The following is a 243,793-nucleotide window of genomic DNA, read 5'->3' on the forward strand; positions in this document are numbered from 1 at the left end:
AAGCAATTAAAAGAAATTAAAGGCATACAGACTGGAAAGGAAGAAATAACATTGTCTTTATTAACAGACAATATAATCATCTATATAGGAAATCCTAGGGAATCTACAAAAAAAATCAAACTAGAAATGATTGTCAACTAATTTTATTTCTATATACTAGCCACAAACCATCAAAAACAAATTTAAAAGATGCCACTTGTAATAGCATCAAAAATATGAAGTACTTAGGGATAAATCTGGCAAAATACATGATTTATACAGTAAAAATTATAAAATATTTCTGAGAGAAGACTTGAATGAATGAGGAGATATATACCGTGTTCGTGGATTAGAAGGCTCAATATTGTTAAGATGTCACCTGTTCCCAAATTCATTTAGAGATTCAGGACAATCTCAATCAAAATCTCAGCAGGCTTTTTTGAAGAAGTTGACAAGCTGATTCTAAAGTGCATATGGAAACACAAATGACCTGGAATACCCAAAACAATTTTGAAAAAAGAACAAAGCTGGAAGACCTACATTACCTGATTTCAAGACTTACTGTAATGCTAAAGTAAGGAAGACAATGTGGTAAGGTAAATATATACTTTTAGATCAATGAAACCAGAATAGAGTCCAGAATAAAGTCACATATAAAACATCAATTTTTTTTTTAAAAAGTGCCAAGTCAGCTAATAAGAACATTTCCAACAAATAGTGCTGAATAGTGCTGAAACAATTAGCCATATGCAACAAAAAAACTTGCAGCTTTTACCTCATACCAGATGTAGAATTTAAGTAAAAAATATAAGAGCTAAAATTGTAACGCTTCTAGAAGAAAATATGGAAAATTTGTAGGCAAAGACTTTTTGTTAAAAAAGATTTTTTTCTCTTTTTTAAAATTTAAGAGAAGGGATCTTACTATGTTGTGCAGGCTGGACTCAAACTTCTGGGCTCAAGTAATCCTACCATCTCAGCCTCCAGAGTAGCAGAGACTACAGGTACATGCCACCATGCCTGACTCCAAAGACTTCTTAAGGGGATATTAAAAGCACAAAATATTTTGATAAATTGGACTCAATAAAATTGAAAAACGATTCTTTAAAAGTCAGCTATGGCCGGGCGTGGTGGCTCACACCTGTAGTCCCAGCACTCTGGGAGGCTGAGGAGGGAGGATCACCTGGGTTAGGAGTTCGAGACCAGCTTGGCTAACATGGTGAAACCCTGTCACTACTAAAAATACAAAAAATTATCTGGGCATGGTGGTGCACGCCTGTAATCCCAGCTACTCGAGAGGCTGAGGCAGGAGAATCGCTTGAACCCGGGAAGCAGAGGTTGGAGTGGGCCGGGATTGCGTCACTGCACTCCAGCCTGGGTGACAGAGTGAGACTCTGTCTCAAAAAAAAGTCAGCTACAAAGATAAAAAGGCAAGCCACAGTCTGGGAGAAGATATTTGCAAGACATAGATCTGACAAAGGACTTGAATATAAAACATGAAGAAACTCTCCTAACTCAATAAGAAGACAAGCAATATAATTTAAAAGCTGGCAAAAAATTTGAACAGGTAATTTATCAGAGAAAACATAAAGATAGCAAATAAGCAATGAAAATATCGTCAATATCAATTATTATGGAAATGTAAATTAAAACTCAATGAGATACTGTATTAATTTGCTAAGGCTACCATAACAAAGTACCACAGACTGGGTGGCTTAAACAACAGAAATTTATTTTCTTGTAGTTCTGGAGGCTGGAAGTCCAAGATCAAGGTGTCTGCTGGGTTGGTTCCTTCTAAGGGCTGTGAAGAAAGGGTCTGTTCGATGCCTCTCTCCTTGGCTTGCAGATGACCATCTTCTACTTACGTCTCTTCAGATCATCTTCCCTCTATGCATATTTATTTCTGCATCCAAATTCCCCACACTTTTTTTTTTTTTAAGACAGAGTCTCACTCTGTCACCCATGCTGGAGTGCAGTAGCACGATCAGGGCTCACTGCAGCCTTGACCTCCCAGGCTCAAGCGATCCTCCTGCCTCAGCCCCCCAAGTAGCTGGGATTACAGGTATGCACCACCATTTCCCTCCCTTTTTTTAAGGACACCAGTCGTATTGGATCAGGGCACACCCTAGTGATCTCATTTTAACTTGATTACATTTGACCCTATCTCCAAGTAAGGTCAAATTCTGACATGCTAGAGGTTAGGCCTTCAACATATGGATTTGTGGGGAGGGGGACACAATTCAGCCTATAACATCACTGCATACGTATTAGAATAGTTAAATTTTAAAAGATGTGTTGGCAAGGATGTGGCACACCAGAAACTCTCATGCTGCTGCTGGTGGGAATGGAAAATGGTGCAATGACTTTAGAAAAGCCTGGTGGTTTCTTATAAAGTTAAACACATACCAAGAAAACTACACAGAAATTCCACTCCTAGGTATTTGCCCAAGAGAAATGAAAGCATATGCCTATACAAAGACTTGTACAGTAATATTCATAATAGCTTTATCTGTAATAGCCCTGAACTAGAAACAACTCAAATATCCTACAACAAGTCAATGGATAGACAAGTTACGGAATATTATTCAGGAACAAAAAGGAATAAACTATTGATACACATAGCAACTTGGATGAATCCCAAAATAATCGGTCAGTGCAATGAAAGAATCCAGACACAAAAGATTTCACTTATATAAAACTCTAGAAAATGTAAACTATTAAGTAGTGAAAAGAAGCAGATCAGTTATTGTGAATGGACAAAGGCATAGGGGAAGGGAGAAATTACAAAGGATCATGAAAACATATTTGTTATTTCAATTGTGCTGATGGGTTCATATATATATATATATAAAATACACCTATGAAACCATCAGCATGTATGTGTATATAAATATATATATACACAATATGTTAAAATGCATCAAATTGTACTTTTGAAATATGTGCAATTTATGTTTATATCAATTATACTTCAATTAAGCTGAAAATAAAGGGAGGTGATTATATCAACTCTTTTTTTTTTAGAGTGATTGCAAAGTTATACCACTTTCATTTCATTTCACAGTCATTTCACATGTGTTGTTATTCCAATTAAAATTCTAATGTTACTTTAGATTTTTTTTTAATTATACTTTAAGTTTCAGGGTACATGTGCACAACGTGCAGGTATGTTACATATGTATACATGTGCCATGTTGGTGTGCTGCACCCATTAACTCGTCATTTAACATTAGGTATATCTCCTAATGCTATCCCTCCCCCCTCCCCCCACCCCACAACAGGCCCCAGTGTGTGATGTTCCCCTTCCTGTGTCCATGTATTCTCATTGTTCAGTTCCCACCTATGAGTGAGAACATGTGGTGTTTGGTTTTTTGTCCTTGCGATAGTTTGCTGAGAATGATGGTTTCCAGCTTCATCCGTGTCCCTACAAAGGACATGAACTCATCGTTTTTATGGCTGCATAGTATTCCATGGTGTATATGTGCCACATTTTCTTAATCCAATCTATCACTGTTGGACATTTGGGTTGGTTCCAAGTCTTTGCTATTGTGAATAGTGCTGCAATAAACATACCTGTGCTTGTGTCTTTATAGCAGCATGATTTATATTCCTTTGGGTATATACCCAGTAATGGGATGGCTGGGTCAAATGGTATTTCTAGTTCTAGATCCCTGAGGAATCGCCACACTGACTTCCAAAATGGTTGAACTAGTTTACACTCCCACCAACAGTGTAAAAGTGTTCCTATTTCTCCACATCCTCTCCAGCACCTGTTGTTTCCTGACTTTTTAATGATCGCCATTCTAACTGGTGTGAGATGGTATCTCATTGTGGTTTTGATTTGCATTTCTCTCATGGCCAGTGATGATGAGCATTTTTTCACGTGTCTTTTGGCTGCATAAATGTCTTCTTTTGAGAAGTGTCTGTTCATGTCCTTCGCCCACTTGTTGATGGGGTTGTTTTTTCTTGTAAATTTGTTGGAGTTTATTGTAGATTCTGGATATTAGCCCTTTGTCAGATGAGTAGATTGCAAAAATTTTCTCCCATTCTGTAGGTTGCCTGTTCACTCTGATGGTAGTTTCTTTTGCTGTGCAGAAGCTCTTTAGTTTAATTAGATCCCATTTGTCAATTTTGGCTTTTGTTGCCATTGCTTTTGGTGTTTTAGACATGAAGTCCTTGCCCATGCTTGTGTCCTGAAAGGTATTGCCTAGGTTTTCTTCTAGGGTTTTTATGGTTTTAGGTCTAACATGTAAGTCTTTAATCCATCTTGAATTAATTTTTGTATAAGGTGTAAGGAAGGGATCCAGTTTCAGCTTTCTCCATATGGCTAGCCAGTTTTCCCAGCACCATTTATTAAAGAGGGACTCCTTTCCCCATTGCTTGTTTTTGTCAGGTTTGTCAAAGATCAGATAGTTGTAGATATGTGGCATTATTTCTGAGGCCTCTGTTCTGTTCCATTGGTCTATATCTCTGTTTGGGTACCAATACCATGCTGTTTTGGTTACTGTAGCCTTGTAGTATAGTTTGAAGTCAGGTAGCGTGATGCCTCCAGCTTTGTTCTTTTGGCTTAGGATTGACTTGGAAATGTGGGGTCTTTTTTGGTTCCATATGAACTTTAAAGTAGTTATTTCCAATTCTGTGAAGAAAGTCATTGGTAGCTTGATGGGGATGGCATTGAATCTATAAATTACCTTGGGCAGTACGGCCATTTTCACGATATTGATTCTTCCTACCCATGAGCATGAAATGTTCTTCCATTTGTTTGTGTCTTCTTTTATTTCATTGAGCAGTGGTTTGCAGTTCTCCTTGAAGAGGTCCTTCACATCTCTTGTAAGTTGGATTCCTAGGTATTTTATTCTCTTTGAAACAATTGTGAATGGGAGTTCACTCATTATTTGACTCTCTGTTTGTCTGTTATTGGTGTATAAGAATGCTTGTGATTTTTGTACATTGATTTTGTATCCTGAGACTTTGCTGAAGTTGCCTATCAGCTTGAGGAGATTTTGGGCTGAGACGATGGGGTTTTCTAGATATACAATCATGTCATCTGCAAACAGGGACAATTTGACTTCCTCTTTTCCTAATTGAATACCCTTTATTTCCTTCTCCTGCCTGATTGCCCTGGCCAGAACTTCCAACACTATGTTGAATAGGAGTGGTGAGAGAGGGCATCCCTGTCTTGTGCCAGTTTTCAAAGGGAATGCTTCCAGTTTTTGGCCGTTCAGTATGATATTGGCTGTGGGTTTGTCATAGATAGCTCTTATTATTTTGAGATCTGTCCCATCAATACCTAATTTACTGAGAGTTTTTAGCATGAAGTGTTGTTGAATTTTGTCAAAGGCCTTTTCTGCATCTATTGAGATAATCATGTGGTTTTTGTCTTTGGTTCTGTTTATATGCTGGATTACATTTATTGATTTGCGTATGTTGAACCAGCCTTGCATCCCAGGGATGAAGCCCACTTGATCATGGTGGATAAGCTTTTTGATGTGTTGCTGGATTCCGTTTGCCAGTATTTTATTGAGGATTTTTGCATCAATGTTCATCAGGGATATTGGTCTAAAATTCTCTTTTTTGGTTGTGTCTCTGCCAGGCTTTGGTATCAGGATGATGCTGGCCTCATAAAATGGTTAGGGAGGATTCCCTCTTTTTCTATTGATTGGAATAGTTTCAGAAGGAATGGTACCAGTTCCTCCTTGTACCTCTGGTAGAATTCAGCTGTGAATCCATGTGGTCCTGGACTTTTTTTGGTTGGCAAGCTATTAATTATTGCCTCAATTTCAGAGCCCGTTATTGGTCTATTCAGAGATTCAACTTCTTCCTGGTTTAGTCTTGGTAGGGTGTATGTGTCGAGGAATTTATCCATTTCTTCTAGATTTTCTAGTTTATTTGCGTAGAGATGTTTGTAGTATTCTCTGATGGTAGTTTGTATTTCTGTGGGGTCGGTGGTGATATCCCCTTTATCATTTTTTATTGCGTCTATTTCATTCTTCTCTCTTTTCTTTTTTATTAGTCTTGCTAGCAGTCTATCAATTTTGTTGATCTTTTTAAAAAACCAGCTCCTGGATTCATTGATTTTTTTTGAAAGGTTTTTGTTTCTCTATTTCCTTCAGTTCTACTCTGATCTTAGTTATTTCTTGCCTTCTGCTAGCTTTTGAATGTGTTTGCTCTTGCTTCTCTAGTTCTTGTAATTGTGATGTTAGGGTGTCAATTTTAGATCTTTCCTGCTTTCTCTTGTGGGCATGTAGTGCTATAAATTTCCCTCTACACACTGCTTTGAATGTGTCCCAGAGATTCTAGTATGTTGTGTCTTTGTTCTCGTTGGTTTCAAAGAACATCTTTATTTCTGCCTTCATTTCGTTATGTACCCAGTAGTCATTCAGGAGCAGGTTGTTCAGTTTCCATGTAGTTGAGCGGTTTTGAGTGAGATTCTTAATCCTGAGTTCTAGTTTGATTGCACTGTGGTCTGAGAGACAGTTTGCTATAATTTCTGTTCTTTTACATTTGCTGAGGAGTGCTTTACTTCCAACTATGTGCTCAATTTTGGAATAGGTGTGGTGTGGTGCTGAAAAGAATGTATATTCTGTTGATTTGGGGTGGAGAGTTCTGTAGATGTCTATTAGGTCTGCTTGGTGCAGAGCTGAGTTCAATTCCTGGGTATCCTTGTTAACTTTCTGTCTCGTTGATCTGTCTAATGTTGACAGTGGGGTGTTAAAGTCTCCCATTATTATTGTGTGGGAGTCTAAGTCTCTTTGTAGGTCTCTAAGGACTTGCTTTATGAATCTGGGTGTTCCTGTATTGGGTGCATATATATTTAGGATAGTTAGCTCTTCTTGTTGAATTGATCCGTTTACCATTATGTAATGGCCTTCTTTGTCTCTTTTGATCTTTGTTGGTTTAAAGTCTGTTTTATCAGACAGTAGGATTGCAACCCCTGCCTTTTTTTGTTTTCCATTTGCTTGGTAGATCTTCCTCCTTCCCTTTATTTTGAGCCTATGTGTGTCTCTGCATGTGAGATGGGTTTCCTGAATACAGCACACTGATGGGTCTTGACTCTTTATCCAATTTGCCAGTCTGTGTCTTTTAATTGGGGCATTTAGCCCATTTACATTTAAAGTTAATATTGTTATGTGTGAAATTGATCCTGTCATTATGATGTCAGCTGGTTATTTTGCTCGTTAGTTGATGCAGTTTCTTCCTAGCCTCGATGGTCTTTACAATTTGGCATGTTTTTGCAGTGGCTGGTACCAGTTGTTCCTTTCCATGTTTAGTGCTTCCTTCAGGAGCTCTTTTAGGGCAGGCCTGGTGGTGACAAAATCTCTCAGCATTTGCTTGTCTGGAAAGTATTTTATTTCTCCTTCACTTATGAAGCTTAATTTGGCTGGATATGAAATTCTGGGTTGAAAATTCTTTTCTTTAAGAATGTTGAATATTGGCCCCCACTCTCTTCTGGCTTGTAGAGTTTCTGCGGAGAGATCTGCTGTTAGTCTGATGGGCTTCCCTTTGTGGGTAACCTGACCTTTCTCTCTGGCTGCCCTTAACATTTTTTCCTTCGTTTCAACTTTGGTGAATCTGACAATTATGTGTCTTGGAGTTGCTCTTCTCGAGGAGTATCTTTGTGGCGTTCTCTGTATTTCCTGAATTTGAATGTTGGCCTGCCTTGCTAGGTTGGGGAAGTCCTCCTGGATAATATCCTGCAGAGTGTTTTCCAACTTGGTTCCATTCTCCCCGTCACTTTCAGGTACACCAATCAAACATGGATTTGGTCTTTTCACATAGTCCCATATTTCTTGGAGGCTTTGTTCATTTCTTTTTATTCTTTTTTCTCTAAACTTCTCTTCTCGCTTCATTTCATTCATTTGATCTTCCATCACTGATACCCTTCCTTCCAGTTGATCGAATTGGCTACTGAGGCTCGTGCATTTGTCGCGTAGTTCTCGTGCCGTGGTTTTCAGCTCCATCAGGTCCTTTAAGGACTTCTCTGCATTGGTTATTCTAGTTAGCCATTTGTCTAATCTTTTTTCAAGGTTTTTAACTTCTTTGCCCTGGGTTTGAACTTCCTCCTTTAGCTCAGAGTAGTTTGATCATCTGAAGCCTTCTTCTCTCAACTCGTCAAAGTCATTCTCCATCCAGCTTTGTTCCATTGCTGGTGAGGAGCTGCGTTCTTTTGGAGGAGGAGAGGCACTCTGATTTTTAGAATTTTCAGTTTTTCTGCTCTGTTTTTTCCCCATCTTTGTGGTTTTATCTACCTTTGGTCTCTGATGATGGTGACATACCGATGGGGTTTTGGTGTGGATGTCCTTTCTGTTTGTTAGTTTTCCTTCTAACAGTCAGGACCCTCAGCTGCAGGTCTGTTGGATTTTGCTGGAGGTCCACTCCAGACCCTGTTTGCCTGGGTATCAGCAGCGGAGGCTGCAAAACAGTGGATATTGGTGAACCGCACATGTTGCTGCCTGATCGTTCCTCTGGAAGTTTTGTCTCAGAGGAGTACCCAGCCGTGTGAGGTGTCAGTCTGCCCCTACTGGGGGGTGCCTCCCAGTTAGGCTACTCGGGGGTCAGGGACCCACCTGAGGAGGCAGTCTGTCCGTTCTCAGATCTCCAGCTGCATGCTGGGAGAACCACTACTCTCTTCAAAGCTGTCAGATAGGGACATTTAAGTCTGCAGAGGATTCTGCTGTCTTGTTTGGCTGTGCCCTGCCCCCAGAGGTGGAGTCTAGAGAGGCAGGCAGGCCTCCTTGAGCTGCAGTGGGCTCCATCCAGTTCGAGCTTCCCAGCCACTTTGTTTACCTACTCATGCCTTGGCAGTGGCAGGTTCCCCTCCCCCAGCCTCACTGCTGCCTTGCAGTTTGATCTCAGACTGCTGTGCTAGCAATGAGCGAGGCTCCATGGACGTAGGACCCTCCGAGCCAGGCACAGGATACAATATCCTGGTGTGCCGTTTGCTAAGACCATTGGAAAAGTGTAGTATTAGGGTGGGAGTGACCCGATTTTCCAGGTGCGATCTGTCACCCCTTTCCTTGACTAGGAAAGGGAATTCCCTGACCCCTTGCACTTCCCAGGTGAGGCGATGCCTCACCCTGCTTCGGCTCACACTCGGTGCGCTGCACCCACTGTCCTGCACCCACTGTCCGACACTCCCCAGTGAGATGAATCTGGTACCTCAGTTGGAAATGCAGAAATCATTCATCTTCTGCATCGCTCATGCTGGGAGCTGTAGACTGGAGCTGTTCCTGTTTGGCCATCTTGGCTCCCTAGATCCCAACTCTTTTTAAAAAGAAATCTGGTAATTCTAATGCTATTCAAATTGCTGTAGACTATAGAAAAAATTTTTCAAATGTTTATATATAAAGTTGGACTAAAATCTGATAAATATTGCAAATACATACATACAGTATCACAGTCTAATCTCAGTTACGTATTTTGAGGCAAAAATTCTGAATAAAATATGAGCAAACAATGTAGCAGCATATTGATCAAATTAATGACTAAGTACAGTTTACTCAGGATTAAGAAAAATTCAATATTAGTAAATTTTTAAAATATTTTTTGTCATACTAATAGATCTGGTGGAAGACGAAGTGATCCTCTCTCTAGATACTGAAAAAGTATTTGGTAGAAATTAGCCAATTTTTTTTGCCACTATTTTTGATAGAAAAAAATACACATAAAAAATAGGAAGATATAGACTCTTTAAGATGTGCACCCACACACATAGCTATCTTTGGCCAAAAGCCAGCATATTACTTAAATGAAAAAACGCTAGAGCCTTTCTCATTAAAGTCAAGATCAAGACAAAGAAAACCATTATTTGTCACTGTATTTGAGGTACTACTGAGCACAATTAGATGGGGAAAGAAAACAGAAGTATAAAAATTGGGAAGAAGTAAACTATCAAAAGAATCAATGGAAAAATGATTACCAATACAGAATTTAGTAAAGCAGCAGGGTAAAAATTTAATAAACAGCCATATGTCCAAAGAAAAATGAAAAGAAATGACCACGCTTACAAAAGTAACAAAAATTCTCCATTACCTAGGAATGAAATTCTCAAGAAATATTAATATACAATATCTATGAAAGCAAAACTTTGAAGGACTATATATATATGTGTGTGTGTGTGCATATATATATATATATATCATGTTCTTCATGAAGAATTGCCTTCATAAAGATTTTTTAATAAGAAAAAGACAATTCTTCAAAAATGGGCAAAAGACCTGTAGCATTTCACAAGGTAAAATACAAATACCCAATACATGAAAGATCCTCAATTTCATGGGTTATCAGAGAAATACAAATTAAAGCCAAAATGAAATACTATGTACCTGCAAGATTGGCAAAAATGACTGTCTGACAATATCATGTTCACAAAGATAAAGAATAAGGAGAACCCTCATAACCAAGGGTAGGAGTCTAAATTGCCAGAACTGTGGCACTTAGAAAAGTACAGTTTGTCATTGTCTTCTAAAGCTGGAAATTTATATTTTCTCCAGATTATAAACAAACCATTCAGAAACTTGCCCACTTATGTACCAAGACACAAGTAAAAGAATAGCAGCATTGTTTCTGATAGCCCCAGTTTGGAAACAACCCAAATTTCCATCAACAATAAAATGATACATTAAAGTGGTGTATTCTTACAGTGGAATACTGCACAGCAATAGAAATGAATGAACTAGAGCTACATGAACAACCCGATGAATGGCACAAAGCAATATTTTGCATTCTCACAAAAGAATATGTATAATATGTTTCCTTTTAGAGAATGTCAAACTAAATTACCACATAGATGATGAAATTATATGAAAGTGAGAAAGTGTTTATAATAAAAGCCAGGTTCCTTTTAGGGCAAAGGAAAGGAAATAGTAAGGAGGACTTGGATGCTTAGACTGTCCTTTTGTCCCTTTTTTTTTTAACCCAAATGATATTTAGACAGGTGTCCACTTTATAATGTTTCATTATGCCTCCTATTTTTTTGTGTACTTTTTGCCAAGTTATTTCAGAATTTCAAAGGAAAGAACCCCCCTACAATAGTAAGATGTGCTAAGTATATAAAAAGATACCAAGAAAAAAGGAATGGCAGATGGTTCTTAAATATGAGACAAGATGCTCAGCCTCACTTGTAAAAAATAGGTGCAAATTAAAATTATATTCAGATACCACTTTTTGCTTATAAGATTGGCAAAAATCCATAGCACGCCTTGTTAGTGAGGCTGTGGGAAACAGACATCCTCATATATTAAATCTGCATGATCCCTGTGGAGGGTAATTTGGCAATATCTATTAAATTACAGATGTATATTACCATTTCATCCAGTAATCCAATTTTTGGGAATTTCATGTAAAGTATACCTCCTTATGTCTAAAATGATTTATGTACAGTATTATTCAAGCATTATTTGTAACAGCAAGTAAATGAAAAACCACTCAAATGCCCATCAATCGAGAACTGGTTACATAAATTATGGTACAGCTGTACGAGGGAATCCATGCAGCTAGAGCAAGGCAATGAGGAGGGTCTGTATGTACTGACATGTAAAACTCTCTAGGATGCATTATCAAACAAAGGGAAAGATGCAGAACATTGTATATAGAGGCTACCTTTGTTTGTATGTGTGTAACAACTCTGGAGGGATATACATAACAGTGAAAGATGATAACTATAGGAGGGCGGGGAGTGGAAAATAAGTGAGAGATGGAAGTGGGAAGGAGACTTCTGCTATATAACCTTTATATATAATACACATATATAATATATACATACAAAATATGTAAATTATATAATTTTATATATAAATATAAAACTATATATAATTATGTATATTCTATATAAAATTATATATTATATGATAGATTATATATTTATAACATATTAAATTACATATTTTATATAATATATTTAAATGTTTGAAACAAGTAGATATAATATTAATTCAAAAAGTTAAATTTTTTTTTTTTGAGACAGTCTCGCTCTGTCTCCCAGGCTAGAGTGCAGTGGCACTATCTCAGCTCATTGTAACCTCTGCCTCCTGGGTTCAAGTGATTCTTGTGCCTCAGCCTCCTGAGTAGCTGGGATTACAGGCATGTGCTACCATGCCCAGCTAATAAAACACTTAAATTCTCAAAGGAAAAAATATATATACACAAAAATGTTTACCAATGGAACCATAAGTCTGTTGGTGTTTGGGGATGGAGAAGAGACAAATGACTTCACACTCAGGTGAACAGGACCAAGTCTGTGAAAATAAAATGACACAACTCTAATAACCAAAAAGTCACTGGAAGGTTCTTGGATAACACTGAAATACCATTAAGAGCCCTTGATACCTTGTGGCAAATGGGGAATCAACAGTCATTGATTGATAAAAGTTACTAGGAAAATTGTTTCCTTTTTATACCCCATTAAAGTTGAGACTGCTCACTAAACCTTTGCAATTGTGAAGTGTATCAAAGGATACAGAGTTGTGTCTGCATTTCCTATTTAGTTAAACTTGAAGTTTCATTATTCTTTAATTGAATGATACATCGCCAGAAGTTAAGTAATTTCTCTTAGATATCAGTAGAAAGCTTATTTACTGATAGATATTAGCATCTTAGTAACATTTATGATTGATGAGTCAATTCCACTAACATTTCCTTGCTTGGAAAATTCTATGATCTGGTCCAAGAAATTTCTCAATCTCTACCTCTTTTAATTCTATTATATGTAACATGTCAGGCAATTTTCTTGTGTAGACATTTTTCATTTTAAAACTGCATCATGTCATCTTTTAAAAATTTTCAGTGACAATCATGAAACCAAATTTAAGTTAAAATTCAACCATGTCTGATATTACAAATGCAAATACCACCAACATAATGTTTAAATGGTCAGATCATTTCTATACATGGCATAGACAATCACAACCACATCACAACTTGCTGCTTTGCCTAAAGGCTGGCAAATTTTCTTAAACATGTATTGCCATTTGGGAATTGTTAAAATATTTTAATGCCTCATATTATTGACAAGATATGTTCAAGACTTGTTAAAGTGAATTTACGTAATTTTCATCAGTACCTTTAGGATATAGTTTAGGGAATAGGTAGTAAATTTCAAAGTTTGTAGGTGAATTGACTGAATAACATCATTTAAGATTGTGTTTAGCTGCATATGGCCTAACTGTGGTGATATGTCCAAATAGGGGTATATTTCTCACATCGGTGGAATTCAGAGGTTGGCAATCTGATCTGCAAGCAATGTCCTAGGATCCTTCCACTTTGAACTCCACCATCCTTAGAGTATGGTTTTCCATACTGTGCTTGTTACCCAGTGAATATGTGATGGTGACTCCATCACCAGCCTTATGTCTGCATTCCAGCAAGAAAGCATCAACAAGACAGGGAGGTGGGGGTAGCAGCCATATCAGAATATCAGTCACATTCCCAGAAACCCCTTGTTGACATCTGTTCAGGTCCCATCAGCTACAATGTGTCACCTGGCCTTACTTCGCTGCAAGGGAATCTGGAAGGGTATTTTTAGCTAGGCACGCTGCCTTCCAGAACAGAAGTCTGTGTCATCAAAGAGAAAATGGGCATTGAGTATAGGTATCTAGCAGTATCTTCCCTGTCACCAAGAGGTTAAGACAAGTTAAGGACTTGTCTCCTTACTGTCAGTTAAATGCCCCACGATTCAGAGGTGGGGGTGCTGAGGAGAAAAATGAAAAAGAGCATATTCACGCAACAATATATTTCATCCAAAAATCCCACTGTTTATAGATACAAAATTAGCTCCTGTGTGGTTATTAAAGAAGATTTAGGTTATGTAATCCAGAATCCTGGTGTAACCCTGGACCACATGTGATTGTTAGGATCACCATGAACTAGACCTTGCTCCACATGGCTATTCTTGTTTCCAGTCACATTGTCTTCTCGTGTTCACCACAGAATGGATGGCAAGACAGAGCTGGTCATTCGCTGCCCCACAAGAATATTTCTATAAAGGTTTCTAGTGGAGGCCATGAACAATCGTCCTTGGAAGAGAGTCTTGACTGGAAATAGCTGTCACTGGGTATACCTTGTAGAGAATCAAGGACCCAGAATGGGTCTTTTGGTCCTGTAACTAAAGAACACAGACTTTAGCATGGCCTGTATCAGATCAACTGAGTTCAGTTTTCTGGACTCCTCAAGATTATCATTCAAAAAAATGATTTTATACGTGATTTACAATGATTAGACCAAGAAAGCAGACTGAACCCACATGCCAGCTTTCCCTTCTACCCTCAAAGCTGTTGAAATGACAGAAAAGATATACACACACAGTTTTGAAAATAATTAATGCATGTCAGTGCTAGAAAATAGGAATCTCTGAAAGAGGGAAAATGAGATTGAATAGAAAGCAGGAAAAAATTAGAGATTTTAGAAATTAAAATTTTGATTGTTGACATTTTCTGCCGTGCAAGTCCTAGTTATTTATAAGAAGTTTTAAGAGAGGGGCTGGGTGCGGTAGCTCACACCTGTAATCGCAGCACTTTGGGAGGCTGAGGTGGGTGGATCACCTGAGGTCGGGAGTTCGAGACCCCAGCCTGGCCAACGTGGTGAAAGCCCGTCTTACTAGAAATACAAAAATTAGCTGGGCATGGTGATGCATGCCTGTAATCCCAGCTACTTGGGTTGCTGAGGCAGAAGAATCGCTTGAACCGGGGAGGCAGAGGTTGCAGTGAGCCAAGATTATGCCACCGCACTCCAGCCTGGGTGACAGAGTGAGACTCTGTCTCAAAAAAATAAAACCCCAAAACAAAACAAAAACAAGTTTTAAGAGAGGAAATAAAGTGTCTTAAGCCCTGTTTTCTAAGCAGTTAGCACCTTCCAAATTAGTAGTTTAAAAATCATAGAGTATAGCTCTTTAAAGATGAAGATAAATCATAGTAGGGTAGAATCACTACCAAAGTTTTGGATTTGGAAAGGACTTTGGCCATTCTGAAAAAATGAGGCAAGTCTAACCAATTTGCGAGCCCAGCACAAAAGAGGATGTTGCTTCTATAGTGTGATATGGTTTGGCTCTGTGTCCCCACCCAAATCTCATCTCAAATTGTAATCGCCATGTGTCAAGGGAGGGACCTGGTGGGAGGTGATTGGATCATGGGGCAGATTCCCCCATGATGTTCTTAGGATAGTGAGGGAATTCTCACAAGATCTCATGATTTTAAAAGTGGCAGTTTTTCCTGCACCCTCTCGCTCTTCTGCTGCCCTGTAAGATGTGCCTTGCTTCCTCTTAGCCTTCTGCCATGATTATAAGTTTCCTGAGGCCTCGTCAGTCATTCAGAACTGTGAGTCAATTAAACCTCTTTTTCTTTATAAGTTACCCAGTCTCAGGTATTCTTTATAGCAGCATGAGAATGGACTAATACATAGTGCCTGAGTGATTTGCTAGCAATAAAAAAATCCATGATATTCCATGAGGTCCAAACAAGGCTTAAGTTGTGACAGGTGCCAAAACTACATTGGAAGCCTTGACAGAACCAGCTGACTCTTCTATACAGTTTCCAGCCTCTAGGCTTTTCAAGTCTTAGCTGGAAATACTAGAAACAAAATCTTTCCCAGTCTTTTGAAGTTTGTCTAGCAAAATCACTTTGTGATTTTGTGCTTAAAAAAAAAAAAGAAGAAGCATGAATCTGATTTTGTAAAACAAATTAGTGTGTAATGAAATGATTTAAAATTTACTACATTCATTATCTGCTCATAGTATCTGGTGTGATTACAATAAAACTCCATTAGAGAAATATGGAATGGTCCAGATTCAGAATTATCTGATTTCTTAATGAGGAACAATAGGGCATTTAGTTGGTTGAGAAACAACAGTTCCTTTGAATTACAAATTAACTCAATATTAGTGTTGTGGTTTTAATGCATTTAATATTTCATCACAGTAGGAAGTCTACTAGGCTTGAGACAGGACATCTCAATTCTAATTCTAGGTCTGTTATCACATGCCTCATGACTTTGAACAAAGCAGTTAACCTCTCTCAGCTTTGATTTCCTCATCTGGAATATGAAAGGATTGGACTAAAATATTCTCCAAGGTTTTCTTCCTATCTCTGAAATACGGTGGCTCCATTTCTTTTTTTCCCCCCAGGGCCCTTTGATTCCCACACCTCCTTCCTCTATTCCAGGCTTCTAGGTTACTCTTGCCTCTACTTCCCCCACTGCCCAAGGTTATTCTTTGTGACATCTGCCATCCTAGGCAGTAGCACCTATCCCAGGCTTCTTCCTCCTGGACGCCAATGAAAACTTCCTCTCATGTGTCCCATTTCCTCAGAGCCATTCTACACGTGGATTTCCTTCTCTGAATAACAGTTCCTTCACCTAAGGGAGTGAAGTGACGCTGAGGATAGGAGCTACTGTGGCTAGGGCAGGGTTGGGGAAAGGTCAAGTTCTGCTGTCTGTTCCATGCTGCTGGGGCCTGTTCCTTGAGAATCGAGGCTTGCGTACTTGCCTTTAATGTGGGTCTGTAAGGAGGGTCCTGGGGGGTTGAGAGACTGAGGGAGGGAGATGCCCACCTGGTTTTGAATAAAAGCAAAGGGAAAGCCTTTGCCCAACATGCATAAACGTCAGCCTATTCAGGCTGGGCATGGTGGCTCACGCCTGTAATCCCAGCACTTTGGGGGGCTGAAGTGGGCAGATCACTTGAGGTCAGGAGTTCGAGAGCGGCCTGGACAACGTGGTGAAACCCCGTCTCTACTAAAAATATGAAAATTAGCCAGGCAGGTTGGCACGCGCCTGTAATCCTAGCCACTCAGGAGGCTGAGGCACGAAAATCACTTGAACCTGGGAGGCGGAGATTGCAGAGGTTGCAGTGAGCCAACATGGCGCCACTGCACTCCAGCCTGGGTGACAGTGCGAGACCCTGTCTCAAAAAAAAAAAAAAAGTCTATTCAGTCATTTAAATTTTAATTTAAACTTACGCAAATGAGGTAGAGTACATGTAATTGCATCTGTGTACATAATAACCATTATGTACAGTGTTGTAATAATTTATATCTGTACTTAAACATAAGTGGTTTTGTTTTGATTTTTGCCTATGGGGATCTCACCCCAAACCCTTAGATGTTTGTCTAATTCTCTCTCGGGTTTTTTCTGCCCATCATGGGCTTTGAAGGAAGTTTGCTGGGCAGTGGAGACACCAAGGCACTAAGAGTAAAAGTTACTTCATGGCCGGGTGCGGTGGCTCACGCCTGTAATCCCAGCACTTTGGGAGGCCGAGGCAGGCAGATCACGAGGTCAAGAGATCAAGACCATCCTGGTCAACATGGTGAAACCCCGTCTCTACTAAAAAATACAAAAATTAGCTGGGTGTGGTGGCACGTGCCTGTAGTCCCAGCTACTTGGGAGGCCGAGGTAGGAGAATCGCTTGAACCTGGGGGGCGGAGGTTGCAGTAAGCCCAGATCGCACCACTGCATTCCAGCCTGGCAACAGAGCAAGATTCCATCTAAAAAAAAAAAAATTAATTAATTCACAATCCCCTATATTGCCTGTCCTCCCAATTCTATGAGTCAGTTGGCATATTTATCTTATAACCCTGCATGTCACAATACCCACCCTGCCTGTGACCCAAACACAAGGTCACAAAGTGCCTGCGTGACATTTACAAGCTCTCCTGAACCCCAAATCTTCTCTCCAAAAACCAAGTTCCCCCGAGCATCTCCCTTCTGGATGGATTGGCATGGTCGTAGAGTATATTTATGCACATGTGTGTTTACCCTGCAGGCTAAGTGATTGCAGCTTTTCTTTTAACACGCTTACATGAGAAATGTCTCCTGCATATAGCCTGAAACTTTATTTTTCACTTTAACCAAAACATTATCTCTCACCTATCAATATCTTGGCCCGCGTGGTGTTGTGCCACGGCAGAAATACTGAGTATGAGAAAACCAAAAGGCAAGGAAATTCTGTGTCTCCTCCCTTGGTATTCCACCTCCCCACCCCCACCCTCGTGTCTAGACATTGCAGCAGGCTTAACAGTTACCACCCTTTTTTTTTTTTTCCACATTTCATTAATTGGACAAGTCAAACAATAGCTAATCTGGCAATTCTGTGCAAGTTAAAACACTGGAACATGTTACCCCGCATTGCCTGCCAAATCACACTAAAATTTGGATCCACGAAGGTGCTGAAAGACTTTTTCAAAAGTTTGTCCTGCCTGGCTTCCTGCTTTTTCGGCCGACTTTTAAAAGGGATCAGAGGAAGCTGTTCAAGAAGCAAATCAACAACAACAGCATAAGCAGCAAAACAGCATAAAAAATAACACTTCTTTGTTATTTTTCACAATTAACTGAAATCCAGAGTTTGGTGGCAGGGGAGAAAAAAAGGGAGTGAGACAGAGCGTCCCCACACCCTGAGATAATTGCATCAGGGTGGAAAAATGAACACCACACCCAGGCGGTCAGATTTCTGGGGTCACTTAATCACGCTCTGCACACCTGTGCTCAGAAGGCAGTGCAGCTGCAGACACAAATACTGTTAGAGGAAGAAGCCAATGATCCTGTTCCTTGCTAGATTTAGCTGCTTCCAAATGTCCAAGATGAGCTCAAACAATCTTTGAAAAGTGAAGTGAAGCAAAAGCACAAAAATGGTCTCTGCAGTGTGCTCTGCCAGAGTCAGTCTCGGGGCCAAAACTTCTCTTCCACACTGCTTCAACCTGTGTTCGGCCTTCCAACAGCCCACAGGACCTCAGTTTCCCATGGCCATGATGTTCTTCAGATGCTCTGTGCATGGGGCGAGCTGTATAAATGAGGGTCTCCAGCAGACCCCAGAAGCACCTTCAGATTCAGTCCCTCTAAATATCATCAACTCTGTCTGCACCTCTTACTCCTGGGTTTCCTTGCTTATAGTATTCCCAGTAAATGTTACTAAGAGGTGAGAATGTGAACACTTGCAGGAAGCAGAACAGCAATCATTCTTTCATCACAGATTTCCATGGAAATCCAGGAAATGAAACAGAAAGGAAGTTGATCAAAGAACTGCTTTAGGTTTGTAGTCTGATTTTCATGAAAGTTCGTTCAGGAGACCATACTAGACAATCTCAAAGACCAATTTAGGCCTGAAATGCATCTTTTTTTTTTTCCCTACACATTAGGATTTGGGTCTGGATTGGGAACAGGATGTAATATACCAATACAGGCCATGAGCCTGGCTGCTGAACTTCCTGAGTTCAAAAGACGTGGTTGGTTGCCACATCCCGCCATGGATTTGGTCTATTTTATAGCTAGAGGCAAAGATCCAGTGTTTGAGCAGAAATCCTGGGATGGTTCTGAGATTGCTGTTGATGACCCCAAACCTACCCTGGAAGTCTTCAGAAGGACAAATCTATCCATCTCTCTAGGGCACTTAGAAGAGGACCTGGGGTTGGCCTGGAGCCTCTGAAAGCAATTACCAGCAAAGCCGATTCCCTCTTGGGAATCCACTTCAGCTTTTACACTCATCTAGAGCTAGCACGGATGATAAAGCAGGTTTGCCGTCAGTGCCCTGCATCCCCTGTTAGAGCCCACAGGCCCCATATTGTTCTTTCCCTTTCTTCCTCCCAGGTACTTAATGCACTCATGAGGCCCCTGCATGGTCCAGCGTATTCCACCAGCTAGATGAACCCTGGTGCCTCCCAGCCACTGTCACACCTCACTTGGATCCTGCAGCAGTGTCTGGTCTTGAACCTCCTACAATCTGTTTTCTATCCTAGAGCACAAATCTTATCAGGTTATAGTCTTTCCTAAAACCCTTCCTTGGCTTTCCATTAGCATTAGGTTGGACGGCACGCTTCTTTCCATGGTGGGCTTGTCATTTAACATCTGGCCTGTGCTGCTCTCTCCAGCCTCACCTCTTGCTACTTTCCTACGCACATGCAATGCTCTCTGCAGAATTTTCTTCAGTTCCTTTACTGCACCATGCCTTCTGGCCTTCATATCTGCTATTCCCTCTCCCAGAATACTCTTTCCTTCCTTCTTTGCCCAGGTCATCTTTGACATGGGGTCACTCCTCATCTTTCTCCACCATGAAGCCCCCTAATTTCCCTAGGCTGGTTTCTGTTCTCTTACAGCCACCTGTACGTCTCCAGTCACACCTCCTTGTCACTGCTTCGTTGGTTGCCTGTCATCCCTGACTAGACAGAAAGCTCCACGGATGCAGGAACTTTACCTGTTTTGTTTGCCATCAATCCGTCCAGGCACCTGGATGTATTCTTACTGACATGCTTAGCAGATTTAGCAGAAACTCACCGTCACCCTTGGCCTGATGGATCTTGAAAAATAACAATACTATCTAATATTTCCACTTCGGGGTCTACAACATTACTTCCTTTGACACATCATGTTGAGAGGTAGGCAGATGAGCTCCACCTTAATATACCAGTGCCCTGGGGCTCAGGGCGAAAGCCTCAAGCGTCATTGTCTATTCACTCAGTGGCTACTTCTGTCTACAATACAAAAGGCCTCATGTTAGTTTCTAAGGATACAAAGATGAAAAATGAATGATCTTTGTACCTGAGAATCTCAAAGTCTAGACGGAAACAAAGTGTGAGAAGTTGTAATGGAGGTATGAACAAAATGTGGTGGAAACAGAAAAGCTACTGACTCGACTTGGGGAAGGTGGAAAGGTCACAGACAGTCCCTCCTGTCTTCCTGCAAGCTTCCACTGATCCTTTGAGACTAACTTAACCTGTTACCCGATTCTTGTCTTTTCTCCTCTCTATCCCTTTTTGAGGCTCCCTCAGTTCTATATACAACAAACTGAACCATGGTCCCATAGCACACTTCTTTTATAACACCTATCAAGTTCCTCGAGTCTAGGAAATTTCTGTAAGTCAGGAAAAGCGGAAGTCGGGCCCACCAGATGGCTGCTACATGTGGGCTGAGGAGCCTCCAGAGACAGAACTTGATCCCAGACACACTGAGCCCAGTGGGAAACCTTAGTCATCAGGCAGGAGAGGCAATCCACAAGCTGAAGGATGAGAAGCGATTCTGAGGACAGCAGGATGTCTGCCACTGAGATTTTCATACCTCTAAACCTCCAATGCAAACTCACAGCTGGAGTGTGAGCTGGAGGGCTATGAATGAAAGCCGAAAGAGCTGTTTCACTAAGAACCTTTAAGAAATTAAGATATTGGCTGCATGCTTTGGGAGCCCTCTAACAGACTGAGACATAAAGGAGAGATGGGCATCCTCCCCCTTTGTCCACTGCAGACCACATCTCTGGTACTACAGGGACCCCAATGAGCCTGGAATTGCCCCTGGCCAAGCAGCAGTGACACCCAGCCAAGACTTCGATGCCATAAGTAGAAAGACAAGCACCCAGTGGGACGAGATAGATTCCTAGGGTAGTACTTACCAAATTGTGGGGCTTGATGCATTAGTTAGTGGGTCATGAAAATAAATTGGTGGCTCATGACCAGCAGTTTTTCATAGACTAGAATAGGATTAAAAAATCAGAGTGCCTCACAAGTAGTGTTTTATGGAAGTAGGCATATATGTATATGCAAGTATGTGTGCATGTGTGAGTATACATGTATAAATGTACTGGGTCATTATGTAAAATATATCCCTTCCTGTGGACCATGGTCAAAATCACAAAGGGATTGTCTGTGGAACAGTAGTATATGATAGAAATGGTAGTTAACTTAAATCCTGTATTTAAGTTCATAAATATTCCCAGATATAACCAAGTAGGGTTTGCAAGAGCTAGCTGCACGATCTACTATAATAGCCACTAGCACATGTGGCTATTTAAATTAATTAACTAAAAGTAACAATTCCATTCCTTAGTAGTACCGGCCACATTTCAAATGCTCAAAAGAGACTTGTGGCACAAAAGAGGCTATGCTCAAAAGAGTCTAGTACATTTTTTGCATATTCCTTATTGGATAGCACAGATATAGAACATTTCCAACATCCAGAAAGTTCTATTGGATAACTCTAGGCTACAGGTTCCATATCAGCAAGAGCGGAGAAGAGTTAGTGAAGTATAGGCACTGACTGTTCTGGCTTCTGCCTATACCCACAGACAGATGAGCTCTGGGGATCCTATAGAAATGATGTACTATCTACTTCCCCACAACCTATTTCCAGCCTGTCCAACTGGATTGTGAGGCCCTTGAAGATGGATGCTATGTCTTACTCATCTTTGTCTACAAGAAGAAGAGCAAGTTTGGGGAACTGAGAGAACTGAAGCTGAAAAGATTATGGGATATCCAGGAAGAGATATTCCCAGGATATGATTCTTAACCCTGCTTCTGTGTCAGAAATTACCTGTGGAGTTTTAAAAACATGCAAATGCTTAGGCCTTGCTCTGCATAAATTGGACCAGAAATCCCAGGGATGGGGCGTGTACACCTATATATTTTTAAAGTTCTACAGATGATTGTGAAGTATAGTCTGACTCCATCATTGACCCCTATAAATATAGAACTTGAAAAAGAGGTTAAGCTGGACATTAGATTTAGAAATCATCAACATGTAAACTGTACTTATGCAAGAGGAATGGATGAGTTCACTCACGGAGATTGAAGAACAAGAAGAGAAGATAAAGTACAAAACCTAAGATGGAAAGAGGCAAGACTAACATAGGAGTCTGAGAAATGGAGGCCAAAGAACTAAAAAGGAACATCAGTAAGTGTACATTTAGATGCAAGTAACAGAACGTCCTAGCTCACATCAGCTTAAACAATAAGGAAACTGACTATGTCACATACAAGAAGTTCACTAGCATGGGCTCCAGGCGTAGTACATGAGGGTTTCAACTTTACTTCTGTGAAACTTGTCCAGAATAGTGTCGGCTTCCTCCCCAGGCTGGAGGGGAAGTGACTGCAGAAGTTCTTAAAACAATTGTTCATTGTCATGTGGGATAGAACCATCACGATTGACTTAGACTAATCATATTTGGGTTTGAATGAATGTCGAGGTGTCAATCACAGTAAACAGGACAGAAGGGAAGCAGAAGAGATGGGTGTCAGAGAAGTCAAAGGAGTAAGTAGATTACCTGCAGAGTCAAATGCAGCATTGAGGTGAGGGTGCATACTTTGCACATAGTAGAATTGAATTATTTTTAATAAAACATATTTTCTGGTGGTTGATCATGATAAATTAGCCTTACCTAGCTGGAACCATGGTGTATAACAGCTCAGAATTCTAGCAGGTCACTCAAAGGCAGAGATCAAGAAACAAAGAGGGTCATAGTAAAACAAGAAGAAAAAAGAATGGAAGGTCAAGAGTAGGGAGAAGAAAAAAGAAGTTTTTAAGTTGCCATTAACAGCACAGAAGACATCTTACCATCATATCCGGCCAAGAAAAAAATGTTAAATCAACCAGAGAACACATATTCCAAAGATTCAGATTTAAGAGCAGCTGTAACTTGTGACTTATGGTAAATTTAAAGAACTTCAGTGTCTTGTTTTACTTAGTGTTGTCAAGGCAGCCCCATGGCCTCGAAAACTTTGGCAAAGCAATTTTTGGCCAACAGAGAAGCCATCTCTCAGAGGCCTCCGTTGGCCATTACCCACTATATAGATCAGTTCCTTGATGCTATTCTCAGAACAAATTTTCCAACAGATGATAAGTCAATGAGAACACACTGAGAATTGTAAGATAATTTATTTTCCATCTGTTTTCACCTGTATTCAATTGAGGATACCAGACCATAGCCCAGGCAATATATGACAGAGGCCAAGGGCTACTCCACCCGTATTTTAAAAAGTGCCCATCATGCCAATTTTAGCATTGCAGCTGTAAATAACAAGACCCCAGAGTCCCGGGGAGTGATCTCATTCCCAAACATACATCTGAGCTTAAAGACAACCAGTGCGTTGTTAGGGATCATTGTGTTACTGGGGGTGCTGAGCTCACTAAAGCTTATGTGGCCCAGCTTCATTTCCTGAGGGTTCTTATGTACATTCTCCCCTCCCTTTTCCATCTGGGAATTGCATAAACTGTTTCCCAGGGACCAAAATATAAGAACCATGCACTGGGAGATTTGGTAAGAAGTAGGGGAGGCACATCATCTCTACTGGCATAGTCTGATAGTTTCATTTTTGTATTACTCAGTGGGGAATTTAACAGCAAAGCACACTGGAGATGTCAATTGAAAACTCTCCTTAAAATCTGTCAACAGTTTCCCATGGCTTTTGCAATAAAGAGCAAATTCCTAGTATGGCTTACAAGACCTTGCAGGGTCTGCCAGCCCCTCCAGTATCCACCATGCTGCCCCCTACTTCTCACTGTCCTCTGGTTCCCTGGCAGAGGAGGTCCAGTTCCCTCTATCTGGAACCCACTCTACCTCACGCACAGTCTTCACCTACTTTGTTCTTAATAATCCTAAAAAGTTCAACTCAAAAGTTACTTCCTCAGAGAAGCCTTCCCAGATTATATTAGGATCATCCTTTATACCTTTTCCTACTATTTGAATTTTTTTTTCTTCTAGGACATTTATTCAATTGTGTAATTGGTTTTTTAATTTCTGTCTTTCATGAACACTCTAAGTATAATATTATGAGTTTAGTGATCATGCCTGTCTTGTTCACTCTCCTCAGCACCCAGCCCAGTGCCTGGCACATTGTAACTCAGTAATTAAGTGTCTTGCCTACCAAATGACTGCATGCATGAGTTGCCATTCCTCATCTCCATTTGAGCTAAAGTGGGTTATTCTGAATCTGTTCAATATTGAAATAGCTCAAAAGGTTTTTTCTTATGCTAGTTAGTTAAATTCCATCTGATTTCTTCTCCCTTGTTCAAACACTTTTTTTTTTTTTTTTTTTGAGATGGAGTCTTGCTCTGTCGCCAGGCTGGAGTGCAGTGGCATGATCTTGGCTCACTGCAACCTCTGCCTCCCGGGTTCAAGCGATTCTCCTGCCTCAGCCTCCAGAGTAGCTGGGACTACAGGCGCATGCCACCATGCCCAGCTAATTTTTGTATTTTTAGTAGAGACGGGGTTTCACCATGTTGGCCATGATGGTCTCGATCTCCTGATCTCGTGATCCACCCGCCTCAGCCTCCCAAAGTGCTGGGATTACAGGCGTGAGCCATCGTGCCTGGCCCTGTTCAAACACTTTTTAAATAACAGTTTCTTTGAGATATAATTCACATGCCATATAATTCACCCACTTAAAGTGGACAGTTCAATGATTTTTGGCATATTCACAGTTATGCAGCCATCACCACCAGTAATTTTTGGTATGGTTTGGCTTTGTGTCCCCACCCAAATCTCATCTTGAATCGTAATCCCATAATCTCCATGTGTCGTGGAAGGGACCCAGTGGGAGGCAACTGAATCATGGGGGCAGTTTCCCCTCATGCTGTTCTCATGATAGTGAGTGAGTTCTCACGAGATTTGATGGTTTCATAAGCGACTGGCATTACCCCTGCTGGCACTCATACTTCTCCTTCCTGCTGCCATGTGAAAAAGGACCTGTTTGCTTTCCCTTCTGCCATAATTATAAGTTTCCTGAGGCCTCCCCAGCCTGGTGGAACTGTGAGTCAGTTAAACTTTGTTTCTTTATAAATTACCCAGTCTCAGGCAGTTCTTCATAGCAGCATGAGAACAGACTAATACAATTTTAGAATCCTTTAATCACCCCAAAAGGAAATCCTGTACCCATTAGACAGGCACTCCTCCATTTTCTCCCAGTCCTAGGCAATCAGTCTACTTTCTGTCTCTGTAGATTTGCCTATTTGGGACATTTTATAAATGGAATCATATAGTATGTGGTATTTTGTGACTGGCTTCTTCACTTAGCGTAATGTATCAAGACTGTAGCACATACCAGCACTTCATTTCATTTTATTGCCAAATAATACTCCATTCCATAGATAAACACTTTATCGGTTGATGGTCACTTGAATTGTTTCTATCTTTCAGGTATTATGAATAATGCTGCTGCTATTTGTACATTGATGTGCAAATTTTTGTATGGACATGTGTTTTCATTGTTCATGGCATATACATAAGAGTAGAACTTCTGGGTCATATGGTAATTCTATGTGTAACCTTTTGAGGAACTGCCAAACTGATTTCCAAAGCAGCTGCATCATTTTATATTCCTACCAGAAGGATATAAGGGTTCTAATTTCTCTACATCTTCACCAACACTTGTTATAGTCTGACATTGTAATTATAGCTATCCTAGTGGGATATGAAGTAGTATCGCATTGTGGTTTTTTGTGGGGTATTTGTTGTTGTTGTTGTTGTTGTTGTTGTTGTTGTTGTTTTGAAATGGAGTCTTGCTCTGTCACCCAGGCTGGAATGCAGTGGTGCGATCTTGGCTCACTGCAACCTCCGCCTTTCAGGTTCAAGCAATTCTGCCTCAGCCTCCTGAGTAGCTGGGACTACAGGCATGCACCACCACGCCCAGCTAAGTTTTGTATTTTTAGTAGAGACAGGGTTTCACCACGTTGGCCAGGCTGGTTTCAAACTCCTGACCTCAGGAAATCCACCTACCTCGGCCTCCCAAAGTGCTGGGATTATAGGCGTGAGCTACTGCACCCGGCCCATGTAGTGGTTTTGATTTGCATTTCCTTGGTAATGAATGATGTTGAGTATCTTTTCATGTGCTTATTGGTCATTTGTACACCTTCTTTGCAGAGCAGTCTATTCAGAGCCCTTTCCTATTTTTTAATTTAGTTGTTTTCATTGTTGAGTTCTTTATACATCCTAGATATGAATTCCTTATCAGACATCTGATTTACAAAACTTTTCTGTCCCTCTGTGGGTTGTCTTTTCACTGTTTTGATACTGTCCTTTCGGGCACAAAACTCTTTGATTTTGATGGAATCAAATTTATCTACTTTCTCTTTTGTTGCCTATACCTTCGGTGTCATATCTATGAAATCATGCCTAATCTGAAGTCATAAAGACTTAGGCCTATTTTTCTTCTGTGAGTTTTTATTTTTGATCTATTTGAGTGAATTTTTGTACGTAATGTGAAGAAGAGTTCTAACTTCATTCTTTTCATGTGAGTATCCAGTTGTCCAGTACTATTTACTGAAAAAACTCTTCCCCCAATTGAATTATTTTGTTACCTTTGTCAAAAATCAATTAACTGTAAATGTGATTTATTTCTGGACTCACAATTTTATTCCATTGAGCTATATGTCCAACCTTATACAAGTACCACACTGTCTTGATTGTTGTAGCTTTGTAGTAAGTTTTGAAATTGGGATATTTAAGTCCTCCAACTTTGTTCTTCTTTTTCAAGGTTGTTTGAGCTACTCTGGGTCTCTTGAATTTCCATGTCAATTTTAGGGTCAGTTTGTCTATTTCTGCAAAGAAGCTAGCTGGGGTTTGGATAGGGATTACATGAAATCTGTAGATCAGTTTGAGAACTATTGCCATCTTAATGATATTAATTCTTCTGGCCTATGAACATGAGATGTCTTTCCATTTATTTAGTCCTTCTTTAATTTCTTCAACAATGTTTGGTAGTTTTCAGAGTACGTGTTTCATACTCCTTTTGTTAAATTTATTCCTAAGCATTTTATTTTTTTATGCTGTTTATAAATGAAATTATTTTCTAATTTTATCTTTGGATTGTTCATTACAAGTAGATAGGAATAAAATTGATTTTTGTATATTGATCTTGTACCCTACAACCTTGTTGTTAAAGGTATCACAACCTGGAATCTGAACTATCAGTTCTCTTTCTTTCTTTTTTTTTTTTTTTTTTTTCTTTTTGAGATGGAGTCTAGCTCTGTCACCCAGGCCAGAGTGCAGTGGCATGCTCTTGGCTCACTGCAAGCTCCACCTCCCAGGTTCAAGCAATTCTTGTGCCTCGGCCTCCCAAGTAGCTGAGACTATAGGCGTGCACCACCACATCCAGCTAATTTTTGTATTTTTAGTAGAGATGGGGTTTTGCCATGTTGGCCAGGCTGGTCTCAAACTGCTGACCTCAGGTGATCCACTTACCTCGGCCTCCCAAAGTGCTGGGATTACAGGTGTGAGCCACCGTGCCCAGCCTATTGCTTCTATTTCATCTAATTAATCACATCTGGGTTGAAATCTTACTGTTCAATGTTACTCTTTATATGGAGGTTTTATTTTAAATGAATCAATTAAATTGTCATATTTAAAGGATAACTTGGCTGAATATAAAATGCACAGACCACACTTTTTTTTTGCTGAGAACTCTTAAAGCTACTGCCCCATTCCTTTTGGGCTAGACATGGCTATGGCGAAGAATTAAACCCGTCTGCCTCTATCCCTCTTTTGTGGTTGCCTTCTTTGTGCTTGGATGCTTGATTGAAACTCGATTGCTTAATAGTTCTGTATCTTTTTCCTCGAATGGAGGGGTTTCCTTTAGATCCACAGCAGTTATCAATTTCAGTAAATGTGATATTTGCAGTACTTTATCATGCATATTCCAATTTTGTCAATTGACTCAATAATGTTCTTTATAGCATATTCCCTTGTAATGCAGGATCTTCTGTAAGTTCATGTATTGCATTAAGTTGTCATGTTCTTTAAACCCCTTCATATGAATCAGTTCATTGGCGTTTGTCTTTTATGACATTGACATTTTAAAAAAGTACAGATCGTTGGCTTTTTAAAATAGAATGTTCCTTAGATTCCAGTTTTATATTCCCAGCCAGAATACCCAGAATACTATATACATGTTGTTGTGTCTTTCTCAGGGTCTCACAGCCATCTGATGTCTATCTGACCCTCATTTGTGATATTAATTCTAATCCCCTCATTGAGATGTTACCCAATTCTATTGCATTACTAATATTCTAAAATGTTAACATTTGTCTTTTTCCTCTGTTCCAGCTGCATAATCTCAAACTTTTTCTCTGTCAATAATTTGATATTATACTTTGTATCCATTCTCCTTGCTGTTTCTAATTGATTCATTCAACCTCTAATAGTATTGTTCTGGTCCTCAGTATGTTTCCTTATCTCTGACATCTCCCTTTTTAGCCACACCTGTTGTTTCAGCATTTCATCTTGTTTCTTTGTCTTACTTTTATTTTCTCATTCTCAGTGTTGGCAGCTGTCCAGATCTGTTTTTCCTGACATGATGTGGGTCAATTCTTGACCCCCTTCCAATTTACCTAAAGTTTATTTATTTTTCTCTTAAAGCTCCAATATGAGGTCTAAATCAGGTGTTCTGTACACCGTTCTCCACCCTGACAATATGATCATGTGGGTGGAGGCAGAGAGTTCAACTGGAATTGTGTGTCCCCAGTGGACATGGACTCTACAGAATTTCTTCCGTGTCCTATGCTAGGAGTTCAGACCTCATACTTGGGGACATATCCTATTCCTAATGTGTTGCATCTTTAGGCTTGAAATTTATGCTTCAAATTTTAAATGAATCCATAGTAAATGGCACAATCAGACGATTTAATTTTTCTGTGTCGAATAAAATACTCAAGGCTTTTCCTTGTTTTTTCCTAGAGATTGTTACTTTCTTTTTTTTTATTATTTTTTATTTTTTTGAGACAGTCTTGCTATGTTGCCCAGGCTGCAGTGCAGTGGTGCAATCTGGGCTCACTGCAACCTCTGCTTCCCGGGTTCAAGTGATTCTCCTGCCTCAGCCTCCCAAATAGCTGGGACTACAGGCATGCATCACCACGCCCAGGTAATTTTTGTGTTTTTAGTAGAGATGGGGTTTTACCATGTTGGCCAGGCTGGTGTTGAACTCCTGACCTCAGGTGATCCTTCCGCCTTGGCCTCCCAAAGTGCTGGGATTACAGGCATGAGCCACTGTGCCCAGCAAGAGTTTGTACTTTCCTTGTCAATTCTCTTTTCTCCAAATTGAGAGTTACTTACTGGTAAGAGTTTGAGTTTTTGTTGACTCACCTTTTTCTCCTCCAGTATGACTTCAGGTGACTGTAGGTAGAGGTAAGGATGAGGTTAAGAGCAGTGGTGTGGGGGTAAATGTTTAACAACTGGCTCTCAAAAATAAAAATCCCTAATGTATAAGGTATGCCAATTTTCATAGTATAAATACTCCCACCATCGCCAGGTTCAAGCTGCCAACGTGACACTACTAAATGTGGAACTGGCACACACATCATTATTATATAGTATTCCTACCACACAGATAGACTAAATGTAAATGGCCTCAGGAGCATAGACAAAACCAAGATGAAATAAAACAATTAGGAAGTGATGATTTTTGAGAATTTACTACCTTTGCTTTAAATATAACTTACTAATTATAAATTTATATAATTTAATTTGTAAAATTGCTGTGTTTATGAACTGGCTCAAAAGATCTCTGTAAATTGGACTTTGGGCTCCGACAAACCCCAGTATGAAACCGCTCCAACACAGCATTGAGCCCAGAGTAAGAGCCTGAATTATCCATTTCTTCCTCTGGCCACAATTTCTTTATTTTTATTTTTTATTTTTTGGCACAAGGTTGTACCCCTTTTCTTCTATGGTTGCTGTTGTTAAACTTTTGCTATTTTTTTAAACATTCCTTTTTGTTTGTATTAAGGGAAAGAAATTCTATGATTGGCTTCATCCTGCCATCTTTATTTCAAGATCTTACTCTTTTTCTTGCTCTACAAGTTTCTCTTGGTCTTTTTAGGTTTTGTGTACTATTTGGAACTGAGAAGAAAGTAATAGCATCTAAAATAGAAATCATAAGTCTTAGCTAAGTATAAACACTAACCAGAGTTGGGAAAACAGTAAGTTAAGCACTCAAGTTGAGGAACGTTAACAAAGAAACAATTGTAGAACTATGTAAAGATTTCAAACAGACAATATTCAATGATAATAATGGAGATAATTTACCTTGAAGAAAGAAAGAATCCTTTTCCAACACATGGCAGATGAGCAGCCTCTTACATGTTACTTTGAAGGGTGAGGTTTGGTGATAGGTGCCTCAGTGTACCCAAGAGCATGTGAGCTGGTCAAATACAGGTAATTTGTTTTATATATATATGTTGGCCAAATTATTTATACACACACACACACACACACATACATGTACACACATACACACAACATATATATAATTTTTTGAAAAAAATTCTATATGGAGAAATTAAAAGTGTTTTTAAAGGATTACTTATTAAATGATTCCTCACTGAATCAAACCATAGCTTCTAGTCAGTATTTCCAAAAATACAAGTTATTCCCAGCTCTGGCTGAACATTAAAATCACCTGGGGAGCTTTTAAAAAGCACCAATGCCAGGACCCCACTCCAAAAAATTGTGATTGAATTGGGCTAGGGTGGAGCTGTGCTATTAGTATTTTTGAAAAGCTCCCCAGGTGATTTTCATCAGCAGCCAGGGTTGAGAATCCCTGTCATAATGTAACATTTAGCATTTTATTAATACCCCAGAGAATTTACTAAAGTAAATATATTCGCCCCATAAGACAGTAATGAATAGGAAAAAAGGTAAATTTCCTGGAGATATTTAAAGAAAAACCAGATAATCACAACGTCATGAAGGTCTGTTTTGGCTGGGCCTCCAAATGTTTTATAATTTTTAAAACACCTATGCAATGACTTATGGAGCAAAAGTTTAACCATTATAATAATAGCTTGAAGCTACATACTAAAAAATAGCATGTTTTCAGTTTTTCTTTTGGAGTTCAGGATTGTCATGATCGGGACAACAGCATGTACAGTTATTCATCAGGCGGGGAGAGACCCCATGAACCTTCTACAATAAAATTCTATTGATGTGTTTTAGTTAAAGAGGGAGCCAAAATTTATCCTTTCTGAGCAAGCTGTTTCTCAGGAAGACAAATTAAAATGATAAATAAGATTTTAAGGGGAGATCTCTAAAATATTAAACCGAATCAACTTCCCCCAAGGGCTTGATTACAAGGGAATTAATAGACTTAATAGATGCGGTAATTATCTACTCATCAAAACAGGATCCCTGAAGATCTCTTCTACTTTTCAAGTTAGATTTAATTATTGAGTGTATTTAAAATAATATAGATACATTTCTCTATTAATCAGGACTCTTTTGGTTGCACATAAATCCAATTCATTTAAAGTTAAGAAGAGAAGGAATTTATTGGGTCAAATGACTAAAAATTCTAGAGACAGATTTCAGGCAAGGCTGTATCTAGGGTCTCAAACAATGTCATCAGATATCGGTCTTGTCCTTTCCATCTGTCTTCTGTTTTCCCTGCAAGTAGACTCCATTCTTAGGCAGATTGTCTCCTCATGGTAGCAAGATGGCTGCCAGTGGCTCTAGGCTTTCCTACAGCTGTTCAGCAGCCCCAGCAGAACATCACTCCATCTCAACGGTGCCAACAAAAATCACAAAATTGAGTCTTACTGGCTCGGATTGGCCTGGTTTGGGCCCCTCCTTGAGCCAGTCTCCATATGCACTGGGGTGCCATATTCTGATTGCCCAGGATTTTTTCACATGCTTACCCCTGGAACTGGAGTGGGGTCAATTCCACCTGATTTACATGATTGAGGGTGGGGTAGAGTGTGGTTACCCAAAGGGAGATTGCTATCAGAAGACTTGGGGAATAGATGTTGAGCCAAGAAAAACAGGTTCACCACGATTTAGACAAATAATTTCAAATTAAACTTCCCCACCTCTCTTTACTCCAACTTCCCATACAGCTACAACCACTGAGGCTTTATCGTATCTTAGAAGTTATTTTGTTTCTCAAAATTCAAGTATCCTATATCCCTTTGGTATCGTGAATAAACATCTTTGGATAAGAGTTAGGTACTTAAGCAATAAATGCTGAAGGGGGGTTGTGCTATATGAGGCTACTACTAAAGTTTGATATATTACCTTTTTATTTGCCTCAAGAGAGCTAAATTTTATTTGGTATGAGAAATGTAACTTTTTAAAGACTAGATTAACATGGCTGAAGACACTGCTCTCTTTAGTGACAGAGACAAAAAGCCTTATGTCCAAGTTTCCCTTGAACCCAAAGCAGATGTTTTGAGGTTATTTTCAAACTAGAAGGAAGCACACCCTGAATGGGTGAGAATATGAATATAAACTACCTCAGAAACACCATCAGTTTCCACAGTTCTGAGGTGTACTGTTAGAAGCGAGTTAGGGACCAGTGTTGAAAGAGTTTATGGTTTCTATTTTGTTAGTCCCAGTCGTCATGGCAACCCATGGGTTCTACATAAAGCCTGAAGCCAGCAGACATGTAATGGAATACATTCCTCCGTGTGAGTCAAGCCTTGTTGAAAAGGAAGCAATCACCCTGTTATGGAAATAAATCATAAACTCCTATGAACTGCCCAGCGTTGAAATAAGCAACTTTTTTGGAATCACATTTCCCCCTCCTCCCACATATTTTTGATGATAAGTAAGTTGGCAGCGCTTCATTTCTGATGAGACTGTCCATTCCATCTTTGAGAAGGGGCGTGGTAATCTGTGGCCTGCCTGTCTACCTCCCGAGATTTCAGCAAGGATCAGATGAGAAAGTACGTGAGAGAACTGTGAATAATGCATTGGGCTACACTAACGTGGCTAGTGCTATTGGTTAGGAGTCCTTAACATTCAGAAATGGAAGTTCCAGATATTATTTTCACCCACCCCTGAGCCATTAGAGACAACTTCCTTTGACATACATACTAATATTTTGTTCAGTCTAAAAACCCAAGTGACAAAACTTCCACTGTTCCCTTGGGGCATCCTGTTCCACCACAGAGCCAGCAAGTTCATGCCAGTAGAATATAGTGTTTAATAGCTTGGACTTTGGAATCAGACAGATGTGGATTCAAATCCCAGCTCTGCTGCTTTGTAGCAATGGGAACTCAGGCGTGTTACTTAACATTTTTGCATTTCAGATTCTCGTTTATAAAATGGAGGTAATGGCACCTTCTTCATAGAGCTGTGAGGAAAATTCAATACAATAATGTTAATACAATAACGTTAATACAGTAATGTTAATAAAAGCACCTAGCAGTCTCTGGCACATAGGGACAAATACATGTTAGATATAATTGTTATTAGCTTTATTCTCTTGGGACATGACCATTTTTACTTTCTTGCTAATTCTTGTTGGAAGTGTTTCTTACCATATTAAATTCTTTTTTCTTCTTGATTTTCTTTCTTGCTTTCAAGTACCATTTTAGGCCAGATGTGGTGGCTCACACCTGTAATCCCAACACTTTGGGAGGCAGAGGTGGGAGGATTGCTTGACCCCAGGAGTTCAAGACCAGTCTGGGCAACATAGTGAGACCCCCATCTCTACAAAAAATGAAAAAAATAGCTGGGCATGGTGGTAGATGCTTGTAGTCCCAGCTACTTGGGAGGCTGAGGTGGGAGGATCCCTTGAGCCCAGGAGTTTGAGGTTGCAGTGAGCTGTAATCGCACCACTGCACTCCAGCCTGGGCAACAGAGCGAGACTCCATCTCAAAAAAAAACAAAACAAAACAAAACCCAAAACACCAAATGCTATTTTAATACTTTCTGCTATTTTAATCATCACCTTTTGTTATCTCATTGATTAGAATAAATACAAACCATTGATTGGTTTATCCTTGAAAAGTAGATTTCATAACAAAGATTCTTAGCATCTTTTGTTACTTATTGTCCAGTATTATTATTATTGGCTTTACTGGACTATGCTGACCCCAACTCACCACTATGTTTTCACGGGACCTCCTTGGCTCAGATATGAGGACATTGTTGAAGTGTCAGTGGGAGAACCCACTTCTGGCAGGCGGGATAATGGGGGTCAGCGGTGACAGCCATACACTCCCTGATGCCTTCACCTGGCAGGGAGCTGGGCTTGGATGGTCCACAAAAGCCACGTTGCACAATTTTGGCAGCAAGTTTCATCCATTATTTATCCATTACGTGCACAACCTGGTTAGATGCCTGCAGCTTGGGCCTGAGCTCTTCATCATTCCAGCATTGTCAGCCTGAGCCGACCGGTTTCTGCTTCTAGGAACGTTCCTTTAGAGAGGGGTGGAAATTCCACCAAACTCCAGAATTCCTTCAAACTCCTGAACTGGTGAACCCTTGAGCAGATTCTTCTAATAGACTCAGAAGAACAGGATTTGGAGCTGCACATTTGCATAGGATCAGTTTTTCCAAGAAATGTAGCCCTCCCTTTGGATAATTAATTTGGAAACATTGGCGATTCCTTCTACCTGGCCACATTTGTTTTCCCCATCTTCTTGGAGACTGACCTTAAAATAGTTTCTCTATTTTCATCCTTCCAGAGATTTCATGTATTCTTTTCCAGCATCTTCATTAATTTTAATACCAGGCTGATTTTTCTCTGCCATAAAAGGTTTTTAGGTTCTTTAATGATAGCTCCTTGATTCCTCCTGAACTTGCTTCTCCAGCACAGAGTACAGTTCAACAAAAGGGATTTTTACAAGCACACCACATCCCTTAGTGACCAACATGATAAGTAATATATTCTTGGCCTCTCCTTCACCAGCAAGCCTCGATAGCTGGGTTGTGTGGGGAGGGAGGGGGGTACAGTAGTCAATTCCCAGAGCAGATTTTTTCCTCTTTACTCAAAGACACCTTGAGGACCTCATGTTCAACTCAGAACTATTTTGGGCAAAAAGGAGACAGGACATTTGATACCTTTGTGTCTGGTAAAATCCTTCCCAAATAGCATTAAGACTCTCATCTCTTCTTTGCAGTTGCTAATGGGTCGGTCAAATGCTGATTACACCACACTTGCCTTTGTCTGTACTCTGAACCTAAGACCACTTCCTTTTAGTCTGGGCATTTCTTTAGTTAGAAACACAACCTGAAGGGAAAAATGTTTTTGATTAGAGTCTGAGGCAATTTTTTAAAAAGACTTCATGTGCTCCAAAATTATTTTATTCCATCCAACCAAATAGCCTGGTGTCTATTTTTAAAAATATCGATTATGCCCTGCAATAAACTTGCCATTTTCAAAACAACACAAACTCTAAGGCAATAATAGTGATCTGTAGTTATATTGGTAAACTAGGAGTACCTAACTTAATTGGAGTGTGGTTTTTAAATTGCAAAGTTGTAAATATTATTTACAATTTCTTCACTAATGGAGCTGTAATTTCATGCAGAAAAGGGCTTCTCACCCTCAGCACCATTGACATTTGGGCCGGAGAATTCTTTGTTAGAGAGTAGTGTTCGGGGTCCTATGCATTATGGGATGTTTAGCAGCACCCCTGATCTGTACCCACTAGATGCCAGCAGAATTTTCATTCCAGTTGTGACAACCAAAAATGTCTTCAGACATTGCCAAGCATCCCCTCGGGGACGCAACAGCCCCCTGGTTGAGACACACTGATGTACAGGACCCAGTGACTCAGTCTTTGCCTTGCTTGCTTTTCTGGACTGTGAAAATCTTAGAGTCTGCTGAAAAATAAGAACACATTAAGTCCCAGAATGTCCCATTTCGACTCTATTATTATAAAATCCTTTACTTTTCTCATTTGACATTTTTAGGAAAACAATAACATTTCCAAATATAGTTATGATATATAAACATTGGCCCCTGGCACATCTCACCTCTCTGCTAATGGGTCAACAAGAACAGGACTTTTCGTGAGGTTTTCCAAGAGCTTGCAGGCCCCCTCTCTGGCCTAGTTCACTGAGGGCCAGGGTAAAACTACTCATTAGCAAAGTGACTAATCTACAGGCCCATTAGTTGAAACAGTCAGTGAGGGGAAAAGGAGCGTAATGTTTCCTGTGTACTGTTTTCTTTTTTAAAGTTTAATATGCAGTCGTCTAATGAGTGGCCACGTCCAAGTTGGTTTTACAAATTGGCAAGTTTGGTCTTTTGCTGTCCAAGTACTTCCAGGCTCATCAGGATTTCTATAGGCCCTGAAGTAAAAGGAAAATGGTGGCATCCCATGCATTCTCTGCTCTAATAACTGCTCCTCTACCCCATCTCCACTTTGCTTTGCCATCCAGCTTCTTCCTGACTTAGGCTTTCTTGCTATTCTGAAGACCGCCTGACCATCCCACCCACTCCCCTAAGCTTGGAAAGAGGCAAAGAAAAGAGCAGTAACCAGAACCTGGAAGAGAAGCTGTGGGGGCATCCATCTTGTGGGAGCTGGTTGGTACACCACAAAACCCAGCAAGCCATGTTGACCTAGCGGGGAGGGGACCTGGAGAATAAGTAGCCCAACCTCACTCTCTCTTGCCCTCCCGTTCCTGCCGCAACCTTCTATTGGCCAAACCCAACCAGAAGAGGGAGAGCAAGGGAGCCTGATGATGCCATCCATATGGGGCGGCCTTCCCAGGCATACAGCAGAGTGGAGGAGAACGAAGAATGGATCTGGGGAACGAACGGAAGATATCTAGCCCACACTGCAATCCCAAGGAACATCAGAAGCCCTTGGAGTAGGGAAAGATGTCACTTGAAAATTCTCCCCTGGTAATTCCCCTATGTCCTCTGGGGTGGAGACAAGCTGCCTTAAAGCATGATGGAATTTTTCAAAGCTCTCTAACCCCCTGCAGAGGGTTCCATTGCCGAACTACCCAGAAATAGACTCAGCTTCTACAATCACCATTCCATTCTATGCCTTTTCCACTTACCCATTGTTTTTCTGATTTCTGCATGAATCTGTAGGAAGATCATTTGCTAATCTGTTTTCTCCTCACTTTGGTGTTCACAGTCACTTCAACTCCATATAATATTCTTACGTAAAGCAAACTTTTAAAATCAGCTTTATTAAGGTATATTTGACAAATAATAAGCATTTCACTTCACATGGGAGGTCATGAATATTCCTTCATAGAAGAGTGTGGGCATCCCTAGCACGTGGACAAACTGTGTTGGCCTCTGAGGTTTTTGGTTTGTTGGTTTGGGTGGGGAGGGGAGTGTTATTGGGGTTTTTTTCTGAGAAGCACACAAAATCACACTGCTTTCTGGAAAAGGTACCATCTCAAATTAATAGCACTACGAAAAATGTGAAATCCTGGTGAACAGCAGAATGATACTGCATATACCCACCTAAATTTGAAGTGTCTCTCAAAGCATCCCCACTACTTAGAAATATCAGTGACAATGTAGTTTCTGATTGACTACTAAGAGAGTTTTACAAGGTATGATTTATAAGCTAATTTAAATATAGCAATCATCATCATCTTCTTCTTCTTCTTTTTTTTTTTTTTTTTTTTTTTTGAGACAGGGTCTCGCTCTGTCACCCAGGCTGGAGTGCAATGGCACTATCATAGCTCACTGCAGCCTCACACTCCTGGCCTCAAGCGCTCCTCCCACCTCAGCCTCCTGAATGGCTGGGACAACAGGCACGTGCCACCATGCCTGGCTAATTTCTTAAATTTATTGTAGAGACGGGGTCTCGCTCTATTGCCAAGGTTTGTCTTGAACTCCTGAGCTCAAGTGATCCTCCTGCCTCCACCTCCCAAAGTGCTGAGATTATAGGCATGAGACACCACACCCAGTAGCAATCTCCTTGCATAGCAAAATAAGTAAATCTCACAAAGAAAATGAATATGGGAAACTAATGTTAATATCATCAAAACACAATAGACAAGAATAATGGAAGTTGTAGGAGTTACCCTTCAGTTTACATTTAAATCTACAAACATCATTGTGGGATGGTTACACCTAGATAAGTTATTAGTGTCCATTAATAAGTACAGCTTTTATTTCAAAAGCATATTTGAATTTGACCACTAATATATGTAAAGCAAGAAACCAAGTTTAACCAACTTCAATATTAACAAATAATTAGCTTTTACAATTGAAGTGTAAGCAGAGATAATCCCTGAATATTATCATTCTTTCCATCCTTACTGCTAAGTTTTTAACTATTACATTTACATTTTTGTGTATGTTTGATACTCAGAGATACATATATAATGACGTAGCTTGTGTTTTTGTTTGAAAAACTTAAAATTATGCTCTGACATTATGCCAAAAAAAAAAAAAAAGAGACTTGAATTCGCTACCACACCTGAAGTTGACACAAAATCTGCTAATCTACATACTCTTCAGAAGCTGCTGTGAATTTCTAATTTCTGGTAGGGTTGAGGAACAAAAGCCATGTATATCCAAGACCAGTTTTACATGTAGGTGAAGTCAGTGGTTTATTATTTCAACAAAAATTAATTGAGCTCCTCCTATATGTGGGGCCCTGTGCTAGATGCTAGAAATGTAGTGTAAATGTGACAGGAAATGTCCTGATTATGTTTCAACAGAGGAGACAGACAACAGGTCAACAAATAAGTAGGCGGTGTCATTCCAGGGGGTGATAAGTCCTCTGATGGTGTGAAAGGATAGGAAGTGGCTAGGTGGGTGGCTGTCTTAATAGGATAGTCAGGGAAGGCCTCTCTGAGGAGATGTTGTTTAAGCAAATATCAAAATTGGTGGCTCATGCCTGTAATTTCAACACTTTGGGAGGCCGAGGCAGGAGGATCCCTTGAGTGCAGGAATTCGAAACCAGCCTGGCTGATATGGTGAAACCCCGTCTCTACAAAAAATACAAAAATTAGCTGAGCATGGGGGCGTGCACCTATAGCCCCAGCTACTCACAGGAGGATCGCTTGAGCCCAGGAGGCTGAGGTTGCAGTGAGCCATGATCGCACCACTGCACTTCAGCCCAGGTGACAGAGCAAGACCTTGTCTCAGAACAAACAAACAAACAAACCCACGAGTGGAAGAGTGAGCCATGAGAGTACCTGGAGAGTGTTCTCAGCAGAGGGAATGGCAAGCGCAAAGGCCCTGAGGTGAGAATAACCTTGATATATCCCAAAAACAACAAGAAGGCCAATGTGGGTGGTCTGGAGTGAGCAAAACATGGGATCAGAGGCAGAATCCAGCTAATGCCAGGCTTTGTACACATAGGAAGGCACTGGGGTTTCATTCTACGTGCGATAAGAAAAACTACTGGAGGATTTTAAAGGCGAGGAATGAGCTGATTGAACTTGAATGAATCGTTCTGGCAGCTGTGTGGTGAATGGATGAGGAGGGGCAGAGAGACTGTGGGATAGTCTAAGCAGGAGATGATGACAGCTTTCTACAAGGTGAAATTGGGAGCATATCAAGAAGATCTTCTTTAGCCAGGCATGGTGGCACATGCCTGTAAGTCCCAGTTACTCATGAAGCTGAGGTGGGAGGATCACTTGATCCCAGGAGGTCGAGGCTGCAGTGAGCCAAGATCGTGCTACTGCACTCCAGCCTGGGCGACAGGGCAAGACCCTGTCTCAAAAATTTAAAAAAAAAAAAAATCTCAAAAAGACCTTGTCCTAAAATATCTTCCCCACTACCCACCACCCATTCTAGAAATTCCATCTCACATATACTAAAATCAGAAGGATACAAACATGACTAGCATGGCACCTGTGCGAGGTAGTAGTTCATTTGTTTAAACATGGCATTTTTCTGGGCATTCCTTGAAGTTGCAGGCATATAACATCAGTTCACCAGCTGCGTGGTACCAATGAGTTTATCAGGGCATTTTCCCCTAGGTCAGGCTGAAATGGGCAGCATGGTGGGGAACCCTGGCCTCAGCAGAAAGAAAGGAGAAAAATGGAAAAAACTTCTTCAGTGGAGGAAGAAGTCTGTAGTGGGCACTGAATAAGTACCTGTTGAAGAAAAGAACCTTTCCTGTCTTTTCTGTCTTACCCAGAGCTGACCCAGCGTGTTGAGTAGGCCACCAAATGGCCCACAGTCATCAACACCGAGGACCAGGATCAAAACATAGAAGACATGTAGGTGTGGACTCAGCCCCACTAGACCAGACAAGTGGGTGATCAGCTGGCAGAACTCCCCATAGCGGCTGCAGTCCTGCAGCTTGGAAGACAGGCAGGCCTCTGTGAGGAAGCTGCTTGACCTGCCTTCCAGAAGGGCTCTGAGGACACAGGCCATGACTATACACAGCTAGGGATACCCAGTAGCCTCTGAGCCTGTGGCCATGACCCTCTGGAGGTTGTGCAGCTGTATACCCCCTGAACTCTGGAAGACAGGCCCGCAGGAGGAGCGAGGGGTCTTGTGGATGTGGACTCTGAGCTAGGACACATCATTGCTTTGCAGAGCAAAGCCCTGCAATCATTAGTACTCACTCCACATGCAAAAGGACTCCCTGCCTGTCTCATGGTTTGTACCCATTTTGTTCTGCTTATGCAAGAGTAGCGTTTAGGGCTGAGTCTTCCCTAAACCCTACTCTTGCACCAATGGATCCTGGTGATCATAATCATCAGAGGTAAATATGTGCATTGTCCTGACCTGAATGTTTATATTGGTTCACTCACCGGGTCCCAGCACAGTGGTAAATAAGGTACTGCTATCTTCATTCTCCAAGGGAGTCTCAGAGAAGTTAAGTCATTCGCCCAAGGTCCCAAACCTAGAACCCAAATCTGGGCTTCCTCATGCCGAATCCAAGGCTTTTCTCATAATCCCAGCTCACAGTATCACAGGTAGATCATAGCAAATCTTAAATTCACGTGTGTTGGAAAGAAGGGAGGGAGACATCAAGTGGGGAGGGGGTGATTATGTCATATCTTTAGAGAACTGATCAAACAATGAATTGAAGCACTTGGATGCCAACCAGTTCTCTAAGCTCAGTTTCTGAAAATTTTGACCTCTGATAAAATTATTTCCTGGGTGGAAGATCATTAGATGTCAAATCAATCATGTTGGCAAGATGGACTTTAGGGAGTTTTAACTCCCTATGCACCCTTTCCCCATCCCTACCTCCCACCCTTTTCAGGGCAGGTTTACATTTAATTCTATATTGATCAGGGAGCCAAAACAAATTTATATTTAACTTTCTAAAAAAAAAAAGCTAGATGTTTATCAAACCTCTATTGTGTGTAAAGCAAAAGTCCAAGGGCCATGGGGAAGCTATGTTTCCTGGAACCTCAGAGTTTAGAATGTAGTGTAGAACTGAGTCTAATTTACTTAACCTCATGAGACCTTAACCTTCTTATCTGTGAATGGAGATGATAGTGCCTACCTCATAGGATTGTTGTGGGGATTAAAGGAGAATGTGCCATATACACTAGTGCATAATAGATGCTCAAAAACATATAGCAATGACTCCATTCCTGGAAGGGTCAGTATGTTCTTAAGTAACCAAATTGTATTAGTCTGTTCTCACACTGCTAATAAAGACATACCCGAGACTGGGTAATTTATAAAGGAACAAGGTTTAATGGACTCACAGTTCCACATGGTTGGAGAGGCCTCACAATCATGGCAGAAGGCAAGGAGCAGCAAGTCATGTCTTACATGGATGGCGGCAGGCAAAGAGAACTTGTGTAGGGGAATGCCTCTTTATAAAACCATCAGATCTCATGAGACTTATTCATTATCATGAGAATAGCTCAGGAAAGACCCACCCCCATGATTCAATTACCTCACACTGGGTCCCTCCCACAACACGTGGGAATTGTAGGAGCTACAATTTAAGATGATATTTGGGTGGGGACACAGCCAAACCATATCACATATCCAGCAAATGACATTAGAGGTATGCCAAGAGTTGGCTGATTTAACTTCTCACTAAGATGTAAAGGGCTGGCACTAGACCCCTTCCCTAGTAGGTTTTGATAGGAAGAATGGAAGGGTAGGCTTCTGAGGCAGGGAGCAATGCCAAGAAAAGGAAGAACACACAATGGGAAACAAAGTGCCCTAAGGGCTCAAATAAGATGTTCAATTTGAGGGCAGAGGCAGGCAATAAGACACCAAACCATAAACAAAGCTGGTCTGAGTATTTGTTTTCTTTGTTCTGCACCTGCTGGAAGCAAGTGCAGCAGGGAAAGGCCAGGAATTCTGAAAAATAAAGGCTCATGTTAGCATCAGTCCCAACTCACCAAGCCAAGCTGTCCTAGAGATTTTAGCTGTGCAGCATTCATCCTCATTGCCCTATGGGTTCTGGTCAATGGAAACTGGTTTGCTCTTAGAAGGATTTTGCAAGCTGACTTCAGTCCCTGACAACATCTGTACTCTCTTGCTTCCCTTAGAACTTGAAATAATATTTAGGGACTGTCTTGAAACACTGAGTGCTGTCTGGTTCTTTAGTTAGGTACTTCCTCTATCATCTCATCCTGTCCACTGAAGGCCTCAGCTTCTATGAAACAAGCAGGCTGCAGGCTGCCTTGGTCACATGGTGCCTGGTTGTGTTACCACTGCCCCAGTTTATGCTATCACATTACCACTTAGGCTTCTTGGGATCAGAGCTTGAGGCCCCCATCCAAGATGACAGCACATTAACTTGTGCTGCCCCAGAGAAGGCCCTGCATAACCTGAGACCCCCATTACTGTGACTGGAATGAATGAAACCAAAACACACGCTTCATTGGAGAAACCTTGGTGGAGCAATTTCAAAAGGACTTGAAAATCACACAAATCATGGGAATGTCAATTAGTGCAGCCACTGTGGAAAACAATTTGGTGGTGTCTTAGTCTGTTCTGTGCTGCTATAACAGAATACCTGAGAGTGGGTAATTTATGATGAACAGATATTTACTGGCTTACAGTTCTGGAGGCTGTGAAGTCCAATATCAAGACACTGGCATCTGACAAGGGCCTTCTTGCTGTGTCCTCACATGGCAGAAGGTGAAAAGGAGAGAGAGAGGACAAGAGGGGGACCAAACTCACCCTTTTATAATGGCACGAATCCCACCCATGAGGGTGGAGCCCTCATGGCCTATTACCTCTCAAAGTTCCCATCTCTTGATACTGTTTCAATGGCAATTAAATTTTAATATGTATTTTTGGAGGGGACAAACATTTAAACCATAGAGGGTGGTAACTAAACAAGTTAAACATAGACTTGCTATGTTTATGCAGTTCCACTCCTGGGTGTATACCCAAAAGATCTGAAAATAGGTGTTCAAACCAAAACTTGTACACAAATGTCCATAGGAGCATTATTCATAAATAGCCAAAAGGTGGAAACAACACAAATGTCTATCAACTGAGGAATGGATAAACAAAAGTTGGTATATCCATACAGTGGAATATTACTTAGCCATAAAAAGAAATGAAGCACTGATAACAGTCTACAGCATGGATGAACATTGAAAACATTATGCTAAGTGAAAAAAGTCACAAAGAGCCGATATTATATGATTCAATTTATATAAAATGTCCAGAATAGGCAAATCCATGGAGACAAAGTAGTTAGTGGTTGCCAGGGGCTGGGAGGACAGAGGAATGGGAAATGACTGCTTAATTGAAAAGGGGTGATGAAAATGTTTTGGGCCTAGATAGCAGTAATGGTTGCATGATGTTGTGAATATACTAAATGTCACTAAATTATACCCTTTAAAATGGTTAAAATGGTAAATGTATGAGTATTTTAGTATAATTTTTAAATTAAATAAAATTTTCAAAAAAACAGTTTTAAATACTTCCTTCCTCCCCATATTTTTCCTTCTTTGAACAACCTTGCAGAAAATGCAGTCAAGAAGTAGTATTTGAATTTTGAAGTCTTAGAAGTTTTTAAAAAACAGCTAGTATCAGTTGAATTTTACCTTTTCAACATGTTATTCATTATAAAATATATGGAATTATTTAAATTCATTTTGTTTTTATTTTTCCTGGCTTCATTGCAATATAATTGACAAAAATTGTATATATTTAATGTTTACAACTTGATGTTTTGATCTATGTACACATTGTAAAATGATAACCATAATCAAGCTATTTAACACATTTATAACCTCACAGTTACTTTGTGTGTGTGTGCGTGTGTGTGTGTTTGATGAGAACACTTAAGATCTACTGTCTTAGCAAATTTCAAGTATATGACACAATATTGTTACCTATAGTCATCATGCTATACGTTAGATCTCCAGAACTTATTCATTCTGCATAACTGAAACTTTGTACACCTTGACCAACATTTCCCCATTTCCCTCACTCCCAGCCCCTAGCAACCACCATTCTACTCTGTGTTTTATGAGTTTGACTTTTTGAGATTCCACAAATAAGTGAGATCAGCAGTATTTGTCTTGCTATGTCTGGCTTATTTCATTTAGCATAATGTCCTCCAGCTTCATCCATGGTGTTGCAAATGGCAGAGTTTCCTTCTCTTGTGGGCAGAATAATATTCCATCATGTATCTATACACCACATTTTCTTTGTCCATTCATCCATTAATGGACACTTAGGTTGTTTCCATATCTTGGCTATTGTGACTAATTGCTGCAATGAACATATGAGTGCAGACATTTCGTCAAGATACTGATTTTATTTCTTTCAGGTATATACACTCAGAAGTGGGATTGCTGAATAATATGGCAGTTCTATTTTTAATTTTTTGAGGAACTTCCATACTGCTGGGAATTTTACAAGGTTCCTCTTTTCTCCACATCTTCATCAACACTTTTCTGTCTTTTTGATAATACTCATCCTAATAGATGTGATGTGATATTTCATTGTTTTTTTGATTTGCATTTTCCTGATGATTATGATAAGCACATTTTCATGTGGCTGAGGTCTATTTATATGTCTTAATTGAAGAAATGTCTATTCAAGTCCTTTGCTCATTTTTTAGTCATATTATTTAGTTCTTTTTGCTGTTGAGTTGTTTGAGTTCCTTATATAGTTTGCTTAGTAACCCCTTATCAAATGTGTGGTTAGCAAATATTTTCTTTCATTCTGTAGTTGTCTCTTCACTCTGCTAATTGTTTTCTTTGCTGTATGGGAGCTTTTTAGTCTGATGCAATCCCACTTGGATTTTTTTGCTTTTGTTACCTGTGTTTTTGGGGTCATATCCAAAAAATTATAGCACAGACCAGCATCAAAAATTGTTTTCCCTATGTATTCTAATAGTTTTACAGTTTTGGGTTTTACATGTAAGTCTTTAATCCATTTTTAGTTGATTTTTTTATATGGTGTGAGATAAGGGTACAAATTCATTCTTTGGCATATGGATATCCAGTTTTCCCAAAACCATTCACTGAAGAGACTATCCTTTCCCCAGTGTGTAGTCTTGGTATTCTTGTCAAAGATTAGTTGATCATATATGCATAAGTTTATTTCTGGACTCTCTATTCTGTTCCATTGGTATATATGTCTTTATGCCAGCACCATGCTGTTTTGATTACTGTAGCTTTGTAAAGTATTTTAAAATCAGGAAGTGTGATGTCTCTAGTTTTGTTCTTCTTTCACAGATTGCTTTGACTATTGGGGGTCTTTTGTGGTTCCATATGAATTTTAGGATTGATTTTTATATTTCTATGAAAAATGCCACTGGAATTTTTACAAGGATTGCATTGAATACATAGATTGCTTTGGGCAATAAGAACATTTTAACAACATTAATTCTTCCAGTCTATGAACACAAAATATCTTTCCATTTATTTGAGTCTTAACTTCTTTCAGTAATGCTTTATAGTTTTGAGCATATAGATCTTTCACCTCCTTGGTTAAATTTATCCTAAATATTTTATGTTTTCTGATGCTGTTGTAAATGGATTTTTTTTTGAAATTCCTTTTTCAGCTAGTTTGCTGTTATTGTATTAAAATGCAACTGATCTTTGTATGTTGATTTTGTATCCAGCAACTTTATTGAATTTGTTTATTAGTTGTAACGGTTTTAGTGTCTTTAGGGTTTTTTATATGTAAGATCATGTCATCAGCAAATAAACAATTTTACTGCTTCTTTTCTAATCTGGATGCCTTTTATTTATGTGTTGTTGTTATTTTACCTAATTGCTCTGGCTAGGACTTCCAGTAACATGTTGAATAAAAGTGGTGAGAGTTTGCATCTTTGTGTTGTTCCTGAACTTAGAGTAAAAGCTTTCAACTTTTCACCTTTGAGTTATGATGTTAGTTGTGGGCTTGTCATACGTGACCTTTAGTATAATGAAGTACATTCCTTCTATAACTAATTTATTGAGAGTCTTTATCATGAAAGAGTGTCGAATTTTGTCAAATGCTTTTTCCTGCATCTATTGAGATGATCATATGATTTTTATCCTTCATTCTGATAACTGTGGTGTATTACATTTACTGATTGGCATATGTTGAAACATTTTTCTATCCCAGGCATAAATCCCACTTGATCATACTGTATGATCCTTTTAATGTGCTGTTAAATTCAGTTTGCTAATATTTTGTTATAGAGTTTTGCACCAATGTTTATCAGGGATATTGGCCTATTATTTTTTCCTATAGTGTCCTTTTCGGCTTTGGTATCAGGGTAATGCCTCATAAAGTGAGTTTGGAAGTGTTCTCTCCTCTTCGGTTTTCTGGAATAATTTGAACAAATTTGTATTAATTCTTCCTTAAATGTTTAGCAGAATTCAGCAGTCAAGCCATCTGGTCTTGGGCTTTTCTTTGTTGAGAAGTTTTTGATTACTAATTCAATCTCCTTACCAGTTATTGGTCTGTCAGATTTTCTATTTCTTTATGATTCAGTCTGGGTAGATTGTATGTTTCTAGAAATTTATCCATTTCTTTCAGGTTGTCAAAATTGTTGGTGTAGAATTGTATCAGTTATAATGTCTCCTCTCATTTATAATTTTATTTGAGTCTTCTCTTTTTTCTCAGTTAGTCTAGCTATAGGTTTGTCAATTTTATCTTTTTAAAAAAACAATTCTTATTTTTTATTTATTTATTTATTTTTTTAGAGACAGAGTCTGGCTCTGTTGCCCAGGCTGGAGTGCAGTGGCGCGATCTCGGCTCACTGCAATCTCCGCCTCCCAGGTTCAAGCAATCCTCCTGCCTCAGCCTCCCAAGTAGCTGGGACTATAGGCAGGCACCACCAGGCCTGGCTAATACCAATTCTTAATTTTGTTCATCTTTTCTATTGTTTTTCTAATCTCTATTTCATTTATTCCTGCTCTGGTCTTTGTTATTTCCTTCTTTATGCTAACTTTGGGCTTAGTCTGTTCCTTTTCTAGTTCCTTGAGATGTAAAATTTGAATAGAGACTCTATGTAGAGAATAATATTGTGTCTACCACTGTTGAATGTCTCGGCCTTGATAATTATATTGTTTTTTCATAAGAGTTTCGTTGTTCATAAGAGACACATGCTGAAGTATTCAGGGTGGGGTAAAAGGTTATCACGTCTACAACTTGTGCTCAAATGGTTCATTTAAAGTTATGGAGCGAGAGGGAAAGAGGGAGAGAAAGCAAATATGGTAAAATGTTAACAATACATAAATCCAGGTGAATGGTGTACAAGTATTTCTTGTACTGTTCTTGTTGTTACTTTTGTGTAGGTATTAATTTTTCTAAAGAAGTTTTATTTGTCATGGAATATGATGAAATGTTCTATGATGAGGCCCTGAGGGAAGGGGGGACAGCAGCCTCATGATCCCTGCTGCCTTGTCAATGCCCCAGGAAGGTGGCAAGACCTTGGAGGGTATAGCCATGTGATACGTTAAGGGACACTGAGTCCCAGGGACGGGTGCTCAGCAAGTAACTGGTAGAGCCAAGATTTGAACTCAGGCAGCCTGACTTTAGAGTCTAGGCTCTTATCCCCTCTGCCATGCTTTTGGGTGGCTGCCCATCTACCCATAAGGCCAGTTTTCCATGTACAATTCCCACTTCTAGCTCCCAGCTTGCAACATAGAACCTGTGATTTATTAGAGGAAGATGCTACTCTGTGGTGTAAGAGAAATGTCAGAAGCCTATCCCAGCTCAACAGAGCACAGGAAAATTATTCATTCCATCCCTCTCAATAGGCAGCCAAACTTTCCATACTGCAGATGACTAAAAGATAGAGCTGATTGTGCCCAGGAGGGCAGGACTCTACTGCCAAATGTCCTGGCTGGTGATGCTTTCCCCTCCTGCAAAGAGTGAGGTTCTTCCAAGCGACATTGGTATTCTCCATCTCCCCCACGGGTGTGTGACTTAGGTAAGCCTGCCAAAGTCGCACACTGCACCTCATCCAGGGCCTTAAAAGAACTGGTCCTGCACTGATGGCAACTTGCGAAGCATAATGAATTGCAGATTCCTTCTGGAGATGCTTCAGCTCCTTGATGTCTCAGATGTGTGGCCAGCATGGAGCGCTCCTTGGCAGCGAGGATCCTTCCGCCTCCAGCTGGAGAGGAGGTCCAGATGACAGAAACCAAGGGTATCACTCAGATAGAGCGTGGGTTTCCCAAGACTCTGTGGAGCAGGCTCACATATATGAATGGGGCTTTGGGGAGCCTACCCTTTCAGCAGATCCAAACCACACAGATCACAGAGATCTATGGAAAATAATGTCTTCCTCATGAGTTGACTCAATGTTAGCAATAGTCTTTGGTTTGGCTCAGTGGCACTCTGGGTGGAGAAATGATGCAAAGAGCTTTTTCTCTAAGAAAAGGGGGCAACAAAGTTGGCAAAGGACATGCTTTGTAACCTCAAGAAAGGCCTTCCCAAGATAGCATTTGCTTTCTGTTCAGGGAAGCACCATGGGCTTTGGTTCTGTGACTAGTGTTTCCAGTTATATTTCTTACCTATTATTATCAAACCATAAAACTAATATGGATGCAGCTGTCTATAAATTTGATTCTTCCCCAAACCCTGAGAGGTAACTGTCATATATCCCATTTTACAAATAAGTAACCAAGTTAATATAAACCAAAATGATTTTAATTTTAAGCAAGATCAAGTTAGAAGCAGAGTACATTCAACAACATGGACAAATCTCATAGATATTAAGTCAAATGAATGAAGCCAGGCAAGAAAGAACACATACTATATGATTCCAGTTATATGAAGTTCAAAAACAGGCGAGAAAAGAAATCAGAACAGTGGTTACTTCTGGGAGGGTGGTATTGACTGGCAAGAGGCATGAGGGAGCCTTCAGGGATGCTAGAAAGTTCCATATCTTAATTTCAGTGGTAGTTCCACGGGTGTAGACATATACAAAAGTTCATCAAGCTGTACTCTTTAAGATTTATGCACTTTATTTAAATTATCTCTCAAAAAAGAGGTCACAATTTTTACAGAAATCTTAAAGAAAACATAAGAAATCTTAAAGAAAATTTGGGGTTTTGAAGATGCAAAACCCCAAATTAACAATCAGCCTTTATTTAGATGGGTGTGAGCAAATCAGTTTATATCAGTTACCATAAAAATTCAGTTAAGCTTTAGTTATTCTGTATGTTGACATCATAAAGTTGCCCTTAAAAAGAAAACAACAAAAATCCAAAGAAGCATCCTAAAACGTTGAAAGGTTTGCTTCCAAGGACTGTTGACTTGTAAACTTGGAGCTATGAACGCTTCTTATAGGAACTTACATTTCTTAGAATGTTTACTTAAAGTTGTGGCCTCTGATTGCTATGAATGGTTGATTTTACTCAACTACCTTTGATTACCTGGATGGCCATGACTGTGATCTAATTCTAAATACAGTCATGTGTTACCTAACAATGGAGAATGTTCTCAGAAATGCCTTGTTAGGCAATTTCATCATCTTGCAAACATCATAGAGTGTACTTACACAAACCTAGATGGTATAGCCTACTACATACCTAGGCTACATGATATAGCCTATTGCTCCTAGGCTATAAATCTGTCCAGCATGTTACTGTACTGAATACCATAGGCAACTGTAACACAATGTAAGTATTTGTGAGATAGTAATTTTTCAGCTCCATTATAATCCTGTGGGACCACTGTCCTATATACATTTTTTCATTGACTGATTGTCGTTATGTGGTGCATGACTGTAATTCAACCATGCACTTCTGGGAATTAAGAGCATAGTTCAAGGCATTTCTCCTTGAAAGACATTTAGAAGATAAGGCTACCAAATGTGAGAAACAGGCTTGGAGTTTAGAGATTTAAGGTGTATTAATGTGATTATGGAGGCTATGCAGGGTAGACCAGTAGGCTGGAAACCCAGGGAAAAGTCAATGTTGAAGTTCAAGTTTGAAGGCAGTATGCTGGCAGAATTCCTTCTTGCTTGAGGAAGGTCAGTCTTTTGTTCTATTCAGGCCTTCAACTGATGGGATGAGCCCCACCCACTTTATGAAGGGCAATGTGCTTTACTCAATCTACCAATTCCAATGTTAATCTCACTCAAAAACGTTTGACCAAATATCTGGGCAAAATGGCTCAGGCAAGTTCACACATAAAATTAAACATCACAAGTCCATCCCTTGTGAACCTGGCATTTATATGCATCTCCTTAAGCCACACTTAGTCTCTAAATAGAGATAATAACAAGGTCATAATTCCACCTAACATGATAGAACCATCCTGCATACAACTGAAAACCCACTAACCCCTTCCCCAGAAGAGAAGGTAAAGTCTTTAATGTTTACCCTTCTCTTTGACGTCCCATAACTTAAATACTATGATGTAAAGTGAATAATACCTAAATACTATGATATAAAATCAACACATCTTATGTTACATAATAAGGGGATAAGAAAGGGAAGAAACAAAAGGTATTTTACACACACAAACATAGTCACAACAAAATAAGAAATACTCATGACGATTACAGTTCTGGTTTCTATGCTAGTCACATAGTCATAGCTGATGTTTATGACTACCTTCCTTCACTATCCATCAGTATTCCCTTTGCTCTAAGAATCCTATCCTCATACAACAGCATCCAAAGGCTAGACTTGGGAAGGAAAATACCTCTTTACCTCCAATATTTTCTTAAAAGTCAGGAAAACTTTCCCAGAAGTCCCCAGACAGTTCCATATGTCTCATTAATCACAACTGCCTTCCAGGCCCATTCATAAACCAGTCAATAGCAAGCAGAACAGAATTTCCATGATTGGCTTAAATTAAGATTCTTCCCAAGAATTGGGGTGGGTGGGGGGGAGCGGGGGAAGGGGTGATGTCTGACACCTGAACAAAATCAAGGCTCTCTTCAAAAGAAGAAACGCAATATGGCCGAACCAAGATGCAACCAACAGTATCTGTCATACAAAGTCAGGAACAAGACAAGTACAATATTACTACTGTTCAACAATGTCCTAGAATCCTAGACAAGGCATTAGGACAAGAAAAAGAAATGAAATACAAATAAAAGAGGAGAACATTGTCAGAGTATATTCTGACAGTATGATTTTCTGGCAAATCAACTGAAAATGAACAGACATGTTAGCGATGAAAATTATAAGTTGTAATAGAAAAAAATCTCTTTTTCAATAGCTACAAAAATGATAATATACCTTTGAATATGTCTAAGAAGAAATGCAAAAAATAATAAAAAGCTAAGTAATTGACATGTATTTGCAGTAGCAAATTAAGTAATCCTCTCAAGATTAAATAGAATCCTCTCAAGAATCCAAAGAGCTAGCACTCTTATTTTCTCCTCTTGCCCTGTGAAGAAGCTAGAACACAGATTAGCTACCTTATTTAAGGTTGCACAGCTAGTAAGCATCAGAGCTGGGAATAGAACCCAAGAAGTTGGCTCGGGAGCTGGTGTTTGAACTACTACATTGTATCAGCTCCTGAAGAGAAATTGATGAAACCTGACTGAACCATATATTGCAAGATAATTTTTTTTTAAGACAGGGTCTCACTGTGATGCCCAGGCTGGAGTACAGTGATGCAGTCATGGCTCACTACAGGATCAACCTCCTGGGCTCAAGCAATCCTCCTGCCTCAGCCTCCCAAGTAGCTGAGACCACATGCATGTGCCACCATGCCCTGCTAGGTTTTGTACTTTTTGTAGAGATGGGGTCTCGCCATGTTACCCAGGCTGGTCTCAAAATTCCCAGCTCAAGCGATCATCCCACCTCAGCCTCCCAAAGTGCTGGGATTACAGGCATGAGCCACCGTGCCTGGCACAAGAGTATTTTTCAGACCTTCATAGGATGATTCTAAAATTCACATGGAAATAAGAATGCACTGGAATAGGCATGACATTGTTTAAAAAAAGAGCAATAAGGGAATGTCTTCTTCTACCAGATAGAAGAGCATGCTATATAGCTATGATAATTAAAAATAGTACAGTATTGGCACAAAAAACAATAGAGCAATAGAAAGGAATTCAGATCCCCTAATAAAGAGACTCATGTATATTTGGAGATTAAGTACAAGCCTTTCAGTGACCTGTATGTATGTATCCCTCTTGAGTAGATACCTAGAAGTCGAACTTGGGGCAGGAACTCTATTCTGGTCTATGGCTGCAAACATCCTTGGTTCAAATCCTGGGTCAACCACTTGCTAGATGGCCCCCCATGTGCCTGTTTCTTCATAAGTAAAGAGGAAATGCTCAGAGTACCCACCTCATAGGATTTCTATGTGAGGATTAAATGAGTTAATATTGATGATGTGCTTTCACTGGTACCCAGCACATTGCAAGCGCAATTGAAGTGTTTGTTAATTAAATAAATAAAATAAATACAGTTGACCCTTGAACAACATGAGTTTGAACTATGAGAGTCTACTTATACACAATTTTTTTTCAACCAAAGGAAGATTGAAAATACAGTATTCTTGGGGCCGGGTGTGGTGGCTCACACCTATAATCCCAGTACTTTGGGAGGCCGAGGTGGGCGGATCACCTGAGGTCAGGAGTTCAAGACCAGCCTGGCCAACATGGTAAAACCCTATCTCTACCAAAAATACAAAAATTAGCCGGGCGTGGTGGTGGGCGCCTGTAATCCCAGCTACTCAGGAGGCTGAGGCAGGAGAATTGCTTGAACCTGGAAGGCAGAGGTTGCAGTGAGCCCAGATTGCACCATTGTGCTCTAGCCTGGGTGAGAGAGCGAGACTCTGTCTCAAAAAAAAAAAAAAAAAAAAAAGAGTATTCTTGGGATGCAGCACCTGCAAATATGGAAGGCTGACTTGGTCTAAAAGGGCTGACTATGGGACTTAAGTATTTGAGGATTTTGTTATACGCAGTGGGGAGGAGGGTGTCCTGGAACCAATCCCTGGCCTATACCGAGGGATGACAGTAGATAACAGCAGTGGTAGTTCAAATTAGTGGGGAAAGGATAGTCTATGCAATAAATGGGCTGGGATAATTAGCTATCCATCTGAGGAGAGGAGTTGGGATTTCCATATCATGCCATTCAAGCCAACACATATGCACTCACACATATGCACACATACATAAATTTCAGGTGAGTAAAAGACATAAACACAAAAATATAGAAATATTAGAAGAAGATATGGAATCTGTTTATAACCTCGGAGTTAGGAAAGGCCTTCTTAAGACCAAGAAAACCCCCCACAAACTCATTAATTATTGACATGATTCGAGATGAAATGATTAATAAGTGTAACTGCATCAAAACTAAAAATAAGGCCAGGCATGGTGGCTCACTCCTATAATCCTAGCACTTTGGGAGGCCGAGGTGGAAGGATTGCTTGAGCCCAAGAGTTCAAGACCAGCCTGGGCTACATAGTGGGATGGCATCTTTACCAAAAAAAAAAAAAATTAATTAGCTGGGCATATAATGCATGCCTGTAGCCCCAGCTACTCAGGAGACTGAGGCAGGTGGATTTCTTGAGCCCAGGAGTGCAAGGCTGCAGTGAGCCGTGATCGCACCAATGCACTCCAGCCTGAGCGACAGATCAAGACCCTGTCTCAGAGAAGACAGAGATTAAAAAAAATAAAAATATCTGTACAGCAAAAAAACAACATAGACAAGGCTTAGAGACACGATTGGAATAAAATATACACAACATATGTGACAGGTAAAAAATGTACTGCATATATAAAGAACTCTTAAAAATTCATAAGAAGACAGACACCCAAAAGAAAAATGAGCAAAGGATTTAAGTAGGCAATACACAAAAGTTGAAACATAAATGATCAATTACTTAGGAAAAGATGCACAAAATCATTAGGAACGGGAAAATGCAAAGTAAATAACTGAGATTACTACTATTCACCCATCAGACTGGCAAAACTTAAGAAGTATGACCTCAGGGGCTGTGAGAGGTGCTTTCAGGTACCACTGTTGGGGGTGTAAACTGGGAGGCAGTCCACAGGCCCTTATTTGAAATCTATAGGACCAGCTGTATTTCAGAGTTCACAACACTTCTAATTCTAGAAAGGCAGTGCAATGTGCCCACCATATGTTGCATAACACCCACAACAGGGTCTGTACAGCACCTTTAAAACTCCAATCCAATTAATACTTTCTATAGCAACTCTAAGACTATTAAACACTTTCAATAGGCTCATGTCACTTCAGGTAAGGTTTTGGAACCAGATGGATTCAGAATGAATTGGATTTTACCACCAAATGAATCAGCAAAATCCTTTAAACTTTCAGAACTTTTTGGATATCAGAATTGGAGTGATGAGATTGTGAGCCTGCACTGCTATTTTGAAGGTAATATAGCAACAGCAATAAAATCCAAAATATGCAAACCCATTGACCTAGCAATTCCACTTGCTGATATAGACCCTAAAGAAACACTCCCAGCCTGGGCAACATAGTGAGACCCCTCTCTACAAAAAAATACAAAAATTAGCCAGGTGTGGTGGCTCACACCTGTGGTCCCAACTATTCGGGAGGCTGAGGTGGGAGGATTGCTTGAGCCTGGGAGGTCGAGGCTCCTGTTACCCATGATCATGCCACTGCACTCCAGCCTGGGCAACAGAGCAAGACCCTGTCTCAAAAAAGAAAAACACTCACATGCATGCTCAAAGAAACATGTGGGAGGATGTTTATTACAGCATTATTTGTAAGGATGAAAATCTAGAAGACAAGGAAATGCTCATTAGTATTAGAATGCTTACCTAAATGAAGATGGCCCCATACTCTGGTATACAATGTAGCATTTAAAACAATGAGGAAGATGTGTATGTGCTGGCATGGAATGATCTCTAAGAAATATTCATGTGAAAAAAAGTTTGCCAAACAATAATTGCCATTATCACTTATGTAGAGAGAAAAAATAAGATGATGTATTTCTTTAGATTCATAGGTCTTAATCATGGCTGTGCATTAGAATCTATGCATTAGAATCAACTGTGGAGTTTTTAAAACTCCCAATGTCCGGGCAGTGCCCCGGACAATTACATCGGAATCATGCATAGGACTCAGGTATAAGGGCTTTGAAAGCTCCCAGGTGATTCTAATGTAAAGCCAATGATGACAATCACTGAATTCACTCTGTCTCTTAAACACACACACACTTTTATGTGAACACATAGAATAACAGGCATGAAAAATGCCCACAAAACTGACTATTGTGGTAACCCCTAGAAGAGGACTAAGATTGGAAGGGCTTTCTTGTTTGTTTGTTTGTTTGTTTTTGAGACAGAGTCTCACTCTATTGCCCAGGCTGGAGTGCAATGACATGATCTTGGCTCACTGCAACCTCTGCCTCCTGGGTTCAAGTGATTCTCCTGCCTCAGCCTCCCAAGTAGCTGGGATTATAGGCACATGCCACCATGCCTGGCTAATTTTGTATTTTTAGTAGAGACAGGGTTTTGCCACATTGGCCTGGCTGGTCTCGAACTCCTGACCTCAAGTGATCCACCCACCTTGGCCTCCCAAGGTGCTGGGATTACAGGTGGCATGGGCTACCTTGCCCAGCTGGAAGTGTTAATCTAGGGCTGAGATCAGCAAACTGGATTTGGCCCATGGACCAAATTCAACCAGCAGCTGTTTAATAAATATAGTTTTATTGGAACACAGCCATGCCCATTTTGTTTACCTATTACCTGTGGCCGCTTAGTTGCTACAGTGGTAGAGTCCAGCAGTTGTGACATAGGGACCATATGACCTACAATGCCTATCATATGTACTGTCTGAAGCTTTACAGAAAAAGTTTGCTGATCACAGCTCTAGAAAAACTTTAATCTGTGTTTTTGAAAATAGAGAATTCACTCACATTTGTTTAATTTTAAAATACTTAAACACTGATAAATAAAAATGTAGATATCCAAACTAGGAAAGGAGAAAAGTATGAAAAGATATAGCATATTAATGAATTAATTAATGCTGATGTCTATATAATGGGATTATTTGTGATTATTTTCTTTTTTGCATTTTTGATATTTTATAAATTAGCCTGTATTTTGTGTGTGTGTGTGTATATATATATATGTGTGTGTGTGTGTGTGTGTGCATATATATATGTGTGTGTATATTTTTTTTTTGGGTGGGGGGAGGGGGTCTCACTCTGTCACCCAGGCTGGAGTGCAGTGGTGTGATCACAGCTTACTGCAGCCTCTGCCTCCCAGGCTCAAGCAATCCTCCCAGCTCAGCCTCCAGAGTAGCTGGGACCACAGGCATGCACCACCACACTTAGCTAATTTTTGTATTTTTTTGTAGAGATGGGGTTTCAGTATGTTTCCCAGGCTGGAGTGCAGCGGCACAATCATAGCTCATAATAGCCTCAAACTCCCAGGCTCGAGTGATCCTCCCACCTCAGCCTCCTAAGTAGCTGGGACCACAGGTGTGTGCCACCATGTCCAGCTACTTTTTTGTATTTTTGGTGGAGACAAGAGTTTTGCCATGTTGCCCAGACTGGTCTCAAACTCCTAAACTCAAGCAATCTGCCTGCCTCGACCTCCCAAAGTGCTGGGATTATAGGCATGGGCCACAGCTCCCAGCTATATTTCTAAAAAACACAAAACTTATTTGAACAAGCCATCTGGGTCTGCTTTGATGAGGGTGTGTCCTCCTGCACATTGTATGTCTCTATCGGGTTGTCCCACAGGAACTTGAAATGCAACTTGTACAGAACCAAGCTTTCATATTTCCTCCTTTCTCAACCCAACCCCACAGGCAGTGGGCTCCTCCTGCTGCTTCCCTGGAGCCAGTCCCCTTCCACTCTGTGCCATAAGTCCTCAGCTGCAGAATTAGCTTTGCATTATCCTTCACACCACACGAACTGCCCTCCTTCCTCTGGCTCCCTTCTAGCCCCCTTTCCCCACTGTCACCAAAGTCATCTTTCTAAGATGGAAATCAAATTGAAGCGGCCTCTTGTCTGGAGAGGGTGATGGAGGGGATAATTACGGTGACCCCACTTGGCTTCCATCTTTTGCTGGTGTCACCCACTGGCTCTGTTGATGCAGTTCATACAGGTCAGCCTCCCGGGCCACAGGAGAGGATGGAGAAGGTGGAAAGTGGGATTTTGATAGTAGAAGCAGAAGATACACAGCACCACAACTAGCCAAAATGAAACAGATTGCTCTCCAACCTGCCTTTGCTGAACGTGCATGTACATATATTTTTAAATATATATATATATATTTAAAAATATAAAATAGAGACAGGTCTCTCTATGTTGCTCAGGCTGGTCTTGAACTTCTGGCCTCAGGCGATCCTCCTGCCTTGGCCTCCCAAAGTGCTGAGATTGTAGGCGTGAGCCACCACGCTTGGCCGCATGCATGTACTTTGAATCGCCTGTCTTCATTTCCTTCCACCCACACTACCTGCCCATTTCCCATACATTGGCACCCCCTTCTCTGTGTTTGAGGTCCACACCACCTCTGGATGCCTATGCCCTTGTGCTTTGACCATTTGATGATGCCTCCTTAAACTTTTCTGTAACCATAGGCCAGTGTGGCCTCCAAGAGAAAGTGTTGCTGGAGCCGAGGCATGGATCATGAGAAGAGGAATCTGTGCAGAGATCTAGAGGGGGGGCCACTCTATGCAGAAGAAAACAGCAAGTTCAAAGCTCTGAAACAGAAGAGAGCTTGGGTGAAATGTTTGAGAAACAGACAGTAATCATGCAATCCAGTGTGCAGAGCTGAATGCTTGTCCATAACGAGAATGATCAGCTCCACAACCCCACACATAAACAGCCCTCCATCACTGGGTGGGAAAGGAAGCCTTGCTTTGACAATGTGTTTCAGTTCTCTGGACCTGCTGGCTCATCTGTGAAGTGGGAGGCTTGGCTGGATCGAGCCTCAATTCACCTTCTACTCTAAAAAGGTCTAACTCTTTCATCCTACAAGGAAAAAAGCTGCCAGTGTCATTAGTTTATTTGAAAATACTGAGTGGGCATCTGCTATGTGTTCACTATGGAGCCAGGGCAGCCCACACTGTCAGTGCACCAATGGTAACACCCTTGGCACTCACCGTTCCCATGCCCAATGGTGGATTCTTCCTGCAAGCACCCCTCACTCTCCAGCCAGGGGCTGTGTCTGGCTATGGTGGGCCTGTGCTGAGCCAGCTTGCAGGGAAGGCCAGGGTGACAGGGAGTTCCCCCCAGGAGAGCCCTCCCTCTGCCAGTGATCAATGAGAGTGGGAGGATCAATACCCCAGCTTCCTCTCCCCTCAGCTGGGACAATTCCAAGATGTGTTCTGCACTCTCTCCTGGAGCTTCCCAGGGGTATGAAGCCCCAGTTGTCCACAAAGGTAACGTGCTCCTTAGAATGCCTTATACTGGCTTCTTTCTCTTCCCTGTCTCACTTCCACACTCCCTGACTGGTGCTTCTGTCAAATAAACTACTCACACTCAAATCTTTTGTTTCTTTTTTTTTCTTTTTTTTTTTGAGACAGAGTCTCACACAGTCTCCCAGGCTGGAGTGCAGTGGCACAATCTTGGCTCACTGCAGCCTCTGCCTCCCAGGTTCAAGCAATCCTCCCACCTCAGCCTCCAGAATAGCTAGGACTACAGGCACGCACCAGCATACCTGGCTAATGTTTTTATTGATTGATTGATTGATTGATTGATTGTTGAGATAGGGGTCTCCCTATATTGCTCAGGCTGGTCTCAAGCTCCTGGGCTCACATGATCCTCCCGCCTCTGCCTCCCAAAGTGCTGAGATTACAGGAGTGAGCCACCATGCCTGGCCTGCACTCAAATCTTATTCTCTTTCTTTTTTTAGACCGAATCTCACTCTGTCGCCCAGGCTAGAGTGCGGTGGCGTGATCTCAGCTCACTGCAACCTCCCCCTCCTGTGTTCAAACAATTCTTCTGCCTCAGCCTCCCCGAGTAGCTGGGACTACAGGTGTGCGCCACCATGCCTGGCTAATTTTTGTATTTTTAGTAGAGATGGGGTTTCACCATGTTGGCCAGGCTGGTTTCGAACTCCTGGCCTCAGGTGATCCGCCCACCTCGGCCTCCCAAAGTGCTGAGATTACAAGTGTGAGCCACCGTGCCCGGCCTCAAATTTTATTGTCAAGATCTGCTGCTGGGGCTGCCTCACCTAAGACACCTAAGACAGGTAGTTACAATAAGAGATACCAAGGACTGCAAAATGTGTCTCCACCCACAATGACCTGACCATCCAGTTAGTTGTTTTCAAAGATAGACACGAAAGCCTTAAAACTTTTGATCCAGCAGCCCAACTTCTAAGAATATCCTTTGGAAAGAATCACACTTGTGCACAAAATGTTCATCTTTCATCAAAGCACTGAGAATAATAGATAAAACCAGAAAAATGTAAATATCCGATGGTAGGGAGATGATTAAATAATACAACAAAATACAACAAAATATGATACGGTCATTCAAAATTATGTAGTAGAATGTTCCTTAATGATATGTACATGGTTCTGCAGCAGAATTTAAAAAGAGTTACAGTGGGTAGGCGCAGTGGCTCATGCCTGTAATCCCAGCACTTTGGGAAGCTGAGCGGGGGTGGATCACTTGAGGTCAGGGGTTTGAGACCAGCCTGGCCAACATGGTGAAACCCCATGTCTACTAAAAATACAAAAATTAGCCGGGCATGGTGGTGGGTGCCTGTAATCCCAGCTACTCAGGAGGCTGAGCCAGGAGAATCGCTTGCACCCTGGAGGCCGAGGTTGCAGTGAGCCGAGATCGTGCCACTGCACTCCAGCCTAGGTGGCAGAGTGAGACTCCGTCTCAAAAAAAAAACAAAAAAAAAACTATTTCTGCCACATATCATTTTTGTTAATAATATATTTGTATTTAGAAAAAAATACTAGAAAGCTAAAACACCAAAAGTTTGACAGTTGCTTGCAGTTTCTCTTCTCTGGGTTTATCTGTATTTTTCACTTTCTGAAAAGAACGTGCATTTTCTTTTCAGGCAATGCATGATTTATTTTCATAGTCTAAGACCATGTTCCTCAACTCCAGCACTGTTGACATTTGGTAACATGTTGTTCTTTGTTGCGGGCTTTCCTGTCTGCTGTGAGATGTTTAGCAGTGTCTCTGGCCTCGTCCCACCAGATGCCAGTAGCGCCCTCCTCCCCAAGCAGTGACAACCAAAAATGTCTCCAGACACTGCCAAATGGCTCCTAGGGACAAAATCACTCCTGAGATTTTGAGAACCACAGGTCTAAGAGAACCTGAAACCATAAAACGTATCAATGAATGACCATGAAATGAAATAAGATTATTCAAACTTTGTTTCAGATTTGCATGATATTTTTTTCATTTTGAAGAAACCAGCGTCCTGCCAACATTTAACCTAAAACCATACTTATTCCAGAAGATGAGGCCACGTCCTCAAATGTGTAAAACAGTAGCAAACAAGAAGTGCCAAGATGCAGGAGCCACGTTTCCCCTTTTAAACTCCTTTGTCCACTTGCTACAAGTTTGAGACCTCCAGAAGCTGAAGTCGGGCCAGCCTCACAGGGCATCTATTTCCCATTCGTCCTCACACTGGACCAAGAACAGGAGAGAAACAGAACCCTCTGACATGTTCTCTATCCAAGGCTTCCTAAGGACCCTCATTCGGACTGATGGACTGTGGTTTCTTGTACGTACACAGATGCAGCTGACGCAAGGGTTTTGTGATACAGTATTAGTCTGAGTGGAGAAGATTCCATGAACATGTCATCTAGTACCATTCTAGGCTCTGAGAGGAGCACCATGTTCAAGATACCTACCCTTGGAGGGTCCTCCCATTCTAGTGAGGAACACCCACGACAAACACATGAACAAAATCATTCCATGGAGCAGATGGGTCTAGTCACGGGGAAAAGTCACTTGGCGGCAGCAGGGAGGGGCAGCTTTATCTGGTGACACCAGCTGAGCCCTCAGGGCAGAGAAGGGGGCATCTATGCAGAGATCTGGGCGTGGGCTGGTGAAAGAGCTCGGAGCCTGGAACAAGTGGGAGTATTGGAGGAACAGAAGGGAGAGACGATGTGGCCAGGCTACAGCCAACAGAAGGCCAGTGAGGAGGGGAGAAGTCGGGGTCCGATCAGGTCATGCCTTAATAGGTCCTGGTAAGAACTCTGGCTTTTACTCTAATTGCAGTGGGAAAGCACCGGTGCGCGTTAAGCAGGGGAGGGACAAGATCTGGTTTATGCTTTTGGAAGACACCCTTGACTGCCACATAGAGAGTGGACAGGAGCAGGACAAGGCTGCTAGTTAACCTCCGCAAGAAGCCCAGATGAGAGACATGGACAAGCGTGGCCCAACTAGGTGCAGAGGTGGAGGCAGTGACAGACGCAGTCCTGTTTAGAAGAAGGCTCTAGAACCGTGTGGGAAAGCTCAGGTGCCGTGGAGCACAGCTGAGGAGTGGCGGTAGTGTGGCACTCAGGGCTTTGCAAAGCTCCAGGGTGTGAAGCGGTGACTGATGACAGAGACCATGAATGCCAGGGCCCTGGACACCCATTTTGATTTTTAAATAGGCTAATACGGCATCTCGTAACATCCCTGCGAGTCAAAGCCCAGGGCCCCAGGAGTTCCCAGCTGTGTGAGCAATGCAGACCAGGGGCCAAAGCGCAGCCCAGTGCCAGGAAGAGCCCTGGATTTGTCTTTGACCAATCCCTAATCAGTGGCTGATGCCTAAAACACCACCATTTGAGATTTCTTTGGAGTTTAGGTCTTTAGCTGGGAAGAAAACGCAAATTCCCTTCCCAAAGGCAAAACAGAAGGTGGTGAGGGAGACTGGACCTGAAGTTAGCAGTGTGACCGTGAACTTGAGGGCAGTCAGACGGAGAGGCCAGTCAGGACAGAAGATTCGGATTTCCGATTTAGAAACAGCTTTCGGGCTGTGGAACTGGAAATAATCAGGGGTACATTAGCTGGTGAGCACCAGGAAAGCAGGCTTTGATGGAATGAGGGAACAGGACTCTGTGGCTTCGGGGGATCTCAAAAAGGAGGAGGCAGCAATTAGCACCAGAAAGAGCCTCCAGCTGGCAGGAAGGGAGCTTGGCTGCTTCCCAGGTTTCCTAAGCGAGCTCCAGCCTGGCCTCGAGTGTGTCTGGTCTGCAAATCACCAGGCCCTTGCCTTGTCCTTCTGCAGCTGCTGGTGCAGCCCAGCCTTGGGCAGAGTGAGACACTCCCTTCTGGGATGAATCCTGTGGGGACCCTAAAGGCAGCTTTTCCAGGCTCCTCTGGGCCATCAACCCAGTTAATTGGAAAACCATGTTCCTGAATAACTAAGTTACTGAAATAGTTTCAATAGTTTCTGAAAGCACAATCAAACCTAATTTTCTTACTCAGTTTCTTTTTTTTGAGACAGGGTCTCACTCTGTCGCCTAGGCTGGAGTGCAGTGGTGCAATCTCAGATCACTACAGCCTGGGTTCAAGTGATCCTCCCACCTCAGCCTCCCAAATAGCTAGGACTACAGGTCTTACTTTTTAAAAATAAACTTAATTTTGCTTATGTTTTAGTTCACTAATTTTTTTTAAAAATCTCAACTTGAAGGCATTGAAAAGAACATCGTTATTCCAGTCTTGATCACATTTCCCCCTACCCGTCCAACTGTCTCAGCCTCCCAAGTAGCTGGGACTACAGGCGCGTGCCACCACGCCTGGCTGGTTTTTGTATTTTTAGTAGAGACGGGGTTTCACCATGTTGGCCAGGCTGGTCTCGAACTCCTGACCTCAGGTGATCTGCCACCTCGGCCTCTCAAAGTACTCAGATTACAGGCATGAGCCACCATGTCCAGCCTCACGTTTTTAATTCATTCTTCTTTTAACTTGTTTAATAAATATTGAATTCCTATTATGCATCAACTACTGTAGTAGAGGTTGAGGAGATTGAAAAATTAGATTATTTGATTTCTGCCCCAGAGGATCTACTACTGGTAGGAAGAATGTGCAAACAAGTCATTAAAATGCAAAGAATAAGCCCTATATTAAGATATATTCAAATCATATGTACTAAATTTTAACTTACATTTTAATTTACCAAGTAAATAAATTCTATAAGTTTATCACCATGTATTAATATGGTTCTTGACTAAATTCCAAGAGAATTCCAGACACGTGACAAATTTTCTCATTATGTTACAGCACCACCTGTGGAATTCTTATGTAACTGCAGAGCTGGCTTTTTATTTCTTATGTTAGATGTGGACTTTTTACATAATTGCATAACAATTTTTAATTTGTTGTGTTAGAGTGTCATCATGTGGAATTTTGTGTAATTGCAGAATATATTTTTGTATCTCTTATGTTAGAATGCCCCCTGTGGGGTTGTCATGTAAATTGCAGGATTGTAGGGCAGATTTTTTTTTTTTTTTTTTTTTTTTTTTTTTTTTGAGACAGGTTCTCACTCTGTCGCCTGGGCTGGAGTGCAGTGGCGCCATGCACTCGGCTCACTGCAGCCTCCACCTCCCAGGCTCAGGTGATCCTCCCATCAGTCTCCAGAGTAGCTAGGACTACAGGTGCACACCACCACGCCTGGCTAATTTTTTGTACTCTTTATTTTATTTTTATTTTTTTTGAGACGGAGTGCAGTGGCGTGATCTCAGCTCACTGCAATCTCCAACTCCCTGGTTCAAGCGATTCTCCTGCCTCAGCCTCCCGAGTAGCTGGGATTACAGGCACGCGCCACCATGCCCAGCCAATTTTTGTATTTTTAGTAGAGATGGGGTTTCACCATGTTGGCCAGGCTGGTCTCAGAAGCCTGACCTCGTGATCCGCCCACCTTGGCTTCCCAAAGTGCTGGGATTACAGGCGTGAGCCACCGCGCCGGGACATATTTTGTACTTTGTAATAGAGATGGGGTTTCGCCATGTTGGCCAGACTGGTCTCCAACTGCTGGCCTCAAGTGATCCGCCTACCCTGGCCCCCCCAAAGTGCTGCGATTACAAACGTGAGCCACCGCACCCGGTGAGATTTTTTTCTTTTTTCTGTTTGAAATAGTCTGGCTCTGTTGTCCGGGCTGGAGTGTAGCGGTGTTTTTCTTATTAATGAGATTCGAGTGCCACCTAGTAACATTTTCTTGTAATTGCACACAGATATGTTTTTCTTATTACTCTGATTACATCGCCCCCTGATGGAATTTGCCTGCAATTGCTTTTGAGGGTCTTCCTATTACTCAGGTTAGAGAGCCACCAGGTAGAATTGTCGCGTAATTGCAGGACAAATATGTTTTTCCCACTATAGTGGTCCCTGCCAACCCTTATCTTCAGGGAATATGTTCCAAGTCCCCCAGTGAATGCCTGAAACTTTTGAATAGTACTAAGCTCTCTGTATACTGGCTTTTTCCATCTAATCACCAAGATGGCTAAGTGACGAATGAGGGGTAGCATATTCAGTGTGGATACCGTGGACAAAGTACTGATTCACAGCCTAGGCGGGACAGAGCAGGACGGTGTGAGGTTTCATCACATTACTCAGAACAGTATGTAATTTTAAACATGAATTGTTTATTTCTAGAATTTTCTGTTTAATATTTTTGGCAGAGGTTGACCGTGGATAACGGAAACTGCAGAAAGCAAAACCGTGGATAAAGGGGACGGCTGTACGCAGGTTAGTGAGTCACCTGGTGGAATTTTTCTGAAACTGCAGAACAGATCTGTTTGTTATTTCTCATGTTGGAATGCCACCTGGCGGAATTGTCCTTTGTTAAAAAGTACATCTATGGTCCTCAAACTTGGCATCCAAAATACCTGGAGAGCTTGTTATTTTATTTTATTTCTGAGACAGGGTCTTGCTCTAGCACCCAGGCTGGAGGGCAGTGGTGTGATCACAGTTCACTGCAGTCTTAACCTCCCAGTCTCAAGCGATTCTCCTGCCTCAGCCTCCCAAGTAGCTGGGACCACAGGTGCACCACCACGCCCAACTAATTTTTGTATTTTTAGTAGCAGTGGGGTTTCACCATGTTGGCCAGGCTGGTCTCAAACGCCTGACCTCAAGCAGTCCTCCCACCTCAGCCGCCCAAAATGCTGGGATTACAGGCGTGAGCCAACGTGTCCAGCCCGGAGAACTTTTTAAATCAAAGATTGCAGGTTTCCACTCCCAGAGTTTCTTATTCAGGAGGTTTGGGATGGGGTCTGGGAACGTGCATTTCTAACAGATTTCCCAGTTTGTGTTGATGCTGCTTGTCTGAGAATTACTAAGTCCTCAACTCCTTAAATTTTAGTTGCCCACATAAGTGGGTTCTTTCCTATATGATTTTCACAATTCTTTCATCTTTGAAGAACTGTAGAGATTTGAAATCTTGGCTTTCTGGAGCCTTTCCAAAGAACTCAGGATACCTTTTTTTTTTTTTTTTTTGAGTTGGGGGTCTCACTATGTTGCCCAGGCTGGTCTCAAACTCTGGGCTCAAGTGATCCTCCTGACTCCTGAGTAGCTGGGACCACAGGCATGTGCCACTGTGTGCAGCTCGGGATATCTTTTGATTAAATCTACCAGTTGCTTTTGAAACCAGTTTTTACAACCTGATCTAAGTCACTTTACAATGTAGGGTTTTGTCTGGTTTTTATAGCCCTGCATCCTAGAATAGGCACTCTTGAAATATCTGTTGGACGAGTGAATGAATGTGGCCCTTTGACACCATGTCAGTTGGATAAATAGGGTTGTGTCCCACAATTAAAGCAGATGAAGCTCTTTGTCTCTTTCCTTCTCTACAACCTATTATGCTACAAAAAAAGAAGTCATAGACAGAATTCTATCCAGATCATTTATTTATGCAGGCACAAAATGTGCCATACATCCTGTTCCCTTAAGCTTGGCAAGGGCCTGTTCTCTCCTTCTGGGAACCGTGACAAGCTTCTTCATGAAGTGTTGATCCCAGGCAGACCCAAACAGGTGGCTTGTCAGACGGTTAGACTCTATTCACACGAGGGCTGGCGGCCCTGAGAGTCTTTTGAGCCAACTGCATATATATATATTTTTTTGAGACGAAGTCTCACTCTGTCACCCAGGCTGGAGTGCAGTGGCGTGATCTCAGCTCACTGCAACCTCTGCCTCCCGGGTTCAAGTGTACCCTCCCTGGCTCAGTGTAACCCGCACGGACCTAGGGGGACTGAACAAAGGGGACTGAACATGGGAATTAAAAGACAAGAGACAAAATAATACATTTGGAAGAAGGGGTCAGTGGCACCTCAGCTTCCCAAAGTGCTGGGATTACAGGCGTGAGCCACTGCTCCAAGCCAGAAGATAGAAATTTCTAAGCTTTGCTTTACCAGTGAGAACCCAGGTCACCAAGAAGTGAAAAGATTTGCATATTTACTTATAGTCACAAGATTCTAGTATAGTGCTCATTAAGGATGGGGCTCTGTCTTAAGTGCCTGACAAATATTAATCCATATAAGCTTTATGACAGCCAGCCCTATGAGATGAATGTTGTCATTATGCTCCATTTAAAGACGAGGAAACCGAAGCACAGAGAGTTTAGGCAAATTGCCCGAGGTCACACAGCTGGTAAGTCGTTGAGCCAGGATTTGAGACCAGGCAGACTGGTGCCAGAGTCCAGATGCTAGGCCGCCTCTCCGTAGGACAGTTCTTAGGTTTCCAAAGGCTGCTTCCGTTTGGGGATCAGCCACAGAAAATGATTGATAGTAACTTCAGGCCAGACTCATCAGTGTGTGCCTAAAATCTTCCCTATTAAAATATGTATTTTTCCACATATCTCCATTGGATAATAGAAAGACATGATGGGCCGAGTGCAGTGGATCATGCCTTTGATTTCAGCACTTTGTGAGGTTGAGGTGGGAGGATCGCTTGAGCCCAGGAGTTCGAGACTTGCCTGGGCAACATAGCGAGACCCTGTCTCTATTTTAAAAATCATATAGAAAGATATGCTCATACTCACTGTGGTTCACCTATCTTAGATTCAGGAACCCCGTGCTCTCCTGAACACACTATGGCACCTCCTTCCATTAATTTCCTTTAGGATCCTGTCATGAGAGGGCACAGCTCATCTTCCATATTTACAAAATGCAAAGCTGACATGAACATCCTTCTCTGGCTTCCCATTATTCTTAGGAAAAGTGTCTAAATCTTTAATGAGGTCTAACAGGACCAGGACAATCTATTGCCAACCTCGTGCTCAGCGCTCAGACCACAGCTAGAAGGTCTCCTCCTCAGTGCTGAGGTCTGAATGTGCCCCCTAAAATTCATCTACTGAAACTTAACCTCCAATGTGAGGGTATCAGGAAGCGGGGCCTTTGGGAGGTGATTAGATGATGAGGATGGAGCTCTGCCCCACTCCCCCAGGCCCCTTTGAATGGAATTAGCACCCTGATGGAAGAGGTTGAAGGGAACACCCCAGGCCATTTTTTGCCCTTCCACTCTTCTGCCATGTGAGGACTCAGCCAGAAGGCCCTCACCAGACACTGAATGCCCTGACCGTGGACTTCCCAACAGCCAGAACCATAATAAATCAATGTCTGGGTTTGTTTGGTTGGTTGGTTTTTATTGTTGTTGTTGTTTGTTGTTTTTTTTTTTTTGAGACAGGGTCTTGCTTTGCCACACAGGCTGGAGTGCAGTGACAGAATCGTGGCTCACTGCAGCTTCGACCTCCCGGGTTCAAGCCATCCTCCCATCTCAGCCTCCCAAGTAGCTGGGACTACAGGCACCTGCCACTATGCCCAGATAATTTTTGTCTTTTTTGTAGAGATGGGGTTTCACCACGTTTGCTAGGTTGGTCTCAAATTCCTGGGCTCAAGCGATCCACCTGCCTCAGCCTCGGAAAGTGCTAAGATTACAGGTATGAGCCATGAAGCCCAATCAGTGTTTGTTGTTTATAAGTTACCCAGTCTCACGTATTTTGTTAAAACCGCCCAAACATTACAAATCCCCCAACAGCTTGATCTAGTACTTCCTCAGGGGTTACAACACAGGGATATTAAAATTATATGGTTCCTTTTTTATTTACTGCTGGAAATTGTTCTATAAAGAACTATTCCTCATCAACTGTTTGTTGACATTGAAATTCAGTCTATGTAGGAAAGACAGGATAAATCCTTGGTTCTTTCCCTTTGCCAGATTTCAGAATAATTACTATTGGGCTGGTCTTTGCTTCTAGGTATTTCCAGTGGAGAGAGTTAAGATACACACACACATACACACACACACACACACACACACATCGTTTTTGCTTTGAGACACAGTCTCATTCTGTTGCTCAGGCTAGAGTGCACTGGCACGATGATGGCTCACTGCAGCCTCCACTTCCCAGGCACAGGTGATCCTCCTACCTTGGCCTCCCTAGTAGCTAGGACTGCTGGTATGCGCCACCATGGCCGGCTAATTTTTTATATTGTGTAGAGACAGGGTCTTACCATGTTGCCCAGGCTGGTCTTGAACTCCTGAGCTCAAGTGATCTGCCCACCTTGGCCTCCTAAAGTACTGGGATTACAAGTGTGAGCTACCGAGCCTAGCCAAGATGTGTGTGTGTGTGTGTGTGTGTGTGTGTGTGTGTATCTTGAGAGGGGGAAATAATCATGAGTTTATACTGATATTTCCAATTCAAATTCAGGACCTCTTGGCTTTGACTTGTTGAATTTTACATTTGTGTCTCTGTTTTTTATACTGAAAATCTTGGTTCCCAATGGCATTAATATAATTACATATTTACTTTATCAGTGTGGGTATGTGCAGTCTTAAATAATAACACCTGACAAATGAGAACAATTTAAGATTTTTTTCTGTAGAGATGGGGTCTCCCTATGTTGCCTAGGCTGGTCTCAAACTCCTGGGTTCAAATGACCCTCCCACCTCTGCCTCCCAAAGTGCTGGGATTACAGGTGTGAGCCTCGCCTTAAGATTTTTTTTTTCCAGTTCCTTTTGTCTTTAGGCTATACCCCACCAAGCATATGCAGTCACATTGCTGTGGTGTGAAATAACTTGAAATCATTCTCTGCGGGGTTATGCTGACAACTTGGTATGTTATTAAATTGGTTTGTTATATTTCATTTCCATTTTTATGTCATTGTGTTTTATGGTCGTGTAAAAACATTTATATGGTTCCAAAGTTAAAATGACCCCTAGCCATAATCCTTTCACCAGCTGCTGCTTAGTACCTCAAAGACATTTGCAAATATTTGTTGACTTTTATGACATATGTATATGATTGTCCTATTCTAATTCATCTGCTGGGGAATGGGTGTTTCTTACTAGAAAACTGGAGACATGTTAAGGAGCATGATTTGCCTTAAAGCTCAGCTTGATCGAATACTTGTAGGGTGATTTGCTAACGAAAGGTAAAAAGGCATATTTCAGGGTCTCTAATCAAAATTGCCCTGCTTCACCCAGATAAGTTTTTTTTGTTTTGTTTTTTAGAGAGATGGGGTCTCACCCTGTCACCCAGGCCGCCATGCAGCGGTGCAGCCATAGCTTACTGCAGCCTCAAACTCCTAGGCTCAAGCAATCCTCCCTCGTCAGCATCCCTAGTAGCTGGGACTACAGGCATGCAACACCATACCAGACTAATTATTTTATTTTTTGTACAGACGAGTATCACTTTGTGGCCCAGGCTGGCCTCAAACTCCTGGCCTCAAGTGATCCTCCTGCCTTGGTCTCCCAAAATGCTGGGATTACAATTTCCCCCAAGATTAACGAGCCCTCCTTTCTTAAGACTTTCTCTTCCCGCCTTTTGCAAATCTTTCTTTCTCTCCGGCCTCCTCTCCTGATACAAGAGTCTTTTGTGAATGTTCTAGCGCGTTACTATAGCCTATAGTTATTATAGCCTATAGTTAATGACTATAACGTTACTATAACGTTACTATAGCCTATAGTTAATGACTATTAACCACAATCATCACCTGTCACCACTTGACACAGCATCTCACAGTGTCCCTCACCTTCAAAGTTGCTTCCAACTCTGCTTTCAAATATCTGAAAACAGCTGGGCGCGGTGGCTCACACCTGTAATCCCAGCACTTTGGGAGGCCAAGGCGGGCAGATCACCTGAGGTCAGGAGTTTGAGACCAGCCTGGCCAACATGGTGAAACCCCGTCTCTACTAAAAAAATACAAAATTAGTTGGACATGGTGGTGCTCGCCTGTTTTCCCAGCTACTCGGGAGGCTGAATGAGGAGTATCACTTGAACCTGGGAGTCAGATGTTGCAGTGAGCCAAGATGTCACCACTGTACTCCATCCTGGGCAACAGAGTGAGAATCTGTCTCAAAAAAAAAAAAAAAAAAAAAAAAGAGGGCGGGTGCAGTGTCTCATGCCTGTAATCCCAGCACTTTGGGAGGCTGAGACGGGCAGATCACGAGGTCAGGAGATCAAGACCATACTGTCTAACATGGTGAAACCCTGTCTCTACTAAAAATACAAAAAAAATTAACCGGGCGTGGTGGCGGGCACCTGTAGTCCCAGCTACTCGGGAGGCTGAGGCAGGAGAATGGCGTGAACCTGGGAGGCGGAGCTTGCAGTGAGTTGAAATTGCACCACTACACTCCAGCCTGGGCGACAGAGCGAGACTCTGTCTCAAAAAAATAAATAAATAAAATATATATATATACACGTATGTGTGTATATATATGTATATATATGAAGAACAAGAAGTGCAGAGAAAATATCCTAGTCATTGAAAAATTGGTTACTTTGTTTCTGCACTGCAAAGTTACTTTAAACTTTGTAATGAATCTAGTGGAGAGATCATTTGAGATGATGCAAATGTCCTGTTTCTCATCATACATTTACCCACTAATTTTAGCCTGTATTGATGATAATTCTCAGCTGCAACAGTTACTGTGGTCTTTGCCAAATGGTGATTTTCTTTTTCTATTTTCATCATTCCTTCTATATTAATTAATTGGAATTCTACTGTAAGGAAAAGTTGTTCCTTCTAACCCATTGATTTGTTCAATCATGTATTTAAGTAGGACCTATATTTTACTTGTTCCTTGCTATATCTTCAGTGTGTAGTACAGTGTCTGACACATAATCGGTGCTCAATAATAGGTGTTGGATGAATGAGCAAATGAATGAATTCATATTCATATGGCCTACAGAGTTCCCGTACATGCACAACCAATATCACCACCCCGTGGAGATGACTCCCAAATTAATATTTTTAGCATATGTTCCAGACTTACAACTCCAACTTCCCGGGGGACATCTTCAGATAGCTGTGCCACTGCCACCACCAGGTCAACATGTCCCAAACCATTCAGACCAGATTTTTCTCCTGAGCTGGACATCTGGCCTCCAACCTTTTCAGTTGCTTTGGTGTTTGTCTCTGTGTGTGCTTTTATCATCGGCTGAGCCACGCTGTTAACTCGCAGTGAGCCTGTGAACCAATAACTAGAGAAAAAAGATTTTTCCCATTGTCCTCTCGACATATATTGGGAAACAAATTTTTTGATCCGCGTTCAAGTAGACAGGGCAGAACTTTCCAACTGCTACGTGATCTTTTAAAGACAAAGTTAGTGGCAGACCATTTACAGAAACCAGATGTTCTGTCTTTTGGCTCTGAGCATGCTGCTAATCTTCATCATCTAGTGTACTGAACGAGATGTACTGAACGAGGGCTGCAGAGCTGCAGCACCGGCAGGAGTAGGCGCTCGGTAGGACGGGGCCTGCACAACCTCCCCGGTAGTCAGCAGAGCGGAATCTAGGAAGGCTCCCTTCCCGCGGCGCCCTGGAGGCGGGGCCCCACCTTCCCACGCGGGCGCTATCAAGCCCCGCCTCCTCACCCGCCCGCGGCTTGGCGTCGGAAAGAGCCCTCAGCCCCTCCCTCTCTGGCGCTGATACCCAATGGACAGCCTCAGGCCTTTAGCGAGGGCGGGGCACCCCCTGGACGCCGTTCTGGTTGACCCGCGGCCCGGCGCAGCGCATGACGTTATTACGACTCTGTCACGCCGCGGTGCGACTGAGGCGTGGCGTCTGCTGGGGCACCTGAAGGAGACTTGGGGGCACCCGCGTCGTGCCTCCTGGGCTGTGAGGAGTCGCCGCTGCCGCCACTGCCTGTGCTTCATGAGGAAGATGCTCGCCGCCGTCTCCCGCGTGCTGTCTGGCGCTTCTCAGAAGCCGGTGAGACCTCCCGGGCGGGCCGGGATGGGGCGCGAGTGGGGCTGAGGCGGGGCCGGAGGGCAGGGCGGGCCAGGCCGGGCCACCCAGAGCGGGGTGGAAGGCGCCAGGGGAGCCGGGGAGCCTTTACTTCGCCTCCGCGCCCTGCATTCCGTTCCTGGCCTCAGGAGAGGCGGCACGGACCGGGATCACGCCAAGGTCCGTGTGAACTTCCCCCTTCTCGACACCCCCCTCCCGCCCCCGGGCCCAGCTGTGCGCCAGGCGAAGTCGGTGTGCTCAAGAGGTGCCTGTTGGGTTACAGGACACGGAAAGGGTGGCCTCGGCCTCCTTCGAGTCTCCAATTGACCCCACTCATTTCGGATCTTCTAACTTAATTTCTCTTGACCGAGAGGCTTTGTAATAGCGTAGAATCTGGAGACAGGGTGGCTTCGTTCAAACAGCACCCTCACCATTGACTAGCCCTGTGACCTTGAGCAAGTTTTTAAACGTCCCGGGGACCCGGTTTCCTAAAATGTTTGCTCGAAGTGGAGTTAATCTCTAAATGGAGATAAGAGTTATCTCTGAAATGTTATCGGTTATTAAAATGTTATCAGTTAACTCTAAAATGGAGATAATAAGAGTCCCCACCTCTTGGGGTTGTCTTGAGGATTCAACGAGTGACACGTGTGGAAACGATTCCAAATAGCACCTGGCACATAATCGATAACATGTGTGTTGAATAGTGTTATTTATTGAGTCTCCAGTTCGGTATACATTTCTTGAACACCTGTGCTCAGTTCTGAGGCGGGTTCACAGAAGGTCAGCCTCTTCAGAAACAAACTTCCTCCTCTTCCCTCTCCCTCAACATCTGAGCTTTTCTTGGCAGTGAGTTCAGGAGCGCCGAAGCAGAACTCAGAGGACGCTGCCCTCCCCTCCCCTTACCTACACATTCTTAGGGTACAAGTAGCTAAAGCAAAGAGCAACGATGCTTGAGGGGTGGGGGGTAGAGTTTAGCACTATTTCATGGCCTCAGCATTTAGAGGTGCCTAACACCTGAGCTTCTAGCATTCTGACCCCCTAGGCACAGTGAGGTCGTGTTAATTGGTGTAACTGCAGGCCTCGGGATTCTGGTATTTCCACCAGGACTTGATACCGCTCTACTTAGTACAGGCAGAGATTGTCAAAAGGTAAGAGGTCTGCCGCTCTAGGAATCCTGTTGCCTAAAATAATGACAAAACTGCCGGGTGCGGTGGCTCAGGCCTGTAATCCCAGCATTTTGGGAGGCTGAGGCAGGTGGATCACCTGAGGTCAGAAGTTCGAGATCAGCCTGGCCAACATGGTGAAACCCCGTCTCTACTAAAAATACAAAATTAGCCGGTCGTGGTGGCGGGCTCCTGTAATCCCAGCTACTCGGGAGGCTGAGGCGGGAGAATAGCCTGAACCCGGGAGGCGGAGTTTGCAGTGAGCGGAGATGGTGCCATTGCACTACGGCCTGGGCGACAAGAGCAAGACTCCATATTTAAAAAAAAAAAAAAAAAAGCGTTCCCTTTAGGGATATCTGTGGGTAGAGGGCTGTACCGGTAGTTACGGGCTCAGAAACATCCTTCCTTTAGGCACCTGATGTAGGTTTATTTCTTCTTCTGCAAGTCAGGTTCATTGTTTCCTGTATCAGTTTGCAGGGTCCCCCCCCGCCCCGCCACCTTACAGTAGGAAGAAAATTGAGTTCCAGATATGAAGTCACCTTTGAAAGTGCCCAGGTATCTTTCCACTTGGTGGTGTAAACTCTTCAGATAATTAGAAGTTTTCTGTGTCACTCAACTTGTCATGGACTAATTAGGAACCATTCTTGAAGCTTTTAAGGATAGAACTAAAAGTTTCACTTTTATTTTTTTAAAGGGTGGAATAATAAACTAACGTGTTGACTCTTTGTATTTTGTAATTCTTCATACTTATGGATGTCTTTTTACTTAACTATAAGTAACAAAATAGATCAACGTTTTAGTTTTTTATATTATACATGTAAAAAGACATTTTGCATATAAGCCTTTCACAAAAATCTTGACAGTAAACAATAAGCAGTGGCTCACCCAAATTAGGCAGACTTACTGCACTAGACTCCTACCATCTGTGTGATACTCCATGAAGGGAGGGAGAAGGGTAGGCAGCTGGTCTGATGGCTGTGACACAAGTTAATCCCCTTAACCTCCCAAGACGCTGTGTGTTTTTTCCTTTTTTATTCTCTCTGGTTTACTTTCGTTTTGTTTGAGACAGGGTCTCTGTGTCACCCAGGCTGGAGTGCAGTAGCAGGACAGCTCACTGCAGCCTTAGCCTGCTGGGCTCAAGCGATCCTCCTGCCTTAGCCTCCTGAGTAGCTGGGAACACAGGCATGTGCCACCACCACACCCAGCCAATTAAAAAAAATTTTTTTTTTACTGGAGACATGGTCTTGCTATGTTGCCCAGTCTGGTCTCCATCTCCAGGCTCAAGCAGTCCTCCCACCTCGGCCTCCCAAAGTGCTGGGATTACTCTCACTCTCTTAAAACCAGGCAGGTAGGGAGATTTATCTCAGGCTTAAAGATTGCCATTGTCTCATCAAAGAGTGTTTGGTGTGAAACTTTGAAATGAATATCAAGATTGTGTTTTTATTTTTGAATAAGGTTTATAGTTTTCATAGTTCTTATTTCATGGAAGAAGACTGAATGCATTTAAAATGTTATTTTATTGTTTGCATTTCTGTATGGCTCCTTTTGTGAGATCTTTACTAGCAATGTTTTGGCTTTATAAGTGGTAGGTAAGAGTTTTAATTTACACTGTTAGAATCTGGAATTTTTGAAATGTTTTTCCTCTTTCACATGAATGGTTCCTATGTATTTAGGAAGTTAAAGTTTTACTTTTTTTTAATTAATTTTTTTTTTTAGGCTGGAATGCAGTGGCACAGTCATAGCTCACTGTAGCCTCAGGTGTGTGCCACCATACCTGACTAATTTTTTAATATTTATTTTTGTAGAGATGAGAGTCTCATGTTGCCCAGGCTGGCTTTGAACTCCTGGCCTCAAGTGGTCCTCCCACCCTGGCCTCCCAAAGTGCTGGGGATTATAGGCGTGAGCCATCATGCCCGGCCTAGTTTTTATTTTTTAAAATTTGAATGGGTTGTTCGTGGTCTCTGTCAGAGAGGAATCCCATTTAACAGAGAATCTTTTTATGGCTCTCCAGAGAAAATGAATGGTAAACTTATCTTTTCAACAAGCTCTCACTCAGAAATGATACACTCACACTTCTGATAGGACTTTTAGCTTCTTTAACTTTGTTCCTTTCACTCATATCAGTGGTTCTTATTTTTGAGATACACAGTAATGAAGCCATGGGAGAAAGTATCTAAGTAGCTTTCTGGCAGTCCTAATCTTTGCAGGCGCAAGATTACAGGCGCATGCCACAGCACTGGGCCCCTTCTTGCTCTTTATTGTATAGCATTATCCTGCCTCATTGTTTCAACTCTAGGATTGAGAAAGAAGTTACCTTTTCTCTGTTACTGTCGCCTGGCTGGTTTGGACTCCTGCCTTCCAAAAACTGCAGTTTCTGTAGTTGTATTTGGAAATTTATTTCACAATACAATAAATTTCTGGCCCCACAAAATATTTATTAACTGCCAAGAATAACACATCTGTTTGATTGCTAAATATAACCATTGATTTGCTGCTTCACCTTCTCTCAGCTTTACTTCTTCCCAAATTCCTAAATTTCCTTCACTTTTTCTGAGATACATTAGTGGACTGTCTCTGCCTGTAAGTTAACTGAAACACTGATTCCTAGTATTTCAGTTGTTTTACTCCAGCACTGTCATTGTCTGTGTTTGTTGGCTCTGTCCGATAATGGTCTATTGAGGGGTGAAGAGATACGTAATTAGCTTTCTGCCTATTGGCTTGTACACTCCAGGGTATACTTGGCAGATCAGTCTTAACTCTTCTCACCAAGATCAGTCCAGTGCTGGATTAGGTAAGGTATGAACACATCAGATGTGCTTTTTATGGAGAAATCATGTTGGTTTACATGTCAGTGTGTGAGAATGTGGCAGAAGGGAGCTAAAATAGTATGATAATACTACTGGATAAATTTTGTGGTCTAACCTAAACCTTAGCCATTACATAGAATACTTTTGCTGTGAGCAGGTTTGCTCAGTTGTAAAACTGGAAAGGAATCATTTCTCACCCCCCGCCTCCAAGCTTTTTACCTCCAAACAGTGACAGCCACCCAAACATCAAGAGAACAGTGTTTCAGAGAACATTTCTTTCTACTGGGGCTTCAGGAGGAGCCTGTCCAAGATTTAGGCTGTTCAAATTATAAATTATAAAACAGCTGGCTCAAGCCCATTGTGTTTAAGTCAGAGAGTGCTAAGTATCTTTTCTTTTGTCTTGTCTCCCTAAAGTATTTATCTCATACTTCAATCAATTTAAAATATTTTTTCTTACAGATCCAATTTGATAGAAGAGTCAAGTTTGCCTAGAGTGGAGATTAAATCATAGTTTTATTTGAAGTATAATTTTGGCTTGCTCAAAATGAACAGTATCTGGTTATGACTAAGAATGGCATGAAAAGGCCAGACGCAGTGGCTCATGCCTGCAATCCCAGTACTTTGGGAGGCCAAGGCAGGTGGATCACCTGAGGTCAGGAGTTGGAGACCAGCCTGGCCAACATGGTGAAACCCCATCTCTACTAAAAATATAAAAATTAGCCGGGCGTGGTGGTGGGCACCTGTAATCCCAGCTACTCGGGAGACTGAGACAGGAGAAATCACTTGAACCCGGGAAGCGGAGGTTGCAGTGGGCCGAGATCGCACCACTTCACTCCAGCCTGGGTGATAAAAGCAAAACTCCGTCTCAAAACAAACAAACAAAAGAATGGCATAAACAGACACAGCTCACAGATGATCTAGTCTCTTTAGCCACTAATTTCATTATATTCTCACTATAATTTCTTTGAAAACAAAGGATGGGTTTGTTTTTTGCCCCTCTTTGCGCTGCTTGCCTTCAGATGCGGGATAATCCTGTTTCACTGGCCAAAGCATGGATTCATTTTGGAGGCCAAGGAAGATGCAAACACAGTGCACAGGGTGGAAGAGAAGCCTATGAATATGTTGGGGCTTATTAAATTTCCATAACTTCATTCTGATAACTGATTATTATACTTTCCAAAATAGCTGACAATTAAAAAGTACTGATTTGTTTGTATATTTTTGTCTTTTAAGGCAAGCAGAGTGCTGGTAGCATCCCGTAATTTTGCAAATGATGCTACATTTGAAATTAAGGTAAGAGATGTTTTACTTTGTTAATAATTTTTTCACAGGTACACTCTGATATACAGTTTTACCTTTAGAATAGAACATTTTGATGTTCATGCTTAGTCATCATTTTCTTCTAAATGTTCCAGGATCAGAAGTTCAGAGAAGCTTCACGAAAACTAGAATTTATTATTAGCAGCTTGCTGTTGTTCTGTGGGGGGAAGGGGGAGGAGCTAGAAAATAAAAATAAAAGCTTATTCAAAAGTTTGGAATGTAATTCAGCGAAATATTTGAATAAGAAGAGTCTTAGTCGTTTCTTTGAAGGTTCTTTCAACCTATAACTCAGTTGGCTTCTAGGGGCTTTCAGTGAAAATCATCTTAGAAAGATTTCCTTCCCCCAAGCCCCATCTCATTGCACAGTGAGGTTTATGGATTTAAGGAACAGAGGCGATATGAAGCATTACTGATGTGCTCCTTTGCAGTTTTTCAAGTTCAATATTATTTGCAATGGAGTTAGATCTTAGAGTGGTCAACAGTGTTTGCAATGTAGTATGTGGAGGATAATAACTACCTTATTCCATTTCAGAAATGTGACCTTCACCGGCTGGAAGAAGGCCCTCCTGTCACAACAGTGCTCACCAGGGAGGATGGGCTCAAATACTACAGGATGATGCAGACTGTACGCCGAATGGAGTTGAAAGCAGATCAGCTGTATAAACAGAAAATTATTCGTGGTTTCTGTCACTTATGTGATGGTCAGGTGAGTGGTAGGTTTGTGGTGGAACTGTGTTATTTAGGTACTGAAGTATGGCTTGTACTTATTGGGCTTTACCCTGCCATATGTATCAGAAGAGTTTGAGGCTGGTAATGTAATTTTCTTTTATTTATTTATTTTTTTGAGACAGTCTCTCTCTGTCGCCCAGGTTAGAGTACAGTGGTGATCTTGGCTCACTGCAGCCTCTGTCCACTGGGCTCAAGCAATCCTCCCACCTCAGCCTCCCGAGTATCTGGGACCACAGGTGCACACCAACACACCCAGCTAATTTTTGTAGTTTTTGGAGATACGGGGTTTCACTATGTTGCCCAGGCTAGTCTCAAACTTCTGGGCTCAAGTGGTCTGCCCACCTTGGCCTCCCAAGGTGCTAGGATTACAGGCGTGAGCCACTGTGCCTGGCTGAAGCCAGTATTTTAGAATTAAAAAGTAGAATGCCAAAACCTGCTATGAAGCTTAGGCTAAAGAATTCATTCACACATAACATTGCCAGTTTTCTGTACCTGTTCTTAGAGTTTTACTATTTTAAAACTTTCTGGCACTATGATCGCCTGTACTGTATATAATTTGGAGAGAAAGGATTAGTTTGTTTTTTGTTTTGTGGGCTTAGGTCAAGGGTTAGAGTCAAATACCTACAAGGGCCAGCCAGGTAGAATAAATGAGTGAAGAAGGCTAGGTATACAAAACAGAAAATGGTGACAGGGACTCATGCTGAACTGGCACCAGCATGCCCTACCCAGAGGAATGCCATGACTTGGTTCCAGCCAGTTGGTGCCATGTGGAAATCAGGGGTAATGTTTCCTGTTTTCCATGTCTAAGAGAAGGCGGAAGTCTGGATTTTCATGTGAAATTCCCCAGTATTTTAATGTTGACAGCTGATGTAGGCTTTTCTTTTAGGTCATCATACAGGAGAAAGGAAGGAAGTGGCACATGTGTGGGTTGCCAGTTTATTGCTTCTGGTTTGGGCCTTCCACTCTGTATTTTGGTGGAAAATAGCTACTTTCTCTGGTTATTAATGACAGGTTCTACTAGCCCACATATTTCACTGTGGTCTAGGAAACGTTTTTATTTAGAAACATGTATCGTATTGCCTCATAGTTTCTCCTTCCTCTAACACAGGAAGCTTGCTGTGTGGGCCTGGAGGCCGGCATCAACCCCACAGACCATCTCATCACAGCCTACCGGGCTCACGGCTTTACTTTCACCAGGGGCCTTTCCGTCCGAGAAATTCTCGCAGAGCTTACAGGTTTGCTGTTGATTTACAGAAAGGGGAAATGAGTGGATTAAGTTTTTAAATATCTGTCATTAAGATGCTATTATGAGTTAATATTTGTTAAAAATTTTAAGTTTCTTTTTTTAACCCTCTCTCCTTTGGTGCTCTGGTACTTCTGTTGTGCTCTTGAGTTAACTGACCATTTGTGAAGTTCTCTGGCCCCTCAGGTAAAAGTTTAAAACAGGTTGGTGCTATAAAATCACAATAGGTTTGGTTATCATTCAAGCATGCCAGCAGAAGTCTACCAGTCATAGAAAGTAAGTTCGGTTGAAGCACTCCATGGTATGCAATGTAAATTCTAGAAATCTTCTTAATATTCCCCTTTTCTTTGTCCCCCGTGACTATTTGTTTGTTTTGGTGGTTTTTTTGTTTTGTTTTGTTTTGTTTTGTTTGAGACTGTGTCTCACTCTGTTGTCCAGGCTGGTGTGCAGTGGTGTGATCACGGCTCACTGCAACCTCCACCTCCCGGGTTCAAGCGATTCTCATGCCTCCACCTCCTGAGTAGCTGGGACTACAGGCATGCACCACCACACCTGGCTAATTTTTGTATTTTTAGTAGAGACGGGGTTTCAACATGTTGGCCAGGCTGGTCTCCAACTCCTGACCTCAGGTGATCCACCTGCCTTGGCCTCCCAAAGTATGCTGGGGTTACAGGTGTGAGCCACCGCACCTGGCCTGTTTTGTTTTTTTGAGACAGAGTCTCGCTTTGTTGCCCAGGCTGGAGTGCAGTGGCCTGCCTCAGCCTCCCAAAATGCTAGGATTACAGGCGTGAGCCATTGTGCCTGGTCCTCCTCCTTCTTCTTTTTTTTTTTTTTTTTTTTTTTTTTTTTTTTTTTTTTTTTGAGACAGAGTTTCACTCTTTCACCCAGGCTGGAGTGGCTGGAGTGAAGTGGTATGATTTTGGCTCACTGCAGCCTCCGCCCCCCGGGTTCAAGCAATTCTCCTGCCTCAGCCTCCTGAGTAGCTAGGATTATAGGTGCCCAACCACCACACCTGGCTAATTTCTGTATTTTTAGTAGAGACCAGGTTTCACCATGTTGGCCAGGCTGGTCTTGAACTCTTGACCTCAGGTGATCCACCCACTTCGGCCTCCCAAAGTGTTAGGATTACAGGCGTGAGCCGCCGTGCCCGGCCCTCCTTGACTCTTGAACTATGGTTGTCCCTCTATATATCCAGGGGATTGGTTCTAGGACCCTCGAGTATACCAAAATCCTCAAATACTCAAGTCCCGAAGTCAGCCTTCCATATCTTCGGGTTTGCATCCTGAGAATATTGTATTTTCAATCCATGTGTGGCTGAAAAAAAAATCTGTGTATAAGTGTACCTGTGCAGTTCAAACCCTGTTCAAGGATTGAATATATTTAGTGTACTAGTATAGGAGAGGTCCTAAGATGTTTGTAACTGGCCAGAAAACCCAGAAAAGTCCAGGGTACCATCTGGATGGAACATCTGAAGGAAACTACGTGACTAGAGAGTAGGAAAAGCTGGAAAGGTTGAAGCACATGGAACTAGTGAAAGGACAAGGAGAAACATGTGTTTGCCTGGAGGGACAGGTACTTAGACGACTGAACTGGCCTCTGTGTTGTAATGGTTGAGCCTCAGAGTACATATTTGGGGTGCGGTTTGGTTTGCTTTGTAGAGTTGGTTTGTTCTGCACATGTGTATGTTCTGCCATTTCCAGGACGAAAAGGAGGTTGTGCTAAAGGGAAAGGAGGATCGATGCACATGTATGCCAAGAACTTCTACGGGGGCAATGGCATCGTGGGAGCGCAGGTAGTCAAGGACGAGGATTGTGTGCTGCTTTAGATTTGGCCCTGGACTTTGTCTTCAAAAACTTTCACAGCCCCAGACAACTTTTTCTGAAGTAGTACAGCCATGTGCTGCACAGTGACGCTTTGGTCAATGTCGCATATATGATGTTGGACCCATAAGATTATAATGGAGCTGAAAAATTCCTGTCGCCTAGTGATGTTGTAGTGGCACAACACATTACCTTTTCTACGTTTAGGTACACAAATATTTTGCCTACAGGATTCAGTAGAGTCACATGCTGTGCAGGGTTGTAGCCTAGGAGCAGTAGGCTCTACTATACAGCCTAGGTGTGCAGTGGGCTGTACCATCTAGGTTCGTGCATTACAGTATGGTGTTCACATGACAAAATCACCTAGTGATGCAATTCTGAGAATATATCCCTGTTGTTAAGTGACGCGTGACTATTTTGGGGGCTTGGTTTGCTTTTAAAGACCTAGTGCTTCATATCCTACCGTTTGAGAGATGAGTAGATTTGGATGGTGATTTATAATGTTTCCTTTTAGGTGTCTGCTGTTTTATAAGTAAGCAGGAACCTCTAGCAGTGGAGCCATACCTTCCCCTTCCTATTTATATTTCAGTACATTAATTGCTTTATCTTGTCAACTTCATTATGGGGTCCTTGTTCTCATCAGTTAGTGAATGATGAAGAATTAACAGCACAAAATTATATCCGGACTGTTTCTTTTCCTTTCTAATATATTAAGATTCTATTATGTGTTTTTTTTTTTTAAACCTAGGTTTTATTTTTTCTTTTGAAATGGAGTCTTGCTCAGCCGCCCAGGCTGGAGCAGTGGTGTAATCTCAGCTCACTGCAACCTCCACCCCCGGGTTCAAGCAATTCTCCTGCCTCAGCCTCCCGAGTAGCTGGGAATACAGTTACGTGCCACCATGACCAACCATTTTTTGTATTTTTAGTAGAGACGGGGTTTCACCATCTTGTCCAGGATGGGCTCGATCTGTGGACCTCGTGATCTGCCCAAAGTGCTGGGATTACAGGCGTGAGCCACCACGCCCGGCCAGGTTTTATTTTTTAACTCTTGAATGCAGAAATGTTATTGCTTACTGGTTAAAATAGAACATAGTATTTATATATTACTTTACTGCTTCATTGAAAATATCGGAGGTGGGATAAACAGAGAGATAGGGTTGGAAGGAGAGTTTGTAGCAGCAGTGTAATTTCTGTGTCAGATTCTGGCCAGGAGTGAAAATGCAGGGCATTAATTAATATCTCCCCTCATGGATTTCTGTGGTTCCTTTCTCGGTTGTCCTTAATGTTAGGTGCCCCTGGGCGCTGGGATTGCTCTAGCCTGTAAGTATAATGGAAAAGATGAGGTCTGCCTGACTTTATATGGCGATGGTGCTGCTAACCAGGTAATTATGTCTCTTAACTTCCCAATAACAGTCTTATTTTCAAAGTCTTTAATATTTACAGTTGAATTTCTAAAGAAGTAGCGTATTGCTTATTAGGTGAAATAGCAAGTCCTATAGCTAGCTCAAATTTGGTTGACTTATGGCCAGATTAGAGATTGACCTCTTAGCGTTGTTTCACAAGAGACTTACGGGGGCACATTCCTGTGAAGGAGCTCACCTTTGCTCTACATCAGTGCTTGGCAAAGGCCCTATGGTAAAGGACCTCCCCACAACCTATTGCAAAACAATACAGACCCATTCTCTTGGATGTCCGGGCTGGCAGTGTCAAATTCGGATAATAGCGTCTGAGTCCTAACTCAGTTTCTGTGCTTCTCTTGTTACCGAGTAATCCCCAGTCTGTGGCCAGCACTCTGTGAAGCCCTGTTCTAGAGGCTGATTCTTAGGTGCTGGTTCACTCTGGCTATCCAGTGGGCCTGATAGATTTCATATTGATCTTTTTTCCAGTGTGTTCCTTACTGCTAGCATGGCCCCAAAGAAACAAGTAGTAGTTGGTTTGTCACCTTCCTTAGTTGCAAGAGTATGATGCCTGCTGCTTCTCCTCCACCACCCACCCCGCTTTCCCTCACTACCCAAAGCTCCGTTTTAGAAGAGGAGGCTTTCTGTGCTTTATGAAAGCTTTCTGTGCCAGGCAGAGCAGCAGCTGTTAGAGATGATGAAGCCTGGAGAAAGAAGCCAAATGAAACCCCTTTTCATAACTACTTCCAGGGCCAGATATTCGAAGCTTACAACATGGCAGCTTTGTGGAAATTACCTTGTATTTTCATCTGTGAGAATAATCGCTATGGAATGGGAACGTCTGTTGAGAGAGCAGCAGCCAGCACTGATTACTACAAGAGAGGCGATTTCATTCCTGGGCTGAGAGTAAGGACACCTGTGGTGGGGCCGGGGCCAAGGCCAAGGGTATGTCCTTGTGCAGACCCTTGACGATCTTAGAAACATTGGAGAGTTTCATTCTCATACAGGAGCAGGTCATGTGAAAGTAAAATGGTTTGGGGCAGTTGGATTCATGCTTCGCCCCTCCCCTGTTTATTACCAGGTGGATGGAATGGATATCCTGTGCGTCCGAGAGGCGACAAGGTTTGCTGCTGCCTATTGTAGATCTGGGAAGGTAAGGCTCTAAAGCCCTCTGGGCTAATGACATTTATCTCTGGAAGTTCAAAGACTGCCTCCCATGTGCCTGCTGAAGATGTTAGTGGGTAGCTGCTAATTGAGGTGCATGAGATGGAAGCAGAGTGAAGCGAGCAGGGCTCCTTTGGGTAGCTTGGTCTTGGTAGCTCACCTGCTGGGAAGCCCACATTTCTCTCATTTGGGGGAAGTCTGTTCTGGTGCTTCCTCTGCTTTGGCCTGTCTTCATGACAACTGCTTTGCCTTTTCCTTAGGTTAATTCTGTCCCTCCTCCCCACCCCCCATTAATCATGAGTCCCTTGAAGGAACAGATTGGGGATCCCCACAGTGTCCAGCATAGAATGTCATGTATACAATAGGCATTTAATATGTGTGTCTTATACAAATTAAACAGTATGGTAGAAGCTTGTAATCTTAGTCTTGCTCAGTCCTAAGGATCTTTCCCTTTTCAGTGTATGGCAGTGAGGGAGATGGTAAGAGGGAGACTGGCCTAAAGAGGTTTCACTTCCTTCGGCACTAGTATAGGCTTAGGAGGTTTGGGTGTTCTCCCTAAATCAGTGTTCTACAGCCCAGAAACAAGGTTTCTGAAGTTGGCACTTCAGCGCCATACCATGTACGTTTAGGCAGTGATGTGAATCAGATGTGGCCAGCAATGATGGAAATGTCACAAAGTGGAGAGACAGGGAAGTGTGAGGGTGGGAATGTAGTAACATTAAATAAGAGCTAATGAGTAGAATGAACTAGAGCAGGACCGAGACGACAGCTTGGGTACAATGGGCTGAGCAGTCTATGTCAGGACCCTAAGGCTGGGAGTGCCAGGCCCTGAGTGATGGGTATTGACCCCACCTCTCCCAATTCCTGAAAAGAATACATGGGGGCCAGCCCTGGCTGGAGACAAGGGGAGTTGTAGAATGTGTGACTTTCCCAAACAGATAACCTTCACAATTCTGAGTTAGGTGTTACTGTTTTGCCCATTTTGCAGACAAGGAAACTGAGCCATAGAGCAGTTAAAGGTACACAGCTACTCTGTCTTGGAGCCAGCTCCCCACTCACCCATTTTAACTGCTGCACCAAACCAACCAAGAATCCTCAATGTTTCTCCACCCCAGTGTTCAGAGCCATCTCCTGGAAGTGGGCTAGTGTAGAATGAGCGAGCCCAACTGTCCAGACTCCCAGCAGAGCCTTGGGGTTTGAGTAGCAGAGGTTGTTGGTGCCTGCCAACTTTGTTACACACTAGCAAGGTCTGTGAAGTAGGAGTGGCTGCCAGCCCCACAACACACCATGAGAAAGGAGCATGAGATGGAAATCTGTCTAGCCAATAGCAGGAGGCTCTAGAACATGCTCAGAGCCTTTTTCTTTTTTCACAGGGTCTCGCGCAGTGGCACACTCACAGCTCACTGCACCCTTGACCTTCCAGAATCAGGTGATCCTCCCAAGTAGCTGGGACTACAGGCGCACGCCACCATGCCTGGCTAATTTTTGTATTTTTTGATAGAGATGGGGTTTTGCCATGTTGTCCAGGCTGGTCTCGAACTCCTGGGCGCAAGTGATCTGCCCACCTCAGCTTCCCAAAGTGCTGGGATTACAGGCATGAGCCACCATGCCTGGCCTTCAAAGCCTTTTTGATTCAAAACAAGCTGTTGGCAGATTGCCTTATTAAAAATGAGAAAGATGAAATATGCGATCAATACTTGCTAGAAATGAGAACAGATCAGTCAACCAATAAGAAATTCGTGACAACTCAGAAGATCTGATAAGAATACACTGGACGCTTAATAAAGGGCCTGCGTTTGAGGCCGTGGATTGTCGGCCTGTTCTTCCAGTCATCGTTCCTAACTAACTGCCTACCGGTTCTCTTTTAGGGGCCCATCCTGATGGAGCTGCAGACTTACCGTTACCATGGACACAGTATGAGTGATCCTGGAGTCAGGTACACTCATGGGCAGTGTGGTTTCCATAGGGGTGGGCTTTGAATGGTGTTACATGGCAAAAGCAACACATTTCAGTATTTGCTTTTGGAGCTAGATACCAGTTCACTTCATGTACGCAGTTGTGTTGGCATCAAGTTATCTGAAAGCAGTGCCTCCTAATAAGAAAGCTTTCTGAAAATGCCTACAGTGTATAGTGTGTGTGAGCACAAGCAGCAATTTTTAAAGAAAGAGTGTTATATACCTTAATTGTAGAGGGAAATTGTTACATAAAACAGGGCTGATGGTAGTGTAGTATCTTGGGGGCATTTAGCTTTTGTAGGCATTACCCCAAGTCTACACCTGGCATACTCTACCTGAAGAGGATCAGAATTTGGAGATGTTCCTCTGTCTGGTATAGAGCTAAGGGTAACTGGGTGTTCAATCCGTTGAAATACATCAATCAAAAAAGCTAGGTTCCACTAGGAAGGCATGAATTTTACTTTTTTGCTTAGTAGCTCTGGCCTGTGATTCTGGAATCCCAGTTTTGACACAGTTGAATGAATAAGCCTTTGTAGAGTGGACTTCTAAGGAAAAATCATGTAGAGAGCACAGTATATGGAAAAATGCACTTTGTGTAAATCTATTGTTGAAAATGGTAGAATCCTTTTAGGGTTACTTCAGATGATACAGGCATAAGATACATTGGTTTTGCTGGCTGTGCTGCTTTAGGGGGACTTAAGGGAGAAAGGCAAGGCACATGGATTTCCTGCTTGGCGCTCTGATGTCTCAAAGTCTAATTATCACCACACACACCATCTCTGCTGTCCCCACCCATGTAGTATACAGCAGCCCAAATGGGTGGGACAAGTGACACTTCTTTATAACCTTACATCTAAATCAAAGCAGCGAGCAAAAACTTGGCCCCTGTTGTCAGAATGCCAGGGAAGCCATGTGACTCACCAGTGTACAGTTTTCTAGAAAAGACAGAAGCAATTATTACAGAATGTTAGGCTGCGTTCTGGTATTTTGAAAGTATAACAACTCTGCCACGCCTATAGTGACATAAGCATTGGTATGCCCCTTTGTTTCAGAAACACACTTCTGTATTTCGCCTCATTGGGACAATCCAACCCCATATCATGTTTCATCACGCTGTCCTTGCTCTACTGGAACTGCTCTTACTGATCGATTACTACTTTTCCCTCCCCATAGTTACCGTACACGAGAAGAAATTCAGGAAGTAAGAAGTAAGAGTGACCCTATTATGCTTCTCAAGGACAGGATGGTGAACAGCAATCTTGCCAGTGTGGAAGAACTAAAGGTACAGTCACTTGTTCGTGGTGGTTTGAAGGTAGGCTTTAAAAGTTGCCACCCCTGGGTGGCCACAGAGTTTGTGTGGGTTCCTCCAAGCCCAGAAAGTGATGTCCTGGGACATAAATAGTTCCAAAGTCCCTCGGGGTGGGGGCTTTTCCTTTAGTTTCCTCTATTCAAAATTGTATTACTCTTCAGATTTTGGTGGACTGTGAACCACCATCACAGTGGCAAAGCCCCCACAGTAGCATGGTTCTTTTTTCCTAAAAGTATACTGTGGATTTTTAATTCATAAAATAGATACACCCTAGAAATCTGTATTCCAAAATCTTCTGAATTAGCAACTGTTCGTACTTGTAGTTAAAGAGTTACACCAGCAACAGGTCCTCAGCAGAACTCTAGTTGGTACCTAAGCTGCTGTTCATTCTAAAACCTTTTACACTGTTACCTAATTTTTAGGAAATTGATGTGGAAGTGAGGAAGGAGATTGAGGATGCTGCCCAGTTTGCCACGGCCGATCCTGAGCCGCCTTTGGAAGAGCTGGGCTACCACATCTACTCCAGTGACCCACCTTTTGAAGTTCGTGGTGCCAATCAGTGGATCAAGTTTAAGTCAGTCAGTTAAGGGGAGGAGAAGGAGAGGTTATACCTTCAGGGGGCTACCAGACAGTGTTCTCAACTTGGTTAAGGAGGAAGAAAACCCAGTCAATGAAATTCTTGTAAACTTCCATTAAGTGTGTAGATTGAGCAGGTAGTAATTGCATGCAGTTTGTACATTAGTGCATGAAAAGATGAATTATTGAGTGCTTAAAGATTATTTTTGACTTAAAACAGTATACTTTGAACAAATACTCTAATTATGAAAAGGAAGAACAATTCCTTGTATGCCTGTTTCCCCTGCCCCCACTCTAATTATGAAAAGGAAGAACAATTCCTTGTATGCCTGTTTCCCCTACCCCCAGCCACCTTTTTGGGAGGAGACCATTATCGCGGGGCCCCTCACAGCCATACTTATGGTAACAGCCCACAGCATTCTACCAACCATAGCACCCACCCCGAGCAGCGCTGGTGCTGCAGCCTGTTCGCGCTGACCATCATTTCTCTACAAGATACAATATTTATTATCAGGCAAGAGGACAGTTCCATTTTAAAATAAGACTTTTGTAATCATTTCAATGTAATCAATGTAATCAATCATTTCAAAGGCCACATAACTTAGTTTTCTCTACTTACACATTCAGTATAAATATGAAGCTATTTTCTGTTCATATCAAACGTTAACTACAAGGCACATTCGTATCAATTTTGTGTTTCTCAAATTTAAGTACCATACCAGTTCTGAGGCAGTGTCCCAGCTTCCATGTTTGTTTGTTTGTTAAATACCCCTTGTTTCACCATTCCAGCAAGTGCTGAAGGGTGTTTTTTTTGAGACAGGGTCGGGCTCTGTTGCCCAGGCTGGAGTGCAGTGGTGTGATCATGGCTCACTGCAGCCTCCACACCTCCTGGGCTCAAGCAATCCTCCCACCTCAGCCTCCTGCGTAGCTGGGACTACAGGTGAATTTCCTAATATTCCGGGAGGTCAAAACCAAGGCTCACTGTTTTCACAATACACACAGTTCTATGTTTGTAAATAACAGGTTTCAAAAGAAACTCAGGACAGTATTTAAAACAAGTTCTTAAACTATTAATTGAACAATGGCATTTTTAAATATGTAAACACAGCGGAATTCGTGTATACACTAACAGAAGCTTTAACAAAACATGTAGCGTGGTGGGACACTCTGCCACAGCTTAGCTGATTGGTATCAAGCCTTGTCTTTGGTTTCTGAGGCCTCCTGAGCGCTTCTGTACTGGGAGACCGCACTCCAGAGTCTGCAGAGGAGACCACCCCTGGGAAACAAACACAGCTGTCTTCAGAGTCAGTGCTTCAAGCCAACAGAGCTTAAAACTGCAGTCCCTAATTTAAAAACCTAATGAAAATAAAAACATTCTCCTCACATATGGAGGTGACGCTCATGTCCCAGCAGTAGTAGGACATGGCCTTAGAGGTACGTACCTGCAGAGAGCTGGCTATTTCAAATGACTCAGGAACAAGAAGGCAGGTTGCAGTTTAAAGAAGGGGGTGGGTCCAGCGTGCAGGCACGCTTGCCATGTGCCTCCACCCACTCCCAGCCAGGCATTAATGGCAGGAGATTGGCCAGCTCTTCTCTGTCACATTCCTATTTCTGACTTCTGCCTGGCTTTCAGTTTCTGCCCCGCCTTGGCTTTTTCCCAGCTTGAACCTAATAGAACTCCAGAGTTTGGGGGGAGGCCCAGCCCTTTGTTTTCTGCTCTTGAAGCATATTCACACATAAAAAGTTGTATTCTCTTATACAAACTGTTTTGAGGCTCTTACCGTAGTCGAAGGTATCTTAGATCTTCCTTAGTGATCTCATTAAGAATATCCGAAAGTGTATAACCCTCTTCAACAATCTGAAACAAAGATCAGATCCTTAAGAGCTGAGCAGCTGTGTAACAACAGCATAAGAATTTCTTTGTTGTAAATTTACCTTTTCAATTGTCTTTGCATCAGCTCCTTGCAGCCGCAACCAGTCTATAAGCTCTTTATCTGTTCTCTGCCCGTAGGGGCCTGCTGGGTTCTCTGTAATACCTGTAACGATTGGCAATTTGTTATATATTAGTCTAACCATAAAACTCTTCAAAAGTAACCAGTTGGATTAATAAATGATTCCAGAATGTAAATGTGATGTGAAAAAGAGATGAATTAACCCTGTATCACTGAACCACGCTAATACGTATTACACAATTCATAATTCTGAGATTCACTTTCTAGAAAGCCTCCTCATCTAGGATACCTTCAGTTAGTTTGGAATTTGACATGTTAGGTCTACCACTTCAAATGCTTATCCCCACATCTTTCAAATGCCTTTCCTTAGGAATCACATCCCTAACTGCACTGGAAATCCTACAAGGAAATAGGTTTTAGTGTTGAGGTCAGAGCTTATCTAGTCCACATTCCAAGAGGTAGCTCTGGAGCTCGTTTCTAAGTGGCCCAAAACGAATGTCAGGTTGATGGAGGCATATTTATTTACTTATGCAGTAAACTACCCTTTTTAGGTGTCCAATGTGCTATGAAGGTGGCAGCACAGATACAGAAATGACTGTCACTCCCAAAAGTCCTCATGTGCCGTTTACAATCAGTCCCCTCACCTCCCCATTCTGATTCTGTCCCTGTAGTTTTGCCTTTTCTGGAGGAAAAGGAATCATGGTATGTGGCCTTTTGAATCTTTTTTTTTTTTTTTTTTTTTTTTTTTTGAGACAGGGTTTCACTGTCACTCAGGCCAGAGTGCAGTGGCATGACCTCGGCTCACTGCAGCCTCAACCTCCTGGGCTCAGGTGATCCTCCCATGTCAGCCTCCTAAGTAGCTAGGACTACAGGCATGCATCCACCAAGCCCAGCTGGTTTTTTTCTATTTTTTGTAGGGATGGGGTTTTGCCATGTTGACCAGGCTGGTCCTGAACTCCTGGGTTCAACTGATCTGCTAGCCTCAGCCTCCCAGAGTGCTGGGATTACAGGCACGAGCCACGGTGCTGGCTGTGAATCTAGCTCTTTCACTTAGCATACTGCATTTACAATGCAGCCATGTTGTTGAATGTATCAGTAGCCCTTTTTATGATTGAGAAGTAGTCTAGAATCTACTGGAGTTCTGGATTAACAGAAGATAACCTCAAATGTTTCTTCAGAGCTAACTAGAATATTAGCTAGATGTTAAAGTCTGTCTCATTGGAAAATGACTTACAATTCGATTTTAATTTTAACTGAAGGTGATACAATTCTTGAGTTTTCTGTTCTAGAGTTTGCCGCAGAAGATTCTGGTACTCTCTCTCTTTTTCAACTAGGTGTTCCAAAAGTCTGGTTTAAAAAAAAAAAAAAAAAGCCATTATCCAGAGAGCATTCAACACCATTCAATTTAACTCAAGCATCTGTTGTGCATACATTAGAGATGGAAAAAAAATGGAAAATGGGACAAGTCTAAGAGTCAGCCTAGAGAGGGAAGCACATGTGTTTCTTCAGGTTCTGTGACTCAGACTTCAGTCTGCAGAGGGGAACCTTCCTTGTGTTTTCCTCCCCTTGACAACAAAGGCCAGTGCTCACAGCTTGGATATATTTTTGCAATGGACTCAATGTGTGCCCCTCACCCGGCCCAAGTTCATATGTTGAAATCCTAACCCACAAGGTGATGGTGTTAGGAGACGGAGCTTTGAGAGGTGAGGTGAGAGGAGTGTCCTTGTGAAAGGAGACCCCAGAGGCTCCCTCATCCCTTCCACCATGTGAGGACACACTGCGAGAAGATGGCCATCTGTGAATGGGGAAGCAGGCCCTCACTGGCCACGGAATCTGCTGGCACCTCGATCTTGGACTTCGAGTCTCCAGAACTGTGAGAAACACATTTCTGTTGTTTATAAGCTGCCTGGTCTCTGGTTATTTTGTTACAGTAGCCTGAACGCACTCAGGCAGTTTTGTCTCAAAAACGTATCGTGAACCAAAAGATGCCGATGTTAATCAGAACTCAGCCAGAAGGACGATGTGATTATTTAAACCTGGCTCCCTAAGTCAGATAAGGCAGCTGAAACTAGAATAGAATGGTAAGTTTCTTTCCTCCTCACACAGGGACTAAACGAAGGGGACAGAAGCCCCTGCTTCTTTTTTTGTTTTTGTTTTTTTTTTTTGGAGACAGAGTCTCACTCTGTCGCCCAGGCTGGAGTGCAGTGGCACAATCTCGGCTCACTGCAACCTCCGCCTCCTGGGTTCAGGCAATTCTCCTGCCTCAGCCTCCCGAGTATCTGGGACTACAGGCACCCGCCACCATGCATGGGTAATTTTTGTATTTTTAGTAGAGACGGGGTTACACCATATTGGCCAGGCTGGTCTCGAACTCCTGACCTCAAGTGATCCACCTGCCTCGGCCTCCCAAAGTGCTGGGATTACAGGTGTGAGCCACCGCGCCCAGCTGGAAGCCCCTGCTTGTAATGGGGCAGAGCAGGGACAGTGAGTGAGACATGCTGCTCTGCCGGTGGGGAGGATGGCTCCTGCCAGCATCCACCAAGCACTTCCTACCCAGAATCCAGGACTGTGCCAAACACTGCATGAATTCAGTCACTGAAGCCTTGCGGCACTTCTAGGAAGCACTGGTTGTTCTAAACCCCTGTTTTGAAGCTGAGGTAACTGAGGCAGAGGAGTTAAGTAACGCCCAGAGTCCACAGGCTGGGCTCTTCCCAAAGGACCGCCTCCTGAAACCCAGTCTTGCTCATGGGCTCTCTGGGATCAGATATGACTTGGCACAACTGTGCCTCAAACTTCCCCCACATGCCAGCTCAGGCGTAGCATGCCTTGGGGGAAAGGGCTGACAGATTGGAACCATGTCTAGCTTTTGTTGGGGCTCAGAAAACAGTGCCCCCAAATGGCCTCCGCAGCAGCCTCAGAAGAAAAAGTTTTCCTCTGACCTTCTCCTGCCTCCCTCTCTCAGTCCATTCTCCTGGAGGCACCATAGAATCCCTCTTCCCCAAAGCGGGGCACAGAAACCAGAACTCCTCCCCAAAGCCAGCCACAAAACCTAAAAACACGACTCTAACTTTCCCTCCGCCTTTCTGTGTAAAAATTGGTTATAAAGAAATTCTTGGCCGGGTGCGGCGGCTCACGCCTGTAATCCCAGCACTTTGGGAGGCTGAGGCAGGCAGATCACCTGAGGTCAGAAGTTTGAGACCAGCCTAACATGGAGAAGCCTCTCTACTAAAAATACAAAATTAGCCAGGCGTGGTGGCACATGCCTGTAATCCGAGTTACTTGGGAGGCTGAGGCAGGAGAATCGCTTTAACCTGGGAGGCAGAGGTTGTGGTGAGCCAAGATGGCACCATTGTACTCCAGCCTGGGCAACAAGAGTGAAACTCTGTCTCAAAAAAAAAAAAAAAAAAAAAAAATTCTCTGGGCTGGGCGCAGTGACTCAAGCCTATAATCCCAGCACTTTGGGAGGTCAAGGCGGGAGGATCACCTGAGGTCAGGAGTTCAAGACCAGCCTGGCCAATATGGTGAAACCCCGTCTCTACTAAAAATACAAAAATCAGCCAGTTGTGGTGGCGTGCGCCTGTAATCCCAGCTACTCGGGAGGGGAGACTGAGGCAGAAGAATAGTTCAAACCCAGGAGGCAGAGGTTGCAGTGAGCAGAGATTGCACCACTGCACTCCAGCCTGGGCAACAGAGCCAAACTCCATCTCAAAAAAAAAAAAAAAAAGCTCTTCGACCTACTTTGTTTGACTGTAGGTCATAAGACCCCCGATTCCAGAGGGTCCTGCCCCACACCCAGGAGAAAGGAATGCTGCTCAGAGAGGCCAAGAAGGATCTAGACAGACAGGCCTTGCTGGGTTTCCCCACTCAGTCTATCAGCATTCGATCAGGCCCTTTTTATCCCTGTTTCTCCACAGCTCTCCATACTTTGTTAAGCCTAAGCATAAAAATGGACAATTTCCCCTGGATCTTTGGGTCTTCATGCTGAAGTTAAATACATGTTAAATACATTTGCATGCCTTTTCTCTCATTAATCAGCCTCATGCAGGTGATTTTCAGCAAACCTCCAGGGGCCAAGGGCCTTGGCCCCCACACTTTTATTGTTTGCTTACATACCTAGTACATGGGATTTGTTTCTTAACTGTGTGTTCCTTTAATTCATTTATATGATCCATGCTGGTGAACTTGGGAATACAGAACTAAGCTTTATTGAAATTACTGAAGGCTGCTGGGGGTGGTGGCTGACACCTGTCATCCCAGAACTTTGGGAGGCCAAGGCAGGTGGATCACCTGAGGTCAGGAGTTTGAGACCGGCCTGGCCAATATGGTGAAACCCCATCTCTACTAAAAATACAAAAATTAGCTGGGTGTGGTGGTGTGCACCTGTGGTCCCAGGTACTCGGGAGGCTGAGGCAGGAGAATCGCTTGAACCCGGGAGGTGAAGGTTGCAGTGAGCCAAGAATGTGCCACTGCACTCCAGCCTGGATGATAGAGCAAGCCTCCATCTCAAAAAAAAAAAAAAAAAAAAAAAAAAGACTGAAGGTAATTATTGAAGTTGCCATGAGAAGTCACTGCAACAGTAGAGAGATGAGAACACAGGAACTCCTGGATTATTTGGTGGCAAAGTGGGGTAGGGAGAGGAGAACACTTCTGCCCCAGCACAACAGCAGAGGAAATATTGGCACTCAGCAAATTAGAAGTCCTCTCCCAGCCCTCCCCAACTGCCTGCCTTCATCCTGGTCTCTCTAGTAGTCCTCCTTTTACGTTAGTGAAGGAGACAACTCAAGCTTGTGCCTGTATCCAGTGGGAAGGACTCTCAGGACTTCATCAGGACAGACACATCATCCTGTCTAAGAGGTGTCATCTTCCTTTGGCTCTGCCCAACTGCCACATAGCCAAGGCACTTCATACTACAGTGATATGGTTTGGCTGTGTCCCCACCCAAATCTCATCTTGAACTGTAGCTCCCATAATTCCCTTGTGTTGTGGGAGGGACCCAGTGGGAGATAATTGAATCATGGGGGTGGTTTCCCCCATACTGTTCTCATGGTACTGAATAAGTCTCATGAGATCTGATGGCTTTATAAGGGAAAACCCCTTCCGCCTAGTTCTTTCATTCTTTCTTGTCTGCTGCCATGTAAGACGTGCCTTTTACCTTCTGCCATGATTGTGAGGCCTCCCCAGCCTCGTGGAACTGTAAGTCCATTAAACCTCTTATTCTTATAAATTGCCCAGTTTCTGGTATGTATCAGCAGCGTGAAAATGGACTAATACACACAAGGACAAGCACCTTATGCAGGAATGTACAGTTTACGTCAATGCCATTCACAGACTGGCTGCTGCCTAACCAATTCCTCATTCCACTGAGACTGGAAAATAACACAATGACTATCGACAGTGGAGAGAAATAACCTTCAAACCCATATATAATCATTTTATGAATTTGGTGATTATAAATCTTATTGGGTGACCCAGCAACCCCATTACTGGGTATATGCCCAGAGGAATATAAATGGTTCTATTATAAAGATACATGCACATATATGTTCGTTGCAGCACTGTTCACAATAGCAAAGACATGGAATCATCCTAAATGTCCATTGATGATAGACTAAAGAAAATGTGGTACATATACACCATGGAATATTATGCAGCCATAAAAAAGGAACAAGATCATGTCCTTTGCAGGGACATGAATGGAGCTGGAGGCCATTATCCTTAGCAAACAAATGCAGGAACAAAAAACCAAATACCACATGCCGTGGGAGCTAAATGATGAGAACATATGGACACATAGAGGGGAACAACACACACTGGGGCCTACCAGAGGGTGGAGGCTGGGAGGAAGATCAGGAAAAGCAACTAATGGATACTAGGCTTAATGCCTGGGTGATGAAACAATCTGTACAATAAACCCCCATGACACAAGTTTACCTGTGTAAAAAACCTGCACTTGTACTCTTGAACTTAAAAAAAAAAAAAACTTATTGGGAAAAAATATTAAAGAAATGCTAAGTATTATTACCAACTTTAATATTTGTGATTTTTAAAAACTTTCAAAATGTTGCCACCACTACCATTTAACTAAAGCTCTGGGTCTTTTAAAAAAAGAAATGATTAGATGATCTAAGACTGAACTTGAGAGATCCCTGACAGCATACACAACCTTTCATCCAAAATACGTAACTGGCCCCTTGTCTCCCGGTTAAATAGTCATTAGCATTCCTCAGCAATGATCACACAGCAACAAAGTGTCATTTGGAATGAGTACCAACTCATTTGCTATAACTATGGATTTTTTTTTTTTTTTTTTTTTTTTTTTTTTTTTTTTTTTTTTTGAGACAGAGTCTCATGCTGTTGCCCAGGCTGGAGTGCAGTGGCACGATCTCGGCTCACTGCAACCTCCGCCTCCCAGGTTCAAGCAATTCTTCTGCCTCAGCCTCCTGAGTAGCTGGGATTACAGGCAAGTTCCACCATGCCCAGCTAATTTTTGTATTTTTAGTAGAGACGGGGTTTCACCATATTGGCCAGGCTGGTCTCGAACTCCTAACCTTATGATCCACCCACCTTGGCCTCCCAAAGTGCTGGGATTACAGGTGTGAGCCACCGTGCCCGGTCAACTATGGATTACTTTTAAAAACCAAATCACGCAGCTGATAATGTGACTTCCCAGAGCAAACAGGAATAATTTTATTCATTTCACAAATATTTCTTCCCCTTTTTTTCTTTTTTTTCAGATGGAGTTTCTCTCATTGCCCAGGCTAGAGTGCAATGGCACGATCTCAGCTCACTGCAACCCCCACCTCCCGGATTCAATCGATTCTCCTGCCTCAGCTTCCCAAGCAGCTAAGATTACAGGCGTGCGCCACCATACCTGGCTAATTTTGTAGTTTTAGAAGAGATGGGGTTTCACCATGTTGGCCAGGCTGTCTCAAACTCTTGACCTTAAGTGATCCACTCACCTCGGCCTCTCAAAGTGTTGGGATTACAGGCGTGAGCCACCACGCCCATCCACTTCACAAATATTAAGCACCTACTATGTGCCAGGAAGTGAACAAAACAGACCAGTGCATTGGAGGAATATGATGGTGATGCTAGGGTTCCCTGGTTGGGAAGCTAGTCCACTAATGCCCGTCTAGGGATCATGACAAATCACATGGAAGAAATGACAACAGGACAAACTTCCTCGGGGTCGGGATTATGGGATGTGCATCCACTGATGAAGTGCTAACCAACCCCCAAACCCTGCTACTTCTGCAGGGGCAGGCTGCTGAGCCTGCGAGACCCACACACCACGCCAGGGGCCCCATCTTGGTGAAAAGAGAGAAAGAATTCACAGATGCTGCTGCCTTTAGTATGAGTAATTTCTGTGTGGTCTGGGGCAAGGTACTATATATACCTCTCTGATTCTGACTTTTTTTTTTTTTAAAGGAAGGCATTCCTCTAGTCCCTCAATTGAGGCTGAGAATATGCGCCCTTGCCTAGTTCATGGATGATGAAGCTGCTTTTTCCTAAGACCTGGGTGAGATGGTCAACAATAAAGCCAATTAATCAGCATCTTGGTGGCTCAGGCCACTGTCCCAGCGCCTGCTCCCAGAGGAGGGCCCAGAAGCTCCTCACCTGTTGGTCTCCTGTCTGAGCTCACCCAGCTGGAGGCTCAGGTGCTGCTGGTGGGGCTGGGCCTCCTGGCCAGGTCCGGTGGCTGGGGGATAGCCCTCTTCCACTTCATCCATGTCCTTATCTACCCCTTCAGTCTCACAGGTAGGCTCAAAGTGGGCTCGGAGCTCTGCAAATCACACAAGACATGACAATGGTGAGCAAACCAGGCCAGTGGGGCCTGGGGTCGCAGACACCCAGGTCAGCAAACCGGGCTGTTCAGAAGCTGGCCCAGCCCGTGCCATGCTCCATTAGGGGACTGCTGACTTTACAAATGGAGAGGAGACTGTTCCATTTGGTTCTCTGCAGCGTAAAGTTGATCACACCAGTTTCCACAGGTAGAAATTGAGGCTTAAGGATATGAAGTGAACCAAGGCCAGCGTTCAAAAGGTACAACCAGGCCAGGAGCAATGGCTTACACCTGTAATCCAAGCACTTTGGGAGGCTGAGGCAGGCAGATCACTTGAGGTCAGGAGTTTGAAACCAGCCCGGCCAACATGGTGAAACCCCATCTCTACTAAAAAATATATACAAAAATTAGCCAGGTCTGGGCGCAGTGGCTCACGCCTGTAATCCCATCACTTTGGGAGGCTGAGGCGGGCAGATCACAAGGTCAAGAGACCAAGACCATCCTGGCCAACATGGTGAAACCCCGTCTCTACTAAAAAAAAATTAGCTGGGTGTGGTGGCGCGCACCTGTAGCCCCAGCTACTCGAGAGGCTGAGGCAGGAGAATTGCTTGAACCTGGGAGATGGAGGTTGCAGTGAGGCGAGATCGCATCATTGCACTCCAGCCTGGGTGACAGAGCAAGACTCTTGTCTCAGAAAAAAAAAAAAAGAAAAGAAAGAAATAAGTAGAGCCAGGCTGCCACCCAAGCCTGTGCCGTTTTACTACAGAAGGTGTCTGCTTGGAGTGGGAGAGGAATTAAGCACTGGGGTTTCCCAAGCCTCTCCTGCAGCCGAGCCTGGGCTACACAGTGCATTCAGGAGGGTGGGCTGGAGCCAAACAGCAAGGAGCTGAAGGAAAGGGGGAAACCATGATGGCGACAGAATGGGCTGTAAAGCCTCCCTTAGCAGGAAGAAGTCACCAGAGAAGGAGAATCAACTTTGGTAACATTTCAAAAAGGAAATTGACAAAAACCAAAAACTTCTGTAACTACTACATGATGATTCAGAGAGAGGAATCTGAGCCACTGTATTGTCAGTTACCCAAGAAACATTCCTGAGTGCACGATGAAGGGGATACCAGAGGACTAGAGGATCCTTCCCCTCTGGCCCCATGCTCCCTTTTAATTTAATATTATTTATTTATTTATGTATTTGTTTATTTTTATTGAGACGGAATCTCACTCTGTTGCCCAGGCTGGAGTGCAGTGGCATGATCTCGGCTCACTGCAACCTCCACCACCCGGTTTCAAGCGATTTTCCTGCCTCAGCCTCCCGAGTAGCTGGGATTACAGGCACGTGCCACCAAGCCTGGCTAATTTTTCGTATTTTTAGTAGAGACGGGGTTTCACTATGTTGGCCAGCCTGGTCTTGAACTCCTGACCTCAGTTGATCTGCCCACCTCGTCCTCCCAAAGTGCTGGGATTACAGGCATGAGCCACCGCGTCCGGCCCCATGCTCCCTTTTGAGATTGTGAGTTATAGTCTATGTGCAGTCACCTTCATCATGCTTCAGGGACACGTAAATACAGCACCACGAGATGCTCTCAGAACTACAGAATCGGCCCCGGAAGAAGTCTATGACAACATGCATTTAATTCCAAGGAAGTAGATAACCAAGATGGAAAAGAGAAAAGCAACAACTGTTGAATGAAGAGGATATTTCTTATCTTTTCACGGCCTAAAGCTGACCTTGACCACAAAGGGGGCGCTCACCTGGGATGAGAATGGTGACCGCGGCCTGCACCGCTCGGCGGATGATGTTGTCCATCGCGAACATCCAGTGGGGCCTAATTAAGTGGTTCCTCAAAATTTTATTTACCTAAAAAAATAATAATAATAAAATAAAATAAAATCACAAAAATCCAGATTTCCAGTGCATTGCACGGAGAATCACGGCAACCTACACTCATCCTCTTGGGGGCCGCATGCAATCAGCCAGTTCACCCAGATGCCATTTCCTGGACTTCATTGTTTAGGAGGAGCTGCTGAAGCTTGGGATTCAGGTGTATACAGTTAAGAAGAGATGGGGGCTATGGGAGGAGGTGGTAAATGAATTCCAAGATCTGGTGTGTTCCCTAGGGCCAGATGGAGCACTTACGGCATCCTGAAATCCGAACAGCACCAGGTGAATCTGACTGATGGACGAGCTGTCAAAGTCCAGGTCCACCTTGAGCTTTGATATTGTGGTCGCCATCACCCGGTGCTCTGGGGAGCGGATGAAGTCCCTCAGGATCCCAATGATTTGCTTGATGTGTCCAACTGAGAGATGCAACTCTTCGGAACTCTGAAAACACACACAAATCATTTTCATTGAGTCAGATTGAGAGAGCGAGAGTTCAGAACACACTGGGGGAAACAAGATGGTCCATTTGCTAAGAAACTTGTGGAACTCCCAGGTGAGAAGGCGTCTCTGTTTGTTCCCTCCATAACCTTCCTGTCAGGGTCCTGGCCCCTTCTCCCTGGTGGGTGCACAGCTAAGCCCCTCTGTGAATGGCTTCCTGTTTAACCCCTTGTAAGAGCCCCCATCAAGGCCATAGACATAGTTCAGAGCGGAGCAGCGGCCTCTTCCTAAAAGGCCCTTTTCCATCTGAAATAAGGGAGGGGGGCCGGGCATGGTGGCTCACACCTGTAATCCCAGCACTTTGGGAAGTCTAGGCAGGCAGATCACCTGAGGTCAGGAGTTCAAGACCAGCCTGGCCAACAAGGCGAAACCCCATCTCTACTAAAAATACAGAAATTAGCTGGGTGTGGTGGCAGGCGCTGTGTAATCCCAGCTACTGGAAAGGCTGAGGCGGGAGAATCACTTGAACCTAGGAGGCGGAGGTTGCAGTGAGCCAAGATCACACCGCTGCACTCCAGCCTGGGCGACAGAGTGAGACTGTCTAAAAAAAAAAAAGATTAAAAAACAACAATAATAAATAAACTGAAATAATGGAGGGGAATCGGTTTGCCAGTCCTGTGCCCTAGTTCAAAATCAGTTATTTTCACCCATAACCACCCTCCCCAAGGTGGCTGTTCTCCCAGCTTCTGAGGGCAGCTCTAGCGTGTCCTACAGCTGGGGATTAACTCCAGGACTCAAAACCGGATCATGAGAGGCCAGAGAAGGTGCTTTGGGCTTTCTGCTACCATCTGGCTGGTTTTCACCAGGGGGCAGCACCGCCCCACCAGTGCCTGGAATCACTGCGGTATCTGCAAATTCATGTTTCGGCAGAGCTTTTTTTCTTTGTATTTTCTTTTGTTTTGTTGGGGAAGGGAAGGACGTTAGGGAAACATTTACAGTGATCACCGTAACTATGCAGATGTTCCAGGGCGGCAGGAACCGAGGTACTGATTGGACCTGTCTGGGGACTGGGACCTGGGCAGAGGGAGCGGGAAGAGTCGGTGCCCTCCCTCGGGCAAATACCTGGGCCACACACTCCTGCAGGTTGGAAGCCACCTGGTTCTGCTCCTCCCAGAGGATTTTGTACAGGATGGCACGGCGCTCACTGTCCTTGCGTAGCAGGAAGAGGCCCTGGTCCCTGTCCTCCGGGGACGAGGCCAAGCCCCGGTCTTCCAAGGCTGAGCTCTCGTCTGGAACACTGTGGACAAACACGTGTGACAATCTCTGTGCGTGCCGGGGCACTGTCCCTGGGAGTGTGTCATGTTAGGACGCCCTGGAGAAGGGCTGAGAGGTAACTGCGATGCAGTCCCTGTGCTCAAGAAGATGAAATTGCCGGAGGAAGGACAGACATGCAGTGTTCTGTCAACCCCCACAGCAGGAGGGAGAGCAGAAGGAGGGGGAGGCGGGGTAAAGGAGCCTCCCAGGAGACAGGGAGGAGGGAGGGAGGGAGGGAGGGAAGGGGGCAAGCACAGAAGGAGAGGTGAGGGAGGGAAGGTGAGGGGGACAGGGGAAGGAGGAAGAGAGAGGAAGGAAAAGGAGGAAGGGAGGAGGAGGGGCCACGAGGAGGAGGGGGCCGGAAGATGCAGGGACAGAGGGGGCAAGGGTGAGGGGGAGAGAGAGGGGGAAGAGGAGAGAGGGGAAGTGTCGAAGGAGAGGGGAGAGAGAAGGGAAGAGGAGAGGTGGGGGAGGGCACATGTGGGGAATGAAAGGACAGGGAGGGAGGGGAAGGGACAGCAAGTGAACGAAGCACCCTCCTTGCCAGGATGGGGCGGCCCAGCCGCCCTACTGCCCTGCAGAAGGGAAGTAAAACCCCTCAGTGGCCGTCTGGTTGGGACCAGGGAGGTGCCCTGTGGCGGAGGACTACCAGCACCCTTTCGGGCCCGCGGCAGACGGACAGAATACGGGTGTACCTGAGGAGGTGGCCAAGGTGGTGCCTGGGCGCCCGGGTCCTCTCAAAGAGTGCGTCAGGCTGGGCGTCGGAGTCTGGGGAGACAGAGCCGTGCTCGCTACTGCTGGTGGCCATGGGCTCCCCCTGTGTGGGCAGGGCCAGGACGACACCGCGGGGACCTTCTGTAGGGGGACAGCCAGACACCGAATGGGGAGACTCAGAGAGGGACGGGGTGGAGCTGAGTCCCTGGCAGCCCCTCTAGCCCAGGTGAACCGCCCAGGCACCCAGGATCCTGTAGAAATGTGGGTCAGGTGGGGGACGGGCCACAGGTGCTGTATTTCTACTCAGATGCATGCAGTTGGGGGTCCCTCATGGAGCAAGTTGCTGAGCCACTCACTCTGGCAGCTTCTGACCCCGATCGGTACCAGGGAAAAGAGGACAAACTGCTTCCTTTTCAGGGGCCACTCTTACATCATTGCCAGTTAGGACTTACTGCCCCAGAAGGTGTCACTGGACTTCGGTGGCCTGCAGGACAGCCACATCAGGCAAACCTCCCTGACAAATCCTTTAATCAAGGTCAGGGTTGGCACACGATGACAAGCCAGGCTCCAAAACTGAAGCCCCAGGCTCTGGCACATGGGGAAGATGCAGAACCCCAGCTGGGGTACCTCTTGCCTCCCCACTCTCTTCCCAATCCCGAAGGAACAACTTCCAGCAGACGGCAGCCCAGTCACCCAGAGACTCCCTGGGCCTCTGTCAGGAGATCGAGGTGCATGTATTAGTAGGATTTTGACAACCTCCAAACCTACTGCACAGGCCCCATCACTCTTCACAAAAATGGGAGTGACGTGAGCAGCCCAGGGCTCTGGATAGCCAGAACTCTCCCTCCTGAGCAGCAGAGAAGCCCAGCGCCCAGCATTCATGTGGCCAGGGTGCTGCCCCAGCTGTCCAGGGAGGCCTCACCTGAGGGCTTGAAGGCAATTCGGTTCTTCTTGCCCTTCTTCACCTGCCTTAAGAAACCCTCTCTCAGTAGCTCAGCAGTGGTGGCACGTTTGTGGGGGTCAGGCTCGAAACAGGATAAAATGAAGGCTCGGGCTTCAGCTGAAAGGGCTTCTGGAATCTCAGGGTGGATCTTAAACATGCCCACCTGCATTTAAGGGAGAGGTAACCGATGTGTCAGTGAGGCCTTGGGTGAATTCAGGTATCCACGTCTCAGTCCAAAACTCCTGTACACCTGACATCCCAGGACAGGCATAATCCATGCCCCTTTGCAACGTCACGTTCTTGTTACTCCCACCCCAAGGTGGAGTCCATTTCCCCCTCCCTGGCATCTTGTGACTTGACTTTGACCAACAGATAGTGACAGAAGTGACATGGTGAGAGTTTCAGGGCCCGGGCCTTAAGAGGTCTTGTGGCTCCGCTAGTCACCCTTAAAGCCCCGAGACCACCATGCAGAGAGGAAGCCCAGGAGGTACGACCCCGTGGAGAGGACGCCCCAGCCATCCCAGCTGGAACTGCCACGAGGGAGGGGCCTCTCAGGCCACCCTGCTCCCCCAAAGCACCACTTGGCTGCAACCATGTGAGTGAGCCCAGGCAAAACCCACAGAAGAGCCAACAGTCAGCTCAAAGAGGCATGAGAAAAAGTCATCGTTTTAAGCTTCTGAAATTTTGGGGTGGTTTGGTACATAGCAGTAGAGAACTGAGATGGGACTTGGGCCACAGCCTAGGGAGGCATGTCCTCTAAGGATACTCAAAGGCATCTGTTACCTGTTCCCTGACGCACAGGGTCCCCAAGAGATGCCTTTAACACCTCTCAATCCCTCTGCATCCACAGCCCAGATTCCCAGCCTCCAGCTCAAAACCACAAGCAGACAAAACCTTGAGGCTGCCAATGTACAGACAGGTAACTAATGGCTCTCTGTCCCTGTGACCTGTAGGGAAGTAAGAGTTGGTTCTGAGCTGCCACATCTCGCTGTGACACGGACATGCTTCCATGACATGTTATATAGCCCCCTCCTTCATAACTGTTCCCAGTAGGGTGGCCCTCTCATCTTTTTAGGAGTTGTCACCTTCAGTTTCACAGTCCACCCTGTGTCTTTTCCAAGCCCACCCAACAATCCAGGCGTGGAAGCTGTTCTGTCCTCCAGACCCATGCCCATTCCCAGCTCCTCAGAGCTCCTGGGGGCTGGCTCAGCCTCCACAATCCCCGCCGAGTGAGCTCAGGGTGCTGCAGAGTGTAGAGGGCCAGGCCTCCCGACTTCCTGTCCCCAAGGCCCTTGACCTGGCAGTCACGGCCATGTGCTGTTTCCAACACAGCGCTCCTCCTGGCCAGGCTGCCCAGCTCAGGAGTTACGGATTCGAAGAACACTAAATGCTGGGTGAAATCCCACCCACCGCCAGGTCTGCAATGCAGGGTGCCTCACAGGTGGCTCCTCTCACCTGAGCGGTAGGGAGGTTAAGCTGGCACTGTTCACAGGCACTAGGGGTACAAAGACCAACATTCAGGCAAGAACATGAAAAGGAAAGGGTGGCCTCTGCCCGGCTCTCTGAAAACAGCAAATGTGGGCAGCACAATGACACCCGGCTGGGAGGTCCTCTTTAAGGGTGCTTTGCCGTGACCCAAAAGCTCCTTGTATTGGTCTCCTAGGGCCACTGTAACAAAATACCACAAACCGGGTGGCTGAAACAACAGGTGCTTATTGTCTCACAGTCCTGGAGGCTGGAAGTCCAAGATCCAAGCGTTGGTAGGGCCACGGACTCCTGAAACATGCAGGGAATCCCCCTTTGCCTCTTCTAGCTTCTCGTGGTCTGCGGGTGGTCTCTGGCGCTCCTTGGCTCCTAGATGCACCCCCCTCTCTCCTCTGCCTCCCCGAGGCATTCCCCTGGGAATCGTACTTTGTCTTCTGAGCATGTGTGTCCAAATCTCCACCCCCACCCCCCAACTTTTTGAGACAGGGTCTCACTTGGTCACCCAGGCTGGAATACAGTAGCATGATCATAGCTCACTGCAGCCTCCAACTCCTGGGCCCAAGGGATCCTCCTGCTTCAGGTTCCTGAGTAGCTGGGACCACAGGTGTGCACCACCACATGGGCTAATTTTTTGATGTTTTGTAGACACGGGGTCTTGCTATGTTGCCCCGGGGGATCTTGAACTCCTGGCCTCAAGTGATCCTCCTGCGTCGGCCTCCCAAAGTGCTGGGATTATAGGGGTGAGCCAATGCACCTGGCTCAAATATCCCCCCTTTTTAAAAGACACCAGGCTGGTCCGAGTGCAGTGGTGTTTGCAGCTAGTTGATGACAACCAGTTAGAGATTTCTTTGTTCCTTCCCCACTCCCACTGTTTCACTTGACTAGTTAAAAAAAATAAAAAGAAAGATTTAAAAAAGAAAAAAAAAAAAGTCCAAAACACCAGTCATACTGGATTAGGGCCCACATTCCAGACCCCATTTTCATTTGATTTTCTTTGTAAAGACCCTATTTCCAAAGAAGGTCACATTCTGAGGTACTGGGGGTTAGGACTTCCATATATCATTTTTGGGTGACACAGTTAAATCTGTAACAGTCCCTTCAGGGGAAAGAGAGTTTCCTTTGTTTCAGACACTGCCCAGAAGTTTCTTGAAAGTTTTCTAAAGGAATGAAGGATCCCAGAAATAACACAGGGGCCATTACTTATTTAATAATAACTTTCTCATTGGCAATGAAAAGTGACTTCATATGCCATCCAAAAAAGTCAGTACATTTTCAAACCCTTCATACAGGCGGGGCACGGTGGCTCTCACCTGTTATCCCAGCACTTTGGGACGCGGAGGCAGGTGGATCACTGGAGTTTGAGACCAGTCTGGCCAACATAGTGAAACCCCATCTCTACTAAAAATACAAAATAGCCAGGCATGGTGGCCCATGCCTACAATCCCAGCTACTTGGGAGGCTGAGGCAGGAGAATCGCTTGAACCCGGGAGGCAGAGGCTGCAGTGAGCCAAGATTGTGCCACTGTACTCCAGTCTGGGCGACAGAGTGAGACTCTGTCAAAAAAAAAAAAAAAAGAGAGAGACTTTGTACAGTGAATTCGCTAAACAAAAACAAGAGGAGGCGGGGAGCCAGGCATGCCCTGCGGAGGAATCGAGCCAGTCACAGCCTTCAGCTCTCTCCCTGGTTTCCCAGAAGTCAGCAGCAGGTCAAAAAGCAGCCAGCCATGGCTCTCAGGTGGGCCTCATGTTTTCCTCGTCACCAGCTGCTGTTTATTCCAACGCTGCCATGGAAGCTGCAGGTTAGATCTACAACGGCCCCAACAGGGTCCACCGCACACGGTCAAAGTGCTGAGGACGGTCATTGCTGTCTTCCAGCCCAGGAGCTGAGGGTCCTCTTGGGATTGCAGGTGTCAGAATACTCTTGTCGACTTGAGGTCTTGGCCTGGGCTCTGAACCCAAGCAGCTGATAGGAGGTGAGAAGCTCTGAGACCCTTCTGCAGGGGCCTCGCCGGGCTGGAGAGAGCAGCCAAGGCACCCAAGCAGGCAGCACTCAGGACCCATTGAACATGCTGCCCTCACCTCAACCAGCAGAAACCTGCACTCACACCTCCAAGTTCCTTCTGCCCAAGAGGGAAGCAGAGAGCCTGGCACAGACACAGGCCACGAAGGCGCCGTGTTTGGCAGAGAAGCCAGGAAGACGCCTCTGGAATCACGTTCTATCAGGGCCGTGTCCACACACTGCGGCCTCATCATCCATAGGCAATGGCCATTTGGCCTTTTGTGACCCTGCTGTCTCAAGGCAGTGCCCCATGGAAGGTCAGTGCTGGTAATGGCATCCTAGGGCTAGAGCTCTGCATTAGTCTGTTCTCATGCTGCTATGAAGAAATACCTGAGACTGGGTAATTTATAAAGAGGTTTAATTGATTCACAGTTCCACGCGGCTGGGGAGGCCTCAGGACATTTACATCCATGGCAGAAGGCACCTCTTCACAGGGCGGCAGGAGAGAGAATGAGAACCAGCAAAGGCGGAAGCCCCTTATAAAACCATCAGATCTCGTGAGAACTCACTATCAGAAGAACTGGATGGGGGAAATCACCCCCATGATTCAATTATCCCCACCGGGTCCCTCCCACAACACGTGGGGATTATGGGAACTACAATTCAAGATGAGATTTGGGTGGGGACATGGCCAAACCACATCAAGCCCCTTACATGTTTCTAAGCATACACGAGGCCAGAAGCTGCACACCCAACCTTGGGTACACCGGGGTGTCCTAGCATCAGCTTCCCGTGAGGTCACAAGGAAGGACATCCCTTTCCACAATCTTGGCTGCTCGGCGGTAAAACCCCCACCCGCAATGCTCAATCTGCACTATGTTGGCCCCAGTACATGGGCTGCCCTTCCTGTTAGCTCGGGGAGGGTTGTTGGAATGATAAGGGATATATTTACCTGATAGCCCAACTCCCACCTCTCCAGAAGCCAGTCAGAAACCTGTCCCCCAAAGGCACAGATCCCACATGGCCTTTGAGACTTACCCACTGTAAGAGCAAACATGAAGGGAAACTAAGGGGCTGGATTCTCCCTGTTGAAAATAAAGGGAAAGGACCCTCCCCCACCCTGCCCAGCTTTCTTAGAGCCTTGACTTGAGAGAACTTATAACTTTTAGGTTCTTTCTCTGTCTCTGAGATATATGTGAATCTTTTAAACAGCTAAATAAGACTCTTGCCAGAAATGTCTTTTGCAAGGACCTGGAAGCCATCTCTCTGAAATGTAATCATCAAAGAAGATAGGGCCTCTATCTCCTAGTTTCCTTTTTCTTTTTTTTTTTTAAACCTGTCATCTTTTATTAATGTTTTCATAACTCTGCTCTCCCAGAAATAGGAAGGTAGGTTTCTAACTTTGATGGTGGCTTCACTCCAAAACTACCTACTGTCTTAAAGATATGAGAAGTTTAGTGTTTTTCCTTTTTTTTTTTTTTTTTTTTTGAGGTAGTGTCTTGCTGTCACCCAGGCGGGACTGCAGTGGTGCAATCTCGGCTCACTGCAACCTCTGCCTCCTGGATTCAAGCGATTCTCCTGTTTCAGTCTCCCGAGTAGCTGGGATTACAGGCATGCGCCACCACGTCCAGCTGATTTTTGTATCAGAGACGAGGTTTTGCCATGTTGCCCAGGATGGTGTCTAACTCCTGACCTCAGGTGATCCACCCATCTCGGCCTCCCAAATTGCTGGGGTTACAGGCGTGAGCCACCGCGCCCGGCCTATATTTTCCTTTGGATGAAGCCAAACAGTGAACACCAATGGTCCCCCCAATCACCAGGTGAATCTAAGATGAGCTCCTTGTGACAAATGGCACCACCAAGTTGTCTTACTTGAGGACTAGTTACGGTTTCTCTTGAGAACACAGATGTCACGGGTTGTGTCTGCTCGGCTCTATGAAACAGTGAGATTGCTTTCCATCTTTGCAGTCTCAGTGGATTGCCTGTGATGCACCTCGCATTCTGGTTTAATGCTTATCCAATAATAAAACTGTTTCCTTCTCTCCTACCTTTGTGGAGAGGTTTTCTGGATTGGGAGGAGACTTTGTTTTTAATTCTACTTCCCAACCACGCCCAACCTCAATCACGAAGCATGACTTACTTTGAACATGGCTGCCTGCGGCTCACCAAGCTCATGGAACGGAGGCTTGCTGGTGGCCATCTCAATGATGGTGCAGCCCAGGGACCAGATATCGGCTGGGGCACCATATCCGCGAGGCCCTTGGTCAATTATCTCAGGTGCCATGTACTGCAGGGTGCCTATTTGGAAAACAAACAAACAGGCTGTGGGTACCATATTGCTCAGAAACTAAGTGGCCTGTAGTCCCAGCTACTCAGGAGGCTGAGGCAGGAGGATCACCTGAGCCCAGGTGTTGGAGACCAGCCTGGACAATATAGCAAGACCTTGTCTCAAAAACAAAACAAAACAAAAAACCCACCACTAATTGTGAAATGAATGGCTTCACGAATGGCAGATGGAGTCTTGTCCCATGCATAAATAATATGGTTGCTTCTTTTTTTTTTTTTTTTTTTTTTTTGAGACAGAGTCTTGCTCTGTCGCCCAGGCTGGAGTGCAGTGGCGTGATCTCGGCTCACCGCGAACTCCACCTCCCGGGTTCAAGCAATTCTCACGCCACAGCCACCCAAGTAGTTGGGATTAGAGGCACACACCACCATGCCCGGCTAATTTTTGTATTTTTAGTAGAGACGAGGTTTTACCATGTGGGCCAGGCTGGTCTCTCTGACCTCAGGTGATGTGCCTGCCTCAGCTTCCCAAAGTGCTGGGATTATAGGCGTGAGCCACTGCTCCTGGCCTGACTGCATATTTCTTTGACCAGAGGCATGCAACATGCCTTCCTTTAATACTAACCACGTGGAGAGAGGACTGCCTGGCCCATCAAAGGACAAATGGCGCAATTCAGTCAGCACATATTAGTACATGCCAAATACAGGGAAGCCAGAACGTGAGAAACACAGCCTGATGGTAGGGAGGTGCCTAGTGGAGGAGACAGACAGAATGCTGGCAGCGGTGGCAGTAATGGCAAAATGTGGTAGGTGCTAGGACAGAGAAATACACAGAAGGCTACAAGAACATTAATAAAATAGGGTTTGACTCTCTGCCTGGTTCGGGTCAGGGAACACTATGGCTGTGTCCATTTGGGCCTCTGAGGAGTAAAATGCCAAGACGAGATGAGACATATGAGAGATTTATTGGGGAGAAGGTCTCTGAAGGACAAAGCGGGAGGGAGCATGGTGGGCAGGGCCGGCTGCGGACCACATGGCAGGTCCAACACCTGGGAGTGGAGAGGAAGGCAGAATCAGGAAGAATCTGGGATGGGAGAGCAGCCCGGAGAGGGCTTCAGCCAGGCTGCTGGGGAGTCTGCAGCCCCAAGTCATCCACTGGAAGAGTCCCACCTGGGTTCTAGCACCCCTGCCAGGCTCAGGCCTTGGTGGGGAGCAGCCTGGGTAAAGTGTAACTTTGCTGGGTTGGTAGCCGGGGCTGTCAGGGAAGCAGGGTCCTGCTGTGAAGGCTGGAGGGCTGGACAAAGGGGATCATGGGTGTGAGATAGACAGCGGTCCGGGGAACAAGCGATGTCTGACACGGGGCAGGGGGTGGGAATAGTTAAGGAGGCAATGGCAAGGGCACAGGCCCAGTGGCAAGCAGGGTGGGCCCAGGGCTCTGGCTTTGGACGTGCTGTTGTGGGAGACAGCACACGGGGAGGTCAGTCAAGGGCTCTGCGAATAACATCCTTCGTTTTCCTTGAAACTCAGCCTGTGCAAAGGGGACATGTGTGAAAGTGACAGCAGCTCCTGGGGGCTGGCAAAGAAATTTAGAAAAAGACAGCAAAGTCAGAGATGACCTTGGCCACGCATGAATAGAACACTGAAACCCAGAGAAATTCAAAGGCCTATCTGAGGATTACACAACTAAAGGTTTAATCAATGAAAGCAGGGCCGGGCACGGTGGCTAACGCCTGTAATCCCAGCACTTTGGGAGGCCAAGGCAGGCGGATCACCTGAGGTCAGAAGTTCGAGACCAGCCTGGCCAACATGGCGAAACCCCGTCTCTACTAAAAATATAAAAATGCAAAAATTAGCCAGACATGGTGGTGGGTGCCTGTAATCCCAGCTACTCGGGAGGCTGAGGCAGGAGAATCCCTTGAACCTGGCTCGCAGTGAGCTGAGATCGCATTACTGCACTCCAGCCTTGGCGACAAAGCGAGACTCAGTCTCCAAAAAAAAAAAAAAGGAAAGCAAAGGGCGCACTGGCTATAAAGAAAGTTTGGAGAAGCTACCTCCTGTGTCCCCCTCTGGAAGATCCTATGTCTTATTAGCATTCTTTAAATACTCTAGGGGCAGCTGTGACGGATGGAATGTCCTGCGCTGATGGCAACGTTCTATTCTGTGTGGTTAAATATGGTAGTCACTAGCCTCATATATTTGACTGTTGGGCCCTTGAAATGTAGCTAGTGAGACTGAAGAAATGCATTTTTAAGTTTTAATTGTATTCAATTACAAGTGACTTAAATATAAACTTAAATATGAATTGGGTTGTATCAGTGAGCACAACAGATCGATGAGGAACAAATGATGGCTTTGGTCTCCAGAGCTGATGCCCTGGCGGGGAAATGTTCAGTGAGTTGCAGAGTTGGGCAACATGGCAGCACATTACACTTGATGCCCTGTTAGGAAATCCCAGAGCCCCAAGAAGGGAACGTCCGATGACACAATATCCCCTATGGGCTCTTGCTGCTGTAACAGAGGGAGAGGTCTTGGCAGGGAATGTGCCTTCTAACGAATCCCTAATTGAGGAAGGATCCGATACTGTGCTGCTTATGAAGCTACCCTCTTCTCAGCTCTGCTCTGTGATGCTGAGTCTGGGACTCTGCTTCGCCTGCAGCTCCCCATCAGGCTCTGCAACCAGGTGGCGCTAAAGAGAGACCCTGGAAGGATGCGGGAGGGAGCGGAGACCTGCTGTGTGCTTGCTGTGGCCCTAAGCTTGGCGTTGGACCCTCAGTTGGCCCCAGTCTCCAGCTGTGTGTCACCCCGTACTTCCAGAACCAGCCTCATCTTGCCCCTCAGAGGTACCTGCTCCAGCCTGGTGACACTCCCTCCGAACAAGTTCTAATCTCACCCTCCCATTTGACCCCCAAGCCCCAGGGGTATAGGCTTCCTGATACCTCAGGGCCTCCCTTTCTGCCTTTTTGGTTTTTGGTAACCAGCAAACAGTTATTTCTATTAAATTCTCTCCATGGAAATAACTGGGGTTATTTTTGTTTTTCTGCCTGGACCCTGACTAATATAATCACTAAATTTATTTCTTCAAAGAGCAAGAGAATACATTTATAGATGTATCCAGCAGTAGAAAAGAAACGCTAAACCAAACATCAATGGCTAATTGGCTCTGATCAAATAACTGTCCATCCTGGTACAATTATTTCATAATTGAAGCCTATTTAGTCTGCTTAATTCTAAATTTGGAGATTTTGCACAGCAAAGGAAACAGTCAGCAAAGTGAAGAGACAACCCACAGAATGGGAGAAAATATTTGCAAAATACCCCTCTGCCAGGAGATTAGTCACCAGAATATATAAGGAGCTCACACAACTCTATAAGAAAACATCTAATAATTAGATTTTTAAAAATGGGCAAAACATCTGAATAGACATTTCTCAAAAGAAGACATTTGTAAATGGCCAACAGGCATATGAAAGGGTGCTCAACATCCCTAATCATCAGAAAAATGCAAATCAAAACCACAGTGAGATAGCATCTCACTGCAGTTAAAATGGCTGATATCCAAAAGACAGGCAATAACAAATGCGGGCGAGGATGTGGAGAAAAGGGAACCCTCATACACTGTTGGTGGGAGTGTAAATTAGTACAACCACTATGGAGAACAGTTTGGAGGTTCCTCAAAAACCTAAGAATAGAGTTATCATAGGATCCGGCAACCCCATTCCTAGGTATATACCCAAAAGAAAGGAAATCAGTATATCAAAGAGATATCTGCACCCCCATGTTTGTTGAAGCACTGTTCACAATAGCCAAGATTTGGAGGCAACCTAAGTGTCCATCAACAGATGAATGGATAAAATGTGGTACATATACACAATGGAGTACCATTCAGCCATTAAAAGAATGAGATCCTGTCATCTGCAACAACATGGATGGAACTGGAGATCATTATATAAAGCGAAATAAGTCAGGCATAGAAAGAGAAACATTGCATGCTCTCACTTATTTGTGAGAGCTAAAAATCAAAACAATTGAACTCAGGGACATGGAGAGTAGAAGGATGGTTACCAGAGGCTGGGAAGGGCAGTGGGGACTGGGGGAAGGTGGGGATGGTTAGTGGGTACAAAAAAAAATAGAAAGAATGAATAAGATCTAGTATTTGATAGCACAACAGGGTGACCATAGTCAATACATTTTGGCTGGGCATGGTGGCTCATGCCTGCAATCCCAGCACTTTGGGAGGCCGAGGTGGGTGGATCACTTGAGCCCAGGAGTTTGAGACCAGCCTGGGCAACACAGCGAGACCCCATCTCTACTAAAAAAGTACAAAAAATTAGTCAGGGTTGGTGGTGTGCACATGTAGTCTCAGCTACTTGGAAGGCTGAGGTGGGAGGATCACCTGAGCCCATGAAGTTGGGGCTGCAGTGAACTGAGATCACGCCACTGCCCTCCAGCCTGGGCAGATGGGAGTGAGACCTTGTCTCAGAAAAAAAAAAAAACTGTACATTTTAAAAAACTGAAAAGAGCATAACTGGATTGTTTGTAACACAAAGGATAAATGCCTGAGGAAATAAATACCTTATTTACCCTGATGTGATTATTACACATTGTGTGCCTGTATCAAAATAGTCTATATACCCCATAAATATATATACCTGCTATATACCCACAAAAGTTAAAAATAAATTTGCAGATTTTTTAAAATATGGAGCCATGGTGAACAGCACTCTTTCTAAAGGCAAGGATTTAATAATGACATTCATATTAGTTATTTATTGCTGTTTAAGAAATGATCCCCCAAATCTATCAACTCAAACAACAAATAGTTAGGTCTTACAGCGTTTCTAAGGGTTGAAATCCAGCAGCAACTAACTAGCTGGGTGGACCTGGCTCAGGGTCTCCCAGGAAGTTGCAGTCCAGATGTCAGCTGGGGCTACAGTCATCTGAAGGCTGGACTGGGGCTGGAGGATCAGTTTCCAAGCTCACTAAGGATAGAGCTAGTGGGGGGCTTCGGTTTTTCAGTACATGGGATCCTCCATAGGACTGGTTTGAGACATGGCTTCCCTCAGAGAGACTGATCCAAGAGAAAGAGGAATGGCACACTGCCTTTTATGACCTAGTGTCCAGGTCACACACCATCACTCCCACTTCTTCCTATTCATCAGGAGCAAGTTGCTAAGTCCAGTCCACATTCAACGGGAGGGAACTACGCAAGGGTGTGACTATCAGGAGGTAGGTATCATTGGGGGTCATTTTGGAGGCTGCCTGCCACAAATCTGACTCCTGGTGAGCACTTGATGGCTTACCAATTGTCTCCACGTAGCCTTGTCCATCTGACTCAAACGATTCTGGAAGGTTAGGCAGAGGAAGCACTATCTACCGTTATTCCTACTTTACACAGGAGGCAACTGAGGTTCAGAGAGGCTAAAGGATTCACTTAGGCTAGAACCCATATCTTCTACCTTCAAGTTCAGAACTACACACCATGACATCACTCATCCATACGCTACATCAAGAAGAAGCGCTGCTGGAAAAAAAAGCTGCCTGAATAAGAGTAGCACGTGTAAGGATTTCCAAAGCCATATTGGAGCATCTTTCCATGTAACTGGAAGGTACAGGGCACTAATGGAAAACTGGGTGCTCCATTTTATTCACTACTGTATTCACAGGGTAACCATCCACTCTCAGAACAGCTAACAGAGAGAGATAAACGCACACAACTATTTCAGATACTCAAGGGAACACTCCCTGGCAGGGTGCATGTTGGGTGTGTACATCAGCTAACCCAAAGGCTGGATTCTGTCAAGAAAACCAAGTGAAGATGGCATTGTGGGGCATCTGAATCACGCACAAATCCTGGAAAATTGGGTTTCCTTCAATCTGGCTCTCATAGGCCAGGCACGGTGGCTCACACCTGAATCTCAGCACTTTGGGAGGCCGAAGCAGGTGGATGGCTTGAGGTCAGGAGTTCAAGACCAGCCTGGCCAACATGGTGAAACCCCGTCTCTACTAAAAATACAAAAATTAGCCGGGCATGGTGGCGTGTGCCTGTGGTCCCAGCTACTTGGGAGGCTGAGGCAGGAGAATCGTTTGAACCCGGGTGGTGGAGGTTGTACTGAGCCATGAACGCGCCACTGCACTCCAGCCTGGGCGACAGAGTAAGACTCCATTTCAACAAAACAAACAAACAAAAAAAAAATCTGGCTCTCTTGGGGCCCCATATGCTCCCTAACCTATATTTCCTCCAAGGTATGCCCTACCACACTGGTCACTGGTCACAGCCCACTACGGCTCTTAGGTACCTACACCAGTGCAGTGGTGCAGAGTTCAGAACAAGGTGACCAAGAGACCCACAGGCACTGACTCAGCCCCCCTAGGGCACAAAATCCACTGGTGACTCCTGGAGAATTGTCCAATAGGATTTTCAGATTACCAGCAAATAAGACACACAGCAGAAGACACGAGTTTATAACCGAGGCCCAGGGACCTTCTAATCTGATCAAGGGGCTGAGAGAGTTGACAGAGTAGTTTAGGGGGGTGGTGCTGAGACAGCTTCTTTAGAGAGAGCTATGCTGGGCTGCCTACCCTCTCCCAAGTTACAGGATTTGGGGCAGGACTGTCCCCAAAAGGGCGTGGGCCCAGGGCAACTCAAGCCACTCAATACCAACTTATGATCATCACATCTTCCACAGGCCCTTGGAGATACCGTTAGAGCCTAAATTTCAAGATTTCATATTAATCAAGTACAGAAAAGAAAAGTAAGGTACGATTTTCCCATAGTCCAGGGGACTACCCTAGTTGACCTGACCAAGGGATAAGCCTGGTGGAAAGGGGGCGCCACTTGTTCCTAACCCAAAGCCTTTGAAGGGGGCTTCACTGAGCGACTCAGCTCCATGTGTATGTGTTCCTGTAGGTAAATTACACAGTGGACTGGCTCCCAAGTGAGCAAAGGTTAACTTCCAGCAGCAGACAGGGGGCTGTAAGGTGTGGGGATACTGCCACACCCTCTCAACAGTGGGCTGAAGCTGCTTGAACTCTGGACACCAGATGGGGGACCCTATTACAGAAATACTGCCTTAGGGTTTATCTTTTATTTTTATTATTTATTTGATTGATTGACTGATTGACAGGGTCTCATTCTGTCGCCCAGGCTGGAGTGCAGTGGCACAATTATGACTCACTGCAGCCTCATTCTCCTGGGCTCAAGTGATTCTCTCGCCTCAGCCTCCCGAGTAGCTGAGACTACAAGTGCGCACCACCACACCCAGCTGATTTTTATATTTTTGGTAGAGACGGGGCCTCACCATGTTGGCCAGGCTGGTCTCAAACTCCTGGGCTCAAGCGATCCTCCCACCTCAGCCTCCCAGAGAGCTGGGATTACAGGCGTGCCCAGCATATGGTCTTCTTAAAAGGAATCCTGGGAGTCTCTCTCAGAACCTATTCTGGGCCAGGGGCTGCCCAATAAAAAAATAAAGAAAAAAGAAAAGGAATTCCTGCTCAAACGCAGTCCTCCACGATCTGAATCCCTCAACAGAAAGAGATGGAAGGAGGAGGTGATGTAAGGGGTAAATAACTGGGAGGAGGGGGCAGTCAGCCAAAGGACAGGCCCCTGCCCACGACACAGGAGTTACATCCAGAGGGAGCCAGCGAGGGAAGATAACTAAACATCAGCCAGGCCCACAGCACACAAAGCCAGTTTCCAACAGTGCTAGTCAAGTGACAACTTTCTCTGCCCCTGTCCTCCTTCCTGCAGCTGGTGATTAGGGAGAAAAAGCCAACACCCAGCTCCTGACCACAGGTCGCTGCCTGCAGGGAGACGGGAGAGGGGTCTGACTTTTGAATGAGGACCAGAGCGTTGATCAGTATATCAGCCTGAATCTTTTTTTTTGAGACAGGGTCTTGCTCTGTCACCCAGGCTGGAGTGCAGTGGCACAATCGGCTCATGCAACCTCCGCCTCCCGGCTTCAAGCGATGAGTCCTTTTTAATTCCTGAATTCAGACTGTGTGCGCTCCTTCAAGTGTCATTATGACTTTCTCTGTTATGTAAGGGTGGCTGGAAAAGTCAAAGGAAAGAACTCCCGCCCCAGGCAGGATGAAAAGTGGGAGAGAAAAATCCAGTGGCTTTTGTGATTACACCCTTTGAGTCCAATGGGTTCAACACGTTAGTTACACACACAAACTCAGTTCTCTCAAAGGCTCCTTCCAGCTCTAATAACCCATGACTTCTAAGTACAAGCGAGTATTTAATTAGCAAACACTTCAATTGCACTTGCTATGTGCCAGGGACCAGTCAAAGCACTTCATCAGTAACTCACTTTACCCTCATAAAAACCCTATGAGTAGGTACAACGAGCATTTCTATTTTACTTACGAAGAAACTGAGGCACATGGAGATTAAGTAATATGCCCAAGGTCACACAGCTAGCAAGTGGTTGGGCCAGGATTTGAACCAACGATGTTTGCAGCCAGACGAGAACAGACTTCCTGTCCCGAGTTCTCCTTCTAGGTATCTACCCAAGAAGGCTGAAAACACATGTTCACACACGCTTTGTATGTGAATGTTCACAGCATCATTATTCACAGTGGCCAAAAAGTAGAAACAATCCCAAATGACTGTTAACTGGTAAATGGATGAACAAAATGTGGTTCTCCACACAATGGAATGCCATTCAGCCATGAACAACAACGAAGTACCCATACACACCACTGCATGGAGGAACTGCAAAAACAGGACTCAACGTGCAAGAAGCTACATGCAAAACCCCACATATTGTATTCATTCCAAGCATATGAATATCCACAACGGGCAAAGCCACACAAACACAACAAAGCAGATGAGTGATGAGCTGGGGCTGGAGTGGGAATGGGGATGAGTACCAAGGGGCACGGGGTCTGCTAGGTTCAGACACCGGATCGTGGTGATGGCTGAGCAACTCAGTAAATTTACTGAAAACCAAAGAATTGAGTACTTCTAATGGGTGCTTTGAAGATATGTCAGCTATACCTCGATAAGGCTGCTAAAAAAAAAAAAGGCGGGGCTGACCCTGGCTATAACAGCCCTTCCTCCTGTTCTCGCAGGTTCCTATGTGTGGGGCAAACCCTTCAGAGGAACACAGGGAGGGAGGGCTCCAGGCCAGGAAGTTGACTGAAACCCTCTGGCTCTCCTGCCAGGCTGAGCAACCACAGACCCAGAGTTCTGCACCAACCAGCTGAGATTTCCTTACAGAACTGCTCTGTTTTGCAAAGAGCAATTATATGCGGGGGAATTTCCTAACCAAAATGAGACCCCTTCCTTATTATCCCCCAAACACCCCTGCATTCTTTTGCAATGCAAAATCTGTGCCTCCCCAAGCCAATTACTTGGGAAGTGTGATATGCAAGGATGAATTATACATGTGTTTCTTTGTGAGTTTGTTTCCTCCTCAGGGAAGCTAATTATGAGATAAATTGTTGGGGGTTTTATGTCTTCAAATAACTCCTTGTCATATCAGAGCCCCTCTTGCTATGTATTGCCAAGCTAATTGGTGGCTTCCAAAGAGGAAGATACAAGTCATTTTCAATTAGGGTAGTAAAATGCTAAAAGAAAATGAAGTGCTAGTCATACACACATATTCATATACACACATTGACAGATGTATACGTATATTTATACCAGAAACAATGAATGAAAATTCAATGCACTCTTTCTTTGGGAGATTCTGATAGTGTCCCTGGTATAGTATTTTCCCATTTTCAGGCACACGTACCTCCCCTTGTGTTAGAAGTGAGAAGTCATTTTGTGATGTATTAAAATTCTCTTTAGATGGTGAATGTGTCTCCACTGTGGGTGTCCAGTGGCTGACACGTGACAACTCTCTCATTGACAAAAAGTCTTTCAAAGCTGACACATTATTTACCAAAAATAAGACCCAAGCTGTCCACCCTACAGCTTTGGTGACTGCAGAGATAGAGAACAGTCACCTGTCTTTTATAGCTTATTTCAGAGCTATATTATTTTAAGAGCTAATTTTTTCTTTTTTTTTTTTTTTGAGACAGAGTCTCACTCTGCCACCCAGGCTGGAGTGCAGTGGTACAATCACAGCTCACTGCAGCCTCAACCTCCTGGGCTCAAGCGATCCTCCCACCTCAGCCTTACTAGTAGCTGGGACCATAGGCGCACACCACCACACCCAGCTAATAATTACTATATCATATATATTATATACATATATTATAATCATTATGTATTATATTATATATAACATATAATATATAAATATAATATGTAATAATAATAATTATTTATTTTTTGTAGAGATGGGGTTCTCCCTATGTTGCACAGGCTGGTCTTGAACTCCTGAGCTCAAGTGAGATCCTCCTGCCTCAATCTCCCAAAGTTCCCAGCCTATGAAAGCTGTTTTTTTTTTTTTCTTTCTTTTAAGAAATGGGGTCTCACTATGTTGACCAGGCTGGTCTTGCACTGCTGGCCTCAAGTGATCCTCCCATCTTGGCCTTTTAAAGTGCTGGGATTACAGGTGTCAGCCACTATGCCAGGCCCCAGCTGTTTCATAATTCCATCAAGCAAGATCTTTGCGATCTTTACGTTACTCCTTGGGGGACTATAAACCTTTACTTATTCAAAAATCAGTACTTCTTTCCAAGGATCAAAGTTCTTGTTATTAGTCAGGTTTAAGCAGGAATTTCCAATAGCCACAAGTAGCTTTTGACCATCATTCTACTTATTGATCTTACAACTGTGAAACTAGCTGGTAATTGTATACCACCCTTTGAACCCAGTCCCTCTCAATGCTCAAGTTATTCCATCACTGACACATGGACAAGAAAATCCAATTCCTCAAAATCACTTAGAATACCATATTCCCCAGGAAGAATTAGCCTCTCTTGGAAACACAATCATATCAAAACACAAGGTACCAGAATTCACTACAGTAACAGGCTATTTTTATGACAGACCAATAAAATGTCTTAATCAGTTGTCTGAGGAATACTGTTATTCAGCATTACCCACGATTTCAAATAATGTGCTATTAACTTTAAAGAGATGTGCTGCCATCTTGCTGATTGGTTGAGTGACCTTCAGAAAGCCTCAGCAGAGGCCAGGCGCGGTGGCTCACATCTGTAATCTATCCCAGCACTTTGGGAAGCTGAGGTGGGCGAATCACTTGAGGTCAGGAGTTCGAGACCAGCCTGGTCAACATGGTGAAACCTTGTCTCTACTGAAAATACAAAATTAGGTGTGGTAGGGGGCGCGCCTATAATCCAAGCTACTTGGGAGGCTGAGAGACGAGAATCATTTGAACCCAGGAGGTGGAGGTAGCAGTGAGCCGAGATCATGCCACTGCACTCCAGCCTAGGCGACAGAGTGAGACCCCGTCTCAAAAAAAAAAAAAAAGAAAGAAAAAAAGAAAAAAAAGAAAAGAAAACCTCAGAACCTCAGCAGAGCACTCCATCTACCCAACTTTTGGATGACAAAGAAGAAAGTAGGGCAATCTTGTTGCCACAAGTAGCTGGCTAGGTGCATCACTATGACAAAGTTAAAACAATTTGAAGTTGGGGACAATCCACTGTCTACTTCAAGTATCAATTGCTCACTCTGCTCAGAAAAGGTGCTCACTAAGTAACGGCTGAACAACCGCAGCTTGTGCAGAAAGCGTAACTCTGGGATGGGCACCCTGTGCCAAGCTTTGGTCCGCTTACCAGTGAAAGTCTCTGTGCAGGGGTTCACACCCGCAAGACGTTTCGAGGTTCCAAAATCGGAGATTTTCACCACTCCGCTGTAGGTGTTCACCAGAACATTATCGCCCTTCGGAAAATAACATCATCAAGTGCTTAAAAGACAGGCTGAAACGAACTCATATGAAACAGATCTGGACCTTGGGAAACCGTCACAAGTCTCTAGGAAAACTAGACTTTGCATTTTGGGGACGGTTGTGCTAAATCATACCCCTCTGTCAGCCAGTCACTCAGCAGACACCACCGACAGCTCTCATGATCTGATACGAGCAAAGGCAACCTCGTCAGCTTAAAAAAGCAAGTACCTTTATGTCTCTGTGCACGATCTGGTTTTCATGAAGATACTTAAGGCCCTCCAGGATCTGTTTGGTGTAAAACTTGATTGTCGGTTCCTTCATCGGCCCCCATTTGGATCGCAGAAGAGCAGAAAGGCTTCCTAGAGACAGTCACAGCAAAAAACTTATCAGGAAGAGAAAGTTTCAATAAAAGTACAGGGAAATAAAGTGAGGTGAGGTTTCTAACCTAACCTAAGTGCTTACACCAACACCATTGGATCTGGGCTAAATGCAACATGTTTCCTCCCCTCTGTAGCTACAGCCAGGGAATGGACTGGAAGCGATTGAGCACATGAACCTAACCAGAGGCAGAGGGTGAACCCCTTGTGCCCCCTGAAATTCAGTGGGGCCAATTGTGGGTTTAGCTCTGTTCAGCTACATGAAGTTAGGAGGAGAGCGAAATAATGCTCTCTCAACTTGAGGGGCATGGCCTGCTGGCGTAGATAACTCAGGTCCCATGACACTTGTTTACAGCAGGTCTGTCTCAGTCATTCTGCTTGGGTTAAAGCCACGTTTTATACCTTGTCTGTAATCAGAGGTGGACAGGTCCACAGTGAGGGGCCCTTTAGGGTGACAAGGACTAGGACTGGAGGAAGTTGGGTCTCTCTGTCCTCAATGTGAGAAAGCCACAGTGGCAAGTCTCAGGGCAGGACTGTCTTGATCAACAACCACTTCCCCCAATTACGCTATTAAACACTGAACATTTGGGCCAAAAGAAAAGCTCCCTTAAGGACACTGTGACCACGTCTCGAAGGACATCATGTGAACTGCGGGATGTCCTGTCCATTGGCAGGAACGGGCCCTCAGACATCGGCTGGTCTCAGATTCCCACTTACACAGTGTTATGGGACCTTGATCTACCTTGCTTTCCCCATCTATAAAAGGGGATGAACACATCTGTCTCTATTTCTGTTGATACCCTTAAACCTAACGCCGGGGATGGGGTTATCAACTAACGTGAAGAGTAAGGGGCCGGGCGTGGTGGCTCACGCCTGTAATCCCAGCACTTTGGGAGGCCGAGGCGGGCAGATCACCTGAGGTCAGGAGTTCAAGACCAGCCTGGTCAACGTGGCAAAACCCCATCTCTACTAAAAATACAAAAATTAGCCAGGCGTGGTGGCACGCACTTGTAATCCTAGCTACTTGAGAGGCTGAGGCAGAGAGAATTGCTTGAACCCAGGAGGCAGAGGTTGCCATCAGTGAGCCAATATCGTACCACTGCACTCCAGCCTGGGCAACAGACAGAGAGACTCCATCTCAAAAAAAAAAAGAAAAAGCAGCAATGGACGAGTTTTCTGATAGACTATGACCAACTTAAGGGAAAAACAAACTACTTTATTTATTCTAACATAACCCTGAAAATCCAGCCCACTGCCTGGCTCTTTTTTTTTTTTTTTTTTTTTGAAGACAGAGTCTCACTGTGTAACCTAGGATGGAGTGGAGTGGTATGATCTTGGCTCACTGCAACCTCCTCCTCCTGGGTTTAAGCGATTCTTGTGCCTCAGCCTCCGGAGTAGCTGGGACTACAGGCGCACGCCACCACACCTGGCTAATTTTTTGTATTTTTAGTAGAGAGGGGGTTTCTCCATGTTGGCCAGGCTGGTCTCGAATTCCTGGCCTCAAGTGATCCACCTGCCTTGGCCTCCCAAAGTGCTGGGATTACAGGCGTGAGCCACTGTGCCTGGCTGACTGCCTGGCTCTTAATAAATATACTTAAGACTCTTCCTGTAATAGTAGACTCTTAATAACTGTCAGTTGAATGAATGAATGAATGAATGAAGATTTCTAACTGAAGGTTTAACATTTGTATTCAGATAACTATTATTTAATTAAAGAGTTTGATTCATTATTTCAATGAGCACTTACTGAGCTCTTGTTCTCTGCCAGACAGAATCCACCCAACAGCCCACTGAGACAGCGTTATTGTTACTCCAATAATTATTACTCCAATTATCAGAGTCATTATTACTCCAATTATCAGAGTCATTATTACTCCAATTTTACAGTTCATTTATTCAATCAGAAAACTGAGGGCACAGAGAGGTAAAACAATTTGCCTGAAGTCACACAGCTTGTGGATGGAGGAACGGACTCAGACTAGATGGTCTGGGTCCAGATCCCAGGAACTCCCCTCCTGTGCCCTATCTCTTGCATTCAGGGATTTTTGTGGATAAAACACTGATGCTTGATTTCATTATCAAAATGCTATTTTGCACTGTCACTTTTAACATCTATGTTCCCTCTTCTGCACCCTTGTCCAAACCCACCTTTAAACTCCTAGACTGTGAAGGCCTCAAGGCCAAAGACTATGTTTTCTCCATAGACAGTCAATGAATATTTGTGGGTTGAACAAACTGCATCAACAAACCAGAAATAGACTGCTTATATGACATTTGGAAAGTATCCAACTTTCCAACATCTAAAAGGTCTGTTGCTTTTTTTTTTTTTTAAAGAGTGATGGGTTTTGCTCTGTCGCCCAGGCTGGAGTGCAGTGCTGTGATCATGGCTCACTGCAGCCTTGACCTCATGGGCTCAAGTGTTCTTCCCATCTCGGCTTCCCAAGTAACTGGGACTACAGGCGCCCTACAGGCCTGGCTTAGGGGTCTGTCATTTTGTAAATGGCAGGACAACAAATGACATCCACGTCGTAGTGATTTTCAGAATGTGAGACCAGAAGACAGCGACTACTCACCTCCAGGCACCTGCTCCATAAATATCTTAATGTAGCCGTTCTCTGAAACAGAGCCCAGGTACTGAACGATATTGCGGTGCTTAAGGTACTTGTGCAGGGCTATCTCCTCGTGCAGAGGCTGAGAATACCTATTGGGAAAAACAGAGCCAGGGTCACCTGCCAAATACCAGGGACTCTAGACCTACATCTCACCTCACCAGGACCTGCCCCACTGCTGCCCATCCCTTCTTTCTGGAAACTTTCTTTTCTCTGGCTTCCATGAAACTACTCAACTTCCCATCTGTACAATAGAGGATAAGCCTACAGCCATGCAGGGCTGCCAGGGGCCAAGGCATGTCCATTTCATTAAGCACTTAGTGGAGTAGCTGGTGTGTGGTGAGTATTCAATGAATGACTGCTATTGTTACTACTGTTATTGTTTGGGCCTGAACCCACCAACCATTCTTTACCTCTCTCAACAGCCCCTCTTCCTCTGCCTCCCATGAAGAGTGGTGTTCTGGAAGGTTCTGCCCTCAGCTGCCCTCTCGTCTTATTCTACAGAGTCGCCCCAGACCACAACAGCAGCCACCTAATGGGCCACCCAGCCCCAGCCTCTGGCCTTTTTAATCCATTCCCCAACCTTGGCCATTATACTACCTCTTCTTAAAACACACACTTCACCACATCCCTTCCCCACATAAATTCCACATAGAGACCATGCTATTTAATGTCACATACAAAGACTTTCAAAGATCAGTTCAGGCTAAGCCTTAAAAAATTTTTTTTTGGCCTCATTTCAAGAGCATTTCACTGCCCTGCATCCTACATTCAAGTCATATCAGACAATCTGTTGTTCTCTGAATATACTTTGTGTTTTAACAGCTGTTTTTCCATCAGCCTAGGCCTCCTTTTCCACTAAACAAATTCTTACTCATCCCTCAAAGTCCAGCTCAAAGTTGATCTATTTTTTCAAACTTGCCACAACTCACTAAGGAGAGTAATTCATTCCTCTTCTGCGTTCTAAAAACACTCTGTGTACTCCTCTATCATGGCACTTGGCACTTTCACTCAGAGGCAAAGCATCTGCATTTGCCACCAAACCAGCAGAACCCTGGGAAAAGGACACTATCCTAATCACCTTTCGGTCCCCAGTGCCAGCCCAGAGTCTGACACAGAGAAAGTACCTATCATCATAAGTTCAGCCTATAAATTTAGGGAGTTGAACAAAACAGTCTCTAAAGGTCCCTTCTAGCTCTTAAAATCCCAGGAACTACTGATCAGCAACAAAAAGCTAGAACAGCTATTGCTACCAAATGAAGGAGATGGGACATGCCAGAAATTTCCCCAAATAGATACAACTGCAACACCTTATCCATCATGAGAAAAGAGACTGGATGCTGGATGAGGAACTCAAGAGACTCGGATCCTAGTCTTGTTTCTAAGCATCCTTGGGAAAGTCATTTAATCTTCCTCAGTCTTGATTTTCTTATTGGTGAAATGAAGAAATGGAAATAGTTCATTTCAGGTCCTGTCTCATAATTCACGTATCATAACATGCTATCCCACTGAAAATCAACAAATACATGAATGGATGAATGAAGGGTCTTACAGCTGGCAGAAATCCCTTGAAACTCATCCCCAATATATCAGCAATCACCCAGATACATGGGTGTTTACACATTATTCTTCAGCACTCGACACTGAAGGCAATCCTACAGCTGTGGTCTGACACACCTGTGGATCCCGGAATGATTAATTCCAACTGTGTATGTAGCTTCTCTACAGAAACACTTTGCAGTCAACATTGCAATGCTCATTTTGTTGGGGTATAAATTTAAACTTTTTTTTTTTTTTTTGAGACAGGGTCTCACTCTGTCACCCAGGCTGGAGTGCAGTGGCACAGTCTCGGCTCACTGTAGCCTCTGCCTCCCGGGTTCAAGCGATTCTCGTGCCTCAGCCTCCAGAGTAGCTGGGACTACAGGTGTGCGCCACCATGCCCACCCACCTAAGTTTTGTATTTTTAACAGAGACGAGGTTTCACCATGTTCCCCAGGCTGGTCTTGAACTCTTGACCTCAAGTGAGCTGCCCGCCTCAGCCTCCCAAAGTGCTGGGATTACAGGCTTGAGCTACAATGCCCGGCTAGAAACAAACATTTCTTAAAATTAAAAAAAGTCAAAGAAATGAATAAGCAGTACTCATGGTAGAAAAAAAGTCCAAAAACCATGTGTGAGGGTGAAGGGTAGGATGTTAAAAAAAATTCTGTACTGCAAAAATCTGATTTTTTAAATCTGCATGTAATTTTCCACAATGATGCATCTGAACAAATCATAGCCATTTTCAACTGCTACAATGTAAATTTAAAATAACCCAGTAATATTTAAAAATTATATTTGCACTCAAAAATTAGACAGGCATGGTGACGTGTGTCTGTAGTCCCAGCTCCTCAGGCGGCTGAAGTGGGAAGATCACTTGAGCCCAGGAGGTGGAGACTGCAGTGAGCCGAGATCTGCCACTGCACTCCTGCCTGAGTGACAGAGTGAGGCTTCATCTCAAAAATGTATATATATTTGCAAACAACTACACAAAAAATGTAAAACTTTAGACCTAGCCAATGGGTGGAAACACAACAAAAGTTTTCTTTTAAAATATGATCCTCTGCAATCCACGTGCCTCTGAAGTGTAGTTCTTCCATTTTCTCAATCTATAATACACAAAACAAAAGCACATCACCCTGGCCGGGCGCGGTGGCTCATGCCTGTAATCCCAGCACTTTGGGAGGCCAAGGCGGGCAGATCACTTGAGGTCAGGAGTTCGAGACCAACCTGACCAACATGGTGAAACCCCGTCTCTACTAAAAATACAAAAAAATCAGCTGGGCATGGTGTAATCCCAGCTACAGGTTGAGCCATGAGAATTGCTTGAACCTGGGAGGCGGAGGTTGCAGTGAGCCAAGATCATGCCACTGCACTCCAGCCTGGGCAATAGAGCGAGACTCCGTTTCAAAAAAAAAAAAAAAAAGATCACCCCTATTACAAGAGAATGACAGGTTTTGTGGTAACACAATGCTTTTGCCCTTAACTCCTCCACACCATGAGCGGTGGGTATGGGATCTGGGGTGTGGAGACGGCACCCGAAATGCGGAAGGCCCGCCTGGACTTGCCTGCTATCTCTCTCCGGGATTTCTTTGATGGCTATTCGCACTTGATTGCTCAGATCTCGGCCAGCATACACAATCCCATACGTGCCTTTCCCCAAGACAACTCTCTCACCATTTGCATCATGGTCATACTCATACTGAAGAAGGAAAAACAAAAGGACAAAAAAGCATACAACTTGTAGCGGAGAAGCCCTCTAAGGCCCCCAGAGTTGTCTAGCAACTAAAAAAAATATAAATAACATTATTTGACTGTCAGGCAAGTCACAGTGCTTAGCTTAGGCCCTTTTCATTAAATGACTTTAAAGGGGCAGAATTCTCCATTGTTCACATGTTCATAGTATGACTTTATGAAATGGAATCCAAGAAAATTAAAAATATGGTTTGCATATAACTGGCTCACCTTTTGGAAATTCTTCCCCATTTTAACGCTGCAATTTAAAACTGCATCTAAGCACGTTGAATAACCCAACTAGGTGTCTTCCTGCATAATCCCTTATCAAGTTGTCAGGAAACAAATATCTTTCAATAACCCAGAAAGGAATTGAAGGTCAATATAATTAACATTATCTTAATACAAAAAGTAAATATGCTGGGGCTTCCCCACTCTTTCAGGCATACGGATCTAGTAGTAAACACCTAGTACAAAAACTTGATTTACAATTAGCATTACTATTTTGTTCCCCCATCTTCCCATCAAAAGCTGTCACATACAGATGCATTTGATTCTTCTCGATGATTAAGACAAATGTGACTGTACGCTGAGCAACACTTATTTAAAGCAGAGAGGCAGCAATCAATTTTTTCTGTTATTTTGCATGCTCCACTGCTTCTACTTACAGAAGTGCAGCTTATACACGGAATAGTCGGCGGGTATGTGGGTGTCCTTTCCCATCTACTACTAGGGATGTTCATGACAATTAAGATTACTAAAGGGTTGGCTGGACACGGTGGCTCATGCCTGTAATCCTAGCACTTTGGGAGGCCCAGGCAGGAGGACCACCTGAGACCAGCATGGCCAACATAGCGAAACCCCATCTCTACTAAAAATACAAAAATTAGGCCAGGCGTGGTGGCTCATGCCTGTAATCCCAGCACTTTGGGAGGCCGAGGCGAGTAGACCACCTGAGATCAGGAATTCGAGACCAGCCTGGCCAACATGGTGAAATCCCGTTTCTACTAAAAATACAAAAAATTAGCCAGGCGTGGTGGCACGTGCCTGTGGTCCCAGCTACTCAGGATGCTGAGGCAGGAGAATCGCTTAAACCTGGTAGGTGGAGGTTGCAGTGAGCCAAGATCACGCCACTGCACTCCAGCCTGGGCAACAGAGGAAGACTCCATCTCTAAATAAATAAAATACAAAAATTAGCCAGGCGTGGTGGCGGGTGCCTGTAGTCCCAGCTACATGGGAGGCTGAGGCAGGAGAATCGCTTGAACCCAGGAGGCAGAGGTTGCAGTAAGGCGAGATTGCGCCACTGCACTCCACTCCAGCCTCAGCAACAGCGTGAGACTCTGTTTCCCAAAAAAAAAAAAAAAAAAAAAAAAAAAAAACACGGTTAGTAAAGGATCTCCATCAGTGTCTGATGTAACTAGCAATCAGCCTGCTCCATAGAAGACTTTTACCTCACACCTCCCTCCGATTCCCACACCTGCTGCCCTCAAAGCACCATTGCTCAGTTCATTTCTACAACAAACTCTGGTCCTGACCTAAGAATTCTAGTAGTTAACTCAATTATTAAAATGAATCCCTTTGATATTTTCTGAAAGAAACCTTAAAGAATTCCTTTCGGTCTAACCTGAAAGTACAGTAAAATCTCATTAAATTGTAATCACTGGAAGAACCTGAGTGAGTGGCAAATCTGAATAACTGGGCAAGATTTAAACACCTGTACAACGGTTTAGCAACTGTGGACTATAACTGTGCTGTTCAAAAGAGCTGATGAGCCTACTTTTTAAAATGATTTTAAAGTTGTTATATTTAATATACTATATGCACATAGCTATAACTAAAGTCATTTTAAGCATAAAACGTCTGCTCTCAGTTGGCCAACTAATTCTCTTGTAGTCTCACAGACATTACTAATTAGCCTAGAGAAAACTTTCATAGGTTGTACACAAAAGGAAATTTTAGTCTAGTCCATGGCCAAATTTTTCTTAAGCATTCTAACTGAGAGAATCCCAAAGAAATGAGATTCTTCTCTGGAGACACATTCAACATTATCTCTGGGAACCATGCAGTGATGGCTGGCAGGTTCATAAAACATACTCAACAGAGGATTTTTATAGAAAGATGGGACATTTTCTTGAAGCATCGAACACACAATCAATGTTTTCCATATTCTAGATCGTCCATGACTCACCTCCAAGGTGTCTCCATCGGTCTCTCCCTCCAGCTCCACTGTACTGCCTGCTGTATTGGTTATCATCTCTTTGACCAAAGAGAAAAATCTAGAACAGCAAGTGTCACAAATATGTTGCCAACTCAGAACTGCTCTCATTCCTTGTTTTTAACTTAGCTTTATTAAACTGTACTTAAATATAAACCAAACTTTTACAAGTCATGGAACAATTGATCCCCTCCTTGATTTGACGTGGTACTTTAGTGGTTATCAAATCTAGGGCAACTACCAATGTGATACCTGAATCCCCTCTATATAGTACCTCCACCAACTGGTTGACCAATTGATGCTTGAGTACCTCCAGCAACAGAGAACTCATTACCTCCCAAAGACAGCTCATTCTTGGAAGATCTTAATGAGAAATATTTCCCTTTTACTGAACCAAAGACTTCTTTCATGTGGGTTCCATCCACAGTTTGCTTAGAATTAACCATTTTTCTACTTAACACCCCATTAGAAGTGCACATAATTTTACCATGTCCCTATAAGTCTTTCCTTTCTGTCCCATCACCGTTTTCCCCAGGACGTGTGAGTTACTCTACTAGCAGGTAATTCTTCAGATGACGTCCCTGTTACTCTACTAGCAGGTAATTCTTCAGATGACGTCCCTGTGTTACTCTTTTTTTTTTTTTTTTTTTTAAAGACAGGGTCTCGCTCTGTCGCCCAGGCTGGAGTGCAGTGATGTGATCACAGCTCAGTGCAGCCTCAGCCAGCCTCCTGAGCTCAAGCAATCCTCCCACCTCAGCCTCTCAAGCAGCTGAGACTACAGGCACCCATCACCAAGCCCGGCTAATTTTTATATTTTTTGTAGACGGGGTCTCACTATGTTGCCTAGATTGGTCTCAAACTCCTGGATTCAAATGATTCTCCCACCTCGGCCTCCGAAAGTGTTGGGAGGCATGAGCCCCCGCACCCAGCCTCTTGTATTATTCTTGAAGTCTGGCCCCAAGACCAGTGTTCAGAGGGGATCTAATCAATGCTAAGGATAGGGGGACTATTGCCTCTCAAAGTATAGACAATCTAGTTCTCAGTAAGATACAGGGTGTTGTATAAGGGGAATGGTGAGGAGGAAACGCATAAGGTGGCCACATCATTCTGCTGACACAGAACAAGCTTAATATTGACCCATAAATCTTTCTCACAAATTCTACTGGGCCACGTGGGCCACTTCCTAGACTTGTGTAGTTGTTTATTTGGATACAAGTCATCTTGACTCATTAGAACATTTTTACTCACAATTCTCTCTTAAGATGTCAAGGAGGAATACTGTACATTTCAGGATAATTTCCATAAACCATTAAAATGCTCTTTTTTCTAACTAACCCATCTTACCTTTTCTTCTAATCTTTGAAAGCTGGATAACCCAATCGTCAGGCTTCTTAAGAGACATATGGTATGCACTCACAGAACAACTAAGATTTAAAAGACGGTATCAGCCAGGTGTAGTGGTTCATGCCTGTAATCTTAGCACTTTGGGAGACTGAAGCGGGAAGACTGCTTGAGGCCAGGAGTTCGAGACCAACCTGGGCAACGTGGCCGAAACCCCATTTCTACAATTTTTTTTTTTTTTAATTAGCCAGGTGTCGTGGCACACACCTGTAGTCCCAGCTACTCAGGAGACTGACGTAGGAAGATTGCTTGAGACCGGGAGGCAGAGGTTGCAGTGAGCCAAGACTGTGCCACTGCACTCCAGCTGGGCAAAAGAGCAAGACTCTGTCTCAACAGAAAAAAATAAAAGATGACATCAACTGTTCTTAAGAATACGGAACAACTGGGACTCTCATACATTGCTAGTGGGAGTGTAAATTGACATGACCACTTTGGAAAACTCTTGGCAGTATCAACAACCAAAGCTGAAGATAAACCTACCCTATAATCCAGTAATCCACTCCTAGATATATACTCAATAGAAATCAATATATATGTTCACCAAAAGGCATATATAAGAATGTTCATAGTTATTTTCTTCATAATAACCCCCAAACAGAAACAATCCAAGTCTTCATTAATAGAAGAACAGATAAATTGGAACACAACGGAATGCTACACAGAGAAAGAATGAACTGATATATACTTCACAGTTGGATTTCATTTTGTTTCTTGTTTTTGAGATGGGGTATCACTCTGTCACCTAGCCTGGAGTGCAGTGGCGTGATCATGGTTCACTGCAGTCTCGACCTCACAGGCTCAAGCAATCCTCCCACCTCATCCTCCCAAGTAGCTGGGACTGGAGGCGCACACCACCACGCCCAGCTAATTTTTTTATTTTTTGTAGAGATGAGGGTCTCCCTGTGTTGCCCAGGCTGGTCTTGAACTCCTGGGATCAAGCGATCCTCCTGCCTTGGCCTCCCAAAGTGCTGGGATTACAGGTGTGGGCCACCGTGCCCAGCTATGAATATTATTTTAAGGGAAAGAGGTGTGAAACAAGGGTACAAACTACATGATTCTGTTTATTTGTAGGTCAAGAACAGGTGAAACTAACCATTGGTGGTAAAAATCAAAACAGTTATCACTGGAGGGAGTTTAATGACTGTGAAGGGGCACAAAGCAACTTCTGGGGTGCTGATCTGGGAGGCAGGTACAAGAATGTATATATGTATCAAAATTTATCAAGCTGTACACTTAAGTGCACATTACAAACTTGTTTATACGTTACACATCAATAAAAAAATTATTAAAATGTATTTTTAGAAAAAGGCACTGAGTACTGAATGAGGGTCAAAAGGGCACATTTTGTAGTAGTAAAAGGATGTTCTGCTTAATATTAGGTTTTTAATGGCAAAAACTTCAATTACTTTTACACCAATTTATATTTGGCAGCATTTTTTCTACTGTAAATTGAAGGTTATGATCCAATGATTCCCTAGTCTGCTATTTATTCTATTCTTTTTTTTTTTTTTTTTTTTTTTGACAGGATCTTGCTCTGTCGCCCAGGCTGGAGTGCAGTGGCATGATCACCACTCACCACAGCCTCAACCTCCCAGGCTCAGGTGATCCTCCCACTTCTGCCTCCTGAGTAGCTGGGACTACAGGTGTATGTCACCATGCTGAGCTAATTTTTTTTTTTTTTGTACTTTTTGCAGAGACGGGGTTTTACCATGTCGCCCAGGCTGGTCTCGAACTGCCCACTCAAGCAATCCTCCTTCCTCAGCCTCCCAAAGTGCTAGGATTACAGGCATCAGCCACCACACCCAGCCTAGCCTAATCTTTAAATATGTTGTGACAATGATTGTCTGAGACACAATGAATTAAGACTTTCTCAAATTACATGATACAAATGAACTATGAATAAAGGGAACTTCCTCAATCTGAAAAAGGTTATCTATGAAAAATCTGCTGCTAACATCATACTTAATGATGAAAGACTAACTTCTTTCTTCTTAAAAACAGGAACAAAATAAAGATGTCTACTCTCCCTACTTCTATTCCACATTGTGCTGGAGAGTCTAGCTCAAAATAAAGGCATCTAGGTTGGAAAGGAAAAACTAAAACTGTATCTGCAGATGACATTATATTGCACATAGAAAACCCTAAGGAATTCAATAAAACCCATTAGAGCTAATACATGAGTTCAGCAAGGTTGTAAGTTACAAAATCAACATTTACAACTCAAGTGTATTTCTAATACATTATCAGTGAACATCCAAAAGTGAAATTAAAAAAACTCCAGTATCAAAATAATAAAATCCTTAGGTATGTACTTAATAAAAGAAGTACAAAATTTGTACACTGAAACTACAAAACTATCATTGAAAGAAATTCAAGAAAACCTAAGTAAATAGAAATCCATCTTGTGTTCATGGATTGGAAGCCAGGATGGTTAATACGGCAACGCTCTCCAAATTGATCTAGATATCCAACGTATTCCCTGTCAAAGTCCTAGCTGCCATTTTTCTACAGAAATTGATAAGCTGATCCTAATATTTACGTGGAAATGCAAGCATCCACAATAACCAAAACAATCTTGAAAAACAAGAACCAAGTTGGAGGGCTCACATTTCCTGATTTTACAACTTACTACAAAGCTACAGTAATAGAGAAAGCATGGTGCTTGCATTAAGAATAGACATACAAAACAATGGAACGGAATTGAGAGTCCAGAAATAAACTCCTACATTTGTGGTCAACTGATTTCCAAAAAGAGTACCAAGACCACTCAATCAGGGAAAGAATAGTCTTTTCAAGAATAGTCTTTTCAACAAATGGTGCTAGGACAACCACATATCCACGTTAAAGAATAAAGTTGGAACCCCTACCTTACACCACATCCAAAAATGAATTCAAAATGGGTCAAAAACCTAAACACGTAAAAGTTAAAACTATAAAACTCTTGGAAGAAAACATAAAAACCATAGAACACCTCAGGCTAGACAAAGCTTCTAAGACAAGAGCCAAAGGCACAAATGACAAAAGAAATAAATAGGTAAGTTGTACTTCATCCAAATTAAAAACTTTTGTGCTGCAAGTGATACCATCGAGAGAGTGAAAAGACAACCTACAGGATGGGAAAAAGCATTTGCAAATCATATCTGATAAAGAACTTACATAGAGAAAAAATATATCACATATATATGTATATATCACTCTTAAAATCAATAATAAAATGATAAATAACCCAATTATAAGTGGGCAAAGTTTGGAGATAGCTGGCAAACACCACTTTCACCAGATGATCCACGTTAACATCACCAATAATGACACAGAAATATTGTGTCCCTTGTTATGAGGCACCGAGAAGGACACGACATCATTTCTGTGATATTCCTGCCAAATACATAACATCAGTGTACTCATGAGGAAACGATAAACAAATCCAAGTCAAAGGACTACCCAAAATAAACTGTCTGTACTCTTGGAAAGTATTAAGTCAAAAAAGACAAAGACTGATGATGAACTCTTTCAGGTGAAAGGAGACTATGCAGACGTGACAACTCAACGCAACATGTGATCCTGGATTGGAACGTGGACCAGAGGAAAAACCTTTTGTTTTGCTATAAAAGACATCATTGGGACACTAAGTAAAATTTGGATAAATGTTGTAGATTATAGTACTATATCTATCTTAATTTCCTCATTAGATAACTGTACTGTAATTACACAAGTCAGTATCCTTGTTTTTACGAAATACACTCAAGTATTTACAGGTAATGGAGCATTGTCTACAACTTACTTTTAAACAGTTCAGAAAAAATAACCATATGCATAGAGCGAGAATGTAAAACCAATGTGGTAAGGGGTAAACCCTGAGAAATTCTGTGTGAAACGTATATGGAAATTCTTTGTATTGTATTTTGAAACTTTCCTATGGCTGTAAATATTTTCAAAAATAAAAAGTTTAATTTTTTTAATTGGACTAAGAATTTGAATAGACATTTCTCCAGAGGTATATAAATGGCCAATAAGCACATGAAATGATGCTCAGTATCATTAGTCGTCAGGAAAATGCGAATCAAAACCACAATGAGATCCCACCTCACATCCACTAGGATTACAATACTCAAAAGACAGATAATAACTAGTGTTGGCAAGGACGTGGAGAAATTGGAAGCCACATACATTGCTAATGGGAATATAAAATGGGAAAATGGTCTGGCAGTTCCTCAAAAGGTTAAACATAGAGTTACCATAAGACCCAGCAATTTGACTCCAAGAGAAATAAAAACATGTCCTCACAAATACTTGCACGTGAATGTTCAGGGAAGTACAATTCATAATTGTCAAAAAGTGCAAACAATCCAAATGCCTATTGGCTGACAAACAGATAAACTGTGGTATAGCCATACAAAAGAATATCATTCAGCCACAAAAAGAAATGAAGTACTGATACGTGTTACACATGGATAAATCTTAAAAAAAATTATGCTAAGTGAAAGAAGCCAGTCACAAGAGACCACATACTGTAGGATTCCACTTATATGAAATGGCCAGAATAGGCAGAGCCATAGAGACACAAAGATTAATGGTTACCTAGGGCTGGGGCCAAGATGGGGCGAGGTTGAGGGAATGAGGAATGACTCTATGGATAGTGTGTTTCTTGTGGGGGTGATGAAAATATTCTAAAACTAGATTATGGTGTTGGTTGGAAAACTATGACTATACTAAAAAATGCTGAATGTTATGTTATTTATTTTTTTGAAGTGGAGTTTCGCTCTTGTTCCCCAGGCTGGGGTGCAATGGCACAATCTCAGCTCACTGCAACCTCCACTTCCCGGGTTCAAGTGATTCTCCTGCCTCAGCCTCTCAAGTAGCTGGGATTACAGGCATGCGCCACCACACCCGGCTAATTTTGTATTTTTAGTAGAGGCAGGGTTTCTCCATGTTGGTCAGGCTGGTCTCGAACTCCTAACCTCAGGTGATCCACCCTCCTCAGCCTCCCAAAGTGCTGAGATTACAGGCGTGAGCTACTGCACCTGGCCAATTTGTGTATTTTAAATGGCTGAATTACCTGCTATGTGAATTACAGAAATTTTAGAGCTTTTTTGAGATGTAAGTTAACATTTCAAGAAAGACAGTAATAGCAAGTAAATATCTTTCAGAACAAAGGCCCTTTAAAAATGATTCGCCATAATTACATTGCAAATACCTGAATTGGCTGTAACTCACCTACTGCACTGCTCTTCGGTGGAAAAGTAGATTTGAAAGTCATCAGAATTATCATGGACATAAAGAAAACAACACCTTTCATCAAACTTTGATAGGCTGTAAAATTTCAAAGCATAATGTTTATACATAAGTTATGATACCCATTCTAAATCTGCAAGACAATCTTTTCTTCTATTTTATCAATTCCTGAAAGATTCATTAATGTTTTAACAAACACCCCCCAAGTCTGCCTTTTATTTCTCTATGAAATTTAAATACCAGAGACATTTATCTTGCTTATATTTGAGTTTGTATTTATCAACTGACCTTAATATGAACTTACTCTTAATATAATTCAGTGCTAAGCAAAGCATACGGGCAACAGAAAGGGGAATAAAATATGGTTCTCTGTCCTCAAGGGGCTTATAATCTCATGAAAAAGAAAGGCAAGGTATTTGTGAAATAATTTATTGTGGTATTAAGGGAATTTCTAGATTCGGAAAGTATCAGGACACAGTATTTGTGGCCACACAAGGGAAATGGAAATAAACATGGCACTGTAGCTCAAGAAAGGCCTTTAAATGTTTGTTATCTGGTCCATCTCCACCCAGGGTCTGTACCTGATTCTACAGCTCATCCAACAAGCAATATTCAGCTTGCCTGGACATAGCCAGTGACAGGAAATCTGCTAGTAGATTGTATGTCAGACAGCAGTGGCCCTCATGCCAGGAGGTATTATGGAGAGGAAGGCTAGATTCTCTTCTATCATTGTCCCTTCAAACAACTGAAGCCACTTTATCTCATCCTTTCTAAGTTATCTCTTGCTGAGATCCAAACTGTCCTAGACCATTCTTTATGTTATAGATTGCATGACAAATACTGGGTTGGAACACCAAGAGTACAGAGGAGATTCAAAAAGAATTAGAACTAGATTATAAGTGAGCAGGTTTTGAAAATCAATCTGTAAAGCAACCACCACAGTTAGTTGGAGAGCCTCTGGAACGCTCAAAGTATACTCTTCAGGTCACATGGGTCCCAGGGAGGGGTGGGGCGAGGATGATACGCCCTCAGGCCCTTTGTAAATCCCCATTGATGGCTGAAATGGCACCTAGAGGTATCTCTATGAGGAGGCACAAACAGAAGGATCTTGACTACCTGCTCTAACACAACTTAATTACTAAGTAACACATTTTTGAAAATCTTCACAAGGCACAGTGGCTCATGCCTGTAATCCTAGCATTTTGGGAGGCTGAGGCGGGCGGATCACTTGAGGTCAGGAGTTCGAGACCAGCCTGACCAACATGGCAAAACCCTGACTCTACAAAAAATAAAAAAATCAGCCAGGCATTGTGCCACACACCTGTAGTCCCAGCTACTCTGGAGGCTGAGGCAGGAGAATCGCTTGAACCTGGGAGGCAGAGGTTGCAGTGAGCCGAGATCTTGCCACTGTACTCCAGCCTGGGTGAAAGAGCAAGACAAATAAAATAAAATAAAATAATTTAAAAAATAAAAATACTTATTTTACTAGCAGATTTTCTGACACTAGCTATGTTCAGGCAAGCTGAATATTGCTTGCTGGATGAGCTGTAGAGTCAGGTACACACACTGGGTGGAGATGGACCAGATAACATTTAAAGAAAGGCCTTTCTTGAGCTACAGTGCCGTGTTTATTTCCATTTCCCTTGTGTGGCCACAAATACTGTGTCCTGATATTTTCCGAGTCTAGAAATTCTCGTAATACCACAATAAATTATTTCACAAATACCTTACCTTTCCTTTTCATGAGACTATAAACTCCTTGAGGACAGAGACCATATTTTATTCCCTTTTCTGCTGCTTTGTGTATGCTTTGCTGAGTGTATTTCAAATTGCCTTGTATTTCCTGGGCAGTATCATCCCAATGCACTACTTTGTACTTAAATTATTTCCCTCCTTTTAAGTGATGTTGATGGTATCCTAATTTCAATACTGATGTTTCCAGGACAGGATCACACTATGTCTAGAAGTAACTGGGGATTCATTCAGTGGCTGAGGTAGCCTCAGAGTCAGAGAAAGGAATGTTCTAGTACAAGCCCTTTATTTGAAGAAAATAGGGAAGAAACTGAGACTTAGAGAAGCTGAGTGACTTTCCTAACATCACCCAGCAAAGAGAGATTAGAACTCACATCTACTTCACAGCCAGTCTCACCCTCGAATGAGCTGCCAGGGTGACAAGTGCAGCTGAGATGTTTAGCCCTGCTTGGGTAAGGCCACACAGCTCAGGCTCAAACTGTCACCACTCCTGAACCAAAATGCAAGAGCTACTCCTCTCCCGAGAATACACCACTTCATGCCCTCCCTGAAAAAAATCTCCCAGCTCCATTACTCTGTTCACAAGATCCCAACCCGAGTGTTGCCACTAATCATCTCCTGGCTTCAGTTCTCAGAGTCACTGAGCACTTGAACATCTTTGGCTCAAAAAAGATACATCTTCTCTTCCTACAGATCACTTCTTTAAAAAAAATGGCACAAGTGAGTTTAGTCTGCTGAATATGAGCAAAGCTACTCTATTATAATAACCCAAGAAGTTCTCACTAGGAGTACACTAGTATTAATAACTAGCTCAGGAAGGACAACATAATAGAGAGTCCATTTTGGATTCCATTAAAAATAAGAACATTCCATATTATGAGTAAGTGGAAACATTAAAGTGCATAAAACATTATCATCATTTGCATTAAAATAGTAACTCCATTTTCTCCTATGTTCTTACCTTATTCCCTTTATGGAAGAGGCTGTAAAATTCCATTCGTGCATCTGTTTCTGCAAGTTATCAAAGACAGAAGTCAATAGTTTGAGTTTTTTAAAGCAAATGATTTTTTTTGTTTCATTCTATGGTCAATCATTTCTGCTATTTTACCTGCAGTGGTGATTTTTTTACGGGTTACAGCAATACACCTTGTATAACATGGAACACCAGAAACATTTTCTTATGTATTATAAAAATTCATTTGTATCTCTAATCCAGTTTAAATGATGTAAATTTGAAATAATCTAAGTTTCAGATAGAAATAATAAGCATAGAATAAACACACAGTGAGTGGCTTTTCATCTTCTGTCAACATAGTAGGCAAACTCTAAAACAAGCATGGGACTAGCCCACCTAAGTTGAGTGACTTGCAAAAATGTTGGGAGAGGCAAGACTGCGACAGACACCTTTCAGCATTCATCAGTCTTCCTTTTCTCCCTGAACATAGAGCTGAACTACAATTCCCAGCCTCCCTTGCAGCTAGAGAGATATACAGTGGAGTTTTGGCCAATGGGATGTGAGCAGGAATGCTGTGCATCACCTGCAGGCCTGACTCAAAAACTCCACAGCAACCCTCTATTTCCTCTTTCCCCATCCACTGCAAGATGGAATGCCCCCCACCGCCACCCTCTGCAACCTGGATATGACACGAGGCATAGATAAACTTTTATCATGTTAAGATATTGAGATTTGGGGGCTGTTTGTTTTAGAAGCTAGCCTACCATGATTAATAAAAAAACTAACTGGGATTTCAAACAGCACCCAAGTTGCACTTACAAACAAAAACTAACTCGGTCCCCTCCCTTCACTACCACTACACTTTGCACAAAGCTAAGCCTGAGAAGGAACATCTGAAACTCCAGTTTTGGAAAATCCATAGGCAATAACATCAATACATCACAATTGCAGAAAATAATTTTAAGTAGGAAAATCCATTTGGGCCAGGCGTGGTGGCTTACACCTGTAATCCCAGCGCTCTGGGAGGCCGAGGTGTGGGGGTGATCACTTGAGGTCAGGAGTTCGAGATCAGCCTGGCCAACATGCTGAAACCCCGTCTCTACTAAAAATACAAAAATGAGCTGAGCATGGTAGCACACGCCTGTAGTCCCAGCAACTCAGGAGGCTGAGATGGGACAATCAGTTGAACCTGGGAGGCAGAGGTTCCAGTGAGCCAAAATCACTCCACTGCACTCCAGCCTAGGTGACAGAGACCCTGCATCAAAAAAAAAAAAATTCCATTTGGTTGGCCTGAGGAATGTCACAAGTGACCAACTAAGCCACCCAGGGAAGAAAAGTATGAGAACCATGTGACTGAGCATTTGGCTCAAGAGAACTGCCATGAATAGGCACATGACTAGTTTCTTGCCATCCTGGAGCAATGACAACAGGAACAGACTGGGAAGACGGTTTCCGATGGGAGAAGTTTTAGTCATACGTGTTGATCAAGCACCTACCATGTATGTGCTAGGCAAAGTACTAATACTGAAGACACAGCAGAGAACCACAAAGTTCCTGTCCTCATGGGCCTTACATGTGAGTGAAGAGAGATGGACAATAGATTAAACAGTAAAATCATACCATGGGGGGCGGTGAAAAGTGTTATGAAGACAAATAAAGTAGGGAAGGGCATTAAGATAGGGCGGGGGTCACGTTGTTCAACAGGATGTTCAGGGTAGGCGTCGCTGATGACTTCTGAACAGAAAGCTAAAGTGGGGGAAGAAGGAAGCCACGTGGATGCCTGGGGGAAGAGTTCCAGGCAGAGGGAACAGCAAGTGCAAAGGCCCTGAGGAGGGGTGTGCCTGGCACGTTCGGGGACCAACAAAGAGGCAAATATGGCTACAGTGGAGTGAGCGGGATGGGAGTAGAAGAGGAGGTTGGAGAGCTCATGGGCAAATCATGCAGGACCTCTAGGCCACCCTCGGGATGTCAGCTTTGACTCTGCGTGAGACGGGAAGCCACTGGAGGCTTCTCATAAGAGGGTATGAGAATATGAAAGCCAGCAAATCAATCCAACTGCATAGAAAGGCTAAGTGTACTTCAGAGGAGACATGAGTCCAAAGTCATGCAGAGAGGATAGTGGCAGACAGCAGGAGTCGGCCTTTGGATTCAGGCACAGAAATGGGAGCCAGGGCAGACTCAAGAGTCTTGTCTAACCCACAGCCACCTGCAGGAGGCTGCACATATACAGAAAGCTTAGCCACATGAGTTTCCAAAGTCTTCCCCAATGGCAGGTCTATTCCACGGTGGCTTTAGAGAACTTCTTGATTTGGGAGGAACATTTACTAGTTAAGTAAACAACACATTTTATGTAATAATCAACAGGCATTTGTTCAGGAGTGGGTAACTGTTCCATAGCTCCTACAGCTACAAACATAGAAGTCATGTATGGGCATTCTTAGGATGTTCTTCTGTGCATGATACAGGCAACTGGTAGCCTACAGACACTCAGCGGAAGGAATGAAGGAGTGGTTAAAGATGACTTTGCAAAAGCTAGGACTTGGATAATCGGAAGAAGGAAATCCCAAAAGGATCAAGGATGGAAATGAAAGGGTAGACAGGAGCTCCCGCAGGGACAGCTCAGGGGCTAGTAAGAGGACAGCCTGACTGGCACTGAGGGCTGAAGAGAAAGAGGAAGGGAGGGGGCAGGATTATATAGGGAGGGACTTGAACACTTAGTAAAAGAGTCTGAGTTTTATCTGGAAAGCCACAAGATCCAGTAATAGTTGAGGAATATCAAGAAAGCCAGTATAAGTGCTTCTAAAAATATATTACTATTTTATTTTTCTAGAGACAGGGTCTCACTGTTGCCCAGGCTTGAGAGCAGTGGTGCAATCATAGCTCACTGTGGCCTCGACCTCCCAGGTTCAAGCGATCCTCCCACTTCAGCCTCCCAAGTAGTTGGGACTACAGGTGTGCACCACCACGCCCGGCTAATTTTTTAAATTTATTTTTTGTAGAGACGGGGTTTTGATGTGTCACCCAGGCTGGTCTTGAACTCCTGGGCTCAAGCAACCCGCCTGCCTTGGCCTCCAAAAGTGTTGGGACTACAGCTGTGAAACAACACACCAGCCTGTATCCTCTACCCACTTCCCTAAGGTTTAACTATAAAAAAACAAACAAACCTGTATTTGTTTTAATGTTTTTATACACACACACACACACACACACACACACACTCCCCCACCCCCACACCTCACCACATGCCCACATACACACATGCCCGCACACACACAAAATGGAAAAACCTACTGTCTCTCATCTGTGATCATACTCTCTCATATATTCTCATAATTCAGAAGTTAAACATGGGTGCCTTTTCCTTCAAATACTACCACCTAGACTCTCCTATTTGAAAACTGATTAAATTGCTTGTGATTTTTCCTCCTTACCATTTCTGTGGGTGAGACATGCCATAAAGAAACTGTTCTCTCCTCAGCTTCATTGTTTATGGAAACATAAGAAGGCTGGTACACTTTGGTTGGCTCTATGACCAGAACCTGAAACAAGAACAGATGCCTGTTAACGTACACGGGTAGAAAACATAGCGCACCCTGCCCAGCGAGGAGGCGGGGAGGTCCGTACTCAATAAATCCTCACTGAGGGCCAGGCACAGTGGCTCATGCCTGTAATCCCAGCACTTTGGGAGGTTGAGGTCGGAGGATCACTTGAGCCCAGGAGTTCAAGGACAACATATTGAGATGCCATCTCTTGGGGGGGGGGGGGAAGATGCAAGGAGATAAAAAAAAGAGGTGATGGCCCATCAGTAAGGTGTTACTTTGTTAAAAGAGAGGAGGGGAGGGGAGAGAGGGAGAAGAGGGTGAGGAGGAGGAGAGTAGGGAGAGAAAAGGTGGGGAGAAAGAAGAGAAGGGGACGAAAAAGAGAAAAGGGGAAAAGGAGAGAAGAAGGAGGCCAAAGGAAGAAAATCAGGAGAGAAGGAGGAGGGCACTTTGGGAGGCCAAAGCAGGCGGATCACTTGAGGTCAGGAGTTCGAGACCAGCCTGGCCAACGTGGTGAAGCCCTGTCTCTACTAAAAATACAAAAATTAGATGGGTGTGGTGGTATACACCTGTAATCCCAGCTACTCAGGAGGCTGAGGCAGGAGAATCACTTGAACCCAGGAGGCGGAGGTTGCAGTGAGCCGAGATCGCACCACTGCACGAGACTCCGTCTCAAAAAAAGAAAAGAAAAAAAAGAGGAGGGGAAGAGAAAGAGGAGGGGTGAGATGGGGAGGGAGAGAGGGAATAAATCTCCAAAACAAATAAAACAACATGTTTAAGATCACTAAACCTGGTTAGAGATTACGCGGTTGTCTGCTCCATTATTTTTTTGTACCTTTCAGTAGGTTTGAAATATTTCATAACTAAAAAAGATTTTAAAATGTATTATTAACCGGCAACAAAATAATTATCATAATCATTTCAAACAATCTTTTATTAGATGCTTAATGAAATTCTTGGAAATGGCATGTTCACAAATTCTCAACGCATAAATATGGAACACAATTATCTGAAGTTCAATTTCCAAGACATTCACATATTTCACTCATGACTCTAAGACAGTCATAACATTAAAACAAAAACTCAAGGAAAAGCTAAAAGCAATTTTGCCTTTTTGGTAACTTTTAAATAACAATTAGTGGCCTTAGAGGCAAACCAAAGCTTAACAGGAAACCACGCTGAATTCCAAGTTTCCACTCGTGGTGCTACATTGTTTTAGAGGAAAGTTTGTCCACTTTGGCACTAGTGACATTTTGGGCTGGATAATTCTTTATTGGAGGGGGCTGTCCTGTGCATTGTGGGATGTTCAACAGCATCCCTGGTCTCTATCCAGCAGATGCCAGTAGCGCCACCTTCTCCCCAAGTCATGACCACCAAAAATGTCTCCGGACATTACCAGATGTACCTTAGGGGGACAAAGTTGCTTCCAATTGAGAATGACTACTATAGAGGATATGGCCAATGATCTATGAGTGAGCTGATCTATCACTTACTGATTTCACATAAGATTGATGTTTATCCCAACATTTAAAATTACTCTACGGTTTTCTTCAGTTCAGAGTATTCAATAGTTAAATAGCACCAATCCCTAGTTTTTTTCCTAATCTTAAAAAAAAAAATGGATTTAGCATATCTTACTGGAAATCTGAGTCCATTCGTGACTTCATTTGTTGCCTCAAAAATTATATCTAACCAGAAGTTCAGCCGCTCTTGCCTGGGTGAGTGTTCAATAATGGGTTTCTTGAAGCGCCGAATTAGTAACAAGTTCTGAACTAATGATCGCAGGTACCTAGAAAAATCACAAACAGCAATATATTGGATTCCTAAAGAAACTGAATTCAATTCAAGTCCCTTTAAAAGAAGCTTTCCAAAAGCTTTTCTTCACTTAAATTCATATTATGTCATGAGCGCTTCATAAACGACTGCTCAGCAGCCACAAAACTAATTAAGAAAACACGAGCAGTAGGCAAAGTAAGTCCATCCAACAAAATAACACAACGTGGCTTTTTACCAACATTGGGCTAACCCCAATTTTAGTACCTACTGCCTAAAATGTGGAGATTGGAAAGCATGTGGTAACTGTTTTAAATAACAAGGGCAGGCACAGCTGACTCTTGAACAACACAGGTATGAACTGCGCAGCTCCACTTATACACGGATTTTTTTTCCCAATAGATACATTGGAAAATGTTCTGGAGACGTGCGACAATTTGAAAAACTTTGCAGATGAACTGTGCAGCCTAGAAATATAAAAAAAAAAAAATTAGAAAAAGCTAGGTATGCCATGAACGCATAAAATATATGTAGGTACTGGTCCATTTTATCATTTACTACCCAACATATATACAAATCTCTTATAAAAAGTTAAAATGTACCAAAACTTACACACACACTTACAGACTGTATATGGCACCAATCCCAGTCAAGAAAAATATAAACAAATGTAAAGATGTGGTATTATATCAAAACTGCATAAAATTAACTGTAGTGCATACTGCACTACTGTAAGAATTTCATAGCCACCTCCTGTTGCTATTGTGGTGAGCTCCTGTTGTAAGTATCTGCTTAAAACTCCACCATGTGGCCAGGTGCAGTGGCTCACACCTGTAATCCCAGCACTTTGGGAGGCCTAGGTGGGCAGATGACCTGAGGTCAGGAGTTCAAGACCAGCCTGGCCAACATGGTGAAATCCTGTCTCTACTAAAAATACAAAAATTAGCCGGATGCGGTGGCAGGCGTCTATAGTCCCAACTACTCGGGAGGCTGAGGCAGAAGGAATGCTTGAAGCTGAGAGACGGAGGTTGCAGTGAGCTGAGATTGTACCACTGCACTCCAGCCTGGGCAACAGAGCGAGACTCTGTCTCAAAAACAAACAACCAAAAAAAAACTTCCACCGTGTGAGACTGATCATTTTTGCATGAGAAGTTCGTCTCTCCAGTAAATTGCAGATCATAGTAAAAAGTGATCACTCACAGTTCTCGTGCATTCTTCATTGGGTTTAGTGTGACACCATAAACAATGAATAACACCATGGGACCCATACAGAGTGCCACTAGTGATACTGGAAATGCTCCCAAGAAGCAGAGAAAAGTCATGACATTACCAGAAAAAGTTGAATTGCTTGATATGTATTGCAGATTGAGTTCTGCAGTTACGGCTGCTGCCATTTCAAGATAAATGAAGCCAGCCTAAAAATCGTAGGAAAAACAGAAAAGGAAATTCATGAAGCCGTCACTGCAGTTGTCAGTGGTTGCGAAAATCCTGCACTTTTTGCAAAATATAAAATACAAAATATTGTTTATGTTATTGGTAAGGCTTCCAGTCAACAGTAGGCTATTCGTAGTTAAGTTTTTGGTGAATTTTCAACTGAGCCCCTAACTCCCACATTGTTCAAGGGTCAGCTGTAGTTCAAAGTTCAAAGCAATTACAAAATGACAAAATTTCAAACTCATTTTCTTTTTAATTAAACATGATATTTTGAGGTAATTTTAGATTTACATGAAGTGCTAAGAACCAATACAGAGAGAACCCATGTATCTTTGACCAGGTTTACTCCAATGGTAGCATCTTACAAAACTATAGTACAGTTTTTGGTAGAGCCAAGATGGCTGAATACGAACAACTCCAGTCTACAGCCCCCAGCATGCGCGACGCAGAAGACGGGTGATTTCTGCATTTCCATCTGAGGTAACAGGTACATCTCACTGGGGAGTGTCGGAAAGTGGGTGCAGGACAGGGGGGTGCAGCGCACTGAGCGTGAGCTGAAGCAGGGCGAGGCACTGCCTCACCCGGGAAGCACAAGGGGTCAGGGAATTCCCTTTCCTAGTCAAAGCAAGGGGTGACAGACGGCACCTGGAAAATCGGGTCACTCCCACCCTAATACTGCACTTTTCCAATGGTCTTAGTAAATGGCACACCAGGAGATTATATCCCGCGCCTGGCTCAGAGGGTCCTACGCCCACAGAGCCTCACTCATTGCTAGCACAGCAGTCTGAGATCAAACTGCAAGGCGGCAGTGAGGCTGGGGGAGGGGCGCCCACCACTGCCGAGGCTTGAGTAGGTAAACAAAGCCTCCGGGAAGCTCGAACTGGGTGGAGCCCACCTCAGCTCAAGGAGGCCTGCCTGCCTCTCTAGACTCCACCTCTGGGGGCAGGGCACAGCCAAACAAAAGGCATCAGAATCCTCTGCAGACTGAAATGTCCCAGTCTGACAGCTTTGAAGAGAGTAGTGGTTCTCCCAGCACGCAGCTCGAGATCTGAGAATGGACAGACTGCCTCCTCAAGTGGGTCCCTGACCCCCAAGTAGCCTAACTGGGAGGCACCCCCCAGTAGGGGCAGACTGACACCTCACACGGCAGGGTACTCCTCTGAGACAAAACTTCCAGAGGAATGATCAGGCAACAACATCTGCTGTTCACCAATATCCACTGTTTTGCAGCCTCTGCTGCTGATACCCAGGCAAACAGGGTCTGGAGTGGACCTCCAGCAAACTCCAACAGACCTGCAGCTGAGGGTCCTGACTGTTAGAAGGAAAACTAACAAACAGAAAGGACATCCACACCAAAACCCCATCTGTACGTCACCTTCATCAAAGACCAAAGGTAGATAAAACCACAAAGATGGGGAAAAAACAGAGCAGAAAAACTGGAAACTCTAAAAATCAGAGCACCTCTCCTCCTCCAAAGGAACACAGCTCCTCACCAGCAATGGAACAAAGCTGGACAGAGAATGACTTTGACGAGTTAAGAGAAGAAGACTTCAGACAATCAAACTACTCCGAGCTAAAGGAGGAAGTTCGAACCCATGGCAAAGAAGTTAAAAACCTTGAAAAAAAATTAGACAAATGGCTAACTAGAATAACCAATGCAGAGAAGTCCTTAAAGGACCTGATGGAGCTGAAAACCAAGGCACAAGAACTATGTGATGAATGCACAAGCCTCAGTAGCCGATTCGATCAACTGGAAGAAAGGGTATCAGTGATGGAAGATCAAATGAATGAAATGAAGTGAGAAGTTTAGAGAAAAAAAGAATAAAAATAAACGAACAAAGCCTCCAAGAAATATGGGACTGTGTGAAAAGACCAAATCTACGTCTGAATGGTGTACCTGAAAGTGACGGGGAGAATGGAACCAAGCTGGAAAACACTCTGCAGGACAATATCTAGGAGAACTTCCCCAAACTAGCAAGGCAGGCCAACATTCAAATTCAGGAAATACAGAGAACACCACAAAGATACTCCTCGAGAAGAGCAACTCCAAGACACATAATTGTCAGATTCACCAAAGTTGAAATGAAGGAAAAAATGTTAAGGGAAGCCACAGAGAGAGGTCAGGTTACCCACAAAGGGAAGCCCATCAGACTAACAGCGGATCTCTCGGCAGAAACTCTACAAGCCAGAAGAGAGTGGGGGCCAATATTCAACATTCTTAAAGAAAAGAATTTTCAACCCAGAATTTCATATCCAGCCAAACTAAGCTTCATAAGTGAAGGAGAAATAAAATCCTTTACAGACAAGCAAATGCTGAGAGATTTTCTCACCACCAGGCCTGCCCTACAAGAGCTCCTGAAGGAAGCACTAAACATGGAAAGGAACAACCAGTACCAGCCACTGCAAAAACATGCCAAATTGTAAAGACCATCAAGGCTAGGAAGAAACTGCATCAACTAACGAGCAAAATAACCAGCTAACATCATAATGACAGGATCAAATTCACACATAACAATTTTAACCTTAAATATAAATGGGCTAAATGCCCCAATTAAAAGACACAGACTGGCAAATTGGATAAAGAGTCAAGACCCATCAGTGTGCTGTATTCAGGAAATCCATCTCACGTGCAGAGACACACATAGGCTCAAAATAAACGGATGGAGGAAGATCTACCAAGCAAATGGAAAACAAAAAAAGGCAGGGGTTGCAATCCTAGTCTCTGATGAAACAGACTTTAAATCAACAAAGATCAAAAGAGACAAAGAAGGCCATTACATAATGGTAAAGGGATCAATTCAACAAGAAGAGCTAACTATCCTAAATATATATGCACCCAATACAGGAGCACCCAGATTCATAAAGCAAGTCCTTAGAGACCTACAAAGAGACTTAGACTCCCACACAATAATAATGGGAGACTTTAACACCCCACTGTCAACATTAGACAGATCAACGAGATAGAAAGTTAACAAGGATATCCAGGAATTGAACTCAGCTCTGCACCAAGCAGACCTAATAGACATCTACAGAACTCTCCACCCCAAATCAACAGAATATACATTCTTCTCAGCACCACACTGCACTTATTTCAAAATTAATTCAAGATGGATTAAAGACTTACATGTTAGACCTAAAACCATAAAAACCCTAGAAGAAAACCTAGGCAATACCATTCAGGACATAGGCATGGGCAAGGACTTCATGTCTAAAACACCAAAAGCAATGGCAACAAAAGCCAAAATTGACAAATGGGATCTAATTAAACTAAAGAGCTTCTGCACAGCAAAAGAAACTACCATCAGAGTGAACAGGCAACCTACAGAATGGGAGAAAATTTTTGCAATCTACTCATCTGACAAATGGCTAATATCCAGAATCTACAATAAACTCCAACAAATTTACAAGAAAAAAACAAACGACCCCATCAAAAAGTGGGCGAAGGATATGAACAGACACTTCTCAAAAGAAGACATTGATGCAGCCAAAAGACACATGAAAAAATGATCATCACTGGCCATCAGAGAAATGCAAACCAAAACTACAATGAGATACCATCTCACACCAGTTAGAATGGCAATCATTAAAAAGTCAGGAAACAACAGGTGCTGGAGAGGATGTGGAGAAATAGGAACACTTTTACACTGTTGGTGGGACTGTAAACTAGTTCAACCATTGTAGAAGTCAGTGTGGCAATTCCTCAGACATCTAGAACTAGTAATACCATTTGACCCAGCCATCCCATTACTGGGTAGATACCCAAAGGATTATAAATCATGCTGCTATAAAGACTCATGCACATGTATGTTTATTGCGGCACTATTCACAATAGCAAAGACTTGGAACCAAGCCAAATGTCCAACAACGATAGACTGAATTAAGAAAATGTGGCACATATACACCATGGAATACTATACAGCCATAAAAAAGGATGAGTTCATGTCCTTTGTAGGGACATGGATGAAGCTGGAAACCATCATTCTCAGCAAACTATCACAAGGACAAAAAACCAAACACCACATGTTCTCACTCATAGGTGGGAATTGAACAATGAGAACACATGGACACAGGAAGGGGAACACCACACACCGGGGCCTGTTATGGTGTGGGGGCGGGGGAGAGTTAGCATTAGGAGATATATCTAATGTTAAATGATGAGTTAATGGGTGCAGCACACCAACATGGCACATGTATAGATATGTAAGTAACCTGCACGTTGTGCACATGTACCCTAAAACTTAAAGTATAATAAGAAAAAAAGAAAAAAAAGAAAAAAAAAGAACTATAGTACTATATCACAACCAGGATGTTGTCACTGATACAAGGCAAGTTAGAGAAATTTCCATCCCCACAGGGACCCCTTGTGTTGCCTTCCCACCACCACGCCTACTTCCCTCCCATCCCACCCCCTCCCTTACTTCTGGCAATCACTAGTCAAACTCACTGTCTTTTATTTTTTGAAATATTAGAATCTGACTAGGTAGATTTTGATGTTATGACATCTTGACTCTGACCACACCTTTGCTCTTTTCAGGCAAACTGAACTTTTTGGAATATAGTTGCCAGGCAGTGGTGGTCACAACCTCTTTGGTACTAAACGGAATGGTTCAACTGAAAGCATCATAGTATTATTTTGCTCTTTAAGGATAAAGGCTGGAGCTATCCTGGGAAGATAGGCCAGCTAGACTCCAACCGACTTGCTTGGGTACTCAGCAGGCCTGTGTTGTCCCAACTCCACACATTCAAAAGAAAGATCTGGCCCTGGACTGGCTATTGGGAGATCACCTCTAAGCCCTTGGGATATACTGCCAGCTAAGAGCATCTCTGTTTATCTGGGACCTTGGGCCATCCCAGATAGTCTATGCTAACGATATGATTCATAGTCGGGGCCCTGGGCCACATTGTATCAGTTCAACCTCTAGAGAGGTTGGAGCTGAGGTATTAATATCAGCTGCATGAAGACTCCATGCCCACATGACCCATCCCCAATAAAAACCCTGGACATTAAGGCTCAATGAGCTTTACTGGTTGGCAAGATTTCATGCATGTTGTCACACATTTTTGCTGGGAGAATTAAGCACTGTTCACATGACTCCACTGGGAAAGGACAACTGGAAGCTTGCACGTGGTCTCTCCTGGACTCTACCCTATGTACCTTTCTGCCTTTGCTGATTTTAATCTGTATCCTTTCATTGTAATAAACCATAACTAAGAGTGTAACAGCTTTTCTGAGTTCTGTGAGTCCTTCCAGCAAATCATGTATCTACATATACACACACACACACATATACACACACATATATATACACATATATATACATATATATACACATATATATACACACATATATATACATATATATATTTTTTTTTATGCTTTAAGTTCTAGGGTAAATGTGTGCAACATGCAGGTTTGTTACCACAATTCTAACGGAGCTTCATGTCTATTGGGAAATCCAATACTGTCCACCCCTCCTGGGCCTTTCCCTACAAGTCACATGCCAAACACATATTTTTAATTAAAACAAGATCATATAGAACAGTGGTTCTCAAAGTGTGGTCACCAGAGCAGCAGAAGCAGCTTGTAATTTGTAAGTGCAAATTCTCAGGCGTCCACCCCAGACCTACTGGGCCAGAAATTCTGAGAGTGGGCCCAGCAATCTGTGTTTTCTTTCTTTATTTTACCTATTTATTTTTGAGACAGGGTCTCACTCTGTCACCCAGGCTGGATTGCAGTTGTGCAATCACAGCTCGCTGCAGCCTTGACCTCCCAGGCTCAAGCGATCCTTCTACCTCTGCCTTCCCGAGTAGCTGGGACCACAGGCGTGCACCACCATGCCTGGCTTTTTTTTTTTTTTTTTTTTTTTTTTTTTTTTTTTTGTAGAGACTGGGTCTCACTCTATTACCCAGACTGGTCTCAAGCTACTGGGCTCAAGCAATCCTCCCACCTCGGCCTCCGAGAGTGCCAGGATTACAGGTATAAGTCACTACACCCAGTCTGTGTTTTAATCAACATAGGTTGATTCTGACACACAACAGAATTTGAGAACCACTGATACAGAAAAACTTACCCAGGGACTGGCTTTTCTTACTCTACAACAAACCACAAACACACTTCCATATCTCCAAACATTCTTTCCTGCACATTTAAATGGCCGTGTAAGGCTGTTGCTGTGCCTCCATTTTATTTACCATACCCTATTATTGTTCTTTTAGTTCCAGTTTTCATTTGTGATAAACATTTTCTTGGTGTGCTTTTTTCATTTTATTATATGCTTTCTCACAAATGCATAATACATACTAGTAGCCAAGAGTGTTTTTCTCTTGAGGACCTAGACAACCTGCAGAAATTAATAGAATAGAAGGCCTAATCTCAGGGGTGGAGCAGGCAGGGATATATTCTGTGTGGATCTGTCTTTCCCTCCCTTCACATAAAAGCAAGGGAATTCTCAGAGCAGTTGTGTCTGTGCTAACTTTGCTTTAATGAAAAGTCAGAAGGAGAAACATAGTGATTATAAGGAAGACATTTCAGAACAAGATCATGTATTGAGATGGGTGATGACAACACACAGACACAACTCACCAGACTGGAGGTTTCAGTTTGAACAACCTCTCTGCTGCCTGGACGGCTTTCCCGACATCATTGGCCAGCATGCTGACGCTGAAGAACTGACCCACATCCCAGTAATTCTTCATTTTCTCCAAGCTCCCTTTTCTTCCCAACAAACTGTTCAGCCGGACACCTTAAGAATTTGAATTTTTGATAGTCAGAATAATCTTTTTTAGTTTCTGTCATACTGAGGATAAGCAGGTATTTTATTTTGGCTGCTGTCTCAGGTGTGCTATAGGAAAAGTAACTGATTGTTCCTTTTGAAATATAATTCTAGTAGGACGGGCACGGTGGCTCACGCCTGTAATCCCAGCACTTTGGGAGGCTGAGGTAGGCAGATCACTTGAGGTCAAGAGTTCCAGACCAGCCTGTCCACCATGGTGAAACCCCATCTCTACTAAAAATACAAAAAAAATTAGCTGGGCGTGGTGGTGGGCACCTGTAATCCCAGCTACTCAGGAGGCTGAGGCAGAAGAATTGCTTGAACTCGGGAGGCGGAGGTTGCAGTGAGCCAAGATCACACCACTACACTCCAGCCTGGGCAACCGAGCAAGACTCTGTCTCAAAAAAAGAATAGAAATATAATGATACGATGCTAGTTATTTCAACATAACTTTTAATGCCAAACTTGTATAATCAAAGCAACAACATCTGCAATAATAAGCAGCTTTACCTATTTTCCTTAGTTCCAAGGAAGTTTCAAATTGTTGTCCAGCAACAATCAGCAAAACTGCAAGATTAATTCCCGAATAGAGAGATGACTGGAGTTCAAACCCTTTGCGATACCTATAATTACAGAACCACCAAAGTATTATTATATTACAACAAAAAATGTTTAAATAATGGTATAAACCAACTTTCTCATGAAAAGTTTTCTTTCTCTAAATTTGTTGTTGCCCATTCCCCTCGCCTCCCACCACCACCTTTACCAACAGCCACATGCAGCTCTCTAGTAACTTTACAAATGTCTTAATAGGCCAGGCGCCGTGGCTCATGCCTGTAATCCCAGCACTTTGGGAGGCCGAGGCACGTGGACCACTTGAGGCCAGGAGTTTAAGGCCAGCTTGGCCCAAACGGTGAAACCCCATCTCTACCAAAATACTACAAAAATTAGCTGGGTGTGGTGGTGTGTGCCTGTAATCCCAGCTACTCGGGAGGCTGAGGCAGGAGAATTAGCTTGAACCCGGGAGGTGGAACCTGCAGTGAGCCAAGATCGTGCCACTGCACTCCAGCCTGGGTGACAGAGCGAGATTCTGTCTCCAAAAAAAAAAAAAAAAAAAAAAAAAAGTCATAATAGCAACACAGTAACTTACACTAGGGAGTTTTAATTTTTTTTTGCTCATAAGATTTTTATTATAAAAGCCTCAGGGACTATATAAAATAGGGAAATCATCATGAAGTACACAAAAGAAATTTAAAATCAATTCTAATCCTACTCCCAAAAGATCACCACGATTTGATGTCTGGAGTGCAGTGGTGTAATCATAGTTCACTGCAGCCTGAAACTCCTGCATCTGCATCTAAGCAATCCTTCCACCTCAGCCTCCCAAGTAGCTGGGATTACAGGCATGAGCCACCCTGCCCACCTAAACCTTGTTTCTAAAGTTGGATTCCAATTATGCATTGAGTATTTTTTATTACATCGAAATGGCATCAATGGTAGGCCATTTCTCTGCAAGCTGTTTGTTTGCTTTTAACAATATGGAGTTGTTTTTTCATGCAGGAAGCTGTATTGCCAAAATCCTGGATCTCAAATAACTATAGGAGCAGTGGCAAAGTGAGGCCAGGGACAGGGATCTACTATATCAGGATAAGCAACAGGATACAAAATTGGGAATCCTATTTTTACACCAAAGGTTAACAGTGACATTTTCACTCTCATCTTTTTCTATACATGAAAAGTTCATTTCTGTTCTATGAACGAGTATGAAAATTATAGGCAGGAAAAAAGAACTCAATGAAGTAATGACACAAATGTCTTTAAGTGGCACCATTTATACCAAAGACTTGCTAGTAGTAATTTTGTCACTTATGTGATGGCAAGAGAATTCAACAACAAAATATTAATTCTTGAAAGGAGAAGTTATCATTGAAGTCAGTTAAAATATGGCATTATCAATTCTGAGGCATAATACAAATACCCTCAGATCAGAGGACACCGAGAAAGTCCTTCCTACCTTAGTCAACAAAATTCAACCCTTTTTTTCCTGTGTGTTTTGGGAATTTTAAATTCTACATCCTTCTAGATGTGACTGTTTTATTTTCTTCTACTATGAAAAGTCATACTGAGAAGAGGGCAGAAAGGGTTGCTCCTCCAGAAGTCAAGCAGGCCCAACTTAGGGGCAGAGAAGATCTGAACTCCAGGCAGGACCATAGTTCCAGATTCACCACTAACCAGCCCTGTGGTCTTGGACCAGCTCCCTACCTCCCTGAGCCATATGCTCTGTGTCTGCACTGGAGAGTGTGGGTTAGATGATATCCAAGATAGATCTTATCCACAGCCACCACGCCCTGAGCAGAAGACGAAGCTTCATTTGCTTCTGCACCTACCGCCACCACCTTCTGAAGCCGCTGGAGAAAAACTCCTAGGACTTTCTTGAAGGAACCAAAGGCAGTGATTTTCTGACCTAGGGACTGAATTCCCCACCAGCATAGTGGGAACACAGTTTTCTGTTTTGGCTTTACCAAACATTAACTTCCCTTCGATACCCTGAGTGACTCCTCTCCACCACATGGTGCATTAGGAACTACTGGAAATTTAAAAAAAGAAAATGAGGTCATTATGTTCCAAGGACTTACACTATGGTGGAAGGGAATAAGATCCACACATAATTAGTGACAATGGAAGCAAGAATATGGTATCTTAAAATCACACAAATTCAAGTCTGGAGGAACTCACAGAAGACATATAGGGCCATCTCACCTAGATACTTGAGATATGGCATAAAAATAAAGAGAAATGAGGCCGGTTGTGGTGGCTCACGCCTGTAATACCAGCACTTTGAGAGGCCGAGGTAGGTGGATTGCCTGAGGTCAGGAGTTTGAGACCAGTCTGGCCAACATGGTGAAACCCCATCTCTATTAAAAATACAAAAAAATTAGCCGGGCATGGTGGCATGTGCCTGTAATCCCAGCTATTCAGGAGGCTGAGGCAGGGGAATTGCTTGAACCAGGGAGGTGGAGGTTGCAGTGAGCCAAGATCACACCACTGCACTCCAGCCTGGGTGACAGAGTGAGACTCAGTCTCAAAGAAAAAAAAAGGGCAAGAGAAATGAAACAGCAGTGATTTGGAAAGGGAGCCCTCAGCATAGAAAACAGGAACAGAGACAGGAGTTTGGAAAACTCCTTAGGAACTACAGTTTAGTTGGACACACACCAGGTAGTGGGAAACAAGGCTAGAGGTAGGTTGGAGAAAGTGTTCAGGACACCTAGAATGGTGATGTGAGAGTCTGAATTTTTATATAGCAGGGAGCAGGGAGCCATGGTGGGTTCTTGAGCTTTAGGAAGAATAAGCTATAAATCTGTGAAGGATAGACTGAGCAGACAGCAAGCAGGGAGTCTACTTGGGTACTGTTAGAACATTCCTGGCAAGAAAGTTAAAAAAAAAAAATGGCAGTGACTGGGGGCAGTGGTGATGGGAAAGGACTGGCAAGCAGTGAAAGAAGGCTCGCAGAAGGGCTGCAAATGGGGCCTGACTGGACGGGGAGTTAAGTGAGCAAAATGAATCCAACAATGACTGAAAGTTTAGACCTAGGAGGGTAGAGAATAGTAGTAAGAAAGTAAGACATTGGAAGCCATACCTTGTGGAGAAGAGTAAATGACTTCAGCCTTCAAAATGTTGAGTCTGAAATACCAACATCATCTTGAGGTAGAACAGGTGGACAAAGGGGGGAGGTGTAAGGCCATCACTTAGGATGTTGGGTTGGAGAGCTCCAGCTAAGGGTCCCTAGGTGTGAGAGTGGCTGGGATTGTCAGAGAAGTAAGTGCGGATGGAGAGAAGGTGGGGAGGACAGAGCCTCCTGTGTGTATGAAAGGAAGAGAGAGAGAGAGAGAGAGAGGAAGCAGTTAGAATTGAATGAAAGCAGAACAGCAATGTCAAGAGCTCTTATGATGGAAATGAATGATGTGGGCCTGTTGGTTCCACCTTCGGAATATATCCTGCATCCAACTTTCTCAACATTTTTGTCCCCACCACCCTGGCTCAAGCCACCACCAGCTCTCCCCTGAATTACTGCTATATTCTCCTGTTCCCTGCTTCTGTCCTTGTCCCTGTGATAGACTGTTTAATGGCCACAAATTCCTCCCATCGCAATATGCATGCACCTTTGCAATGCAACTTTGCTATTCCTCCTAGCCAGAGGTGGAGCACATTCCTCCACCCTTTTGAATGTGGGCGGACCATGTGATTTGCTTTGACCAATAGCATGTGGCAGAAGTAACCACGTGTGAGTTCCCGAACCTAAGCCTCTAGAGGCTTTGCTGCTCCCTTGTTCACTCTCTTAGAGTTCTGCATACCAGGTAAGAAAGCTGGTCTACCGGGATTAGAACCACATGGTGGAGAGCTAAGGCACAATATTAGTAGCCAACACCAGCTGCCAAATGTGTACGGGGTCATTTGGATCTTCCAGCCACACCTGACCCTAGAGCTGACTTCAGTTTTAGAAGCCAGCCCAGGTGAAGCCAGCAGAAGAAGTGCCTGGCAAAGCCACAGAATCATGAAAAATCATAATCATTGCTGTTCGAAGCTGCTAAGTTTTGGGGTTGTTACGCAGCAAGTGATAGCTGATACACTCCCTAAAATATATTCTTTGCATAACGGTGAGTACTCTTGTTAAAATGCATGTCCAATCTTGTCACTCCTCTGCTCAAACCCTCCATTTGATGTTCCTTCTCACTCAGAGCAAGAAGGTCTTACCCTCTTCCTGTTTCATGTTGCTCTCCACTCACCCCTTGCTTAGTGCTGACCATCCTGGAGTGTGCCTGCCATGCTTCATCCTCAGAGTCTCTGCCCTTGCTGTTTCCTCCACCAAGAACACTTTCTCCAGTTATCTGTGAAGTTCACTCCCTTATCACTTTTCTATCTTTAGGCACCTTCACTGACTACCCGATTTAAAATTGCAGACCACCCCTCCGAGCCCTCCTTTATCCCCTTCCGTGCTTAACCTTTCCCCATAGCCCTCAGATGACATCCTAATGTGTCACTTTCTTTAACTTCCCTCACTAGCAATGCAAGGCCCCCAAGGGCAGGATTCATGTCCGTTGTGTCTGTATCCCCACCACCTAGAAAAGTTTCTGGCACACAGTAAGCCATCACTGAACATTGTTAAATAAATGAATGAATAATGAATGAATGAACAGATCACTGGGAAGATGATGCCCTGGTGGTGGTGGACAAGGCTCTGGAAGTGGGAGCTCGGAAGGAGTGTGCTGGGCCTCCTTCTTGGCCCATAAACAAGTGTACCTGTGGGAAGAGTGTGACCAGTAGAAAACCCTGTTTCTCATGGTTTTCTCTCAAAAAGGGAATCTGAAAATTCCCAGACCACATTTACTACAAATGTTTGCTCCCTGCCAACAGACAAACATATACATAAGGAAGAGATGCACATCCTTAGCCTATGCGATTCTGTTCCTTGAAGAGATGCAAGTGCTGATAACTCGGGCTGAGGGTTTACCACTCAATGGCGCTGTCGCGGCTGGTGTCATCTTTGCAGTCTGAATCCAAGAAGATGTCCTTGTAGATCCTCCCACACAGGCAGAACATGTCGGGGCCCGGGTGATCACAGCTCTGCAGAACCTGGAGCATGATCTGCAGAGCCTTCTCACGGTCACCTGTGCTGTTTCTCCTGAAAGATAGATGTTGTAAGGTCACAAATGAATGAATCAAGACAATGGAGTAGAGGCCAGGTGCAGTGGCTCACACCTGTAATCCCAGCACTTTGGGAGGCCGAAGCGGGTGGATCATTTGAGGTCAGGAGTTCGACACCAGCCTGGCCAACATGGTGAAAACCTGTCTCTACTAAAAATACAAGTAGCCGGGTGGTAGTGGCCCACGCCTGTAATCCCAGCTACTTGGGAGTATGAGGCAGGAGAATCACTTGAAACTGGGAGGCAGAGGTTGCAGTGAGCCAAGATCATGCCACTGTACTCCAGTCTGGGCGACAGAGTGAGACCCTGCTTTTTTTTTTTTTTTTTTTTAAAGACAGTGAAATACATATACGCATTCATCATGCTGAAAGACAGGTGCAAGGATGCTGTACTTTAACAGAAAAATTATTTCTAAATAATAGTTTTCATTTTCCAATGTAGCCACTGCTTAAGATCCACACCAGTAAACCTTATACAATTACACTCAGTCCCTACTTGATTCTATCTCAACAAGTAAATCATAAGGAAATGAAAAAATAAGTGAAGAGGAAACCTATATAATAAAAAAGACTTAAGAGTCATATCAACTAAATGCAACATACATAGTCTGGATTGTGATTCAAACAAATCCACTATAAAACATATGAGGCTGGGTACAGTGGCTCACACCTGTAATCCCAGCATTTTGGGAGGCCAAGGCGGGTGGATCACTTAAGGTCAGGAATTCGAGACCAGCCTGGCTAACATGGTGAAACCCTGCCTCTACAAAAATTAGCCAGGTGTGGTAGCAGGCACCTGTAGTCCCAGCTACTTGGGAGGCTGAGGCAGGAGAATCACTTGAACCCAGGAGGCAGAGGTGGCAGTGAGCCGAGATTGTGCCACTGCACTCCAGCCTGGGTGACAGAGTGAGACTCTGTCTCAACCAAAAAAAAAAAAAGAAAAGAAAAGGAAAGACAATTGGGAAAATTTGAGCACTGACAGAGAAAAATTGTTAATTTTTAGGTATGATAATATAAAACCTAAAAACTGTTCATTTTTAGGTATGATAATGTAATCATGACTATGTTTTGTAAGTGTCCTTAACCTTTTTTTTTTTTTTTTGAGACAGTCTCGCTCTGTCGCCCAGGCTGGAGTGCAGTGGCATGATCTCAACTCATTGCAACCTCCACCTCCTGAGTTTAAGCAATTCTTGTGCCTCCGCCTTCCAACGTAGCTGGGATTACAGGCATGCGCCACCACGCCCAACTAATTTTTGTAATGTTAATAGAGGTTTCACCATGTTGGCCAGGCTAGTCTTGAACTCCTGACTTCAGGTGATCCACCCGCCTTGGCCTCCCAAAGTTCTGGGATTACAGGCGTGAGACACCGTGCCCAGCCAAGTGTCCTTAGCTTTTAAAGATACACACTTAAATATCTGGGGATAAAATGGTATGTCTTTGCTTTGTAATAAATCCAGCATTGGGGTATAAAGGAGTGGGTGGGGGCAAAGGGGAACAAAATTGGCCATGCAATGATAATTATCAAAGTGGATATGGGGTAGATGGGGGTTTATTATTGTGATGGTTAATTTTATGTGTCAGCTTGACTGGGCTAAGGAAGGCCAGAAAGCTAGTAAAATGTTATTTCTGGGTATGTCTACGAGGGTGTTTCTGGATAAGATTAGCATCTGAATCAAGAGTCTGAGTAAAGAAGACCACCCTCACCAATGCAGGTGGCATCACGCAATCCATTGAGGGTACCAAGAGAACAAAAAGGCCAAGGAAGAGTGAATTTTCTTTTTTTGAACTGGGAAATTCATCATCTCCTGCCCTTAGACATCAGAGTTCCTGGATCTTGGACCTTCTGGCTTCAGGACTTACCCCAACAGCATCCCTGGTTCTCAGGCCTTTGGACTCAGACCAAATCACACCACAAGCATTCCTGGTTCTCCAGCTTGCATGGGACTTGCCAGCCTCTAGAATCACCTGAGGCAATTCTCATAATCCATCTCTTCCTCTAGATCTCTATACATCCTATTGGTTTGTTCCTCTGGAGAACCCTGCCTAAGATAATTACACTATTCCCTACTTTTAAATATATTTGTGATTTTACATAATAAAAACAAAAACAAAAACAAAACAGGTACCCATCCTGACCCAACGATTCCACTTCTAGAATCTGTAATATGTACATCTTTTTTCAAGAATTTTTTGAACAAAGATGTTTGTTATGGCACTGCTTGTAATAGTAATGAACTGGAGATGACTCAGATGTCCATTAACGGAAGAACAGCAAAATATATTTTGCAACAACCAGACTACAGAATAACGTAATCATTATAAAGGGACAGATCCACGTGTAATTACCCAGAGGAACATCCGTAACAGTAATATCTCATGGAAAAAACCTGAACTAAATGAAAAGCATGACCCCATTCTTTGAAATAAACACATTCACATGTTAATGTACATAGACAAAAGTCTGTAAGGATACATATTAAAATGTTCAGAAAATCATTGCTGGGATTTATACAAGGTGGTCCTGGGTATATTTTATTAATAACCATTCTAATAAGTGAATAAATTATTCTTTTTAATTTCTTGGTAATAGGTTTTTTTTTTTTTTTGAGATGGAGTCTCACTCTGTCACCCAGCCTGGAGTGTGGTGGCACAATCTCAGCTCACTGCAACTCTGCCTCTCAGGTTCAAGCGATTCTTCCACCTCAGCCTCCCAAGTAGCTAGGATTACAGGTGTGCACCACCACACCCAGCTAATTTTTGAATTTTTTTTTTTTTTTTTTTTTTTTTTTTAAGGAGAAATGGGGTTTAACCATGTTGGCCAGGCTGGTCTCGAACTCATGATCTCAGGTGATCCACCCGCCTCGGCCTCCCAAAGTGCTGGGATTACAGGCGTGAGCCAATGCGCCCGGCCACAATAGGCTCTTTTATGTTTTCTTTCCTGAGGACATGCACCTCAAAAACTACTGCAACATCCCAGATGTCAAATTAGTATCTAAAATGGCCAGACTTTCTCAACCGGGGTTCCATGACAGAATTAATCCCTGGAAAAAATTATTTGATTATTTGAGTGACTATTTTTTCAGTGCTCCCAAGGATGGTACGTAGCCAGCCTCATTCTGGATGCAGAAGAGAAATTCAATCACTTTATACAATAGATGCCAGCGGGCATTAGGACTTAATTCTCTTGTGGAACCCAACCTGGGTTGGAAAGGGCTAATCTAGACACTTGGCGACCTTCTGGAAACCTGTAATAATTAAGCCTGTATTTTGACTCGGACTTTTTCCATTTTCTACCTTAATCCTGTTCTAACATATTTTATCTTTCCTCTTTTTGTCATATAGAATCTAATTGAACTAACCTGCAAACTGGATCTCTTGTTGCACAGCCATTGTATAATATTCTTTAATTTTTAAGAGCCAACAGATACCAACTCAAATTTACTAGAGCATTTAAATAATTTCTAATGTCTGTGGCAAGAATATGAAAAAGATTGAAACTTTTATGAGGCACAACATTTCTACATCTGTAATTAGCCAACTTTTGAGGTGTGAAATATTCATGATTCTGAAAAGAATGTACTAAACTCAATAAACTCACTTAAATGCTTTTTTTTTTTTTTTTCTCTTTGAGACAGGGTCGCCCAGGCTGGAGTGCAGTGGTACGATCTCGGTTCACTACAGCCTCAACCTCCCAGGCTCAAGCGATCCACCCACCCCAGCCTCCCAAGTAGCTGTGACTACAGGCACGTACTACCACACCTGGCTAATTTGTGTAGTTTTTGTAGAGACGGGGTTTCACCATGTTGCCCAAGCTAATGCCTAATTATTGATATGTGCTCAGGTTTGTTTGGATTTTAGTTTTTTGGACCAGTTACATCAAGATTTCCCTTGAATTTTCTCATTAACTTGAAATTTACCCTTGTTACTCAAAACAAAAGATCTTTTGAGTATAAACAAAACAAAAATCAAACATTTGAAAAAATTAAAAGCAAAGAGATTTTCAGCTTAAAAGCCACTTTAAGACAGGTGTTAAATAGCTAATCCCTTTAGTGGTTAATAATCAGCTTTTGGATCTGCTTATCATTTCCAGATCCCAAGGTATCCAAGAACAAGCCTACAGATAAAAACTCCTATGTTGAATCAGCCAGCAACATCTGTTTCTGGCAATTAAGGCCATTTCACAATTAAGAGAAGGAAACTTTGACAGTGGGTCTGAATCTTGGCTGCATGTTAGAATCACCTGGGAGGCTGGGCGTGGTGGCTCATGGCTCTAATCCCAGCACTTTGGGAGGCCAAGGCGGGCAGATTACCTGAGGTCAGGAGTTCAAGACCAGCCTGGCCAACGTGGTGAAACCCTGTCTCCACTAAAAATACAAAAATTAGCAGGGCATGGTGGCAGGTGCCTGCAGTCCCAGCTACTCGGGAGGCTGAGATAGGAGAATCAATCATTTGAACCCAGGAGGCGGAGGTTGCAGTGAACCGAGATCGCACCATTGTCCTCCAGTCTGGGCAACAAGAAGGAAACATCATGTCAAAAAAAAAAAAAAAAAAAAAGAAAGAAAAAAAAATTGAATCACCTAGGAGCTTAAATCTGAATCTCTGGAGACCCAGACATCAGTGCTTCTCATGCTGGACTTTCTGCGTCAGTGGGCTGGCATCATTGCTAAATCCACCACTCCCTTCTCACTCCTTGTCCTATTTCACATACATGTGCATTTGACGACCGTGCACTCCTTCCTCCTTGGACTACTTTTATCATCTGATTTGCAGGACACCACACTCGCCCGATTTTCTCCTACTTTAGTCCATCTCTCTGATCTTTTCACATTGGAGTGTCCCTTGGCAGTACCCTTGGACATTTCATCTTTCTTGGTAACTACCCTAGATCCCTTGATCATCCATTGCCATGACTTTTCAAACCATCCATATTTTGATGACTTCCAAATTTCTATCTCCAGCCTAGGCCTCTCCCCTAAAATCCAGACTCACATATCCAACTGCCCTCTCAGCAACTCATTTGCATGTTGATACCTCAAACTTAACGTGTCCCAAATCAAACATTTTTTTCCCCCTCAGACAGAGTCTCAACTCTGTCACCCAGGCTGGAATGGTGTGATGCATTCTCAGCTCACTGCAACCTCTAACTCACAGGCTGAAGCGACTCTCATACCTCAGCCTCCCAAGTAGCTGGGATTACAGGCGTGCACCACCATGCCCAGCTAATTTTTGCATTTTTAGTAGAAACAGCATTTAGCCATGATGACCAGGGTGGTCTTGAACTCCTGGCCTCAAGTGATCTGCCCACCTTGGTCTCCTCAAGTGCTGGGATTACAAGTGTGCACCACCATGGCTGGCCCCAAATCAAACTCTTGATTGTCCCATCAAACCTGTTCTTCTACAGTCTTCCCCTTCTTGTTAAATGGCCAATCCATTCTTCCTCTTACTCAGGCCAAAAACTTTGCAGTCATGTTTGGTTCCTCTAACACCATTTATTGGACCAGGAGATTCCACTGGCTTTTATTTCAAACTACATCTGAAATTGACCCACTCCTCATGAAGCCCACCCTTACCACTCTGGTCCAAGCCATGTCATTTCCTGCTTCCACACTTACCTCTCTACTATCTAGTCTCAACACAGAAGTCATAGTGATCCTCTATGCTGTAAGGCAGGTCATGTCATCCTTCTACTCAAAACTCACCAGTGGCTCCCATCTTAGAGCAAACACCAATTTTCTTCCAATGGCCTGTAAGGATCTACAAGATGTGGTCCTAGTTATTTCTCCAACTTCATCTCTTACCACTCCTGTGCCCCGATCACCTACTATGCTCCAGCTACACAAGCTTCCTTGCTGTTCCACATGCTGATCCCTCTACCTGAAATGATCTTCCCCCACATATCACATGGTATGTTCCCTTGCCTCTTTCTGATCTTTGCTCCATGTCACTTTCTAGTAGGTGTGGTCTTCTCTGAGCACTCAAAATTACCATCTTCCCACCCTACTTACTGGCCACCCTATCACCCTAAACTGTTTTAATACATTTAGGTTTTTTTAATTCTATCTCCCCATTTTAGAATGTAAGCTCCGAGAGGGTGGAGACTTTTTGGGTCTGATTTGTTAACTACTGTGCTTAGAACTGGATCTGGCACAAAGTAGGTGATCAATAAGCGTCTGTTAAATGAATGACTAACTGAGCAGTTATTGTAGTGACATGGAGAGATCTCTAAGCATCGATTACTATGTGAAAAAAACAACAGTATACCTCCTGTGTGGTCCTATAGTTTAAAAACTCTGCAGTATTACATATTTTCACAGTATGTAAAGTACATAGAAAATTGTCTCCAAGGATATTACACCAAACTGACAAGACAGGTTACTTCTGGAATATGGACGGGACAAGAGATTAGAGTTTAGAGGGATAACTGCTTTAAATGGATTGTTTTTCAGTTTTTCACAGTAATATACAAACATATTCATCTATTATTACTTTTGTTTTTTTGAGGCAGGGTCTTGCTCTGTTGCCCAAGTGGAATGCACTGAGTGGTGTGATCATGGCTCACTGTAGCCTCAAGCTCCTGGGCTCAAGTGAAACTCCTGCCTCAGAGTGCTGGGAATACAGGCACGCATGACCACACCTAGCTTTTATTTTTATTTATTTATTTGGTAGAGATGGGGTCTCACTATGTGGCCCAGGCTGGTCTCAAACTCCTAGGCTAAAGTGATCCTCTCGCCTTGGCTTCCCAAAGTGCTGAGACTGCAGGCATGAGCCAACACATCTATTACTTATGTAAAAAATGCACAGAATAAAAACACAACACTGGATTGGGAATCATATAGAGCTAGATCCTGGCTATTTTCACACCATTTATTACCCAATTGAATTTTGAGGAGGGCACTTAGCCCTTCTGTGCCTCAGTCCTTCACCTGAAGTGTCTGACTTTGCTTACCTCAAAGCATTGCCATGTGATATGGGTGTGCCAGAGCACTGACTTGCCATCAACCATCCTGTCTCCCTGGCCCTCTTTTCTATACTGTGTGTCTGTAAGAGGAAATTCATAGGGCAAGAGACAAATAGAATCCCAATAAATCCTCCTTCTAAGCCAGCCCTGAGCTTTAACACACACAAGGTCTCATTAGACCAGTGTCCTTTCTAGAATAAACTTTGTGTTGGGTCACCTGTCAAAAACCTTACAAGAGACTTCTGCTTCCAATTAAGATGTAGAAGAATGTGAAAGGTCTTCACTCCTGTAGTGACAATAAAAACCCCAACAAATGTAAAAATCACACTGAGTCCGGGCACGGTGGCTCATGCCTGTAATCCCAGCACTTTGGGAGTCTGAGACGGGCAGATCACTTGAGGTCAGGAGTTTGAGACCAGTCTGGCCAACATGGTGAAACCCTGTCTCTACAAAAATACAAAAATTAGCCAGGTGTGGTGGTAGGTGCCTGTAATCCTAGCCAGTCGGGAGTCTGAGGCAGGAGAATTGCTCAAACCCAGAAGGTGAAGGTTGCAGTGAGCAGAGGTCGTGCCACCGGCCCTCACTCTCCCTCTCACCATATGAGCTGCCTGCTCCGCCTTCACCTTCTGCCATGAATAAAACCTGCCTGAGACCTCCCCAGAAGCTGAGCAGACACCAATGCCATGCTTGTACAGTCTGCAGAACTGTGAGCCAATTAAACCTGTTTTCTTTATAAATCACCCAGTCTCTGGTATTTCTTTATAGCAATATGAGAACGGCCTAACACAGGGATATAATATTCTATATCTTGATTGTGGTGGTAGTTTCATGGGTGTGTTTATTTGGCCAAACTCATCAAATCGTGCACTTAAAATTTTAGTTTATTGTATGGTGGTTTTTTGAGACAGGATCTCACTGTCACCCAGGTTGGAATACTGTGGCATGATCATAGCTCAACCACAGCCTTCAACTCCCAGCCTCAAGCAATCCTCCCATCTCAGCCTCCTGAGTAGCTGGGACTATAGGCATACACCACCAAGGCAAGATAATTTTTTCATTTTTATTTTATAGACAGAGTCTCACTGTGTTGTCCAGGCTGGTCTCAAACTCCTGGCCTCAAGTGATCCTCCCACCTCGGCCTGCCAAAGTACTAGGATTACAGGCATGAGTCACAGTGCCCGGCCTATGGTATGTAAGTTATACCTTATTAAAGCTGACTTTAAAAATACTAGAAACTGAGCAGTAATTCTGAATAGTGTCCTACTGGGGCAATCACTGGGGTCTGCCCTCAAATGCATTCTTGGCCTTTCTGCAGCCCTGCTTTGTGTTACAGGGGAGCTGACTCCTCTAGGCTGCTGTGCTCAGCTGACAGCAACCGGTGGGAGGCACTGGGGGCAGAGGGTGAGGCCCTGGAGGATGGGATGGAAGAAGCCAGCACAGTTTCTTCTCCCACTTTGTCTTGGTGTGCATGGCCACTCCAGCAATAGCCACATCTCTTTGTTAGACCCAGCTCCCACCAGGCTGGCTCACAATCGTTCCAGGTGATCCTGGCACCTGGGCTCTGGTAACATCACCTCTTCCCTGGGTCCCTCCAGCCAAGGGGTGACAGCAGCTTCCTGCTGATGCTAACTTCAGGGCTGCCTCATCATTTCCCATTGGTTTGTCAGCTCTTCTATCACCTGTGTAACCAATTTCCTACATTAAGTTTCTTCTATTTTAAATACTTAGAGTGGTCTTTGTTTCCCGATTGGACCCTGACAAATACACACCTACCACAAGAAAGCAGGTGCCCTGCTCTGGCCAGATGCCTCGTATTTACATACATGGAAGGGAACAACTAGAAGCGACCTGTGTCTTAGTGTGAACAATGTTCAGAGTCAAATAAACGTACAGACCCGAATAGTTGTTTTTCTACTCCACAAATAGGACCCAGTTATGTATCAGGCACAATCACCATGAAATCATCCACCCTAGGTGCCATCATCCCAACCTTTCCCAGTCTCCTGGGATGGCAAAGCACCACCTGTGAAGGCCAGGCTCTACAGTGGGCTGACAGGCCCTCTAATGGGGCTGGGCATTTCCCAGGCTGGCTTTCCCATTCACACAAAGGCAGCAGGAGCTGAAGAGTGGCCTTGCCTGAACTCTCTGTCCTGCTCTGTGACATGTCACCAGGAATCTCCACGCTGACAGATCCAGTTAAACTCTACTCCTTATTTGCAAGTTGTAGCAGCATCACCAAGCCCCATTTCTTTTTTTCCTGGGCACTCAGCCAGACCACATTTCCCAACTTCCCTTGAAGTGAGATTAGGACACGAGACTGACTTGTGGCCGATGAAACATGGAAAGAAGTAATGAACATCACTTCCTGAGCAGGCTCCTACAACCCTCTCTAGTATAGTCAAAAGTGCAAACAACTCAAATGCCCATCAACTGATGAATTAATAAAGTGTGGCCTATCTGTACAATGGAATATTATGCCAAAAAAAGGAATGAAGTCCTGACACATGATACCACATGGATGAACCTTGAAGACAGTATGCTAAGGAAGCCAGACACACACAAAACACATATTGTATGATTTCATTTATATGAAATGGCCAGAACAGGCAAAGCCATAGAGACAGAAAAGAGACTAGTGTTTTCCTCAGGCTAGAGAGTGAGGCGGAAGAAGAGGGGGTACCCATTAACAGGTTGCCAAAATGGATCAGTGATTGCTTAGGAATAGGGGGGGAAGAATTGAGGGAAGCCGGGAAGTGGGGGTAACTGGTAATGGGTATGGGCTTTTGGTGGCGGGGGGAGGATGATGAAAATATTCTAAAACTGATCGTAGTGATGGTTGTACAACTCCGAATATGCTAAAAAACCACCGACTTGTACACTTTAAATGGGTTGTTTTTTGGGTCTTTGAGACAGGGTTTGGGTCCGTCGTCCAGGCTGGAGTGCAGTGGCACAATCTCACTGCAACCTCCGACTCCAGGGCTCAAGCCATCCCGAGTAGCTGGGAATATAGGCATGCACCACCATGCCTGGTTAATTTTTTTGTATTTTTTTGTAAAGACAGGGTTTTGCCATGTTGCCCAAGCTAGTCTCAAACTCCTGAACTCAAGCCATCCGCCTGCCTTGGCCCCGCAAAGTGCTGGGATTACAGGTGTGAGCCACTGCATCCAGCCAAAATGGGTTAATTGTATGGTATGTGAATTACATCTCAGCAAAGCTGTTCCAAACACAGACACAAAACCTCTCTAACAAGTCACCATGCTCTTTTCCTATCATCTGGCTGAAAGGAGATCTGAGGATCCAGGAGAGGGCAGAGCCTCAAGATGTAAGGAGACTGAGTTCACCAAGAAATCACCTGAAGAAGAGACTGCCCAGCCAGGATACATCCACATTGGAATAGTGCATGAGTGAAAAGAAACTTCCATCATGTGAAGTCACTGAAATTGTGGGGCTGTCTGTTACAACAGTTACACTAGCCTAATACACAAGTCAACACCACCGAGGTGGCAGGGGTTCCCTCGGTCAGGAAGATCTGTTCCTCTCTGAGTTTTTATCAAATCCCTTTTTTAGCAGACACCAGGGATCTCACGCTAGGAAGACTTCCATCACCACTGACCCTGACCTAGCCCATGTGGACTCCTCTACTTTTCTGCATTCCCTGCTTTGGGCCACACCCTACTTCAATGGTTATCTTTGGGTAGTGGTATCAACGGTAATTATGTTTTTATATTTTTCTGTATACAATGAGTATGTCTGACTTGGATGTTTTTGTTTTTAAGCACAGACTCACATATAAATAAAGAAAATGCAATACGTTTACTTTCTACTACCAAACTTTAAATTAACTGTAGCACCCAGACACTCATTATGTGGCTCTCTTCTAATACTATACCACAGTTGATCATTAGTCACTTCTTCATTCACTTACCCATTCAACAATTTTTTTTTTTTTTTGAGGCAGAGTCTCCCTCTGTCGCCCAGATTGGAGTGCAGTGGTGCGATCTCGACTCACTGCAACCTCTGCCTCCTGGGTTCAAGTGATTCTCCTGCCTCAGCCTCCCAAGTAGCTGGGACTACAGGCATGTACTACCATGCCTGGCTTTTTATTATTATTATTATTATTATTATTATTATTATTATTATTATTATTTTGAGATGGACTCTGACTCTGTTGCCCAGGCTGGAGTGCAGTGACACAATCTCGGCTCACTGCAATCTCCACTTCCCGGGTTCAGTTGATTCTCCTGCCTCAGCCTCCCGAGTACCTGGGATTACAGGTGCGCACCACCACACCTGGGTAATTTTTTATATTTTTAGTAGAGACGGGGTTTCACCATGTTGGCCAGGCTGGTCTCAAACTCCTGACCTCAAGTGATCCACCTGCCTCGACCTCCCAAAGTGCTGGGATGACAGGCATGAGCCACCATGCCCGGCTTTTTTTTTTTTTGAGATGGAGTCTCGCTCTGTCGCCCAGACTGGACTGCAGTGGCACAATCTCAGCTCACTGCAACTTCCGCCTCCCGGGTTCAAGTGATTCTCATGCCTCAGCCTTCTGAGTAGCTGGGATTACAGGTATGTGCCACCATGCCTGGCTCATTTTTGTATTTTTAGTAGAAACGGGGTTTTACCATGTAGACCAGGCTGGTCTCAAACTCCTGACCTCAAGTGATCTGCCTGCCTCGACCTCCCAAAGTGCTGGGATGACAGGCATGAGCCACTGCGCCCGACCCCATTCAACAAATCTTTACTGAGTGCCTACTCTGTGGGTGGCACAATGTTACTAGGCACTGGCTATATCATGGCCTAGTATACACCATGGCCCCTGCCCCCTCAGGCTTATAGTATAGCAGGAGGGATGATAGGTATTAAGCAAGTAAACACAGAAATGGAGTGCTATAAAGGGAAATAGCAAGTGCTATGAGAATGAGTAACAATAGGAACATCCTTTCCAGACTTGGTATTCTTTGCAACATCAGCTTTTCTCAGAAAGAGACACTGAAACTAGACCCTGAAGGATCATCAGCTTCAGTCAGGTAAGCAATGAGGGAACGAGTATTCTGGGCGGGGGAACAGCATATGCTAACATCCACGGCTGACAACAGCCTGCTGCCCTAAGACTGAAGGCGGATGAGGGCAGCTAGAGAGGAGCAAACCGGGAGGGACGGGCCAGGCCACATGGAGTCATTTCTATTCCTCTTATGCCAAGTTTCTCAAAGGCTCTGCCTAATCAAGGAACTTCCTACTCCAAAGGACTCAGGAGCTATTCTCCAGGTTTCATATGTCACTCCAAATGGCTTTCCAGAATCTAGCTCCTCCCAAGAAGCCTTCCCCCAAATACCCAAGTAATAGCCATTTTTCCATAAATGTGCTCCACTTACCAGGCCATCCTCACACCCCCAGCTGCACAGGAAAACTAGCACATGGATAGTTCCTTCATGTCTCCTGAATCCTTTTCTGCACATTCCTGCCATCCATGAATAATCCCCCAAGGGCTGGCTGCTGGTGAGAACTTCCTTTCATCTGACTTGCTGAGCAACTATTTTTTAAAACCTCAAGAAAAGTGGCATTGTTGTTAAAATAATATTTAGTGCATGTCACCTAAGATCACCACGAGACCTATTCTGGTGTGCTGCTAAGAGTAAGCATCTAGGTCATTTTTCATAGGAATTTTCTCATCTCATACAGGTCCTCTGATGGTTATCACTGATGTTTCCTTTGGCTTGATGGCAGAGCCAAGATCGCCATCTGCTCTAAAGGGAGGGATCACAGGAGAGTTTTCTCTCTACAGTGATTCTCCTGAGCTGCTGTGAGGAGAAGCCAAATCTACGTGTGCAAAATCCAGAGATACGCCACTAAAACTTTTCTGCCTGCTCAGAACGATATTCGTTGGCCGCTCAATCATGCATTAAAAAAATAGAACCACTTTTGAATAAAGAAATATCTCAAGGAAAAATCTTCAATACAGTAGCCAGGCAACTATGGCATCAATACCTCTGGTAACAGATCTCGAAGTGTACATATTTTAGATCATTCCTGGCGTCTTCTGCAGAGCAGAACAAACTACAAGAAACTAAAATTAAATTCTCCCCAGAATTCTGTACAAAATAGAACACAGGAAGACTCAGAAGCTCCTCAGAAATTGATATTTCAAGAAAAACAGTTGATCAGAAAAAGAAGGCATTAGAGATTTAAAACAACATCAACTCCCACAAGGGCAGTAGGTGCGAAAGACACACAATGGCCTGATAGCGTCCCATTGGCACTCACCTGTAGGCTTGATGGGTCCCAGTGCCACTGCCATTCTCCCTCTCCCCACTACCCCTGGGAGTGTCCCACCCCCAGGGCAGCCCTCAACCAGTGATGGCTGAGAGTTAGTGGATAGGTCCCCAGCTTCCTCGTCCACTGGATGAGACAACTCTATATGTTGTTCTATAGAGAATGTTCTATAAAGCCTCCCCAAACTCCTCAACACTATAGAGCCTCAGTTTCCCACACAGTGGTCATCTGCTCATTAATATACCCTCTACTGCCTTTCTTCTTTTCCCTATCTCATTTCCCTGTCTCCCTTCTGAAACTTCCTAGGCTCATCTCCCAAATAAACTATCTGCCCCCAAATTCGTATCTCAGGGGCTGTTTTGGGGTGGGGGGAGACCTAGATTATGACTCTAGACATGTATTAAAAGTTCTTATTAAGAAAAATTAGGGGCCAGGCATGGTGGCTCATGCCTGTAATCCCAGCACTTTGGGAGGCTGAGGTGGGTGGATCACTTGAGGCCAGGAGTTCAAGACCAGCCTGGCCAACATAGTGAAACCTCGTCTCTACTAAAAGTAGAAAAATTAGCCAGTGTGGTGACGGACGTCTGTAATTTCAGCTACTCGGGGGGCTGAGGCAGGAGAATCGCTTGAACCGAGGAGGCAGAGGTTGCAGTGAGCTGAGATCACACCACTGCACTCCAACCTGGGCGACAGAGTGAGACTCTGTCTCAAAAAAAAAAAAAAAATTAGTGATGGAAATATCAAACTAAAATTGCTTTTAAAATTAATCAGCCAAAGGCCAGGTGTAGCGGCTCAAAGTGCTGTAATCCAAGCACTTTGGGAGGCTGAGGCGGGTGGATCACCCTCATGAGGTCAGGAGTTCGAGACCAGCCCGGCCAACATAGCGAAAGCCAATATCTACTAAAAATACAAAAATTAGCCAGGCATGGTGTCAGGTGCCTGTAGTCCCAGCTACTCGGGAGGCTGAAGCAGGAGAATTGCTCGAACCCGGGAGGCAGAGATTGCAGTGAGCTGAGATCATGCCATTGTACTCCAGCCTGGGTGACAAGAGCGAAACTCCATCTCAAAAATAAATAAATAAATAAATAAATATTAATCAGCCAGCAACAGCAACAAAACTAGACAGAGACTAGCTGAGGTAGTGGGCAAATAATTTGAGGAAAATTTGGCATTTGGCCGTGAAATAAATTGTACGTGTGCCTTTTAGTTCACTTAACCTGCGTTCTAACAAAATCTTTTATTGTTTAAGCAAAAACTCCGTTATTATAACGTGTTACTAGGAAGCAAAGTGAGAAAGCACACAGAGTAGGTTTTCCTCTCCCTGGGAACGGTGACATAATTGAGTTTACAACAACAAATAGGACTGAGATAGATCGCTGATAGGATAAAGAATCCATCATAAAGCAAGGTCTTAAAGGATCTGTCTCTAATCATTCAACTAATAAAATGATGCTTCAAGTTATAGACTCAGAACTTTTGAAAGGACAGCAATATTCAAAATCATCTGGTCCAAATCACTCTCTCTCTCTCTCTCTTTAAAAAAGATGACTATAAGGTCTAGGTCTAGGAAAGTTTGGTGACCTGCCTAAGGCCATGCAGATAGTGGTGGAGTCGTAACCTGGCTCATGTCAGTCCCGTTTACAAAACCTCCAGTAATTACTCCCTAGGGACTACAGAACAAAATTCAAATTCCTTAGCTTATCAGTCAAGATCCTTAACCCCTGGGGCCAACCTCCCTCCTCAGCCATCTATTTCTCCCTATCACCTAAATAAACCCTTCAGTCAGGCTAAACTGGACTGTTCACTGTAGTCAGAGCCCATCTTAACCTCCGTTCTTGTCAAACATCAACCACTGAAATACACGGGGTGGCATCGGGTGAACTTGTAATCTGGCACCTGGAGTACAACTAAAGAGACAACCTCAACTGGAACTGGTACCCAGCCTACAGCCTTCCCTTCCTTTTTTTAAAAAAAATTATGTATTTATATATTTTAAAAATTAATTAGGTAATTTATTTTTTAAACTTAATGATTTATTGATTGAGACAGGGCCTGGCTCTGTGGCCCAGGCTGGAACGCAGTGGTACAATCATAGCTCACTGCAGGCTTGACCTCCTGGGCTCATGCGCTACTCCTGCCTCAGTCTCCTGAGTAGCTGGGACTATAGTTGTACACCACCACACCGGCTAATTTTTAAATTTTGTTTTGTAGAGACGGGGTCTTGCTATGTTGCTCAGGCTGGTCTCAGACTCCCGACCTCAGGAGTTGCTGGGATTACAGGTGCAAGCCACTGTGCTTGGCCCTTTTTATTTCTTGTCTTTTGTATGTCCACTTCTACTAATTCCTGGGAAGTAAAGTGACTTGCCCACAGATACCCAGCTAGTTAGGAGGAGAACTGGGATAGAATACAGGCTGCCTAACTCTCAAACCAACACTTTTCCTACAACACAAAGTCCTTTCTTTACAAGTCCTTCAACACAGGCATAAATGTATCCTCCCTACATTGCTGAAATAAGAGCTGTGATATACTACAAAGTGTTCACACACACTGAAACACAACTGTTCTGAATCTTAAGTGAAGCATTATCCAAACTCACTTACTGATAATATTTCATCTAAAGTAAAATGTGAATTGCCATCCTGAATTTAGAAGGGGGTTATATAGGGTTGATTTAGTGGCCCTTCTGTCTCTTTAGAAACTCACCCACGAAAATCTGAAAGGATGTCTCCCACCTTCTCTTTATCAATGTCCTTATCTCAAGGACAACAGCGACAGGGATGAACGCATGTGAAGTCTCTCAACACCGCTCTAAGGTGTGGGAGGCTGAATCTACAGGAAAGTCAATGTTTCCTAAGTGGAACTGTGGCTTTTCTCATTTGTTTGAAATCCTCAGGCAGTGGGCGAGAAGGCAGCTTTTCCAGGGTTAGTGTCTCCTGAACTTCCAGTTTGGTCTTCCTGACTCAACGTGGCAACGAGGACTTCACAATGCAGCTAACAAGGAATGTCCACATGCGATTGATTCAGAGTGCCAAGCGGAGGCCCTGGTAGCAACTTACATGGGTCAGGATTTTCCTCAGGAATGGTTAATAATTAACGGTTTACCCTGCATGTCAAAATGTATTACAAATAAATTCCCAGTCCTTATGTCCTCAACTGATATCTGAGGCTGGTAACTGCAATACATGCTACCATGAGCCTCAAAACAATCAAGTGAGCAATTGGCAGGGCTGTTAACAGTGTTAACCAATTTTCTGGATGCCCAGTCACAAAGATATGTTAAAACAATGTCTCCTGTATTTGACTTTACTGTTATGGGGGAAAAAATACCTTAAACCACTGTAGGAAGGTCCCCTCCTGCCCCCGAAAAAAAATTATACATGAGAAAAACATAAGGAACTGTGTTCTTAAATCTCATTGATGAAAAATTTGATGTCAGGTACGGAAAATTTTTATTTGAAAGTCCTTTACGCATTGTATTCATTAGTCTTAGCTCTCTCAGTGTTGCATTTTCTTAGGCTGATAGAAAACTTGGTCATAACATTGTTTTCAGTTCAGACTATCATTGGAGATGACCTAACACTGGTGGTTGGAATTCTCTGGTGGGAAATAGAAGGGCAATTAACATTCATCCAACATTATCTAGGCACCAGACACTATGCTAATATTTTACTTATGATATTATTTAATTTTTAAAGCCTCAAATTAATTCCCACCATTCTACTTTTTTTCCCAGCAGTCCAGTCCACAGTTTTGTGGGTTGTAAACAGTAGAGCAGTTTTGGAGTATTTCTCAAACCATTCCCCAAGTTGAATGCTCTCTGGGTGACCAACAGCCAGTTAAGAGCTCTGGGCCACTTTTTGGCCACATTACAAGCAGTTTTTCTTGTCTACTTTAAGCAACCATAATTCCTACAGACTAAGCCACTTGGCACTTGCCCTGTTGACTCTGTAATCTTTTTATGTAACACTAGGTTATCTCCCGATTAGAATTAAGAAGTGTAAATGAGGGATAAATGGAGGAGATATCAAACTTTTATGAACTGCCTTCTAGCTGCCAGGGGCTGTGCAGTCATTTGCATATGGCATATCTTATTTAGGCATCACCATCCTGGTTTACAGATGAACAAATTCAGGCTGAAGGAGTTTAATTAGCTTGACAACATCATATTGTTGGTGATGCAAATGTCAAAGCGTGCACTTTTTCTATACCTCAAATGCCTCCCTGTAAATCAGCGGTCTCAACCAGAAGGGATTTTTGTCCCCTATGGGACATTTGTCAATGTCTAGAGACATTTTTGGTTGTTACATTGGGTGAGGTGCGGGGGGAGTGCTATTGGCATCTAGTGGGTAAAGACGAGGGATGTTGCTAAACATCTTACTATACACAGGACAGCCCCCATGACAGAGAGTTATCCAGCTCCAAATATCAATAGTGCCAAGGTGAAGAAACCCACTCTAAATCAATAAACTTTGAATTTACCAAACAATCGCTTTTTTCTGCAAATACCTATATTCAGATCAACCCTGTCCCACGCAAAATAGTCATCTCAGAGGGCCAGAGACTTATTCAAACGATGTTCTGGTGCTAAAAGCACTTCTATAAATTTCTCTTAAGAATTTTTTTTCAGAGCCAAAGGTATGTTATTTTAAATATTGTCTGTGGTGGCAATCTCTGTATTTTGCTAGTAGTTTTGGTATTTGGAAATGGTCAAAAGTTACCCCTCAAACCTGGTAGAAAAAATATGGGTGATCAAGCTACACAGTAACAGTAAGAGCAATAGCCAAGCACCTGCTTCATGCCAGGAGTACTCCAAGTGATACTACATGGTAGATGTCAGTATCACATTTTATAAATGGGGACACCAACGTTTCAGGAGGTTAAATTACTTGACCACGGCCATAACACTGAAGTACAGAAGCAGGAACTGGAACCCAAATCTGTCTTCAGAACCCATTGGAATGATATTGATTTCCTATGTGCCTTGAAAGCTAGCAATTCCAAATTAGCTGGGCATGGTGGCATGTGCCTACTTAGGAGGCTGAGGCAGGAGGATCACTTGAGCCCAGAAAGTCAAGGTTGCAATGAGCCATCATCACACCACTGCACTCTAGCCTGGACAACAGAGGAGAAGAGGAGAAGAGGACAGGAGAAAAGGGAGAGGAGATGAAAAAAATAAAGAAACCTGGCAATTCCAAAGAAAAAAATTCCTCTCTGACTGATGCCATAATATTCTGAATAAAGGCAGCATTGCCAAAATCAATGCAGAACACTGCAGTGAAATTCATTTGAATCAAACAAATTCACTTGTTTGTATAAGTTCAGGTGTGTGTGAGAGAGAAATATACACGTGTAATTTTTTATTTTTATTTTACCTTTAAGCTCTGTTGGACTTGAAAACGTGATTTTTAAAAAAATCACCTGTTAACTTCAGTCACCCCTCATGAACCCTCTTCCTTTACACACAGCCCTTCTACTGACACATAAATAAGTTAGTAAATAAAGGAGGAAGGACAAAAAGGAGGGAACTGAAGAAGGAAACAGAAAAGGAAGATATCACGGGCTCAAGGAGGCCAGTGAGGAGCAATGAAGACAGAGCTCTTTAAGCAAATATTTTTTTAAAAGATAACATGTATTATTGGCAAGGCCACTGCTCAGAAGATAAGATGGTTCATTTATCAAAAAAAAAAAATACAACTGGCTTTTTGTTATAAAAAGTATACATGTGGCAAGGATTTCATGGGTATGACATTGAAAGCACAGGCAACAAAGCAGGATTAGATAAATGAGACATCCGGCCGGGTGCAGTGGCTCACGCCTGTAACCCTGGCACTTTGGGAAGCCGAGGCAGGTGGATTACTTGAGGTCAGGAGTTCGAGACCAGCCTTGCCAACAGGGCGAAACCCCATCTCTACTAAAAATACAAAAATTAGCTGGCGTGGTCGTGGGTGCCAGTAATCCCAGCTACTCGGGAGGCTGAGGCAGGAGAATTGCTTGAACCCGGGAGGTGGAGGTTGCCTTGAGCAGAAATCACACCACTGCACTCCAGCCTGGGCAACAGAGTCAGTTTCCAAAAAAAAAAAAAAAAAAGAAGATCAGATAAATGAGACATCAAACTTAAAAACTTTTGGGCATCAAAGGATACAATCAACAGAGTGAAAAGTCAACCTATACAATATAGGAAAACAGTTACAAATTGTATATTTGATCGGGAGTCAATAGCCAGAATATATATATATAAAAAAAAACCCTCCTACAACTCAACAACAAAAATCAAATAACCTTTTAAAAAAATGGGCAAAGAACTTGAATAGACATTTCTCCAAAGATAATATACAAATGGCCAACAAGCAGATGAAAAGATGCTCAGTGTCACTAATCAGAGAAACGTCCATTGAAACTACAATAGGCTATCATCTTATACGCATTAGGGCAGCTAATAAAAAAAAAAAAAGGAAAACAGAAAATAAGTGTTGGCAAGGATTGGAGAAACTGTACACTGCTGGTGAGATGTAAATGGGGCAGGCACGATGGAAAACAATTTACAGATTCCTCAAAAAATTAAAAATATGCCAGGCATGGTGGTTCATGCCTGTAATCTCAGCACTTTGGGAGGTTGAGATAGATGGATCACTTGAGGTCAGGGGTTCTAGACCAGCCTAGGAAACATGGCAAAATCCCATCTCTACCAAAAAACATTCGCCAGGTGTGGTGGTGTGCACCTGTAGTCCCAGCTACTCAGGTGGCTGAAGCAGGAGAATCACTTGAACCTGGGAGGTGGAGGTTGCAGTGAGCCAAGATCATGCCACTGCACTCCAGCCTGGGTGACAGAGCAGGATTCTGTCTCAAAAAGAAAAGAAAAGAAAAGAAACAAAGAAAGAAAAAGAAAAAAAATTAAAAATAGGACTACCGTATGATCCAACAATTTTACTTCTGGGCATATATCCAAAAGAATTGGAAGCAGGGTCTAGAAGAAATATTTGCACACTATGTTAATAGTAGCACTATCCACAATACTCAAGAGGTAACCTAAATGTCCATCGACAGATGAATGGATAAACAAAATGTGGTCTGTACATACAATGGATTATTCACCCTTGAAAAGGAAGTTCTGACACATGCTACAACCATGAATGAACCTTGAGGACATTACACTAAGTGAAATAAAGCAGTCAGAGAAAGACAAACCCTGTACAAGGTTGTTCAACCAGCGGCCCATGTGGTCCATGATGGCTTTGAATGCAGCCCAATACCAATGCGTAAACTTTCTTAAAACATTATGAGGTTTTCTTGCAATTTTTTTTTTTAGCTCATCAGCGATGGTTAGTGTATTTTATGTATGGTCCAAGACAATTCTTCTTCCAATGTGGCCCAGGGAAGCCAAAAGATTGGACAGTAGTGCTGTACGATTTCACTTATATGAGGTACCTGGGATAGTCACAGTCACAGAAACAGGAGAATGGTGGTTGCTAGGGACTGGGGAAGGGAGCAACGGGCAGCTGTTTAATGAATGTGTGCATAGTTTCAGATTTACAAAATGAAAACTTCTAGAGCCCCGTTTCACCATATGTGAACATATTTAACAGTACTGAACTATATGCTTAAAAGTGGTTAAGATGGTAAATTTTATATGTATTTTTTTGCTACAATAAACACCAAACCAAGGCCGGGCACAGTGGCTCATGTCTGTAATCCCAGCACTTTGGGAGGCTGAGGCGGGTGGATTACTTGAGGTCAGGAGTTTGAGACCAGCCTGGCCAACACGGTGAAACCTCGTCTCTACTCAAATACAAATATTAGCCAGGCGTGGTGATGCGCACCTGTAATCCCCGCTACTCAGGGGGCTAAGGCAGCAGAATCGCTTGAACCCGGGAGGCGAAGGTTGCAGTGAGCCAAGATTACGCCATTGCACTCCAGCCTGGGCGACAGAGTGAGCGTCTCAGGCCAAAAAAAAAAAAAAAAAAGTAGTATATGCAGTGTGCTGTGGTAACATTAGGGAGGGAGTTCTGGTTCCAGATCTCTTATTGACCAGGTGTTACATTTTGGGCCCTTGCCTTTTTCTTGGTTTGTTTCTTTCTCCTCTCCAAAACAAAGGATTTGGACTAAATGATTCCTTTTAAGTTGGCAGATTTTGTGGTTCTCTTCACTAGAAAAGCAACAAGTATGTATCCTTCTTTCACAAGATGCTTTTAGGAGCCTGGAGACAATGCATTAGAAAAGTGGGAAGATGTCATCATTTTTCTACATTTGACAAACATGTCATAAAGAATGCTACTTATATCCACATGGAAATTAAGACAGCGAAATCAAACAGCGAACATCAACAGAAGAGACAAAAGGAGGCTCGTGGCTACTGTAGAGATGACGAGCTCACTCTGCCCTCTCGGCTGGGAAGCTCAGAGACTAAGGCTCAGGTGAATACAGTAGGTTCTGGAACGAGCATGCAGCCCCTCTGGTGTGGGCTGGATTCAGTCACGTTCATCTCATGTCCCCTGCACACATTTCTAGGGTCTGCAGAGCATTCTCATCTAGCACTCCCCTTATTTACAGAACGACATATTAGACATTCCAATCAGTGCGTCACACATCCAACTGCCCTGCCACTTGCTGAGTAATTCAAAGAGGTAAATTTTGCCAGAGTTGGTAGTCTCGATCCAAAGATGCTGGAAGTAGAATATGAGCACATGCCTTCTATTTTGCGACTGGCAAGTTCTATTTTGTTTTGAACCTGGGACTTTGATTCTGATTTTCTTCTGCTAGACCATCCAGCTCACTGGCTGGATCCCTGGTCAGAATATTCTGACTACATTCATATATCTAATAAAGCCCCATTTGTAAAAGCAACAGCAAATACAAATCACTCATAAAATATTCCACGCCATCAAGCAGCAAGCAGTTTAACTGCTCAGTGGAAACTTGAAGTAGCTTTGAATGGGCTTCTGAACGCAGTGGAGTGGAAGGTATCAGGGAAAGCTGACCGGCTCGAGCCAGCTTTCCCACTAACAGGGAGCCCTTGACATCTGAGGGTCGAAAGTCATCCATTACTGCCAACCTTCAGTAACTCATTTCTGGCCATGATTTGCTCCACTTCCTGAGAGCTAAAGGTCAACCTTAATGCAGGAAAACTCATTTCTTGTCCATCACTATTTTCCCCTTTACAGATACAAAGTAATGCCATAAACTCGCTCAAAACTATATATGCCAGTTAGGTATCTCTTATCCAAAATGCTCGGGACCAGAAGTGCTTTGGATTTGCAGTATTTCAGATTTTGGAATGTTTACATTATACTTACGAGTTAAGCATCCCTAATTTGAAATACAAAATGCTCCAATGAGCATTTCCTTTGAGCATCATGTCGGCGCTCAAAAAGTTTTGGATTTAGGAACACTTTGGAATTCAGATTTTCAGATTAGAGATGCTCAATGTGTAATGCAAACTCCTACTATGTTGACGGCTGGCCAAGTTAAGCCTAAAGCAAAAATGTGAAATTCAGGATCAGATTACATGTGTAAATGAAGCAAGTATTGCAATCCCATAGAAAATCCTTAGTTTGTTGGAGAAAATGAGGTTCTCAGTGTTGGAGACCCCGTCTGGCCCTATTAAACAGAGCCACTGTCTAACAGGAGATAATCAGACTAGAAGGAAAAGACCCATCAAAGAGAAAGGTGGCTCTCTGGTGTGCAATCCCAGCCATTCTGCTTCCAAACGGGAAACGTATTCATCTCAGGATCACCTCATCCTGCTATACCTGTTTCTCCTAAATACCAATTTTCTATGTCTTTTTTTCTTTTTTCTTTTTTTTTTTTTTTGAAACAGGGTCTCCATTCTGCCACCCAGGCTGGAGTGCAATGGTGCAATCATGGCTCACTACAGCATCAACTTCCCAGGATCAAGCAAGCCGCCTACCTTAGCCTCCTGAGTAGCTGAGACTACAAGCACAAGCCATCATGCCTGGCTAATTTTTTTTTTTTTTTTTTTTTTTTTTTTTTTGTAGAGACGGGGTTTTGCCATGTTGCCCAGGCTGGTCTTGAACTCCTGAGCTCAAGTGATCTGCCCGCCTTGGCCTCCCAAAGTGCTGGGATTACAAGCATAAGCCACTGCGGCCGGCCCCAATTTTCCATTTCAAATCTTGTTTCACTCTTTTGTTATTTTGAGAAAATGGCAATCTATTATTTCATTCTCTGTCTGACAACGGTTACCTCTACTATGTCTGGGAAAAAGACTTAGTGATGAGTAACTTAAAAGGCCCTTATAGTTTTTATTTAACAAACCAATTTTTTACAGCACTTACAAGTGTGCCAGGCACTCTCCCAAGAACCTCAGGCGTGATGGCTCATTTAATGGTTATTAATCAAGCACAGGTAAATATAAATAAGAATGGAGCTTACTATGTCGGGGGAACAAAGTTACAAGGCTTTATCAGGCTTAATGAAGACTGGCCGTCATTCACAACAATGCATCCTTGGGATGCTGGGTTTAAAGGCTGCTGGGGAGAGAGCAGGTGCATTTCCACAGAGACCATGAAGCTTCCTCCCAAAAAGGAATCAGAATCCCACCACTGTTTGCCGATGTCTACTACAAGCACATGCTATATACCCGAGAAATGTATCCATATGTGTAGAAAAAGCATGTACAGCAATGTCCATAGCAGCGCTGTTCTCAGTATGCCCAAACCACAAACAACCTAGAGGCCCATCAGCAGTAAAACAGATGATTGTGGCATACCTATACCAAGGACTACGCGATGGCAATGAGAATGAACAAACCACTAATACACACAACTGCATAGATGAATCTCACGAACACGACGATGAATGACACAAAAGAGTACACACTGTGTGATTCCATTTATGTGAAGTTCAAGGACAAGCCAAACTCATCTATGGAGACAGAGGCTGTAACAGTGGTCACCTATGGAGGGGTTAAGGATTGCCTGCAAAGGAGCACAAGGGAACTTCTGGGGTGATGGAAATGTTTTCTTTTTTGATGGGAGTGTTGTTTCCATGTGTATAGCCAATTATCAAACACAAATCATATACTTAAGATCTGTGCATTTCACTGACTGCAAATTTTACCCTGATTTAAAAAAGAGATGTGACCTCGTATGTGTTACAAGATACGTGAAGCCGGGGGTGCCTGTTTTGATGCCGTCATAAGCTATTAGGATGGATTGATGTGTTCAATCTCACAGCTAGAATGTGTATTCCAAATACAAAGTCCCTGAGGACAAAGACTGGACCTTGTCCATCTTCATAACCTTGGCATTTAGCACGTGACCTGGCTCATACCCGATGTTGAATGAAAGAAGGAAGCAGAATTCAATGGGTGGCATGTTTCAAAACCTGTACATACATTATCGTTCTTACCTATTCAGTGCAAACGCATAGTGGAATTTAATGTTATGCTGATCGGCCAAATCACACGTAGGCAGCATCTCCAGTGTTTCCACCAGCTTCACCATCGCATCATAGTCCTGTTGGCAAGAGGTCCCAAAGTGAGCAAGAGAGGAAACACAGCTCTTCACTGATTTTTCTGAATTGTTATAAACAGGAGACAGCCTCCGCACTTAAAGACAGGCCCTTCCTTACAAAGGGCATTTAGTGAAGTTACTTGTAGCCTTTAATAGGAGGGAAAAAGACCAGAAAATAAGATGGATGAGAGAGAGAAGAACAGAGAAGGAATCCCTGCTATCAAAGAGCATGAAGCATCCAAAGGCAACAAAAGTAAATGAGGCCAGCAGCCAGGAAACAGCTGAGTGTAGGAGAGTTAACAGCATCAGCAGAGGCTGGGCGTGGTGGCTCACACCTGTAATCTCAGCACTTTGAGAGGCTGAGGTGGGTGGATCACTTGAAGTCAGGAGTTCGAGACTAGCCTGGCCAACATGGTGAAACCCTGTCTCTACTAAAAATACAAAATATAGCTGGGCATGGTGGCGGGCGCCCGGAATCCCAGCTACTCGAGAGGCTGAGGCAGGAGAATTGATTGAACCTGAGAGGCAGAGGTTGCAGTGAGCCAAGATTGTGCCACTGCATTCCAGGCTGGGCAACAGAGCAAGACTCCGTCTGTCTCAAAATCAAAAACAAAATAAAAAAACAGTATCAGCAGAGATGTGTGTTAAAGTGAGCTGGACAAATACACACAAGCAAACTTCCAGTCAAAGCACACAGATTCCAGTCTTTCCTATTTTGCCAGAATCAAATACATTAATCTAAACTAGTGTTTCTCAACCTCGGGACTAGTGACGTTTCTGGACCATAATTCTCTGTTGTGGGAGCTGTCCTGGGCACTGTAGGATGCTGGCCTTGACCCACTGGAAGCCACAGCACACCACCCACCTCATGCCCCACACACGCACTTAGTTTTTACAACTGAAAATGTCTCCAGACACTGCCAAAAAAGTCCTTGGGTTGAGAACCACTGCTCTAAACTCTGCATAATTACCTGGAGAAAAATTGCGACCATGCTTGTCTCAGCCAAGTCCCCTCTTAGCAATGCTGCCTGTTACTCTTTCAGCCAGGCTTAGAATCGTTGGAACTGGCCAACTCGCTGACAGCCAGCCATGGTCAGCAGAACAGGGCTTCCCACTGAAATGCCATGCCTGTCCTGTGGCTCTGCGCCTTGATGCTGCTGCCCCAGGAGGGAGAAGGCAGGGTATTCCAAGAACCTCTTGGCCCACCTTTGAGCATGAATGGAAGGTTATGAAAAGAAGGGATACATGAAGGGAAGGACAAAAAGCAGCAGCTCGAGGGAAGAAAGGCTTCAAGAAAAGCCATTCCCATGTTCTTGTCCTGGGAGACAAGACCTAATCATTATCATCCCTAGTAGCAACTGCTATTAAAATCAGCTAGCTGGCCAGGCACGGTGGCTCACGCCTGTAATTCCAGCACTCTGGGAGGCCGAGGCAGATGGATCACCTGAGGTCAGGAGTTTGAGATCAGCCTGCCCAACATGGTGAAACCCCATCCCTACTAAAAATTAAAAAAGTTAGCCAGGCAAGGTGGCAGGCACCTGTAATTCCAGCTACTGGGAAGGCTGAGGCAGGAGAACTGCTTGAACCTGGGAGTCGGAGGTTGCAGTGAGCTGAGATCACACCACTGCACTCCAGCCTGGGTAACAGAGCAAGACTCTGTCTCAATAAATAAATAAATAAATAAAAATTTGAAAAACAGAAATAAAATCAGCTAGCTGCATCTGTTTATCACCAGGGGCAGGAGTTCCTTACTGGTTGACTCTGTTGTGGTCCAGGTCATAAATGGACGCCTCCATCACTTCAATTTAAAGACTTCTAGCCAACAACTCTCAACATGGCTTTGTGGAATTCTATGAGTAAGGTACATGATCCTGTGTTCCTCCAAAGGGAAGGAAGCCAAGACATCCTTAGAGATGGCTCAATGGCATTCAACTTGGAGGGAGGAAACGCTCAATTTCCTTCACGGAACCACAGACCAAAAGACCAGTCTCAGAACTCTCCAGTAGCTTCTGATGCTTGTCTCAGAATAAACATCTACATTCCCTGGGTCCTGAATGTGTTTCTGCTACTCCTGTTCTCCCTGTCACTGATGTATGGTGGTAAACAAAGTAGGAAGTGACAAAAGCCTAAAGGAAGTTGCACAGCAGAGGGGTTAGGAACAAGGACAACGGAGCATCAGTCTCAGTCTGAATCCTGACCTAACCAACTGCTGTGTGACCTCGGGCAAGTTACTTAACCGCTCTGTGCCTCAGTTTCCTCATGTGTAAAATGTGGATAATCAGAGTACACATATCCCACATAGGGTTGTTAAGAGGATTAAATGAATTCAGGTTTGTCAAAGGGCTTGGAACAATGCCTAGTGTAAAGTTCATATAAACTTAAATTCTTGGCTCCTTCTGCCAAACAGTCCTGTTTATGACATCTCTTCTTGTCGGAGTGGTCACACCAGCCCCGATGTGACAAAACCTTCTCCAAAATTTCTACCACAACAGATAAGCTGGATGACCTATGACCTAGCCACATACCATTTGTCTATAAAATGGCCACCTCTGGCCGGGCACAGTGGCTCATGCCTGCAATCCCAGCACTTTGGGAGGCCGAGGCGGGTGGATCACCTGAGGTCAGGAGTTTAAGACCAGCCTGACCAACATGGTGAAAACCCTGTCTCTACTAAAAATATAAAGTTATCTGGGCATGGTGGCGCATGCCTGTAATCACAGCTACTCAGGAGGCTGAGGCAGGAGAACAGCTTGAACCCGGGAGGCTGAGGTTGCAGTGAGCCGAGATCGCACCATTGCACTCCAGCCTGGGCAACAAGAGCAAAACTCCATCTCAAGAAAGAAAACAAAAAAGAAGAACAAAACCCAGCCACCTCACCACATACTGAGTATACAAATACTTCACAAGAAGTTCCTCAAGCCAAGGAAGAACGTAGCATACGTGAGCCTCAGCTAGGTGGATTTCATACCTGGATATCACGGTAGGACAGGAGTAAGTTAATGATGATGTCTGAGGTCAGAACCTCAGTATTATCCATGCGGAGCTTGATCCGAGCTAGCTCCTTCGCCAGTTCCTCACCTTGGTATTTCTCTCTGGCTTTCCGGATGTCATTTAACAAGGTTTCTTTGTAATAAACACTATAGAAAGAAAAACACAAAAACCTCCAGTCACATCTACACGCACCCAGGACTGTCTTGCGCCCAAAATGGTTCTCATTGACCTGACTTAGGCCAACACATAGGGACCTCGGCCCAGACCTGAGCCTCCCTGCACCAGCAAACAGAAGATGCTTTCTACTTATTCACATTTTATAGACCAATGAATGACAAGTAAAAATCAGTTCATTCAACCTTGAAGATACTTTCAAAGGTGACTCCCATCTGTACTTGGACAACACACAGAACTTGCAGCCAACCAAACCCACTGTCTCCGGCATTTTCAAACATATAGAGGGTGAGAAGTTACCTTCCTTGTGTATTTATTTTCGCCACTAGTAACAAAGCCAAACGGAGCTCCAAAACCCATGAAACATACATGAGAATGCCTTGCAAATGAATTTCTCTATCAGGTGTCTCTCATTAGTAGTCATGAAGCTTTCCCCAATTGAGGTGAGGGCTGGAAACTGGTGTTGAGTCCCTGAGCAATACAAGATGGGACACACAGAGGTCATGCCTGGAAACTTACAGACAGCCTTGCTCTCCTCACCATATTGAATGGCCAGAATGTTCTTTTTTATTTTTTTATTTTATTTATTTATTTTTTTGAGACGGAGTCTCCCTCTGTTGCCCAGGCTGGAGTGCAGTGGTGCAATCTCAGCTCACTGCAACCTCCGCCTCCCTGGTTCAAGCGATTCTCCTGCCTCAGCCTCCCAAGTAGCTGGGACTATAGGCATGTGCCACTACACCTGGCTAATTTTTGTATTTCTATTAGAGACAGGGTTTCTTTCCTTTTTTTTTTTCTTTTTCTTAAGACAGAGTCTCGCACTTTCGCCCAGGCTGGAGTGCAGTGGCACAATCTCGGCTCACTGCAAGCTCCGCCTCCCGGGTTCATGCCATTCTCTTGCCTCAGCCTCCTGAGTAGCTGGGACCATAGGCGCCCACCACCATGCCCAGTTAAATTTTTGTATTTTTAGTAGAGATGAGGTTTCACCATGTTAGCCAGGAATGGTCTCGATCTCCTGACCTCGTGATCCACCCGCCTCGGCCTCCCAAAGTGCTGGGATTACAGGCGTGAGCCACTGCACCCAGCCAGAACGGGGTTTCACCATGTTGGCCAGGCTGGTCTCAAACTCCTGGACTCAAGTGATCCACCTGCCTCAGCCTTCCAAAGTGCTGGGATTACAGGCGTGAGCCACCATGCCTGGACCCAAGAATAGTTTTCTAATGGAAAACACAAAACTTCCCTCAGGTGAGCAGCTAGATAAGCACGAGGAAGCTTAAAAACACTTAAAGCAGTTAAATTCACGCTGGAATATCACCATAGTCTCTTGAAGAGCCAATGCTATTATCTGGTATTTGGTTTAAAACCTTTAAAAATGACCTAACTTGGTATACATAAGTTGAGTTACAACAACCATAGATTGATTTAAAATATCTTGTCTATTTTCCATAGGAATTTTTAAGTGGAGGTAGGACACTGCCAAACAGTAATACTGTCGTCCCATTAAGAAGCTGAAATGGGGCCAGGCATAGTGGCTCAGGCCTATAATCTCAGCACTTTTGGAGGCCAAGGCAAGAGGATCACCCGAGCTTAGGAGTTCAAGACCAGCCTGGCCAACGTGGTGAAACCCCATCTCTACTAAAAATACAAAAACTAGCTGGGCTTGGTGGTGGGTGCCTGTAATCCCAGCTACTTCGGAGGTCGAGGCAGGAGAATCGCTCGAACCCGGGAGGCAGAGGTTGCAGTGAACTGAGATCGCATGACTGCACTCCAGCCTGGGCGACAGAGTGAGACTTGGTCTAAAACACACACACACACACACACACACACACACACACACACACACACACACAAAACAAAGCTGAAATGGTCTAACTGCAGAGTGTAAAATTAGGCTGTTCATTAAAAAGAGAGTAAGCTAAATTTAATAATAGTCTTCAAAGAGAGAAAAACAACATGAGATACGATAAGAACAAATGGTGCCTACTTTCAATAATTACAAAACAATGCCAAATATGTGTACATACAGTACATAACCTGGTCCAGTGCTCACAAGAGGGCCTCCATTAACATTTAAAGAATGAAGTGACGCACACAGCAGGGGTTCTGATAGAAAAATATCAATGCATGGCTTTAGTTTTCTATTTCCTTATTTGTTAATTGCCATCATCCCAATAATGAACAAAATTAGCAGATTCTGCCAGTGTTTAAAATTCTGTCACTAATTGAATGAGTCATTAAGTTGGATGCCAGCCATTGCACATTTGGTGGACTATAAAGGCACTGAAGCTATTGAAGTGTTATTAGGTTAGCCCGATAAGTAAAAAGTTATACTTCAGCCTTATTTTTCAAGGGTAATTCTGAAAAATAATTTTAATAAACTAAGAAACCTAAGAAGAACAGTACCTTTTAGGTAAATTAAACACTGGTTTGAGTATGGCTTGGGGACATCAGATATGTAATAAGCATGCAGCCATTTCTGCCCCTGTAACCAAGGAAGATGTTGCTGATCAATGAGCACTTGGAAATGGCTTCCAAGCCATTCCAGCACAGGACTCAAAATAGACTTTATAAATCTATCAGAGCTGGCGCTTGAGCTCAAAACTTCCTTTCCATCTGTGTTATAGATGTTTTAAACTATAAGCACCACTTCCCCTCCTACTAACTGTTGCCAGACACTGCCAGTTCAGAGGGTGGAATCCACCAATAGGCATTTCAAGCCCTTTGAAATTAAATGAAATCACAAGAGTTGTTTGCCTACTGATACATACACACACTGAGTGAGAAACAAACTTGAATCCATGTCTTGCAAAGACCTAAATCATCTGGCAGATCTAGCCAGTCTACCTCCTTGTCAGACTTGAAAATATGGTACTGGGAGAGCTTTCTATAAAACTTCACTCAAGTGTTTGTTTTGCAATCAGACAACAGTTAGCAAGGCATGACTGCATGAGGTTTTCCAGGAATGTGCCACAAAATCTCCCCCATTTGCTCTCTATGTTGGCATGTGGTCACACATGTTTAGGTTTCTAATCTCCTTTTCCATTAAAGTCTGTAGAAGAAGGTCTGTATCCAGGGAAGAGGTGACGGGATAGAAAAGGAGACCATTAATAAGTGTCTCCCTTGTACCAACACTACAATAGAACACTCTGCAGTTCAGGGTGCCACTATTTGAGCCACAGTGTGACAGGAGGTCCTCTACATTTCATTTCAGGTCAGCTCTGCCAGTGTTTGGGATTTTCATTTGTTTTGGAAGGACAAATCCTTCTCCTTGTGACACAACTTACGGGAATAAATCCTTTAAATTGGCTGCAAGCAAAATAACTGGATCCTTTGGTTAAGAAGAATAATTTTTCTTTTACTTTCACAATAATAACATCTGAAGGTATGGTTTCTTGAGCACTGGGGCTCCAATAGGTGAGCTGACTATTTCAGTGCTACACAGGTAGGAATCATCTAAGCCAAGATTCCAATCTAAACCTATTCACTTCTGCATATTTCACCTCACCTAACCTAAATCTAAAGAGAACACAGCACAGTACATCCTGAGGATAGCTGCAGCTCCACTCAACGCACGAAGGTTTTTAAAGCACGAGAGCGTAAGGTCAGAATGACCTTGCTGAGATATATGAAGAGCCCCAACAGCCACGCGAGTGTAAAGCCATGCTCAGAAATCATCTTGAAACACAGGATCTCAGAGCTGAAAGAGATCGTTAAAAAAAAAAAAATCACTGACAACTTCCTATAAGTTGTCTTATCTAGAAGAGACAGAACAATCAGAGAGAAGAGAAGTTACATGTCAAGATCAAACAGGGAGTCAGGGCCAGACACGGGCTCAATCCCGACTTCTTAACTCCAGTTCTATTCTCTCTTGGTTTCATTTCAGTGGCCCAGCTAAGTGAGCCAGTAAGGGACAATAGTGGGTTCTCCAGCAACTCTGTTCATTTGAAGGTGTACTGCTTCCCTGAAAGAAATGGGGACATCTTGGTGAGTCTCCAGGGGTTACTGGTGACAGATGGGAATTACCATGAGGTCACGTGGATGTCCTTAAGGAGGCTAATGAACCTGTCCACCAAAGGCATGCACAGCGGGCCCAGGATGTTGTCCCAGTTGGGCTGCATGTACTCGGAGGCTCGTCTCTGGGCATCACTCTCGCAGCAAAAATAATCAGCGCACGGTGTCACGATGTATGGGATGAAATAATAATTTCCACTGGATGCCTGGAAAAAAGAAACAAAGATGTGCCAGAAAGTAACTTATGTGGAAGTGTAGGCTCTGGGCAGGTGGCGCCTGGTGGGACAGGCATGGAGAAAATACTTGAGGATGAAAACAATTCGTTCAATACGACTATGGATCTATTAGGCACAAAACAGGAAACCGCTCGATTTCAAAAGCTCTACCACATAGATATATGACAAAAATTTGGTTTCAAATACTGAACTGATCTGTATGTATCTCTGAACTTCACTGGCAGAAATTTTAGGGTTTTAAATCTCAGAAATCACATTGTTTCATTATATGTGCCCAAAACCAGAGGGAACATGAACCTCCTGATAAGCAAGGATTGCAACATGGCATATTGTTTTTTCTTTCAGCATAGATGAAAAAGGCATATTATTTGATCATTTAACTATAGGTGAGCTATTATAAACTTTGTGGAATAAAAATTGTTTTGTAGGAAGCATATATGAATATAATGAGTCTCAGATCTCTTCTGCTTTTTGAGACAGGGTCTTGCTCTGTCACCCAGACTGGAGTGCAGTGGCGCGAACATGGCTCACTGCAGCCTCAACCTCCCAGGCTCAAACAACCCTCCCACCTCAGCCTCCCTAGTAGATGGGACTACAGGTGCGTGCCACCATGCTCAGCTAATATTTCTATTATTTTGTAGAGACTGGGGTTTTGCCATGTTGCCTAGGCTGGTCTCAAACTTCAGGGCTCAAACAATCCGCCCACCTCAACCTCCCAAAGCGCTGGGACTACAGGCTTGAGCCACCATATCTGGTCTAAATTTCGTATTTTTACATGTCCTGAAATCATCATCTTATTTTGTTATTTTCCAACCATTAAGAAATGTAAGAACCATTCTTAGCTCCCAGGACATACAGAAACAGGTGACAAGTCAATGTTGTCTTAGACAAAGCTTCTGATATTCTATTATCCCTGAAAATAGGGTTGGTTTTCTGAGAATACTTACATCCTGCTGCAAAGCAGCAGCTGGAGACCATCCTTGTGGGTACCAGCTATTGGTATTAAGCCTGTCAAAACACAAATACTGGCCAGGCGCGGTGGCTCACGCCTGTAATCCCAGCCCTTTGGAAGGCAGAGGCGAGTCGATTATTTGAGGTCAGGAGTTTGAGACCAGCCTGGCCAACATGGTGAAACCCCATCTCTACTTAAAAAAAAAAAAAAAAAAAAAATTAACCGGGTGTGGTAGCACATGCCTGTAGTCCCAGCTACTCAGGAGGCTGAGGCAGGAGAATCACTTGAACCCAGGAGGCGGAGGTTGCATTGAGCCTAGATCGCACCACTGCCCTCCAGCCTGGGCGACAGAGCGAGACTACATCAAAAACAAAACAAAACAAAACCAAAACCCACAAATACCAGTGCTGTAAGTAGAAAGGGTAAAAATTCAGGTGGGTAGGTGTGTAGGGGTGTGTGTGTGTGTGTTTGTGTGTGTGTGTGTGTGTGAGATAAGTGGCGTAGCAGGCTCCTGTCTACTTCTTCTCTACTTCTTCACAACCACTAGGAATTGCCTACCCCACAGGAACAAAGATTCTCTGCTCCCTGTGGCACTTTTTTCTTTTTTTGAGACAAGGTCTTGCTCTGTCACCCAGGCTGCAATGCGGTGGCACAATCACAGCTCACTGCAGTCTCAAACTCCTGGGCTCAAGCGATCCTCCTGCCTTGGCCTCCCAAAGGGTTGGGATTACAGGTGTGAGTCCCTGCACCTGGCCTTGTAATACTTTCAAGTTCTTAGAGACTCAAATCACTCAGCATTAAGGTTTTGGTAAGTGAGAGGTAAATTTCTCCCTCATCCATGCCAAGAAAGCCATGTTCCTAGACTAAATTAAATGCCATTTACATATTCAAAAGTTAAACTTTCTTTCTTCCACCATGATATGATTAGGCTTTGTGTCCCTACCCAAGTCTCATCTTGAATTGTAATACCCGTAATCCCCATGTGTCAAGGTAGAGACCAGGTGGAGGTAACTGGATCATCAGGGGCGGTTTCTCCCATGCTGTTCTCCTGATAGTGAGTGAGTTCTCATGAAACCCGATGGTTTTATAAGGGGCTCTTCCCCCTTCGCTAGGCACTTCTCCTTCCTGCCGCCTTGTGAAGAAGGTATCTTGCCCACGGCTCCCCCTTCCACCATGACTGTAAGTTTCCTGAGGCCTCCCCAGCCATGCTGAACTGTGAGTGAATTAAACCTGTTTCCTTTACAAATTACCCAGTCTTGGACAGTTCTTTATAGCAGTATGAAAATGGACTAATACACACCTGAAATTGGTTGACCCTATGGTCAAAGACTTCCTAGTTCAGACAGAGGGAGAAAAGGACTGTGTAGATCAGTGAGGTCTAGAAGGAAAAATACCTTTGAAGAAAAATCGTTTGTTATTTTCAAAAAGTTAAAGTTGGACTGGAAGTGTAAGGAGCTTCCCAGATCCTATCCCCAGAAAGACAACCATAACTGATGAAAATTCTTTTTAAACAGCCATTTAAAGCAAGCTTGTCCAACCGCGGCCCATGGACCACATATGGCCCAGGATGGCTTTGAATGTGGCCCAACACAAATTTGTAAACTTTCTTAAAACATTATGAGATTTACACACAAACTTTTTTTTTTAATAGCTCATCAGCTATTGTTAGTGTATTTTACATGTGGCCCAAACAATTCTTCTTCCTCCAGTGAGGCCCAGCAAAGCCAAAAGACTGAACACCCCTGATTTAAAGTCTCTATAAGTTGTCCTGAGGGCATGTAGCAAATGGAAAAACATTTTATTCAAGAAAATCTAAATCTTGGTAGTAAGATTCTGCAGCATTTGGGCCATAAACTGCTCCCCTGCCCCCATACCCAGCCCAGACTGACTGAAGTTCTACTCTAAGTAGGTGTGGCCAAGACAAAAGGGCTCCCTCTTGTCCCTGGTCCAGAGTCACTGTTTCTCCTTAGAAGACCAGGCCACCAACATTCTTATCCCTCGCAGCCTGATATTGTAGAAGCTCTATTCCAGGCAAGTGTGGTCAAGATGACCAGGGCTCCCTTGCTCTACCCAGCCTACACCTGTAGGGTAGAAGCTCTACCCTAGGCAAAACAGGCCGAGACTGGGCGCAGTGGCTCACACCTGTAATCCCAGCACTTTGGGAGGCCGAGGTGGATGGATCACAAGGTCAGGAGTTAGAGAACAGCCTGCCCAACATGGTGAAACCCCCTCTCTACTAAAAATACAAAAATTAGCCAGGTGTGGTGGCAAGCGCCTGTAATCCCAGCTACTTGGGAGGCTGAGGCAGGAGAATTGCTTAAATCCGGGAGGCAGAGGTTGCAGTGAACCCTACGTGGGAGGTTGAGGCAGGAGAATTGCTTAAACCCGGGAGGCAGAGGTTGCAGTGAACCAAGATCGTACCACTGCACTCCAACATGGGCAACAGAGCAAGACTCCGTCTCAAAACAAAACAAAAACAAAGAAACAAACAAAAAACAGGCCAAGAATGCTGAAACTTGATTGTCCCTGCCCCAGCTCCCTCACAGAATGAAGGTTCTATGCCAAGAGAGGCAAGCTGAGAAGACTAGAGGCTGTTCCCCTTAGCCAGCACCCCACTCACAGAGCAGAGTGTCACCCCAAAAGAAACAGACTGCTGTTTCCACTGCCATCTCCACAGCAGTGGTACAGAGCTCTGACCAGGGGAAAGGCAGGCTGTAAGAACTGCAGCTCTTCACAAGGAGAGTGACTTCATGCAGAATGTGCCATGGGGAAGTTCAAGCTCATGAGTGCTGTACAAAACATTATGGAGATTTTGGTGGCTGGCAATTAAGAGAAGGCTGGTAACTCTGTGATAGGAATATGTAAAGGGTAGACCAGCTAGAAGTTTAACAGAGAGAAATGGGAAAGAGACAGCTAGGAGGAACCTTCCTGAGGTCAGAGCAAGTCTTAGGGATTAGATTTAAGGACTATTCCTGCAAAACTTTAATTGTATCAAACTGTGGAACAATTATGCCTCAAGGTATTGTCAAAAGCAATAGAACAATCAGCTAAGGAGGGAGACTAACAACTCAGTGTAATACCAGTTGTGTAAGACCAATACAGAAGATTAGTCAGAAACTTAACAGGGAGATCAGGGAAACAGACAGTCAAAGAGAGCCTAGTTGCAACTACTGTCATTCCTGGATGAGGATACAAGAGTCAGAATAACTGTGCGCATGCCCAAGAGTGTGCCCTTTAAGAAGTGACATCATATGAATTTTAAAGTAGTTTTTTCCAATTCTGTGAAGAAAGTCATTGGTAGCTTGATATGGATGGCATTGAATCTATAAATTACCTTGGGCAGTATGGCCATTTTCACGATATTGATTCTTCCTACCCATGAGCATGGAATGTTCTTCCATTTGTTTGTATCCTCTTTTATTTCATTGAGCAGTGGTTTGTAGATCTCCTTGAAGAGGTCTTTCACATCCCTTGTAAGTTGGATTCCTAGGTATTCTATTCTCTTTGAAGAAATTGTGAATGGGAGTTCACTCATGATTTGGCTCTCTGTCTGTTATTGGTGTATAAGAATGCTTGTGATTTTTGCACAATGATTTTGTATCCTGAGACTTTGCTGAAGTTGCTTATCAGCTTAAGGAGATTTTGGGCTGAGATGATTGGGTTTTGTAGATATACAATCATGTCATCTGCAAACAGGGATAATTTGACTTCCTCTTTTCCTAATTGAATGCCCTAAGCCAAAAGAACAAAGCTGGAGGCATCACGCTACCTGACTTCAAACTATATTACAAGGCTACGGTAACCAAAACAGCATGGTACTGGTACCAAAACAGAGATATAGACCAATGGAACAGAACAGAGCCCTCAGAAATAATGCCGCATAGCTACAACTATCTGATCTTTGACAAACCTGACAAAAACAAGCAATGGGGAAAGGATTCCCTATTTAATAAATGGTGCTGGGAAAACTGGCTAGCCATATGGAGAAAGCTGAAACTGGATCCCTTCCTTACACCTTATACAAAAATTAATTCAAGATGGATTAAAGACTTACATGTTAGACCTAAAACCATAAAAACCCTAGAAGAAAACCTAGGCAATACCATTCAGGACATAGGCATGGGCAAGGACTTCGTGTCTAAAACACCAAAAGCAATGGCAACAAAAGCCAAAATTGACAAGTGGGATCTAATTAAACTAAAGAGCTTCTGCATGCAAAAGAAACTACCATCAGAGTGAACAGGCAACCTACAGAATGGGAGAAAATTTTTGCAATCTACTCATCTGACAAAGGGCTAATATCCAGAATCTACAATAAACTCCAACAAATTTACAAGAAAAAAAAAACAACCCCATCAACAAGTGGGCGAAGGATATGAACAGACACTTCTCAAAAGAAGACATTTATGCAGCCAAAGATCACATGAAAAAAATGCTCATCATCACTGGCCATCAGAGAAATGCAAATCAAAACCACAATGAGATACTATCTCACACCAGTTAGAATGGCAATCATTAAAAAGTCAGGAAACAACAGGTGCTGGAGAGGATGTGGAGAAATAGGAACACTTTTACACTGTTGGTGGGACTATAAACTAGTTTAACCATTGTGGAAGTCAGTGTGGCGATTCCTCAGGGATCTAGAACTAGAAATACCATTTGACCCAGCCATCCCATTACTGGGTATATACCTAAAGGATTATAAACCATGCTGCTATAAAGACACATGCACATGTATGTTTATTGTGCCACTATTCACAATAGCAAAGACTTGGAACCAAGCCAAATGTCCAACAACGATAGACTGGATTAAGAAAATGTGGCACATATACACCATGGAATACTATGCAGCCATAAAAAAGGATGAGTTCATGTCCTTTGTAGGGACATGAATGAAGCTGGAAACCATCATTCTCAGCAAACTATCACAAGGACAAAAAACCAAACACCACATGTTCTCACTCATAGGTGGGAAATGAACAATGAGAACACATGGACACAGGAAGGGGAACATCACACACCGGGGAATGTTGTGGGGTTGGGGGAGCAGGGAGGGATAGCATTAGGTGATATACCTAATGCTAAATGACAAGTTAATAGGTGCAGCACACCAACATGGCACATGTATACATATGTAACAAACCTGCACGTTGTGCACATGTACCCTAAAACTTAAATTAAAAAAAAAAAAGGAAGTGACATCAGAGGCTGCCCATTGCAGAAAAATAGACTTCACTGAACTAGTCAAGTCATGAAACAAATAAACAAGTAAACAACAAAAACAACATGCCCCGGAGGCAGAAGGGAGAAAGATCAGTAACTGGAGTTTCTACAATATATTATCTGAAATGTCCAGTTGTCAACAAAAAATACAAAACATGCAAATACAGGACAGTGTGATCCACATATGGGAAAAACAGTAGGCAATGCTAACTGCCTTTGAAAGGACCCAGATATTAAATGTAGCAGACAATGACTTGAAAGCAGATATTACAAATACGTTCAAAGAACTAAGGGAAACCATACTTAAAGAATTAAAGGAAGGTATAACAGTATCTCAAACACAGAAGATAAAGAAAAATTACCAAAAAAAAAAGGGTGGGGGGTAGGAATTCTGAAGTTGAAAAGTACAACAGCCAAAATGAAAAATTCACTCCAGAGGCTCAACAGGCAATTTGAGTGGCAGAAGAAATATTCAGCAAACTTGAAGATAGAAAAATAGAGGTATGCAATCTGAAGAACAAGAGAGAAAAAGAAAAAATGAACAAAGTCTTAAAGGAACACGGGACAGCATTAAGTGCACCAACATATGTGACACCTAATAGGAGTCCCAGAAGAAGAGGAGAGAAAGGAGCAGAAAAATACTCAAAGAAATAATTGCTGAAAATTTCCCAAATATGATTTTTTTTTTTTTTTTGAGATGGAGTTTCACTCTTGTTGCCCAGGTTGGAGTGCAATGGCACGATCTTGGATCACCACAACCTCCGTCTACCAGGTTAAAGTAATTCTCCTGCCTCAGCCTCCTGTGTAGCTGGGATTAAGGCATGTACCACCACACCAGCTAATTTTGTATTTTTAGTAGAGACAGGGTTTCTCCATGTTGGTCAGGCTGGTCTTGAACTCCCAACCTCAGGTGATCCACCCACCTCAGCCTCCCAAAGTGCTGGGATTACAGGCGCGAGCCACCGTGCCCGGCCCCAGATATCATTTTTTAAAAAATTAAATCTACATATCCAAGAAACCAAATGAACTCCAAGTGGGATAAAGGCAAAGAGGTCCACACCCAGATATGTCAGTTAACTTTGAAAGATAAAGACTGAAAATCCAGAAAGCAGCAAGAGGAAAATGTTTTGTCATATACAAGAGAATTCCAGTAAGATTAATGTCTGACTTTTCATTAGAAACAACGAAGGCCACGGGATGACATATTCAAAGTGCTGAAAGAAAAAAAAAGTCAACCAAGAATTTTATATCCACTAAAACTATCTTTCAAAAATGAAGATGAAATATGAACATTTTCAGATAAACAAAAGATGAGATAATGCTAGCAGACCCATCTTATAAAAATACTAAAGGGGCCGGGCGCGGTGGCTCACGCCTGTAATCCCAGCACTTTGGGAGGCCGAGGTGGGTGGATCACGAGGCCAGGAGATTGAGACCATCCTGGCTAACACAGTGAAACCCCATCTCTACTAAAAAAATACAAAACATTAGCCGGGCGTAGTGGCGGGCTCCTGTAGTCCCAGCTACTCCGGAGGCTGAGGCAGAAGAATGGCATGAACCTGGGAGGTGGAGCTTGCAGTGAGCCGAGATCGCGCCACAGCACTCCAGCCTGGGCCATAGAGCGAGACTCTGTCTCAAAAAAAAAAAAAATAATAATAATAATAAAGGAATTTCTTCAGGCTGAAAGCAAATGACACCAGACAGTAATTTGAATTCACGTGATAAAAAACAAAGAATACCAGTAAAGGTAGTTATGCATGCAATTATAAAAGATAGTATAATTGCAAATTTCCTCTTTTCTTCTCTTAACTGGTTTAAAAAGCAGTTGCAGAAAATGATGTTTATAATCATGTGTTGCAGCTTATACAGAAATGTAATACATTTGAAAATAACAGCAAAAGGATATTGGTAGGAACAAGGTTATATTGGAATAAGGAAATGACACCAAATGGTAACTTGAATCCACAGGAACAAATGAAAAGTATCAGAAATGGTAAATAAAAAGGTTAATATAACTCACTCTCTCCCCCTACCTACATTCTCTTTTATTCTGTTTCTTTAAAAGACATAATACAAAAATACTTATTACAATTAAATAACCCTGAGCTTCTGTAACAGATAGGTAAATTGAAGATACAAGAATCTAACCTATTTGTAAAGAATTGTTATATGTCTTACAACTGTCTCCAAAACAAACATTTCTGCTGAAATCTTGACGTTATTCCTTTAGCAAACCTAGTCCTCCCGAATGTTACAAGAGTAAACTTTGCCCCAGAGTTCTGATCAAATCCTAAATAATGAGGTGTGAAAAACTGGATTTTGACAAACATGGTAAATGCCATCACAAGTTCTTTGGTGAAAAAGAAATACTGTTCAAGAAGGCAGAGCACTAGCAGCAGAAACTGATGAAGTCTACCCCCCAGTCAGCAGAGGATCTGATCCACGGAGCAAACGTTTAGCCATAGTTAGAGAAAAATAAGGAGAAAGAAAAGAAATGCATGAACTCTGAAACCAGTTGAGTGAGTTTAATGAACAGGACTGAGGAGACAGCAGGAATCCGGAGACTTGGGAAGGTAAAAATACTTCCTTTGAGAAAGTCTTCCAGAAAGTTTAAGAAATTTGGCAGAAATTGCGACTAACAACTACATTTTAAAAAGGAATTAATAGACTTCCAAGTGAAAGCACAAGCTCTTAAGTACAGTACTTTTGTTCTTACAAAGAGGAAGAATAGACCTAAACATCTTCAAGTGATGGAACACATTCAGACTCTTGTTGGTCAAGAGACCAGAAATTAAAAATAAAAACAATGATTACCATAACACATGTTCAATAGCAAACTAGGATCAGCTATTTGTAGTTGTTACATTTATAAGTGGAAACATCTCAAGAATCCAGCTCATTAAAACAAATTTAACAAAGGCAGTTTAGTTTCCTACATAAAGAGGTATTTGAACCAGTATGCTAACCACATTAATATGTAAAGTCCTATTCTAAACACTCTCCAAATATTTCCAAAACGGTGATTCTGATATAGTAAGCGAAGTCAGAGGCCCAAGGAAAAGCCACTTGTCTCTGACAGCGTGGGGATAGGAAGCGGAGGAATTTTTCCTCTAAAGGTTTTAGTTCCTGACCTAGCAATTGGCATTTCCAGAACTACTAGCAACTACAAATATCATCACCGTGAAAAGACTGTCCTATGTCATCACTCAGATTAAATAATAGGTGCTTTTAATAAGGACTCATTACAAAAGCTTAATTATATAGTCTTAAGTGCCATAATTTTAAATGCCTGCCTAATACACCATCTGGTAAATATATATAGGATACTTAACCATTCTTCTATTCCTTTGTTTGTTTTGAAATTTCCTTACTGTAAGTGTCACTGAGATGAACATCTTTGCATATGGCATCTTTGTACTGTGATCTTTTCCTAAGGATATCTTCCCAGGAGTAAAATTACTAGAACAAATTTAAGGTTCTTAATATATGTTGACTAAACTGCTGTCATAAAGGATGGAGCAATTTACACTCCCACCCACAGTGTATAAGGGCATGCTAATTTATTTGTCCTCTCAGCTGAACTGGATAGTATTGTTTTTCACATTTGTGAAGTGTGGTGAACAAGAAATACTTTATCAATATAGAAACAAAGTATCATCTCAACTCAAGCATAGCAATGTAGTAAAGAATTCAGAGGGCCAAGGATTGAATTCCAGCTCCATCCCATCCTAAATGGATGACCCTGAAAAATGTACTCATCTATCTAAACCTCAGTTTTCTCATCTTTAAGAGGGAGATGACAATAGTGTCAGCCTCATTAGATGATAGAGGCTTAATCATGGCCATTTTTTTTTGCACAAATATTCTCTATGTGCAATAGTTCTAGAAGGGACTAGGAGTTCTAAACCTGAGATCCAGTCATTCTTGGAGGTGGACGGGGGGGGTCTGTGAACTTGAAAGAGAAAAAAATTACATCATTGCCATCATTTGCCCTCAACTGAAACATAACATTTCCCTCACTTAGGGAATGTAGGTAACATACCCTAGTAGTAGACTTGAGACTTTGTTGGTAACAGGAGTCACAGACTTTTTCATATCACATTACAGTTCCTGCGGAGATCTCAAAATAACTTTTATGCCCATCACTACTCCAAATATTATGACAGTTTTTAATATCTGCTGTTTGATCTCATTATTTAAGACATTAGTAAAGAAGCACATAATTATATATAACTTTAAAATATTTTGATAACTGTATTTTGATATGAAGGGTCTCCTTTGTAATTCTTTGTATTTAAACACAGTGGTCCCCAACATTTTTGGCACCAGGGACTGGTTTCATGGAAAAAAATTTTTCCACGGACCAGGTGGGCAGGGGCAGGGAGGATGGTTTCAGGATGATTCAAGTGCATTACATTTATTGTGCACTTTATTTCTATTATTATTACATTGTAATATATAATGAAATAATTATACAACTCACTGTGATGTAGAATCAACGGGAGCCCTGAGATTGTTTTCCTACAACTAGACGGTCCCATCTGGGAATGATGGGACACAGTGAGAGATCATCAGGCATGAGTTTCTCATAAGGAGCACACAAACTAGATCCCTCACATGCGTAGTTCACAATAGGGTTTGTGCTCCTATAAGAATCTAATGCCGCTGCTGATCTGACAGGAGGCAGCGTTCAGGCGGTAATGCGAGCAATGGGGGAGCAGCTATAAATACAGATGAAGCTTTGCTCGCTTGCTGCTCACCTCCTGCTGTGCGGCCCGGTCAGTGGCCCAGGGGTTGAGGACCCTTGCTTTAAAACATATTCTGGGAAGGGCCCATAGGCTCCTCCAGACTGGCAAAGGGGTCCCGTGACCCCTAAAAGGCTAAAAACTCCCAATCGTGACTCTTAGATGCTTCACGTAGAACATCCTAACTGCAGGCCTAAAATGTCGGACTTCCTTCAGTGGGCTGCACATATAAAGCTCTCCACGAATAAACAGTGCAAGGCCCATCTGCAAACAGCTTCCTAGATTCTTCAGGACAGCCCAGGAGCAGAGCATGTCAGAGCCTCCACTCAATTGTCCATTGGCTTCAATCATGGCCACTAACTAAGGACACCTAAGATTTGCTCCTCAGCTGGCTCCTCCGCAGCTGGAATATTAAAACAAATGAAGCTAAGCAATACCTGTGGACTATGTACACTAATGGCAAACTACTAAAAAATTCCAAGGTTTAATAGATAAAGTAGCCTTGGGGTTGGCTATATTTTCCTTCTTTTCCGCAGGCACCCCATGCAAGGCATCCAAAGGTCCAAGAAGGCCAAGAAAGATATACAAGCCAAGGTCCCTCATTACACCAGCACTTATTTTTATTTATGGCTCACAGCAGGTGGCAAAGCTGGTCAACAGCAGCACAGGGTTTATAAATTAATTCTTTGCAGCAAATATGATATGTCTGAGTTTGTACCAGCGAACTTCATAATGAGACTTGTGGCTTGGCCTTCCAGAAAACATCTTTTATAATGATACAAACATTTAATCAGTCAACAAATGGCCAAGTGAGAAGAGGGAAATAAAGTATCTAAGGCAGATGGAAAGCCACTTAACACTACTCAAGATGAACTGATTTCTGAGCACTTTCAGAAGAATGCACATCTCAACTGCTGGCACAATGTGATACTTTGGAGCTTATATCTTTTAACACAAGTGGGTCACAAATACTTAGTGAAAACCGCAACTGAAAAAACACAGAAGATTGTTCCCAGGAAAATTTAGGGAGCAAATGAACAAATACAGGGCAATGGATTTTTTATATTATTTCATGTGACCAGGTATGACAAAGTTAATTTATTGTAGAAGAAAATCCAAGTTGACACAACTCCAAAAAAGATAAGCTTTAGGCTCAACAGATATAATTATTTGTCTAGCCAGCTAGATACATACATATATACATTGTCCAGAAAAATGCAGTGGTTTTCTTTTTAGATCAATGCAAATAGCATTCTACACTACTCCTTTTCTCTAATTATCTGGTCATAAGAGGAAAAAAATATTCAGAAACTGTATAACAATTTCAACAGGATAATCAGGATACGGTGCCACTTAAAAGTAAACGAAGATATCCCTGCTGGAAACATGCCATGGAGTGCTAATTAACCTGTTGCGACAGTTGATTTACTTTGTTTACACAACTGAATGGCCATCACAAAGTCACAGGATTATTTCAGAGCTGGCACAAATCTCAAAAGTCACCTCATTAAAATCATCTCATTTAACAGAGGAAGAAACCAAGACCCAGCAGGTTAACCAACTGGCCTACAGATGACCACGGAGCCAGATAATCTCAGGCCCTACCCCTGTCCTCCCAGGATTCTAGTCATTAACTGCCACTTCAGCTTAATTCTGAAATATCCTTAAATAAAGCTGTACAAAGAACTCAACATAAACAGATGAGTGAATGGCGAATTCTATGGTCTGTGAATTATGTCTCGATTTAAAGAAAATAGATGGGTGCCATGGATATGAAAGCCATATCCAGTTGGCAGGTAGAATTAAATATGAATAATTTGGTTCTGACATTGGCCCTGTGAAATCTGACATTACCCCTATGATATTCAAGAGGTGCAGAGAAAAGTTTTATGGTTCACCGACCCAGAGTACTCCAGTTGAAGAGAGGGGGGGAGAGGGGGGAGAGGGGGGGAAGAGAGGGGGGAGAGGGGGGAGGGGGGAGGGGGGAGGGGGGAGGGGGGAGAGGGGGGAGAGGGGGGGAGAGGGGGGGAGAGAGGGGGAGAGGGGGAGAGGGGGGAGAGAGGGGGGAGAGGGGGGAGAGAGGGGGGAGAGAGGGGGGAGAGAGGGGGGAGAGAGGGGGGAGAGAGGGGGAGGGGGGAGGGGGGAGAGAGGGGGAGGGGGGGAGGGGGGAGAGGGGGGAGAGAGGGGGAGGGGGGAGAGGGGAGAGGGGGAGAGGGGGAGAGAGGGGGAGGGGGGAGAGGGGGAGAGAGGGGGGAGGGGGAGAGGGGGAGAGAGGGGGGAGGGGGAGAGGGGGAGGGGGAGAGGGGGAGAGAGGGGGGAGGGGGAGAGGGGGAGGGGGAGAGGGGGAGAGAGGGGGGAGGGGGAGAGAGGGGGGAGGGGGAGAGGGGGAGGGGGGAGGGGGGGAGGGGGAGAGGGGGAGAGGGGGGAGGGGGAGAGGGGGGAGGGGGAGAGGGGGAGAGGGGGGAGGGGGAGAGGGGGAGAGGGGGAGAGGGGGGAGGGGGGAGGGGGGAGGGGGGAGGGGGGAGGGGGGAGGGGGGAGAGAGGGGAGAGAGGGGAGAGAGGGGGGAGAGGGGGGAGAGAGAGGGGAGAGAGGGGAGAGAGGGGGGAGAGAGGGGAGAGATGGGGGAGAGAGAGGGGAGAGAGGGGGGAGAGAGAGGGGAGAGATGGGGGAGAGAGAGGGGAGAGGGGGGAGGGGGGAGGGGGGGAGAGACAGGGGGAGAGAGGGGGGAAAGAGCGGGGAGGGGAAGGGGGAGAGAGAGAGAGAGGGAAGGAGGGGGAGAGAGAAAGAGGGAGGGAGAGAGAAAGAACCAACTGAGATTTTTACGTAATTCATGTTCTGTGTGTAAAATAAAATTCTCCCTATTATGAGATGTAGCTTTCTTGTTTGAAATTGAGTCTTTGCTAATAAAAGTACTAGAAATCTTTTGAACTCAGAAAATCCAAAGGATACAGAAAAGAGAAAAGAAACTTAATTGTCTTTCTACCAAAGCGTCCCTAAGCAATCCATATCATCTTTGATCATTTTGAGTCCTAAGCCATAGGAAACTGAACACCTGAGAATGGCAAGAGGAAAAAAACAGGAGAAATTGTTACCCTGACCGAGACCTACACATGTTCCTAAGCCAGAGGAGAGACTTCGAGTATTGAAGACACTGTCTCCAATATTGCCAGTGTCTGTTTTTCAAAGAATTTCTAATTTATTTGGATTATAAAGATAACCATTTTAATGGCAACAATGAGTTTCTCTTAAATCTCACTGGCTTTCCAGAAAAAAAAAATCACCTAAACCAGAGGTCAAGAACCAGATTAGTTTTTTAATAACGTGTTTTTTAATAAGGTGTTTTTTTTTTTTTTAATAATGTGATCTTAGCTTGGAAATTTAACTCTGCTTTTTAAAAAAACAACCGTGAACTCTGGCTTTAGGACATGACAAATGAAAATAAAGTCCAATGTACTTTTAACAATTCTTTCTGCAAGTGTTGGGTAGAACACCTTGTTTTCTCCCAGTAATTCTCCTGGGGGACAGAGAAGGTGCTTGTCTCCATGGTGCCTCTCTAGCAAGGCTATGCACAGCTTTCAGGTAATTTACCCACCAATTCAGTGGAAAAAAATTATAGCAGTACCTCTAAGCCTTGGAAATGTATCTCTTAGTCTTGGGGTATATATGACACACATACATACACACATTTCTCAAATGAAATAATTATAATGTGGTGGATACGCAGGTATACTACCCAGAACCCCCCAACCCAACCTCAAGGAAGGATGTGTTGCCCCAGTTGCTGGGAGCTCGTTAGGAAGCAGCCCCTTACTGTTAGTCCCTTCTGAACTGTGTCAGTTCCAGAGAGTATCTCATCCAAGCTACATTCCTAGTGATGAAGGACAAATGGAGGAACATAGAGACCTGGCCATTTCATCCCAACCCAAGACAACTCAGAAAGGCCATTTCAGCTCCAGACCTCCCTCCCAATGTGGTCAGCCAAAGCTGTCATTGAGCCTGCATCTCAGCTGCATGTCTCCCTCTGGCCAGTCCCGCTTCATTTACTCCCCTTCCCCAGCAGCCATCCCAAAGGCATCCCTTAATAAACCTCCTGTACCCTAAACTCAGCCTCAGAGTCTGAGTCTAGAGGAAATCAACCTACAAAATAAGCTGTAAGTATAAAGGTATGATTATCCTTGCTAAGGAAAATTAAAACAAATGAAGCTACGCAATGCCTATGGACTATGTACACTAGTGGCAAAGTACTAGGAAGTTCCAAGGTTAAACAGATAAAGTAGCCTTGGGGTTGGCTGTATTTTCACTCTTTTACTTTCATAAAGACAGCCTTGATCTGTCACCATATAAACATGTTTTCTCTAAAGTGATAAACTGCAGAAAGTGCCTATCTCTGTCATCTCCAAAGCAGTATAAAATAGTGTAAGAATTAAAATGGATGAAAATACAGGAAAAACCAGAAGCCATTTGTATAGAACTCTGACCAAAAAGTCAATTACATTTTCAACTCAGTCAAATACTGAAATATGAAGTGAAATGTAGTGTTGAAGATTTTTGTGACAGGTGTTTTTTTAAAGTCAACCCTGAAAAAGAAATTAAGAAAACAATTCCATTCGCAAGAGTATCCAAAAGAATAAAATACACAGGAGTAAGTGTAACCAAGAAAGTGAAAGACCTGTACATGGAAAACTACAAAATATTGCTGAAATAAATTAAAGAAGACCTAAATAAATGGAAAGACATCCCACATTCACAGATTAGTAGACTTAAAACTATTAAGATGTCAATACCAGCCAAGCAATCTACAGATACAATGCAATCCTTATCAATATTCAATGGCTTTTTTTTTCTCCAGAAATGGAAAAGCTGATCCTCAAATTCATATGGAACTTTGAGAGGCCCCAAATGGCCAAAACAATGTTGAAAAAGAACAAAGTTAGAGGATTCGCACTGCCAAATTTCAAAAATTACTACAAAGCTATAGTAATCAAAATACTGCAGACTGCAGTGAGCTGTGATTGTACTACTGCACCACAGCTGCGGTGACAGAGTAAGACCCTGTCTCAAAACAAAACAAAAAACAAAGAAAAATAAATTTTTTAAAAAGGGCCGGGTGCGGGCCAGGCACGGTGGCTTGTGCCTGTAATTCCAGCACTTTTGGAGGCCAAGGCAGGTGGATCACCTGAGGTCAGGAGTTCGAGATCAGCCTGGCCAACACTGCAAAACCCGGTCTCTACTTAAAAAAAAAAAAAAAAAAAAAATTAGCCGTGCGTGGTAGCGGGCACCTGTGATCCCAGCTACTCAGGAGGCTGAGGCAGGAGAATTGCTTGAACCCGGGAGGCAGAGGTTGCAGTGAGCGGAGATCACGCCATTGCACTCCAGCCTGGGCTGGAGTGAAACTCTGTCCCAAAAAAAAAAAAAAAAAAAAAAAGGGCTGGGTATGGTGGCTCATGCCTGTAATCTCAGCACTTTGGGAGGCTGAGGTGGGCAGACTGCTCGAGCCCAGGAGTTTGAGACCAGCCTGGGCAACATGGCAAAACCCCACCTCTACAAAAAATTAAAAAATTAGCTGGGCGTGGTGGTGCGCACCTATAATTCCAGGCACTCGGGAGGTTGAGGTGGAAGGAGTACCTGAGCCAGGGGAAGTCAAGGCTGTAGTGAGCCATGATCGCACCGCTGCACTCCAGCCTGGGTGACAGAGCGAGAACTTGTCTCAAAAAAAAAAAAAAAAAAAAAAAAAGTTTTAAACCAGTGTGGTATTAGCATAAGAGTAGACACATATGTCAATGGAGTATAATTGAGAGTCCAAAAATAAACCCTTACGTATACAGTCAATTGATTTTGACGAGGGTGGAAAGATGATTCAAAGATGACAAGATAGTTTTTTTTTTTTTCTAAGAAACAGTGCTGGGACAACTAGGGATCCAAATGAGAAAGAATGAAGTTGGACATCTACCTCACAGCAGACAAAAAAATTAACTCAAAATGGATCAGAGACCTAAATGTAAGAGCTAAAACTATAAAACTTCTAAAAGAAAACATAGGAGTCATACTTCATGACCTTGGTTTGGGCTAAGAGTTCACAGATATACCAAAAGCACGAGCCATAAAAGAAATAATTGATAAAACCTCTAATAAGGGCCTTGCTTCCAAAATGTATAGAGAACTCTTACACAGCTTCGTAATAAGAACACAGCCCAATTTTAAACGGGCAAAAGATTTGAACAGACATTTCACCAAAGAAGACTATGAATGACTAATCAGCACATGAAAAGATGCTCAACATTATTAGCCACTAGGGAAATGCAAACTAAAACTACACTCAGGTATCAGTTCATACTCACTAGAATGGCTATAATAAAAAGACAGATGATATCAAGTATTGGCAAGGATGTGAAGATACTGGACCTCTCACTGCTGGTGGAAATGTAAAATGGTACAGCCACTTTGGAATTGTTTTGACAGTTTCTTAAGAAATTAAAGGTATATTTACCAGCCAGGCACGGTGGCTCACACCTGTAATCCCAGCACTTTGGGAGGCTGAGGCAGGTGGATCACTTGAGGTCAGGAGTTCGAGATCAGCCTGTCCAATATGATGAAATCGCATCTCTACTAAAAATACAAAAAAAAATTAGCCAGGCGTGGTGGTGGGCGCCTATAATCCCAGCTACTCAGGAGGCTGAGGCAGGAGAATCACTTGAACCCGGGAGACAGAAGTTGCCGTGAGCCGAAATCGCGCCATTGCACTCCAGCCTGGGCGACAGAGTGAGATTCCAGCTCAAAAAAAAAAAAAAAAAAAAAAAAAAAGGCCTATATTTACCATATGACTTGGCAATTCCATTCCTAGGTATGTATCCAAGAGGAATAAAAACATGTGCCCACACAAAGATTTGCACTCGAATATTCACAGTGGTATTATTCATAATAGCCAGAAAGTAGAAACGATCCAAAAATCCATCTACTAGGGAATGGATAAAATGTGGAATATCTATACAGTAGAATACCACTCAGTAATAAAAAGGAAAGAACTACTGATCCATGCATCCATGATCCTAGTGCATTAAGGATGATCTTCGAAAACATCATCCTAAGTGATAGAAGCCAGATGCAAAAGATCACATATTGTATGGTTCCTTTCACATGAGAAGTCTTGAAAAGGCAAGTCTATAAGACAAAAAGCAGATTAGTTCTTGCCTGGGGCTGGGTGTGGGAAGAGAGATTGTCTGCAAATAAGCATTTTGGGGTCAGGGAAATGCTCTAAAACTAGACTGCGGTACACAACCCACAACTGGCTGCACAATTATGTCATTTATTAAAAATCATTGAATTGTGTGTGCTTAAACTAGGTACATTTTGTGGTATGTAAATTATACCTACATAAAGCATTTCAAAAAAACAAAACAAAACCAGAACACAAGAATATGAGCATCATCTGAAAAAGAGGTGAACACAAAAGGTGATACCATGTTTCCAAAGAGCAAAGAAACCCAGAAGAGCTGCAGGTGGTCCACCCTGAAGTCTGGAGTTTGGCTTCCTGGCCTCGGCATCCCTGCAAAGCAACTGCTCCTAGAAATGGAGACAAATGGCCAGGCAACGTGACCTGTAATCCCAGCACTTTGGGAGGCCAACGCAGGTGGATCATCTGAGGCCAGGAGTTTGAGACCAGCCTGGCCAACATGGTGAAACCCTGTCTCTACTAAAAAAAAAAAATACAAAAATTAGCCGGTCATGGTGGCACATGCCTGTATTCCCAGGTACTCGGGAGGCTGAGGCAGGAGAATCACTCAAACCTCGGAGGCAGAGGTTGCAGTAAGCCAAGATCATGCCACTGCACTCCAGCCTGGGCTACAGGGTGAGTTGCAGTGAGCCAAGATCATGCCACTGCACTCCAGCCTGGGCTACAGGGCAAGACTCCATTTCAAAAAAAAAAAAAAAAAAAAGAAATGGAGATAAATGTGCCCACTTTGCTGCCACATAAAGCTGAATTCAATACATCATCAAGCACAATTTTATCTTTGTTATTATTATTTTATTATTTTTAATTTTTCCATCTCCCTTTCTGGGTAAAAGTACAATTTTAGAAATATCAAATGACTCCTTGAAAAGAGATCTCAAAGCATCTTGGTTTTCACATATTCATAAATCATTTCAAACATCTGGCTACATGTTCAGGGTGTGGCATCTAATTCGTACCCCTTATTTATAAGACTTCACTGTTCACTAACTATGAGTGTGTGTGTGTGTGTTAATCAAAATCTTTCCAAAATGATCACAAACCCACAATTCCATCAGATTCTCTCTTGGAATCTCTGGGGTCGTATGATCCAGGTGTCTGATTCCAGGGTCACCCCAATCCACATGGAGGGGACAATTGAGCAAATTCTCCTTAGAAGCCACCCAAGTTACTTTGACATTCTATTTTAATGTTTAATCACCATTAGTTGCAAGATGTCCATTCTGCTGATCCAAACCATTTTTCTGTTTACCCTACTTCCATCCCATCTGGAGTGGAAAAAGTAAACGTCTCTTTACTTTCAGAAAGAGGATAGCATTTGAAGATGACTACTAATGGTACCCCTCAAGGCTTAGTTCCCTTTAGCTTTTCCTCTTAGTGCAATTTTCCACTCATCACATCACCTGGGATCCTTTTAGTCTTCTGAGTGCTCTAAATTTTCACATCTTGCCAAGCATGACAACCAATACTGGGCACCAAATTCTAACATAATGCCAAATATAGCAAAGAGATTAGCTGCCAAATCCTTTAGAGCAGGGGTCCCCAACCCCCGGGGCCATGGACCAGTACCGGTCAGTGGCCTGTTAGGAACCAGGCCACATAGCAGGAGGTGAGTGGTGGGTGAGCAAGCATTATTGTCTGAACTCCACCTCCTGTCAGATCATTGGTGACATTAGATTCTTACAGGAGTGCAAACCCTATTGTGAACTGCACATGTGAGGGATCTAGGCTGCGTGCTCCTTACGAGAATCTAATGCCTGATAATCTGAGGTCAAGCAGTTTCATCCTGAAACCATCCCCCACCTCTGGTCTGTGGAAAAATTGTCTTCCATGAAACCAGTCCCTGGTGATGAAAAGGTTGGGGATCGCTGCTTTAGAGTAAGTTTATTCCTAAAAAGCAAACAGATACCTAGGAAGAATAGTGCCAAGGTATACTTGGAATTACTAAGAATGTTAAGGAATTCCTGGATGTTTTGGAAGAGGGAGAACGCACCAGGAGAGAGGTATGTAGTGGAATTGTAACAGCGTGACACCAAGTCTCCGGGACGAGAGACTATTTCTGAGTACTGATGCATCCAACAGTGAGGAATGGAGAAAGAAAACGAGTTGTCTTCCTTGCTCCTTGCCTCAACGTAACTCTTGCTGTTTTAAGGAATCAGCATTTCATAGCCATTTCTTGCATTAAATCCAGGTCACATCTTTTTGCTTGTATAACAAATATGGAACTACAGATGTTGAGGGCTAGAAGGTATCAATGAGCAAAACAGCACAGTTCAACATTTCTCATTTTATTGCTGAGGATCCTGAGGCCTAGGCAGGGGTGGAACAACTGACTGCCCAGTGTTACTTAGAGACAGGGCTGCGGCTACAACTGCACCTCCTGGGCCTCAGGCCCAATCTCCTTCGACTTCTTCCCCATTTCTCCACAAATTAGGTAATTTTAAAAATCAAGGCTGGGTGAGGTGGCTCACGCCTGTAATCTCAGCACTTTAGGAGGCCAAGGCAGGCAGATCACTTGAGGTCAGGAGTTCGAGACCAGCCTGGCCAACATTGGGAAACCATGTCTCTACTAAAAGTACAAAAATTAGCCAGGCGTGGTGGTAGGCGCCTATAATCCCAGCTACTCAGGAGGCTGAGACAGGAGAATCACTTGAACCCTGGAGGCAAAGGTTGCAGTGAGCCAAGATCACACCACTGCACTTCAGCCTGGCTGACAGTGCGAGACTCTGTCTCAAAGAAAAAAAAAAAAAAAAAAAAAGTCAAGCTCTAGGAAGAACAGGAAAGACTCTTACAAGTGGACAACATCAGCATGTAAATGGGACCAAAAAAAGTCACACCTGATCCCATTTCTTTTCCAAAAGGAATCTAAAACCACGAGATGCCTTATCTTACAGGCCTGCTTGTAAAATTCATGCTCCAATAGTAATCACGTGCGCTATACCACGTGCTCTGTTTCTGAAACTTGTCTCAGGTGGGGAGCTCTGTCAGGGTCCTGGGGAAGCCTGGGCCCCCAAGCTGCAGGTTGGGGACTTCTGCAGAGGGTGCCCAGGGGAAAGCTTTGCCTCCTGGGCCCTTTTCTCCCTCCCCTAGGAACTCCAACTGGAATAGGAAGAGAGTCTGTAGGCCTGTTCCTTCTAGAAGAGCTAGCAGGAAGGAGACTAAGGCTGTAAGGCGGGGGACCAAGGGCCTGTCCTGAGTCTAGGTCACGGTTTCTCAAACCACAATGCCATAGGTCTGGAGGGATGGGCAGCTTGGAGTGCACTCAAGGGTACAGGATAACCTTGGCAACATTTCCAAGGCCAAGATCCTTTTAAAACATTTTTAGGGTGGTGATTTCATTATACTATTCAAACCAACGTGGCAATAAAACTATGTAATTTCAGGAACTTTTAAGCCAAATCAGGAGACTTCAGTACATAAATGGGACAGAAGGAAGTAGAATTCCATCCCACTTCTTTTCCGTTTGTGGCAAGAAACTTTTGCCCCATATTAACTGGCATACAAGTTCACGTTCCTCCATCATTAGGGAAACTCTGCTTGGGAAGTATGGGAGGTATTGACTCCAGCAAAAAGATTACTGGTGGTCCATGGAACATCGGCCCAGCTGAGAAGGAGTCACCCAGAAGGTTACAGCTCAAAGTCCCAGCAGGTAATGAAGAACATACACTTTCTTGCCTGGCCTTGCCTTGCCTTCTGGCCCACTGCCTCAATGGCTGAGTGGGGCCTGGGGCCGGCCGGTTGAGGCATAGGGAGATTTCTAGCTGTCCTCCTTAGAAACACAACCCACAGGCGTGATTAGAAGTCATCTTGCTACCTGGGCGATTTTCAGGCAAGCATTTTACAAATTGACATTTACATTTAATTTCAGAATTAAAATTCTGAAAATGTTAATACTTACTGTGTTTTTTTGAGTTACCATGTCCTGAAAAGAAAAAGAAAAGATGAATATAGCTTTTTTTAAAACAGCTAATTTCCATAAGCATTAGCCAGCACTCCCCTCTATAAAAGAAATTAATCATGTAAGAATTAATCACATAAAAGCACCCACCTTAGAGCAAGAATTAATCATGTGAAACCTCCCTCTCCAAAAGCTTCAAACACAATGAACCTCTGAATTGCAACATTCATATTCCAAAGAAAATTGATCACCACTGGTTAGTCTCTGGAACTATTAGGGGGCATTTATAAGGATTTCCCCAGAACAGGGCCAATGCTTTTGCCCAAAAGATATTTTGAGCTTCAAGTTTGGGGTGCTGAGTGCCCTGCATCTTGCCTTCCCAGAAAAGAATGTCGGCGATAGCAAGAAAGGGCCCAGAAGGCACCGTGCTATCCCCGGATCTGGAACCACTTCTTGAATCAATCAATGTGAAGGCCACACCACAGTCAGCCTTCCTACAGAAGGGGTGTTGGTAGTAGAATTCCTGACACCCTGCTACAACTGTCTAGGAATGTTCAAATTCAATGACAACAATTCTAGTCAGTAAATTTAGTATGATAATTAGGCAGCCTTTGACTGTCTCATTTACGCACCAACATTTCTGGGGGTGGGGGGGGGGGAAGGGCGGAGAAAACACCATAACTAAACAGCTGCCCTGTAAAACATGTTTTATATATTCTGAGATTTTTATTTCCTGATAACAAGTGCAAACTGCTTCTTCTGGTGTTAAATATAACTGACTACCCATTTCCATTTTAGGAAATATTTTTCTGTATTATTAAAAATTAAAACATCTAGTCCATTGAACTTTCCAGAGGGCTTTGCTAAGGCACAGTTGAAGAAACTGTCCTAAATTGAAAAAAAAATTCTAATTTCATGTTTTTCATCAAAATATAGGTTAATAATCTATATCTTTCATACTTGCTAAGTTCTAAATATTCCTAAGCATACCTACCTTGGTGAAAATCAGTAAAAGAAAAGGTCATTATCTAACTATCTAATGTAATTTACATTGGTTTATAGCCCTGGGGAAACTATTCTACAATGTAAAGTACACTAATAAAAGTTTCTTCTTTCACTGTCATACAAATGACTTATTAAAATACAGTATTTTGCCATAATTACTGAGTACATATCTATGTAAAGTATATATGATGTTTAGCACATACAAGTTACACATCTCAAGCAGGTGGTATTTCTACCAGGAAATAATCTCAAATCCTTACACAACCCAGAAAATCTAGTTAATATTAAATCTCAAGAAACACAATGAAAATGTCCAACTTTGGCATAAAATTGTACTACTATCTACCAGTGATTTTTAATACTGAGGGAACTGAACCTTTAGAAATGATGTCTGTGAAGGCTGACTCTCCAAACCATTGGTTCTCACCCATGGTTGCACATTTGGGAGGTTAAAAAAATCTCCGTGCCTTGGTCCCACCCCCATCCCTGAGACTGTGACGTAATTGATCTGGGGTGGGGCCTAGGCATGGGGATATTTACAAGCTCTCCCAGTAATTCTGAAGTGCACTCAAGGCCGAGAAGCACTGCTATAAACAAACTAATTCATTATTCCTAAAATGATTTAACATAGGCCAGGATTTTCTGACTAAAATATTCAACAATATCAATATCCACTGAATTTTGGAATAACTCATGTTAAACATTTCCACTATACAAATGTAAGCATTTTTTAAAAAAATACTATGTTACCCAAAAAAGCTTGTCTCAAACTTGCAAAAATACATTTTAGAAATTCTCAACCATGATTGAGTTGTGCAGGAACACACACGTTTTCAGTTTTGCTTTGCTTTCAGACTGGGGGAAAATAACATCAAAGACTAATTGTGTCTATACTAAAATATTCTGTCCATTTCGGTAACTGTTCAATGTCTTCATATTATTATCCAAGTTGAGAACTGATTTTTATGTGTAGGTTTGGATCCAATTGCTCATGAAGGAATTCAGAACTGATTTTTATGTGTAGGTTTGGATCCAATTGCTCATGAAGGAATTCGGGACAGTGTGTTTGCTTCAATGGAAACTAATAGGAGTGTTTGCCTCCACTTCCCTAACGAGCCCGGAAATGCCCAAGTTGCCTGCAAACGTACGACTGTAGCACAGATGCTCACGAAGTAGCCAGGAAGTCATCTGTGTGAACTAGAATCTGTGGTGGGAAGGAAAGAATTGCACAAGCAAGTCTTTGTTTTTCTCCAACTTCCTGTGCTACTGTGGCATTTCAGCTAGACATATAATTCTGCTTTCCCAAAACAAAGTACTCAGGAGAAGGTGAATACACTGTACCTTCAAAGAGAGAGCAGTGTCGGCATCGGTGTCATGGTACAAGATCACATTATTGGCCATGTCAAAGCTTTCTCGGACTCCAAGATGGTAGAAGAGGGAAGGCTGTCTGGAGACATCGCTCATGTCTACCACAGCAACATCTGCGATGAACAAGGAGAGGACAGGATTAGGGGAGATGATCTGTCTACTTCATCTACTCACTGGTGATCACCAGTGAGGAGCTATAGCAATGTGTATTTCTGTCATCAGCCTGTTAGGTAAAGTAAGGAATGATTTGATTAAAATTACCCTATGAACTGTGGAAGAAATGCAGTAAGAATTTTTTTTAATCCTCTTTCTTCTTCAAAGTGCTGGAATGTAACCTCACTTAGAACTTGCTGATGGATTTTTAATGTTATTTTTGTTATGACATATCACACATCTGAAGAATATATTTAGCTTATATATGAGGCATAAAGTATAATGCAACAAAAAACCATGTACCTTCTGCGCAGCCCAAGTCAGAGGGTTACCTGAACTCAGGGTCCCATGTGCCCCTCCCTGATCACATCTCCTCCCTCCTGCCCAGAGAGCATTTCTGTCCGGATCTATGTATTTATCAGTTCCACGCACGTGTGTGTGCGCTATAGAATGAACGTTTGTGTCCCCTCAAGGTTCATGTGTTGAAACCTATCCCCTAATATGATGGTACCTGAAGATGAGGCCTTTGGGAGGTGATTAGGTCATGAGGATGGAGCCCTCATAAATTGGATTAGTGCACTTATAAAAGAGACTCCGGGGAGCTGCTTTCCCTCTTTCATCATTCCAGGACACAGGGAGAAGGTCCTGTCTGTGAACTAGAAAGCAGGTCCTCACCAGACAATGAGTCTGCCGCCACCTTGATGTTGGACTTCCTAGTCTCCATAATTATGAGAAATAAATTTCTGGCTGGGTGCAGTGGCTCATGCCTGTAGTCCTAGCACCTTGGGAGGCCAAGGCAGGTGGACCACCTGAGGTCAGGAGTTCGAGACCAGCCTGTCCAACATAGTGAAACCCCGTCTCTACTAAAAATACAAAAATTAGTTGGGCGTGGTGGCAGGCGCCTGTAATCCCAGCTACTCGGGAGGCTAAGGCAGGAGAATCGCTTGTACCTGGGAGGCAGAGGTTGCAGTGAACTCAGATCGTGCCACTGCACTCCAGCCTGGGCAACAGAGTGAGACTCTGTCTCTAAATAAATAAATAAATTTCTGTTGTTTAGAAGCCATGCCCAGGCATTATGTTATAGCAGTCCAAACAGACTAAGACAATACGTACAGGCATGTATAGGCATTATACACACACACACACACACACATATATATACACATACATACACAAATTCCTTAACAGTATATTGCTCAGTTTTGCATGTCTTTGAACTTCATATAAATGGTATTGCATTGTATGTATTCTTCAGCTTGCTATTTTTTGGTGGCATTCAACCAATTTGTGCGTTTAGCTCCAGTTCATACGTTTTCGCTTCTGTATAGAATTCTGTTGTGTGACAGATTTTTATTCATTTCCTATTTCACACTGCTGCAATAAACAGTCCTGTCATAGCTCCTGGCTCACATGTCTACCATCAACTTGACAACATATAACGTGCCCTGGCTGGGCGTGGTGGCTCATGCCTATAATCCCAACACTTTAGGTGGCCGAGGTGGGCAGAACGCTTGAGCTCAGCAGTTCGAGACCAGCCTGGACAACATGGCGAAACCCCATCTCTATAAAAAATACAAAAAATTAGCCGGGTGTGGTGGTGCGTGCCTGTAGTCCCAGTTATTCAGGAGGCTAAGGTGGGTGGATGGCTTGAGACTGGGAGGTCGAGGTTGCAGTGAGCTGTGATCATGCCACTGCTCTCCAGCCTAAGTGACAGAGTAAGACCTTGTCTCATAAACTAAAAAAATAAAATAAAATGCACCCTGGAGTTGCACCCTGTAATAGAGACCTATTCAAAACAGAGGAGCAACTTATTACATGAATAATGAGCATGTTTAAATTACGCTTAGTAGTATGGGGCACCGTTTTAAAACTCAAAACATTCTAGAGGATGTAAGAGTTCCAGGTTTGATGGGAGCTTCCTTACCATGTGCAGTGGAGATATAGGAATGTAGTGTCCAAACTCATGCTCGCACTGCTGTGACTTCTAGAAAGTCACTCAAAATCCCGATGGGACACAACAGAGGCCAGTTGAACAAGGGCGTGAAGAAACATGAAGGCAGGCAGGCAGCATATCAGCACCAGACACCGCTAGCTCTGTAGAGAGGCGCTGGGAACCTGAGGCCAAGTGCCACTAAGCCCCAGAGTGGGCCCTTTATTCTCTTATTTATGGATTGCCTGCTGTATGGCAGGATTCTGATGGGTGCCAGGGATAGAAGTGTCAACAGGGCATAATCACTTTCCTCAAAAGAAAAAACCAACTACAATACAATGTGGGTAACCAGAAGGAAGGGGATGGTTAGGATCACCATGAGGGCAGCCAAAATAAGGGAAACAGTGAACAGAGCACCCCCAGGAGGGCACATAATCCACACCGGAGCGGAGGGCAATCACAGAATGCCTGGAGGAAGGGATACTGTCCACGACCTGAGGCTCTGTAAGAGTCAGGCAGGCAAATGGGATGAGGACGTGGGGGATCAAAGGGAAGGAAAGAGCGGTGCATTAACAGAAGCCAGCTAGTGCAAGGGGCCAGCAGCAAGCCAGGGTGTAAGTGTGAAGGCCACCCACATATCACTTCCTGGGGCCAGAATACCCCAGAAAACGAGCCTGGAGGGGGAGGGCTGGACCTTCCTTGAGGCAATGGGAAACCTATGGTTGGGTTTTTTAACTTTTTTTTTTACTTATTTATTTTTGAGACAGAGTCTCAAAAATGCACGGGTACAATCTCGGCTCACTGCAACCTCCACCTCCCAGGCTCAAGCTATTCTTGTGCCTTGGCCTCCAGAGTAGCTGGGACTACAGGCATGTGCCACCATGCCCGGCTAATTTTGTCGTATTTTTAGCAGAGATGGGGTTTCACCACGTTGGCCAGGCTGGTCTCAAACTCCTGACCTCAAGCGATCTGCCCACCTCAGCCTCCCAAAGTGCTGGGATTACAGGCGTTAGCCACTGCACCTGGCTACTTTTTTTTTTTTTTTTTTTTTAACAGAGATGGGGTCTCACTCTGCTGCCCAGGGTGGTCTTGAACTCCTGGGCTCAGGCAATCCTCCCACCTCGGCCTCTTAGAGTGCTAGGATTACAGCTGTGAGCCACTGCTCCTGGCCTCTTTAAAACTTTTTATTATGCAGAACTACAAATATACATAAAAAGTAGACAGAATAGTATAATGAAATCTCCATACCTCCCACCTCAACAACGATCAACTCAAGGCCGGCTTTGTTTCATCTTTACTACCATCCGCAATGTCCACCCCTCCCTCCCTGTGTTATTTTAAAATAAATCCCACCAGACACCACGTTGTTTTATCCCCCAATATTTCAGGATATATCACTAAAAGATGAGAACTCAAAGAAAAAAATAACCATAGTATCAATGTCTCACCTAAAAATATTTTTAAATAATCAAGAGAGTTTTTTAGCAGGAGACTCTCAGAGTCAAATTTACCCTTTAGAGGTCATCTACTAATGAAAGGACGCACGTCTATACTGAGGAAACACTCTACAACCCAGCCTCATCAATTTCTCTCAAATGGGTAATTCCACTCCCCAAAGACATTTGCTTAGAGTCAAGACAACGCGCCACTGCAGCTGAGTAAATTAGACATTCTGCCTATAGGATTGCTTCCTGGACTCTTACTTATCTACATTAAAAAGTATATGTTTCAGGCCGGGCGCGGTGGCTCACGCCTGTAATCCCAGCACTTTGGGAGGTGGAGGTGGGTGGATCACCTCAGGTCAGTAGTTTGAGACCAGCCTACCCAACGTGGTGAAATCCCGTCTCTACTAAAAATACAAAAAATTAGCTGGGTGTGGGGTGGGCGCCTGTAATCCCAGCTACTCGGGAGGCTGAGGCAGGAGAATCACTTGAACCTGGGAGGAGGCGGATGCAGTGAGCCAAGGTTGCACCACTGTACCCCAGCCTGGATGACAAGAGCGAAACTCTGTCTCAAAAGATTTTTTTAAAAATTACATGTTTCATAGTGATGCTATGAAAAAGTAGCAACATAGATATTAATTCCAAGGCCATGGTGACTGTTATAATTAGTTAATAAAGGCAAGGAAGCAAATAGAAACAGACAAAGGGGAATAGCGGAACGGGGCAGAAGGGAGGATAGGGACAGTAGTCCCGAAGTCACGCAGCCCATTTTTCACAGGCAACCTTGAACGTGGCAGAGGAACTTGTTGCCAAGATTCCATTTTGATGAAGTGACATGAAGTCCTCCCTTCTTTGCCTTCTCAACATTCTGTGCTGGGACCCACCGGCCTACCAAGGATTGGGAGAGACTTTTCACTGTCAATGAAAACAGGACATATTAATACTGCTACTCAAAAAAAAAAAAAAATTCTGAGCAATTCATGTTCAATAGGAAAACTGCCTCGAATCTAAAGTTGGAATTTTTGCCTGACATTTGTCACTCAGGCCAGTAGACTAAGTTCACTTTGAGGATTTATACCAAAACAGTATGCAACTGGCTTATTTTCAGAATTCCTAAAACACGAATTTAGCATCTGATTTATAAATTGTTAATTGTAATAAAACACCAGATTGGAACTTTTATTCTATACAAAGAAAAAAGGGCTTTATCCCTAAAGAGAGCACCAGTTACCTAAAACCTTTCATCATCACCGTGGTCACACGCTTTGCCATTTACAAAACACTTCCACAGACTTCTCAGTTGAATTTCAGAACCCCAGCAGGCAGGCAGGGCAAGCACTGGCTTCACTAAGCAGGTAGAAAAATGAAGTGCAAAGAGGTTAACAGACTCACCCAAGGTCGCTCAAGTACAGCATGAACAAGTCAGGGCTCAAAATCAGCTTTTCCAAACCCAAGTCCTGTGTTCCCCGATGCCCTCATGAGGCTTAGTACATTCCTGACACACTGTGTAAAACTGAGCTACCTGGGGGCAAAACAAATTTATATATCAGGCTAAATCTTAAGCAAAAAGATCACAGATAAAAAGGAAGAGATAAAATTCAGATTTTCATTCCCAAATACACCCTGTGCTCCTAGCAACCATTACCTTTCAGTTCCTACTGACGCAGGCCAGCTTCAGGGAAAAAAAAAAACACATATCATATAAACCATCTTTTCTGACCCTGAGGCAGGCACACACACCCACCCTACCTATCTTGGTTTAGCAAACTTTAAGAAGTGATACCAGGAATGGTGGCGTGTGCCTGAAGTCCCAGCTACTCTGGAGGCTGAGGCAAGAGGAGCACTTGAACCTAGGAGTTCAAGTCCAGTCTGGGCAACATAATGAGACTCTGTCTTTTTAAGAGAGAGAGAGAGAGGAGGAGGGAGAGAGATACTACATCAAGGATTGCAAAAAGCCAAGGTTCCAGTTGAAATCTATGCTTAGCAGGAAAGTGTAATTTAAAAACCAGTTACAATGACCTCAAGCAGGAGGTCAATTACAAGGACCTTGAAACATGCTAGTGTTAAATAAGAAAGATGATGCATAGGACTTTAGTTCGTTGAAAACTTTTGAACACTATCTTGAATACTATTTTTGCTAAATGTTTTATGGGTAATACATAAAACTATAATTTTCTAGTGTGGTTTAAAAGTATCTGATTTCTGAAGCAAAGCATTAGTCAACAAAGTGATATGATGGCAAATGATTTACCATATAGTAATTCTGTGACTGTACTGGCTCATACCAGTCTTTAAATATATACCAGGTTATCCTTAAGTCTATCTAACTCCCTGCAGAAAAAAAAGAAATTATGAAAGTAAGTAAGACTGGCTTTGTCAAAATGAAAAGCGCTAGACTTCAGAATAAGTTTTTGGCCAAAGACTTCAAAACAAAAATTGGATTGGACATATGACAACACTAGCTACCTAAAAGCTACCTTTAAAAAAAAAAAAAAAAAAAAAAAAGCCCAGATATACTGGACAGAAGGCACCTCTCCTAACTCCTACCATAATTTAGATCTTACTTATCCACTGCTGCTTATTTCCAACATACTCAGGTCAAGTCAATGAAGAAAGTTGTGAAGTGTTTTGTTTGTTTGTTTGTTTTGAGATGGAATCTTGCTCTGTCGCCCAGGCTGGAGTGCAGTGGTGCAATCTTGGCTCACTGCAACCTCCACCTCCTGGGTTCAAGTGATTCTCCTGCCTCAGCCTCCTGAGTAGCTGGGATTATAGGCATGCACCACCATGCCTGGCTAATTTTTGTATTTTTAGTAGACACGGGGTTTCCCCATGTTGGCCAGGCTGGTCTTCAGCTCCTGACCTCAAGTGATCTGCCCACCTCAGCCTCCCAAAGTGCTGGGATTACAGGCATGAGCCACCGCACCCAGCTTGAAGTGTCACTTAAATCTTATTTTCCAATCTCATAAGAAGGAGCCAATATACCAATTCAGTGTTAGGACATCAGCAAGTCCTTACCAAGTGTCATAGTGAGTGGTACTCGTTGCCTGGGGGATCGAGTTTTAACTAGGAGGAAGGAGGGGAGGCGTGAGGACATCAGGAAACTACCTGGCCTATCTTTTGCTTCCCAGTATCAAATTTTTTTGTAAGAATGACTGAAAGTAAATCTTTTTTTTCTTTAAACTATGTAAGTGTGATTGAGATGTGTCCACTACCAGTTTTTCCAAAAGAAATGCAGCACATATATGCCAACTACGTTTTACTCACTGAGGTGAATGGGCTCAATGGGCTTAATTTGAGACCACTCAAAGTGAAATATTTGCAATATACATTATAGCATGAGTTAAGCCACTTTATCTTTTGCAAATACATATTGTTCTTCCATCTGACAATACAGAAAAATATGCAGCATGATACTGCAAGCTAGACTACATTCATCACTTTAAATGCTATCAATATTGTTACTTAGGAGGCTGAGGCAAGAGGATCGCTTGAGCCCAGGACTTTGAAACTGCAGTGAGCTATGATTGTGCCACTGCACTCCAGCTTAGGTGACAGAGTGAGACCCCATCTCTAAAAAAATAAAAATACATGGGTATTGATATCATTGTCATCATCCTTGCTGTCACACCCTTCACAGTTCCAACTCTGGGTTCCCTGGCAGCCAGTGAACACATCACCCCAATTTTTTTTTTTGAGATGGAGTCTTGCTCTGTTGCCCAGGCTGGAGTGCAGTGGCATGATCTCAGCTCACTGCAACCTCCATCTCCCAGGTTCAAGTGATTCTTGTGCCTTAGCTTCCTGAGTAGCTGGGACTACAGGTGTGCACCACCACGCCAGGCTAATTTTTGTATTTTTAGTAGAGACAGGGTTTCGCCATGTTGGGCAGACTGGTCTTGAACTCCTGACCTCAAGTGATCCACCTGCCTCGGCCCCCCAAAGTGCTGGGATTACAGGCTTGAGCCACCACGCCTGGCCACCATCCCATTATTTTCATCTTCGTCATCTGAAGATTCCTCTTCAGCTTTCCTCAACCCTTTTCTAAAGGGAACGCTTTAACATGACTCTCTGTAGCAAAATTTTTGGAGACACATTCTGAGAAGCCTTTTCTGACCAGCAGATAGCAACGTCTTCTTTCAAAAGGTCTGTGTCACACATCACCTTCAAACTGTGCGCAATTCTAGAGTGGTGCAGAGTTTGATGTACTCCAGCCACACGCTGCAGACCCTGACAAGGGCACCGCTGAGCTTTCCTGTTACTGTGACAAAAATCACAGTAAGTAGCCCCTGCATTTCTTAATTAGGTCTCGTTAAAATGAATGTCAGCCGGCTGGAGAGAACCATCGCTTTTACATATACTCCTCCCACAATAATACACTCTTTCCTTAACAAAATCAACAGCTCCTTAAAGATCATCACTAAGCATCCGGACTTCTGCCTGGCTGCTGATTTCACCCATTCTGTGCTCTACGTTTCCTCAGCAGTATCTGTCCCCTACGCTTCCTCAGCAGTATCTGTCCCCATAGCCTGTGGGAGTGGTGACTCATTGCTAGATACAGGGGCCATGTTGCTTGGAACTTGCCCCTTCTAATTTCCTTTTTTTCATGTACCAATTTCCTTTTTCGTAGGTGGTCCTTTGAGAAGGGATGTGCAGAGTTTATGATCTGCATCAAGCACTCCATAGCCAGAGAGTGCTTTACAAAAACTTATCTATTTGCTTCTTAGCAATGATAAGCACATTGGATGCAGTATTCTCATTCTCAGGATAGATAATACTTTTTTGTTTTTTTTTTTTTTGAGATGGAATCTCACTCTGTTGCCCAGGCTGGAGTGCAGTGGCATGATCTCGGCTCACTGCAACCTCTGCCTCCCACGTTCAAGCGATTCTCCTGCCTCAGCCTCCCGAGCAGCTGGGATTACAGGCATGCACCACCACGCCTGGCTAATTTTTGTATTTTTAGTAGAGATGGGGTTTCATCATGGCAGTTAGGCTGGTCTCAAACTCGTGACCTCAAGTGATCCGCCCGCCTCAGCCTCCCAAAGGGCTGGGATTACAGGCATGAGCTACCACACCTGGCCCAGATAACACATTTTTAAAATAAACTCATCTAACAAGTCTTAAAACTTTAGCCTTGTGAGAGCCAATGACAATCATTGTGAACATCAAAATGGTCTTTGCTTCCAGCTCAACCAAAATATTTGGTGGGATTTACTGGAGACCAATGAAGCACTTTTACAATATCAACAATTTTCATTTCCTTTTTGTCCCATTTATTCTACATTTCTTTTACTCTCAATATTAATGGCCATACAAGGTATCTTGTATGGCTAGAACTGGGCTGATACGACATGGCTGGCATTAGGATATCCTGGTGCATTAGTAAGCATTGTCGATAAGATGCAGAGATATTTTATTATACTCTGATCACTACTACTACATGACAAAACACCTCAAAATCAAGTGGCACAAGTTTGAGTTCCTCTGCACAGGACAAGGAATGGGGTTAGGATGCAATCTTCAACCTCAGAATTTTGAAAACTTTCCTTACAACCTGCAGGCATATAAAGCAACCCCACTACATGATAACTGCCCAAGGGATCTGAGCCCTGCATTTTTTATTTAACTAAATAACTTTGCTGCTTTTAAATAATGTATAAAAAGAATATATACTAACAAGTGAAATGTGATAAATGGAAATGTATACTGATCGATACCATTAATTTAAACATAAAAGCAAGCTTTGGCATATATCATATATTTCCTAACGTAGTTATTCCAATAAACTAGTTTAAATTATGGAAACATTAACTTAATACTTTGTGAAAAAGTTCACACACCGGGTTTCAGCAATTTATTATTTCACAAAGCACATTTCATTCTACACTGGGGTTCTGGTATGTTTACTGATGGGGGTCAAGGGGAGTGGTGCAGGTGGGGGAGGGTGCTGACATTTACTGAACACTTACTAAGTTCAAGGCACAGACTTTGAATCTCTACACAGGGATCTTTTTAAATGAGGCTCAGAGATATTAAGTAAGTTATCCAGGCTCACACAGCCAATAAACGAGAAGATAGAAATCCAAACTCAGACCTATAAAGCAAATGGTCTTTCTCCGTCACCACCTGTATCACCAGGGCCAGTGTGACACAATGATAGAAGACATGTTTAGAAGGTTTCATTACAGGTCTCTGGTGGGAGTTTTTGCTCTGGAAGGCAGAAAGGCCACTGCATCAAGGATAACCTGCACTTCCTGTACTTTCCTGGATAATGAGACGAAAAGGAGGCAGTAGTGGTCCTGCCTTCTGGACTCAAAGTGCCTGGGGGCACTCATCGTGGGGCAAGACTGGCATCCCACGTGTTCAAGGCATCAGGCTCAGTTTGTCAAGAAGAACTGTGTCAAACTTCATTTGAGATGAATCACAGATCTAAATGTAAAAGCCGAAACAAAGTTTTTGGAAGAACACATAAAAGAGTTCCTGCACAACTGCAACCTGGAAGGTTCCTTAGGCAAGATAGAGCAGGCAACCATAAAAGAATAATATTCTAGATTAGACTTCATCAAAACGAAGAGCTTCTGCTCATCAAAAGCCACCATTATGTACATGGAGAAGCTAGCCACAGTCTGGGAGCAAATATTCACAAAATATATGACAAAGCACTTAAATCCAAAACATAAAAACCTCTCATAATTCAATAATAAGATGACAGACAACCCAATTAAATGGGTCAATGGCTAGAATGGACACCTCACAAAGGAAGATATCTGCATGTCCAAAAAGCACATGGAGAAGTACTCAACATCATTAATCATGAGGGAAAGGCAAATTAAAACCATGAGGAGAAACCACCACAACCCTTATGAGAAGAACCACAATTGACATGATTGGTAATACAGTGTTGGTGACGATGTGAAGCCACTGCAACTGTCACACATTGGTGCTAAGAATATAAAATGGTACAACCACTTCAGAAAAAGGGTTGGAAGTTTCTGATATACTTCAACACACACTTAACCCTTTGATCCAGCCATTCTACTCATAGGTATTTACTCAAGAGGAATAAAAACACTGGTCGACAAAAAGTCACAAAGACTTGCAAATTGCAAATGTTCAGAGCTGCTTTGGTTGTTAACAACTCCAAACTAGAAGCAACCCAAACGTTCATCAATAGGAGAATGCCTAAACTAACCGGTATATTCTTACAATAAAATTGTATAATATTAGAAAGGAACAAACTACAGATACATATAACTGTATGGACGAATCTCAAAATCATCATGCTGAGTGAACAAAGCCAGACACCAAAGAATACATATTGTATGAGACCATTTAGATGAAGCTCTAGGAAAGGCAGATCTAATCTACAGAGATGACAGCAGATCAGTCATAGCCTTATAGGGGTAAAGGTAGGATTGAGGGAGAGGGGACATGATGAAACTTTCTGGAAAAACAGAAATGTTCTCTATATTGCAATGGGGGTTGCATTAGACAGGTTTAGTCATTTTTTAAAGTTGTACAGCTGAGATTTGTATATCACAATGCCTATACATTTTACATTTAATATGTTTAAAAAGAATAATTGGCCGGGTGCAGTGGCCCACGCCTGAAATCCAAGCACTTTGGGAGGCCAAGGCGGGTGGATCACCTGAGGTCAGGAGTTCGAGACCATCCTGGCCAACATGGCGAAACCCAATCTCTACTGAAAATACAAAAATTAGCTGGGTGTGGTGGCGTATGCCTGTAATCCCAGCTACTCAGGAAGCTGAGGGAAGAGAATCGCTTGAACTTGGGAGATGGAGGTTTCAGTGAGCCGAGATCGCGCCACTGCACTCCAGCCTCGGTGACAGAGTGAGACTCCATCTCTAAATAAATATAAAAATAAAAAAATAAAAAGAATAATCAAGTATGAGGTAGGGAATGGATAGAGGTAAAGAAGAAATGAGAACAGCAGGATGTCAATAATTGTCAGAGCTGGGTAATGTACATGCTTGAAATTTTCCATGATAAAATAATTTAAGAGGGAAAGTTATCTACATCGAATGCTCCTGTCTCTCTCTACCTTCTCTTTCCCCTCCCTATCTGTGTCCAGTTCTGCCTGGCCCCTGGGATGGCCTGCCACAGACCCCAATTCCTGAATGAGCTCTCCTTCCTGCCAGGACTCACCCACTACTCAACTCCCTTCTACTCCCCAACCACTCTCCCTCCCCAAACCAAGCCCCAACAACCGCCAGGCATTTCTGCCAGTCCCATCACATGCAATTGCCAAAACCTGTGCAAGTTACTGGGAAACAAGAATTTTGCCAGCCTACTTTACAGAAAGTTCAGTCCTATTCCAACCCTGTTATTTGGCCGGGATTGAAACAGCACCTATTTCAAAGCCAGATACATAGAAGACTTTTAAAACAGTTTATGGCTCGTATTCCAAAACTATGTTTGGAAGTTCACTGCAGGGAACTGAAAATACATTTTGTCCTAGTAACAGATAATAACACAGCCAGTAAGGTAGCAGACCAGCCCACGGATATCTACTCTAAAATGCACTCAAGGCTCAAACAGCAATGTCTCCATTAAATGCTGCAGGTGAAATGCTTCTTTCAAAGTTGGCCCACATGACTAACGTGAGGAAAGTTCCAGGCTCAATTCTGAGTCAGTAGCACTAACAGCAGCATGGAAACGAAGGAAGCTCAGGGAAGGGCCCCTATGGACAAGCCAACAGCCAAGTCCAACAGAAGACAGCTGAGGTCCAGCCATGGACTTCTGCAGCCGGGGGTCCCTGGGAGCACTCATGGTTGTCTAGCCTGAGCACGCCTGGCCACTCTCTCCAGCAGGGAGGGAGAAAGGGAGAAGGCTTCTGAGTTACAACGCCATCTTTAATCGCCTACTGTACTTAAAGTAAAAATCGTACTTATATTCTAGAAAATAACATACAGTATAGAAAATATGGACAAACCAGAAGAAAAAGAACCGGTATTCCATTCCCAGCAATAACTGAAACCACTACTTCCATCCCAGCATGTCCAGTTTGAGTTCTTCTAGTCTCTTCTGTCAGATATGCACCACTGAAGAGAAAGGTTCAGACCTAGAAATGTGTCATTAGGATGGATGTTACTTCTTAATAAAATCGTAAGTGCACTCTATCTATGGCCTGACTACCATTTTCAACATGCCACTGGAAACTGCATTCTAAATTTCTTTTGAGGGCACCACATAAGATCTGCTTTATCTCAACAGGAGAAGCCAGCTGTCATCTGTGCCCACTGATGATTATTTTTAAGAGGAGCTGGGTAGATATTCGTAGCAATCACTCAAACGGTGGCAAAGAAAACTATACCTGGCTCCCGGCCATTGAAGAGTTCGCTGTCTGGCAGAAGATCAATCATTAAATCAATAATTATTTAAGGGCTGGGTGCGGTGCCTTATGCCTGCAATCCTAGCACTTTGGGAGGCTGAGGCAAGCAGATCACCTGAGGTCAGGAGTTCTAGACCACCCTGGCCAACATGGTGAAACCCCATCTCTACTAAAAATACAAAAATTAGCCGGGCAAGGTGGCACATGCCTGTAATCCCAACTACTTGGGAGGCTGAGGCAGGTGAATCGTTTGAACCTGGGAGGTGGAGGTTTCAGTGAGCCAAGACCATGCCACTGCACTCTAGCCTGGGCGACAGAGACTCAGTCTCAAAAAGTAATAATTATTATTTAATCACAATTGTTTTGCCTGTGAGGAAAGAAAACCTCAGCATACAAAAGCCAACAGGGAGAAGGAGGGGAGTCCATGCAGGCTCCCTTGAAGAACTTGGATATGAAAGCTGAACAGGTATTGATCAGAGGAAGACTACAGGTGGGGGTGGGGACTGATATGGTTTGGCTGTGTCCCCCACACCTCATCTCGAGTTATAATCCCTACGTGTGGAGGGAGGGACTTGGTGGGAGGTGACTGGATTATGGGGGCGGTTCCCCCATGCTGTTCTCATGACAGTGAGGAAGTTCTCACGAGATCTGATGGTTTAAAAGTGGCAGTTTCCCCTGTGCTCTCTCTCTCTCCTGCCACCATGTAAGACGTGCCTTGCCTCCCCTTCCCCTTCTGCCATGATTTTAAGTTTCCTAAGCCCTCCCCAGCCATGCCAAACTGTGATTCAATTAAACCTCTTTTGGGGCCAGGCACAGTGGCTCACGCCTGTAATCCCAACGCTTTGGGGGGCCATGGCAGGTGGATCACTTGAGCTCAGGAGTTCAAGACCAACCTGGCCAACATGGCAAAAGCCCATCTCTACAAAAAAATACAACAATTAGCCAGACATTGGTGGCTCATGCCTGTAATCCCAGCTACTCCGGAGGCTGGGACTGGAGAATCACTTGAGCCCGGGAAAGTGGAGGTTGCGGCGAGCCAAGGTTATGCCACTGCACTCCAGCCTGGACAACAGGGTGAGACCCTGTCTCAAAACAAAACAAAATTACCACTTTTGTATATAAATTACCCAGTCTCAAGTACTATCTTGTAGCACTGTGAAAATAGACTAATATGGGGACGGAAACCAGGATACAGTAGCCTCTAGGCAGATACATAAATTTGAACGCAGCCAGACTGGTCCAACTTTGAGAGACCAGTTACAAAGCTACTGACAGTAACCTGGATGAGACAAGATGGTGCTTAGACCAAGACAGTAGCAGGGCATAGAGAGAGAAGTGGGCAAATCTGAGAAACATTTTGGAAGTAACTACCTGGATTTGACAATGAGGGAGAGAGTGGGATCGCTGACTCCTAGCTTTCTGACATGAACTGCTAGGTGGGGGATTTTACTCATCCATGTTTACTTACCCTTATAGATGGCAATGTCTAAATTAACTATCGCTCCTATGCTCTGCTAGAAATAAATGTGGCCAGTCTCCTGACCATGTGTAGATGGCATGCAAAACGTATGTGCTGTATCAGAGGGCTGCCTGTTTCATCACTGCACAGCCATCAAACCAACATCTCCCACAGGTCCATCTTCCTCTGAACTTTAAGCATTCTCCAGAATGATGAGGAAGGAATATTCAGCAAGTTATCTTCTTGTTCTTTGAGACAGAGTCTCACTCTGTCGCTCAGGCTGGAATGCAGTGGCGCAATCTCAGCTCACTGCAACCTCCCCCTCCTGGGTTCAAGTGATTCTCCTACCTCAGCCTCCCAAGAAGCTGGGACTATAGGCATGGGCCACCATGCCTGGCTAATTTTTGTATTTTTTGGGAGAGACAGGGTTTCACCATGTTGGCCAGGATGGTCTCAAACTCCTGGCCTCAGGTGATCTGCCCGCCTCGGCCTCCCAAAGTGCTGGGATTACAGGCGTGAGCCATCACACCCGGCCATAGGATATAAGAAATCTTAAGGCATTTTTCAGGCTCCTTCTTGCAGGAGCAAATGCACACGTGGGCTGAGCCCACTAAAATAAGTTGAAACAAGATGTACATTTAGGCCAGGCATGGTGGGTCACACCTGTAATCCCGGCACTTTGGAAGGCTGAGGCAGGAGGATCACTTGAGCCCAGGAGTTCGAGACCAGCCTGGGCAATATAGTGAGATCCCCATCTCTACAAAAAAAGTAAAAATAGCTGGACATAGTGGCGTGCACCTGTAGTCCCAGCTACACAAACAGGAGGCTGAGGTAGGAAGATTGCTTGAGTCCAGGAAGGTGAGGTTACAGTGAGCCCTGTTTGTGTCACTGCACTCCAGCTGGGTGACAGAGCAAGAACCTGTGGGGTGGGAGGGGAGGGGAGGGGAGGGGAGGGGAGGGGGAAAGAAAGAGAAAAGAGATGTATTTAGGTATTTTTAGCAGAATGCATGACAAGCTCTATTAGTCAGGATAAGCTAGGCTATGCTGCCACAACAGACAAATCCCCAAGGCTTCAGTGGCTTAATTGCTATCTTTACTCCCTGATCTTCAAGTCTGCCACAACAGAGGCAGAGAGATGGAGGAGTGCGTCACCTAACTGCTTTAAAAGCCCAAAGTGATGCTTGCTGCTGCTGCTCACATCGCACTTGCCAGTACTAGTCACAAGGGCCCAAGGGATATGAAGAAATGTGGAAGAACATATGGATGTTTGGCGAACACTGTCTTTGCCACACAATGCATCAAGCTAATAAAGAATCCAGAGATACCACCACAGAGGGAGAAGCCAGACATAACTCACGTGAAAGGTGGCAAGGAAAACTAGAGCTAGCCTTATTTTAAACCATTTCATATCTTTTGTTTTAAAAAAAGCCCAATATCACTGTCAGATAAAAACTAACAATCACTACAGTATCATTTAATGCCAAAGGAAAAAGTTACCTAAGGCTGGGCACGGTGGGTCATGCCTGTAATCCCAGCACTTTGGGAGGCCAAGGTAGGTGGATCGCTTGAGCCCAGGAGTTCAAGACCAGCCTGGGCAACAAGGCAAAACCTTGTCTGTACAAAAAACTAGCCAGATGTGGTGGCGTGTGCCTGTAGTCCCAGCTACCTGGGAGGCTGAAGTGGGAGGATCACCTGAGCTAGGGAGGTAGAGTCTGCAGTGAGCTGTCATCGTGCCACTGCACTCTAGCCTGAGCAACAGAGCGAGACCTCCTCTCAAAAAAAAAAAAAAAAAAAGCCCAGAAACAAAAAGCTTGCCAAACAGGTATAGGGTTCCTACAGCACCAAACCTCTTATTTTTTGAAAGATTTTATGTAAAAAATAATAATAAAAATAAAACATTTGAAAAAGTTACCTAGCCTCCAAAACTGATGAAACCATGAAGGAAGATAAAATGTCTCCACCCACCCCCACCCCAAGCCAGTATTAACCTGATGGCTGATGGTCCAAGCACCTCATTTCTATTTTCTTAGCCCACAGCAGCATAGAGAGGGGCTCCATGATTGGCATGTACTATGAACAGTAATGATTCGTGACATGAGATGACCCACAGCCTGACTCTTTCTTGGTAAGGCCTACCCCAGGAGATAATTTTCTAGCAGTTGGACTAGATTTTCAAAACCTAAGTTGCAACTCTCTTATTACTATAACAAACGATGCCAAAATCTCAGTAACCTGACCAAATAAAAGCTTCTCTCTTGCATATGCAAAATCCAAAGTGGATATTCCTCCTCTGCCAGCTGTCCTCCAAAGAGTAACTCAGGGAGTCAGGTACCTTCCATCAAGTGCCACCATCATCGTCTACATGGGGACCATGGAAAGGGATGAGAAGATACGGGAAGGCCTAGTGGATTCACCAAAAACTTGGCCCAGAAGTGGCAGACATCACTCTCACCTATATGGTAGTAAGGATGAGTCTACATAGACTCAAAGGATGCTGGGAAATGTAGTCCTTGGTTCTCAGCAATAACTACGAGCATAAATCTCTTTTCTTTTTTTTTTTTTTTGAGATGGAGTCTCACTCTTGTCACCCGGGCTTGAGTGCACTGGCATGATCTTGGCTCACTGCAATCTCTGCCTCCTGGGTTCAAGCAATTCTCCTGCCTCAGCCTCCCGGGTAGCTGGGATTACAAGTGCACGCCACCACGCAAGGCTAATTTTTGGGGTTTTTTGTTTGTTTTGTTTTTAATTTTGAGATGGAGTTTCACTCTCGTTGCTCAGGCTGTAGTGCAATGGCACAATCTCGGCTCACTGCAACTTCCACCTCCCGAGTTCAAGTGATTCTCCTGCCTCAGTCTCCCGAGTAGCTGGGATTACAGGTGCCTGCCACAACGCCCAGCTAATTTTTTGTATTTTTAGTAGAGACAGGGTTTCACCATGTTAGCCAAGCTGGTCTCCAACTCCTGACCTCAGGTGATCCACCCACCTTGGCCTCCCAAAGTGCTGGAGTTACAGGCATGAACCACGGCGTCCGGCCTGATTTTTGTATTATTAGTAGAGACGGGGTTTTGCTATGTTGACCAGGCTGCTCTCGAACTCCTGACCACCCACCTTGGCCTCCCAAAGAGCTGGGATTAGAGGCGTGAGCCACCACACCTGGCAACAGCACAAATCTTTAGCAGCCACCTCACTAACTCCACCACACTTTATACCCCACAATGACTCTTGTATAAGCCAGCCAGAAAAGGAGTATCATCAGACTAGAGCAAAACCAAATAACGAATCTGGAGACTGAAGCCCTAGTCTTAGTTTTTATTTATTTATTTTTCTTGAGACGGAGTCTTGCTCTGCCGCCCAGGCTGGAGTGCAGTAGCGCGATCTTGGCCCACTGCAACCTCCACCTCACGGGTTCAAGCGATTCTCCTGCCTCAGCCTCCCAAGTAGCTGGGATTACAGGTGTGTGCCACCATGCCCAGCTAATTTTTTGTATTTTTAGTAGAGACAGGGTTTCACTATGTTGGCCAGGCTGCTCTCTAACTCCTGACCTCCAATGATCCGCCTGCCTTGGCCTCCCAAAGCCCTGGGATTACAGACGTGAGCCACCGCACCCGGCCTAGTCTTATAGTTTTCCTATCGATGTTCAGGAAATATGAAAACATCCTAGTATGGGTTGCAATACTTCACAACTTTTAAGATCACTGTGCACGTAACAGAAGGAAAAAACAAAAATCAGAAGCAGGACCCCTGGGTCAGGAAAGTAACATTTAAATGAGGTTCAGAGAAGAGTGAAGTTATGCAAAGCCAGACACAACAGGTATGGGAAGATCACTTGTGCCTCAGAAGCTGTTCTTGCCATTTAAGCAGTTAATAGCTAACTCAAGAATGCTGCTAATTAGCATCTAGGTAGAGGCTCTCACTTACACAACTAACCACCTAACTATTCTAAGAGTAAACAAAACGGTGTAGCCCATGAAGATAAAAGCATTGTATTCTATCAGTCCCAATGTCATTTTAAGACTTCCTAGTACAATAAGTGTATTCAATTACAGCATCCCAGGAGGATAGCTTCCACAGTCAAAACACTTGAGAAAGTATGAGACGAAGTCACACAGGTCTCTTTGCTTCCTGCAACTTGCCTCAAGTCTTTAAGATGTTCACAAACACTGAGAACCTCTAGGAGGGAGACACAGGATGCAGTTGACAAAAGCCTACCAAAATTAGCCGGGCACTGTGGTGCATGCCTGTAAGTCCCAGCGACTCGGGAGGCTGAGGTGGAAGGATCACTTGAGCCCAGGGAGGTCAAGGCTGCGGTGAGCCATGATCGCGCTACTGCACTCCAGCCTGGGTGAGAGTGAGACCTTGTCTCAAAAAAAAAAAAAAAAAAAGAACAACTAATATAAACTCAACCCTAATGTAAACTAAAGATTTCAAGTGAGTATGATGTGTCAACATACGTGTAAGTTCATCAATTGTCACAAGTGCCGTAGTCTGGTGGAAGAAGCTCATGATAGGGGAGTTTGTGGGAGAGGGCAGAGGGGTTGATGGGAACACTCTGCACTTTTCTTCTCAAGTTTGCTGTGAACCTACAACTGCTCTAAAAAACTATTTTAAAAAAAGTTCTGGAGATGTATATTGGTTTATAGGGTTTTGTTTTGTTTGAGATGGGGTCTCGCTGTTGTCTGCCCGGGCTGGAGTGCAATGGCACGATCTCAGCTCACTGCAACCTCTGCCTTCTGGGTTCCAGCAATTCTCCTGGCTCAGCCTCCCGAGTAGCTGAGATTACAGGTGCCCGCCACCACGCCTGGCTAATTTTTGTATTTTTAGTAGAGACAGGGTTTCACCATGTTGGCCAGGCTGGTCTCAAATTCCTGACCTCAGGTGATCCACCCGCCTCGGCCTCCCAAAGTGCTGGGATCACAGGCATGAGCCGCCGCGCCCAGCCAGGATATTGGTTTTTGTTTTTTGAAATGGAGTCTCGCTCTGTTGCCCAGCCTGGAGTGCAGTGGTGCAATCTTGGCTCACTGCAACCTCTGCCTCCTGGGCTCAAGCGATTCTCCTGCCTCAGTCTCCTGAGTAGCTGAGACTACAGGTGCACGCCACCATGCCTGGCTAATTTTTATATTTTTAGTAGAAACAGGGTTTCGCCATGTTGGCCAGGCTGGTCTCAAACTCTTGAGCTCAGGTGATCCACCCACCTCAGTCTCCCGAAGTGCTGGTATTACAGGTGTGAGCCACCGTGCCCGGCCTGGAGATGGATATTGTTGATGGTCACGTAACAGTGTGAATATATGTAATGACACTGAAATGAACACTAAAAATGGCCAAAATAGTAAATTTTGTTATACATATTTTATCACAATTTTAAAAACCACAAGGACCGGGGGTGGTGGTTCACGCCTGTAATCCTAGTAATTTGGGAGGCTGAGATGGGGGGATCACTTGAGCCCAGGAATTCGAGTCCATAAGATCTCACAGAGTGAGAGTTCATCTCTACAAAAAATAAACAAAATGCGCCAGGGGTGGTGACTCACACCTGTAATCCCAGAATTTTGGGAGGCTGAGGCAGGAGGATTGCTCAAGTCTGGGAGGTTGAGGCTGCAGTGTGCCAAGATCGTGCCACTGCACTCTAGACTGGGCAACAGAGTGAGACCCTGTCTCAAAAAAAATCTATATATATGTACAAAAATTTAAAAATAAATATTTAAAAATAATTTAGAAAACACAAATGGGACATGCCCTGCCCCTCTCAGCCCACGGTACTTTCCTTTTCCAACAGCATCCACTTGCTCTTGCTTACGTCCAAGGCCTGCCTGCCATTTTCCTGCAGCTCATCCAATCCACTATATGTGCTAGTGACACAGCCCCAAGATTTAGACCCACACAGGACCCCATGAAACACTACAAGGAGATGGAAAACCACAGTCAAACCTGACTTTGACTTGCTGTGAGAACAGGACACAGGAAGTGCTTAAATTTCCCGTAGATGATGGCCCCTAAAACATACTTGGGCCAAAGCAGACCTGATAGATATCTACAGAACTCTCCACCCCAAGTCAACAGAATACACATTCTTCTTAGCGCCACATAGCACTTATTCTAAAATCGACCACATAAATGGAAGTAACACACTCCTCAGCAAATGCAAAAGAACAGAAATCATAACAGCCTCTCAGACCACAGCGCAATTAAATTAGAACTCAGGATTAAGAAACTCACTCAAAACCGCACAACTACGTGGAAACTGAACAATCTGCTCCTGAATGACTACTGGGTAAATAACGAAATTAAAGCAGAAATAATGATGTTCTTTGAAATCAATGAGAACAAAGATACAATGTACCAGAATCTCTGGGACACAGCTAAAGTAGTGTTTAGAGGGAAATGTATAGCACTAAATGCCCACAAGAGAAAGCAGGAAAGATCTAAAATCGACACCCTAACATCACAATTAAAAGGACTAGAGAAGCAAGAGCAAACACATTCAAAAGCTAGCAGAAGACAAGAAATAACTAAGATTGGAGCAGAACTGAAGGAAATAGAGACATGAAAAAACCTTCAAAAAAATCAATGAATTCAGGGGCTGGTTTTTTGAAAAGATCAACAAAATTGATAGACCACTACCTAGACTAATAAAGAAGAAAAGAGAGAAGATTCAAATAGACACAATAGAAAATGATAAAGGGGCAATCACCACTGATCCCATGGAAATACAAACTACCATCAGAGAACACTATAAACACATCTACACAAATAAACTAGAAAATCTAGAAGAAATGGATAAATTCCTGGACACATACACCCTCCCAAGACAAAACCAGGAAGAAGTCAAATCCCTGAAAAGACCAATAACAAGTTCTGAAATTGAGGCAGTAATAGCCTACCAACTAAAAAAATCCTAGACGGATTCACAGCCGAATTCTACCAGAGGTACAAAGAGGAGCTGGTACCATTCCTTCTGAAACTATTCCAAACAACAGAAAAAGAGGCCAGCATTATCCTGATTCCAAAACCTGGCACAGACACAACAAAAAAAGAAAATTTCAGGATGAACATCGATGTGAAAATCCTCAATAAAATACTGGCAAACCGAATCCAGCAGCACATCAAAAAGCTTATCCACCATGATCAAGTCAGCTTCATCCCTGAATGCAAGGCTGGTTCAACATACGCAAATCAACAAACATAATCGATCACATAAACAGAACCAATGACAAAAACCACAATTATCTCAATAGATGCAGAAAAGGCCTTCGATAAAATTAAACACCGCTTCATGCTAAAAACTCTCAATAAACTAGGTATTGATGGAACATATCTCAAAATAATAAGAGCTATTTAAAATAAACCCATAGCCAATATCATACTGAATGGGCAAAAGCTGGAAGCATTCCCTTTGAAAACTGGCACAAGACAGGGATGCCCTCTCTCACCACTCCTATTCAACATAGTGTTGGAAGTTCTGGCCAGGGCAATCAGGCAGGAGAAGGAAATAAAGGGTATTCAATTAGGAAGAGAGGAAGTCAAATCGTCTGTTTGTAGACAACATGATTGTATATTTAGAAAACCCCACGGTCTCAGCCCAAAAACTCCTTAAGCTGATAAACAACTTCAGCAAAGTCTCAGGATACAAAATCAACGTGCAAAAATCACAAGTATTCCTATGCACCAATAAAAGACAAACACAGAGCCAAATCATGAGTGAACTCCCATTCACAACTGCCACTAAGAGAATAAAATACCAAGGAATATAGACCAATGGAACAGAACAGAGGCCTCAGAAATAACGCCACACATCTACAACCATCTGATCTTTGACAAACGTGACAAAAACAAGCAATGGGGAAAGGATTCCCTATTTAATAAATGGTGCTGGGAAAACTGGCTAGTCATATGCAGAAAACTGAAACTGGACCCCTTTCTTACACCTTATACAAAAATTAACTCAAGATGGATTAAAGACTTAAACGTAAGACCTAAAACCATAAAAACCCTAGAAGAAAACCTAGGCAATACCATTCAGGACATAGGCATGGGCAATAACTTCATGGCTTAAACACCAAAAGCAACGGCAACAAAAGCCAAAATAGACAAAGGAAATCTAATTAAACTAAAGAGCTTCTGCACAGCAGAAGAAACTATCATCAGAGTGAACAGGCAACCTACAGAATGGGAGAACGTTTTTGTAATCTATCGATCTGACAAAGGTCTAATATCCAGAATCTACAAGGAACTTAAACAAATGTACAAGAAAAAAACAACCCCATCAAAAAGTGGGCAAAGGATATGAACAGACACTTTTCAAAAGAAGACATTTATGTGGCAAACAAACATATGAAAAAAAAACCCATCAATACTAGTCATTAGAGAAATGCAAATCAAAACCACAATGAGATACCATCTCACGCCAGTTAGAACGTCGATCATTAAAAAGTCAGGAAACAACAGATGCTGGAGAGGATGTGGAGAAATAGGAATGGTTTTACACTGTTGGTGGGAGTGTGAATTAGTTCAACCATTGTGAAAGACAGTGTGGCGATTCCTCAAGGATCTAGAACCAGAAATACCATTTGACCCAGCAATCCCATTGCTGGGTATATACCCAAAGGATTATAAATCATTCTACTATAAAGACACAGGCAAATGTATGTTTACTGCAGCACTATTTACAATAGCAAAGACTTGGAACCAACCCAAATGCCCATCAGTGATAGACTGGATAAAGAAAATGTGGCACATATACACAATGGAATACTATGCAGCCATGAAAAAGGATGAGTTCATGTCCTTTGCAGGGACATGGATGAAGCTGGAAACCATCATCCTCAGCAAACTAACACAGGAACAGAAAACCAAACACTACATGTTCTCACTCATAAGTGAGAGCTGAACAATGAGAACACATGGACACAGGGAGGGGAACATCACACACACACCCCAAGGCCTGTGGGGAGTGGGAGGGGAGGGAGAGCATTAGGACAAATACCTAATGCATGCTTAAAACCTAGATGACAGGTTGATTGGTGCAGCAAACCACCATGGCACATGTATACCTATGTAACAAACCTGCACGTTCAGCACATGTATCCCAGAACTTAAAGTTAAAAATAAATACTTGGGCCGTTCAACAGTTCCCCTCCCCCACAAGCCTTTTTCCAGAACAGCATTGTTCAATAGGACCTTCTGAGATGAGGAAAGAGTTCTGTAACTTCACTGTCCCACCTGGGAGTTACTTGTGCCTACGGAGCATGCATTTATTCGTTTATTTAGAGACAGGGTCTCGATCTGTCACCCAGGCTGGAGTGCAGTGGCATAAACACAGGTCACCGCAGCATCGACCTCCCGGGCTTAAGTGATCCTCCTGCCTCCACCTCCCAGGTAGCTGGGACCACAGGCACATGGGTGCCACCACATCCTGCTTTTTTTTTTTTTTTTTTTTGCGCTCAGGTTGGTCTTGAACTCCTATACTCAAGCAATCCTCCCACCTTGGCCTTCCAAAGTGCTGGGATTACAGGCGTGAGCCACTGCACCTGGCCTATCAAGCGCCTTAAATGCCACTAGTGCAACTAAGGATCTTACCATTTTTACCGTATTCTAATCAGTTTAACTGTCAAGAGCCACCTGTGGCTAGTGGCTACCAAACTGGACAGAGTGGTTTTAGAATTTTTACAAAGAAGCCAAAGTGAGAGCTCTGTATCTTTTTTGGTGGAAACATCAAAAAGCAGTGAGTGATGGAGGACGAATCCAGGAGACAGTGGAGGTGCTCATCTGTTTAGCCCAGGAACCCACTTACTGTGTATGTACTTTCTCAAACCTCTGAAAGCAATTCTAATGCACTGAGAAATGATTTACTCAAGACCAGGACAAGGTTAACCAAAGGGAGCTCATGGTACAGCCCAACATTCTAGGCCACCCAGGCCAGAGTGAGCCAAGGTGACGTGTCTGTTGTGTGGCTCCCGAATTGAAAGCCTGAGATTTGACGTCTGCATCTTCACAGTCGACCTGTTAGAAGGGCCCCCCCCGTACACACACACTCCGCCCCAGGGAAAGCAAAAGCCACCGCACACAAATCTTTCAGAGGTGGCACCAGCAGGAAGGAGAGTGTTGTGCCTCATGGCAAAAGGAACATTTAACCGTTCAGAGAAGAGTCTGTTCAAACTCCAATTTTGGAGCAGAATGAATACAAGTTGAGAAAACGGAGTGGTTCTAGGTGAACTGGACTCCTGAACGACTTTTCTAAAAAGATGTTGTGCTGAAGAGTATACTCAGTGTGGTCAGAAATGTCAGGAGAGTGCTTTCAATGGGTCCAGCTGCCACTTGTTTAAACAAGCCTGACTCCCCCCCTCCCCCGCCCTTCCAGCTGGGGAGAATTTGCTCTGCAAGAAAAACAGATCTGCGCTGCCTCCAGCAGAGGCTGAATCCTAATCATCCTAGCTTACTATTACAGCAAAGCAACTTCCCATATCCTATCTCATCAGCTTTTAGGTTTAGGGTAGGCACTGTTACTCCCTTTGACCAGAAACTGAGGCACAAGGACTCCCAGGTAATTACTGTCTCACATATAATGCTTCTGAACGTCACCCAGGTGACAGAGGTTTGTCACCAAAGGTGCTGTACGGGAAAAAACGTCAAGCAACAATTCATTCCACACCGAGAGAAACTCTTGCCAATCCAAAGTACGCTTCTTAAGGCTGGATTCTCAGGCACATTTATTATAGTGAGTTTAGAGACCTAGAGTCCCACTCCAGCAAAGGTGCCCCCGAACCCGTGAATGCTGTGCATTATGGGATAAAATATACGTCACAGGGTGGTGGCTCACACTCCACCGTCAGTGTTTTGGGGACGAGAATTGAAGTGTGCAAAGGAACACTTGGTATTTCTAAGTAGAGGCAACACACACACACGTAAGACACCGATTTCCACTCCTGGCTGCAAAATGGAATCGCCTGGGAAGCATGACACTTCTAAGGCCTCGGGTGCTTATGTCATTGGTCTGGGGTCCGATCTGGGCACCCAGAGTTTTAAAAGCTCCCCAGGTGATTCTAATATGTAGCCTGCGTAAGAGACCTGCCAGGAATGAGAAAGCAAAAGTTGGATAACTTGGGAGAAGGGGGGCTTGGTAGGGTCTGGGTTACAGGCTGTTTCTTGGGTTATCTGATGTTTAAGATGCCTGAAGAATCAGAGTCTAAATGCCCGTGGCCTCTATTTTCTTATCTGTAAAAGGGCACAATGTTAACGACTCTACCCTCCCCCAAAGGCAGGACGGTCCTGTTGGACGGATCAGGGGGTGAGAGGATAGGAGGGGGGCTAAGGGGAGGGGGATGAGAGGAAGGGGACTAGGGGAAGGGGAGGGGGACTAAGGGGAGGGAGACTAAGGGGAGGGGGGCCTGCGGGAGGGGGGACTGGGGGAGGGGGATAAGGGGAGGGGGACTAGAGAGGAGGGGAGGGGGACGAGGGCGAGGGGGACGGGGGAGAAGGACGAGGGGGCGGGGCGGGTGCCCTGGCTCGTGTGAGGGTAGGTGAACTGGGACTGAGGTGGGGACGAAGCCGCTCTCACCTGCGTCGTAGAAGGCGTCGAGCACGGCCGTCTCCCCGAAGTCCAGCTCCCCGAAGGGCACGGAGGTGAGGTGAGCGCCCTCGGCCTCGCAGGCCCGCAGCAGGCACTGCCGCGCCCCAGCCTCCGGGCCGCCGGCCGCGCCGCCCTGGGAGCTCTCACTGCGCACGTATACTGCCCGCAGAGCCCGCCGCGGCCCGCCCCCACTCTCGCCCTCGCCGCTGCCGCCTGCCGCGCCCTCCGCCGCCCCGTCGGGCTCCGCCGGCCCGGCCGCGCCCTCCACCCCCGGCGGCGGCGGGCACTGAGGAGACTCGCTCGCCGCCCCGAGGGCCCCGGCCGGAGCATTCCCACCGCCGCCCTCCATGTGCCCGCCTGCGCGCCCTTCCCCTGCGCGAGTGGCCAGCGGCTGCGATCCGCTAGGAGGCACAAGTTACAGCAGCCGCGCAGGCGGTCCCGGCACCTGCTCCTGAAGCGCGGGACGCTACGGGAATCGAGGGAACAGAGCGCACCGGGGGCCCCGCGGCGGGCCGAAGACGGCAGTGCCCCTAGGCTGCAGCCTGAAGCTCAGGCCCCAAGGCCCCCAGCGCCCTTTGAAGGCCGGAGAGAAAGAGGCGGGGGCTGGGGACGTCAGGGCGAGCGAGGGGCGGGGAGGGGGCCGGGGAGGGCGGCGGGGCAGGAGCGGGGAGGGTGCCCCCTGCTGCCCCCTCCAGGCAGCGCCCGCCCGCAGCCGGGAGACGCCGAACACGGGAACAGGAATTGGGGGAGGTTTTTTTTTGTTTTTTGTTTTTTGTTTTGGCCATCCCTCTAGCCTGACCACCATTAGGAGCTCCAATTTCTTTTTTCTCAAAACAACTTGAAGCATTCGAGCAGGGTAAAAACTCTTTCAAAGCATCGGTTGGAATGAAATGTTCTATTCCCAACTCAATACAGACGTATTAATAGTTTTCACCCGGCATTGGGATGAACGGATGCTTCATCCCTGGTTGCCAAGCGCACGGCCCCCCGTGAGCTCTGTGCCGGAGGCGAGCTCGTCCTGGCTTTCGCCGTGACCTTGACAAGGCACAGGGAGGCACCAGCAACAAATTTTGTCTGGAAGATAGACTCCAAGTACGCTGCCTGCCTGACCTTTGAAAATGCCGTGAACTCAAAGGGGCCCTCACTCGCATCTTAGGCACTTCACGAATTTGGACACAAATATTAAAAGAAAATAGTGTTACCACTGAGGGTAATACCATTATTCTTATTTTTTATCTTTTTTGAGACAAAGTCTGTCGCTATCGCCCAGGCTGGAGTGCAGTGGCGCGATCTCTGCTCTAGGCTCACTACAACCTCTGCTTCTCGGGGCTCAAGCGATCCTCCCACCTCAGCCTTCAGAGTAGCTGGGATTACAGGCACGCACCTCACCATGTCAGGCTAATTTTTTTTTTTTTTTTTTTTTTTTTTTTTTTTTGTATTTTTAGTAGAGACGGGGTTTCACTATGTTGGCCAGGCTGCTGTCGAATTCCCGAGTTCAAGCGACCCGCCCGCCTCAGCCTCTCCAAGTGCTAGGATTACAGGCGTGAGCCACCGCACCTGGGTCATTGTTTTCTAAAAGATAGAATGCACCGGACGCTGTCACAGACTTGGAGGTTTTTCTTTTTTCAATTGCAATATTATTTTTAAACTTTATTTTTAATTGACAAATAATAATTGTATATATTTATGGAATACAATCTGTTGTTTTTCATTTAAGTTCAGGGGTATATGTGCAGGTTTGTTACATAGGTAAACTTGTGTCATTGGGGTGTGTTGTATAGATTATTTCATCACCCAGGCATTAAGGCTAGTACCCATTAGTTATTTTTCCTGATCCTCTCCTTCCTCCCACCCTTCACCCTCTGATAGGCCGCAGTGTGTGCTGTTCCCCTCCATGTGTCCATGTGTTCTCATCATTTAGCTCCCACTTATGAGTAAGAACATGGGGTATTTGGTTTTCTGTTTCTGCATTTGTTTGCTAAGAATAATGGCCTCCAGCTCCATCCATGTTCCTGCAAAGGACATGATCTCATTCTTTTTTATGGCTGCATAGTATTCCATGGTGCGTATGTACCACATTTTCTTTATTCAATCTACCATTGATGAGCATTTAGATTGATTTCATGTCTTGGCTATTGTGAATAGTGCTGCAATGAACATACACATGTATGTGTCAACAGAGTGAACAAACAACCTACAGAATGGGAGAAAATTTTTGCAAACTATGCATCTGACAAAGGTCTAATATCCAGCATCTATAAATAACTTAAATTTACAAGAAAACAACAAACAGCCCCATTAAAAAGTGGGCAAAGGACATGAACAGACACTCTTCAAAAGAAGACATACATGTGGCCAACAATCATATGAAAGAAAAGCCTCAACATCACTGATCATTAGAGAAATGCAAATCAAAACCACAACTAGATACCATCTCACACCAGTCAGAATGGCTATTATTAAAAAGTCAAAAAATAACAGATGGTGGCGGGGCTGTGGAGGAAAAGAAACATTTATACACTGTTAGTGGGAGTGGAAATTAGTTCAACCATTGTGGAAGACAGTGTGGCAATTCCTCAAAGACCTTATAACGGAAATAACATTCCACCCAGCAATCCCATTACTGGGCTTATACCCAAAGGTTTTCTCTTTTTTAATAACAGCTTTATTGAGCTATCATTCACATACCATACAATTCACCCATTTAGAGGGTACGATTCAATGAAAGTTTTTAGTATATCCACAGCGTTGTGCAGCTATGGCCATAATGAGTTATATAACATTTTCATCACCCCACGCCCCAGTGCAAAAATCAATCAGTACCCATTAGAAACCACTCTCCCTCCTTCCCAACATCCCCAGCTCTAGGTAACCATAAGTCTACCATCTCTGTAGATTTGCCTATTCTGGACATTTCATACAAATGGAATCATGCAATGTGTGGACATAGGTTTTTGAGCATATACCGGAGCAGGATTTCTGGGTCACATGCTAACTCTACAGTTTTTTTTAGAAAACGTTTTTATAGAGATGGGGTCTCACTATCTTGTTCAAGCTGGTCTCGAACTCCTGGCTCCTACCTCGGCCTCCCAAAGCACTGGGATTACAAGTGTGAGCCACCACACCAGGCTTACCTCTGTGTTTAACCTTTGGAGAAATTTCCACGGTTTTCCAAAGTGGCTGCACCGTTTTCCATTCTCACCAACCAGCAGTGTTCCAATTTCCCTGCATCTTCACCAACACTTGTTATTGTTTTTGGATTATGACCATCCTAGCAGGTGTGAAATTGTACTTCATGATGGTTTTGATTTCTATTTCCCTGATGGATAATGACACTGGGCATCTTGTCATGTGTTAATTATTGGCCATTTGTATAACAACTTCTGAGTGATGTCTATTCAAATCCTTTGCCCATTTTTTAATTGAGTATTTGTCTTTTTATTATTGAGTTGTAAGAATCCTC

General features: G+C 43.5%; 2 protein-coding genes across 2 annotated transcripts; one reads left to right on the forward strand and one right to left on the reverse strand.

Annotated features, from left to right (window-relative positions):
* Positions 1-72,659: 72,659 nt before the first annotated feature.
* Positions 72,660-90,412, forward strand: PDHA1 (pyruvate dehydrogenase E1 subunit alpha 1). Its single transcript, NM_001110813.1, is given in 12 exon segments — positions 72,660-72,786; positions 78,005-78,064; positions 78,624-78,797; positions 79,929-80,055; positions 81,764-81,855; positions 83,173-83,265; positions 84,031-84,186; positions 84,362-84,433; positions 86,313-86,380; positions 87,573-87,681; positions 88,131-88,846; positions 90,313-90,412. Coding segments are annotated over 11 exon segments (1,173 nt in total). The 5' UTR covers positions 72,660-72,729; the 3' UTR covers positions 88,296-88,846; positions 90,313-90,412.
* On the reverse strand, positions 89,333-240,926 carry MAP3K15 (mitogen-activated protein kinase kinase kinase 15). The gene is made up of 29 exons (XM_054676915.2): positions 240,319-240,926; positions 214,411-214,550; positions 212,065-212,088; positions 189,794-189,987; positions 185,577-185,745; positions 182,505-182,611; positions 157,717-157,887; positions 152,718-152,830; positions 152,018-152,177; positions 143,866-144,016; positions 142,120-142,227; positions 138,695-138,744; positions 135,964-136,059; positions 129,322-129,409; positions 126,968-127,101; positions 123,828-123,955; positions 121,106-121,236; positions 120,765-120,870; positions 108,931-109,088; positions 103,287-103,470; positions 102,346-102,505; positions 101,459-101,633; positions 100,154-100,339; positions 99,769-99,874; positions 97,854-98,019; positions 91,471-91,583; positions 90,220-90,320; positions 90,066-90,142; positions 89,333-89,560 (listed from the first exon to the last, which is right to left on the reverse strand). Exons 1-29 carry the CDS (start codon positions 240,677-240,679, stop codon positions 89,476-89,478), a joined length of 3,942 nt encoding a protein of 1,313 aa, XP_054532890.1. The 5' UTR covers positions 240,680-240,926; the 3' UTR covers positions 89,333-89,475.
* Between the last annotated feature and the right edge of the window lie 2,867 nt (positions 240,927-243,793).

This window comes from Pan troglodytes, chromosome X, assembly GCF_028858775.2.
Source record: "Pan troglodytes isolate AG18354 chromosome X, NHGRI_mPanTro3-v2.0_pri, whole genome shotgun sequence".
Taxonomy (NCBI): Eukaryota; Metazoa; Chordata; class Mammalia; order Primates; family Hominidae; genus Pan; species Pan troglodytes.

What these genes read in the sequence shown, in the direction of transcription:
- MAP3K15 (XM_054676915.2), bottom strand. Translation starts at nt 240,679, where the DNA reads ATGGAGGGCGGCGGTGGGAATGCTCCGGCCGGGGCCCTCGGGGCGGCG. An exon ending in GACATCCACGTGACCTCATG is followed by an intron (nt 185,746 to 189,793) that starts GTAATTCCCATC and finishes TTCTTTCTATAG; the next exon opens with TGTTTATTACAAAGAAACCT. An exon ending in TGCAGGAGTGTGTGGCCCAG is followed by an intron (nt 100,340 to 101,458) that starts GTATTTGCCCGA and finishes GTGTGTTTTCAG; the next exon opens with AGTTCCGAAGAGTTGCATCT.